The sequence below is a fragment of the Pieris brassicae genome, chromosome 1 (genome assembly GCF_905147105.1).
Source record: "Pieris brassicae chromosome 1, ilPieBrab1.1, whole genome shotgun sequence".
Classification (NCBI taxonomy): Eukaryota; Metazoa; Arthropoda; class Insecta; order Lepidoptera; family Pieridae; genus Pieris; species Pieris brassicae.
Genome location: NC_059665.1, coordinates 14,780,265 through 14,997,796, shown reverse-complemented (window position 1 = coordinate 14,997,796; position 217,532 = coordinate 14,780,265). Strand labels below are relative to the sequence as shown.

The 217,532-nt window shown below is 34.3% G+C and overlaps 5 protein-coding genes and 3 non-coding genes across 13 annotated transcripts; 5 read left to right on the top strand and 3 right to left on the bottom strand.

The window, feature by feature from the left end:
* The first annotated feature begins 45,921 nt into the window (after positions 1-45,921).
* Positions 45,922-94,063, top strand: LOC123709698 (paired box protein Pax-6). The gene is made up of 9 exons (XM_045661205.1): positions 45,922-46,002; positions 53,775-54,000; positions 58,850-59,030; positions 68,665-68,878; positions 82,609-82,761; positions 84,368-84,450; positions 89,670-89,845; positions 90,548-90,708; positions 93,799-94,063. The coding sequence occupies exons 1-9, from the start codon at positions 45,990-45,992 to the stop codon at positions 93,885-93,887; spliced, it is 1,296 nt and encodes a 431-aa protein (XP_045517161.1). The 5' UTR covers positions 45,922-45,989; the 3' UTR covers positions 93,888-94,063.
* LOC123709693 lies at positions 76,876-79,022 on the bottom strand. Its single transcript, XM_045661191.1, has 2 exons — positions 77,415-79,022; positions 76,876-77,340 (listed from the first exon to the last, which is right to left on the bottom strand). Exon 1 carries the CDS (start codon positions 78,919-78,921, stop codon positions 77,590-77,592), a length of 1,332 nt encoding a protein of 443 aa, XP_045517147.1. The 5' UTR covers positions 78,922-79,022; the 3' UTR covers positions 76,876-77,340; positions 77,415-77,589.
* Positions 94,064-95,450: 1,387 nt separating the features above from the next.
* Positions 95,451-102,346, bottom strand: LOC123710301 (transmembrane 7 superfamily member 3-like). The gene is made up of 9 exons (XM_045662114.1): positions 102,006-102,346; positions 101,293-101,616; positions 99,480-99,739; positions 99,015-99,186; positions 98,456-98,623; positions 98,174-98,326; positions 97,728-97,988; positions 97,233-97,392; positions 95,451-96,440 (listed from the first exon to the last, which is right to left on the bottom strand). The coding sequence occupies exons 1-9, from the start codon at positions 102,079-102,081 to the stop codon at positions 96,371-96,373; spliced, it is 1,644 nt and encodes a 547-aa protein (XP_045518070.1). The 5' UTR covers positions 102,082-102,346; the 3' UTR covers positions 95,451-96,370.
* A 652-nt stretch (positions 102,347-102,998) lies between these two features.
* Positions 102,999-196,435, top strand: LOC123716222 (ankyrin repeat and sterile alpha motif domain-containing protein 1B-like). Of its 6 annotated transcripts, none has more exons than XM_045671876.1 (19): positions 102,999-103,242; positions 110,458-110,538; positions 111,077-111,233; positions 111,853-111,998; positions 113,759-113,884; positions 118,768-118,994; positions 119,247-119,349; positions 120,423-123,012; positions 130,016-130,147; positions 131,688-132,167; positions 136,552-136,711; positions 176,076-176,227; positions 176,728-176,841; positions 179,247-179,483; positions 179,748-180,128; positions 192,680-192,964; positions 193,312-193,470; positions 195,207-195,344; positions 195,806-196,435. In XM_045671876.1, the coding sequence occupies exons 1-19, from the start codon at positions 103,139-103,141 to the stop codon at positions 196,112-196,114; spliced, it is 6,081 nt and encodes a 2,026-aa protein (XP_045527832.1). In that variant the 5' UTR covers positions 102,999-103,138; the 3' UTR covers positions 196,115-196,435. The 6 variants fall into 6 exon arrangements, with proteins under 6 accessions (XP_045527832.1, XP_045527841.1, XP_045527823.1 ...); XM_045671885.1 differs by lacking the exon at positions 102,999-103,242 and adding an exon at positions 106,403-106,579; XM_045671867.1 differs by lacking the exon at positions 102,999-103,242 and adding an exon at positions 108,189-108,404 and having other exon boundaries at positions 192,698-192,964.
* Positions 110,346-110,427, top strand: Trnas-aga. The gene has a single exon. It is a non-coding gene; the product is annotated as a tRNA-Ser (tRNA).
* Positions 188,875-192,173, top strand: LOC123716256. The gene is made up of 2 exons (XM_045671914.1): positions 188,875-189,503; positions 189,601-192,173. Exon 2 carries the CDS (start codon positions 189,864-189,866, stop codon positions 191,979-191,981), a length of 2,118 nt encoding a protein of 705 aa, XP_045527870.1. The 5' UTR covers positions 188,875-189,503; positions 189,601-189,863; the 3' UTR covers positions 191,982-192,173.
* An 8,598-nt stretch (positions 196,436-205,033) lies between the features above and the next one.
* LOC123716653 lies at positions 205,034-205,226 on the top strand. Its single transcript, XR_006754588.1, has one exon. It is a non-coding gene; the product is annotated as a U2 spliceosomal RNA (small nuclear RNA).
* A 1,284-nt stretch (positions 205,227-206,510) lies between these two features.
* On the bottom strand, positions 206,511-206,703 carry LOC123716646. The gene has a single exon (XR_006754586.1). It is a non-coding gene; the product is annotated as a U2 spliceosomal RNA (small nuclear RNA).
* Positions 206,704-217,532: the final 10,829 nt, after the last annotated feature.

Here is a 217,532-nt window from a genome sequence, read left to right as displayed (position 1 = left end):
AATATATTATTGTGATTCAATAAATAAAACGCATTTTCTTTTTAAATATATGTAGAACTTGAGTTTGGTATAATACCTTCTTGTTCAATATATATAAAAGACAACGTCACTCAAAGTAATTAGAAAATACAGAAAAAAATTGTATTGCAAAAAAAATTAAACTTTGACTATATATACCGAACTATGTTATCTCAATGCAAATTACCAAGGATCAGGAAATGTCCTGGTTATATGGTACGTAGTTTCAGAACTTCCGTGGTTCGATCTGGTTCTCCCTCGGGACTAGGCAGAGGGGCAGGAAAGGGAGGTGGTGCAGGTGGATCGGTCAGGGAATCCGGAGGAGGGCTGGGGGAGTATGGCGCTGCACAAGAAGAATTCTTTTTCTACAATAAACAAAAAGAACAGTTGGAGAAGTTGAAACAAAAGCTGAAAGAAGGAGAGATACAGAAGAAACAAGAGAAATAGAATTTTAATATGCAAAGAAAATATTTGAAAGTTCTTTTCAGTTTGACTTTGACTCTTGATGTTTGATTTCTTTCTTGTTTCATAAATAAATTTTAAATAATTAATTTTGGGTTTTTTTAAGCAGTTAGCAGACAGAGTATCTCAATCCGTATGGAGGCAGCTGTCGTTGATAATTTCTCTTCCTTAGCGTTTAGGTTAGCCATTGGCATCTATATTACTTGTAATCAATTTTATATTTAAGTAATTCTAATCGTATAATATTTATTAAATGTAAGTTTATCTTCAGTATAAGAGTTTGTGTTCGCCTTTTAAACTATTGTGTTATTAATTTACAGATAAAATGTGTAATTCCTGAACCTCCAACCGATTTATATATCTAAGGGTCTGATTGATATAAGCTATCGTTTAGTTATCAAATATATAGGAAACCTCTTACGTTGACTTTGCTTCGGTTTTCAGTAATTTTTTGTATTTCTTATTAAGAACGTTACAACATTCCATTACATGATAAAATATATTCAATAATATAGTACGCTTGTTCATCAAATGTATATTACAAATGTAAAAAATTACAACAGCAGGCAAGAAATAGAAGACATATTATAAAAAATTACAGCAATAACAATTTTTTCTTTATTAATCTTGACATAGAAATAACTTGTGAACAGGAAACAAAATTAACACCTGTTCAGTTCATGTTGATAGCATAGATTCCGTGAAAATATAATTCCAGTAGTAGACGAATACCGACATATCTTTACGAAGCAACGTGACAAGGACGTTTGTGTATAGTGTAGGCTGTCAGACAGCGAGATGATCCAACAGATTGGCGTCACGCTGCGCACGCCAAGCTCCCGTTCCCATGCGTGTGCGCATACCGATAGCAGAACAATTGATGATTGAAATTATTGTAATGGTGTAACTACTGTTGCTGTTCAATGGCTCAGCGTGTGAGGTGAGGTTGTAGGTTGGAGCCCGGATGTACACCAATGGCATTTTCAATCTTCCTATGCGCATTTAACATTCGACCGAACGGTGAAGGAGAATATCGTGAGGAAACCGGCTTGCCTTAGACCCAAAAAGACGACGGCGTGTGCCAGGCACAAGATTCTAACCACCTTGCCTATTAGGTTGACAAATAATGTTGAAACACATATCTGAGGCCTAGGCCTAAAATGGTTGTATTATTTTTTATTTCAATGTTGCTGGTATTAATCATTTATGGCTTCCTCCTCATTTAAGAGTTGAGTTTTCCTGACAAGGAAAATAACAATACCTATTGCATGAACCTAATTACCTAATTACCCAATACGGAACGTATGAAGTGGAAAATGGAAACCTTTGATTTCTAAATTCGGTTATTAAGGCTAGTTCCATATCCGTATCCGTGTTTTAAATAGTCTATACTAGTGTATATGTTATAAAAAAATTTAATGAAATTAAATAAATAATATTATTATGTGTTGTATGTTGTATGATGTTGTCTTTTTGTTTGCTAACGCCATCAATTTAATACAGAAGTTATTAATTTCTAACCACCGTAAGGCTCGGGCTGCTTCGGTTAGTGACATATTCATTCATTGAAAAATGGAGCTGTCCCTAAATTTATTATACGCAAGCAGTTTTGTTTTGCTTTTAGTACTAACAGACGTGCAGTGACAGTGAGGTCCAGGGTTCAACTCCCGCTGTCAGGAGCGACTCCAATCTCCGCTCTCGACGAATCTCAAGAATGTAACAAAAATAAATCATCAGCAACACAATTTAATTACGATAACTGATATTCAAATTGAAGTTAAAGTCTCTATATGGTTACGTTTTAGGTGTCTATAAGCATTTAATAAACAGGTACAAGGATATTGAATAATTCCGCTTTTTATTTTTGCGAGTGCGTTGTCGGCCTTTTAAGAATAGGTACGCTCTATTAAGGACCCGAAGTCGAATTGGTTCCAAATACTTCGGTGGGCAGGCAAAAAATGCCTAAGGAACGTTCCGTTGTTTGGCAGTCGAGGTGATACGGGTAGAATTTGTAACACATTTGTAACAATATCTGCGTAAGTACACATACACAAATACATATGATTTTTTTATATGTACAATTAATTTCCGTGTAGGTAAGTAGTTATTTTGAAATGTAATAAGGCAAGCGGCAGCGAGCTGAGTTCGTCTTTGAGGCTGTTCAGTAATGGAATTCTCTTTCGATTTAAAAAACCACGCGCAATTAACACTTACTATATATATATACTATATAGTATAGAAGTGTTGGCCTATTAGCTACAGCGACTCTCATCCCTGAGGTCGTAGGTTGAAGTCCCGGCTGTGCACCAATGAATTTCCTGTCTATGTACCCGTATAGCACTCGCTCGTATGGTGAAGAAAAACATCGTGAGGAAACCGGCTTGCCTTAGACCCAAACAGGTCGACAGTGTGCGTCAGGCACAGAAAGTTGATCACTTGCCGATTATAAATGAAAACGGTACAGATACAGAAATCTGAGGCCCACGCACAAGATTGTAGCGTCATTAAGACTTAAAATTCGAAGGCATATGTCACTAAAGAGAACATCTTATCTATAAAAAAATATCAATGAAACAGGAAAAATGTTTATTTTGATGCAGACATTAAGCAGTGCGTATGCAATTTGCAGTTAATAGCAGTTTTTAAATACACTTCCATGCGTTCATACAGCTTTATAAAGCTTTTTCTTTGTCATAAAGTACAGGCTTTTTATACTTTCTTCGATATAAAACAAACCATTGATACTAAGGCGGTCAGCAGAAGCCGCAACATCAAATGCACCGCCGTCTTTGAAGCACCGCTTTGTTGGCCACTGACCAGCTCTCATTACAAGATATTCAATTGATAATTAGACATACTTTTTAAATCAAGTATTTCCGTGGCGAATTCAGTTTGAGTTTACATTATTTAGTAATTGATTGTGTTCCGTTTGTTTAAGCTCTTTAGGAGCATACATTATTAACTGAATAAAAACAAATCAATGGCGCTATAACCTTTTAAGGTCTGGGCCTCAGATTTCTGTATCTTTTTCATGATCATTTGTTAATCTAATAGGCAAGTAGGTGATCAGGCTCCTGTGCCTGACGCACGCTGTCGACTTTTTGGGTGTCAGGCAAGCCGGTTTCCTCACGATGTTTTCCTCCATTGTAGTTTATTTTTAATGAATGTTTTTCTTACTATATAGTGCCTCTGAAAGCGTCATAAATGGACTTTACTAGTCTATTAGATGGATATGTAAGTAGGTTGATTATATTGCAGATGAGTATTTTAAATTAGACTACTGTTAGGCACTATAAATTCCTTTAGGCTTCCGGTATATTATCAGAAATCTTCGGATTAAAACTATAGAACCATCTTGACAACGGTACAAGGACCACTGAAGTGTTATTGAGTGTTACTATTAATAATAATAATAATTCTATATAAAACATCGACACGGTTCATACTTTAAAGTTAATTTAAAAAACTTAGATTACCTTTTTATACTATCTTTGTCAATAACGGAACAATGTCAACCGTAATTCGTGTATTTGAGTGACCAACGCCTAGTAAGTACTTACCCAAACTTGTTTATTTTTATTTAATCAGGTAGAACATTAAATGCTTGTGTTGTAAGTCGAGATGCCGCCGTAAGGACATTTTGTGCGCAAGTGATAGTGCGGTTACCTCAAAGTATCCTGAACAGGGATTATCCTACAAAGACGAAACCTCCCAAGACGAGTGGCTAGCGAATTTAAAAATGGAATGCCGAACTTTATTCCAAATTTAAAAAGGTATATATTGTTATCTGTGTATATTCCATAATGAATGTTGTCTATTGCTTGGAGCTTTTATACTTGTAAAGATTTTTGTATATGTTAAATCTCTTGTCTAGTCATAGTGACGGCTTAATTATAAAACATATTATTACTGTGTTTATACGCATGGTTATTTGTTACTCCTGTATATGGATACATAGTAAAGAATGGTAACCAAGGTTAAAAATACCATAGGAACGTTGCTAACATTTCCAATAGGGGCGTAAGACTAAATCATAAAAATTTATTTCATATGTGTTTAATATGCAAAAAAGTTATGATTATAATTACAAAACATGAAAAAACGCTATACAACGCGCGAAATAGTTTGGTTTTAGCAATTAAAAAATAACTAAATAATACAAATTTATGTATTATTAAGTTAAGTTATTACAATAAAACACTTTATAAATTTCTATTTTAAAAGTATTTTTTGACAGTTTCTACGGTGGCCGGAATTTACTGACACTAAAGGCTGAATTCTTGCTTCCATTTCACGTTACTAGTAATATGTTTAGTCTGAAAAAAATACAAATAAAAATCCATTACGTACATATACTTAACTAAGGGTGGTTAAACAAAATCGGCCATTATAAAACGAAGCCGTATATAGTGGTAAAAAAACCTTACAACGATTGGGTGATAACGTAACCACACCCCTTTAACCTTTAAACACGATAATGTAATTAACAGGCACACCCAGATAATAAACCTATAAATAAGTAAATGTTGTTTAAGAATAACTAAAAAACATTGGGCCTTGAACTTCGTGGCGAGAACATATAACGTTATCAAGAAGATCACTGGGGAAATGAGTTTCGCCTGCTAAGTTTTCAGATTAACATTATACTGTGGTATATATAGTAACGGCCAGCTTTTTAAGATTCGACACATTCCTCAAAAAATATATAATTGGAAAAGAGTTTTTAGACTGTTCCTGTCTCTGTGACTGACCAGGCCATAAAATTATTAAAAAAAAAATTATGGCCTGGTAACGAGACCTTTAAGCCAAGTCTTATTTACGGTCACTAATTCACATGTTATTGACTGTTCCTCTTCGACAGCCATAAACAATAGTTTCTATTTGACATTTCATATTATAATTTTTAGTGTCACTCGCTGTGTTCTATTTTACACAGCTTTTCATGTAAGCCGCCATCTTTGTATAAGCGCGCCAATTCTATTCGGCGCCGATTTTTTTGCTTTCGGCATTGAAGTTGTTTGTACAGGAGTATTAGGCGGGATTTAGATATTCATTTGTCGCGTGTAATGGATATGCACTAGAGCATAAATGTTTGTTTGCTTAGAAGCCGACACGATTGGAATCTTGACCACCTCGCTTGACTTATTTGTCACAAATGAAAACTTTCAATCCGAAAGCTTTTTTCAGCGGACATTTTCATAAACGTATTGTTGCTGTGTTGTAAAGCAACATTGTTGTCGAACTAAAAAAGTTGATATTAAGTAATCCATATAGTTTTAGTATAAAATGTCAAATAAAAACCGGGATATAATAATAGTTAAAATAGTAGCAGTCCAATGACCATAATGATCCAATGTTAATTAAAGAAACGTCGAAATCGCAAGCAATTACGGGATCAGTATTTCGCTACTACTATTTACAGAGCGGTTGTTTTAAAATGTTGACAATTTAAGTTATTAAGGTAGGTAGGTATGATTAATAATAAAAGTCGATAGTCCAATAAAGTAATTAATTGTTAAATACAGAACTGTAACCTCTTACACAGTGGCATAACAATAGGGTGGCAGGGCTGGCAAAATGCCACGGGCCCCCGACCCAAGATGGCTCCTGTCCCAGAGGCCGTGAGCTCAAAAAATTGTTATTTTTATTTCATTGAAAATGTATGCAGGTTTGTTCACGTTTCCTTCACCGAAAAGCTAGCGAATAAATGATGAAAAAATCTCTGTACTGAGTACAACAAGTACAACTGAGTACAACGTGACGATTTTTACTTTTACCTCAGCAAAAGAAATTGCCACGGGCTCCAAATGGTATAGTTACGCCACTGCTCTTACATTAACATTTTCGTTTCTAATACATTCCCTAGGTTCAAAAGAATTTTACAAATTTCGTCAGAGTTCAGGCATCTCAATCGAATAAACAATATATAAACACTACTTATCCAGAGCTTGATATGTTCAGAATTGGGCTGTGAAATTAAAAACAAAGTACCTAAGAAAAACTTACTAGAAAATATAAAATAGTCAATGATTTTTTATTGTATTTGTTTCTTTACCAACGTTGTCATGTATTTAAGGATAGACAGCTTGTAACATATACTGTAAATACAGCATAGCAGTATCGGTCACACTAAACATCTCAGACTACTATATCTATTGCATTAATTATTATACTTTATAAGAAAGTTGTTTATCGGCTTGACACATACACTTATTATATTGCTGCAGCTGCAACTCGTCTGGATTGAGAAACGCATCTCCACTACGCCAATACCGGACAATCATTTATAAAAAGTTTATTTATTCGAACACCATACAATTATACTTTTCAATAAACTTTTCGATTATCATCGGGTCGATCGGTTAATTACAATATTGTTGCTACCGTTTCTATGATAAATGACTTACAGTAAATTAAACTTAGAGGTATGGAACTATTACCGGACAATTTTTTTTTTTTAATAATTCATTTTATATTATAAATGTGTTTTTAGGTTCACGGCTTTACTCGTTCACTATGTTTGATATTGGATAACCTAGCGGATAAATCTTGAGGCGTCCTTTTATGTTTTTAATAGTCCCCAGCCTAAGTATGCCACCTAATGTTATTGCGAGGCTAATTACAACCTACAACTGAATTGCCGCTTATTTATACCTACCAGATAATTTGTTCGAAAATTCGAACCATGTTTATTACGCGAATAAGCAATTCTAAAAAAATACTAACTCCAAATAATAGTTTATAACATATGAGATTTAATATTTTAATTAGAATTAGTTCGTGAAGTATATCATGTGTATGATCAATGCTTTAAAATATTAGAGAAACAAAGTTTTATGTAAAATACTTTAATTCACAAAATATATCTATATCGTGGCATAGTTAAGGGCATATATATAAAATAAGTCTAATCTAAATTCCACAATAGCAGAAACACTCTGATATTCCTAGAAATAGATATATATTACGTGAAAACTTGTAAAATTAATTAAATTACAATTTGACCTTTACTACCGAACTGCGGGAGATCGCTAGAACTGATGAGACTTAATTTTGTGTGGTCAGATGTCTGCGGAGATTTATAATCTTGATACTTTAAGAATAAAGTTTTTTATTGACATTCTCAGCAGCTGTTTTATTTTTCGATCCCGAGTTAAATATTAAAGTTAAATTATCATCTCTATACTATTACTTATTTTATAATTATATTGTGCGTCTAATTAGCGAAATAGTATAAAAATTATATATATTTGTTAAATGCCATAAAACTTCATTATTTCACTTTAAGTCTTTAATACACACCCAGTGTCTCTCTGGAATTAGTTATTCTAAATATATAGAGAAAACCTTAAAGCTTAGTATACATTATACAAGGTAAATAAAACATAGAAAGTTTACAGACTAAATAATAATATGTCAGAAAGATTACGTGTAGGCTTTGGGCGTGTATTTGTGTGTAAAGCGTGTGCGCACAAAAATCTTAATTTATTTTATTTATAACAGATTGTATCCATATATAGTTTAAGTTAGATATAGTAAAAAATTCGGCTCATGTAGTGTAGTAGTTTAAGTTAGATATAGTAGTGCATCGACAGCATACCAACGTTTTAATGATAGATATGCGAGTTCTCTTTAATCAACACATTCAGGATACCATTGATGCTACGCCTAACACGATGCCAGGTTGTTATCCTTTTCCGAATGATGGCATTATAACCATTGGCAGTTTGGTTTTGGTCTGGGCAAATATACCAATAGGCCTTGAACACAATAACATTGAGTTTCGGTGAGCCCCCTAAACCTCCCCCTCGCCCCTAACTACTAATCGGCTTGATTCCGTGACATAAAATGTCAGATAGTGTTGCGATCTGTTGAAAACAAAATGAAATGTAGGAGGAAATTAAGTAGGTATTAATACAAGCATCAAAGATACCGAACGCAGTAAATACACAGCTTAAGACGATAGGTGTCGATAGTGGATAAATCATTCAGAACTCCGTATTATGATATTTAAGATAAATAGTTTTTAGAGTGACCTTTGATTTTTAATATACTTGTTTACTTTTATTGATTAATTCCAAAGACTAGTATATTTTTAGATTGCAACTTCCGAATAGAAAAATAAGAGTGTATTCTTTGGCATACTTTGGCATGAATAAAGACTTTAATAGGTTCAAGTAGAATTTTTTACAAGCAAACTAGTTACCATACCATTCGATATAGGGTCCTTCAAAAAAAGAGCGTACCTATTCTTAAAAGGCCGGCGACGCACTCGCGACCCCTCTGCCATTGTATGTCCTTGAACGGCATCACTTAACATCAGGTGAGCCGCCTGTCGTACGCTATCTATAAACGTATAAAAAAAACACAAATGCGTTTCTATGACTATTGCAAACTTAAACTCAGTGTCCTAAGCTCGATAGAAGACTTTTGGTTCTAAACTAAAGTCAGTTAAAACTTAAAGTTTTATTTATTTATTTATTCATTTGGGAAACAAACAGATACATCTCTAAAAGTAGAAGTCAGAAAATAAATATAAACATAAGAATTAAAGCATTGGATATATCCACAAAAAGTTTCACTGATAATTTTAACAACAATAATGTTTTAATAATATATAAAAATTATTTCACAAATTAACTTCACACACATTTTATTGCATTTTAACGTACTTATTAAAATGCACTTAATTAATTAACTTTTAGATGGCTTTACCTGTGGGCTTTCTTAGAAAATGTAATCCGAAATCAACAAACAGCCAAGTCAATTATGATGGGTTTTAAATAGGACATAATCACATTTCTTTGTTTCTTTTATGTTATAACAAAAGTACCTGTGTACCGTTTAAGCACACTTGACATTTTTTAACAGGCTGTCTATTATCTTAGCTTTTTGTGATTTTTTTCGGAGAAATTAGATAAAATTGTTATTGTAAATATAATGTTTCTTTGTAGTGTTCTCACACAGATATTATTAGTGTTTTTAATTAGAGAGTAAATGTTAAATGAAAACATTAACTTCATCATATTGATGTATGTTTTTTTTTTATTTTTTAAAAACCAAACGAGCAGTAGGTTTACCTGATGTTACGTGATACCGCCCATGGACACTATACATTCTGAAGGGCCTGGGTGTACAAAAATACTTCAGTGGCTAGTTCCACAGTGGTGCGCAAAAACTACCTTAAATTACGCTCAGTTGTGGAACGACGGTTCGAGGTGATATGGGTAGAAGTTATAAAAGTGGGATTTACCAGTACTTCGTCAAAAAAGAAGACTATAGTAGGTAGAAATAAAACGGTATTGCAATGACTATTAAAAGCAAATAATAGAATGACAAGGAGGAAGCATTAACTGGAAGAGAGATCCAAGAACTCATATTATTGTACTTAGATCCTCTCAGTACTTACTAATTCTTCGTAGTCTTCATGAAGGTTATGACTGTCTTGAAAAGCCCTATCCGATATGTTTACTTGCCACCTCCGCCACTCTATCGTCAGCTTGTCTCAGGGTATGAAGGTATCTACTATACATTAGAATAAAAGGACTTTTCTTTTAGCTATCGCAGTTCATTCCCGTAGACCATCAGCTAGATTACATTAAAAAATAAACTGTGGCAAAGTAAACTGTGTGTGTCTTTAAGGATTTTACCTTTATTATATATTTAGAACAACGTTAGTTATATATTTGAACTTAAATTAATTATATTCACAAATGTTATGTTCGAAGGACATAAAAATCTTTTTACTAATAAAATTCTATCTACTCTTAATAATTTAAGTAGCTTTCTCAAATATCACACAAAAGGACTCGAAACGGAAAGTATAACTTTCGCCCAATGATTTCGGACAAAGATAGTAATAAGGTATGGTTATGCTACTGGGCGGTCCAAAGCAAAAAATATGGATGAAAATATTTGTTTATTGACTAGACTTAAATGGGCACTTGTATGAGTATTTGATATGTTTCAATAAAACTTTTATTTTATTTAAATATGATACATATCCTATAATATTAATATTTGGAATATCATTGTTATTAAATACACTTGTTGGTCATCCAAATTTTTTTATTTAAAAAATAATTGCAATTCGATTTGGCTAATTTTGGCCTCAAAATATTTGTGGAAGTTTAGGAATGGTTGGACACCTTTACAAACATATAAAGTAAATTAATAAACTAAATCAATGGCGCTATAACCATTTTAGGTGTGGGCCTCAGATTAATGTACCTGTTTCATGATCATATGATAATCGAAGAGAGCATTCTGTGCCTGACGCACGACGTCAAGTTTTTGGGTGTACGACAAGCCGGTTAACACACGATGTTTACCTTCACATAGAAAGAAATTCATTGGTATACAATCAGGGATTGAAGCTACGAACTCAGAGATGAGAGTCGCACGCTGAAGCCACTAGGCACTGCTCTTGTTTGTCTGCTATTGACAAACATGTATTACATATAATAAAAAAGAAACAAAAATAATTTAATTTTCCAATACAATTCGTTTCTTCAAAATTTATGATGTCTTTTGATTTTCTAGAAACAATAATTTGTCACTTGGATGTCAAATATTTTCTAATTCGTTCAGAAATTTGTATGTTTCATAGCAATTTTACATGTGATACGAAATCCGAAATCCGGATTATTTAGTAAGTAAATGGAAATTATTTTCTAAGAACACACTGATACTGTGTTACTCAGTTTATCACACGAAATCTTACAAATGCCGTGCTGCCATGTGACTGCATATCTAGGTTGGCATCATTGCTGCGACCGGCGTCCGCGCAGCGATGTGACAATGTCTTTATACGAGAGTGATCGCTATTGTTCTAAAACATTTTATATTCTCACTTAGAACATTTTATGATATATGATTAAAACAGGCTAAATTTAACTTAATGTTGACTTTAGACTTTTTATTTATATCAAACCAAGCGTTATAAAGTCGAGGGACTACAAAATGTGTTTTTTACATAATACTAACTAAACATATACTTTTACCTTTAAAGAGCAGTGTGGCCCATTGGATTCAGCGTGTGACTCTCATCCCTAAGGTCGTAGGTTCGATCCCCAATGCACCAATGGATGAATGCACGTGCGCATTTAACATTCGCTCGAACGGTGAAGGAAAACATCGTAAGGAAACCGGTTTGTCTTAGACCCAAAAAGTCGACGGTCTGTTTCAGGCACAGGAGGTAGAACACCTACTTGCCTGTTACAAAGCAGGTGTAATTGATGATCATGAAACAGATATAAGAAGTCTGAGGCCCAGATCTAAAACTTTTGTAACACCACTGGTTTTTTCATAGACTTTTATTAAGTTAAATGCCGGATACCGTATAGTTCAAATTTCATACAACATAGCCTTAAAATCGAAACAACTTTAAAACTCCCTCAATGCCGTCTCTACATGATCAATCATAAAGAATATTCGATCAATCAATAAAGGCAAAGATAAAAGACATTTAAAATATTCGCACAACTAATTGGCAATATCTTGTAACAGTGCTGTTAACACACGTTTGTGTCGCGGTCATTCATTAATTTAAAAAATCGATTATGAATCGATAACGACTATTATTCGATTAAAGAATCGGCCGTCCCGCTCCGACACCTCATTGTAAGATCGATCCATCATTTTCCCGAATAGAGAGTGATTCTCAAAGGGGGCAATTTTAAATATTACAGAAAAGAAAGTTGTCAATGAATTTATTAGTTTACATTTTACAGAATATATAAAAAAGAATGTTTTAATGAATTAAGAGGAACTGCTTACAATATACTATTTTATATAAAATATTATAAGTGAAGGCCCTTCAAGAACAGAGCGTACAAATTCTTAAAACGCAGGCAACACATGTGAAAATATATCAACTTTGAAGAAGTTAATGTTATTATTAGGAATCACACATTCTATGGATATAAAGAAACCAGATGTAAGTACGCGTAACAAATGCAATGTATTCCATGAGCGAATATAATATGTCACAACCACACACCGTGTCCCACCACTATGTGGAACCAGCTACCCACTGCTCCCGCACCAATTCGACTTCGGGTCCTTCAGAAAAGTGCGTACCAATTCTTAAAAGGAAGGCAACGCGTCGAGCGCGTGAGAGCGTCCACGGGCTGTTTTCCTCCTGTAATATAAAATAAATATGCTCTGTATATTGAAAATTAAGAATTCCTCGGATGATATTGCAGTTTGAGAAGCTCATGGTCAGTGGGCGGTCGCGCGACATCGTCACCGCTAATTATCGATAGATCGATACACGACGATTATTCCGAATAATTAGTCTGACCTCACTCGAGCGGAGATTGATCGCAGCCATATTTACCCTAACAATATCACGCGGATTCTTTATTTTAATGGGTACCTAAAATATATTAAACTAATTCAATATAATAGTTACTATATACTGAATTATATCTACCGATAACCATGTTACGAGTTACGAGTTTGTTCCCCCAATTATCTTCAGCACAGTTCATCATCAGGTGTCGTTTCAAAACTGAGGAATTTTGTCTTATGAAGTATTACCGAGTTAATTCCACTCAGGGTCCTTTGAAAGACAGTACCGTTTCTTAAAAGGCGACGCACTTTCGAATCATCTCGCAGTTGTGTGTCCATCCTCAATTGACGTCAGATGAACTTTCTGCCCGTTTGTTCTATAAATTAACCCATACAATATTTTGACTTTAAATAAAAGAAGTAGTTTCACTTTAGCAGTCTCTAGTACTACTAATCCAAACGATAAGCCTTTTAAGCCATATTATAACCTGTTATAAGAACAGGGTACCTACCTATTATTTATTCAAGAAGGGTGTAACAACGTGAAATTAGTATAAATACAATTCAAGATAGGGCACAATAAAATACTTCAGCGCCCTTTACTTTACAGATTTAAAATATCATAGAAAGTGAAATACTCGTTTTTGATTACTTAAATATAACTATTAGGCCTAATTCCCATTAAACTTGTCTAACTAAGCTGAAGATATATACAGAGATATGTGTTGTGTGATATTAAAGTCTGGACTGGACATATGAAAGTCTAGAAAGGAAGGGGATGAAGTACTGATCCGAGTTGTAACACAAGTTCTGCTCTCTTCTTATTTCATCCAGAGCAAACAATGGTGAGTATTTTGAATTACATTGACGTCTTTGCGGCTATTAAATGGACTATTCGGTCAGATCAAAGAGCCATGGAAAGTAGCATGCTGAGAATAAGATAAAGCACTAGAACAGGTGTGACTGACATATTCACTAAGACCAAATGAAATGGAGATGGACGGGTCCCATGATATGCAGACCCATAAAAATGGAGCAAAATATTAAAGGAATGGCATCCTAGAGGCAGAAAACGAAGAAGAGGCCGACAACGCAAAAGATAGGAGGACGAACTCAAATTAACAGTAGTGAAGTGAAGAAGAGTCGAAAAGGATAGAAATAGTGGAAAAGATGCACACCGAACTCCGGAATGTATAAAAATAAATAAGTGAAGGTATCAAGGTGCGTCATATGCCGTAGTTAATCCACGTACATCAGGAATGGTTAGAAATCCTTGGAGCAGTGAGGTCGCTCCATGAAGTCTACGAAGCGCCCAAGAGACTTCTGTGCTTCTGTAAGGCTGGCAAAGTTGCCAGGAATTTGCGCACAGCGGACCTAACGAGAGTCTAAGTGCCGAAACTGCGTTCACCAACCATTACCATTTACTATTCCTCAATATTATATCTTATAATTAGGTCCAATTTTCGTGACGACTATGGAATCTCCGTATGGATTTGTATTGTATTATTCTGTAAAATAAATGAATAAAAAATGAAAAACCTGTGTGTACCTATGTACACGCGTTGGAAGTTATACTTCTTTGACAAGATAAAGATAACAAGAGAAAAAACGACACTAATATAGAAAAAACTAAAATGTTGACTATAGCTAACTTCAGGGTGTCGGTTTTTGTGACGGTGAGCGCGCGCATTGTAAAAATTTACTCTCATAATATTTCCCTAACGCGCCAAAAGAAGTACAACTTTAACAAAGGGAGAAACACCAATGGTACATATCGTTCGTGTGAATGCGTTCGCTTGTGAATAAACGGACACGTTTTGGACTAGTTGACCAATCACAATTTCACGGAACATGGCCGTTTTGTCTTTCGTTTAAGATTCTGACGTTAACGGTGAACAGCTTTACGTCCTCGTCCGAGTTTAAACAGAAATAACATATACATACCCCTATGCACGCGAAGTGTTAGTTAAATGTTTAAAATATATTTTGTACCTAACCCTATCTTTTCATCTCCAAGCGGTACATGCCAAAATAGCTCTTAAGTCTAGAGACAAGGGTTGGTATTTGATTGGCTTTTTGTTCCGATGTCACGATCGGACATTCTAGTTAAAGAAAGTGACAGTGAAGACCACCAGATGGAGATAAAGTGATAAGTATAGTTACAATTAGTGAGAAGTATTTCATTTGTTACAGGTTTGGTATTAGGACATTTCCGTCGAGGTTCAACTCTTTTAGTACTAATATTATAAATCATATTTGTTCCTGAAAAGTTATCTAAATTCTTCCGCCTTTAATTTGCATAATTCATTTGTAATTAAATATATTACTTAGGCAATTTTATTTTAAAAAGCGTGCTAATCGCTTGAATTTAACTTAACAAGATCTGTACCGTAGCAGCAACACGAACAGTTATTTCTTTTGGAATAGTCTATATATACTCAAGAATATAGGTCTATCTTAAACTGTCTGTAATCTTTGTTTGGCTTCTAAAGAACCAGAGTATTTTTTAATTGGACTTTTTCAATAATATACACTTAGAGTGTTAAACAGTAATGGAACCTGTTAAAAGTTCCTGTTATAATTATTGTGTTTACTGCAATTTAACTTATCAAAAAAAATTCCCTTCATATCATCGGACAACACCTTAGATCGTATAGAGCCCGATTTCGAACATCAAAGCGACGCCGACATATAGTACAAATAGTAAAAGAGCTTCAAGTAACTGTACAAAAGGTACTAATACTAAATGCGTGGTGAGAATCCTTTGACGGATTTAAATGCTTATGAAGTATAGTGATATCCCAGGATAACTTGGTCTATTCGGCTCATGATTTGACTCTATGCGACCAAGTATTAGTTTCTCATCGATTTTGATTTTTTCTTCAGTAGTGGCACAAAACGGCCTACCGGCACGTGGCAACATTTCTAGATAAAGGAGAATAAGCTGTGCTAACCGTCACCTCACCGTAACCGTACTGTGTGTAACGTAACTTCGTAAATAACTTTTCGAGTCTTTGTTTTGTAATGAACTTTATCACAACCACTCTGACAACCTTGTTGTCATCGCAATATATGACCATTTTAGATAGATACCCTCAATAAAAGAGAGAGAGACTAACTATCTATCTAACTCTTATCGTTAGTAGGTATGTCGCCCCGATATCGAGCAACAAATTAAAAAGACAATAAAAAGGAAGCAGTGTTGGCCTATTGGCTTCAGCGTGCGACTCTCATTACTGATGTTGTAGGTTCGATCCCCTGGTGCGCACCAATGGATTGAAGGTGAAGGAAAACATCGTGATGAAACCGGCTTGCCTTAGCCCAAAAAAGGCTACGAAACTTGCCTATTAGATTATCAAATGATCATAAAACACATAGAAATCTGAGACCTATATATATAGCGCCATTGATTTATTTTATAACCCGATGGTATACCACCTTAGAAACAAATTATAATCTACAATTAAGCAAGTGACATTAGATACTGCTCTCTGTTGTTTATGATAATCGCAAGTACATAGATAACCTATAAGTTTAAATATATTTTGTACACGTCATCAAAATGTTATAACGCTTTTAAGGTAAAACAGTTTTAAGCCCTGTCCTATATTGTCTTAACTACAACAATTCTTTTACTCTGTCTCAAGAGACGAAGCTGAGAACTGAAAAAGTTTTAATCCTTCCAAAGTATCAAATAATAAACTTGGTAGCAAGTGATATTCGGAGTCGGGTTGCGAGTAAAAAATATTCTTTTTTTAAAGTTCGTATGATGGTTAACGTTGACGTTACCTCATTGGATGTTGCGATGGCATCAATGTCAATGATGTCTTGGAAAAAATATTAAATAATTTGGTATTTCGAACACACTTCTATTCGCTTTGTTAATAAAGTCATTCTTTATTTGAATTATTGATAAATTATAAACGTCTTATTACTTCTGCCTATTAATAGGACCATCTCTCCAAGGCCAAGAGTGCATTGATTTCAATAAAAACAATTGTTAATAAAATATATATTTTATTAATTACTGTACGTAGTCAATACTTTCTACAAGTTGTGATCGGCAACACTGCTTTCAAAATTTCACTAGAAACTGCTCTTTACTTAAGTTTCTCAATAAATCAATTACTGTATGAAATTCTCACTTTACTTTATTTTAGCTTCAAGGACAAAACTGTTAATAATAATTATTATTTTTTTAATGGCAAAAGTTTTAACTTTATGCATTTTATTAGGCTACTTGAAAACCATGCTGAGGCTCAAAAGTGATGTGGTCATTTGAGAGGCAAAACAACAAAAACATAGAATTTTAGCCAAAAATTCTTCCACCTAATTATGCATTGATCGCGTCTGACGCATGTAACGAAATCCCTCACAACAGGTTACCCAGATTAAAGATCATATTCATGTTTTCTTAAGTTCGTTCAATTTAGAACCTTTTTGGTTTGAAGTTAGAATTGATTTGAAACACTGGCCGGTTAGATTGAGATCGTGATAAGAAAGAAATAAAACGCGGGCCTGTTTGAGGCGTCACGTCAAGTGAAACGTCAAATTGTGACAGTTTCCGCGCGGGCGCCCGGTATGCAGTCTGTGGTGCTCGTGCATTGCTCCCAGCTTCGTGGAAGCGGGTATATCATCTGTCTTTCTCCATAATTGACCGTTTTGCTGCTAATTTTTGAACATTAATCATGTTGGTCAGTAGCCTTGGTAAACGTTGTATATTATGTATCTTCAGTATATTTATTATGGAAAAGAATTTCTAGTTTTTATCAGAATCTTTAAGATTTGTGCCCACTATTTGCTATAGGTACTTACTATATATTTATAAATTAATTATTCAATTCATTAAATGGGATTAAGTCTTACATTCGTACTAAGCGTCTTTTTGAGTTCCTTTTCCGTAGATAATGAAAAGGCCTTTTTATTCCTCGCAAAAGAACGAGTTTCTTTTAAGAAAATATATCACATAATTTTCTCTATTTTTATATCTATTTCCTAATTATTTTGCAAGAACCAATCCGCAGGTGAAAGCCAAGGTATTTCGGTTTTGGGTGAGTTGTATCTAGCTCGAGCCAGTCGTTTTAGTAATGTCATCCATCTCGTGAGGGGTCTATATAGGGTTCCCAATAGGGTCTCCTCACCGGGTCACCCTTATGGTCGTCGGTCGTTAGACAGTCTCGCTACATGCTCTGCCCATTTTTGTTTCATTTTTCGCTTTCTTCAGATATATATCAATAAATAGTTTTGAAATGAGTAACAACTTTATAGATTAGTACGTCAACTACTATAATTAATAGCAACGCAGATGTATAATATATACATCGTCTTATTATGAGACCGTTTGAAATAAAAAAAATATTTGATTTTTTTTACCATGGAGAGTATTCAGAGGAGTTGTTTGGATTAATACCAGCAGCTGAGTTTCATCATTGGATGAAACAAAATTCCTCGTATCACCTCAACGTCTGTTGTTCCACAACTGAGCGTTGTTTAAGGCAATTTTTGCCGCGCAATTATTTCTGAACTTTCGACTTAGGATCTTTCTAGAAAAGAGCGGAATTCTTAAAATGCCGCCAACGCACTTGCGGGCCCTCTGCCAATGTGAGTGTCTATCGGCGGCGGTATGACATAAAATCAGGTAAACCTCCTGCCCGCCCGTAGATAAATAAACAGGCCCGTTTGTCCCATGTTCTATAAAACAAAAATATTATACTAATCAAACAATTCTTAGTATTAAATTATTTATCAACAACCAATACTGGTTGTATCGGTTATTAGCAATTTTTCGGTCGAACGATGTCTAATGGACGAAAAGGACGTCATATTTTAAACGAATACAATGACAAAATAAACGGATGAGGCGAATTATATTATCAAATAGATAATTTACAGATGGATGGATTTTTGACAAGTTACGCTGGGCCGCACACGCCTTACCACTTAGGTAACAAAGGACCTTGGTAAGATCGTTTTCACGCGAGGCAATCGGAAATTAGTACATTTCTCTTTTTTATTTATTCATTACTAGTATTTCGTAACCCCAGCGGGTAATAGCCAATTTGTTCATAGGTATTTTCTTATAAGTGTATACACATCTTCGTTCAAAATCTGAGTGCTTTAAGGCAGTTTTTCTGCGCATCACCAATTCTTAAAAGGCCTTCAGCGCGAGCCCTCTGGCAGTTAGAATCCCGTTTTGTTTCTTTCTTCTATTTCGATATTCTTTAAAAAAACTATCTATAACAACAAAAGATAAGCTACGTTGTCTCCTACTGCCTTTGCTTTATAATAAATCGGCTTGCTATATCGAGAATATCTTACGTACTATAGACCCTAACCCCCCCTGGAATCGATCTTCCATATACATATATGTATTGTATTGTATTGTATAGTTTACTATGCCAACGTTATATGTTCATGTTTTAAACATATCAATCAAATATACAGTATATACAATTTTCTTAAGCTTATAGTAATAATAAAAAGCATAAAAAATAAAAAAAAGGAGAAATAATAAAAAAGAATAAATAATTGTTTTAAATATGGTCACGTAACCAATAACCATCCCATTATGAAACTTTTAGTATACTTAAAATATACTATACATTTTTTTAATAAAAATAAATTAGTCGAACTTTTTGAAAAACTCATTTGAAATTTTTACTTCCGGTTTTGGATGTCAAATGCTTTTTTTATTTTTCTAAAATAAGTTTCTAATCAAAAAGTTCTAATCAATAATATTTAAAAAATCCTATTAAAGAATCTGCTCGAAAAGCGAAATTTTAACTATCATGAAAAATAAACATCATAAAGAAATGTAACATATTTGCGTTCGTACCCACTAGATGCATAAATAACCCGAAAAGTATAAACAAATTCTACGACCTTTCGCTGTCGGCTTTACGTAAAATGCCCCATGTAGGTAGATACTGTGTATGTACCCACGGCTAGAGCTGAACTTAAAAAGCGCACATACCTATATGATGTATTACGGTAATCAACGTATGGGTCTATACGTACCTTTTTTATTATCTATTGAGTGAACTGACAAAAGTTCTATTTGTTAATTAGTAAGTGTTTTAATATGTAATTATTATTCTTTTTCTTGTTTTTCCAAATGAATAATAATCATTACGAATATAAAAAAAATGTTAATATTAATCTCATGATAGGACTTTTTTCTTTTACTTTGGCAAATTGATTGCGACATTTCGACGACTGTTTAGTGCAGAGTTATATGGGACTTGCTACTCCGCAACCCCAAGTCACCACCAACAATCGACCTAGGGACGTGGTAACAGCAGAGGCATGACGACGGTCCAACCCCAACCAAAGTTTTCTTGCTTGGGTTTGCCTAATCCATGTGCCACTGGCCAGCTGAACGAGGTCGTCGGTTGTCTTTACCTCTAAGGTGTCCAGTTAATTTAATTCTTGTTTGTTTTATTTCGTGTGTGAATATTTTATTAGATTTGCATTCTTGACGATGGGGGTCACGTGTTAAAATTGTGCTTTCATAGACATAGACATATCATTTATTACTAACAAAACACACACACAGAAACACATAAAATAACAATAATCAAAAATAAACAAAATAATAATAATAGAGAGATAACAAATAATAATAATAGAGGTTTAACTGAGTAATGCATGTGTGCTGTGGTTGTAATTGGCCCTGGCTCACCAGTTAATAAATGGAAAATGTTAAATAGATTTTGCGTACTTTTTGTGCTGTTTATGTGAACGACATAGAGCTAATAAGAACACCTTGTTCAGTTGAAGGCAAAAGCCGAAGTCGAATAAAGTTAGTTTAAAAGGTATTGAAAGAGGTTTCATAATGTTAAACACTCATGCGCCGAAACGAATACAGCCTTCCCACACTCACCCCGTCTATTCACTTTGAAAATATGAAATAACTTTGTAAACATCTTACGTTATGTGGAGCAGACAATTTTGATACTTTTCATAAGATTAGTGTATATATTCATTGTTAACATTCCATTCGTGTAGTAGGTAAGAGGTTGTGATGGTATGTTTGCACTTTGACATGTGTATTTTAAATTAATATGTAATAATGTTAAGATTGTATATTATTATATATATTATATGTACGTAGAGTATGCACTATATAACTAAATATATGAAAGGGTAACAACTGTATGGTTCCCTAAGCCCTGCATATGTACCCTAACACATAAATAATGAATATATAAATAAGTACGGGATGTCTGCAGAAAGAGATGTAAGGTAACAGAAAAGTTCTACGGTTGGCAACAAAGGTGTTGGGATTATCTCTAAGCTTTCTCGGTCAGGCTTTCACGATAATTGCTTCTAGGAGTCTTCGTCACTTTGCTTTGAGAAGACGCGAGAAATTAATAAGACAGTGCCTACAATCATATATTACTACATCCTACTTCACATTGCTTTTGGGGTATCCTGCACCTTCAGCTGTTAAAATGTAGAAACAACCACCTGAGCCTTGCCAGTGGTTGGTCAATGTTCTAGTGAAATCTGATCAGGTAGGTTTTAAGAATATATTTTAAATATTTGACTTTTAGGGAAATGTAAATAATCTATGTAAAAGCAGTCATTAGTTAGGTACTAATAATATTTATAACTTAATACCGGCTATTCTAAACATTGTCATTGTACGGAATAGGATACTACTAATACTACTAAAACGGATATTATTAATAAGTACCAAAATATAAAATGTATGAACAAAAAACATAATTAAAAAACGTCAAAACGCAACTGACAGCTCAAGTAATGTTGTCTATTTTTGTTTGTGTCCCGTTTAAAATTAATCATTTGGAATTCAAGATCAAGATCAAGATCCAAATTTTCTCATTCATTGACTGTTTTTAGTTCCATATAATCTACGAAAACACCTAGAATAATTAATTAGATTTGTATAATTGGTACAAAACCTTATGTATAACAAAGTATCAAAATAATAATTCCTAATCAAATCCAGGAGCCCGATGCACCGATGCGTGTTAACCAAATTACGTCGGTTGGTGAAGTGAACTATGAAAAATAGGATTTCTTTTCTAACCCCCGCACTAAGGTAGGATTATAAAGATTATCACTTTATCTTGATAACTATAATTAAAACTCCTGTGATGTATCTAGTAAGCTTCATCTTGAAGTGGAGCGAACAAATAACAGTAAATAATAATTTGTGAAGTAATAACATAAAAATAAATCAATAGCGCTACAACCTTTTTACGTCTGGGCCTCAGATTTCTGTATCTGTTTCATGATCATTTGTGAATCGAATAGGCAAGTAGATGATCAGCCTTCTGTGCCTGACGCACGCACACTTTTTTTGGGTTTAAAGGCAAGCCGGTTTCCTCACAAAGTTTTCCTTTACCCTCGAGCTAATGTTAAATTCTCACAGAAAGAAAATCCATTGGTGCACAGCCGGGGATCGAACCTACGACTTCAAGGATAAGAGTCACACGCTGAAGCCATTAGGCCAACATTAACAATAAAAATTGAAAACAAAAAATCAATTCAACCTGCAGATTTTCTCCTTAATGAGTTCTACTTACTGACATTTGGAGGATAATATTACATTAAAAATATATCCAATTCTGCGCTTTTTATTTAAAAAGTCCTTCTTTTTTATGTAATAGGAGGCTCCTCTGCTGATAAGTGATACCCGCCACCCATGAACACTCACATTGCCAGAAGGCTTGCAAGTGCGGCGCCTTGGTACGCTCTTTTCTTGAGGCACCCTAAGTCGAATTGATTCGTAAATACTTCAGCGGGAAGCTGGTTCCATATAGTGGTGGTGTGCGGCTGAAATTGCCTTAAAAACGCTCAGTTGGGGAACGACGAACGTCGAGGTGATATGGACCATCCATTATTATTCTTAGAGCATAACTTAAAAGACAAAGTCTAAAATATAGTATATATATACTATGCTCAAAGTTAAGTACTTTGTTCCGCACACAAAAAGGCACTTATTACCATATAGGCCCATAGTTTGTTGTATATCAAGAATAAACGTCTAAAACTCTATTTAATAAAAAATATATCTCACGAAACGAAATATACCTATTAGTAATAGGTGACTTAACTTAGATTATTTATTCTTTGGAATATATATTTAACACAGAATTTGTAATAGGTATGGGAAGCAGATTAAAAAACAACAAAACAACAAAGAACAAGCAATATATCAAAACATTCACTTGTTCCATTATAATGTTGCGTTTACCAAACCAGATCGGTATTGTTACGCAACTATAATCGCTGCAAAGACGCCGACAAAGGAGCCGATTTAAAAAAAAAATTAAATTATTAAAAAAGGTTTACCTTAGCCGCACCTGATTTTTAATATCACGGATGTTTGCTATCAAAACAGTTTTATGAACTAAAAAACATCGCAGAGCAGGCGGTAAATAATAAACAGCTCATATAGTCTTTGGAGCAGAGACTCTTGGGCCATTCAAGTGCACAGGCGCTAATTAAAGATTAAATTAGACGCCTGGTATATAGAACCAACGACCCAAGAGCTGGTACTTTCTTCGCTCATCGAATAGGCATCGTAATACATCGAGAAATGCTGCCAGCGTTAAAGGTACACTGCCAAGGGGACTAAACTGTTAAATTTGCTTAATTTATAATAATTGTTACTATGTAAATTGCTAAAATTGGTGTGGCATAAAAGGCTGTTTAAAAAATAAATAAAACTAATATATCATAAAATATACGTTAATATTAGCAAGCTGCCCTTTGCAATAGCAACCAGGACCCGGAAACCTTGAAACACTATACACCTAAACCTCATGCATCATTCTAGGTATTGGTAAACGCGCAATCATTCCCGTGCTGTAGTTTTTGGTCTACCGTGAACAGATACAGACACGGCCTTGTTTGTATATAACATAAAAGTCGCTGTCACTTTTTTGTAGTCTATATCAAGCTCTACGACTTTCCTCTAGAATTCAATAATATACCATCATATATCATCGTTTTCTATTCGACCATATCAATCCACCTATCACAATAAAGTTTAAACTTTTAAATATATATATATATATATATGATACTCACCAATAACGTGGCTTTCTATTTGTAAAAGAATTTTCGAAATCAGTTCATAGCCCTTCGATGTAACCTTTCATTAATAGCATGTAGATTGATGAATCTAAATTTTCAAACTTAAGTACTTCGTTCCGCACACAAAAAGGCGCTAATAACATAATATGTATAATTTTTAGTGTTAGATTTACTTTAAGTCGTTGCTGTGGTTGCCTGTTTTTATAGGGGCCCGTGGTCATCTATTTTAGTGACCTATTTTAGCGACTTATGCTTTGAGGGAGAGAAGTATGTTCTTTGTTAAACAATTGTAGGTCGTATTTCCCAATGTATTTTTCAGTAAAACAATATCAGTAATTTTACACAGGACAGGACAACTTGTCTCTTAAATAAATGTTGTCATTATAGGTCGAGAATCTCGAAGGTGCCATCTTGTGGGAGGATGGATAAATATCTGCATCAAGCTCCCTCCGACTTCAACCCTCTTTGTATCTAAATTTTATCCCTCAGATTATTTTAACAATCAGTAGATGTCCCTAGTAGTAATGTTTGAAGTTAAAAATAATATTATTAAGCAAATTTGATTTTCCCAATGATGTATTTCTCATTTTCCCTACTGGTCTTGAGTAACTTGCCATTTTCCAATACGTGTAGTCATTATTAAAGCTGTGTGTGACAGTAATTGATCATAGGCATAGGCGTACATTAATTTTAATTTTAATGGTTTTTATACATTAAACGATTCCCGGACGAAACAATAAGTCACTTTCGCCTATATTAAACTATTCTGCTGTACACGAACTAAGTCATAGTTCACAATATATGATTGCTTCCTCGTACTTTAACTCTGAGGCGGTGACGATCAAGAATGTTAAAGGTTTTCTCTATTCATGAAGAGTGAGATATTCTGAATGTTAGCCTTAAAATTAACCTTTAAAATCATTAAATATTAAACAATGTTGCCTTTAAAATTAACAATGTTGTAAATAACAAATGAATATCAGATAGTATCAATGTCTTTTGATATCTCAAAATTTGATTAAACATAAAAAAAAACAATCGCAAACCTTACATTATTGGACTCAATCGGAAGTAGGTAAGTTATCTTGTCCGTAAGGTATAGTGAACTAACGGAACGATCATTAAGCACCCATTATAACAAAAGACCAAACAAATAAAAATAAAACGAATACAATAATAAATATCCACCCCTGGGTCTGTTGGACCCCTCGGTTTAATAGGGCTGTGATGGTTTGACGATGAGCTGTAGGCTACTATCGATAAATATGGGATAAAGGATTTTGAACTTTGTAGAAACATCTTCTCTTATTTTAGTACCTAGGTAACACTGAAAATATTTAGAAAATGAAAAACGGCTTAATGTAGAAAGTTGCCAATACTTTTATTGTTTTTCGAAGTTATCTTCGTTCCTCTCTACACATCGTCGCATTCCATGGAACCACTGATAAAAGCAGCGGGCCCACTCTTCTATGGCATTTTCGTACTCTCTTCTGTGGCTTACACCGTATCTTCAGGGCTTGTAAAGCGAATTTTATCTTTAGTTCTTGGGTATAAATGAAAGTCACAGGAGGCCAGGTCAGGACTGTATGGCGGATGACTCATTATCTCGACAAGTGCCATAGCCAAATATTCACCAGTCCATGCGAAGGTGTTTCTGGTCGTCGGTTAAAGTATGGGGAATCCCTCTGGCTTCCTGACGCCTAAATGTTCGTGTTATATTTTTTGAACTTGTCTCATAACTTGAACTTGGCTCATCATTGAGATTGCTACGTACACGCTTAAACTCGTTAAACCAATTGCAAATAGTGGCACGAGATGGGGCCCACAACGAAAGTCATAATAAATCATTGACCGAAAATTTTCTCGCGTTAGGTTCATATTATTCATTTGCCGCCAATTCACAAAAACAAATGACAAATGAATGCAATATACTACATTAGGTTACCAAAGAGTTCTAAAATTGAATATCAAAAAGTTTTCATTAGCAATGTTTCTAACTGGCCAGTTCTAAAAAAAACTTCTGTGCATGACGCACGCCGTTGACTTTGGTCTAAGACAAGCCGGTGTCCTCACGATGTTTACCTTCACCGTTTGAGCGAATGTTCAGTCTCATGCTGAAGCCACTAGACCAACACTGCTCAACAAAACATTTGGTAAATATATAGTTTTCGTATTTACACTAATTAAAGTGTTTATAACAGTGTGCAATTAAAATATTACATGGTTGTTTTTTGTGTAACAGGGGCCAAACGGACAGGAGGCTCATCTGATGTTAAGTGATACCGCCGCCCATGGACACTCACATTGCCAGAAGGCTCGCAAGTTCATTGCCGGCGTTTTGTAAATGAGTAAGCTCTTTTCTTGATACTCTGAGTCAAATTGATTCGGATATACTACTACCACATAGTGGAATTGAATTTAATATTTAAACTATACTAATATATATCGTTATCAGAATTATGAACGAAAGTCGGTTTGAAGGATATTGTATACAAAACTAATTGAGTGATTATTTTATTTGAATGTATAAAAGTCAAATTCGCCTGGCCGTTGAACTTTTTATATCGATACAGCCCCTCACTTACCCCAGGTTTCGATCCTGATCCCCGATACAATTACACCCTGTGTGTAGGCTCGTTACTGCACAATCTTCTCAACACTCCTCCGAAATACTACAACATCTTAAGCAAAAATCTACCCTCTTTCTAGTACACAGTGTGCATTTTCCAATGTTAGATTAGTACCCCAAAACTTTCACCTCTTTCAATAGGAGTTTAAACCTAAATACCTTTCACTTTTCAGGAATTACTTTAGACTCTACACTCGATACAATTTGGGCTTAATTTCGTGTAAGTTAAGGTTGAATTTTCGCCAGTTTTCCCCGGTTTTTCCGAAGGCAGTAGGCTTAAAACTCTCAAAACCAATTCTCAAGGGTTCGGGAGGTTTAAACCCTCCGAACAATAGATAGAACAATTCGATATTTAGCCGATTATAAACATTCAGCGTAATGCTCTTAGCGAGGTGTGATTTCTGTTTCTTAAGATGGTATTGAAAATCAAATTATGTTTTCGTTAGACTTGTGTCTGTTGTTGCCTGTATATCTTCTGAATTTTTTAAATATATGCAATAAATCCCGTATTCGAATATTATTTTTGGCTTTATATATATCGTGGTCAATGAGTTATGACACTATTGTAAATAGTAGATATATATTCGCGTTTATATTTTATTTTATTAAAGTTTACTTCATCATACATACGTATATTTACAGAAGGTCTATGTCACTAAGCTATATTTTCTAAAATATATGAAAATTTTGTAGTAATAAATGTTAAAAAAAACTTATATAAAATAAAATAATAATATTAGTAATTTTTGCTAAACCGAATAACAATAAACAGCGAATTAGGTATGAGATAGATACTGAATGCTATCTTTATTTTAGTCAAAAAAAGATTTTCATAACTAGTTTTCAATATTCGCATACTCCAAACAGATTCATACGAACTCATAATACACATTAAATCTTAAGTTAATGCAAATATTTGCATTTTTATAGTCTTACAAAAATAAATTTGCCTATATTCAACTAGATACCTAAGATACAAAATCATATTCAGACATTGGTTGAATGCGTCTACGCAGTGTCCGTCCAGTCGTGTAATTGTGCGTGTGTGCCCTTACACACAAGCTCAAGTATCCGTGACACGATCTAGTTATAGATCTTGTGACATCAACTGGCTTCTTGAATCAGTCACGCACTTTTTAATGGGTTAAATCCAGTTCCCGAGGAAACTATTTTTGTACAGAGAGACTTATTTATGGAAGAAACATTTACCACTCTTAAACGTAGACTTCAATGTAGTTTCAGTGCTAATGGTCGGTATCAACCACTGCCAAATATTAAGCAGTAGAAGTTCAGTGGTTTCCGTGGCGGTTCCGATAACGGTGAATGGGATGATTCAAGCGTTTGACTTTGACTTACGTGAAAGCTATTATTTTACCTATAAGACTTAATTGATGTTTATGTATGGAGTTATAATTAGTGGTTAAGTTTATAGGAGGTCTGAATTCATTTATAGTCCTTAAAAATTAAATAAAGTAATTCATTAACAACAAATGCATGTTATGCTTAAAATACTTGAGAAATATGGGATTAAATACTTTTTTTTACACAGAATACTTTTGGGAAATTAAATACAAATAAAAAAATGAAAATGAATGAAATGTAAAAGTGAATCACGGAAGCTGCTTCGTTAGTAGTTTTAAATAAGGCAAAATTTAAATAAAAGAATTTCCATAATTATGTCAATAGATAACAAATACACACACATACCTCTGCATTGTTATACCTATTAGGTAAACACACAAGACACCCGTAGCTCGACCGTCCTTCATTAGTTATGGAGTTTAGAACCTTTGACATGCGTCATCTATTTTTAGGTCTAAGACAGATTCACGATGTTTACCGGAAGTGTTTATAAGTGAAAGAAATTATTTTTCACAGTCGACGTTCAAACACACGACTTTACGGATAAAGGTGTAAATATAACCGCTATTATACAAACTATAAAATAGTTCAAACTGTTTCGTAGACATTTAATAAGTTCTAATAAAAATGGTATAATATCTTTATTAATAATCCGAACAAATATATCGTATTCACAATTTTCATATCATAGAAATTTTATTAAAATATACCTAGACTTTATTAAAATTAAATTGGCAAGAGGAGCAGAACAGTGGAGCAAGAAGGTACGTTACTGGTGCCGCAAAAGAGGAAGATAATTTAAAAGGTGGATAGACCAGATTAAGGAAACAGCAGATGTCAGATGGCAGCGGTACGTGGCAGAGAGTGCAGACAGGAAAGGATATTTTGAGGAGTTCTAAATAGAGATAAATGATAAGTGTCAAAGTATATGGAGTAAAAGGCTTTTATTGCTGTTGTAATATTCAATTATCTGGTATAGCACTAAGAAAAACACTTTTTGAACGGATTGAAGCTATGTATTAAAGTTTTTAATAATAATACATAGCTTGAATCCGTTCAAAAAGTGTTTTTCATAATGTGTAACAGCTATGTCAACAAAAAATAATAATAAATAAGCATCCAAGAAAGTATGCGCAAATGAAACATCAGGCAAAAACTTTAAAACTTATTAAGATTCACACATATTACAAGGCACATCAAGTAACAATTGCAGCCGCCATTTTTAATTACGCCAACAGATTTTTCGATAAACAGTGAAAGTGTAACTGAAGGGATTCTATAAATTCAACCTACCGACGGGAAAATGCCGACGGAAACCTTCCGACGGGCGCCGCGTTCGCCATTAACCCCTCCACCAATGGCGGAGTAGAACACGCCCCAGCCGGAAAGAGACAGCGCTATAAGGAAAAACTACGTGGCAGAAGAGGATAGAACACATGCGTGTGTTTAGCGGGGGAAATGTTATGATGCATCGTGTTGTTTTAATATCGGTTACTATTGCTTTTTTCTGGATAAGTAAGAAGTTGGGATGAATTGCATAAGTCTTTAGTGTATGGATTTTATTTGTTTGTCACTTTTCGTGAAATATCATATCTGTCGCCTCCGTATATTTCGATTTTGGAAATTGCATTTGAGAAACTAACTAAAAATAGTACAAGTGCGATTCAAGTTTTTATACGCGGCAACTGTCAAATGAATTTGAAAATAGAAGCATTCGGGATTGATACATGTAAGGCAGTGTAAGAACCTGCGTTAGTGTGCGTGTTTTCCACTGAAGGGGAAAGCGTAGAGCCACTTCGGTGCGAGTTTCAAAAATGGAATGTTTTCAGCATTTTTCAAATTATTTTAAAGCAGTGTTGCCATTTCAAACAACTTGAAATGTAATGGATTTTTAAATCTGTACGTAGCTACCACGTTTCTCTCATGGTCTTAGGAAATTCACATAAATATATTTTTATAGAACAATAATATGTAAAAAAAAATCTTTTTAACCCTGGTATATTATATTTCAATTGAATGGGGTTAAATTTATTCACATTCCACCAAAATGATTACAAATGTATCCCAATTATAAATTCAAAATTCTTTGTTTACCATTCATTGCTGCGCGACCTGAAGGGTACATAATGTTTGCATTAATAATTAACATTGTTTTTATAAGAAAGGAACGCTTAGAGGGTGATATATTATTATTTAGTTAGTGTAAGTTAACCTCACCTATCTATATGTGGGACCTTGATTTTATAATTAAAATCATAAAAAGTGTTTAACCATATTGGCTTAAATATACTTGTCTGCCATTTTGATTGAAAAAATTAGCCTTAACTTAATGTTTGGTAGGTATTAGACGCATCGCGGTTAAATATTTATAATTTTGAAACACTTTGAAAATAATGCCTGTACTAAAAGTTCAAATCATATATACGATAAGATATAAGGTCATATGTAAGCAATCGTTTTTGTTAATTTATATTTCTCGTGTTTAGAAATTTACAGTTAAAGTTCATAGATGGCGCTACCTACAATAACTTCAAAACCAAAATCTACACGTATATAATCTGTGCTATAACATGTACGATGTAAACGAATGACACTGATAATGTCCCATTGCTATATAGGTCATAGGACAGACAAGTCTTTTTATTTAAGTCAAAAATGTTTTAGAGTCGTTTTTTTTATTCAAATTGTTTGTGAAATGTTTTCAAGAAATAGAAACTTATCCAAACTTGTAACTTTAGGAATTACGGTTCGGTAGGGATTGTAGCATCGCTAAAGTAAGAACAGAATATTTAATCTTCGATTTCTTTATTACCAAAGGAATTAAATAGGATCTATGGTTCCTATATGACCACAGATATATCAGGAATTAAGATTTAAATTAGCGAAGTACAGAACAGAATACATAATATAAAATGTATATATTTCGATTAAAAACTTTAAAAACTTATAACTTTCGTTATCGTAAGAAAGTACAGAGGATATATTTAAAGCAAATATAACCACAGACCCCGTATATAAAGAAGGTATGAAATCCCCCTTTGTAAATCGATGAAGTACAAAAAGCTTGCGGAAGACACCGCACGTCAAATTGGCCACAACGCGATCTAATCTGTAACCTATCGGTGAAAAGGATGCCTCCTTTTTTAATACAATTGTATGGTCCAAGCTATAAACGTATACTATGATGGACGCGGACTCCTTTTTCCATTATCTTGAAAGCGTTAAAAATAAACCGCGTCTTTAACTTCCAACAGCTATAGTAATCATTATTTTTTCAGGACATTTTAACAAATGTTGATATTAATAGAATAATATTAAATTAGTAACTATATTTGAGTATCTGGTTTCACACAGTGGTGTTACGGAAAAACTGTTTTAAATAACGCTTAGTTGTGGAACGATTGTATTTTGACTCGACGTCCGGTGATGAAACTCAGCTGCAGAGTAGGTGTCGAACCACTCTGAACACTCTTCATGGTAAATACGCGAAGATACAGAGAGACCCCACATCGCTACGAAATGCCTAAGGAATCAACGCGTTTGGAAAGAGATTAGTTGTCGACGATTCGTATCGCTTTTCCTTGTATACTGTCTAGTGGAAGAAGCTGTTAGTGAGAAGCCCAAAGATGGGAACAATACGGCATGTGGGGCTTTATTTGTTATTTTTACAGTTGCAAGCGATGGCACGGAGTAAAATACCGTCTTGCCTTCCTAAGCTTCTTGATGGCTAATTAAGCCTTTTCTTCCAAATGACCGCAAAACTGAACGTCGTTCGATATGTCCAGGCCCAGTATTCCGATACTGGGTGTATCTTGTACACTTATCTGAAGATGAAGTGAAGATTTCCACTAGAGTCAGTCTTTCATAGCATTATATTCTTACTTTTACATCTATATTTGCATGGTGTTGGAAAATAAAAAAATAATATAAACCGCTAGTCGCCTATAACTTGGATCGCGTGTAATCTATCGGCATTCGGCATGCACAAAGCATTCGTTACTTAGTGCCGCGATGTTGTGAGTCCGCACTGATGCGTGTAAGACGCTGCAGCTGCCGGGCCATTTCTACATTATCTACTCTTTGTCTATGTATTGTTTTAACTTTTTGCAGTTTTTTATTGAATAATCTGTATTTCTTTAATTATGAAATAAAGATGAACATTCAGTTGAGAATTTAGTCTTAGTACGCAAATTAGTTACTAGATACGACGCCCGCGAGTGGGACACCAATGAAAAGCTATGGACACTAAGACATATGAATGGTTTAATTAATAAATAAGCCATACATGACTGATTTATAAATAGTTTTAAGGCAAGTACAGAAACGCACAACTGACCAAATGGGCGTCTAAGTGCGTAAACACACTACAAGGCAAGATGACTCTTCTCTCCAGGTCATTAAAGTTATTTAAGTTACTTCATATTGTCTCTCCAAAACCACAGATGTTAAACATTTTTATACTTTTTACTAAACAAAGGAATTTTAAAACATAATCGTTATACCTATTAAAGGTCTTAACAGTTTAAGCTGTGTTTAGGGGTATGTATAGCCGTATATTGCATTGATATCGTAAGCCTACAATAGCGTATGTAACAAGAACAATTTCTTACAAAAAGAATATATCAAGCGATGCGTAAATTAGACGTTATTCAGCCGAGGTGAGTGCAAACAAAAAAACATAGAAAATACGTACCCCGCTGCGGTGTTCACTATTGTTCTTACACAAACAGTATACAGGGTGTGTAAATGTGGTAAAGCTAACTACTAGTATAATAGAATGAATATTGTAGAATATAGTATTGGGAAATAAACGTTAAGTCTGGTGAGATTTTTAAGCAGTTAGGACGTATGTTGGTAGAAATCGCTCAAATCGGTAGAAATCGAGGCTGCTATTTGAACTTAGAAGTTTTGTCAATGGTTTTACGTCTTCAATAAACTATAAGTATCTCCGTTACTAAGGAAGAAAATATATTTTTTGAGTAAATCGTCTTTGTATAATAATTTTAACATTACGATCTATCCTAACTTAAGACTAATAAGTAATTTAAAATTAATCTAATTTACTGTGAAGGCTACTTAAAGGCTCTATTACTTGTTAAAAAATGGGCAAAGAAATATAAATGTGTTTAAATGTTTTAAAAAAGCCTTTTATTATTTTATAAGTACCTCCATATTTAAGTATTATAATGTCGATGCTTCGATGGAAGAAGAAATTGTGTTTCACCACCAGTTATTTTTTATATCATCTCCATCTATAATTAAGTAAAAGTAAGTTATTTAAGTTAAGTTTTAGCTTTTTAAAAGTAAGACTAAAGACTTTACATCGAGAACTTTATAGTAACCCCTGTATATTAGTGAAAATCGTTCGAGTGAATTAATTTAAGTCGGTTTTTTATTGTTGTAAAATATTTTGTTTGTTACGTAAAAGCGTTTTGACCCCGCTGGATCCTTGGTTGTTCCTTGTTTGTGGTAGGTATACAAGGAATAGGGTTTGACAAAACACTAATACTTTGTTGGTACTTACCAATAAACGGCTTGTAATCACAATTTAATTTTAAGTGTCTTTCACAAGAAATAAATCAAAATTAAACAAATAGTTTTTTCGCTTTTTTGTTATTTTAAGGAATAATATAGAATTAATTGAATTATTAAACTTTTAACAGCCGAGTTAAAAGAGAAAAGGGAGAAAACTAAAGAGAAAAAAACAGATTTGAATATATTTTTTCTTCTCTAAAGAAGGTCGTTATAACACAGTAGTAACATCGCCTAACTGACGGAGCAGTGTTGTTGTGTTGTTGTGCGTATTTAACATTAGCTGAAACGGTGAAGGAAAACATTGTGAGGAAACTGGCTTGCCTTAGACCCAAAACGTCGACGGCGTGCGTCAGGCACAGAAGGCTGATCACCTACTTGCCTATTCAATTAACAAATGATCATGAAACAGATACAGAAATCTGAGGCCCAGACCTAAAACGGTTATAGCGCCATTGATTTTAGTACAATCGGTTTGTTATTTATATGCTTTCATTCTAAACACAATTGCTCTGTGTCCTTTACCAAAAAGATGATGACAAAAACGCACTAAAATAAAACATGTTCACGAATAACCGAACGATAACAACATCATCATTCGTAACACAATTAATTTAACGCCTGCCACAGATTTGTTAAAATCAACAAAAAGTGCGCACGCGGCCCCACAGATCTCATTTCACGCTCGCTCTTACGCATTGTGAGAAATCGCTACCAACATAACGATTCGTCAGGCCTGGTTAATTGAGACATTTGCGTTTGATACAGTTTCCCATGAAAGGAAATTTATATGAAGGGTCAATGAATTTTAATAAAAGACAGGACAAAACATTTCTCAAAATTACGCCTTTTGCCTGAAAACAAAAGAACATCTTTAAAGTTACTAAAATTATTTAAATGGAATTACCACAAAGAAATTTGTCTCATGAAATATCACTTGCTACAATTACGGTGATAAATAAAAAAATAATGTAAATACTAATCATTAATAAACTTAAGTGGAAATCGACTTAAGAGGAACAGAAAAGTGGAGCACGAAAGTATTAAACTGGTGGCCATGGTACGCAATAGAAGAAAACAATTTAGAAGAAGGATTGACTAGATTAAAGAAAGAGAAGGTACATAGCAAAGACTTCCACAGTGAAGATAGATATGGCGGGATTTGGAGGAGGCCTTTGCCAAAAAAGGTCACACAGTTACCTAGGAATTAATTAGATGATAAATATGTATTTAAATGTAAGGTATCTTAAATAATTTATTATTATTATCACTTATCTTTACATAATAATTATTAATAATTAATACATACTAATTAATAGTTACAGTTTACCGATAATGCAATTTTCGCGCACAACACAAACGGAATGGCCATTTACACGCCGTTTTTAACAATGTTGCCCTCGTTTAAATATTAGGAAGAATTTGGATGTAATGTAGGATGTGTTCTATTGATATACAGAATTTATTTCATACTATTAATGTTTGTAAAAGCCTTACTTTCCACATATTAGGTAAGTTGGTGACGTAATGGAACGGAAGTTGATTACCCAATTAAACTTTTTCACATTTCGCCACTCGTAAGAAGTAATGTCAAAAAAGCGAGTCTTACGTAAAATACTAGTTGTTATAAAGTTTTAAGACCTTTTTTGCTTAGCGAGCGAATGTTTAACGTTAGCCATTCCGCCCAAGTCGTCAAGTTTAGGGCGGAACTATAAAGTTGCTAACCGCATTTTACGAGCATTACGCACGTTTGTACTATCCGTATTATATTTACCAATCTCCTATACACAGATAGTTCACACAAAAATGTATTTGAAATTTAAATATTGTGTTCTTTAATTTGAAGAGGAACCGTAGACACTCGAACAAAACACCTCAAATAATTTGGCGCGAAAATATTACGTGCAAAAGCAAAAGGGCTCGCCAAACATCGCCTACAAATGAACTTCGATATTCGAAAACTTGAAATCAAAATTCGAACAAAATCTCAGCATGCTCGCGACCGATGCATCTGTGGGTGTCTCTGCGAATGTGTGCGGCACCCACCCTAGGGTGAGTGTACCGACACGGCCCCTAGGCCCCGCCCCTGCGATGCTCACACGGCTGAGTTGGAATCAGATGGCTCGGCCAGTCGTAAGCGAGCCGTGACATCGGGAACGGTTCGCAGCCTCCGAACGCACCCTTCCTCAATATTGAGTATTCGATAATTCTCGCTACACTGGCCAACGGTTTAGAAACTCGAATTAAAGAATAAGGACACGCTTGATTAGTTGCATTGATTTCGGACTGTGCTTGTTTGTGCTTAAGTGTTTGTGTTACCGTCGCTGCGTTTTAGGTAGGTTTTATTTACCATTTTCCACAAATAAGTCTAACACACTAAGTATTGGTGGCTTCAACTTAACGGATATCATTTTTCAAACATCGTTCAACACCATTCTTGGATAAGCACTTTATCAACACTTATTTACTGTACCTCTAAAAATAATAAATGATAAAATTCATAGTTAATATTAATTTTAAAAAGATTAAAATAATTCCTGCTAATATTATGAACTTTATTTATAAACAGTGCAATAAAAAAATGGAAATTCTTACTAAACAACTAAACACGTATTATATACAATCCTATCGCAAAAAATATTATTCTACATGTTTTCGACAAATATCTAGCTGTTGTGGTAATTGACCCATTGTAATATGATATTTTTCAATTCCATCCATTTAACTTAGCCAAAGTCTATTAAATTTCCTTTGTGGAATAATTTGTAATTGTAAACATTTGCGATGGGTTTTTGCGAATCTGATACACGATAGGCCTATTGTTACCTCGTTTAAAAAAATGTCTGTTATCTCGTTATACGGTATATATATATCAAAATATATAATACTTATACTTATACTTATATATACTTATACTAATATTATTGGAAAGGTTGTATTTTTGTGATAGATCAAGAATTACTGGACCGCTGTCTTAAATTCTAAATGCGACATTTATTTAAAAAAAACGTATGTTCAGTGCCGTGATGGGCCCATTATTATAAATAATTAAGCATTATAATTAATTCTACTATATCCATAGTGATATTATAAATAATTAAAAACTCAGAATTTTACTAATAAGTAATAATTTATTTAATTTAATATAAAAGTTAGTCTGTAATAAAAATCTCACAACGAAGTCTACATTCGGAAGATGACATACATATTATGAAATGTTCCATTTTCAAAAAACTACTTTGATGTTACCGAAATGTGTAGCATAGGCTCTATTGTAAATTTGTAAAGTTATGTTGCTATTAATAGAGATCTAGCGATGCATTGTCAGTAATTTTGCGGTAAACGATACTTGGGACACAATAGGTGAAGTAGCTCAATTATATTAACCAGATGGATTTATTTTATATTTTCTAACATATTATAGATTTCGCTATTGGTGATTAAATTAAACACTAGCTTGGTTTAAGAAGAAATGTCGTCACGTCTATGTGTAAACACTACTCTTTGTTCTTCTTACTTCGTAGATATAAATCATATTTTTAATTATGTTTTTATTGTTGTTCATTGATTTGGGTACGTCTTGTAGCTTTTTAAAAACTGTAAACGCACTCATATCAAAAAAATGCCACTTACGAAAACAAATCTTGTACTAGCAGTACCTACCCGAAGTGATGTGATCTTTTCTCGATAAATAACACGAAAAGATTTTTTAAATTCGAACAAGTCATAAACGCTTTTTTATAATAGATTATTTAAATTAATCACTTGTAGTATTCTGTTAAATGTCCAACACTTGACATTTGACATAAATGAAAATCAATAAATTCCGCCAATTGATGTCGCCGCGTTAAGAAGTACCGACAGATTATTTACACTTCAAAAGCGTGTTGACAGAACATTAAATGTGTCCCGGTGTGATTTTTTTTACTTTAACAATAGACATGTAACCATTGATACAAATTCTCACATATTGTCATTACACGGTAACTGGGGTACAATGTCACAAATCGATTTGTAACAGAAAATGTCATGAGTGGTTACGATTGTTATAAATTTGAAATGTCAAAATTTTTGGGTATTTTTGGAAAGTAAAATACTTAAAGCAAAAATTTTCGTAAAAAAAACTACAAAAAAAAATCAAAAATCACTTAGAAACATTTAATATATACTGTTGCATAAGTTACTAGTAATTACTTTATAAATTTTTAATATAATTAGATTAAATACTGCATTTGTCTACAAATAACTTCTCATAAATAAAAAGGAAATTCTTTGTTTACTAAGTTACTAAACCACAGCATCCAAGGGTTCAGCTTATATGTATATACAATTTTGTAATTAACTAAAAAATATTAAAATAAAAATATAATTTAGAAAATAATCATTACTTATGCTATGTTACTTCAAGCAACGAAAACTATAAAAAAATATAAAAAGCAAAAAGTCCAAATCCAAAAAAATATAATTTATTATAAGTCCGATAACTTATATAAAGTTAAATTTATCCAGAAAGAACTTAATAAAACATATTTGGTCCTTCAAAATAGATAATATAATCCTATTTAATTTAATAAATTACCTAAACATAATCTAAAAAGTAAATTAAAAACTACAATACAAGAATTATTGTATAAAACAATTCGATCCGGTAAACCACATCGTATCTCGAAATATCTAAAATATATGTTAAAATAATGAACCCAGCCCGGGTCGACATTTTTAATATAGTAATCCAGTAAAAGTGCTTATTAAATTGACACATAAAAAGCCGTTTACCAAATCGCCGACAAAAGGAAAAAGCTCGAAGTACATCGAAAGCTTTTTAAGCTTCCCTATCTTAATCCGTAACCCTTCATCAGGATATCCAAAGGTGTTATTTGTCCATCACGGATTAGGTTTTTATCGAGTTGGTTTCGTAACACTAGAGGCGATAATATACTTAAGACGATTATGATATATGAGAAATTAAAATATTTACTTACGCACCGTGGATCAGTGGTGTATAGCGACTTACCTGTATTGAGACTGACACTGCTGGTCATACAGAAGCCTCTAATTCATCAAAACTAAATCCAACAATCAGCGGAAAATAATAAACAGCTCAAATATAAGAGTCTTTCCTACATCTTCGAATATGTTGAGACTCTTGGGCCGTGGGGTTCAAGTTCACAGGGCTAATTAAAGATTTAAGTTAGCGCCTGGTAGATAAAAACGGGGATCTCAAAGCTGCGATATAGCGAGGAAATGCTGCCAGCATTTAAGGTACACTACCACAGGTACCAAACTTTAAAAAAAATATATTTATCAATCAATCTAGTTGTCCCTTACGTCTTATTCAGGCAAAGTCTGTTGATCGTGATAGGAGACAGATGAAAACTTTAAAACGGTGCAATTGGACGGATTTTCTTACCACAATACAAGTCCATTCCATAACTAATACTACACACGAATTCCCAACACGACTAGAGTACCACGGAAGGAATCTAAAGTTCAATTCCTTTGCCCCATTTGAGTTTGTTTATCATTCATCATAAATGTAAAACACTAGACAAAGTACTTCAAAATATTGCACAAAAAATATGTGGTACTCAGTTGAAGTTTCAAATTCTTTGACCCCTCGAAGCTACTGTGCACGGTCATTAGTGCAGATAAAAAACTAAAAAATGTATCTATAGTATCATTAGACGTTATTATTAGTTTTTATGCTCGGTACACTCGGATCTGCATTGAACTGATCACAAAGACTGATTGATTTCTCTAAAGAATCTCAAAAATATTGTAGAGTTAGCAGAAGTTTTAAAAGTATATTCTTGTAACAGTTTTAAACATAAAACTCAGAAGTTTCATGGTTACGACTTACGAGACTATGAATTCAAATATATATCTACACAAAATATGAGTGAAAATACTAATTCCAATTTAAAACTTTTAGCGCACTCTCATATTTAAATTTGGAATTTTTTTATTAGAATCGTAATTATATACCAATATTTGGACACAATTTTGTATTAATGAACAGAAGCTTGAAGCTTACGAGACTGAACACTCTACAATCCACTATTCTCAATATATCAGTGCTATGAAACTATTTATTCCAATTTTAAATTTCTATAAATATTCATATTTAGAATAAAAACATGAGCCGTATAAGGATTTAAAACAGATAAAAAAACTTACTGTTAATTTGTATAACCTTTTTTGCTATCTGTTCGTTTGAGATAAGAAATCAAGTGCTGTTTTTGTATACAAACAGGCCGACTAGACTAGACTAGTATATTTTAAATGTATGTATATATAAAACAATGCTAGGAAAAATAGTAAACATTCGTAGATAACTGTATAAATCCCGCTTCTTACTTATATTTACATTACTTTGTTAAAATTATTAAAAATACCTTTGAATATAGTGTATAGAAAAACTGGCCTTCCCATTACAGTATCCGCAAACAGAATTATAATTTTAACAGTGGCAACCCTAAAAATATGGCAAAATTCGCCGCTAAAACTGTAATAACGGCATAACGTTGTTCCGCTTGTACCTTGAATGCACAGTGGTTACGACAATTAGTCAAAGCAACCTTTATGATGACAAACAACAGCACGTACATAATCAAGTTAATTCTAACAAAGTACACAGACAGAAACATAAAACGATTTCGTACATAAAGGTAAAAACATCAAACGAACATTATGACACTTGACAATTCAAAGAACGTAAGCGAAGCCTCTGACGCAGCCACATCACTGTTAATTATGTATAGACTTGTATGTGAAAGCCCTTTTTCTGTTTTATATTTTTTTAAAAACCCAGTGAAAAGGAAGACGCTTTGACGATTGCAACTTAGGCGAGGGTACTTCACTTAGGTACATGTTTTGTAACGCACGTGTCGCGTGCTTTGATGGCTTTTTGAATATTACAAAAATAGTTACACAAAGAGACTATTGGAGTTTTCCTAATTAATAATAATAAAGTCCTTTTGATTTCCATATCTTTAAGTTCCATGTTAAATCCCTCTTTGGTGAAGGCCTCGTAACCTAACCAGATGTAGCTTTTATGCTACTTCTTTCAAATCATGAGCCTACCTTCTTTTAGGCCTGCCCACTCTTCTTACCTGCTATTACCTTTATGTTACATAACCAGCCCATTGCCATTTTAGATTCAAAGCTTGTAATAGAGCAAAATTCATATTTTTTTCTAATTAATGTTTTACAAAATATAGAAATATTATAGAATTGTGAATGTGTGTGTTTAATAAAGCATTGAGATCTTTCTAACAAACATTTATTTTGTCTTTATTACTGAAGGTGCCAGTTTTGAAAAGTCTTAACCGATACGTCGACTTGCCTTCTAACTATCCTCAGCTTGTCTCAGGGCATTATGGATAGACTCATCACTATCTCAATTTGGTAAGACCAACGAGTAGGCATCGACCATGACTTCTCCTATCTCCTCCCTACCATGGTCATGAGATACATTACTTATATTTTATCAATGAATATATACATTTTTTATAACCGAATCGCAAAAATTATTTTTTGTAGGTACCACAATTCAATTATTGTTGTAAACAAATACTTTATATATTTAACAATGAACAACGTTACAAATTAATCTATTTACATTCCTAGTAGTTCAAGCACATGATTAAATAACAACAAGCGGACCCAAAAGTGTCGTATATGAAGTGCCTACACTATACCAAACATCTAATTGAAAATCTAAATCATTCTCAAATCCACTTGAATACCCAAAATATCATCACCCGATCCTAGAATCGGTCGCTTTAGTAAGACTACGCACGCACAGTTGTACACAAACATTAACTCTATATTAAGTAGAAAAATACATTTGCGACTAAATAGCAAAAACAAGGATCGAGTTAAAAACGAGTTGTGATTTAAAAGATAAACTATTCAGGGATTCGATTACATCTATCCGTTTGACTAAAGAGGCATTAGCGCCACCTGCGGCCGGAGAGCGAATCAAAGTAGAAGCTAATGAGGTGTGCCAAGCGGAACACGCCAAGACTTCGTGAAATACGCTACGATCTTGTACGTTTTGTTTTTGATCTTGTGTGTTCTACCCGAGACGAATTTAAATGCGATTTTGAATTTGTACTTTTCAATTCCTTTTTGATTAACCTAGTTCGATTTTTGAACACGGTTGCACACATAAACAATTGCACACACAGAAATTAATATATAAAAATATAACGTTCGCTCGAATAGAGAAGGAAAACATCGTGAGGAAACCGGCTTGCCTTAACGTCGTCGGCATGTCAGGCACAGGAGGCTGATCACCTACTTACTACTTAATTATTTTGAATTTGGAACACGCGAAATTTCCCTTGTCTACAGTGCGTAAATTCATAGGTACTTGGCCAAACAGATTAAAGGCCTGTATAAAAGCTAAAGGTGGCTATTTCGAATAGAATATTTTTAAATGTTTTGCTGAGACTTAATATGTAGGTATACATTTTAATAATATTGAATTATTTCATTTTAAAAAATGCATTTTCATTTGTAACACAACTTAGGACTGGACTAGATAGATAAATAAATGATCATGAAACAGATACAGAAATCTGAGGCCCAGACCTAAAAACGTTTTAGCGCTATTGATTTATTAATTTGACTTTTGAGAATAGCGAATAGAAATAGCGAGAATTTCTTCTATTTGAGGTCGAAGACCTATTTGTATAGATGGAGGAGACTTCATATCTGTTTCGTTTAGAATTTTAAGTCAATTAGTCCAGAATTTCAAAACAAGGACTTTTTGATCTTTGTCTGTGAGTAACTGTTGCCATTTTACACCGCACCGCAACGCACTTGCGAGCCTACTGGAGAGTGTCCATGGGCGGTATCACTTAACATAGTGTTAAATGTACAAATATAATTTTAATGATTTTTTATACGAAATTCACAAAACGCAATAGGTGCTATTAACATATTATTATTATTACTGTTAACAACAGTAAATATAAAAATATAAATGTTGGATCAAGTATAGTTACTTAATGTAATGTTTTATATTTATTTAACTAACCATAGACGTAAAATATCTAGACCTTTGTTTATAGAAAGTGGTGGTTACAATCATTACGAAGGCTTTCGTGTTCTTTAACAATTATAACATATTCGATATTACTGTTTATTTTTAATGATAATAAATATAATATTATTAATTCTATTGCTGCATTAGTTAACAGAAGCTGGATCCCACAATACGTTTTTACACACAACACAGGAATGTGTGTGTAAAAACATATTAACAAAAATATGCAGTTCTGGACAATAAAATAAACAATTTCTCTTTGATATGTGCGGAGATATTAATAGCCTGTAAAAATGGCACTAGAGCAGTAATAAAATCGCTTACACACTTCTTATTTCACATGAAAAAACTAGTTTCCATAAACGGCTCGGAAAACTACAAACACGCAAACAAAAAAGTCAACTGAAGTACGTAAATGTTTGAAAAACAGTTTCCCAATAACTTGTACGCCATATCCCGTGAGTTGAGTGTTTTAACTTTTCACTCAAACCAATTTATATTTCGAATTTATAAAGGGCTAGTGCAAACACAAACAATTGCACACACAGAAAAATTATATATAAAAATGTAAGTATATAATAAAATCGTAAAATATTGTATAACTTTGAAATAAAAATAATCATTTCCATATGCGCAATCTGATTCCGTCATCCCCATTCAAACAACGCTCATCTAGAAGCACGTTGGAGTTTCACATCTTAGTTGTTGATATCCCCAGGTGCCGCACTGCACGATTCGGTTCGTCGTTTATTATAAGAACAGCAAAGGAGTTGATCTCCTTGCTCCCTTCCATAATCCCTAGACAGTTTAATATGGATTCATATAAGCGGCGGTTAAATAGCAATAGCATCACCTGGACAGGCGTGCCCTCCAATAGACCACATATCACTTAATATCAGTTGTTATGGCCCTACGTCAGTTCTATTCTTTATAAAAAATATTGTATAAAATTCTGGATTTTAACATAATAACCTAATTAAGTCACATAAGTCTAATCGCCTGTGGAGTAGAGGAAGATATAAGTCTACATAGGGCAGACTTTTATTTATTTACAAAACTTTGCCAACTCTCGGCATACTGATACATTGGTATATAATACACAAGATGTAATATGACAAGCACTCATAGGCAAACAACAAACACGAAGAGAAAAAGAAATATGTCTATAAAAAGAAACTAAAGGAAAATTTACTTCCAAGTATATAGTTACAGAGACTTAGCTATATAAACGTTTACCAGAATTCTTAATCTGGATATCGAAAAGTATATATTTATATATAGACTGTTACTAATGTTGTACTATACACGGTCTAAACATTCGTAGCTCTATAGGCGGCTAATTATATTAATTAGAAACGGGTTTGGTCCGGTAACTGGATCTGTAAAGATAAGATACAAAGAGGCCGGCGATCGCGGCTGATACTACAGTGATGCATCATATTTGAGATGTTGTGTGAGCGAAGTGTACCAGAGTTGAAGCAAACAGCCCGTAGGCTACGATCTACAGGATATTGCTTATAAAACATCGGAATAAAACTGCGATGAAAATGACTCGGTGGACATTTTCAGTAACTTTTGTCGAGTCGTTTAAGAAACCTTGTTGTGTTAATTATTTCCAATTATTATTATTTTCTTTATTATTAAATATTCCTTCATTATTATATATACATAAATATATATGCGACTTCATCAATAGAAAGAATTCCCGCGTAAGTTATGTGATATTGCAGGCTACACGATTGTGATGAAGTTGTATCGATCTGATTAGCACTACGCCTTTTCACGTGTATATACTTTCTATAACATATTTTCGAAAGTATCTGATTGTCCTCATTTAGTGATGTTTGAGGGCAAAAATAAAATGATTACTAGCTTTGTCGATTCAGTCTGAGTACATACATTACATACAATGTAATTATATTATAATTTATTGACATAATGTATGAGTCCACTGAAATTCATTGTTGGTAGCGACAGTAACTTAGAGAGTTTGAATAATTTTTGCTTGAAGTTACTGATTTTTTTTTCTTTTCTTTATATATCCTAGGCCTCAGAAGTATTAAGAAGTGTATATATATATATAGCCTGTGAATTCTAAATTGAATTCTATATACGAATAAGCTGAACTTTATAAATATAGTAATGAACAAGAACACTTAAATTTATCAAAAACCATTCGATAATGTTTTAATTAATCTCTGGCTATTGATGCTCGTTGTCTATGTCTTACGTGAACTAAACATGCGATATCAACAAAACATTAATTAATAAAAAGTGGTCAGCCTTATCCTATTAGTTTGAAGTTGACTAGGTTCAAAGAGTCGCTCTTGGCCCATTGTGAGTTTTGAGTTGAATTCAGCTCAAAGTCATTCGATTGGCAACTTGAAAAGATCAAAACGTTATATTTGAGTACCTGTTACTTTTGATATAACTTAATTCAGTGCGGGGTTTGATGTCAAAGCCCAAAGGTTAGGGAGAAGTGTAGTGAAAAGTTGTGTAAGGATTTCGAATGGTACCTACCTGCTTTTAATAGGTGCTTGTCGCGTATATCGTCCAATTTGTGAATTGTTAATTAGAGTTACAACTGGGTTTTATAATGCGATAACCTGGTAAAGGCATAGTTCATAGATATAATTTTTATCTCGCGTTATAAATTCAGTAACGGTTTTCATTGATCGTTGGGTGTTAACAACTTCAATTAGGTGATTTCCGCTAGTCTAAAAAGCTCATCAGTGGATGTGAAGCCGGACGAATCCCATTTTCACAACCACGACACCTTCCCAGCCCGACTCATGTCTTGAATTTTGGCCATCATTATAAGTTGCAACAAGTCGTATCGTAATTTTCGTATCGTCTCGATAGTACCGAGCAACGGTACTGACACGTTATTGACCGGAATGACCCACACATTACTCAAATAAAAAACTCAAACAGACAGATTGATATACAGCATGACTACCGTTCAGTTGCTACTCTCTGGGTGGTACAAATATCTAACTTCGTTACGATCATTATCAGCGCACGAACGCCAAAACTATTCCTACTATGCAACAATAGATGGCGTTCTACACAATTCAGCGTATCATCTACCAATTAGCCGTGCCTCTCTTTTACTCACCAACAGTCAGAGCAAGACGGAAAGCTGCCAATATCAAAAGCCTTGATTGTAATTGATGATGCGATTGTCTTGGGGGTCAATAATGTAATCTCTCTTTTCAGGTCACGGTGCGCAGCGAATTCGACAACACTTCGGATTCTTTAAATTCTAGTCATTTTCAATTTAAAAAGTGAACTTAGTATAAATTGTGCAAAACGTGTGCAAACGCTGCCAACCTGTTTTAATTAGCAGTAAAAATCGAGTAAAGTTTAGCGGGGTTAAGGTTGTAGGGCAAAATAGGGGTGTGCGATAGAGGCGTGGGGGACTTTTTTTCGTGGGCCGGCGGCGTGGCGCTGCACGGGGGCTGGGGGCGGGCGGCGCCGGCGCCGGCGCACGCGGCCACCACGCTGGTGGGCGGGCTGGTGGCGCCGCCGCGGGAACCCACCACGGCGGCTGAAGCCTTCTGGAAAATGCCACATAAAGGTAATTTTTTTATTTATTTAAATCATAGCATATCCGCTTTGCAGATAGTTTTATCCAACCACTATGGGCACCTGGAACCTGCAAGGCTGAACTGTGCTTTACATCGAATTAGCTATGTGTATATGTTAGTAGTGTATAGTTTCACATGTTAAATGGACACAATAAGATCTTAGACTCCAATATACCAATTGAAATTTCTGTTATTATATCTAATAAATATGTTTGAAACTCCTCTTTTACTAAAGGACTCACTTCATCTGATATGTTATTATTTCATACATCCGAGGTCTAATTAAAAATATAATACTTAGCACATTTTATTGTATTTTTAAAACAATCGTTTAATATAGGAACAACAGGAGTTTGGTAGGTAATAATATATTGTGAGACGTAAGACGGAGACTAATAAAAGGCCATAGAGTGACCACTAAACTATGTAGTAATAGGTCTTGCAAGTTGAGCGCTAACTTGTTAACTATTGTTAAGTTAGAAGCCAACTTGTCCTCTTGTTACTAACTTTAACGGTTTACGACTTGACTATTTGGTCTTGTTCAAGTGTTTCGGAATTATAGTTTCCAATACACCTTTGATTAAGAGCGTCTGTTTATAAAGTAACGATCGCTTTACAGGTTTAAAATTGATAAATAGAGACATGGCCTAGCTGAAAACTCAAACTCAAAATAACATTATTCGTATAAATGTAATCTATGTACACGTATAAACATCAACAGAAAAGGTGTTAAATTGATTTACAGGAGGTAGAGCGGACAAGAAGAAATGGCAATATACTCTCCGCCACTCTTTTGAATCGCCAACGTTTGAGTCATATAAATTAATTGAAATGGAATTATCAGTAGTATTCCGGTTTTATTAAAACTTATTTGGTTTTCAAATATCAAATATATAAGTACGGTATCAGGAATTTCAATACATCACAATGAGAATGGAAGGCTCTCATGGAAGACTTTGTTGAAGTATTTTTATAAGTTTTTCTGATAAAAACCCAGTTAGTATTAATATGACAATATTTCTTTATATATTGTTCCGTGTAAAGAAAGACCGTCAAATCAAAAAAATTAATAAATCAGTGAAGCCACAACCTTTGTAGGTCTGGGCCTCTGATTTCTGTATATTTCTCATGATCTTTTGTCAATCTAAGAGGCAAGTAGGTGGCCTCTTGTGCCTGACACACGCCGGCGCTTTTTTTAAACTAAGGCAAGACATGTTTTCCTTTACCGTTCGATTGAATGTTAAATGCGCACATAGAAATTCAATAGGTGCACAGTCGGGGATCGAACCTTCCATCTCAGAGATGAGGTAATCAAAAGTCAAATTATTATTCTATACATAATATTTGTTTGGGTCATTTAGACAGCTCATAGCTATCAATTTTATAGTCTCCGTTTTGATTATTATTCAAAACAAAATAACACGATTATTCAGAAGCCAGCCAAACGGAGCATGCAGTGTTCGCGTCACATTATCCCTAGATAGAGACAAATAGAGCGGAAAATTACTCGTAAGAGGGAGATAAATAGCATTTTCTTGTTGCGCTGAAGTGATTTTAATGATTAAGGACTTAGTCTAGGCGTACGACTTTTAAGCTATTTCATTGTTCGTTCGGTTATCTTTATTTTAATTTTAACAATAGTCTAAATAGGTATATATAATTAAATACTGATAAATACAAAATGATTACAAATTTTAAAAGTTCGGTCCCTGTGGCTGTGTACCTTTCACGCTGGCAGCATTTCCTCGCTGTATTGCGTTACTAATTCGTTGAGCGACAAACGCGTCATGTATGTAGGTTAAGAATATTGTAAATATTGTATATTTGTGTTAATAATAATATAATAATTATTTAAAAGTTTAAAATAACGATACAAGCCGAAAAAACAATGTTATATATTTATATTTTCAATTTCGTATCTTTGCGTTGAGTTTTCTTTTATATTTATTTGTTTTTATAATGTGATTTAGAAATATTAAAAGACTTACATTGATAATAAATATACAAATAAAGTTGCAATATAACATACACACTAAAAATAACATCCTTCAATTAGTAAAGAACATTTTTCTAAACTTATAATAAACTAAACACAATAGAAAATCTTTATTCCATACAAAGCATAAATCGTAAAGTTTGTTGTTCTAAAAGGTAAAACATTTTTTAATAGCGATTTAAATGTACTTACTTATCTGAAGATACAGTTAGACTTAACATTTGTTTTACAACAATAGAATTACAATTAACAACTACATGTTTAATAACTTTTTAGTATAGAATTATACCATATTTATTTCGGCAGATAAGTGGTAGGATATATTGGTGGATAGGGAAATCGTGTTGGGTAGGCCTTCGTACATACCTGGACTAAATCCAGGAGGTACAAGAAGTATAAGTTAAAGTACCTACAGCGACGGGCATGCTTGGTGAAATGCATATGTCAATGAAGCGAGAGAGATTGTAGCAAATCTGCCTACTTCATCGGGAAAAAAGAGAGATAATATCAATAAGTAAATGTATTTTGTTTTGTTTTTCTTAAATATAACTATCAAAGCTATCACTTATCGTTCGAATAAAAATATATATAAGTGAGCGATGTTATATTTTTAGTCGTCAAATTCAAATCCAACAGATATACAAACCCGAATGCTCAATATGATAAAACATTGTCACAAAGTCATATATCACAAAGCTTTTAGACAAAAATGTCAACTTAAACTGTGTATTCAACATTTGTCACAGTTTTTGTGGGGCGTGGTCGCGATGTTGGATTTATGTCGTTACAAACGACTTTATAAATTCACAATGCGATTTTTTTTCATTCGTTTTGTAGATGCAATTTTGACATATACACGGGGTCATTAATTTTTTTTCTACCTAACATATTGCATCAAACACTACAAAAGGTGATAAATGCATTTACAATTATTACGTATTAGTATTGCCTTAGTAGTAACAACTTTAATATTTTAATTACTTGGAAACGCGTAAGGTCTGCGTATAAATGGATAAAATTTGTTACATTTTACAGGATATATCAAATTTTACCTTATAGACTTATGAATTATACATATATATATATATTATCTGTATTAGCATATACATAACAAATAATAAATATGCAACAGATATATGAATACAAATAAAGCATTAAAACGATTCAAAAAGGATGCTTGCATTCAAAATGGCGTTTATATTCACAATTAATTCCCCCATAGATAATTCAAAAACAGATACAAAATAATAATAATAAGGGTTTCAAGTGGGGGTTGTCTGCCTCTGACACCTGGTGTGATGTCAAACACAGGGACGACCCTTATGTATTTACTATATACTTGATTAATGTTAGTATATATGCCTATTTGTTAGTGGATTAGTTTGAATCGTTAATATTTAACTCTGAAAAATATTGAATTTTTTGAACATAACATGATTATGTTTAATTACTTTTATGTGAATTGGATGGTGATTAGTCTAACATTTTACGGGCCTAGTAATTGTCGTAAATAATTTATGAGGATTTTACAATTAAATTCATGAAAAAAATATACCAGACACTCGAAATAAGCATTTCTTTAATTACTTTACATCACAACCAGGAGCCATGCATTACCACATATATATGAAATTCTCGTGTCGCAATGTTCGTTCGCATGCTCCTCCGCAACGGCTCGACCAATGCTTATTATTTTTTAATGCATATTCAGTAAGTCTGAGAATCGGCCTCGGAGAAAGCCCTAAGTTATAAGGGGTGTCTATCCCATTTTTTTTTAAATTCTTCTTTATTTTTTTTTAGGTAAAATTATAAACAACCCTTAATTGTCACCCCTCTACGATCAACCCCTATGTTATATGTAGATAGGTTATTTTTATTGACAAAAAAAATGTTTCCTGGAAATAAGATACATGTTAGCGTAATACTATAAAATAGGACCCAAATGACATACATTTCGCTATTTATCCTACAAATATTTGGTAATGTACTAGAATTACTTTCAGCGAAACATCGACTCCACAAATTTCAGAACGCAGAGGCCATTGTGAGCTTAATATAAAAAATCAACTACAACTACACATAAATTTATAGTCGCGGCCATAAAAACGGGGATTAAAAATAAATCGCTCGAATAAATTGCACCTCTGAAATTAAAATGTTCCCTCACGACACGCGCATTCGCGACACTCGTGGCTATTTGGTGCACGGGTTGAGCGCAAGCGAATTTACTAGCGATTACAACTCCTTAATCTCAAAGTAAGGTTAGGTTTTAAATACCAAAATTTTCATGGTATGTTTCAGATTTGTACAAAATTAAACATAAATTAAAAAGGAACAATGTTTTAAAAATCATTTCAATAATTATAATCTAAGTAAATAAATAAATATCTTTCCGATTCATATTAGCTTGTCTACAGATAATGATCGTTAAAACGCTAAAGGATTAACCGATGACCTTTAAGTTTTAATTGATATTTAACAAGTCTTTGTTCCCAATCACTTGTAATTATATTGTCTTGTTAACTGATACGACATTTATAATAAACGATTAAACAAATTAAAGAGCATAACCTATATGTTATCTTTATATTAATGTTGCTTGAAAAAAATCCACATGACTTCCTTGTAAGGAGGAAATAACGTTACTTCCCAATGTATAACATTAAATAAAAATAAATTAATACACGAAAAACTTTCCACCATTTCTGTAATAACTAGCCTAGACGCTTCAGCGTGCGACTCTCTTCCCTGAGGTCGTAAGTTCAATCTCCGGCTGAGCTCCAATGGAACCTTTTTCTACATTCGCTCGAATGATGACGAACAACGTTGTGAGGAAACCGGCTTGCCTTAGATCCAAAAAGTCGATGGCGTGTGTCAGGCGCAGGAAGCTGACCTTGCCTATTAGATTGACAAATGATCATGAAACATACAGAAATCTGAGGCCCAGACCTAAAAAGGTTGTTGCGCTACTGATTCATTTATGTATTGGATTTTTAAAAATACAAATATTTTTGTAGTAGTTAAGAACCCTGATATATTAACCTTAATTAACGCCGGCGCCCATTACATAACCAGTAGTTATTCGTTACCCCTGCGATTGTCCATTGTTCTTTTAACAGTCGTCGCTTGTTAGTGCATGCGCAGTCGTTGACGTTTGACGAAAGGTACGCCAAGAGGTGTTATTTATAACAAGTTTCGGCGCGAAAATCACTCTTAATTGGCGAAAGCTATAATTAATATTGAGGGGGTATTGTACTGAGAATTAGTTAATCGTAATTAAAGTGGTAACACGTGTTTTGAGGTATTATTATGGCATAATGATATTTGCTTTTATATAATCTATTACGATGATGGGTTATTAAGCGTATAATTTCGAAATAAAAATATCACTGACGCTGCAACCTTTTAAGGTCCCAGACCTTAAAAGGTTGCAACCTTTTAAGGTCTGGGTCTTAGATTTCTGTATATGTTCCACGATCATATACACACATAGCCGAGGTTTTGGGTCTAAGGCAATCCGGTTTCCTCACGATGTTATCCTTCACCGTTCGAGCGAATGTTAATTGTGCACATAGACAGAAACTCCATCGGTGCACAGTCGCGGTATGAACCTACGACCTCAGTCACTAGACCAACACTGCTTTTATGATTGCAAATTAATCTTATTAAAAACATACGATTAATATTCACAACACGAACGTATATGATTGAAACTATAAAAACGACACCAAGCCGAAATCAAAGGCACAAATGAAATTTAGCGACCACAGAACCCATTTGTTTTGGCCCTTTCACTAACTCCCACCCATGACTTAATCAAGAGCCAGCCCCAAATTCACCCACAAATTGCATTCAATTGTTCACTTTTTACCGCTAGGCATAAGGGGTAAAAGGAATTATCTGTTAGACGTTTGATCGGTAATTCTATTCAAGAGTATTGGTGTGAATAAACACGCTCACGTCTGCAATTTGGACCGTAACTGCCAACCACATGTTTAAAACTGAAATTAGCTTATTGCTAACATTGTGCTGAAATTTTATATGCAATTTAAGTTATTATATGTAATGGCTATTTAGGAACTTAATTTATGCCTTTTTAAGCGTTTCCCTTAGCTTTCTGATCCTAGTTTCTTATTAAAACCGTTTGACAGATTTATATGTAATCTATATATTATATTTCTATGTATTATCAAAATATATCAAATAACAATCCACATGGCGTATCCATCCCCAAGCTAAGTGCTAAATCTATTTCAATATGGAACCTACATATGCCAAAACTTTTTAAATTTTAGATGGCATTCTATAGAGGTTTTCGTCAACAATAAAATTTTTAAAAAATATATAAAATTCCTTTTCAATTCGCAACGGTTATAGATACAATGGAAGCAAGATTAGATAATAATTTGCGGTTCCTTAAGAGCCTTTTTTAGATTTGCAAAGCGGATTATTTTTTTCAACGGGTTAAATTTTTTTAAATAGCCCTCGGGATGCACAGGTATAATGGTGATTTTTTACACCTACTCAAACATTTCGATCAAGCCACTTGAGAAAATTGCATTCGCCAAAAGTTTAGAATAATTGAATTGAAAAACGCTAGGAATGTGTGATTTGAAGTGATATTGTTTAGTAACAATAAACTCGAATGGCACCTGCAACTTATTAAAGGGCCAAATTTGGTATATTTTTTGTTAAACGTTTAAACAGACAAATTATATCACATACACACTATACATATATAAAAAGTTAAATAATAATGACTATCTGCCCACTGAAGTATTTCCGAACCAATTCAACTTAGGGTTCTTAAAGAAAAGAGCGTACCAATTATTAAAAGGCTGGCAACGCACTCGCGAGCCCTCTGCTATTGAGACTGTCCATGGGCGGCGGTATCACTTAATATCAAGGGAGCTGCCAGCTATTCTATAAAAAAAAATATCTTTACTTCTAAATATAGACAAAGTCATCATGAATGACGAAACTCAAAAATGAATTAAACGTGATTTTTTGGCTAGTCGAATTTGTAACCTTGATTTAAATTACTGTAATCGTTATCTATGATCTAAAGTCTCTAATGATAAGAAGAATAGGTAAGGTTAAATTTTACCCCTCAACTGTACCCAATTTATAATATACAATAAAATTGGGATGAAAATGACTGCTCGGACATTTTCAGCATTCTTTGCCGAAAAAATGTATTTACGAGATACACCCTCCATTATCCGTTCTAATTTGTTCTACTAGGCTCATTCTGATATGTATCTTTAATGCCTTTTTGAATTGGTTTAACGCGCTAATTTTACGAATGATTATCCTTTTCTTTATTTCTACACTAATATGCACTTTAAATACATATAATTATGTATATATATTCGCGGATGCTAGGCGGAATTATGCGACTTCATCAATACAAAGAGTTCCTGCGTGATATATTGCGGACTACTCGATTGTGATGAAGTTATATGGATCTGATTAGCGCTACGTCTTCTTAAGTTCTCATGTCATTTTCACGTGTATATACTTTCTACCTATCATTCATATCCATATTGACCTTATTTTAACATGTGTGCTATTTGAGAGAAAAAAAAACAGGGCTGCAATTTCGATTTGAGGCTAAAACAACATTTCATACCTTTTTACCTGTAAAGCAATATTAAAGATATGACAAATTATTCCATATCAAATAAAAAATGTTCTTGTGGCTTTGTACTATACTTTAACAGAGGTCTGTAGTGATGAGACTCTATACCTCCATTGTTTTTACAGATGAGCTGATGCATAGCGCGGCAATGGGTGGCGGTGGCCTATTCGGCTGTTCTTCAGCCGGACACAGCGGCATCAACCAGCTTGGAGGTGTCTATGTCAATGGTAGACCGCTACCTGACTCCACGCGGCAGAAGATCGTGGAGTTAGCGCACTCAGGTGCGAGGCCCTGCGACATCAGCCGGATATTGCAGGTCTCCAACGGCTGTGTCTCTAAAATACTTGGCAGGTTCGTATAAAATTTAAGAAGTTTGAGACGCTAATGCGTCTTAAATCGGAATCAGCTCTTGCATTTTCCTTTTCGTTCACTACCATCGGATATTATTAATAGATGACTATCACGGATTTTAATATATAGGTGAATTCTTCAATATATTCCTATATACTGGATAATAATAAATTTCGATACATTACAGAATTATAGTTTCCCTAACACATTAAAGCTTATATCTTAAAATTGTGAATCACAATAGTCAAAAATTGTAATCCGATAAAATCCTATTACAAATATGAAATTCGTATCACAATTAAAGACCGAATAAATGAATTAACAAAACCCATTGTTATTAACAATACCTTGAATCGATTGTCTAAGATGAGGTCAAATTCTCGAGACACGCCAAATTGACAGAATTCCCATAACGCCTGCTGAGGTAGCGTACAAAGCCGGAACAATCGCGTTCGAGATTTCTCGACTTAATCAATACAGGAACTACATTCCCATAGTATTGTTTTTGTATGAATGGACGTGTGCCCAGCGTGCTAGGTGGGAACATACTGGGTGCCGCGTGGGGTGCCTAATTTCAACGGAGTTGCTTGATTGCGATTTTATCGCCGTCGTTAAGCATTTGCCCTCAACCCTCGATTTTGTTAAATCCAATTGAAGATCGTAAAGGTTAAACCAACTACTGTATAAAAATTCAAATTTAGAATTCTTTCTCCAAGGTGCTGAATTAACGGAAATTTGTGGCTTAACATACAATATATAGACAACTGTTACTATCTTGTAGTAGACTTCGATAATGTCAATGTATTTCCTTTATGCGATAATACAAAAAAATACACAAACAAAACGCCAAAAGTCAATCGCGAACAATAAAATAAAGACGTCAATCAAACAACTAGAATTTTAATACCGGGTGTGCCTTTCAGGGTTGTCCCACGACCGCCCCTAAATAAAAACCAAAATAAAACATTATTTTGTGGTAATTGGTAACCCCGCGGCGATGCCAGTAAGATCTAGAAAAGTGAATTTTGCGCCCTTTGGCCCCTAATATTTTGTTGGACGAGTTTGAAGGAGCTTTTTGTAGCCTTAGTTATATCCAATTAAGTTTGTATATCCTATTATGTTAATCTGATTATAGCGCAAGATTCTTAGTGGCAAACGGGCTTCTTTTCGGCGTTTTGCCACAAGATATTTTTGTATGGATTTGTCTTGTTTTAGGAATAATACATAGATAAATGCAGTGTTGGCCTAGTGGCTGAATTCAGAATGCGACTGTCATCCATGATGTCGTAGGGTCGATCCCTGGCTGTGCACCAAAGGACTTTCTATGTGCACATTTAACATTCGCTTCACCGGTGAAGGAAAACATCGTGAGGAAACCGGCTTGCCTCAGACACAAAAACTCGAAAGCGTGCGTCAGGGACAGAAGGCTGATCATTTGCCTATTAGATTAACTAATGAACATAAAACAGATACAGATATCTGAGGCCCAGACCTAAGAAGGTTGTAGCGCCATTATTATGATTATATAGAGAAATGATGCGGCCATTAAAGCTTGTAAAAGTTAGATATTATTATTAATTTAAGGATTTTCCTTTGAAATAAAACGAACTTTCTGAGTCCACCTAATATTGTTTCCTGGAAATCCTTGAATAGACCAATTTTCGACACTCGAGAAATGGCCTTACACATTTAAAACTATAAAATATTTATATACAGTGTACATACAACAATTATGTATCGTAACTGTTGATGAATGAAACTAAATTCCAAATTTAAACTTTGCATGTATAACACTTGTTCATATCGAAGAACCTATTCAAAGCTTATCAATTCGATTATGGGATCGATGTAATTCCAAATGAAAAGTCGATTAATCGGTTGGCAACTGCAAAGGGCATTTTCCCACACACCCTTCGTATTCTTATCGTGCCAATTACGGCAAGGGTTTCTTAGGGCTTATAAAAAGGCAAACGGCGGGACTCCTAATTAAAGAGGTATCCCGCTAAGACGTATACTACATATAAACCGACTGCGTAAAGGGTTATTTTATGTCAATGAAATGTATTCATTTTTAATGTTGCTCAGTACGAAACAGTGATTTTACCGGAAATTGATTGGATTGAAGGCAACATGTTACTTCATCATATTCACACATTCAAATTTGTTTACTTTAGGACACCTCTTAGAAAAGTATATGCATAGTGTAATACAAAATTAAAAGTCTCTTTTTTCTTCTCTAATTCTTATTTTTTATATACATTATTTAACTACATTATTACTGTAGTAATATCAAGAAGTTAAGTAGACCAAATAATAATAAAACAGAAACAGGTCATGAATGCAGTTTTCAGTCGCAATCTTAATTTCTGAAGGCCGTGTCAGTGGCGCCGCACAACTTCCTTCTTCATGTCTTCGGCAAGTCTCTGCGCGTGGATGTCTTAACCTGTTAGGGCCTTTAAGGGTGTTGAATGTCCAAAAAAAATCAGGATGCGTTCGTAACAAAGTGTCGAATAACTTACCTGCCTTAGTATTGACACGTTTGTTTGTAGTTTGCACCTTAGCTGGCCAGGGAAACAGGACTAGCCAAATATTAAAGTGCAGTATTATTACGCTAAAACCAATTATAGGTCTTTGTTATATTTCTAAATAAATAAAAAAACAATTATTGCAAACAAATTGGTAAAAAATCGCATTTCAGTAGCTGAATAGACGGTGGCGACTTGAAACGCAATCTTGAGCTGGGATCAAACGGGGTCACTCCGGGGCGCCCTATCTCCGTCCCTTATCTGACCCCCCACTTGTCGATATTTCTCCATTTGTGTCGGATATTTACGCTTTTAATTGCGCAAATATTACTAATAAGCGGAAGTTACTTGATGGGGATTAAATTAAAAACCTGTCAATATTTATAACTTACATAGTATCTAATAATAATTATATATAAAAAAATATAAATACAAAATTAAAAGGTTTGGTCCCTGTTGTAGTGTTTAATGCTGGCAGAATTTCCTCGCTGTATTGCAATTCGTATTCGTTGAGCGAGCAAGTTTTTTTTAAATTTTATATATTTTAATGTGAGACATGCTTGTGTTTCATTGTACTCCGTACAACGAAAATACAATAAAGGATATGTCATCAAAGCTTTTTAAATTAACAAAATTACCTTAAAAGGTCAGCGACCTCAATCTTAGCTTCTATTTACAAAACGCACCCGCGACCCTATTCCGAAAACGTCGCCTGAAGCGAAAACGATTACAAATCGCTACAGGCATCTCTCTAGCGCTCTTCACCGTAATAACCTCGTAATAGTCCTCTACAATGGATAAGTAAACATGTATCGACGGATGACACGATGATTTTTATTCGATAGTGTTTATTTGAGGGTTGACATTGCATTTTATTCTATTGATGACAATTTTGTAACGGTTTTGTATTAGCTAAGTTGTTTTTTGTGGATTTTTCATGCTTTTTGTTAACCTCATTTAAAAATATTAAAAAGGATTATTTAATTTATTTTTATTTATTAACACTTCGTTACACTACAGAAAAAAATGAACATAATTAAATCAAAAGGAGGGCAACTGGCGGCCTTATCGCTTTCGAGCGATCTCTTCCAGGCAACCACTGTGAGTAAAGAAAAAAATAAATAAAATGTATTAAATTACATAAGATAGGCAAGTAGTGCAAAAATACATGTTATACACAGTTATTAAGACAAAAACTAAACATAAACAAAAAAAAACTAAACTAAAAAGACATTAAAAATAGAAAGTAAAAAGACACATAAATCACGATAATTTAAGATAAGTCTCACGTCAGTTAGTATATATATAATTTAGTTCTTAAAATATTTAGATTAACTTACATACCTATTTAATACCACATGTATCAGTCGATAAAAAAAATTGTCTAGTATTAGTATTAGTATTATATAATCCAAAAGATTTAATATACCTAATAAAAAAACACAAAAATATCATTTTTTATTTGCCTATACAACATTCATTCATAAAATCACAATCCTTATAACGAATAATATTTATCGACAGTTGTATATTCAACGTCCTAAATATCGACACATGTCGATAGCAACAATGGCATTCGAGTACATCCGATACCAGAATATAGCTACACAGATTCAAAGGCATTTAACTCTTATGTCTATCAGTATAGGATTAATTTTCGAGTGATTCCATTAAATTTAGTTAGAAATAAGTTTGTTATTTGCGAATGTGTTTGTATAGGTACTCGAGTGAGGGGATAGTTTTGAGATTATGTCTGTAATTGTCCGCTAATACTGTACGAGTGGATTTTAAGTTGTTGAAATGTGCTCCATTTATACAATTTCAATTAGGTTTTAAAAAGGGATGTTCTGTGAAAGACGTCCCGAAAAGGTTTTATATTACAATAAACATTCTAAATAATTTATTTTATGTAGTTTAAAATTATAGACAAGATCACAGAAAATAATATGCACAGAGTATAAATAATAATTACTCATAAATCTTCAATTTTTAAAATAAATCGAACAAGGTGTAGAAATGAATGAGAATGTTAAATATGGAATATGTTTAACGGTGGAGGTTTTATACTAGCATAACAACACACTTATGGGTATAATTTTCATGATCAGGTATTTCGTGGGCCCTACCCAACCTCCAGCCGGGTGTTCAAAGCCACTGGCTAACAGGTTGAGATTAAATTAAACTAAAACATAACCACTATGTGAAAAATATGCTTAAGCTGGGAACGCGTGGATCGATAGACACATCGAAACAATTGAAAATAAATTTCGATGTCAATCGGTCCATGCGTTCCTAAGCTAAGTTCATACTTTCTCTCTACCCAGGTATTACGAGACGGGGTCAATAAAGCCCCGAGCGATCGGCGGGTCAAAGCCGCGGGTCGCGACCACCCCCGTTGTTCAGAAAATCGCGGACTACAAGCGGGAGTGCCCTTCGATCTTTGCGTGGGAGATCAGAGATCGTTTGCTGAGTGAAAACGTGTGCAATAATGACAATATTCCTAGTGTAAGTACTATCTTTTTATTTGTGTTACTGATATTTGAAAAAGTTGGTAATGTTATACACCAGGACATTGGCTCAACAATTATAATAACAACTGTTTTCGAGGGCCTGTCCACTAAATTGGTGACCCATTGTCTACCAATTTTTATTTGGTACCAATACTATAATGAAAAGGTAATCGCCATAGTTCCCAATAGTCCCAGATGCCAGTCCACCAAATCCCCATCCCAATAGACCTAACTTTCCATATTTTACCAATAAGTACATCGTCCATTAACAGACCAGTGCTTTGCGCACTGCAAGTCTACTGGAGTCATGGTCATCCACAGCAATTTAAAAATTGTCATTCCCGAAACGGCCTCTGCCTGTTGGGCCGTAAGCTTTCCAAAGGATAGGGCAGTGTCTTCGTTAATTACCTGAGAATTACTAAAGGAGATACTAAATAATAACTTGTTTTCATTCACTACAATTTAAATTAGAGATTTTTTCTTATTTCTTGCTCGTAACTTCGTGACCCCTTCACTACAGCATATGCCAAATTTCTCCGTCCATAGCTTTCTTTCTCCATTCGCGTCCTGCTAACGCTTTTATATATCCTAACCATCCTTTTTCAGGGCTCCCTCTTCCCCTTCAATCGAATCAATAAAAATACTATATCATCAAGATGTAAATATTCATATATATTTATCAGAAATTGTTAAATTTGTTAGTAGTCCCAGCCAAACCTTACAGATTTTTGACGGTACTTCTTTGATTAGACTAAACAACACTGTATGCAACGTAACAGTTTTTAAAATTCCTTCAAAAAAGAGCATACCAACTCTTAAAATGCTGGCGCGTTGACTTGCGATTCCTGGCAATGTGAGTGTCCATGGGCGGTATCACTAAACATCAGATGACATAAAAAAAACCTTATCTATGATTTGCCGGAACTTCTGATTTAGTTTGAAAATTTATATAAGGTTCATTCTAAATGTTTTTGCTGATGCTATAGTAATGACTTGATTATTAGAGCTTTTAATAATTTATACCTACGATATATTAGCTGCCAAAATGCTTCTACCTATACCATCAACTACTTGCATTATGTTAAAAATAGAATTTTCAAACCATATATACTCTTTGTGCCGTTCGAATTCTGAAATGTACATCTTGAGATAAATGTCGTTCACCTTGACACGTCAATAGTCTTGCCAATTGAAATATGTCAAAACACGATGGATTTAATTAAATTGGCATACATTGTGACGCCCTTCAAATAAGCCGGTCAAATTCTTAACAATGTGCCTTTTAATCCAATTTTGCGACATAAAATTTCTGGTTTCGAGCATATGTTTGGTATTTCAACGCGGGCCTATTGTGTTCTGGGCCTTTGACGGAACATTGACCATTCTATACACGGCCTTATAATTTCAATACTCAAACTTATTGTCATCTATACAAATCGTTGTCTATTATTGAGAGTTCATAAATTTACGATGACCGTTTTATTTGACAAAAATTCCAAAGTTAATAAACTCAAGGCTAAGTGTTTTTATGAGACTGTTTTGTTGAAGTCGTTAATAGTATGATGTAGCATCAACTGACATATTTTTTTTTCTTTTTTAAAGTTCACAATATCATATATAATCTATATCTACATGACAATTATGGTACATAAATGGAACCAAAAGTACCTACAATAAGTACACAATTAAAACTACTGGAAAAACTGCGGATTATATACTTATCAATGGTTTTTTTATAATTGATCAGATCACTACCGAATATGATAATCTGGTAATCAAATATGTATCACATACAATTTTTTTTCTATATAATATATGTATTTAGTCCTTATTTTGCCGGAAATCCAACTACTTTAAACTACGGTCGAGTATCTAATGGACATATTTATATTTAATTATCTTACTTGTTTATGGTCCGCTGGAATTTGTCTAAATAAATAAGTTGTTCATAATATTAAACTACTAAATACTGTTTCTACATAATAATTGCTTGTATAAGATTTCATAGATTTGTAACCAACCACAGAACAACTCAGTATTTAAACTATTAAAATCAATGTCAAAATATTCCATTTTTAAATTAAATCTCAAACACCCCCGCAGCGTGTGTATCAACAAAGACTCAAATTTGAAATTTCGATGGAAAAAATATATAACAAGGTGCCTATATCACGGTATTTTTTGTTCGCGGCAGATGTCCCGTTGTCACGTTCGATTAGCCAACGTGTCACTTCGCATGACTTTATTCGAGTACGCAATATTTTTCGATCGTATAATTAAAGTCGATGTTCGATTTTTGTTTTAACAACCGAAGTTTATTTTTAATGAACTATCGCTCGGTACTTGCTTTTTTTGCGTGTGTTATGTTTGTCTATGAGATTATTGTTATACATTATTACTGTTCTACACTTTTAGGAGTCTCATTATATAGTGTTTACAAGAAAAATATTCACAATAACATTGGTATTTCGTTTAGTTTTCTAAAAATTTGGTCAATCGGATTAATTTAGAACAAAATTCCAAATCTCTAAGAAAACTGTCGAAGATAGAACTTACTATTGGTTGCAAAAAAAATACGACTCGTAATACTTAGGCATTATATAGGAATCTGAAGTACAATCATCATATTAGCGAAACCACACCTCTGTAATATAACATAGCTATAAGACGAAATTGAAGCCCTCTCCCTCAAAGAAGATTCGGCGCCGAAGGGGCTATTTTTATAACTGTCGCACGCACCCGCACCACTGGGCAAATAGGTGAACAGTTAGATGCATTTTCACGTACGTCAGAAAGAGATAGGTGTTTATTGTCAGTTGCGTTTCGTAGTCATAACGGTCGAATGGGCGTGATGTTTCTTACCAACTGAGAGCGTACAAAAAAACGAACAATCGATTGTGGCGCGGTGGAAGAATGACGTATGTAGATTTAGTATGTCTGGTTTACTTTGTTTATTTGTTAATGCATTAGTGTGGATGATACTTTATTATCTAAAAAAAACAAGAATTTCTCGTATATAATTAAAATCTCGAATTATTTTGCTATAATACAACGGATAAAAGTCTTTCATTTCAAACATACACATACAATCTTTTAGATACATGCCTGATATCAAGAGTTGTTATAAGCTTGTCCAACATTTTATCTTTCAAATTTCAGCGTTCGACCTTCAATGCATTTAAGTCATTGAAGTGAAAACATACGTCATTTTTCTTCCCGCGTTCCAATATAATGCCACGTTTCACGCGTGAGTGGACGGAACATCTGTCGTCCCACTCACACGCATAGTAATTCTTCATAAGCAACCGTTATTCCCTCTCAATCGGGATTAACGTCTAGTGCTTATGTCATAGAAATTGACGGGTAACTCCAGACTCTAGAAATGACTTATATTGCTAGAAGAATAAATCAATGGTGTTACATTCCTAACTTCGGCCTCGGATTTCTTAAGTGTTTTTATGATTCTTGCCCAAAGATTGTTTGCTAGGTAACCTTTTTATTTTTTACCATACCACAGGGGATTCAAACTTCTATTACCTATGTATGAAGTTTCCACACAGTGTCTATTTGCTCCATTACTTGTAAAGTCCTGGCTAATTAAAATAGCAAGATCTCCAATAGATCACATCTATCCTAGTGGCTTCAGCACGCGACTCTCATCCCTGAGGTCGTAGGTTCGATCTCCAGGGGAGCACCAATGGATGTTCTTTCGATGTGCGCATTTAACATTCACTCGAACGGAAGGAGAATTTCGTCAGGAAACCGGCTTGTCTTGGACCCAAGAAGTCGATAACATGTGTCAGGCACAGGAGGCTGATCGCCTAATTGCCTATTAGATTGACAAATGGTCATGAAACGGATACATCAATCTGAGGCCCAGACCTAAAAAGGCCGTTTTATTTTTGAAGTGAAACTTCTTTATCGGCGTTGTAAAAAAATTGTCACATTTTTCCGTTACGCGCCATCTTTTTCTTTTCCCTACAACGGTTGATTTTAAGAGATTCGAAGCCACTATTAACAAAAATAAATATTAACGATAACAATGATAGCAATAAATCTATTACAATTAATGAAATTCTGTAATAATCTTAGTAGTAATAAGGTAAAATGAAATAATTGTATTATTTTTATTCATGTCTGTGATAATAAAAGCCTTTTGTTTATCTTTATCTTATTTAACCAATTTCTGTTAAGTTGCATATAGTAGATAATGTTTCGAAAAATAAGGCCATAAAGTTTCACTTCTTACGTGTGTTCACTACACGCACACGTGTTTTTTTTTAATTAAGATCCTTCTATAATCCAGATTCTACTAACTATATCACTATGTGATTAATAGCGCTTAGAAAGAGGTGACAAGACGTTACTTTTACCGACAATCGTCGTAGGGGTAGGTTATATTATAGGGATATAGGTTTTTGCTGTATTATCTATATAATTATGTCATAACTGTTACGCAACTAAATTTGTATAAGAATTAATTAAGAACGCATACAGAACAAGTATTTTGATTTAAACGAAACATAAGATGTAAATCTAGTGATTTTTGATTGTAGATCCAAACAGGCCAAAAAAAAGTTACAGAAATTATAATTTTAAATATTTCTTCCAAATCTGTGTAATTTTTTTCATAAATAAATAATATATGTAATTTTACTCAAATTATTCATAATATTCAATTTCCCTGGAATACCTAGTTAACATCCTGAATTACGCTGTGATGTAGGGCGCAACCCGACACCTCCCAAACGCTACCGAGACGCATTTCGGAGGCTTCGGGTGTAACATTGCCGTTTCGGCACGCACAGTAATTAGATCACTTTAAGACATGTTATACAAACACGGCAATGTATCCAATACAATCAATACTTTTTAAATAATTGCTACTGTCACCTATGTTTTTTTGCGTTAGTCTTAAGTGCTAAACAGTGTAAGTGAATATGTAAAACACAAGAACAGAGTTTCTTTCCCTTAAAGTGTTTTATCGGACATTTTCTTATGTTAGGTTAGAATGAAATTACTTTAAGAAAAACACTTTTTGAACGGATTGAAGCTATGTATTATTATTAAAAACTTACAATTATTTACATAATTTTAAATTTATTTTCGACGTTTCGCGTGCTTTTCAGCGTGCGTGGTCACGGTGACACGGTTCAATCCGTTCAAAAAGCGTTTTTCTTAATGTGTAAAAGCTATGTTAACAAAAGACAATACTATGAAATTACTTATTAGTCTGAAGTTAGGCTAGATCGTAATGTTCTATGTCTCAGTGTAGATGATATATTGAAAAAAACTTTCACTAAAAGTTAGGACGGTCTAAAACAGAAGAAGAAAGCGTGTCCTTTCTGCCGAAAATGTTACCAATATCCGGATAATATTGAACAAATTCCATCAGTAAGGGGTCTACGATACTTTTGTATCTATAAACATTTTAGCTTAACCCGCGGAGAACCGCGGTTCATAGGGGTTTGCACCCCCACTAAATACCTTTGGGGTGCGTTTTTACAATTCCCTCAGGACACTGAGATTGGATAGTTTGAATGCGGTTTTCAGGGTTCATTATGACGAAATTGTAGCGGCTTTAGATAACGTTTAGTATTAAGCGACATTGCTATTCAACCAATGTAAGTTCTTTAGTATTATAGAGTGTAAAAAGTGTGTAATGTCTTTAGTGTAACGTGTGTGAATTGTAGATTTTGTATGTAGATTCTAAACCTTGCTAGGGTACCACGTAATTCAATATTAAATTTTCGCACCATTTACAGTGTACAACAATAGCGCTACGTATCGTACGTATCGTACGTATCTTACTACATCAAAAGACAAAGCTCCAAGCTTTTCTAATTTCACTAATTCCATATCAATTATAGCTAAATATTGGTAGGAACGTCGGTTACTATAGGAGCCCTGCTGTTTAAGCCATTCAAGTGTTCAAGTGTTATGAGTAGGTACGGAGAAAGAAGTGTACAAATATTGTTAAAATCTATCTAATAATTAAAATAATCGCATGTTATTTGTAGACGTGTTGAATAGGCAAAGTGTAATTAATTTAAATGTTTCAATTATTATTTAACTTGTATTTCCAGTGTTATTTCAAATGATTGATCGCTATTACAATTTATAACATTAACCCAATATACATTTGTGGCCATAGGTCAGAATATAAGTAATACAGAGCAAAAATGTACTTATCATTGTCTGATCTATGACCACAGAAATACTTTTCATATAACAAAATAAAAATAAATCAATGGCACTACAATCATTTTAGGTATGGGCCTAAGATCTGTATCTGTTTCATCATTATTTGTTATTCGAATAGGCAAGAAGGTGATCAGCCTTCTGTGCCTGACGCAAGCTGACTTTTTGGATCTAAGGCAAGCCGGCGTCCTCACGATGTTTTCCTTAACCGTTCAAGCTAATGTTAAATGTGCACATGGAAAGAAAATCCATTAGTGGACAGCCCGGGATCGAACAGAAGGCTGATCAGCCTTCTGTGCCTGACGCAAGCTGACTTTTTGGATCTAAGGCAAGCCGGCGTCCTCACGATGTTTTCCTTAACCGTTCAAGCTAAAGTTAAATGTGCACATGGAAAGAAAATCCATTAGTGGACAGCCCGGGATCGAACCTAAGGAAGCCACTAGGCCAACTCTGTTTAAAATACTTTTAATGAAAAATTATGCCGAAAGACTCTCACTTACTCATCTGTTTCTGCGACACAAAAGTATCCTGGCCTGCAATATGGTTTCTATCAAGGTCCATCGACTACGTTCACTGGGGCACCTGTAACGTATGGGCCGAAGTTGGGTGAAGGCGGTTTACCTGAGCCTAGTTTGGGTGGTGGTCGGAATCGGCCTAGGTACCACTGGATCGACAGAGTTGAGGGGGACCTAAAAGCCATCAATTGGTGGCAGGTGGTACAGGACAAGGAACATTTAAACAAATATACTTAAAAATAGTCCTTGAAACTATTACTAAGTTTAAAGCCCAACTGAAGTCCTAAGTCCCATACCCTGTCTTAAGAATCCCCTCATTTTGTAACGAAGCGAACAATTATCTAACGTCCTTGTTAATTTAACGATCGATTTAATATACAGGCCTATAGCTAATTAAGCAGACAGGGTCTAATAGGCGATAGGCTCTTTTGTTCTAAGTTGTCACACGGGACCACCTAATGGCAGATCTCGCACTATCTCTATGATCTATGCCCGTGTCTGGGGTAATGAGGTGCGCGCGCACGTCCTGAATTGACACCTGTCAACTGTCAATATGACGCGGGAACGCCCGGAGAAATGATCAATTAACCTTCTTGGAATGAATTTTTGTATCAACTTTCCAAAAATGTATTGTTTATTGTTTTAATGAAAGATTTATGCAAAATTGTTACTTACACGAAGCTGTCGAGAATGAAATTGAACGTAATATAATTTAATAATTTAAAAACTGTTCCAAATTAATTGTTGTACCTACTGCCTTCATCGCATTAGTTCAAAACCGATCCATCAATATTAAGTTCGATTTTTAAATTTGAAAAGAATTCTAAAATACTTGTTTAGACCTTTCATCGGCGCATTTAAATATAAACGTTATTTATCGTAATACAATACTGTTTGGCTGGCTCGCGCCGATCTGTCACAAGTTTGAAAGTGTCTGGTTACAGAAGATTGATTTCAGTAGTTTACTTGTTTCGGGGCTCATTACTCCATTACACTATTAGCTAAAACATTATTACATTAAGTAATTAGTATTTATTCATAATTACTTATTTTATGTGTTGTTTTCGAAACATCGGTTTACCAGTTAACGGTGTTTAAAAGCCCTGAACTGAAATATGGAGCGCTTTTAGTAAAATGCCGCCTTAAAATAACAATGAAAATACTTGAATATATTTTTGTTTATTAATATACACATATGATTTGGCGACGAAAAAGCGAAGCTCCCTTGACTGAGATAGCCATAGAACCACGAAATAAAACGTTAACAAAAAATAAATATTTAAACACTCCGTGCCCCTTTACTTTTTTAAAATCCCTTTAACACCCCTGTACCCTCGTACTTGTGGACTAAGGGAAGTATTCGGCCTTTTCTACACATCACTGACCACTGATACGGTGGACTTACTTACAAAACGTTCTAAGTGTTTTCTTTTTAATTTATTAAAAAGTTTTTGCTCTATAAAACTTTTAAGACTGGTCTCTAATTTAAAAAAAATATACATAGGTAAGCAATTCTATGTTGGTAAGAATGAAGCTCGGTATATCGTGGTTGAAAAATTTAAATTTCATATTGGAACACGCATTCAGTTCTATCTGATTGGCTTTTGGCCTGTCAGTCGCAGAACAAGTTTGGATTGCGCTTCTCTTATTGGCAATTTTAAATCGAGTTGGAATATTTGAGTAGGATTAAAGGATTAGTGATAATTGTAATTAATATTTAATTCTTATTAGTTTTTATTATATTTTATAAATAGATATCGTTCGACTAAAATGCATTAAACATCTGTACCTACTTATATAAAAGCCTATTGCGTAAGCCCGTTCTTATATTTATGATTATTCTAATCCCATATAGACGTTATTGCCATACCAAAATAGAGAATTTAATTGTTTTGAAACTAAGTAGATAAATCTATTTCCGTTATGAGGTGGTATTTTCAACGATTGTTCTATTATATTGTCCAATTTCAGAAAGGTTCCATTAGTGGTACAGGGGATTATCGGACCGGTGTTCCACCGGTGTTACATTTGCTCCAATATGGGCGCCATTTTGATTTCCATTTCGAATTAATTTGTACTTTATTGAAAGCTGTATCGAAGTATAATGAACTCTATACATTTTTATACCTACGTAAAAAATTACGTTAAAAAACGTTAAAATTACTACGTAAAAACCTAAGAAGGTTGAATTTATTTACTAAGCTATATTAGGTGAAACAAACACAACTTTTTATGTATATATCACTGAATTGTTTACGTAACGATACATACATACGTTTTAATATAACATTAAAATAATTCGCTTTTGAATTTAAACCATTTTACCAATTCCTGGCCTTATCATCATATTACCTTACGACGTCGGGAAACTATTTCACCGTTGCCAATAGCAACCTTAAAACATAGATATTATCTAGGGAGACCCACATATACTACTAATAGAATACGTGTGTCAGGTTTTTACGCATGCGTGCTTTTTCGCCGAAAGTAGATGGATATTGGGGTTTTTAGGCCCTGAAGGGGTGAAGGGTGGGGGGAGGGAATGCCCTAATCTGTGTCCCTTTGAGGCTCCCGATTGGAATTTAGTAATCATATTAAATTTTAAATTAGACCTGCTTGGAAGTTAGGGCGGTACGCAATTTGTTTCCCATTAAATAGTTGTTTACTGGGTGTACTTTGATTAGGGGACATGAATAAGAATGAGATGTAGATGTAGGTTTGTATTCGAAGACAATATATTTAAATAAAAAATCTTTGACATGAGCACCTTAAGCAAAACTTTTAACTAATATCAAAGTTTGCAGTATATCTAGTTTTATTGTTTGAATGGCTTATATGTGGCGATTACCTACCTACCTCTTCTGTTGAAGAAATAATTCATGAGATGTTATTCATTTATAAACCATCCAACAGGTATCATCGATAAACCGCGTATTAAGAAACCTGGCATCACAGAAAGAGCAAGCTGCGTCTGCGCAGAACGACAGTGTATATGAGAAGCTACGTATGTTCAATGGACAGGCGGCGACGGGTTGGTGGTACCCTGGTCTTCCCACCGCCCCAGCACCTACCATCCCAGCCCCACTACCACCACAGTTGAATAGACCAACGGAAGAACATAAACGAGGTAAGTCTGATGGATGATAAAATAATATTCTAGATAAACAGCCTCTCAGAGTCTTTCAGCAAGAACCAAACATGATATAAAATGTTTTGTTGCCCTATTCATCAGTGTTTAACTAATCAGGCTATTAAGAAAATACTTTAAGTTGTGTTGAAATCAACTACAACATATTAATAGTAGAGATGATGTAATGAACGTCTCTGAGTACAACATGCCTTTAGAAGACATCTATGAAAACGTAAACACTGTTCCTTGTACTAATAAAAACAGGTGACAATTGTTGTAGCAAATTTGGGGTCATTCACCGCTCAAAGGTCACGACCTCATTATCACTGTCAGTTAAGCGATATAATTTACAGTAGTAGCACGAAGAAACACATGTCAAAAATATACAATATCGAACAGAAACAATTAAAATCTTTTTGAACGCATTTTAATGGAGATGATTATATATTATTTAGTATATGATATATCAGATATTCGCCTACAGACTATATCTGTCTATTAGTAAATAATACAACACATAATGTACAACCCAAGATACGCGTAGAGAATAAAAGGAAGTTGTAGAGGGCGCTGTGTCGCCAGCCGTCGCAAAGATGTCGTTTTTCCATTTCTCTTTGACGCGAGATCTTGTCCGCACTTTAACCTTTTATTTCCAGCAATAGGTATTTGTTATTCAGGAATCTCTTTCACTGTAATAATATTTCACTGAATTTAAATATTACAATAATTTATTTGCGTATATATGGTTTAAAAATATTATGGTGGTACAATCTAAACTTTACATCTGCCACACATAATGTTGTGTAAATTTGTCGAAAATAAATAAATGTATGTGTATAACGATCAGTCGATAATAATAAATAAAATATATCAATGGCGCTATAGGTCTGGGCCTCAGATTTCTTTGTTTCATGGTTAATTGTTAATAAAATAAGCAAGTAGGTGATCAGCCTTCTGTGCCTGACGCACACCGTCAACTTTTTGGTTCTAAGGCCAGCCAGTTTCCTCACGATGTTATCCTTCACCGTTAGAGCGAATGTTAAATGCGTACATAGAAAGAAAGTCCATTGGTCCATTGGTGCAGAGCCGGGGATCGACCTTAGGGATGAGAGTCGCATGCTGAAGCTACTAGGCCAACACTGTTCTCAGAATCGATAATACGTTTCGATCGGATCACGAATTTCTAATATATGGATAAAATCATTTGGAAGTACATGTAAATAATATCATCCTTTCTCGTAAGTCCTATTTAAAGAATAAAAGGCATAACTTTCTGAACTAAATCAGAACTGAAGTCGTATTGTTATTTCCGTGAAATAACGAGATTCAAGCTGCTCCAATTGTAGATAATTATCTTGTAGGTATTTCAAGAGAGAGACATTGTTAATGAGATTACAATTTAATGATTTCACTTCAGTTTAGACATCCTGAAACTTGCGTATAGCTTTTGTTCTAAACTCAAACATATTGTGTGGCACATTATGTGTCCTCTTTAGTCGATATTAGGCGGTAATAATTAAATTAATATTTTGTCTTTAATTCTTATTATTATTAAAGCTTCATTTTTATAGCTTTACATTTCTTAATATGAGTTTTACTTGTGTTAGAATAATATCTAAAAAATTAAGTAAAAAAGTAAGTATAGCAATTTTATTTTATTAAAAAAAAAACTTCTTTATAGGCGTTGTAAAAAAAATTACCGTCACATTTTTCTGTTACGCGTCACATTCGTGGGATACGCGCCATATTTTTCTTGTCCCTACAACCGTTGATTCGAACAGATTCGAAGCCATTAATAAGAAAAATATATAATAACTATAACAATTATAGTAATAATTCTATTACAATTAATGAAATTCTGTAATAATCTTAGTAGTGAAAAGGTAAAATGAAATAATTGTATTATTTGTATTCATGTCTATTAGAATAAAAGCCTTTTGTTAAACTTTATCTAATTAAACTTTTTTAACCAATTTCTATAAAGTTGCATAGTTGCGTTTTAAGAAAAATAAGGTCATAAAGAAGTTTCACTTCTTACGTATGTAGTACACGCACACATTTTTGCTTTGTCAGTAGTCTATATTTAATTAAAAATTTTAAGCGTTAGATTTTCCGTCTAAATTAGCACTCAGACGCTAAACACGTGACAAGAAACAGTAATTTTGTGTTGGCTGTGCCAAAAATTTAACTCCGTTTTATCTAATTATGAAAGTTATGTTACTCTTATGAAGGACAAACGCTAAGTCGTTTAATTTAACGTGGTTAGTGTGTGTACTCTCATCCCTGAGGTCGTCGGTTCGATCCTCCAATGGACTTTCTAGCCATTTCTCTCGCTCGTACGGTGAAGGCTGATCACCTACTCGCCTATTAGAAAACAACGATCACGAAACAGATACAGAAATCTGATGCTAAGACCAAGGATTTTATCACCATAAAGAAACATATCAGATAGTTTTTTATATTTTTTTTTGTTGTGTTATTTGTTTTCTACGATTCTGAAATAACTATTTTGTAATATGGATTGTATTGTAAAGGAACGTCTCAAGTCGAAAGCATTTTTGAAATTATTCTACTTAGCGCTAAGTTTTGATTTCGAATGTACCAATTCATTAGACCCAAAAAATCTTCTAAAGAAAAATTCCAGCATAAAAAATTATCTACATGCCCTCTTTGTCTTGAGTCTTCCATTAAAGTACAATGGTAGATTTATAGTTATTAAAATATTGCCAGATAAAAAAAGCGTTTACTGTTAGGTTACAACAGCATTAAATCTTTAAGTATTAGTGACGTCTTAATATCCCCGAATTAGCATAATTTTCATTTTAACTACGAGAGAACTAACGTATACGAATACCTGGCCCACAGATAAAATCAGCGGTCGGTTTACAAATAATTATACAAATTGCGTGCGCACACGGTTTTAGAACATAAACATGACAGTGTGCACGGCGGTTTAGCTTAATTAATCTACAAATATCATAAGTTCTATAGGGAAAGGTTTTATAAAAACAAGGTTAAGAATTAATATATTCGAACTTTTATTGTTTGGACGGACCACACGGCAAGAGCAACAGAAAAGTGGAGCATGACAATAATCAACTGGTGCCCAAGGCATAAAGCAAAACAGGAAGACAATTTAGAAGGTGTTTAGACCAGATTAAGGAAATAACAGGTGCTTCATGGCAGGGAGATGGCGGAATTTGGAGAAGGCTTATGCTAAAAGGGCACACAGATCTAGAAATATAGATATGTTTGATTGTCAAAGGATCTGAAGTAATCCAGTTATCCAAGTACACAGCCTATATACTCTCTGTTTTATAGATTCTTATCCAAATTATAGTATTCCTTGGATATATATCATAGAAAATTGTATTATTAAATGAAATTGCAGCTGGTTATTAGCAATAGGGTTACGCAGCAACGCGACAAACTATCAATTACATAATCGTTCAATTTGAAGTACACTTGTGAACGATATGAATGAGTGAATGAAACAATAGCTTTTTAATTGAACGAAGAGTGAATGTAGTTCAATTGACTTTAAAATCGAAAGTGTGCTCGACGGAGTAGCACGTGTTGCAAAGTTAATGGGCAGACCGCTTCTGCATCGCTGCACACACTGTTTGATTTGAAATCGATACCTTTTATTATTGTTGATCTTGTTTTTGTTCTAAATTTAAAAAATAGGGTGTAATTTATGGCACTCACTAATGCATACCATTTAATATTATAAAATGCCTGATTAATATATTATATTGAAATAATACTAAAGTAATAAAAATTCGCTGTGTTGTGTGTTGTCCCGAAATTAAAACCATCAGTAATTATTACCATGTCTCGTAATGGTCTCTACTCAATAAAAACTAAACATTATCTGCCCCAACTAAGTAATTTAGATGACCCCAAAATAAAGCGAATTCTTGATTACAAGTAACCACTAACCGTGACCCTAGTTTTTCCCTCGACGCTCGTAAAGTGTGTGGAATTAGCAATACGGTTCAAGTTGGGAGAGATCTTGTCTAAATGGCTGATCTTTGATTATAAATAAGGGTGAAGGGCGGGAATGACATGTCATTAAATTGTAATAAATAAGGCGCTTAGTAGCTGTTTGATAGATGTTATGAACGATGAACGATGAATGGGATATGCAATTGAGTGGTGAATTGTAATTTCAAAATTGGAATTACTTTTCGATATTCTAAACGTCTTTTCTCTTTCAAGAATTATATCGAAACTTTCGAGTAATAAACTTATAGAGAACTGCCTACATACTAGTTTTGTATTTAGATTTTCCTTAAAAGAACATGAAAGTAATTTTATATTGCGGTAAATAGGTCCTCCTTATATTGAATTGCGGAAGCGTGCCGAATTAGGCGAAATGCGTCTTGTCCGGCTGAAGAAGGTCGCGAGAAAGGCCGTCCGTAAGTGACAAGCTAATGCGTATAAGCGGAATTTATGTTTATTAAATTCACCAACGATTTAATAATGTAAACGCAGCGTTAGTTGATAATGGTGTTTGACGTGTGTCGAGTTCGTTGACTATTGTTATATAAATTAATTTATATGGGTTAAAATCTAAAAATTAATGCCAAAATATTTCATATTAAAACAAAAATATCGAAGGCTTTGCGAAAATATTCTTGATTTGAGTCCACTGTAGTATCGCTTATGCTTTGCACAGGCGATTTGAGTGACAGTATCGATCTAACATAATCGCTCGCCAGCGATCGCCCCCGACAACCGCGTCCACGCTCCGATGGCTTCAATTCTATCGCGTCTCCTTATTTCCACAATTTTTTATCTTCTTTTTATTACACTCACTGGTAGTGATTTTAATATTTCTATGTTGAAGTGGATTTCTTTTGTTTTTATTTAATAGGATAAACTTTTACGTTTCGTATATATGATGTATATACTTCTTAGTGCTTTTTAAAGCCACATCTAAAATGAAACCAATTCTACTTAGGGTCTAACCCTAAAGAGCTAATTATTAAAGGCCGGCAACACACCCGCGAGCCCTTTGTCATGGAGGTTAGGTTTAGGTTTAGGTAGGTGGACTCAATTTCCGCACTTAGACACGTAGTCGGTCCGTTGTGCGTAGAAGCCCTGGCTAATTTAGCCAGCCCAACTCCTTCCAGAAGCACAGAAGTCTCCCGGGCACTTCACAGGCTTCGCGGAGCGACCTCACTGTTCCGAGGATTTTTGTACGTTGATTAGCCACAGCCTCGCATTCCAGGACTACGTGGGTGACTGATTCCTCTGCGCTGAAACAGCCTCTGCACAAGGGGCTGTCTGTTGCGCCTAGGACGAAAAGATGTTTGTTAAGGAGACAATGGCCCGTGATTGTCCCTATGATTGTTTTGAGATTGGTTCTGTTCAGGTTTAGAAGTCGCTTAGTAAGTTGTGGGTTCACAGCCGGCAGAGCCATTTTGGACTGTTTGCAATCTACACTTCGCGACCATCGTTGATTCTGGAGTACAGTGGATCTCTGGCGAATCCAGGTTCGAACTAGCGAGAAGGGCAAGGGAAGGAGCGGATGCGGGCCAGCAGGTATCATACCAGAGCCTCTTCTCGCAAGCTCGTCGGCTGCATCGTTGCCGAGAGAGCCACTGTGTCCCTTAATCCACTGTAAGGTAACTCTATTTGTTAGAGCTATTGCCTCCAGTGCTTCGTGACACTCCAGTATTAGTTTGCTGTTTGTGTTTTCGTTACCGAGCGCCATCAGCACGGATGCACTGTCCGATATGAGCTTAATGTAAAAGTCGTTGACTCCCATCCGCTGTACGGCTCTGGCTGCTTCGGTTAGAGCGACACATTCACATTGGAAGATTGTGCTTTGTGTGCCCAGAGGTAGGTGTATGTTGATGTTGAGATCAAAGGAGAAAATACCAGCGCCTGAGCCACACCCTGTTTTTGAGCCATCAGTGTATATACGTAGCTCATTCAGGGGCGACTGATCTTGCTCCTCTTCTCTCAGTTGTATAAGATATTTCTTGTTGAATATTAATTGATTAGTGATTCTGTCACATGGCGCAGCTATAAGAGGTTGGTACTCTATTGCCCTGTTGAGAATCACTGTGTGTGAACTGTAGTGGTTTTTTCCCCATAGGTCCAATACCATAAGCCTGATGGCCGCAAGTGCCGCCTCCTGCTGTATGTGTAGGTCTAGAGGTAAGATTTGCAGGGCTATCTCCATTGCTGCGGTCGGAGTTGTTCTCATACAACCGCTAGTAGCGGACAAGGCAAGCCTTTGGAAGCGTCCCAGTTTCGTGATCGCCATTTGAAGTTCAGATCTTGGCCACCAAACCAGGGCTCCATAGGCCAGCATTGGCCTGATTATGGCAGTGTATAGCCATAATGTTATTTTAGGCGATAAGCCCCATTTCACGCCTAGCATCTTTTTGCATTGATAGAAGGCGATCGTTGCTTTGCTCAGTTTGTGTTCTAGGTGTTTGTTCCAGAGCAGTTTACTGTCCAGAATCACACCCAAGTACTTTATTTCATTTTTGAGTTTGAGTTGTGTGTTGAAGAGTTTTGGAGGCCTGTGTGGTCCCAGAACCCTCCGGTTTGTAAAGAGTATTAGCTCTGTTTTTGATGGGTTGACAGATAGCTCGTGCTTGTTGCACCATCTCTCAATTACTTTGAAAGCCCTTCCCATGAGATCGCATAGGGTACTTTCAAAGCTTCCCGATATCAAGATAGCTATGTCGTCCGCATAACCCACTGTGTAGAGGTTGCCAGCGTTGAGTTCTGTGATGAGCTCGTTAACTACGAGGTTCCACAGTAGCGGCGATAAGACACCACCTTGCGGGCAGCCTCTGCTGACAATGCCCCGTGTCGTGGAATTAACAGTGAACTGTATAGCTCGTTGTTTTAGCATGTTGTTTATCCACCCTATCAGGGTTGATGATACTCCACATGTAACGAGTGCTCTGGTAATGCTCGTGAAGTTTGTTTTGTCAAAAGCGCCTTCGATGTCAATAAATGCACCAAGGGTTGACTGTTTTAACTTCAGGGAGTCGCCAATGCGAGACACAACGTTGTGGAGTGAGGAATCCGTTGACTTGCCTGGGCTGTAGGCATGCTGATTTGGGTGCAGGAATTTGGATAGCGATACCTGGCTACGTATTTCCAGATCTCCAAGCCTCTCCATTGTTTTTAACAGGAAAGATGTGAGGCTTATGGGTCTGAAGGATTTTGCCTGGGTATAGTCCTCTCTGCCTGGTTTTGGGATGAATATTATTTTCACTTCCCTCCATTTCAAGGGTATGTAGCGGTGGGCTATACATGCTCGGAAGATTGAGACAAGATAGTCCACCAAAAGGTTTCCACTCCATCTTAGTAGGCCTGGGAAGATGCCATCCAGGCCAGCCGCTTTGAATGGTAGGAAGGAGTTGATTGCCCATGTTACTTTTTCATATGTGATTATTTTGTGAGCTACATTCCAGTCTGAGTCGGTGGTGGCACTTTCTGAGTAGGGTTGCCATGCTTGGTCGTTGGCAATTATGCAGCCTGGAAAGTGTGTTTCCATCAGTAGTTCACATGTTTCTGCATCGGTTTTTGTAAATGATTTATCAGGTTTTTTAAGACAACCAATTGAGTGATAAGGCTCACTAGAGAGGCATGATTTCACTCTGGTTGCCTGGTTGTTGCTTTCAATGCTGGTGCAGAAGTGTCTCCAGCACTCTTGCTTCCTAGAGCGTAAAAGTTTTTTGAATCGTCTTCTCGCGATTGTGTACTTGTCCCAGTCGGCAGGTAAACGGGTATTTCCTGCTCTATTGAACAGCTTCCTGACCTTCTTTCGGTGTCTCTCCAGTTCGGGGCACCACCAGTTATGTCTACTCCCCCACCTAGGCATGGTAAGGGGACACGACCGTTCAAAGCTGGTCTGGAGTAGGGACGTTAGGTTATTTACATGTTTGTCTATGTCTTGTGCATCAATGGTAGTTGGTATTGTTAGTTTGCTTACCTCTGAGCCGATTATATTGTAAAATTTTACTGAATCAGTTCTCCGAGGTATGCGTCGTGGTTGTGGTTTAGGTAGCTCCCCTTTGATTGTAAAGCGGATCCACCTGTGATCTGAGCATGATAGCTCTCTGGAGACATGCCAATCCTGTATGTGATCTGACAGACCAGAGGTCACCATTGTTAGATCGATTATGGTTTGCGAGCGTGCGTTGATAAAGGTTGGTTCAGAGCCGCTGTTTGCTAAGATAAGATTATTGCTAAGAATGAAGTTAAGCATATTCTCACCTCGAGCGTTGGTATTTGCATTACCCCATAGCGTGTGGTGCGCGTTGGAGTCTGCTGCGATTATAAGCTCCAGTTTCTCCCTCTCACAGTAGTCAGCCAGAAGGCCGAGTTCTGGAGTGGGCACGTCCTCGTCACCCGGTAGGTAGGCGGACGCCAGGACGATGTCTGGATGTGCGTCCCTAGGTAACCTAATGGTTGTAAGGTCCCTTGAACACAGTTCGTTAATTAGGTATGCTGGTACATGTTTAGGTATGATAATGCAGGTTCTTGGGTTACTTACTGAGGTATCCAGCAAAAGTTTACCACCGGTGTTACCCAGGCCGCATACCTTGCCATTCCTGATCCACGGCTCCTGGATCGCGGCAATGGTCTTCGGGTTGGTCTCCAGCAGTCTGCGTAGTGAAGCCGACGCTGTTTGGCTGTGCTGGAGGTTTGTCTGGATAAGGTCAGTCCGGTTAGGGGGAGGAGCGCAAACAGCTGTCGCTGAATTCACTCCCCCCTGTCTCCTGAAAGAACTCGTCATCCGAGGTTAGTTGCACCGGTGAGGGTGGTTGTTGAACTGTCTCCATGGGGACGTTTACCTCGGCAACCGCGGCTATCTCCGTCGTTGACGAGGGCGGCTTTGGCCCCGAGGATCCCGTCCCCGATGTACTGGCAGTAGTTACTGTGGCGGCAGCTACCACTGAGGGTTCATCCTTTTCCAGAATTCGGATATAGATGTTCCCCATCAGATAGTAGATGCGACGTTCGTGTGCCTTGATCTTTGAGATCTCATATTCCGGAACACGAAGGAACAAAGATACGCCTGTCGGGTCCTGTGTTCTACGTTCGTGAGTCAGGGTCCAAGATCTGATGTTTAGGTGGCGGTTTTGCCTGGTGATCAGTTTCCGTAAAGTTTCCGTGCTACCAGTGAACTCTGGAACATGCAGTAAGCACGGCACCTTCTTCGGAATGTCTGACTGAGGCCGTACCACCAGTTTGGTGTCCGGTATCGGATTGTTGATGACATCGCATGCTCCGGTAAGCCATCCCAGCGTGTAGGTATCCTCGCACCAAGTTTTGAGGACACCATCTGAGAAGTGGGCTCTTCCCCGGAATCTGATGTCGTTGGGTTCAGTTGCTAGGGTAGCTTCAAGATCCGCCATGAGCTCATCTTGAATTTTACCCTCGATTTGTAGGCGGATGTTATCTGCCTGTTCTTGTGTCATGTCTATAAAGGGCTCAGTCATCACGGCAACACAAAGCTCGTTGGCTTTGTAGGATGCTGCCGCTTCCGCGTAACTGGCCGAGGTCCCTGACTCCAGCCGGAGTTTGTTAGGTTTAACCCTTTTACTCTCCCCAGTCGGTGTCACGGTTTCCTCTGGCCGATCGCGTTTCTGGCCCTTTGTTTGTTGTTTGGTTTGGTTTGGGTTTTTGGTTTGGTACCCCCCTCTAGGTCCTTTACCGCACCTAGAGCCAATAGGCTTGAGCGCGGCAGAGGACCCAGTCGGCTTCGGTGCCCTTTTCCCGCGTCCTGCAGTTGTGGTAACCGCGGGGGCAGTTCCAGGGTTCTCAGGTATCCTCTGAGAGCCGGTAATCAGCTGTTGCTGTTCCGTCGCTCTTTTGGCCTTCCTGAGCCGTCGCCTTTTTGAGGAGCTTAGGACCATCCTGGGAGTCGATTCCTGAATCGCTGATTTCAGGGCCGACATGTCCATGGTCGAGGTTTGTGCACTGGACGTGCTCATCGTCGCAGCCTCGGTCTTCCGCATCGATCTTGCTTCGGATGCCCCCCCTATGGACGCAGACATTGCTGTATCATCCTTCGGAGTTGCTATCTTCTGCTCGACCGACGCAGTCAGCCTGGCCGCAACAGTGGACGCATCCTTGTGTGGTGGTGTATGAGATACCATTGGAGTTAAGGGTGCATCCCGGTTTGGCGCTTCCTCAGCCGCTGCCCTCTCCTTTGGTGCCTCGGACGCTGCCCTATTGGGTGCATCCGTTTGCGAGATAGGGGCATCAGAGTATCGTGTCACTGGTGACTTGCACCTCAACACGTCCTGCGACGCAACCCTGTTTATGTTAGTTTTAGGCGCATCTGTGGATGCAGCCTTTTGTTGGTTTGTGTGTTTTGTCTCTCTATCCATGTGGTGGTATGAAATAGATTCACCGTCGGAGCTCTCCACCCGCCACGGAGCCCTCAAGTCGGGGACGTCCCTTGCTCAGCAAGCGACGTCAGAGCTACTCCTTCGGTATAGAGTCAGCGTGTAGAGGGGCAGGCGCGTCCGCACGCCGCAAGAGAGTACGGAGCTGTTCGCATCCCGAGACGATGACGCAAACTCACCCCGAGTCCCGTGCCACGCCGACGCCCCCCCCACCCACACCCCGACTCTCGCTTGGTAGCCCTCTTACGGGATACCACAGCCGGTTGACCGTGGTCAGCTAATCCACGGCCTCCTCGGTGTGAGGGGAAATCCAGACCAAAGAGGTGTGTTGTGTGCAGCGCACAACTGTACCGGCGCACTACTCCACTCAACCTCCAGGACTCCTTCATCCCCCCGTACGGGTCCCCGCGCACGGCACAAACACGCGGGAGGTCATTTACTGTCCACCGTCCTTTTATTTTGGATGATGAACTCGCAAGGACATGACCTCTACATCCCTGCAAAAGTTCGCTTGGTGGTTTTAGTTACGTCTAATACATAGGGTATTAGACCAAAAACAGGGTTGGCAACCTCGGGAAGGTTAGTCCACCAAACTTGCCTTGGGGATCACAGCGACCTGCGCTACCCCCAAGACCACGCCTCCCTACCCATCAGAAGGATGTGGTAGGGTGGGTTTGCACCTATGCTACCATGCTAATGCAAGCATGTCGTGCTGGAAACCGTAGAAGCATAGATCCAAACCCAACCCCATTTTGTCATGGAGGATGTCCAAACGACTTAGGGTTGAAAAAGAGCGTGCCACTTTAGAAAGGCCAGCAACACAAAGGAGTGTGTCAATTCCTAAATTCGGGCAACACACTTGCGAGCCTTCTGGCATTGGGACTGTCCAATCGTTTGTGAGTAAGTATCACCATTTACAACTAAAACTTAACTTAATCAGAAAGTATCCTGAAGTCAAAGGTACCAATTGTTTGTTGAGCAGCTGTCTATATGTAAGTTGTCTTATAAGTAAGAATACATACTGAAATAACTACTCAAAATTATGTATTGTATATATCTCCCACGAGTGTACGATTCAATGTATTACGTGATTCACTCGTTGTTATCGGAAAGTTCTTCGGTCTTTGTAGGTTTTATTATAACCTAGTATAGTTTTGAATTCCTTTATATATTTAATAACTTTTTCTTTGTAGTGTTTTACAGATTATGTTTTTAAAGCATACAAATAAATCTAAAGAAATAAAAAAAATTCCAAAGCTTACCTTAGTATTTAAACAAAGATCGGTATTTACATGCATATGTATATATTAAAGTGTGTGATAATATGTCATTATGTACATTAATACAAAAAAAAACAAGTATTGTGTCTATTTATCGGAGTGATTATATTATAGATCTAAATTAAATCCAATTACAACTGTTAATAGAATTTAACCGCCTATTATCATAAAATACTTATAAAGCATTACCAATTTTTTATTAATTATTAAACATTACACACGTCATAGTCCTGATATTGGCTGAACTTTGTCCTTTTTATTTAAAAAAAAATAAGCGTCACAGATATATTCAAATTGATTTGATTCATTTACAAAATTCATTTACAAATTGATTTGATATTAAGTTAACATACATACATATGTGTAGTAAACACGTGCACTCAACTATTCTCTTTTATATTTTGTTTGAGAATAATAATATGTATTTATAAGTGGTATAAAACCTTGTTTAAATTGCAAAAATATTTACAAACATAAGATATATGTTATATACGCTGTTGGTTACCTAATATAAAGAAAAAACAAAACGTTTTCACTCTGTGAAATAATCGACTTCTACCGGAATCTAAGTTTGCGTCACCCTCCATGTCTCATTTGAAAATGACATCGGGCGCGCACACCGCGGCAATCAATCAAACTTGTCAACCGAGAGATGCATCAATCTTGTGACGTCAATGTTGCCAATAAACGGTTTCAAGTGTTGCCATACTTTTGTATCAAGATTTTAATTTTAGGCAAGAATAGGCACGTTTAGGTATTCCGTATGTGTACCACAGCTCTTCACGTATATATCGCCTACTCTAAGCAATACATTAATTTAAAAAGTAATAAAAACTATATGAAACTAAACACGGTTGGTTAGCCACACTCGCTAAGTGTAAGACCAAAAATAATAAATGTTAATTTCCCTTTATGAAGTGCAAAATTCTGTTTATAACTATATCCGAAAATATATAACCAGATCTCGTTTCTTAAAAATTCATACGAATTAGTAATAACGATAGACAGTGCTGTCAAAATTGCATTAATTAAATCATTTTCCATAACTGGTCGTTGTTTAAGGCAGTTTTGGCCGCGTACCACCATTATGGTACTCAAGTATTTCCAAAACAATTTAGGGTCCTTCAAGGAAGCCTACCAATTATTTAAAGACCAGCGACGGTTCGAGAGCCCTCCAGTATTGACAGTGTCCACGGGCCTATGACTTAACATCGGGCTCTAACACTTTAAAATGCATCTAAAAGTTTTAGACATCTTTGCAATATAATTGATGACAATTACTTCGAGTAAGCGTACAATGCGAATGAGGCACGGGCTATCAGAAAAATGTGACAGATTGCGTAACAGACCCTCTATTCACTGGAGTCAGCTATCCGTGTGGCCATTACAGTACCGGGAATCGAACTCAAGTACTCAAACCATAAAGCAAATTAATCAATTAGCAAAGGGCATGTCGACATTACGAGTAACGTTTAATTTTGTGTATCACCCCTCTAGGGGAAACAACCAGGGTAGGATGGCCCATTGTGTGGAAGTTTTTTGAGGGGAAAAAGGGTCAGACTGATGGTATTTTTGTTCTTTGGGGGGCAATTGTGTAGTTTCGCTGACGCATTTGGCTGATGTGAGTGTGTTGATAGTTCATGATGAAGAGGACGTTCAACAATTTAATTTGATAAATGAATCTTTTTATCTATGTTACTTGAAACTCTGAAAGACATTTTAGATTTTAAGTGTAATTAATGGACAATGTACAATTTAAAGAGATTTGATTTGTGATAAGATTTCTGTGACCTCTTTCTAGCTTAATTATGTTTTCTCAATAGGCAAATAGGTTGTGTCCAAACGCAGTGCATTTTTTGGTGCCAGGCATATCTTTTTCGCAAATTAGTTTAAATTAAACTAGGCACGTTGAAAAAAACTTATCATTAGTTAAGACTATTGCGCCTATCCATTATATTCCTATATTATTCTAACCCGTTATTAAAAATTTTACCTTATGCCTTCATGGTTCATAGTTCAGTGTTGAGTTTATTCAAAGGCTTTAATTCTTTAGCAGACACGCTACAATCGGAAGCAGGCTCTGACGGGAACAGTGAGCATGCGTCATCGGGAGACGAGGACTCTCAAATGAGACTTAGACTAAAACGGAAGCTCCAGAGAAACAGAACCTCCTTCACTAACGATCAAATAGATAGTTTGGAAAAAGGTAAGCTTAGAAAACTTTTTCAGTAAATCTTTGTTATAAAAAAATAAAAAGAAATCAATGGCGCTACAACCTTTTTAGGTCTGGCCCTCAGATATCTGTATCTGTTTCATAATCATTTTGTTAATTTAATTTAAATTCTAAAAAAAGATTTGTTATATATACATTAAAAGCTTGCAACACAACTGATAATTCAATGATGTTTGCATATATCGTGAGATAAAACAGATACCAAAATAGCTAGGTTATATGATGTTTACTAAATATAATTAATAATACTGGAATAAGTAAAAATTATTACAACTTTTGTTTAAATAATAAAAATAGATTTAGGATATATCTAACGTAACCATACACTAGCCTACGAGTGTAGCATTGTAGCTGTGACCTATTTGTTCTACGTGCTACGGACATAAGTGTCGACTATAGTTGGCAATGTTTGATTTCCGTCAAAACAATAAGGTTCACTAGTAATACCAAAAGCCATGTAACTTGGTTATTACTAAGATATCATCTAAGCAGATGCAATATGGTAGACACTATACATGAAAAATAGCTAATAAACGTAGCATTTATATCTGGCAAAATCAAATCTAGATTAAATTCGTTTACAGCATAAAAATATCCAGATAATACCTTAACTTAAACGACTTTCAAATTTTATTACTATTCAAAAAACAAAAGCGTCTTACATTTCTCTCTCAGTCTTCCCAATTCTGGTGTAGAATTAAGTACCAAAATCATATGTGGAATTGGTGACTGCGTAGGACAGTTCTTAAGCTCCACTCAAACAGCAGAGCCTCCGGAATCTGAAACAGTCTTGAACTTTCATAGCAACGTGCAAAAAATACCATAAAAATCAAAGTCTAAGACATACTAACTCTTATCAGTCAACATTGATTAGATATTGCATAAAAAAATTGCGGTAAGCAATAAAAACATAAATAACGCCCCCGCAAACTAATAATTACCACTTGTAAAGCCGAGTTAAGGACATCAAACACTCACTAGGCCCCCGGGACTTCATAAACCTATTTGGGAATGTCCCTTTATTTATTATTTGCAATAACTGTTATTAGCAAATAAATATTTTCCCGTGTTTGCTTTCCTCTTGGGACATGGCATTGTGCCCAATTATACCGTGTTAATACGCTTTTGTTTGTTTCTCGTATTGTTTTTCTTATGACATTCTACTGATGAGTTTTCTTCGATGTAATTTAAGTTATGAAAGTTGGATGGGGACCTGTCTTTCACTTGCCATTTTCTTGCAAATACAATCTCTTAAACGTTGATATTTTTTATTATTTCAACAATATATAAAACTTTATATATTCCATTTTGATTAGGTCTAAGTGTTTACACTAAATTCTAAATTCTGTTGGGACATTGAGTATATAGTTGCCTACAGCCGTAAAGGCAGCATACGGCATTTACGTAATACATTTCACGAAATCATCCACCTGAATGAGCACTCTATAATATTATCTATACATATTCTAAATTACGATATAATTACATTATTCAATTAGAACATTACACTGTACTTTATACCAATATTCGTATTGGAATCCAAAACCAATTCGAAATTTAAATTTAAACTTGTCCACAGAGTTCGAGCGCACCCACTACCCGGATGTCTTCGCGCGGGAACGACTGGCCGAAAAGATTGGATTGCCTGAGGCACGTATCCAGGTAAAATAAAATCCAGTTTACGCCGCGGTAAGGTGGCTATATTGTCTATGCCTCTAACACTACCGCTGGTTAAATACTAAAACTGGCATAACTTTACCGCACCTTGCAACCTATAGCATGCTATAACCCTAAAGGTTCTAATATAAGTTTTTCATGCAATTTACGTATTTTGCAAGCATTGATTGTCTTACTTCAACAAGGAGGGCGACAGGTGAAGTAAGTTTAATTAAAATATATTTGTCAAGGAAAACTAACACCACAAACAAGGTGTTCTGAGAATAAGTAAGAAGAAAACGCAAAGTATTGGGTTCATAGCTCAACCGATGTCCTGCGTAGACACCTGTAGCGTTAAATTGTTTAATATAAAAATCTAAGTTAATTTACAGCTCGCATAAAACGGGTAGCTTTATTAAAAACCGGACTATGGATGCGTTTATAAGGCCGTGTTTACACTGTCTGTTTATATAGGCCCGGGCCGCATGTAGATGCGTCTTTAGCAAACAGACTAAAAAAACAAGGGCCATATTATAAGCCCGATGTGTAAATATGTAATACATAGATTGAACAAACATAGCGATTGGGGAATTGTAAATTTGTTATGCCATATTGTTTGGATTTTTATGTTTGGTTTTGAATATTGTTCGAACTTTACATTTAAACATATGAACAATAAATATGTTTAAATATATATATCAACTTATACGTTATAAAATATTAGAAATACAATAAATAGGTATATGTCTCTAAGTTGTCCCAATTCTTCTATTTATTTTAAAGCCTCGTTTAACAAAATATTAGTTGATCAATGAAATTTAATTAATGTTATTAAATTTCAAAACAATTTACGTCGACTGCGCACTTATTTAATTATAAATTATTTTTAAAATATATTAGCACTTATATAAAAATGTCAGCGTCACTAACGTACGGCCATTCGAGCATGTAAAGCACTCGTGCCATTACCCGACACCGCATTAGTGTTGCCAACAGTTTAAAAGATCGTTTATCACTGAACTTGCCAAGTTTTAAAACGCTCTTAATGCGATATTGCAACAAGCTTTTAACAATTTTATTTTATTGAATTAGCGCTCGACTTTCATTTGTTTTAATTTCTTCGCTTTAGCCGAGTTTGATTATCCAAGTGAAGTTGAAAGTTCTGGGTTCAGTTTTAGGGGACAAAATATAAACAACACAGCAGAAATATTCATTACAGAAATGTGATTCTTAAGTACAAACAGAGCCTTTATTATAACTTTCCTCTCTCGAAGCATTACTATTTATTATATACAAAATGTATTAAAATTATACAAATAATTTGAGAATAAATAAGTCAGAGAAAATTCTCAGCCTTCATTATACAAGCGTCATTCTTTCTTAGGCCGTCTTCACTGAATAAAATACTGGCATATATCCAGGCAAAGCACTCACATTAACCTTTCGTCTGCTTAACATTCCCTATGCACGGTCAACGAGTATTCAGGGCTGAAAGCTCTAGAAAATTCCACTACTTAATAAGCGATACATGTATTCATTATGAAAGTATTTCAATGAATGCATTTACACGTTAGGAAAAATATAGCATTGTATCTATGGGCTTTTGTTTGATGAAATAAATGTTCTCGTTGAATCTTACGGAACCAGTATTCTTTTTCTTTTTCCTTAAAAATACCATCTTTCACCTCGACGTCCGTCGTTTCACAACTGAGCGTTTCTTAAAGCATTTGTTGCCGCAATATTAATTTATCCCATATTCATAGATCTAACAACCGAAAATTCCAAACGAATAATTACAGAAATTTTCATTTATATATACAAGTTAAACACAAAACATTGCATATTATAAAAAAGCTCAATGGCGCCATCTATTAATGTAAAATGTTTCTTTCAAAAGCCTATGAATGGAATGTAAAATGCTTTTCGTGTGCTTGAGTCTAAGAAAATATGTAGGCCGTGAAACTCTTATTTATAACCTTTGTACGCCTTTCAACAGTTTTTATTTAAACCTATGTTAAATATTAAGTTGTGATTTCATTTTTAACCTTAATAGCCACGTTTTGTAAGCATTACAGATTACTTACGTACTTAAAAAACTCAGAGGTACTTCATATGAATAAGTTTATAAAGAAACAAAGTTAAAGAAAGTGTCTTTTGGTTATTTAAATCAGTCGTAATATACTCCGTACTATAGATATCGTCAGTCAGTCGTAATATAGACATCTATAGTCAGTCAGTTGATCAGTTTTGTGTATACAAGCTTTGAGTATTTTGCCTGACAGAGACGCATTGACTAGTCGATTGACATAAATCGATACGAATGAATCCTTGTCTTCAACTTTTCCATTTTTATCAACAGCCCTGAAAGAAAATTGTTTCCTAGAGGTCTTGAAATTTAGACTAAATGTAACTTTAATATAGCGCGTTACAGTCCGTATTTCACACAGCAAAGGCTTCTCAGGAGTGCTTTATTTGCACACCACGTGTTGCCCCAGCAATATTTGTTGAAATATATAACGGAATTACTCTAGATACGATACTATTTTAATATGATATTATTGCTTTTACTTTACTGAACTAAGTTAAACCCCCTCAACAGTAAACGCAAACTACATTATTTCGATAACTCGATGCTTTGTTTTACAGGAGTTGTGATCAGTGAAAAACTCGTTAATCATTTTACAAAAATATGGAACAATATTAATTATACAATATTAAATTATATCAGATGGGCAGATACCTGTTCACTATTTTTAAGTAAAGCAATTTGGCGCCTACAAACTCAAAGTATCTAATGTGAACTGTCCCTACAAAATATTTCCTTCAAACGCAGTTTATAAATTCAAATATTCTAGGGAATGTTCAAAATAATATTCACCCTACGTGGGGTTGTATTGATCCCGCAGCCTATAGGAAAAGCGGGGTGGTAAGTTCCTGTAAAGAGGGGAGTGTTTTGAAAAATTGGCACCCACACAGCCTTTACATGAAAACATTGAAAATGTAACCTTATGCTCCCTGTATATGGTTGCGATTTGACTTAAAAATTTCAGGCTTGATAGATTTTGCCTCTGTTCTGTATAGCTCGGTAAATGGATTTTATATTGGATTGGCGATTCTGGTCATGCTACTTAAATATATTATTACAATTGCAGTTATTAAGTTAATACTCATAATTGGTACCTATTTACTGTTTATATTTTAAAATAGTAATTCATATTAAAACAAAACTTTGTGTGGGCGGTGTATCGCAATCCGTTAGTAATTAAATTGTCTGCGGAACAAGTACAGATAAAAAAGATGGAATTATTAAAACAATAATATAACATTGAATTGTGGCTGGGCGGGAGTATAACAGAATTATGGCAAATCTCATTTAGTAGAGCTAACATTTTCGTCCCAACTATGAGGGTAACAATTTATAAAACGGAACGACATAGGCGGGAAACGAGCTGTCATCGCTGTCACTTGAATGTCTGGATAAAAAGAAATGTCATAATATTTCATCATCTTAACAATCTTGAAAGTAGTTTTCGTAAACCTGAGACATATGTATAATATTTAAGTCTTATAAACAATAAAATAAACAAATCAGTGGTGCTACCTTTTTAGGCCTGGGCCACAGATTTCTGTATCTGTTTCATTATCAATTTGCATGCTGTGTCTAACACACGCTGTCGATTTTTTAGGCAATTTTAAGGCAAGCCGGTTTCCTCACGTTGCTTTATTTCACCGTACGAGCGAGTGTAAAATGTACACATATAAAGAAAGTTCATGGGTGCACAGCCGGATATCACACCTACAACCTCAGGGATGAGAGCCGTACGCTGAAGGCCAACGGCTGCATTTTATTCTAATAACTATTTATAAAATGTATAAAAAAATAATGTCTTATTATAGTCTTTAAATACATGAGGAAAGAATAGATTTTTTAATTATTTCAGTAATGTTTGGGTTAGTCCGAGAAATATATTTGCGTAAGATATGAACGAATCACTTTACTTTTTAATGCATTTATTTTGTGTCTTCGTTTGATTAGCTAATGTAATATCTGATGCTAAAAGGGTCTAAAGTAGTCTAAACCTTTATATAAAACCACACTAATAACAAAAAACTAAATGTGTGCGCACGCCCTTTTTCCATTCTGCTGAACCCTCAGACCCTTGCGAACTTTTCCGAGGGACGAAATAAAATATAGTCGGCCACTCGCGATTTCGTCGAGGCTTGGGCAATAATATTATGACATATTACCTCCTAGCCCCCACCGACCTCTTTTGTAAGCGTATAAATTTTCCCTTTTATTTTACCCATGGAAAAAGAAAATTATTTCACAGAATTCTGGGTAATATCCGAAATTATTTTAGGTATACCAAATAGTAGAGGTTTATTTAGAATTGGGGACATTGGTCTGTTACTATTATAAAGAAAAACAAAACAAAATTTTTGATTGTAAGTTCAAAACAATATTTTCAAATGATTTCACTTACAAATCTTAGATCGTTTTAAAACTTTTCTCATTCAGTATTATAATTAGTGTTTCAACTAACAGCTTTGCTTAAACTTATAATATATTCTAGAATAAAACCAGATTATTTGAGAATATTCAGTAAGCTTTGTAATATAACAAAAGCGCGGGAATGCCGGGCGCCATATTGTTACGCCATGACTGTCGGAAGTAAAGCGCACGTGAGCAACGCTTCCGGAGGCGCGTTCCGTTTCACGCAGTTGAATGTCATAATATTGTGGCAACTGAACTTAGAATTTCGCTTATACTTTATTAAATAGTAAGATTAATTGCCTAACTATGTATCAAAAGTCCACTAACCAAAAGGTTATCTATATGAGTAAATGGAAAATGGTTTTAATATTAATACATAAGTATATTTCAGAATATTTTAAGCCCTGGATTTAATAACAAACTCCTATTTTTGACTTGAATATTTATGTTGCATATGCATTGTTATTTATATCGTTGTATAAAATCAAAATCCAATTCCTTACTGTGTCCATTGCGCGAGTATTTTCCCCCTAGATCATTTCTTGCACTTATCTTTTGACCCTGTCGTTGTTGTGTCTATTAATTAATGTATAACAATATAACATCCAAATCTTTAACAATCTACTAATATCTTTATCTTGTTTCAATAGCAACGTTAAGGCAATATGTGTTTAATTATAGATTAAAGCATAATTCAAGGATTCCATTTTTAAATTTCTCGCTTCCACAGGTGTGGTTCTCAAATCGGCGCGCGAAATGGCGTCGCGAAGAGAAGCTGAGAAGTCAAAGACGAGATGCCCCCGCGTCTCCCCCCGCACCCCCGGCCAGGCTTCCTCTCAATGGAGGCTTTAACTCTATGTATAGTCCCATACCGCAACCTATTGCCACGATGGGCGATACCTATAGGTGAGTGGAACAAATAATGCCGTAAACTATATTCTATATCTATAATCTATGTATCGTATAAGTTATAAATCAAAATAATTAATTGAGTAATATGGACGGCCACTAAATAAATCTTAAATCCCATTGACCGTAAAAAATTAACACCTATCAGTTACAACGCAAACTTGTAAGACGTGTAGCAACCAACGCCATCTAACATCGAATAGCTGAACTAAAGTGATAAGGTGAGAAATCGGGCGGCAAAGGTCGCGGCTCCTTGCTTTTCCCGCCAATGCACCGAGACGATCCGAAGTTTACCGCCGAAGGTCGACCGACTTTCCACTCGAATTGATTTTTAATAGTGAACCTACGGGTTTAGCGTTTGTCGGAGCAAATTAACTTAGACGAAGTTCCCACTTTGGCTCAGTCTACGGAATAAATTGAATCGCTTTTTTGTTTGACGCTGTCTTTAGATGCATAATTCTGATTACCAATCTGAGATTTCTTGCATTTCACTGACGCGGTTCTTCTTCATAGCCTATTAAATATCGAACACCCTAGAACCTTTGAAATGCGAATGCGTTGTTTTAGAGGAATACTTTATGATTATAGAACATCAATGCACTACAAAAAAAATATTCTTCAACATTATAATTAATTGCAAGTATTTTAATTAGTTCTAACGTCATTGAATCCATGTATTGACAGTGCGCTTTCCGATAGTTCGATGTCGGGCGGTCTCTCCTCGTCGTGTCTTCAGCAACGGGACAGTGGCTACCCCTACATGTTTGGTGATGTCCTCGGGAGTGGAGGATACTCAAGAGCACCGGCTGCTCATCAGCAGCACCCTGCGTATTCTCAACCTCAAGCGGCTGCCAGTACCGGTATGTATTTATAAATGCATCTATTTGTCAAAGGGTGTTTACACAGAAGATAGAACAGTGCTGGAGTTAAAACAATTAGGAGTAAGGGCTTTTTTAATGGTTCTTTCTTGATTACGTGATCATAAAGAACGGACGGTAAAGTCTGGCGAAAGATGAACAAAATGGTTTTAAAGGTTAAGCCGTAAACCAATCTATCATATTCATGGTTTGTAAACATATTTAAAGAGCTTAACAATGGTTACTCAAATTTAAGAACTTATTTCATCGTTATGAGCAGTGTTCGCCTAGTGGCTTCAGCGTGCTACTCTCATCCCTGAGGTCGTAGGTTCGAGCCTCGGCTCTGGACTCTTTCTATGTGCGCATTTAACATTCGCTCGAACGGTGAAGGAAAACATCGTGAGGAAACCGATGTGCCTTAGACCCAAAATGTCGATGGCGTTTGTCAGACAAGAGGCTGATCCCCTACTTGCCTATGCTGACTGACATCATGAAACAGGTACAGAAATCTGAGGTCCAGACCTCACAAGGTTGTAGCGCCACTGGTTATTATTTCATCGTAATATAAACGTAATATGACGCTTAAGCATAAGATTATTTTCGAAAACTGGTTGGAAAATCTCACTCTGCAATCGGAAATTTTCGCGTCTGTATCAAAATCGGCAAAATCAGGTCTTGAAAAATATTTACCAACTTCGTAATAAAATGTAAAAAACGCTGAGTCAAGAGCCGGGGGCGCACAAGACCGCGACATGACGGGGAAACAAAAAATAAAGGAAAAAGAAAAAATGGAAGTTCGAGCCCCAATTGGATTTGCCGTTGTCTGTTCCTTACAAATGGCTTTTAAATTGATTTTGAATATTGAGCTCTTTTCAAAAACAGTATTCGATTGTAACGTAAAGTTTTGGTTGGACTATTATGCTAAACAACTATTACTAACTCAAGGTTCTAATGGAATTGATACCTAGAAAATAATTATTCTTTAAAAATCTGTGTCTATGTATGCTTTACAATCATAAAAATCAGTAGCGCCAACCTTTTTAGGTCTGGTTCTCAGATTTATATATCTGTTTCATGATCATTTGTCAATCTAATAGGTGATCAGGCTCCTGACACATGCCGTCGAATGTTTGGGTCAAACGCAGTTTCATCACGTTGCTTTTCTTTACCGTTCGAGCGAATGTAAAGTGCGCACAAAGAAAGCACAGGTGCACAGCCGGGGATCGAACCTACGACCTTAGGGATGAAAGGTCAAGCTAAAGCCACTGGGTCTTCACTGCTCTTAATCATTCTTTACATGCTGACAAATTTCAGCCAAATTCGGAAGCGAATATAATAGTTATTTTTAAAGATTACGAAAGAAAACTAGCTTTTCAATTCACTGTTGGAATGAAATAGATTTTATTATGTCAGATATCGTCTTTAATTAAGAACAAAGGCGAATCTCACAATACGCGTACATAAGCAGTGCATAAGATAATATTTCGTGTTCGCGAAATGTACTAGATATTTGTAATAACGATGTTTCCTTTGGCATCGCCATTGTTTTAAAAAGCCATAACTTTGCCATTCGATGTTATATATCATGCAGCGGACATTTTTACCGGTAGGTGGCGGAAAACGGTATGAATTATTGTTGTTGGCGCGTTTCATTGTTCCATTGCAGAGTTTTCAACGTCAACCGCGAACAAAGGAGTTTTTCACAATTCAAAATGCACGGTTTCGTTTCATTTACTCTTTGCACTCCTTCCAGCGAACCATTTCCAGTTTTATTTAATAATGAAATCGTTTTTGGGTATCAGTTCACTTGATATTGATTATTGCTAATGGAATGCCCGCGTACAATGTACGTGGCTTCGATATGTTATGATGAATCATTCGATCTGCAATATCTTAAAGTATAGTTATGCAATCAAACATTTTTCTTATTTAATTCAACAATATAAATCTCCATTATAATAGGATGTAATAGGTTCCGGGTAACAACCCGTTCATATATTCTTCATACAATAACGATCTATCTTCATAAAGTGACATGGAACCAGACCATTGAACAAACGAGTCTCAAAGGAGCTGTTAACTGGTGATAATCGTGAGCACACCCCTTTTCTTATCACCACGCCGCACGCGTCTGAGTATTATACGTCAATATAAGTCGTAAATTGTTTTATTTTGAGTTCAAATCTTAATAATGGGCAATATATTTATTGGATGACTAAAAACAAAAAAACTTTCTATTCGATTATCAAGACGTGACTATAAATATTCAAAATTATTTAATATATTACTTGCCTATGCGTTAATTTTTACAAATACCATTTCTAAACTAATTATTAAGACGTTCTTTACAATACTGTTTAATATATATATATTGTAGGTACGTAGACAAGACAAGATTAGGTCAAATTATATAACATTATTATTATGCCCGAGATTAGACGTCAAATTCCATACACATGCCATACATAATCTAATACGAAACCTATTAACATCATGCATCAGTATCGGCATATGTCTAATAGGATTCCAATTGCATTCCATTACACACAATCGTGTTATCTCGGATATGGCGATTGGCAGACCAGTCATAAAGCCAGCCGTCTCGTGTAAACCACCCTTTGATAGGATGCCTATTTCTACGGGAGATACGGGTATATAACGATATGTAGGGAATATTCATGGAAGCGTCTAAGGCTTTACGTATTGAAAACAATGAAAAGGTAGACTAGATATAATACGTGTTAGGTTTATTTTATTGGTTGGTGCATTAATATGTATTATCTACTAACAGTGCAGTTGGAGGTAAAGAAGTTTTGTCACTAAATGTATGATAAAAGTACCGGTGTTAAAACTCTGATAGCTAGCTAATTAACTGTTTAATTATGAGCTTATTTTTTCACTTTTTATAGTACGAAATAAATTCATAAGCTATTTCAGCAACATACTAATGTTGCAACTATTTATTGAGTGATAATTATCTGTTATAATACAAACTGATATGTTATCGTAATAATCTAAGTCAAATTTGAACCGAATATGTGTCCCCTTTTTTTCTAATAGACTGCATTTTAATCTTGAATCTTTTATTTGTAGGTGTGATATCGGCGGGCGTCAGCGTCCCGGTGCAAATTCCATCGCAGGGGCCGGACCTCGCGTCCAATTACTGGGGACGACTTCAGTGATCTCAGCTATTCGGGTTCCCGCATCGATTGCTCTCGATGCCCGAGAACCCGAGCGTGCCCGAGTCGCCATCTAGCGGCGAACTGGCGCACAACTACGCGGACGCTCATTTGTCTATGAACGCTCTCAACATGACAGCCGGCCACGACGTCATGCCCGCCGACATACAGGAGAACAATTCCGCGTCGTAAGTGCTACAATGCATACGTTAAACTGATGATGTTCAAATTTAGCTGATAAGCTGACTAATCGATGAATTATGTTAATTCTCCATAGACTATACCCTCGCATCTAAGTGTATATAGCTGCCATCTATTGTTGGGTAGAGGTTTCGTTAGCGACGCGACGGTATTGTGTTCAAAGTTTAAGAAATGTAAATGATTTGTGCCAACATTTGTAATAATTGAGTGTTATGCGCCCTTTGCTTGCACAACCCTTCTTCCTTTGATGTATGCGGCAGGGGTGAGAAATATTAATGCTATAGAGAAAAACGTGGCAATAAGCTTCGTTACAGCGATTTGTTTCAACCCTCTGACTACAAATTGACATTCGGGGCATGTTTGTATTATTGTATAATAGTTACATTAATAGATGTTGTAATGTGTTGAGTCACAATTAAAATAGCACATTTCGAAACGAATTAATTTATTTATTATCATTAAGAAGATCAATATTGCTGTGATTATAATTATTACGTAGGTGTCTAGTTAGATTATTTTTAATTCAATTGAAATAGTTCGAGAGCATGTCAAAATCGGTGTGTTAAGATATCATCGTAATAGTAATGGTACAGCACAAGTCTCATCTTAATCTAAGGAAATGTAAATGGTTAATATATTTTTCATTAAAATAAATGCAATACGGATGTGTTATAGTCTTATAGACGATAAGATCTGTACTTAATTTTTAAGTGTAAAATAAATTATTAGTCGATAAAGTGCATATAGATTGAGGAGATTACAGTGAAATTTATTAATAAATACGGCATTAACCATTTGTTTTGTTTTCTTTACAATTCGCTCCCCAATTCAATTTTCAAGTGTATCGAATTTAACAATACTTTATTACTCACATTGAGAAGCTACGCAGATGACGTTAGAACATTCGAAACAAAACCTTATTCCGCTAAAATAGTGTTGCCATATACGGAGCATTTTAGTACTAAAATTTTACTGTTAACTATATTTGGGCGGTACGTATTAATTTTGCGTGTTGGCGCTTTATAATCCGAATAGTTTTATATAGGGAGCCATACATTCCCCTATTTAGATTGGGAAGGGTCGCACAATGGGATGGGATTAAATGTTTTGTATTGTCGGCATTAGACTGATCTCAAGTTATTCGCGCGTATGGCTTTTTCTTAATGGTTAACTACTTAATGCACCCAATGTTGTACAATTCAATTATTATTAGAACCATCCTGATGGTTTTTATCGTTTTTGATATTATGCCATAAAATATTAACGAATTTTAGCTTCTAAAACTATCGAGAACAATTTACCGAAATCATATCGTTTTGAAAAGTATATTTTTGTTAGAAGATTATATATATTAGTAAAAGATCATTTAAAATACGTGCTTTATTCAAAAAACAATACGTTGGACTAAAACTAGATAAAACAAAAAATTTGCGGGACAATCAAACACATGTCAGTATTGAAATAAACAATTGCACAGATTATCAACGCTTATAATTGGTTTAGATTATCTATGCCCCTCATGAGGGGAATTGAATTTCGAACGCATCTTTTGTTCCATAACATGTGCGGTTTGAGTTAATAAAAATACCACTTCGTGTCATGTAGAGAGCTATTGTGAATTCCTTTATTTAAATAACGAATACATTTTATTTAACGGTTTTAAAGATACAATATTACGTTTTGTGATATTTAATTACCCACTCATATAAGTCTAAAATAGTATACGTTGCCATAGTTACGATAAAATGTTAAATGGGCAATTTCTTTAGCAATTTTACCACTGGAGGCACTGTAGAAATTTAATATAATGATTATTATAATATTGAGCATGGTTATTCCAAACGATACAGTGATACTTAGTATAGGGAACTAATAAAATTCTCAAACTTACACATAAATCAACTTAATGATATAAATATTTTTAACTTTTACCGTGTAAATTACCACAGGTTATATATACCATACACAAAACCTATATTAATATTAAATGCGCGTACGCATCAAATATCGGAAACAAACGTTGCTATCTCTCATTGGAGTATATTAAATGAAAGAGTCAGCTATATGACGAGTGATGTTTGATTCTGGGTATTTTTCAAGACTTTGGTGAATTTGTGAGATCGCTTTGATTAGGGAATGTAAAAATGGCGCGAAAATGTTTACTAATTTAACATAGAGAAATACATGAATTTTGACATAGAAATCTAGGACGTATTGGTTATACTTTAATCCGTAAAGATTTTAAATATTATTGGAATATATATAAGGAACTTGAATGTCGACACTTAAGCCAACAGTGGAGATCTTTCACTGGTAACAGTGCTGCGTTGATTTCTTGAGACCACACGAGGATAACTGAAAAAGTAAAATTAATGTATGTACAGGGCTGTCACTTCAAATCATTTACAATCGGGGGATACTTATCTCTCTAAACTGCAATGAAATTTGATGTATTTTAAAATCGAGAGTACATGTATGTACTTTTTTATAACAAATAAAACTGTTTTACAGTTGAAACTGATTTAAAATATAATAAGAGTTTAATAACAATGTTAGAAATTTTAAAGTTCAAATAAAAACAATTTTTTGAAGGACCAGAGATCGTCCATTAGTTTGACCTGACGTATCCGATATTATATTTGAATGGTCACCTATTAAGATTCGAATCGTCGACGACCAATCAATTTCAGTGCGGCTTGATCCCTTGGCGTTGCGTAGAGATATTGGGTCTCTGTGCATCTTCTACCGCATTTACCATGGGGTGTGTTCAGAAGAGTTGTTCGGTCTAATCCCCGCAGCTGAGTTTCATTATCGGACGTCAAGGCAAAATACAAAGTACCATCCGTAACACCTCGACGTCCGTCGCTCCACAACTGAACAGTTTGTAAGGCAGTTTCTGCCACGCACCACCACCATGTGGAACCAGCTGCCCACTGAAGTATTTCCGAACCAATTCGACTTAGGGTCCTTCAAGAAAAGAGCGTACCGATTTTAGAAAGGCTGGCAACGCACTTGCGAGCCTTCTGGCTATGTGAGTGTCCATGAGGGGTATCGCTTAACATCAGGTGAGCCTCTTGCCCGTTTGCCTCCTATTACATAAAAAAGACAGGCTTGAACTACTGCCACAGATCTGTATTTTACACGTACCGGCCAAGGTGGTGAGGTGTTGCCCCATACAAGGACCTCGGGACTCCAGGTCGAACACTCCTAGGTGGTGGGGGAAATGGGGGTCGACCGTAGTTATGAAAGTGTTGGAAGAGGAATCCAGACATCGCTAAACCAACCCACAAGAGACACATGAGAGAATCTGAAATTATTTCTTTTCGTTAATAAAGTTTTTAAAAGGAAACGACAATTTTGACTTATATTTAGTATAACTCCGTATGTATAGTATCAGTTAGTCTTGCCCGCTCTACGCCCTTGACTTGCGAACTGGTAGTAAATGTTAATTTAGAATCAATTTAACATCCTTTATTACTTTCATAAGTATACCTGTTAACCTATATGAATAAAGTTATTTTGAGGTTGAGTATATTGTTTAGTTTAAATGTGTAGTTTTTTAAGTGACATTTTCTTTGTGATAGAAACCCTTTAAAAACAATTTATATCAATAAAACATGAACAATACATATAAAAAATTACCTTCCCATTCGAACGGTGGTTCTAAGACAGCTTTATTAAACTTCGGTATGGTTGCTCGTCTCATAGTATTTATGATAATATACTTCATACTAGAGCCCAAATAATAGTCCATAGAGTACACTGCTGCGTACGCGCCGAGTATCGCGCAACACAGTATATTTGACAGGAACGTCATAGACACCAGAAGCAAGGAGGTTGTTAGCATTATACATATGAATAAAGTCCAAAAGTTCACATCGGATTGTAGAGCTGTCAACCCGCCTAAATATGAAAAATATCTAAATTATACTCAAATCAATTATTAACTTAGGGTAGGGTCATAATAGTAATTTATATATTCAATGAAAAAACCATATATAGTTGGAGGTAGTGCAGAATTCGCTCTCTGCATATAAAAAAAAAAACAATAATTCGATACAAAACGCTTATTACTATGTAAACAATACCTGGTAGCCCGTAGTAAATTATAGCTGAGAATAGAAATCCCACATCTAGTGTCGCTAGAAACACAGCGAGAAAAGGTATACCGTAAAACCACCAGAACAGTAACCATATTGCCCCAAAACATATTCCAGAAAGTATAGACGCACCAAGAAGTGCTGTAATAAACAAAAAAAACACGGATTCCAAAAAACATATTTTTTTAAAATTCTTACGTATTTACGCAATTAAAAAAATATATAGAACAGGGTGGTCAACATTAATGTGGAAGGAAAAACATAAATTACCAGGTCTATCCAAATCAGCCATCAAAGAAATAAGTATATAGGTAACAATGCCGCCACTTATCAATCCTATCAAAAACATCTCAGTCTTAAAGAACCTGTGTCCATAGAAACATACAAACAAACCAATAAACAATATGGACGCTAGTAATAATTGTGATAGTGCGTCATCTGAAACAAAAACACAAAAGAATTACGCATTTGCCGAAGTTTGAAACAATCACATATAAATAATAATAAAATAAATAAATCAATGGTGCTACAACCTTTTTAGGTCTGGGCCTCAGATTTCTGTATCATTTTCATAAACATTTGTGAATCGAATAGGCAAGTAAGTGATCAGCCTTCTGTGCCTGACACACGCCGTCGACTTTTTTGGGTCTAAGGCAAGCCGCTTTCCTCACGATGTTTTCATTCACCGTTTGAGCTAATGTTAAATGCTCACATAGAAGAAAATCCATTGGTGCACAGCTGGGAATCGAACCTACGACCTTTGAAATGAGAGTCGCACGCTGTCGCCACTAGGCCAACACTGCTCCTGCTATATAAATAATAAACGTACCAAAAATATCACAGTCTCCTTCGACTAAAGGCGCGCATGCGTACGTATACGTTGGTACGTAGACTGAATACGCGCTTGCGTTCTCCACACTAATTGCTACAGCTACGTAGATAGATCCTACGCCTTGGTACGCACTGAGCATGCGTCGATTGTGGAGACCATTATCTGGGATCTATAGTATTATAATAAGCAAAAAACGTAATTAACAAACCAAATTTAGTAAGTATGTCTTGGATAGAGAAGGAATATTTTATTGATAAAGAAAGTGTTGATAAAGTGAGTGGTTATAAATAAGACAAAATAATGTGGGCCGCAAATAACGGAATACAACCAAAACTCATAATTATGAGACATTGTCGTAGCATTGATGATTGAAACAAAACGAAAATACACTTGTTGTCAAACTAATTTTTGTTTAATTCAGATTCTATTAATAATTTATTAATTCAACAAATTCACACTTACAAACTCCCCATTTTCTTCAATATTGTCAACCGTCAACATTTTCTGAATACCTTCAAAATAAACATCGGCCTCGAAGTTTCGTTCAGGCAAGTACATTTTATAAAATAGCAACACTACATTACCAATAGTGTTGCATTTATCATCTAATTGATCTTTAGGTGGTGGTGCATCAACCAGAATATATTCATTATTATATTTAGTTTGTAGATAAGGGGATATGGGCACGGGAAACTCCATGTTGCATCCACCAGGGATTGGGTCTGAAAGTGAATATTGTTAGGGAATTTAATGAATATTAGAAATTCATTAAATTCCCTAATATTTTAGAAATTTTCTTAGTCTAGAAACACAAAATAGGCTAGAATTCACAAATATTAGGCTTACATATGAAGTTAGTATTTTGTCGTACCTACTGGCCACTTCGACCTCAAAGTCAATTTCTCTCAACTCGTGCATTTGTTTTTCAAACCTTGATTAATTAAATTTTCCCGTTTTCATTTGTTTTCTTAGCGTCACTATTTATAAAATGGAAAACATGAAATATCGCGTTATTTACGAGTAGGTACGATTTCTATCGTAGCACCAGTGTTGCAGAAACGAATTGAAAGATTAATGCGTACGGCGGCGGTGACGCAAAAGAAAACAATGCGTTTTTGGTTTCAACCTTTTTTTGTTCTGGAAATTTCGACCTCAGAGCAAGCCAGATAGATGGACTGCCGTAGACCAAAGTTGATAACGAAGAATTGAAGGCTATTATGGAAGCGGATCCATCGCAAACTACGTGAGTTAGTTGATTGCAGCAAATTGGTGAAAAAGGTAGGTTCTTCACGGATTTAGTGAAGCATATCGACAAACGCGCTTTGACCGCTGCGTAACATTAATCATAATCGAAAGCGCTCATCGCTATGCCTGAACCAAAACCAGCAAAATCGTGACCCAATCGAAAATTTACTCCAAAAAAGTTACTTGTGAGCGTTTGGTGGACTAGTGCCGGGTCGTTCACTATATTTCTTAACTCTGTCTAGACGATTACGGCAGACAACCAAGACTGGTCCTATCGCTCTAGGCCACTGCTGCTTCACGACAACGCTCAACCACACACTGCACAACAGACCATATTAGAGGAGATTCAATTGGAATGTCTAAACTCTAAAACATCCACCATACTCCGTATCTTGCTCAATTTTTTTTCAAGATTTGAATCTTTTTTGCAAGGTAAAAAATTCAACTCGAAACAGTCTCCAAGGATTTTAAGTCCAAATGTTTATATTAGTAAAGGGATCAATACAATGCTAGATACATTAATTAATTAAATATATTCTATTAAAATCTATGTATAATATTTTTTGGTTCCTCCCATACAAAATGCCAATTTCATATGTAAGGACCTAATGTAATAGAGAAAATGTGATAGCTTACTCTTCCATGGTTTTTTTCCCTTTGATATGAAGTGACAATACTTAAGAGGCATTGTTTATTGCACAGTTTTATTTAGAATTTAATGTTTCTTAATCTTACATATTGAGTATAATTAAATGAAATTCTTTTGATATGGTTTACTAAACAGCAATATAAATGAGTCACAGATAATATGTGACACTACTAGATAAGTCCAATAATAAATACTAAACAAATTGTGATATCAGCTGGTTACACTAAGCATAATGATAAAATATCACATGTACATTTTCGTAAGCTTTGTTTTACTTTAAAAGTCAGAACATATTCGGAACCTCAGACTACTTGATTCAAAATTAACAATTCTATTTGCAAGGTATAAAAAGTAGGCAGTAAATTTATTTTGAATACATACCATCAAGACTATATCCATGAACAGATACATAAAGCAACAGACTAACCAAATTTTGGTTTATTATAAAAAATGTATCAATAGTAGGTAAAACATTACTATATAATCCTAAATTGGTACCATATACAGATGATCCACGAACATTTGTAGTATTATACAATGTTATATTATACAAATGACTATGGACTTGAAATATAATATAAGATACATTTTTGTCTTCATTGATACAGTCAACTTGCAGAGTGGAATTTGCTTTTATAGTTATAAAACCACCATATAACTCTTTATTTCCCCATGATAGTGTGTTGTTTAATATGAGTGTTAAATCTGCAAGAAAAAAATATTAACCTAGATGAAAGTGAAAGTTATTGCAAGCTGGAGATTAGAGATATATTTTTAGTATGACAATACGCAACAAACAGGCACAGCATCACATAAAATTCATTATGTGTTTATGTATATCATAATTTTACTTTATTTGAAAACCTCAATAAATAATTGTGTTTTATATATTATAACAGATATATTATTTAATTCTATTACAAACTAAAAATATTTAAAAAAAAGTGAAGAAGTGTGAAGTGTTTACTAATAAGTTTTGAGGAGTAGTGCAAAGGTTGTAGAATAATTAATTGATTATTTTAAAGTATGTACTTAGGGGGTGGTGCTTTGCAGTGCAGTTTGTTTTGAATTGGCTTTTATCTTTATTTACTTACTTTGAGCACATCCATTCTTTATTAACATTAACGTAAGTAGACAAATACCACACTTCACCACACTTCTTGAAGACATTTTACTCAGTAGCACAAAATCTATTAGGAGCCAGAGTAAAACTATTAATTATGTACTCTAATTAAATTTGTCGGCAATCAGCTGTTGATGTTGACATTATAGAACAGCCGACGTAGCGATTATTGAATTGAATTACAAAAGCGATCGCATAATTAGAAAGTTTAATCGATATTTAGGATCACTGAACTTCTTATAAATCACAACATTTAATCATTTTTAACCGACTTCATTTAGTGAAAACATTGCGTGTCTAACTTTTTTCTTGTGTTATTGTAATGTAAACTGTCACATGTGAGTCAATCCTCATTGTCAATTGTCAAAAGAGCTGTGAACTGTGAAGACCTAAGGTGAAATAAATTCTATTTACCTATGTAAAATAGAACGAAACACCTCATTCACAGTTCGGCAGGGTTAAATAATATAACATTCAGGTTCCTTCTGAATTTATACATTGTAAGAATATTGAAGTTTTGTGAATAAAATCGGATGAGTCAATAAGTCGAGTAAAGTCTAATTACACCAAAAAGACCAAATAATTACTTGATGTTATTATTTTATTTTACATTAAATATTTCAAACAATTTTATCCTACATATTAATGGAAATGTGTGCAAACCTATTATATACAAAGGTAACCATAAGGTTATTTTAGGTAGCTGGATTTTAAATGGAAGATTTTTAAAATTACGTCCAGTACTTTAAATTAATTAAATGCAATACTTAAACTTTCTTTTTAAAGTAACGGCTTTGTTGAAAATATGTTAATACATTTTAAGTATTTTAAGATATACATAATAATAATATAGTAAAGATTCTTAATCCTTTTATGATTAAATTCATTTTTATGAAATGTCATGTCCACTCATTCTGTATTTTGTCGGTCATTCAATAGCAATATCGATTCCCACCGTGGCCGGTAGAGCGCACTCACGTCTAATTTAAACATGGCGGCTCGATCAATGAAGTTGTACTTGTTGTAGTGTGTAGTGAATTCTAGTGTAAAAATTGAAATGGTTATACATTGTGATCGTACTCTGGTTTAAGAAATAAATGGGCCATGGGAAGAGGCCAGGATTTGTTAGATGCGGCGCGCAAAGGTGATGAGCGGAGTGTTGAGAAAATATTAGCACAAATAACTAAAAGGAGTGGTCCTTTTACAAGGTAAATTCATGTTTCGCTATATATATAGGTCACGTATTAATTAAAATCCATAAGTCTGAAAACTAATTGTTCCACATTGCTATTTGTTCAAAATAAGTTTATTCTTAAGTCTTAGTTCCGCGAAAATCTGGTCAAAACCAAAACATTGTAATGTACGTGAGGGTTTTTCAATGTTTACGACTCTGTTCTTCCAAGAATAGAATTAATTAATCTTGTGCATGTGAAAAAGAATGGAATTTCGTATAATAGGGGCCATGGTGCAGTATTTTATATGTTTTCTAAGATATTCTCTTTAATATAAACCTATTACCAATTAGGAAAACTGACACAAGGCTGGTCACTGAATTTCTTGATTTATTTTGCCTTGGAATTGTAGTATCATAGAAAGTATTAAGCCACTGAATGAATTCAGATGCATTATTCTAAAAATAAAATATTTGTACTTATAGTGAAGGTACTTAGTAGTTGAAGGTGGGTTAGATCATTAGATATAGGTAGTGATAAACTGTTGTATTTTATTTTACATTAAAAAGTTAGTATATAATTTTTTTTTTCCTGATGATTAAAATTGAATTATAGAGGATACTACTACATTACTAACATACATGAATACAATGTTAGCTACATTGTTTTATACAAAATATGTAAATAAAATAAACATTTTTTATTTTCTATTACCTTTTTTTTATCTATAGGCTTGATAGCAAACATCATGTTAGGAGCTTAAATGATAGAACTACTACATAATTTTTAAAGTCATGTTGTAAAACTTTTAAAAATCTATTTGGCTTTTGGTCTTCTTAGAAGGTACAAATACTGCTTGATAGCAACTTTACTTGGACATTTTTCCCACTATTGAAGACTTATATAATGTCATTGTTACTAATTGATGTATTTTTCATAGACAATGAAATCTTTAATTAAGCACTAATAAAAAATACAATGGAAGAGTGATCAATAAAATTTAGTAAGGTGGTAAAACATTATCTATTTAAGGAAGTAAGTAGCTAATACTGTTTAAGTGTTTGGCTCTGTGCCAGACTGTTAAGGTGGTACATTGAACTTACCCATCACATCCCATTCACCTACATATTGTATTTATGTATGCAAGAGGGTTTTATGAATTTTATGGCCCCTGTGAATTTATTACCATAATTTTATATTTGGATAATTTGATTAAGATTATAGGTTAATATTATTGGTATATACATAGCTTAGCTTTATTCTCCTTCAGATATTTATTGAATGTTGTTTAAATAATATTTCTGAGAATACGACAATAGGTTTATATGAATTCATTAAGGCAGATTCAGTAAGGCCTACATGAAAATTATTTGTAAAATAAATGCTGAAACATTTGCTATAACCCACTGAATAATTTAAATGCATTTGTATGAATTTTCTAGACACTAAGTATGATAATAATCCCTTGTCCCATTATTCAATGTAGAAAAATACATTTGTTTTTATCTTATCTATTTTCTTACTTATTAAATATTAATACTGAGTGCAATCACATGCAAATTTCCTATAAGCTAATCTCTTCCCAGCTTGTCGCCTGATGAAATGAGAACCTCAACTGCAAAAGCAGTGTTATTTTAACATCTTTATATCAGATTTCTATGTGGGATTATATATTTATGATTTATCTCTGATGGCATGATTGTTGAGGTTTCTGCTCATGTGGGTCTAACAAGCTTTGTGAAAAGTTTTTACACACTTGCAAGTGATATTTTTTTACATATTCAATGTTCCGGTATTGTGTTGTATCTGTTTAATAATATAAGAACATGTCTATATCAGTACAAACATTTAAGAATGTAAATTTTTATTTATTTATAAAAGCTTGCGAACACTCAGCACACTGATATTTACATTTAAAAAATTAGCAAGGTTGTATTTCTGAAAATTTTCAAAATAGGCTTCCTTCCTATTAATTATAAAATGGTAGTTATCTTATCTGTAGCAGTTATCTAATCCCAGGAAAATAGATAAAATGTAGTTGAGACAATGAGAAACGGTTGTATTATATTGATTTACTTTTGTACCTTTATAATAGTTTGCCTGACGGTAATATCTGCATATTGAAATTAATAAACTATAGATTTCACTCGAGTAGGTGCATTAATGTTTCCGTAACTAACTTTCAAACTTCATTTTACTACAGAAGCTGTTACTTGTTTCATCAGCTACTGTCTTAAATTATAACACAGATATTACTTGAAATTAATTATGTGAAAATTCTATTATGTATGTAACTATGTGACCTTAGTGAGTTAACGCCAAGGAGAACGTCTAGTAAGTACTATATATACCGAGAAATAAATCTGATCAACGTGACAAGTTATCACGTGGATATTAAAACAAATGCTTCCGCTCAACACGTATTGTTCGATTGTCTAATTAAATTACATACGTAAATTGATAGTTTAAACTTCCTAGTAACGCATGTATTAATTAATATTTCGTCATTCTATTCAATTTCATATCTATTAAAACTGTTTAAATGTATGGACTTCAGGACTTACAATTAAGCTCTTTTGATGTTAAAAGCCCAAGTTATCATTAAAAATATTCCAGTTTATATGATACTGTAATTATCGCTTCCTAGAATGTTTGTACGCTAAGATTAACGTAATTGATACATTTGCATAAAAAACTTAGAAAAAATGATTATGTACTTTGAGATTATTGTAAATGTACTTGGTTTTCGCAATAGCGATAAGAGAAAACCATTAAGTTAAACGATGAAACAGGTTTTCTATGACATTTTGCAACAATTTTATTGAACATTAGCGATTTACCGACTTCGCGCAGCCTTTTATAACTATATGAACCTACTTAGAGGGTAATGTATTATTCGAATCGTGTAATGAAATTTTTCCGGGTTTTCTCAAAATACATGCAACGCTTAGAAAAAAATCATATTGATCCCATATTGATTCTTGCTAGAATTTCTATGATTACATGAATTATTATAAGAAATGGGTTTATGCTAAGAGTTAAGCAAACAGCCAACTTAAATAATTAGAGCCCGAGCTCAAAAACAACAGTTACACCGCAAAACTACCGCAATAAAAAGGTCTAACTGAAGCAACCTGTTGCCCGGGCGATGATTCATGCTACGGTGTGATGGTTAGTCACTTACGGCGGTCTCCACGATATGGTGCTCTTTAAATATTTAAAATCAATATTATTATAGAGCGTTTAGATAAGAAATGGCTTGTAATCGATTTTTAACGGCCTCTAACTGCTCTCAGTGAAGTGTTAAAATGAAGTTTTGGATACCGTTTTTTAGTAGAAAGGATATGTTTCGGATATTGCGGAGAAGGTTCAGGTAGGTTTTATAGGTTTAAACGAATTTTCTATCTATCTTCTAATCTCTCGACTAGTTTTAGTTGTTTAGTCTTAGATATTTTAGACTGATAAATCGTTTTACCAATGTTGAAGGAATTAGTTTTTATACTGCTTTCTTTCGCAACCACTTCCTACTTAAAAACTTAATAAAATAGTATCTATATTAACAACAAGTATTTGTCTTTTTTTATCTCTATTAAAATATTATGTATTAAATATTAAAGTGAAATTAACACATTGTACTTTTGTATGTTACAAAACCTTTGTAACTTTCTATCCAGTTTTTAAATAATAATAGATGATACTGGCTGAAGAAGCTTATAAGTATGATAGTAAGTAATTATCTTTATGATCTAACGTGATAGCTTGCTAATTTCTCTTCAATAATTCTCTTTACTAATACTAAAACTAATTGAAAAGTTTTTGTGTGCCCTAAAGCATTCATTAATACATGATATCTTCATACAATTGCTAAAAACCAAAACCAGTTAAAAAAAGCAAAATTTCCTACATTAATCTGCACTTTATTTTGTTTCGCCGTTCCAGTCCAGTTGCTAGCCTTGAAACCGGTCAAATTAATGCCCAAGCGCAGATGCAAATCTGAATTACCCACAGCACAACGCAGGCCTAGCATGTTTTTATATATTATATGATCTCTTTATAAAACACACAAAAACATTATTAATTTACTAAGAGCTATTGGTCGTAGAGATATTCGTCTTTCTCTATTGTTACGTTGAATGGAGAAAGAGACCGATATATCTTTAATCTTTACATGCACTAAGCAATTAGTATCTATGACAAGTTTTCATATAGTACCTTTAGATTTTAGGACATGCCTTAGGGTTTTACATGCTTTGATAAGACTGTTGCCTGTTTTTAAGGTCTCGCAGATAACATACATAAAAGACATAATCGGAGACTATATTATTTATGTCCTGAATAATACGAGTCCCAGCTCGCGCTGTCTTGACACTGAGTCTCTGTCTTTATGTGTATGTTTGTATTGCGAAACCGTCACTGTAATATCTCTTCGGAAAAACCATCGAATTTGCATATGATATTGTAAGTCATAAGGAAAATACCTTTCGCCTACCTTATGACTAATGCCTGTGGGGAACTGGCTTGACCTCCTGCTGCCTATAGATACTAGCTATGTCTAGGCCTACTTCTAAAGCTGTTTTGTGACATAGTTTGTAAACATTGTTCTTCGGTAATTCTTTGTAAATTTATAAATAATCATTTAATATGTAGAAACCGGAATTCATATCAAAGCGTATTTTAGTTTTCTTTCGGACGAAAGTAGTAGAATTTATGTAATATTCATGTGGTATACATAAATTTAGATATAGTTATGTGTTTTTTTTTGTTATTGTATATGTATTATTTAATAGAACCCAATAGATTAACACTAAGTATTCCATAATGAAATATTAATTGAGAAATTAAGAAATTGTCAATTATCTATTTTTGTTTTGGCAATTATATTTAGATAATACATTCGCAATATGGTAATTCCTTGGACTACATATTTATCTTATCGGAGTTATCTATACGATATTAATTTACTCAAACGCCTTGTCCCTCCCTGGTCTAACCTGTTTTGGGCCAGTGAATTCCTATGAGTCAGTATTAAAATATGGATACATACATTCGGAGGTGACTCAAGAGATGGATGACAAAAAAGTGCAGTGTTTTGGCTCGCTAGATATATGTGCTAATGTGTGCGACGCGAAGTGCCATTTGTATAGGAAATGTGTGAAAGCTAAGAAGAAGTTACGCTCGAAATTTTTCGATTTTGATAGGTGAGTTAATTAATGGGTTATTTGTGATGATATATTAGAATGGTAGAGTCGTATATATATAGTTTACAATTGAATTGAGAATTTTTATGATTGGAATTGTACAAATATTTGGTCGCAAGCTGTCAATACAAAGGTTTCATGCAAATATTGTCAGTTCCTACTATTGCTTAATAAATCTTAGTAATCATAAATTCGCTCTACATTTAGTCACCTTGATTTTTGTTTATATTTTACATATTAAAATATTACCCATGCAATGATACACTTGTCTTTGTCTGGGAGGCTTCCTGCAGTGATTCATAATTGATTCAATAGGCAAAATTATTCTAATGAGTATCAATTACTGGCTTAAAGACGCGTTTAGTAACTTAAAATTTACGAGCATTGAAAACATGAATAATTTTTAAAGAATAAGAGCACAATAATTTTTCAAATAATGCTTCATATTTCGGCGCAGTACCACGATCGTAAAAGCATGCATTGTAAAATATATCTTATCACAAGGTAAAGACGCCATTATTTACAAAAATAATAGTAATAAAACAATGTTGCTAATCGTGGTGATTAATTTAATTTTAAAGTTAATTTTGTTGTCTTCAAGGATATTTTGTTTGAGGTTTCAAATTTTGCGGGGACTGAGCTCTGAAAGCAAGGGGCTATTTTAAAAACACTCTCTTTATGTTTAGTATATATTTATTAATAACATTACACATTACATTACAATAATTTTGATTTACATATCACTGAGATGTTACGTCGTCCGCGTTTAATAGATAAGTCCTAACAAATAACAGAAAACAAATTTAAACAGGTATTCTAATATTCTAAACTAAAACTTTTTCTTAACATGTGACAAGTGTTGGCTGCCATTATTTACATATTCAAACTTCAACATATTAGACTCGTAGAAATAATGTTTTTTCTCGCATTATCCTCTTACACTTTTAAGAACTGTTATTAACATCCTGGAGTTTCTTTATTATATCAAACAATATCGTTATCATTGGAAGGAAACCCAAGACCACTGTAGGTGCAATTTTTTTGAGTATCCTCGGAGAGGGGATTCCTAAATTTCCGCATCACTGGCCTTAAGCAATCTTTATCAAAATATTCAAGTGTTTTTATTTCTAAAACCTAACGGTTAAGAAAAAAACGAATGCGGGTTGACCATTGTCTAAATCAGGACTTGGGTCTATGACCTGCCGTAATGAATTGTTCGTGGTGTCAAGGCCGGCTGTGAGTTCTCTGTATTTAGCTGTATGTGTGTCGTAACGGTACTTCAATGTGTGTCACTTAAACTATCAACTCGCCCGGGTTCTATTACCAAAGTAATCGTAATTGCTACTAATCGTTACTATGAAAATATGAAATAAGAAAATGTGCCGATTGAACGATAGAATTTTCAATTAAATCTAACGTCTAATACTCTATGCCTTCGCTGGCTCTGGGATAAACACTTAGAAACTGTATATGTAAAATTCATCTTTATCTATAAAAAAGACGTTTACAATTCGACGAATTATTTTGTGTATATTCAAGTAACTTGAGGTCACATAAAGCAGCCTCATAGAAGCTTCATACATCTACATAATTCATTTTAATACCAAGTCAAAAAGAAACAATTATTTGCTTAAAAAAGTGCGCTTGATTAAATAGTGACAAAAGTAACCGTTAAATTTAAATGAACTTTGCGTACTGAAGCAAGAAGGCAGGTGTTTTAAACCACGAATGCAAAATTTTGAATTCAGAATCAACACTTTCTTTTTGGCAACAAGTAGTGTGAATGTGTATTCTATAATACAAGAAATATCGGACGAAAGAAATGAATTATAAATAAATCTTTAGCTAATTTTGTTAATCAGTCGTGACCTGGTTTACGTTTTAAACTTGTTTAATCGGTCCATTTGAAAGCGTTCTCTTATTTACTTGTAATTTGCAACAGCAGTCGTGGCCGAGCGGTTAAGGCGTCTGACTAGAAATCAGATTCCCTCTGGGAGCGTAGGTTCGAATCCTACCGACTGCGAATTTCTTTTGATATTTTTTTTGTTTACAGTTTAAGGCGAGGCGCCGGTGTAAATGTTCAAGACGATAATGGTTATACTCCACTCCATCATGCTTGTTTACGTGGCCACAAGTGAGTAACTATGGAATTTTTAATAACATTTATGGCTTAACATTTAATTAAGACACTATTAATACGATGCTAAAGTTGTCATATTTAAATTATAGTGCTATACAATTTTATAAATGATAAGACCCTATGATATAAATGTTTGCATGCTGTTACAATTATTTATAATTGATAATAAGAGATTATCGAATAGCATAACAAATGTATAGTCCAATCAGTAAGCTTGATGGCGTCATGGTTCCGGGCGCTGATTTGCTGAAAATTATTGTTTATCGTTTATTCAACTTACATCTATTGATTATCAATTTAAGCATACATATATTTCTGAAAGTTTTTACCAATGCAATAGATTTTGTTATAGCATGAACCATAAACATTATTGTCTGTGGACGAAAAATGTTTTTGTGTGCAAATTGGCAAAAAATTGTTGCCTATACATAAACTATAGATTATATAAAAATGTTTTATTCAAAAATTGATCTGACAGCATTTCATGTTCGTATTTCATATCAGCAATTATTTACATACGATATTTGTTCAGAGAGATAGTACGTTTACTACTATCAGTGGATGCGTCACCATGCGTCGTGGACAAGAAGGGTGCTACGCCTCTTCATTTGGCGGCGTGGAAGGGAGACGTCGATATTGTAGCCATGCTCCTCAACCACAACAATCCACCTGTCAATGTCAACCATGTAGTGAGTATATTTGGTTCATGATTCGTTGGAGTCTCTACTTAGTAGTACGAGATTTTACAAAGTACCGAATTGTATGTAATGATTTTTTAGTTATCTTTTTACGTACTTGTTGATCTTCTACAAGTTGAAACTATCAATGTTCAGAATTTCTATGTCGCAGACAACTAGTTTGATAAGCCTTTCAATTAACAGCCTAGCCTTTTAACTGAACAGCGCCGTTTAACTAGCGACCTGAAAGATTCAGCCAGTTGATCAAACATGTAGGCAAATGATTTGGATCATTGACATTTCGTTGCTTTCTATTTTATTATCAAAACTCAAGTGACAATTTGTCTATGCCATTCAAGAAAGTATTTGGCCCCTTAACCACTGTTAATACACATTTTTTTTTACATATATCTTCACACTCCTTATATTTACCTGAAGTAATGATATTTTGATTATGGCAAGCGTCAGAATAGTATTGATTTGATGCTCTACTGAAGTTCTCAACTGTGTAGTCAAAACTTTAAGGCTCATATGGAAATCAATAATACATAATAAATAGTGACTTTCTGCATAGCTTTTAAATTCGTCGTATATCGAAGGATTATTTCTTAAGGTACGTTTTCTGCCCTAGACTTTGGACCAAGAGACGGCGCTGTTGATGGCAGCTCAATTCGGTTTCGTGAACGTGGTGGCTCAGCTCATAGCTCACGGAGCTGACGTCAACATTCGGAATATCAAGCAAGAGAGTGCCTTGGACCTGGCGGCGCAGTATGGACGGTACGGCATAATTTTATCCCCTGAGTTTGGGCAAAACACGTTTTTGGCAGTTTTAGTTAGATTATATTTTGCAGTATATATATTTGTTTTTAGATTATAAGTCAATGTACGCGTTAACCAGTTTAACCAGCTGCGCTGCGGTTACTCGACTATTTAACACTTTGAACCAGTAGTTTAACCTAACAAAGAAATAAAATTTATATAGTACAACGTTCACTAGTCATAATTTTTAGTAATAAAGTTATCAAATACTATTTGCAAGCACTTTCAATAATTTTATTTGCATTCATTAAGGAAAAACTATTGTTTTAATCAAATGTATGTCATAGATGTGGAATAAAGTCTTATTATTATAATATTATTATTATAAGGAAAAACTAGGCTACGCAGGCGAATGTATGTAACATTAGTTTGTTTAATGCAGGAACATGGGCCTTTCATAATTTGTATCTGAACTGACTGTCTAATCTTTCCTATTCTTCAATGACAGGTACTCTTGAAACAAGATTTAGTTTCGACGTTTTGGTCAAAAATTTGGTTTGATTGGATCGTGATTATTAAATACAAATTTCATCTAAAACTCCTCTAAATAAGATATTCATATTCATTGGAGCTTACATTGTTTTAACTATCAGATATTTTACCTTAGAAATAAGTTTGAGATGCGGTTATAAGTTTTAGCGTAGAGTAATGAGATTCTTGGCTTTGATATAGCTTGTTTGTATAACTTATGGCGCGTCGCTTGAATTACTTTGTTTGAAAAAGATACTATAATTTTAAACATACAAATATAACATAAGAATTTATAATATAGTAAAATTAAAAAAAATGTTTTGACAGACTTGTAATAATTTTCTAATAAGACACTCTGTTTCAGAGTTGATTTTCTCACGATGTTATCCTTCACCACATAGAAAAGTTTATTCTAAGCCAGGGTTCGAGCCTCAACCATCACAGTCGCACACTCAACCCACTCAACACTAATAATAAATAATAAAAACGTAGTTTACACTTCTAAAAGCATGAATAGGACGATGTCAGTCATGCTTATCGTTGGCAACAGCATCTAATTTTAAATTATGCAAACATAGGTATATGTTTTATCTTTAATGTTTATTGCGTCAGTATGTTTTCATGTTTCGTTATGTTCGCGTCGCGTGATAAAATCACTGTATAACATGTAGAAATCTTCTATTGGCTGCCGTAAGTTTTAATTGTTATTTATACTAAAGGTACCTTTTTCTAAATGTTTTAATTCACTTTTTTTTAATAAAACTAGAACTTAAAAATAATTTTTAGTGTTGGATAGTTGTAAAAGATAGCCAGTCAGCCAAGTGTATCCTCTCTATCTTCGTTTTGGGTAAAATAAGAAGGTTACCCCAAGTCAAATGTATTTATTTAACAGAGATTTTTAATATTGATATGGTCAGTTTAATGTTGTTAGGTCAGCTAATTACGTAATAACTTAAGACAAGGTCGTAAGTAGGGGCTGAATAAATTAATATACTTGGTATGTGGACCTCACAACTTTACGGTAGAAAAACTGCGAGACTTGGTATTTTTTACAAATTATGTTTTTGATGAAATTATTCCAACCAAATAATCATTATAGGTTTTTAACATTTTGGAAATCATAAAAAAATAATGGTTGCTGGTTAATAACGCGTTTTTCATTATCGTCCTTTACTGCGCAAGACCTAGAGTACTGAAAATAATTACAGGCCAAAAATAAATGTTAAACGTTGTGGATTGTGTAACAGGTTGGAAACCGTCCAGCACCTGTTGCGAGTCCAGCCCATGCTGGTTCAACCTTACAAGTACCCGAATTGGAAGGTCAGGTCCTTTTCTTCCACACCCTTGCACAGAGCTAGCAAGAATGGACACAAGTAAGTCTTTTGTAAAAAATAATATTCACGTACTTAATCCAGGTTACGATAACCGTTTGGTTGTAGCAAGTTTATTTACTTTATGTTAAGACCTATGGTACCTAGGTCTTAGATTTCGTTTATTTGTGAATTTTCAATAGACAAGCAGCCTTCAGTGTTTGACAAATGTCGATTTCTGGCTTTAAGATATGCCGGTTTCCTCACGATGTTTGCCTTCACAGTGCCATGTGTATATTGGTGCACAGCCGTTCTTGGAACGCACTTAGGCATGAGAGACGCACGCTCAAAATGCTAGGCCAACACAATTTTTAGAGAAGTACTCTTTCACGTACTAACTACCACTAATCAGACATCATTGGTCCATCTTGTATAATGCTACATTACTATCACATATTTTTTTTATTGTGTTAAATTCTTAAAGTAACTATAACATATCACCCGAAAATGGTACACTTAAAATATATCTTTAGCCAACCTGGGATATGATTGTTTGGCCCGATACATTTAAGATGTTAAATTATCTATAAGGTATAAAAAAATATTTTTCTCTCTGTTGTAATGTTTTAGTTTTTTTGCAGAATACTTATTATTGTTTCGTAATCCTACAGCTAACATGTATTATATATAACAGACAACAATCATACCTACTCAACATATATATAAAAAGGTTTATAATTCAAACATCTAGGAAATATATTTTTTTTATTGATTGTATTTTTTTAATCTTTAGTTTGTTTGGAATTTAGTTTTCAAGGTGTAGCCAGGCACTAAAGTTAAACCCCTCAGTGTTTTTGATGTTTTATGTACTCTAAGAGTGTTATTATTAAGCAATAATATACATTAAAAATTAAACTAAGGTAAAGCGTCTCTCTCTGTGGGGCGATAACTCATGTCCGAGTATCGTGGTCAGCTCATTCGGCGAGATCTGAGATCTGGCGTGATTTTGCACCACCAATGTTGGTCTTGTGCTTTCTTTACACTAGATTTTATGAGGGACGAATCTTTAACTTGATCAATCCATCTCGATGACGAACCTCCACACGATCTTTTGCCATCGGTATTCTCAATCACGCAGATTAGATTAGAGCAGTGTTGGCCTAGTGGCTTCAGCGTGCGAGTTTCATCCCTGAGGTCGTAGGTTCGATCCCCGGCTGTGCACCAATGGATTTTCTTACTATGTGCGCATTTAACATTAGCTCGAACGTTGAAGGAAACCGGCTTGCCTTAGACCCAAAAAGACGACGGTGTGTGTCAGGCACAAAAGGCTGATCACCTACTTGCCTATTCAATTCACAAACGATCATGAAACAGATACAGAAATCTGAGGCCCAGACCTAAAATGGTTGTAGCGCCATTGATTATTATTATTATTATTCTCAATCACGATGAGTTTCTCTTGATAATATATAGATAAAATATGATTCAGTATAATTTAACTAAAGATTACAATGAATACAGTTTTCGTAAACGACACTATTGTGGCTGTAAATTTGAGCGACTATTTACAGTTGAATATTAATGCATGCTAATGTAAAGTCGGGTACACACTGTCGTATATTCATATTCATTCGTTCGTTATCGCGCTCCAATCGGTTTCTCTACGAATTTGCTTCGAACGATAGATGAAATTTGGATGCGGCATCGTTGTCCATAACATAAGGAAATGACGTGTCCGTCTCCCTTTCGTGTAAATAGACTTTTGTTGCATTTGTTTTGTCATTGAATGTAGGAGAAATTTTATATCAAGTGTTACATTAATTAAGCATTGTAAACATAACATTATTTGAATCTAAACCTAAAAGCCTTAAAAATATAATATAATAACTAAATTGTATTATTAACAGGAGTTCCTTTAGGCAAGGTTCCAAAGATAAGCATCGTTTCCCCTTTGAAAAGCTAGACTAATTCTTTGTCCAAAAAAAAAGATAGAAATGATAGAAAATATATTTGTTATATGATGCTCTATGATGTTATGCTTCTTTGTCCAAAGTGTTTAAACTTAAACCGCAAGTTAAGGTATGATAAATTAAGCTATTGTGAGCTATCTGTACATGAGTTTCGAATGTGTTATGGGTCAAAATAACTTTAAAATATTTATTAATTTATCAAAGAATCAAATTTATGTTATATACGTCTGTCACGTGACAGTCACGGATTAGTTGAATTGACGATGACGTAGCATGCTTGTAAATATCGTGTCAACCTAGCTATTTCTAATACCATCTTGCAGTTTAATTTCGCCGGAGAATATTTTATCTAAATATTATATATGCGCAAAGAAAAACACACAAACAATTAGGCGTTTATAAGCGTTTCGGCGTGTTCTGGAAATTATGAATGTTTAATTTGAATTTATGGCCAATACTCAACACCATTTAATATAGCCTTTTTATTTGTTTGTTTCTATAGTCACTACGTCACTACTAATAAATAATCTGAAATGGTTTTTAAAATCCTATTGTCTATTGTTTTAAAATAATATTTAATAACGTGAGAGCTTACGAACAAGGTTGGTATTTTATAATAAAATATGCTTAAAAGGTAAGGTAAGACCCGCATCACCTATAAAGCTTAATATACACGAAATTATAATAATTCTAAAGGTTATTTTTAAATACTAAAATTTTAAGGTATTAGATCATACACCAGCAATATTGGCCATTTCGTACATCGTTGGCTGTCAATTTTCCACATTGTCGACCAATAAAGGGACGTAGTAAACGCCTAAGAGATTACATCGGCCTAGCACATAATTACCTATAATATACAGTACATATATCTAGTTTTTATTTAGTGATATATATATTGTCTGTACCCACAATATACAGCATAAATATCCAGACAGAAAATGTAGATTTTGAACTATATAAGTTGACTTTCAATCATAGTAAATTTCATTTTCAAGATTTTGAATCTGTATTTAAACTAGATTTGCTTTATTGAGTAATTTATATCTAACTTTATTTGATAAAGAAAAAATTTAGTTGTCATTTAATAGTTTTTAATAACGCTTCTTATAGAATATTAAAGTGCTGATTCCTTTGTTCGTGTTCATATTTTATCATTTGAAACAAAATATAGGTATATAGACATATATTGGTAATCTAGAGGAGGCAAACAAGCCGCGTATCTAACGAGACGCGTAACACGAATGAGTAATTAATGTAAAATGTTTTTAGTAAAAACACGATAGTTAGAAAAAAGTCCCTGAACACAATGGCATTATTAAGTATTATAAAAAAAAGTAGAAACAATTATTGTAAAAAACACATATTTTGGTAGGTTGATTCATATAATATGCGAATATAACATGTTTAAATATACCACATTTAAGAGTGTACCAATGCTTTAAAGGCCGGTAATGCACTCGCGAGCCCTATGGCATTAAGTGTGCCACATTATCACTTAACATTAGTTGAGCCTCCTCGGCGTTTGTCATATAAAAAGTTTGTTCTATACATTTTCGTTATTAGAAAATATTATATTTTTTTATTTGTATCGTACACTACTTGCATTTAATATAGTAAAATAAATATAGGCTTATCCCTTATTTACAACAAATATATTGATTTGCACAGTCTTACCCAAAGTACGTAACTCTTTTTATCCTAGCGTAAATGCAATTGGACAGAAAGAGATGAAATGTATATTCAAAAGAGTAATTATAATATAAAACTATTATCACTAGATTTAAAACAATCGGAAGAAATTTTTTGGATAGCTTTAAAATCTGTTTTCCGCTGGGAATAATGAAATGTTGAGTAAAACTTTGATGAGAAATTACTTATTAACTAGGTTTATTTTGATTAAGCGGAATAAATGAGCTATTGATTAACTTTCTATTTGATGATTTTCGTGTCAGTATTTTTATAAAATATGTACATAAACGCATTTATTAACGATAATGATCTTCATCATATGTATCTCTATATCAGATCATGATACAGAACTGTATTCCAGCAGGTGTTTTAACATTTACAATGACAGTCGGATTCGTTACCTGAGTTCATAAATATGCATTGTCATCGATATGTCAATTGTCAATGTTGGAATTGTTTATTCAAAGTTTTTGTGTGTTTTGTTGGTTAATTTATTAAATTCTGGTAATTAAAGTTTGTAGTCGATTTTGATACTGCCATGCACTCATTTGTTATCATTGTACGTTTATTAGTCTATTAAAATATATCTTCAAAGATCTCAGTTAATTGCACGAGATACAATAATCTGTATAAAGTGTTGTAATGCTTTTTGAACCATGAATATTAGGTTATATTAAACTGAAAGCTGCTGGACAGATCAAATTCACTTTCATTATTAGAATGCTACACAAGCCCTAAGTAATAACATGACTGGATGTGCGAAGATGTTGATGCATTTATTCCTTATCCAGGTTCATTAGGAATGAGGTGATGGTCAAGCCACTAGTCTTATAATATTTTTATATTTACGCCTATCTGTTTAAGCGAGCGGTTTTCAATGTTAATACGTGTACATTAAAAAGAACGGTGAAGAAAACTCGACTTAAGGTCCTTCAAGAAAATAGCGTGCTATTTTTTTAAAAGCCAGCAACGCACTCGTTAGCCCTCTGGCAGAGTGTCCATGGGCGGCGGTATCACTTAAAATCAGATAACACTCCTGCCCGTTTGCCCCCTGTTCTATAAAAAAAAAGTATTTTGCATGAAAGGGTAAGCTTTGACATACTGGAGTCGCGCTAACTCTTGATTTATTTCCTTAGATCAAAAAATTGACGACATGCTATATTCTGGCTATATTCCTGACAGGACATAAGGCAAAACTGATTATTCACGGAGATTCCTGCCCATTATGGGACTTAACTTACTAAAGGTAGCAACATTAAGCTGTAACCTATCATTTTTCTCCAGGGAGGTAGTCCAAGTCTTGCTGGCAGCGGGTATAGACCCAAACATACGCACAAACTCTGGTACACCGCTCCATGACGCGGCCTGTTTCGGCAAGGCATCTGTAGTAAGAATATTGTTAGCCAAGGGTGCTGATCTCAGAGCTTTAGACGGCCGAGGGAAGACAGTAGAGGATCTTCTAGCGGACTATTCGGAGGAAGCTACGAGAAGAGTCAGAAGAGTTATACGAGGTACGTTTGTGGCTAGAATATTTTTTGTATTGACTGGCTGAAATGTGAGAAAAAAGATATAAGTAATATCGTTTTTTATTTAAAGTATTTTGTTTGTATTTATGTTATTTTTATTACTAAATATTTTGAAAAATGGGGTTTGCCGTCTCATTTGAATACATTTGATGGGGAGGTAGCCAGTTCTTTTAAATTATTGTCATGTTATATATCCCAGTTAATTCCTTTGATGTACTTAATTAATATTTTTTGTAGAATACGAAAGTATGGCTCGTAATAACTACGAGAGTGAAGATGATTTTCCACCATTTCCGGTGCAAGACAATAGTCCCACAAGCTATCCCCACCACCTCGTCATGTAAGTATTACTAATTTTTAAATTAGCAAGAGACATGACAATTAATACGTTCCTAACATAACTGTTAGTGATATATTAATATTTAGTTAACAGCCGAAAATTTTACTTAAGTATGTAGAAAGATACAAAGAAGTATAAAATATTATTATTTCCCTTAATATTTAGATATACAAAACTACATCGGAAATACATCCATGTTATATAAGAATTATCCTTTGAGAGAAAGATTTTGTATGAAATTTAATTTCTCGTTAAAATACCTTTTAAGAATCTTGGGGCGGCTGTAAAATATATTTTTGTTTTGCTTGTTAACCCACTAACATTGCATGTATAACATTTGACATATAAAGTTATCCGTTTAAATTTAATGCGTTTTATCAACGGCAAAGGAATCCTTCCCTCTAATTACTTGAAGCTCTTTAGAGTCTAAATATTCAGTTTTAATTGGAATGAGGCGTCTCAATTATAACATACTACGTGTCACCTTTGAACCTCTGATTGCTGTCTTAGGGATGTGTTTTTCACTTCAATTTTAACGACGTATTCAAAATCATGACCCACATTTTAATAGCTTCTGGAACTTCATCTTGTATCATTATTGTAAATAACAAAATACGCATTGTTCCCGATTCTTATTTGTTAAAAACGAGCGTAAAATCGTTAAAATTGTATATAGCAGTTCTTAAAAGGATGCAAAACAAAAACTCAATGCGCGTCTCATTAAAATCTTCCATCCCTTTGATTTTGCCTAGAAAACGGTCAGGTACGAGTTTGTACACCAGATAAAGAGTGCCGTCCTTTGATGGCGGGCAAAGGACCGACTGAGATAGTACATTCAAACAAAATTAATATAAACGAAACGTACACTTTTACTTTGAAAATGATACCATTAAAAGAATTTTTGATCTAACAAAGGCTTTAGAAAGTTAGAGGAAATTAAAATGTTTCGTCAAATGTCAATTTGGACGATTGTTGTTAAAATATAAATTATTTATAACATGGTGGAGGTAGTTTTTTTGGTTTTAGTGTTGTTTTATCCCAAATTTATTTTTTGTTGCTTTTATGTTTTACAGGACAGCCCCAGAGACCCAGAAAGATATAAATACTAGCTTAACAACTTCATCTTCATCACTTGTAACCCGTAATCCATCCCAGAGTTTCGTCAAAAAGCTTGCTTCTAAATGCTTAAGCTTTAAAGCAAAGTTTAACTCTGCGCCTAATATCAGTAACATTTCCGAATCGAATGTAGATATTAAATCAAAGTCTGAAGTAAAATCATCGAATGCTTTGCATATTGGCAATAGCAAGTTTTTTAAGAAATTGTCAAAGAAAGAGGAGTCTGGTGAAATAAATTGCAACGACGAATTTGACACCATATCCTTAGATAGAGTTGGTGTTTTAAATAGAGATTCAACAGTAAATCGAAGTAATAGAAGTTGCCCAGGATTTAAAACCTCTTTACCAAATATATCGGAAAATAATGAACTAAGCGATTCTAGAGAATCCATCCCTGACGCCAAAGTTACTGCGGATGATAAATCCGATAAAGTAAAAGTGATAGAAGCTGTAAATCCGGTTGCTAAACAAGATATTTTTGAACCTCGACCGCATGGTAATAGAAAGTCAGTAATTTCAAACACGTCTGTAGAGTCGGCCCATTTAGTAAACGAGTGTTATGAGTCCTACGAATTTTCAACCCATTCTGCGGTTGTTGAATCTAAAGAAATAAAGCAAATAAATACTTTATTAAAACCCAAACCCCCGCCGAGAAATGTCCCTGAAACTGTCACCACTGAAACTATTTATGAAAATGTTTATTTAGAAAAAAATAATACTCTTCCGCCAAAACCTGCACAAAGGACACATATCCCGAATAAAGAAATTCATGTATCTTCTAATAAACCCACTTTGTACGAAAACATAATAATTCCAGTTAGAAAAGCCCCCGAACCCCCAAAAAGAACATATTTTCCTCAGAAATCCACTGAATCATCACCCAGTGTTAGTAGGTCGTCCACACTGTCATCATCATCTGATTCTATGATAGATGAAACAAATTTGGAAGATATTTTACTTTCAGAAAAATCTAAATCTTTTCGTCATGGTCAAAAAGTTTTAATCCGTAAAGAATCAAGGTCCAGTATTAATAGAACTCAATCGAATGCTTCAGATTATTCTGACATCACTGAGGCAAGTGCTATTGAAAATGTCGATTGTAGTGGTGATGCAGATGACAGAGCATTATATTTATCCATGACTGGTACATTACCCTCAAAGAAAACCGACAAAACAATTAAGAAAAAGGTTTTATTTAGACATAAGACCTTTACAAATATTGAAGTCGATAGAAATTCAATAAACGTTAAAGATCTACCAAAATGGTCCAATGAATTTCTAAAAGAAACTTTAGCTCACTACCATATTAGAGGAACGGGACACTGCATTTACAACGCACCTACTGTTCAAGAATTTATTTCGATTTTTAATAAAGACACTTTAGAGACTGGCACAGTTTCTACTGGTTCGAATAAGAAAAGGGATAGTTATTTTGAAACAGCAATATGCTTTTGTAGGCCTAAACCTCCCAAGTTTCACAGCAGTGCAGAAGATTTATTAGATATTACACCAAAAACCGAGGATACTGTCACAATTGACACGGCGGCCTTAAAAGATAAAATTGAGATTGTTAATACTTCATTTAGATGTTTCTGCGATTCCGAACAGTGCTTTTTACATGCGAGTAAACGTGAGTCGCCCATTGATTTAATCGTTAAGTTTTCTGCTATCAAAAGAAGTTTATCAACACCAGATATCACGCTAGGTACTCTTTCTTTGACACGACAATCAGGTGGTTTAACAAAAAACAAATCTGTTCCAATGAATTTAGAAGAACCCTATGCTGTAGTCACTTTACAAGATATTATAGATAGAAATAAATCAAAAACTTGTGAAAGTTTCACTTATGTTGAAATGTCACCGCATACTTCCTTGTCTTTCACTGATAGGCCGTATTCCATCAAAGACATATCTGATGTAATTTCTTTAAAATCTACGAGATCATCTATCGATTCTAAATCTCTATCTGCTTCAGACCGTTTACCGCTAACAAAATCAACCTCGGAACACTCTGGTCATTGGTCATTACAATCATGTAATTCAAACATCACAATAAAGTCGGATGCATCATACAAAACATGCTTGGAGGAATCATCATCAGACGATGGTTCCGATGGTACTTTGCAATCGGATGAAGAAAGTTCTGATGCAGAGACAATAAAGTCTGACGTGAGCACGACCAAACGGCCGTGGAAGCATAGTAACTCGTTCAGGTTTGGTAATGTTCTGATCAAAAGGAGCGATGAGGCAATCGATGTGATCGAGGAAGAGTCCAGTAAACTGGATACGTCATCCTCAAAGTCAGAGAGTGGGGTTTTGATCGATTCTGATTCTTCATCCGATTGCGGGGATAGTGGTGTTCCGGGGTCTGGGTCGCTTGCTTCGCTTGAGCATGGTTCGGGGTTGGTGGGTGTTCACAGTGGGTCTCGCCGGCGCTGGGACGAGGCTGAGGGAACAAGCGAAGGTGATGCGTTAAGCGTGTCCAGCGCTGCATCCAGCTGCGCTCCAATGCACCTTGCACATCACTACGAGCACAGTAAAGTCTCGGTGAGTTGAAACTTTTATGGTCTTACTATTTCAGATATATTCAGGCATAGGAGAGCGTGTCGCGTTTAATAAGAACCATATCTCAATTGGCGCTTCACGCTCTTAAGCGACATCGGTTTTCATTAGCGTTGCCCCAATTACCAAGTGACCTTGATACCTTAATTTTCCTAATTTAATTATACTATATAAATTAAGCAACATTTCCTACAATACTGTGACCCGCCCGCGATTGTCACGCGATTCGTTATTAGATTAATGTCCGCAGACACGTAACGAATGTAAATGTTGATTAAGGCGATGAATTGGATGGAAACATGCCACTAATAGGGACTGATTAAAGACGTCGTGAGAAATACTTGGTCGGCACACATGGGCTATCATTCGACAGGATGTCGTAATATGAATGCATTAATTGTGTCATTGTTGTCACTAATTCGTCAAATTGTGTATACGCACCTAGTTATCATGTATTTCAAAATAGGTTTATAATCGCTTTAGTCTTATAAACTTCATTCATAAGTATTGTTTTTGTTATATGTAAAGTTTACAAAAACATTTATTTTAGCTTAAAAAAATACTTGAATAATGTTGGAAAGATTGTTAGTTCAGAATTGAGTGTTACTATATTTTCGTACAAGAAGAATAAACATTTTTATTATCACACTCACGCAAAAACAGAACTATTCTTAAATAGTACGAAAATAGACCATTATGTACTAAATTTAACAAGATTATCCACGTGATAGGAGCGCGAGCGTGGATCAGTCGCTCGCGGTATGCGTACGAGTTGTGCGTACAATTCGTTGTGTTGTGTTGTGTGCAAAATGTTTGGGTGTGTGAATTTTGATCTAGATCAACTTTAGTAAGTAATTTTTTACTTTAATATTCATAAATTTTTTTCAAGTCAAGTAGAACATATCTGGTTAGTATTTGTATGTTCTTTTAAGATTTTGCTTTTCAAAAGGTTGATTTGTAGTTTGTATAGTGAAAAAATAGGCAACGCGATTCGCGAGTATATCGGGAATGTGCCAAGGTTTCTATAACCCATTTTATTAATCGTAAACATTTTTCATTTTGTATACATTGAGGAATTCATAGTGGCAAGATTTTATATGAAATCATTACTTGTAATTAAAAAAACTACACTAATAAATTACTACAAGTAGTACAGATTCTATAAAACCAAACGGCTGTTTAACTTATTTGCTACTATTGTATGGTGGGTTTAATATTATATATGACATTTATTATTGATTGAAATCAAATGCCAGTGGAAGAAGAGCCGTGTTGGCTTTAGGTCGTGCGTTCGAATTTTGAAACAGACACAGAAATCAGAAGCCTAGGGCGCCACTGCTTTTCTTTTGTACCAGTGAAAGACTTGCTTCCGATTGGATTATTTTATCTTCAATTTGTCGTTATTAACTCTAAATTAACGACGAAATTTAAATATTAATAAAATTCAGAGACACATCTAAATTAGATTCGATTCGACTCGATTCGAATTTTTGGTGGTTTTAGTTTAATCTATATTTATATAAATTTTGACAGATGAGCTATCTGTATCTGGGTATATAACTAAGAATATACAAGAAATCAACATGAGATATATAGTATAATGCCCTACATTAGCCCCGTTAACTAAACTTGACATATATTCAACGCGGCATATTATAGAAAAACTTACGTAATTTAAATACTGGGAAATTGTGGCATCTGTTGCCTGATCGTGGAAAATGTCGAATGTGTAAACGGAAATAGGATTTCATTAATTTTGGAGTAACGCCAGAAAGCGCGTACACAATAATTACGTAATTTTACGAAATCATATGTATTTGCGTTAAAAATATTTTTTTTATGGTTTTCCGTCTCGTGTCTCTCGTTACTAGCGATTTTTCTTATTACTAATGAAATAGACGAAGAAACATGACGTTTCACGCCATTACGTTTATCAAATCGGTGGCGCTATCTATAGCCTGTAGGTGGGACTTTCTGTGGCATTTGCTACACATTCCCTCGAGAGGGGTGAGCTTTGGCCCGTTCGGGGCATATGCCTCCTTCGGGTGGTGTGTTGGTTCGCGCCCTGCTGATACAGGGCGGTACGGGGGCGATCATATAGCCCTTGATGGGGGCTGCAGCGCGCGGGGATACGCAGTCTCTACTCGCAGCGCGCAGCCGATGTTATGGGTGGTGGACGGACTTAGTCTCATAATTCGTCCGTTGTGCGTAAAGTCCTGGCTAACTAAGCCAGCCTAGTTCCTTCCAGAAGCACAGAAGTCTCCTGGGCACTTCACAGGCTTCATGGAGCGACCTCACTGCTCCGTGGATTTCAGCACGTTGTTTAGCCACAATTAAGCAAGCGTCAATTGTAAAAAAATCCATTATACAGAGCCGGAACCGGTACTGACGGTTGTCAGTCAAGACTAGAATGATTTTTATCCCGTAAGGAAATATAATTTAAATTATATAAATTTTCTGTTAATGAAAGTTATTAATATCCATGTATAAGAATTAGTGGAATGCATACCAATAACAAGACAATGAGATTACTTCGTTAATACGGCATTGTCCTAATTATTACTTAATTCGACGTCAAGAAACAAAACTGACCCAGTTTCGACCGTATGAACGACGTACAAGTAATATTGTCTGTGGTTCAACGTCTCAGATTCAGAAACGAGACTTAGCACAACTTATTACTCCCATATGTCAAAAGCCACCACACACTTTTTTTTAATCTCCAAATATCTCAGTAAGTATATTTCCTAGTAAAAAATACATATGTTTATTATGGAACATAATATACAGGTATCACTAATTCCACGTCATTAAATTTGAATAGGTAGACATCCCTACTCATCGGCAAAGTTAATATCTCTCGGTACTCTTAAAATAGAAAATCATCTTTGCAATCAGCAATGATTTTATAATAAGAATATATAAAACACATTTTAAAACGTACGAACGTTTTACGTATGTAAAGTATCAAAAATTAATTCAGGCCCTTTTATCAACTAGATAATCGTTAACTTTATAGTAAGCCTTTTTACACAATTCTTTTTTACATTTCTTAAATTTATTAAAAGTGCCTCTGGTATTTCATTAAAGAAGAGTATCCCGTTCAAACTTAAAGTCCTTCAAGAAAAGAACGTACCAAGTCTTAAGACCGGCAACACACTTGCGAACCCTCTGGTATTGAGAGTGTGGCCGTATCACTTAACATCAGGTGCCCGTTTGTTATAAATAAAAAATAACAATTTTCATTCAGAAATGCTCGTAGTCAAAGTTGTTATGTTCTCTTGTCACCTTTTACTTCTATTTCTTAAATTGATGTTCCTTGCAATTTCAGGTGATATTATTATGTTTTTATATTGCTTTATAGATTAGTAAAAAAACTCTCTGTAATAAACAATATTTTTATCGAAGTTGGACAAGAACAATAGACATACAGTCAAAATCTGTTATATCATATATTATATCTATCATATTTGGTCGTAAAAACCGATAGTCGTAACAGCTGATGACGTTATTACGTACCCAATAAAATATAATTCAGCCGAAACCTTTGATTTTGGTCAATAAAACGGGTATGTTGTTCTAAACGATGTCGTAAACGGTTTTGACTGTGACTCTCCCGGCCTTCGACTATCTTACAGTGACATCTCTGAATCACACGAATTGTTTACAATACTTTAAACTTCAAAATCATGTATGTTTTTGACATAGAAGCGAGGTATCGACTCTGAATCTCGCGCTTAGAGTTGATTTTTTGTCTTGTTAATATTCACGAGGCGGAAGTACTTGTTTTAACAGGTCTAAATCTGTAGCATCGTGAATTAATTATAAATTGATAGGGTATTGCATCACCGACATGTGGCGATGCGGTCGTAACGGACGTTATTGTTTTGTTATGCTTATACAATAGGAGTTGTTATACAAGGAGTTTTTAAAGCAAATATACTATTATAAAAATTAAAAAAAAAAACCAGTAGCGCTATAACCTTTTTAAGTCACAGATTTCTGTATCTGTTTCATTTGTCAATCAAATAGACAAGTGGGTGATCAGCCTCCTGTGCCTGACACCGTCGACTTTTCGGGTGTAAGGCAAGCCGGTTTCCATACGATGTAGTCGTTTACAGTTAAATGCGCATTGACAGAAAGTACATTTGTGCACAGCTGGAGCCAAACCTACTACCTCTGGGATGAGTGGACGCACTGTTACATCACTGAGTCAATACTACTAGACCATAATATACAGAAGTTTTTATAAATCAATAAAGCACACAGCAGTTATATATGTGACTACAAAAAATGATTTACAGTCTGCCGATATTTCAAGCATCTATAGATTATATGCCTTTTGCCTTATCCGCTAGTATATATAGCTGTTCATAAACAAACATTAAACTATGTGATATAAATTTGTTTTGGAAAAATAACTAAATGAATTAAACTTAACATAGTGTATGTGCAATTTTTGTAACCAAAATACGGCCCGTAATTGTTACCAATCAAATCTTTTTTCAAGAGGACTTTACAATTTGATTTTTATAAATACCAATATATCATTGCATCTATTATTAAGGAAAGTAGTATTTCACAAGAACTAAATATTCATAAGTGCGCTCTAGTTCCGGGAAAATAACTGAATATACAAAGTACATCAAAGGACTCAATATAAATTGGGTGCGCACGCGCCGTCACGCCACTGATGAGCACATTAATACGGCGCCAATGGTGTTGCTTGTTTAGATTTATTCTGAGTACTTAAAAATAATTTACGATATAGCTTAGACAATATTAATTGGTAATTTATTAATACGTTTCCAAAGACTATTTTTGTGCGATCGTAAAAAAACCAAGTCTCGGAACGCAGTTCTATCGTAATTTTTTTTAAGATTTTGGATCTATCGGTATATAGTCGGTGAATTTATTCAGGCCCTACTGAAGGGACCTTTTGTCTTAAGTTATTACGTAATTAGATCCTCTAACAACATATTATAGTGCCATATTAATATCACAATTTAAGCTTGCTATGATAAACCACAATTCCACCGTAAAAAACAAATAGGTATATGTTTATGCTGTGCCACAAAGAACGGCTCGGCTGTTGTAAGTCCTTTAACAATAAATAAAAATCCCTGAGCACATACCTCTACATCCTTGACTCGGACTTAACAACAAACAAAGGCACAATTGTCGTAGGAAGGAAATAATTAGTATAGGAACAATGAGATAGGTTAGCCAGATAGCTTTGCCTTCAAAATAGTTTACAATACAAACAAACTCTCACCTAACAATATATTATTGAGGGCTACGGACAATCTTAACTAATTCTAAAGGGTATTATTATATATGAAAACCTGTCTCAAAAAAATTATGGGTCACTCCTATCAAAATTCTTCGCTTGATTTAAAAATATTGCCTATTCAAAGCTTAATTCCGTATTAAAAACATAAAAACTTTAGACATATTATCGGGCGTTTTAAGAAATAATTATTAATATAACAAAAATAAAAAGCACTACGCGTTTGATCTTTGAGTTCGTTGTTTGAAGAATTCCTTAATCGTGTTTTGCTTTATATTATTCTTTATGGTAAGTGATAATCTGTACGTAACAAACATGAACTTAACTTAAGATAGAAACAATTTAAAAACTGTTACTAAATGCGCAGTCGAAGAAAATGCCTTGTAATTGCGAAAATTAACATAATACTCAAATCAGCCGCACAATTACACACAATAAGCATTATCGTGAAAGGATATCTATGTCTAATAGGCTTTTATGGAGAAAATTGTCCATTCAACGTCCGCCTGCTTCCAATTTAGACCTCATCCGCGGCTTGAGATCGAATTACTCGCCCCGCTTGTGGCTTGATAGATTGGGTTAAGTAAAGAGTTTAAGCGCTTTCATTCGCGAGAAATTTAGAATAAGAGTATATAATATTTATATTTACATTACAATAACACAAAACAGGATATATAAAAAAGGAAAAAGGATTTAAATAGCGTTTTGCTAAAAGCCGATTCCAGGCAACCGAAACATTAAAAATTATAAACACACAGTACCTTATTTAACAAAGGAAAACATATCAAGTGGTTTTTTTATTTAACATTGGTAACGTATATTTACTATGCTATCAATATTATGTGTTTCGAGACAATGGATGATTTCTTATATATTTCAAACATAAATTATTTTGTAACGTCTTTTTTAAGCGTCAACTGTAGAGAAGAAAGTATGAAAGCTGTTTTTTATCTAACAGGCCGCAAACTGGCTGGAGGCACTAACTGCCTTAGGAAACATTTAGGCGTTTAGCCAACTTGCCGAAATCGCAATAATATATGTCAAATAATGTAACAAATAGTGACTGTAACGGCTTTATTATTATAACTTTTTGTATGAAATAAATAATTATTTAAAAATGCATACTAGGTATAGTGATTTCTTTGCTCCTGTTATAGGCCATAAGGGTAGGAAATAATTTGCTAACTTTAAGCCACAATCGGACGGTCCATGATCATTCACAATTACGTAATTGTATCCACTTATCTGCATGCGAAGACAGTGTCCATATAGACGATGACATTCTCGCAAATTGCCAACGATTTCACTAGTGCTTTAATGTAGCGAGTTTTCCTGTAACTGGAGATGTGTAGGTATTGACTGTATGTATTTATAAATGAAGAAATTTAAAAAAATTATTTGCGGAAGGCAAACGCATATTAGCGTTGTAGTGGTGCAGCATTTAAAACTTATATGACATAATATAATGATGATAATATTGATTTAAGTAAAAATGTATATGTAACCGGGATTATAGACACCGTATACCAATTGTCTATCTCGCGATATAATCAACCATTTTTTTTTCAACATTATATATCGATTTTTGCGGGTCATGGCATAAGACACTATTATATCTTTTTTATCATGTACTTTTAAGCGCTATAATATGTCCTTAACACCCCCATAATAGTACCTAAGATAGATCTATTTCAACAGCCTACCCCTCCCAAGAAGCCTCCCCGGAGGAATTTATCAGTCTCCCCCACCCATGCCAACTCTCCATCATCTGGGTACAGCTATGAGCTAAGATCTCATGCCAGAAGTCAAGATGACTTGGACGAAATTCAGGTGAGTCGTCAGGTTGGGGACTTCTAAATCATCGTAGTTTACTTAGCACCATGAAATCTGGATGCGAGAATCATATTTTATGTAGTCTGTATTTATTTGTTTTATATATTTATATTGTTCTGTGGTACGGATGTAAGTAACCTAACATCTAGTAGTAAATACGCGTCGTTATTAACGGTAGTAGAATTTAGCAAGGAGTAGAATAATTACTATATAGATAACCTACGCACGTACGCACTCAGAGTTGTTCATTAAAGCAATTGTAATTATGTAAATGAGTGAACCATAACAGCAATCAGAAACAAAATCCAACTTAAAAGACAATAAAGAAATTTTTAAATTTTATATAACTATCTTGAAGTTTGGACTGAAATGTCGGGGTCGGTAGCGCTATTGGTTAGAGTACTTGCGCAGGCATTGTGTTTCTTAGTAAGTAATTTAATAGTCGACTCTGAGTACTACATACGAGTATGTTTTGAGTTAGATTTAGTTGCACTTGAGGTTTGGCTTTGAATTAGTTCCTTTGTTTGTAAATAAAATTTTCCTCTGGTGTTCTCATTAGCAGGAAATGTTTCAACTGTTTACAAATGTGGTGCCAATGATTGCAAATTGTAAGATATATTTGCAGTTGAGTTATAGTAGTACACATTAAGGTGAAATGTAGGTCCATATTCTAATTCGTAACTGAAGTCATCTCATCTTGAGCTACATATTGTTTACAGAAATATCATACAGAAAACAGCTCATGAAACTGGATTTAAGTTTGATTGACGTTCTAGAATAGGAGCCATAGATAGACCAGTGTTTTCCAACGTGGATCCCACATGGGCGAGGGGGTGGGGGAAGTGAAAAATTCATTAAAGTTTTATGGAATTTTTTAATTTCGGTTTTTGATTATATGCTTTGAAAATTTACATACTGTATTTCGTTAACAATTTCCTAGTTCAAAGAAGTATCGAACACCAATAATATCCAAATTAAAACCCCAAAACAAACAATCCACGAAAATAGAGGACACCGTGAGTCATTTCTGCAAAAACCCGTCATCTTTTAGTCGATACCAACTCCGGGGAAATAAATACAGATAACACAACTTTCTTTACAGCTGTGAAACTTTTGACATTCAACACCTTTTGTCTTCATTCACCGTGACCACGCACGCTGTAAAGCACGCGAAACGTCGTTTTTTTTTTTTAATTATGTAAAATAATTATAAGTTTATAATAATACAGAGCTTCAATCCAGTTAAAAAGTTTTTTCTTTCAATGTATAAATGCTATGTTAACAAAAGACAATACAATTTCCTAGTAATTTTCTTCTTGAGTGATCAATTCATATTTCTTAATATAAAAATGCAAGCGCATGTCACGAAATTTTTTAGGAAAACACTGGTCTAGCCTTAGCGCTAAGTATGTCTCCCGTATGTCAAAAACATAAAAAGTGGCATACTGTAATGTTGATGAATTTCACCTGTATGTTAGATTTATGTTGGTTTAACTTTTAATAATGCTATGATATAACTATAATCTCTTTGTTCCAGGGTTCAAAGCACTACCTCAAGCACGGTCGATCAGTCGATCAATACGTTGACGGTAAACTTTCCTACATGGATTATGAGGAGAACCACAATTCGCCTCGGGCGATTCCGGTCCCAAACCCACGCCCCAGCCTCAAAACTCGCACGCAGCCGGTCGCAATCACTGCAATGTACGAAAACGTGGTGATAAAAGAGCAGAATCCAAGACGGAAATTGAGAAGAAACAATTTCGGACCTCAAAGCGAGGATACGATCGAGAGGGTGAAAAAGTATTCGAACCAAGAAAGGTCTTCCCTGGAGAGTTTGTTGGACGATCAGTCAATGAACAGTCCAAGTGATTGTGAGCGGTATAGCGATGGGCCGAAGATTGATATTCCTCTGTCTCCAAGCCATTATGAACAGCCACCTACGCCTGACCATCCGCCTCCGTCGGCCAAGCAAGCGGAGAGAAGCATTCATGAGAGGATACGACCGTTAAGTCAGGTCAGTCCTTGAAGATTTTCTTAAGCTGATTCTGCTTTCTACGTTTCTAACTTTTTGTGGGTAGAAATTTATCTCCTTCGATATGATGTTATTCTCTATTTTTTTTCGTATTTCAAAACGCTCTTGTTCTATCGCTGCTATCAAAAATACGAAGATAGGGATATTAACACGAGTTTCAAGTTCTGGAATACGGGACTTGTAGGTTAATGGATTCTTGACTGGCTAGATTGTTGTAGTTAGTGTGGGTAGTTGTAAATTTATGCAGTTAATACGGATGCGTGTTTATTGATGCATGTCTTAATAAATAGGTCATTAAACTTTGAAATATTTGACTTATTAAATAGCTTTTTTAAAGTCTTTTACCCGATTAGAGCGGGTTCAATAATTTTAATAAGTTTATTTGTTCCGGACAGATTTAGATATAATAGATACATTGTTAATGTTCAATCGGGTCTTGTAAATAATAACTATAGCGTAAATGCTGTTATTTATCGCTAATTAAGAAAAAATAGTTTTATAAGTTTCGAATGTGGGTGGGCAAGTCTAAGCCTAGGACAAATGCAGGCATAAAGTAACACAACAAAATGTTTTTTTGCGATTATTACCTTTCAACAATTTACGATTATTATATTTTTTGATTCAATTAAATTAGCAATGCTCTTTTAGTTCCTATTATTTTGGACGCTTTATCTTATTTTGCATGCGTTTTTCTATTCATTCACAATTATTTTAAATACGCTTTTACCAGTTTGAACTGTTCATATTTTAACATATTTCCAACATAAAACTTTGCCTAAACAATAATCTAATAATTAGATATTGTGATATTCAAAAGCCTTCAAAGACTAAGTGTATTTAAAGCGTAAATAAAATATAAAGTACAGTCAAAATCGGCAACGAAGGGACTACTCATATTTGGTCGTAACAGCCGATGTCGTTGTTATTAAGTACATAATACTTTTACCCGTCGGGACCTTTGATTTTGGGTAATATAACCAGTATGTTGTTCTAAACGATGTCATCGTAATAGATTTTGACTGTAATCAGTAATATTTGTAGCGTTAATCGCTATAATTTGAGTCTAGTCATGAATTACGATATTTGGACTAACATATTCAAGCCTTATCTCGCACTTGCATGTGACAACAGCACAAATTAATTATTTAAAATATTTCAGCTTATAATGGAGGTTGTAGAAGAAATAAGAATTAGAAAGAAATCGCAGGGCGATGTTACGATACCGTGATATTTAGGTTAAGTGGTAAAATTCGCCATTTGTGCATTTATTTACAGTGTAAACATAGTTCTAGGCAAATAGTTAACAAGTCGTCAGCTAAATATATCCCTATGTATACCATATATATCTGAACTACAGTGCTATTCTTGATGTGTATGAAACCTATGTTTCATTGTCCAAAACCAAGGGCGAGAATCATGATTGTAGCGCCACTGGCTTGATATAAATATTACAATTTAAACTAGATTTTAAGGAGACAGTTAAAGATATATTTTAATGTCGGTTCTGTTAAAAAATAGCGATTAAAGTGGGAAAGCTTTTGGTATTTGAATGTGGTCATAGGTTTAATTTCTTTTAAACCTGCTTTACTATGTTTACACTGTATCGATCTTCAAATATTGTGTGTAATCGGTGCTGAGATAAAAAGTATTGTAAATAGATTTTACATTTTACAAGTATTCCTTAAGGTGCTATATAGTAATTATCTCAAAAACATGTTTCGTAAAGCATTTATTTTTTCTGTTATGAAATATACACGTTTAAAGAAGAAAAAGCGTTGCTCCAATACAAATCGAGAAATATGACGTTCAATTATTTCACTAAATGTTTTATGCAGTTATGATTTCTGTTTAAAATAAAAACGATTCGTTAAATCAATTTAGGAACTGACAATTAGTATTATAGAAATGATGATAAGTAGATATAAGGCGTACGCAACTTTATATTTATGTTAAGTTTTAAGTTTCTTTATGTTACCTATTTAAGGCTTTCATGTATTATTTCCGATTATTTACATATTTTACGTGAATAAATTTTTATTATTTCTTAATTTTGTTTTCTTTGTTTTTATGCACTGACTGAATTTGTATTTTATGTTTTAAATAAAGCGCCTGCTATAATTTTAAAGCAACCATGCCTTACACTCGAATTTCTACAAGATGTTTCTGCTAAGTAAAATAAAATCTAAGGGTAGATAATGGTTTTCAAATCTCTTGTTATAGACAAACCACCAGCAAGTATATATTCATGGGCGAGGAAGATGCGTACATACATACAACAGTGTTCATTATTTAGATACTATAAGAGTATAGTAACAAATTTTTGGTTACCTAAAGTTTTTTTAATAATAATTATATTTTCTCCAACAAACAATTAAATTACAGTCAAGAAGGTTGTTCGATATACATAATTTCAATTTAATAATTTTTGATGAGGGTGATCCCAAATATTTTTTCTCGGCCCATCGTCACATTTATTAGTTGAGTCATGGTTGAGATTTACTCGGGTTACGTTAGACACATTTTTATTTTGATATATTATTTTTGTTAATTATAATTGATAATAGTTACGTCCACTATTTAGTATTTTATAGTGAGTGTTTAGTGCGTTCTTGAGAACTATCGTGAGGCAAGGTATTAGCATCAGTCTAACCTCTCTTTGTTCCCAAACTAATAGAATTTCTCCAAATACTTACGGCTGATAATATTGTGTGCCTTTCTTCCTGGTAAGAAGATATTATAACGAGGTATGTACTCAGGACTTATTATTCTAGTATAAGATTGTGTATCGACGACCACCGAATTTTGTGGTACAAAGCTATTGGGAGACTGGTTTTTCAAACTAGGTAAGAACCTAGAGAAGATATGGATAACCAGGCTTCCATTCCATAGCGAAGTCATATTGAGTGGTAATAAAAGGTACATAGATATATGAGTAGGCAAACAAATTTAACGTTTTAAGAAATGTGGACGTCATTGTTTTTTAAACTCACCAACGGTTAAAATAACAGAAAAAGAAAAATACATTATTTTCTGTGATCGATTTCCAACGTCAATACCGATTATTGACGCTCTATATACGCTTTAAAACGTATTATTATTTTTCGTACGAGGAGGAAAGAGAACTAAAATCTAGTTAAAATGAATGCCAGCCAGTACAGACATCGAATATTTATAATTTTAATTATATTTAACCAAAGGACGTAGGCATTTAATTACAATTGGTCTGATATAAAGCAGGAGTGAACATTTTTTTTCACTTGGGAAATGTTAAACGTAATTTTGCTGAACCGTTGTAACCGTTAACTTTTAATTATCAATTCTTAGTACGTCTGCTAAGACGACTATGACGTTAGTCAAGTGAAATGAGCAACTTTGAAGCAAAGTTGCGTATGCTAAGCGGAGGTGAGTCACTATATAGATAGATTTGCTATAATTATTCTGATAGGAGATTTTTAACAGATTAGATTTTATGCTTTGCTCTGTAAATGTATTTTACACAATCACGAATTCATAAGGGTTACAGATTCGGCAAACATCTTGAACAAATGTCCTTGCCTGCGCAGAAGCGATTTTTAGGTAGGTGCGCGGCAGTGACTTATATAACGCGTCGATCGCGTGATTGGTAAATCAGCTGACGTTTGTTTCCCGCGCTGTGTACGATGCGCAAACTTTCCCCCACTCCCTTGTTTAATGCTCAAGAAGTTTGTCGGTATCTGTACCTGTGTTTAATATATCAATATATATTATGTAAAGTAAATACAAATTCTAATAAATTTACTTTGTATTTTTTATATTTACATCACAAAATAAATGTAGTCAATATTTTATCATACTGTTTGCTGTTTCTTCCAGATAACGCAGACGTATGAACTAAATGTAATATATTTGCCGGGTACAATACTTTGCTGACTCTAATTTACCAAAAAGTCCATAACGATATTGATTTTCCACCTTGACCTTAAAAACACAATTTTCCATGTTTGATTGATTGCTATTTTAATTAAAATTTAGAAAACTTAACATCCGAAGTAATGCCAATTTGATCTACGTAATTCTATTTTTTTTTTATCACCGTGGATAATTAGATTTCTCAGCCTTAATATTTTAAACATAAACGATAATCATATTTTCTCAATAAAGATATTCTATAGAAATCGGTATAGCAAGTATCCAAATTTGTCAGTCAACGTTAAGATATCTTACATAAATCTTAGAATTTAAAATGCATAAGGAATTGCTGCATGCTTGCATGCATGCACTTAATAAAATAGTCTACCCCAACCCAAATACTTGTGTGAACAATGATCTATATTAAGACTTAAAAAATATCCCGTGTATAGGCGAGTAATGAAACATTATTTGACAGGAATACAAGAGAAAATCAACGTTACGAGACAGTCAGACAGAAACCGACATCAGTTTGCTGAGAGCAGCTTCAGCAGTCTCCGTGGCTAGTGGCGCCACTGATAGGAGTGGCAACACGGACAATTGTGTTGAAGAATACGTCTGCGATGTACCGTTTGCAGGTAAGTTTAGTTTTAAGGCTTTCGATGGGTATTGTTTTAGTAACGGCAGCAAAAGCAAATCGGAAGAATTATTGGAGTGCTTTTTAGTTATTCCGAAATGGTCACATATGACTGTTATTTGAATACTGCGTAAGAATAATATATAAAATGTATCTTATATTGTATTTGAAAGCAATGTGTTTCGTGTTATTACCGTTTACTTTAAACGTAGTTCACAAAACTTTGAAACTTGAGGGATTTGTAAACATTGGTAAAAGAAGACCGTCCTGCGTTCTGAGTTCCTTGTTAGCTCAGAACAAGCTTGCATACAAATAAGTCCTGACAATTCTAAGTTTCAGCAACAGAGCGGCTTACGGTTAGCAGAATACATGGATGTACCAAATGTTAATAAAGTTATACGTTTTGAAATGCAAGGACAGATCTTCATAATTTGATTGGTGTGAAGCTAAGAAGCATAGCTTAATCATAACAGCATTTTTAACGCATTATCGGTCTATTTGTTTAGAGGCCTAAATTATTCTCTTTAATTCGCATACAAATGTACACCACTAAATAATAAACTTATAACACTACAATTATATCCTTAAATTTCAGTTAAAATTCCCCAAACATCATCTTGTTGACAGACTTTTGATACAATGAATTTCAGTCCACCGAATTGAAATTTTTCGATACGACGTTAGCAAATATCACGTCAACTGGCTGCCAGACTGCAAACAGTGGGCCTCGAAAATATTCAGTCAATATTGTAGATTCATCTGTTTTCGGTTCGCGCGGTTTCACGCGAGAAATATTTGTATGTGATAAAATTTGATGCGTCGCTAATGACCTAAATATATACCTTTATTTACGTATAGATTACACTTCACTGGCTCTACGACTTAAAATCTTTCTTGGCCTCCAAAATCTGTAACTTCGATGTCCGTAGAGCTAATGTCTTTAGCGTAGTATTGTATGGTAGAAAAGTCATGATTGGGATTGCGATGTCTGTCACCAATCCTATTGGAAGTTACACAGTGAGAGCTTAGGTCCTCCATTATCCAAGATGACATGGGCCGGCCTCTTGCCATTTGGACGGCTTAAGCCAAAGTGCCATTACTTCATTATATTATTTATTTGTATGCAATCTATAGAGATCTGATAGCATTTTTGAGGTATATGTTTTCCAACTGTTATTTCACTTGCACACATAGATTTTAGGGTCGGGAATATCATATCATAAATTACCCTGCTATATCTAGATAGAAACTGTTATAAGGAAAAAATCAAACACACATTAATAAAACTATACAATATCGAAGATTCATCGAAGATTTAATAACATTTTGATTCATTAACATGATTATAGGTTAACTTAACGCTATCTTGATAATGATTGATGGAAACATTATAATTAATAAATATGTTATTACTGACTCAAAAAAAGCTATTCTTTAATAACTACTTTTTATATTATAAAAAATTAATAGGTGTGCGATTGTTTACTATATAAACAATTTTTGCCGCGCACCACCGCTATGTGGAACCAGCTGCCCACTGAAGTATTTCCGAACCAATTCGACTTAGGGTCCTTCAAGAAAAGAGCGTACAAATTCTTAAAAGGCCGGCAACGCACTCGCGAGCCCTCTGGCATTGAGAGTGTCCATGGGCGGCGGTATCACTTAACATCAGGTGAGCCTCCTGCCCGTTTGCCCCCTATTTTATAAAAAAAAAAAAAAAAAAAAAATAAATGAAAAAAAATGGCGCTTAAACCTTTTCTAGGTCTGGGTCCTCAGATTTCTGTATCTGTCTCATGATCATTTGTTAATCTAATAGGCAAGTAGGTGATCAGTCTTCTGTGCCTGACCCACGCTGTCGACTTTATGGGACTACGACAAGCCGGATTCCTCACGATGTTTTCATTCGCCTTTCGAGCGAATGTTAAATGTGTACCTACATAGAAAGAAAGTTCATTAGTGCACAGCCGGGGGTCGAACCTACGACCTCAGTGATGAGAGTCGCACGCCGAAGCAACTAGGCTAACACTGCTCAAATTTTATTATTATATTACTAGATAATATTTCTAAGCTATTAATAAGTATCAGGATCCTCTTACATTGTTGGAAGAAATACAAAAAGGAATTGTAGCACCTCTCCTGGGCATTAGCAACGACGCGTCTAATGTGTTCTAACGACCTGACAAGTCGATCCAGCTCACATGGCTAGTTTGGTAAAAATTGTTTTCAGCATGACATCATGTTGAAGACCAAAGATTTTGCGCCTTAGCAATTATTGCCAGTCCTGTGGATCCTTTGTAGAATGCCTGGTGATCCTTTACAACGGCTTGAGTGGACAAGATTATTAATGTTTAATAATGGAAAATGATGTAAGCGTTACTAAAAATAATGTACTATTTATCTTTTATTAACTTAATCAACTGTTAATAATATCTTATATTTTACGAGTGTAATGAGAGGAACTAACGGGTACGATGACCAGTGGTGTAACTATAACATCTGAGGCCCGTGGCAATTTCTTTTGATGGGGCCCTATCAGTTAAAATCGTCACGTTGCACTCAGTTTAATTTTGAATAACTTCGAGATTTTCAGCGAAACCTGCATACATTTACAATGAAATAAAAATAAAAAAAAATTGAGCTCGCGGCCTCCTAGGCAGGCCCTCTGCGGTCGGGGGCCCGATGGCATTTTGCCAGCCCTGCCAACAATAGGGTATTGTTACGCCACTGACACTGACCCAAAGTTTGCGGTTTGGGGTCGACGTGAGAAATTATAACATTCATATATTATTATCGGCTTTGTACTTTTCTCTATCTTTTGTTTAATAACTATTTAGATGTCATACAGTTCGATATGTATGTTAAACACTTGAACGTACAGCGTTTCTATTTTTGTCGCAATTACCTTATTTAAATTGAAGATAATTTTTTTCTATGGCTAGACGTGCTCAAAGGAAAACAAATAATATGGCGTGGCGCCGCGACCGGAGCTTCGCACTTTTTTATTACTCCTCAATGACTGAACCGTGATAAATTTCAATATATTAATCTTAAAAAGTATTAGCATTGAACATTATTCACCAATGTTTTGTATGGAATAATGTTTTCCATATATTCTCCGTAAAATGTTTTATTAGAAGGACTCAATTTTCTTAGTTATATATGTTCCCTTCTATTGTCATGCATTGGTGGTTTCAATCATAATATAACAAATACGCTAAGCCGTGACCTGATGAATTTACAAGTCACCAGGTCATGCCTTGCCATTTTTAAATTAACTTGCGTAATTAATAGGCCATTGTCATGTTTTCTAACGGTATCTTTATATAATTCATGTATTTTGTGGTATTGCGTGAGAGAGTTCCATTAGAGTTGTGGTTACAAATGCAATTCTAACGGAATGCTCATCTTTCAACATTCATGTAATTTACAACTATTTGTGTTCTTGTTGGCAATACTTGTGCATGAAAATTATAATATCATGCTGCTTGTTTCATATACTAATAGTATTAATGGAGTTTCTGTATTAGGATTAACGTACTAATCGCAGGAACCGTTCATCGAGAAATGAATGAAAAATGTTGCCAAAATAAAAATTGCATTTTGAATAATAGAAATCTCTGCTTCAATTAAACTACTTACTATACCATTATTTGTAAAGCGCAGAGTATTAAATTAACGGGAGTAAAAGAAAGTAACTGTTACTTTATCATATAAACTATTACCTAAGTTCCGACCGACTGAACCTGACGTTGTAAATGACGCGTTTCTGTTTTTTGTTCTTTTTGTTCCTCTTTGTTTGCATGAAGCAAACAATTCTCGACTCGATTGTTATACAAAAAAGGTAAAAATTCATTACTGAAACCTTCGTGTTGAATTCAAGTTGCCCTTTAGGCGCCAGACGTCGAAGTTAAGTTAGGTCATGATCGCCAGTTAGCTTACGACACGCGTAATTGGCGATACTGGCGCCACGCCCCATGCTTCTAGACTTGGCAGGAAGGACACGTCATTAAACTTACTAAAAAAAAGGCTCTGAATTCAAAGTCATATTAATACTCCTTTATATAATATAAACGCGAATTCATTATTAAATAAACTTTTCGAGCTTTTCGGAATTTATTAAATGCGACCAAAGATAATTTATTTAGATACACTATATTACGACCTATAAAATTAAATCTTTAATACACACAAATACAGTATTTACATTTTTTTTCGCCTACATATTAATGATAATAACAATAATACAGTTAATAATCTAATTTCAATACGTATTAAATATGTATCTTCATAATCAGTAGGACTTCGTGAAATTTTGTTTGACGAAATGTCACTCAGTTAAAGATTTAAAAAATTACTTTTACTATTCCAGCATCAGATACTTACACTATGTGAAACCAGCTGCCCACTGAAGTATTTACGAACCAATTCGACTTAGGGTCCTTCAAGAAAAGAGTGTACCAATTTTTTAAAGGTCGGCAACGCACTTGCGAGCCTTCTGGCAATGTGAGTGTCCATGGGCGGCGGTATCACTTAACATCAGGTGAGCCTATTGCCCGTTTGCCTCCTATTACATAAAATAACTTCCTGATGGACAATGGTACCTTGAAAGAAAGCAACAATCTGTCATATATAAAAAGAATATGGACAAATACTTGTTTAACTCTATTAAATACTTTTACGTACAATAACGATTATGTTTAATACGATAAAGATAGTGCCTAAAAGCCTATACTTGAAATTCATTTAAGTGCAATTCCATAATCATAAGTGAAATCGATTTTTATTACAATTTTGTTCTCTTGTTAAAACGAATATATGAAAGCTCTTACCATAAAATTAATTTGGCAACCCGCCATGTACTTTTTAATTGACACTTAATTTGTGATTTTAATTGATTGTAAATAATTAGTGAGTTATTGAGAAATAATCATTAGTCCGCCTGACTTGCAACCGTGCTAATTGGTCATGTATTGGTGCCTTTTTCGGTGTATCATGTATATGGATGAATTACATTTAATTACTTTATACAAGCCTAATTCCATTGCACAGTTAACTTTGTGAAAGTTCCGGGAAACGCTTCAAAACACTTTTATAAATTGCTTAAATATTTTTTTAAATCCAAAATCGACGTCCACAATTGCTTTTTTAATGTAATTACATTTTCGGATTCACCTTGACTATGATAATAAATATTGTCAAAGTTTTTTTAATATTACATAACTTAAAGTTCCTTATTGTCATATGCAAAGTAATTAAAGTAATTAATCAATATGTTGAGTAATTGTTGCGACTGAAAGGCTTTACATAAGCCTTAATTTATTGTAAAAACCACACGCTGGGTTCATTTAATAAAAGTCTTTGCAAAGCAACAGTTGTACCACATACACGTTTCATTTTTAAATTAACGATTAGTGTATATATAAACTAGGAGTACAGAAAACACGAAAAAATCACTAACTCTCTGAAATAAGCCTTAAATGTGTTAGTAAAATGATCTTAAGTCATTTAAGCGTTGCGGAAATTTACTTAAATAACAAAAATTGCTATGGGACAAAAACTAATCTATATTTGTAGTGTGTAAAAACCTATGGCACTCTAAGACTCGCTCTTGGCCTGAGATATTTGTATCCTAGATCGTTTGTAGTTATAGATCAGTCTTCTATGCTTGACCCATGCCGATTATTGCATCATGCATGTATTATTCCTCGCGATATCTTCATCCATCTATGTACATAGAAAAATCTATTGGTCTTTAGCCGGGAAATCAACCCTAGACCTAGGGGTTAAAAGTTGCAAATATATACGCGGAAATAATGATAAGATAATTAAAAAAGCTTAGCAAGGACGCTAGACACTTACCGACTCGCATTGATGTATGTAAGATAATGCTTACGTAATTGACGTAAAGTTAAAAATGTTATACATTTTTTTTAAACTGTTTTCATATAAGTTGGCCTTAATTCCGCCCAAGCGTTTCCTTGTTATTGATCCAAATCGATCCAGATTTAGAACAATTGACGTATTTAGAGCGAATTATAATCCGGACCACATTTTTAATACGCTATTTTGGTATGAAAATGTGGACGGAAAATTTATGTTTCAATAAATGTTTAAGATAATTGAATTTGATTTTGGAATATTTGACTATTTGATTGTAAAATCAATTTTTTTTTGTTAATTTTTATCATTGTATGTGTATAGATATGAAATGGAGAATAGTATTCTGTAGCCTAGAATGAGCCAGCAACTGTTATTTATAGACAATATTTGTTTATTTATTATTTGAGTCGCTTTACTGCGTTCTTTTCTTTCTTCACAAAAAATATTTATACATAATAATACTTACCTGAATAAAGAAATAAGACTTAATATGATATAGTATGTCTATGCGATTGAAGGCGTTACTCTCAAGAACAACATGTTCGAAATGGAAAATTATTTTTGTGCTAGTTTGTGAATTTGTCGAGGAAAAATTCACATCACGAATCGACTTAATTACCAGAGGGTTACTTTTTTAATATAGGTATTTCTAACATATATACCTACTTAATGGTTTGTTATACTGAATAGATATTTAAAATTCAGCTTTATTGGCATTTTTAATAGCTTAGTTGCAATAAAAAGCGGCTTAAAAGTTTCGTAACATCAAGTTTACAAATGTTGTGTATTTAACGCATTTGAAATTAATTAAATGCCATTCAAGGTGAGATATTTGAATATTAAATTAAATGTCATTTATATTAATTCGTTTACTGGCATAGATATTTATGGCATATTATGTATAGCTTATGTGTTTCATAATTGAGTGTTGTAACTAAATATATTGATGATTTTATATAATGTATTTCGATATATTTTACTGAATGTTTTTTACGAAAAACACTTGAGTCGGAATATATTCTTGATTAGCATAAATACAAATTATACATATTTTATTATTATTATTTCTACGTACTTAAATTATTATTCAGATCGAGCTGAAATATATATAATAGAACAATTTTCAATCATTAGGAAGTCTTACTCCAACAGCAAAATTTGTTAGGCTTAGAGTAAAATATTTAAAACGTGTTATTTGACGCATTAATGCTTTGCTAGTATAGCGGTTGTTGAAACTGTCATTAATCGTTAACCTAATTCGAGATGATTTGATTATAATTGAGGATGTCTGATTGTTCAAGTGCATTCCAGAAGTACTAACATTATACAATGTATTTGTTTTATACAACACGAAAATATGAATTTCCATATCGTAGAGTTACGTATAAATTTAAATATAAGGTTTAATAATGTTGTTAGGAAAAGTGCTTGATGTCTTAAAAACCGGTATTTATTAATCTATGAAACAACGAAATAATCAAATCGAGTCGTTATTAATGATCGTAAAATAGTAATAATGAACCGTCGTCTTAGAATTAAAAAAAAACTTAATAACCCGTCAAAACTTTTATGCATTTATTGACGCATTTCTATAAAAGAACACTTCTCAGAACTACTCAAATCAAAATCTTAAATGGGGTTTTCCTACCGACCTTTTTATTACCCAAATTTTAAAGCCCTGCTTACAATTGAAGCCCTTGGCCCTAAACCTACCTGTATTTACTAAAAATACACGTTGAATAAATAGTAAAACCCGGCAGAATTAAAATGTAGTTCCGCGTACCAAACCCCATATAATTTAAGTTCGTTTCATTTGTCCGGATAATACGTGCGCAGGCGCACGTTCCGATGATTCGCCGTGTCAGTTGCTCTCGCGCATCGATCGATATTAACGTGTTTATAGTTTTGTGCTTCGAAATTTGAATTGTGATTTAGGTGAATGCACAGTGTATTAGGTTATCAGTCAGTTGTTGATTGTGGTTTGTTTATCAAGTTTGAGATAGTGTTTACTTATGTAATTAATATTTGATCATGAGTCAACTTATATCGTGTAAATCTATTAACGTATTGATGTTACTTCGTTGGATTATTATATTCAGGCCTGTTTAAAATTACAGGTTTGGTCTCAAATTAATGTTTTCGTCATTGACTTTAAAATTCAAACTATTTTTACAAGACACGATATCAACATTTAGTAAGTAATCTAGTAGCATAGCAAAACAATAAACGCAGTTGCCTGTGCAGTACTTGCGATTATTTATCGAACTCTCCCAAATTCATAGTTATGACTTAAAGTTAATAATAATAATAATACTTCTATATTGAATCTATTGTTATTGTCATTCTCACCTGAACAATTGACTCATTAGCTACTCTTTTTGACTCAATTCCTTCTTGTAATAATAATAAGATCAAAATTAGATACTTTATAATAGTACCATGGTAATAGTTAAATAGTGAAATCAGTGTTTCATGATCATGTGTCAATCTAATAGTTGGTAATCAGCCTCCTATGGCTGCCGGCCGGTTTCCTCGCGATGTTTTTCTTCATCGTTTCAGTGAATGTTAAATGCGCTCATAGTAAGAAAGTCCATTGGTGAAAAGCCGGGCATGGAACCGTCGACCTCAGATGAGACCTCGTATGAGCGTCGCACGATGAAGCTATTTGGCTAAAATGCCATGGGATTAGTGACTCAATAAATTAAATCATTATTCTAGTTTCGGCCATTCGATGTATTTGCTAATGTATTGATGCTCACTGGAGCAACGTCAATGAATCACTATTGATTTAAGGCAATGTCTGACGTTTGTTTTTCAACAAATATTTACCAGATACCCTGAGGTCGTAGCTCCTCGTGATCAAAATATTAAGTTTCTGTACCAATTTCTCGTAATTTTACTTATTTAACTGGGTTTATATTGAATTTAATGGTACTTTTTCAAGATCACAATAAAGTTGAATTTTATTATTGTGACGCATTATAATAATAATGCCAACATAAAGCCTTATCTTAAATCAAGGCCATATAATAATATATATAAATACTTTTTTCATAAGAAATGTAATGTATCTGTGTAGCCTAATGACGTATTAAGTTAAAAGAAGAAATCCAGAATCCGGTTAAGATTTTTGGGTGTACGTCAGACGCGTTTAATATACCAGTTCTAAATTAGTTTTAATTACAATAATTTAAGCGTTTCGTGAACCATCTAGAAGATTACCAAGACAAAGTAAAACCGATATACTACCGAAAATTGTTGTGCATAGTAACTAAACACTTTTCTATACTCTGGAGTCCTGGAGTCTGGAGCCCCTTAATTCTTTTCACAATAACCCTTTCATACATTTTTTCGACTCTCATCCCTGGACGTTCTTTCTATATGTGCATACGAAACCGGCTCGCCTTAGACCCAAAAAGTTTACTGCGTGTGTCAGGGTGATCACCTACTTGCCTATTAGATTGACAAACAATCGTGAAGTGATACAAAAATCTCTCAGGCCTTAACTCGTATAATACATTGGCATCGATAACTTCTAACCCTGTAATATACATAATATTTTATTTATCCAATTGTGATTCCTCGCACGGCGTAAGTAATGCAATTTTAACATTGTATATAATTTCTTAAATAGAACATAATGCGTACGTGATTTCGCGATGTTTTCAATCCATAAATTTCCTATTGCGTCTTCAGTTTCGAGTGGTATCCGGTACTTGAGTTCACCTCGCCGGATGGTAACGATTAATTAGAACCACCCCAGTTCCGCTGGCAAAAAATATACCGTTCAAATCGGTCTCACGAGATCATTTTTTTCATAGTTCCTTAGTTTTTGCTCTTTGATATTCTATTAAACATCCGTAAGTTTTGAATGGAGATAATATCTTTGGTTATTTTTACCCATGGTCCATGTATTATTTATAGTAGGTTGGGGGTGAAGAAAGAAAGATGGTTATTGTCGTGCATTGGACGCTTTTGAGTTATAAATTGTTTCTTGAGTTTATTGAATGTGTATGCTTTCTTCAATTATTACGTATTACGTGGTAACGCAATGTATACTTATGATCGTCAAAAACAGATATGTATATAAAATGCTTCTAATTTTACATTTACTGCCAGTTCTCAAATCAAGGGCGTAGGACGGAAGAGAAGAACTGGCATTAAACTCTCCGCCACTCTTTTTAATCGCCAATTTTGTTCTACACAACGTTTGTAAGTTGCTGCAACCATTACACCATGTTCCACATGAGATCTTAAATAATTATTAATAATAATATTAAAAACAAAGATACCTGAGTTTGGGTAAATTACCAGATACATATTAGTAACATTTTCGTAGACACTAAAAGTTTCTTCGACGGTTCATACTCGTGTATTTTTTAGAATTTTGATGTTTTGTCTACTACTGTTTTCAGCTATTGCTTTATAGTAAAATCGTGAGGTAACGTCCGCAAACGACCTAAGACCTTACGTTCAAGCAGTCAACTACTTTCCCTCTTTACGATGTATGTACATAATAAAGAATCAAATATTGCAAGACCGAGAAGTCGTTAAATAAGCGTATTTTGTTATATTGTATTTTCTGTGTATTTATTTCATTTGCTTTATTTATTTACCTTGCTGTAGTGCGAGTTGAACTTACCTATGTATCTGTTATGATTTTAGATACTTAGTCTCTCATAATTTAATAATAAACCTTATTTATTTGAAATCGTAATATAAAACAATAATGAAATCAAGTTACAGTAAATATATATTTATTTAAAATATTTTACGGTCTTTGACTAACACATAAATACCAAATACATAATAAATATACCACAAAGCAATTCAGTGAATTCGCATTTGGTACAAATGGAAACTTTAAGTCATTAAGTGTTACAGTTATTAGAAAAATAATAATAGAAAGAAACACCAAAAGTAATTAACTGGCCGAGCTCATTTAGCTAAACCAACTTATATATATACATATTTATCACCTCGACGTCCGTCGTTCCACAACTGAGCGTTTTCTAAGGCAGTTTTTGCCACCCACCACCACTATGTGGAACCAGCTGCCCACTAAAGTATTTCCAATTCGACTTAGGGTCCTTCAATAAAAGAGCGTACCAATTCTTAAAAGGCCGGCAACGCACTTGCGATTCCGGCAATGTGAGTGTCCATGGCGGTACCATTTAACATCAGGTGAGCCTTCTGCCCGTTTGCCTCCTATTACATAAATAAAAAAAATACATACGGACAATTATTAAAATATATTATTAATCCTTTAATCATAAAAATCGGTCATCGTGTGTTCGATTGACACGAAAGATTTATAAGTTTCATTATTGGGCAACATGACGTGTTGATAATCTTGACAAGTTAATAACTTATACAATATTATTGATTGTACTATAATTCATTATCTTTACTGATATGGCGCTTGAAGACAGTCGCACGATTATTTAACTTATTAAATATTGAGACACTGATATTTTCGTGCATCCCTATTTCTCACATATAACAACAACAGTGGTGCTTCTACCTTTTGGTCTGGTTCTCAGAGTTTTAGTTATCTGTTTCATGATTCTTTTTTTGTTCTAATAGGCGAAAACTTCGACTTTTTGGGTTTAAGACATGCCGGTTTCCTCACGATGTTCCACTTTTTTTACTTCACCGTCCGAGCTAGTGTTATAGCGTAGATAGTCAGGATGTCTATTGTGGTGCACAAGCGGCCAGCGAACCACGTACTCAGAAATGAAGGTCGCACGCTGAAGCCACTAGGCCAAAATGCTTACATATGTTTCTAAAAAAATATTTATAATAATAGTATTCAATGAAAAAGTCTGATAAACATGACGACGTTAAAGTTTATATTATAACTGTAGAAAAGGGAATAAAAAAATAAAAATAATCCAATGGCGCTACAACCTTTTTTAGGTCTGGGCCTCAGATTTCTGTATCTGTTTCATGATCATTTTTTAATCGAATAGGCAAGTAGGTGATCAGCCGTCTGTGCCTGACGCACGCCGGTGACGTTTTGGGTCTAAGGCAAGCCGGTTTCCTCACGATGTTTTCCTTCACCGTTCGAGCATATGTTAAATGTGCACATAAAAAGAAAATCCATTGGTACACAGCCGGGGATCGAACCTACGACCTCAGGGATGAGAATCGCACGCTGAAGCCACTAGGCCAACACTGCTCTGTAAAAAAGGGAATATTTGTCGACGTGTGTGTGTTCACAAATACAGTAAATATGTCTGGTAACATTAAAAGCGTAATTTAATTATTTATGTTAAAAGTTAATTTTACGTAACAGATTTTTGATAAAATAAGGCTGGCACATTATTTCATTTATTAATTTTATGTAGATGAAGCTGAAAAAAAACTGTCATTGTCCCAAGTAATACCACACTAAACAAAAGATCCACCCATGTGGTCTCTCTTTGTCAACGCCTTATTAGCATCCTCTCGGGCGTCTGTCCGTTGCTTTATGACGTATAGCATAGCCTATTGAATAGTTACAGTGGGGAACTGAAAATTGTTTTGTATTGGCGTTTTCTTGCTCCTTATTGTTGGAGCTATGATCAGAAGATATTTGAAGTTTTACTACAGCACATGGCTGAAAAATAAATCTCGGCAATATTTCAGCAACTGCTCATTATTTTGTCTTTACATGGACTACATACATGGCTTAGCTAGTACCTATAACCAAAATAAACAGAAACAAATCCAAATGAACATAGCGCTACTCTAACTTATGGTGGCAAACTTCACGTAGCATGAATAAGAGACGCACTTATATATATGGCTGAGAAGTATTGCAGTATTTTCGATTGCAAAGCGATCCGGCCACTAAACATTCATGGGGCATACAAAAAATATTTGCCAATATATCCTGGCCAATCTAAAATTAATGCCGAGTGTTTCATAGTCTAGACATAAATGCTGGCTGATGTTACCAGCCACATCCTTGCAGCTATACATTTTCGTGAAAACAATGCCCGTCTAGGAGCCCCTTAAGACAAAGGTGTTAATAGACTGACGGTATTAATGTCACTTTTAAATAGAAAATCCACTGCGAAAGTCATATACATTGCCGCCTGATACTTTATTCTAGACTCGGGTTACGTAGTTACGTAACCCGTTATTTAAAAATTTATATATTTAGTGAGTTCACTAAATATATAAATTTTTAAATATTTTTACAAAGCTAATACACTATTCAAAGTGACAACAGTGTAGAGCGTTATATGCCTTTTCACAACTGTTAATTTTACAAACTATGGAGGCTTCCACTCATGCGTTCAGTAACAGTTGAATTTTATTTTTGAACTCGGTTTTTGAATGTCATTTACGAAGTATTGTTTTGGGTACATAAATCACAGAGAATAGGCCTATGATTGTATTCAAAATTTACATTGAAATATTTTGATTGTGAAAGTTTTTTTGTAGTCTTCTCTGTATAATTAAGTTTTGTTAGCCCTTTCCTGTCTAGTACTGTAGATTCACTGTTTATGGTTTAGTAGAGCGTGGAATAGACACATAAACGTATATATTTTTTCTTTATTATACACCGTACTATCACCGGGGTTGGTGTTTAAAAGTAATCATAATAAAACAAATAGGTTGTGAATTAATCTATCTCTAGTCCCTATGTTGTCGGTAGCTAAATAACAATTATTCCATGGTACATGTTTAAAATACATATATAGTTTTAGTGCTACAACACAAGTCTTATAAGACCTTAAGTATGCGTGAATGTGTGTGTGCGCATGTATTTGAGTGTATCTGAGAGAGGTTATATGCGTACGCTGTGTCAGTGATAGTTTTTGGAACCTCAGAGTCATGCGAAGATTCTTAGTAAGGTCTCTGTAGACTTGAAATCCAATTTGGTTTGCGTAATTTTTATGTTTTTATCTGGGTATTTTGACTATCTCAGAATCCATAGATTGGGAAATTTTACTATAAAGGAAGGGGCCGTATATACCTATACAATTAAATAGCCATTTTTAAATCTATAAATTTGATGCCTGAAACACAATATATTTCAAAACAAAAATGTGAATCTGTTATCGAATGTGATGTCGCATTAATATTGTACGTATTATCTACGAGTGTTCTACTGTGCAGTGTTATCATTTGTTTTCATTGTCAATGCTTTGTTTTAATTAGAACGAAAAATATAAATATTATGAATGATTTTTTGATATAAATTTCAAACATTTGTAACAAATATATATATGTATGTCTTTTAACGTAGAGCTATAAGACTGACATATGTTGTCCTGTACACACGTCTTAAGTAAAAAAAATGTAATTGTATATCTTAACCGTTCTCGAATCCACTGCGACCCCCATACAAACTTTCATCAAAATCTCTGCAGTCGCATATATATAAAGATAAATAAACTAAGTTTATAAATTTAATGATTGATTTTTATAAATTTTTGCGTACCTATACGAAAAGTTTTATTAATGAAACATTACAGATAACTCAAAAGCTACCACAGATAACTGCGATAACTCATTATCTCATACGAGCATAAATGTCTTACTTTGACAACTACATTGACAGATGACGATAGACATATAAAAATGGTAAACAAAATTAAAAATTGTATAAATAATTTTATTTTGTTATTTCAAATAGTATTACCATATGAATGGAAATAGTTTCGTAACAACATATCGCGAATGCCTCTAGTTTCCCAACCAGATTGATAAAGGCATTGCACCATATTTACATTGTCTAGGATGAGGCAAGCTTTATCACACTACCTGTTAGCAAACATCCGTAACACACTTGATGAGGTGAAAGGATATAGTTATACGGACCTATACATACACAGATATCGTAATTATTTAGTTGATTTTTTACTTAATTAAAAATCTTTCAAACACTTTATTGCATTCGTCTATTTGGCAGAATATTTGCAAAGGGTCTATAAATATCCATGTACCTATAGATAATTAATTAAAAAGATTCAAGAATAAATAAATAAAAAAATAAGTCAGTGGCGCTACAACCTTTTAGGTCTAGGCCTCAGATTTCTGTATGTGTTTCATGATCGTTTGTCAATCTAATTGGCATGTAGGTGATCAGCTTCATGTGCCACACGCCGTTAACTATTTGGCAAGCCGGTTTCCTCACGATATTTTCCTTCACCATTCGAGCGAATATTATGCGCACATAGAAAGAAAGTCCATTGGTGCACAGCCGGGGATCGAAACTACGACCTCAGGATATAGCATCGTACACTGAAGGCACAAGGTAAAAACTGCTCTTGAAGAATAGATAGTAAATTTTATTAGTGACGATTCTCATGTTAAATTGTAATGTATTAATTGATTTAAAGTCTTGACTGAATTTTAATAAAATGAATAAAAGAATGTTTGATTAATTTCTTTGTAATATTACGATTCTAGGTCGTACCCTTCGTAATAGTAATCGTTAATGTATTCGTGTATTAGGGCCGTGAAATTGTGTTCGACACGTACCATTGTGATTTCATTGGCGTTGATTAATTTTTATTGATCAGTTATATGGGGAGAGTTAACACCAAATCAGTGTTAAGAGAAAAACTTAGTACCTACTGTTAAAATTAACGCTTTTTTGAGCATCTTTGATGATTTAAAATGGTTTTATTTACACAGTTGAAACTGAAAACAATGACAATTCACAATATTTAGATGCAAGTCTGCGATGTTGCCATAACACTGTATATCTATAAAATTTTATAGGTCGGTTTCTTATCTATAAAATTATTATTATTATATTAATTATATTTATTTACTAATGCTTGCCAACGCTCGGCACACTGATACATTGGTACTAGAAAAGATAAATACAAAACAAAATGTGATGCAAACATAATAAACACGGAGAGATAAAAAAATTAAATTATAAAAAGAGTAAAATTAATTAATAATTAAAATAAATTGTTACCAATATTTCTTAGATACATTTTAAAATATAAAATAGGGTTTAGACAAATGTATCATCGTCATATAAATGCAGTTTGCTGTCTTTAAAACGTCGATTTTTTTTCAATATTATATAGACATTGAAAATAATACCCTATCTTGAGGGAATAGAGTGTGTTTTACGTTAAATAATATACTTCTATTAAGTTCAATTTCAGCCACAAAATGGTAACAATTGCTTGATTACAACAATTAATAGCAATTGAGAGGAATTTGTTAGACTTCCTACAATAGGCGTGTAACTGCATTGTACTTTAGTTAAAACATATATGGATAAAATGGAATGTTCGTTGCCATGGTTACCACATTTCAGTGTATTATCTGTACTATTTTAACTTGGTACATATATAACAGAGTACACCTTAATCTACGTATCTAAAACATTACTATAACCCTATGAGGGTTTGTCCAAGTATTAAAACTGTTCCAATAATTTACCAGCAGTAATTCACCCAAACGATGCTTTGAATAGTTTAACACCTCTCATAGTGTCTTTATTTACCTATTTCTAAGTACTTAAACATTGTTTCTGTGAATATAATAACCCAATTAATTCAAACAAATATATAGTAATTCATTGGAAGTTTTATATAAAACGTTTTGAAATTGAAAGTATTTTTGCAAGACTATTAAAATTCCTTGCACAATTTATAATATGGAATGCATTAAAGCAATACAATAAAATGGATTCGAATCGGTCAATGCTATTCAATGATTGGAAATTATAATTCAATGCATTCGTTGATTATATCGATTAAACATTATCATTGCGGCCACGGACCAAGATGCTTTATAATCTTTAAATTGTGTCTTGCCATTTACTTGCATATAGTTGATAGCATATTAGATAACACAATTAAAGGCTGCGTTTAGTAGTCTACATTTTCATTGAAATTTATTTTGGATGGAAAAAGTAATTTGAACAAATGCTTGACAAAGAAATTTCCTATCTTACCTACAAATATTATTTTGTTTCCTTATAAGATACTCTTGGGCCATGGAGTTTATATGCACAGGCGCTAATTAAAGATTTAAGTTGGCCTCTGGTAGATAGTAGCCTTAGGTGACTCCAAAGCTGGTGCTTTCTTCTCTCGAAGAATAAGTATCGGCATACAGCGAGTAAATGTTGCCGGCATTAAAGGTACACTGCCACAGGGACCAAACTTTTAAAATTTGTTTTAATTTTCTATTTATTAATTTTTGATGATTAGTATGATGATTGAGTTAACGTCATTTAATAGTTCACGAGAACAGAAATTAGTGCAAGCGATGAATCAGCCCTACCTTCCGTATAGACACGTAATCGGGTCTCAATTTGAATGCACCTTGTGTGTTGATAAGCGATCGTGAGGACGTGAATTATCTATTAATTTGATATGATAAAACCTTACCAAAAATCTAAATATAAATAATAATCGTCTGTTAAATTATTCATTTGTTTTCTTCATAAGTATCCTTATCTATTTTCATTTGTTTTAATTGTTTTACTTCCGGGTTCTAAACAAATGAATAGACGAAGTGGTGAAACTCACATTTTTTTAACAACACTTATTAACAAACAAAACATACAGTTTGTAGCACGTAAGTTAATTTAGGTTTAGATACCGGCAAACATCTTGAACAAATGTCCTGCGCAGAAACGATTTTTAGGTATCACTTTGGGCGGCGGGAGAGTGACGTGTCGATCGCGTGATTGGTAAATCAGTTGACGTTTGTGTCCCGCGCTGTGTACGATGCGCAAACTTTCCCCCACTCCCTTGTTTAATGCTCAAGAAGTTTGCCGGTAACTGTAATACTAATATTGTCAATAGTGTATTCTGTATTAATTAATCCTTATAATTTTCGCACATATCACTCCCAATGCTTACGCTTTATTAAAACAAGAGTTATCAATATACCACGCTATAATAAGTATCTAGAACAGTGTTTCCCAACCAGTTAATCTCTCTGAAATTCCTTTGCCACCCCTAGGCTACATACATAAATTTAATGTTATAAAACAAAACAATTCCAACAGACAAAACAACAATCAAATTCAGAACCCCCCCCCCCCGTGCCACACGGCCACATGTTGGGAATATAGAACACGATACTGCTTGCACGTACAGTCGCTAGTCGTGAAGATTATGCCTTGATAAGTACTAAAAAGTGAACAGGAAGTACACTCACGCTCATTAACGTGTGAATCGGCATCACGTGCTACTGCTAATTACGGTGGAATTTCGCCTCGGCAGCCAAGAAACACTCCAATTTATCTTTAGATCTAAAAATAAAATAAATTTGTGAATAGGACGGCTATTACAGCATATATAAGTTCAGTCACATCTGTCCGCCTGACTTTATTATTCACCTGCGTTAATTCGGTCAAAGTCTTATTCAATAAGGGCCGGCAACGCACTAGCGAGCCCTCCGGCAATGTGAGTGTCTATAGGCGGCGGTGTCGCTTATGATCAGATGAGCCACTGCTCGTTTTCCCTGTTATTTAAAAAATACATTCACAAGTTTGGATTACTCTTACGAGTTTCTGACTTAAATACACACTTCTCATGATATGGTATATAATTTTAAATTAGCACAGGACCTCAGTCTGCCAAAAGATATTCTTATCTAAATCATATTTATGGTTATGGTCCTTATATATGATACACGAAATCTTTTTCATTCATACAGGTAGACCTGACCGATAAAACCTTGCTATCTATCAAATTATGCGTCTCTATGAGTATTCTTCAAATTGTTGTATTATGGAAAGTGTTCTGAAGAGTTGTTTGCGTAACACGTATTATTTCAAAATTTCATTAGCATCATCAATGCTGGAATTATGACACGGTCCGCTTCTAGTGACCTGGCGGTGTTCCCTAAGCGATACGACCTCCAATTTAAAAGGGAATACTCCGTCAAAGGCCGGCAACACACCCACTAGGTATCTATGGGCTACGATAACTGCTCTTTATGGGCGTCCCGTAAGACTCGTTTTTTTTCTTTACTTTAAGCCCGTTTAAAGTTAAAATTATTTATTTAAAAAGGTCAAACTACGTTCAACTAACTTTTAAAATATTTTAATTACACGCTCAATTACATTCCTCTTATCTCTTTAAAATACAGCTGTTAAAACTTTGTGTTTTCATTTTTGTCTTTGAAATTTAGTATTAATATCGTCGTCAAAACTTAAATTCGAATAAATAACAGAATTTAATATTTTTATGTTCTTCGCTAAACTGACATTTATACCTGATAGTTGTACTGTGCTAGTGGATTTCCAATAATGTTAAAGTTGGTTTATGAAACTCGACTGTTCCAGGCTCTCCGATTTCGATTTCTTAGTGGGAAGTAAATTGAATCTAGGAGATTACGTCACAAAAGAATAAACGTGATTCATATGTAAAATAATTAAAAATAAATTTTACCTTTCATCGAAATGCGTTAAGCATACAGTTCCTGTCTACGCTATCTTTATATGAACAAAGAGTCATCACATGAAATAAAAGAACAAGTGGCGCCTGACTCGGCGTCTGCTTGTGGTCTTTTTGCTTTGTACGTCGTGTACGCGTGGTGAATTGGGACATCGTCCGTGTGAACGCGTAATTTACGACTATGTATTTCGGTTAAGTAATATATAATGGTATGTATACGTTCAACTGAACAATATAGTTTCTTAATCGTTCCTTCTAACATTTACCAATACAGTGTTTTGTTTCTTGTGTTGCGAAAATTACACATAATAGTCATCAAATAACCTTTACAAGATAAAATCCAGTAGCAATTATATATCGTTAGGATGTCAGAGATGTAACAATTAACTCAAGTTTATTGTCGTGGGAATGTTTGGATGTAATTTAAACTTAAAACAGGCTAAATCTTTGTTTAATAGTGATAACTGAAACTGGTAAACTAAACCTCTTTGGTAACGAACACGCACATGGCACCAGATTGAACCAAGTTTATTTACAAAATACAAACATTATTACAGTTGTAAGCAAATACATCTAAAAAAATATAAAAAGTAAAATAATTGACAATATATAAAATTTTCTTACATACTCATAATAATATTTATTAAATTTAAAAAGTTTGGTCCCCGTGACAGTGTACCTTTAACCTTGGCAGCATTTCGTCCTTGTATTGCGATACTTATTCGTTGAGCGAGGGAAGCACCAGCTCTGGGGTCACAGATACTATCTACTAGGCGCCAACTTAAATCTTTAATTAGCGCCTGTGCACTTGATCTCCACGGCCCAAGTATCTCTACTCTAAAGGGAACCAAATTGAAGTTTGAGGAAAGACTTTTACACTGGGGCCGTTTATTATTTTCTGCCTGCTCTGCGGCCGCGCCTACATTTTTGCTTGTCTGCAGAAGATGAGACGAGGCTGACGTGTCTACACAAGTAAAGAGTAATTGGTAGGGCTAGTAGCTTAAAAATAGAATATAGGCGATGAAATGCGTCTGCGTCGTACCATTATAGTACACATTATTTAACAGATAAATTATGTAATTTTCTACTATCTACTATTTTCGTATTTCTCGTATAACTATCGTTAAAAAATCCGAAAGTGTTCAACGGAAGTAGGAAGTATTTGTGAAATGTTGTTTTCTCGATCTGTAATACTAGAGCAGGTGTCTTCTTAAGTGGCACTTAAGTACTGTTACCAGAGTAAATATTTATCTAACAATGATCGACTGTATAAACGATTTCTATATTCGAGAAAGGTTTACTTAAAAAGGTTTTATAATATATTAAATATTCAAATGGCTTATATTGTTCTATCTTTATCACTTTCGTAACAAGAAAGGCGACAAAACATTTACTATTTTAAGAATTTCTGTTTTTGTATATCGTAAGACAATTCATGAAAATATGATTTATTAAAATAGCTGGAGTCAATAAGGTAAATATGTAATATTAAAAAATTATGAATCATAAATTGTTTATCGAATGAATTGAAAGTATTGGCATTCCGCGCTTCAATTATCAATATATTTTCATTTTATAAATCGTTACACTCAAAAATGTTGTCTTTCATCAGTGATTAAAGGTCAATCAATAGATAGGTTTTGAAAGTTGATTTACTATTGAATAAAGGTCAAGAGCACGTGTCCCCGGCACGTCGTTTTATTTGTTTATGTCACGTTTCGAACGGCGTCCCATAAGCAACGGTATTTAGGCACGACATTGTACCACTCAAATATAGTTTGTCATGTATGATGTATTGTGTTTTAAGTGGATTTTCATGTATGTCATCTTGAATTAAACACTGCTGTAACACTGGCTCGTACGATGAAGAAAAACATCGTGAGGAAACAGGCACTCTGAACCAGAAAGTTGACGGCGTGGATCAGACACAGAAGACAAAGAAAGCATTTATTTATCGCCACACATACGCAAAAAAGGAAAAAAATACAAATCAATATTTGGCTTGGACTAACCGGCGTGCTACAATGCTTATAATGAAATGTTTACGAAATAATTACAATAAAAAAATCGTAACATATAGCGTATAAAACAGTGAAACTGATAACAGATTTGCCTACCTGTAATGGGTAATCCGAACGCAGCGACTGACATCTGAGGTCCTAATAGGTTGTGGACTGGTATACTTTGGTATACAATGCTTTTCTCTAATTGACATGAGAGGGATAAGTCACTTGGTTGGTGTTAGTTGGTTCCTGACACCTGAATAAACCCAAATCGCATCCACACAAATATACGAAAAAATTGTTTTCGTAACATCAATTGTCACACATAGCATTATATAACATTCCTAAACTAACATTCCGTGTGTGAAAAACCATTCCTAAAACCCGAGAAATGTATCTATAGCACGTTTCACATAATAAGTTAGTTTAAAAATAGGCACAGAATAGTTGAGGGGCATAGATAACTGTCGTTCTATAATTTATGTCCCCGAGTTAACACGACCAGTTTATGAGACTCGTATTATTGTAAGGAACAGCTGCTATTATAGATCAAGTTCAATTGGTTGCGCCTATGCGTAAGAAAGTAATTTGTCTATCCGTCAACAAGATTTTACCTTGTTACCTTGATTTATATATAAAATAATACTCTATGTCATCGTATTTTAACATCATCATAATCTCTACTTTGTAACAGTTTTTGCGTATTATGACAAGCATGAGCACAACGATTTGTAGATATTTCCTCTTAATAATAAAAATTACACTTGCCGTGACGAAAAAATGTAATTACACTGGTTTAGTCTTTATTAAAGGGCTAAGCTGATAAGGGAGGAAAGGATTTTAATTTGAATGTCAATAAAGTAATTATTACTGAAAAATAAACAGTTCAACTATATTTGTTCTACTGCCCATCTGTCAATATTACGTGAACTATATTCAACTTGGTATCAAAGTTGTTATGAATACTCGACCTTAATGTTTATAAAATATGGTACAGATTAATATTCCTGCGCAAAAACTATTGGAATGTGTGAAATTAAGATGTATATGATATTGAGCTTTTATCGTCTTAAATATGTAAGATAAGAATTCGCGATAAACTTGATCAACAACACTTTGCGGAAATGTGTTCCAATTTTGAAACTCACAATTTATTCAGAATATTTCGTATAAGTTAATTATTACATTACAACTTATTAACTTTTATTTTGTTTTTTTTTGGATTAGAGACTCCTGGGCCGTGGGGTTCAAGTGCACGGGTGCTAATTAAAGATTTAAATTGGCGTCTGGTAGATAGTAGCGGTGGCCCCAGAGCTGGTGCTTTGCCTCGCTCAACCAAAAAGTATCGCCATACAGCGAGGTAATGCTGCCAGCATTAAAGGTAGACTGCCAAAGGGACAACAAAAATTAAATTTGTTTTAATTTTCCATTTTCCATTTGTTATTTTTTAATTTTTATTATTACTATGTAGGTTAACAAAATTTTAAATACTGTATGTATTTGTGTCATTTCGTGAAAATCGTCAAAACAATTTTTACGATAAAATCTTTTAAATGACATAAAAACATTTTACTACCTGAAAACAGATCGTTGCTGATGTCTACAAATTAAATAGAATGGCCTTTTCTGGCATTGTAACGACACAATGGATCCATTTTGGGTTTATTATCAACAAATCGTTACAATGAATTAAAAGCCAGATGTTTCTTTCGCCATAAATAAAACATTAAATTACAGTAACGATGTTGAATGTTGACTTTTTTTTACCTCAATCTGACCTAAATACACCTCCCCTCAAAACACGTCCTATAGACATTTAGTTGATATTAATACTTCCTGCCACAGATGTATTTGTAAATGTCAATTGTTAACTGTGACGTCTACTGTCAAGTAAAAAACATAGGTTGTTGACAAATCCGACCTTGAACGTGTCTATTCGAAATTTAAAAATAAATTCGATTTCAGTTTCCCGCAGGGCGCATCACTAACGAACATCGTGTTTAAATTTAGAACGAGTTCTATTCTCGATCGGTGAACCCGCGGTCGATAGCTTTTTATTAGTTTTGCTATACTATGCAAGGCCTTATAGTAAAATATAGGAACCGACTTTATCTGATTAGAAAAACACAAGGCAAAACAAAATTATATATTTTCATGTTTTACGCGTATAATGTTGACATTGACAATATAGTTTGTATTTTTGTTACACCTCAAACTTGGAACAAACCCATATTTATCATCTTTATAAATTTTTATTTTTATTCTAGCAAAGTGAAAATGATTGGAAACGAAAGCAAGTGATAAGTGATGACTAGTGATTGTTAGTGAAAAATAGTGTTGTAATCCGGCTTAAAAATTCCAGACTACGAGAGTAAGGAGGGGCAAATGGGTATGCATTATTTTAATAATTACCAATTTCCCTTATATTTAGGATCCAATTATAATCTAATAAGGAAGAATTGGTACGCGGTTAAAGGAAACTATTATTAAAAGGCCGGCAACGCACTCGCGAGCCCTCTGGCATTGAGTGTCCATGGGCGGCGGTATCACTTAACATTAGCTAAGACTCGTGCCGGATAGCGATAAAACGCTACCGTCTTTATATTGTTAATATTTAGATATCATACGCGAAATGGCACCAACATTATATATATATATATTAACATATACAAATTAAATATAATAAAAATGCTTTTTCAAGCTGTTTTTGGAAAATATTATTAACGAATATACCACGTACTGTTTACTCAAACAGATTATAAATCGCTGCATAGCAAAATTGTATAGAAAATAATATTGCTATCTTACTGATGTATAAGCTTGCGGTATCTTATCAATACATAATTGTCCTGGGGCATACTAGGTGTACATTTTACACTATCACAATACTAGGCATTGAACGATAGTTCAACGACAGTTCTATACGATCTTAACCAAAAAAGTATATTTGTTGCCAGGGTTACAATGTCTTGTCAATATTGTTACCATGGTTACAATTGCCAGTCTATATTATATAACGGATTTGAGTTTTGTGTTATATTTTGTAATATAACATGATAAAGGGAACAATTTTAACTGAATGCTGTTGAAAGCTCAAAGCACGTTATTTCGTAAAACTACTAAAATAAATTTATATCTTTTATACTAAGTACCTTTTCAAGTTAAGTATAAATATTACCTTATAAAGCGACACTTCAATGATAATTATATTCTTTTGAAGGTACATTATTTTTGTCGCTACAGAATTTCATTGTAATCAGTTAAGTGAATTGTTAACATTGCTGTTATATATGTCTCAGCCAACTAGCTTAATCAGCCGTTCAATTAACAGCCTAGCCGTTTAATTAACGGCCTGAAAGATGTTCCGCCAGTTGATCAAACAGCTAGGCAAATGATTTGGATCGATGACGTTTCATTACTTGCCTAGCCTGTTGACTGTTACTTTAAATGTAATTCCACTATCTGCCAATCTCTAACTCGAAACGAAACTCTTCAAACTGTCAATATGGTGTCGGCAAACCACAACTCTGATGGTGTTTTCCAAAGTTTCATGCAAAACAACAAGCACAATGGAAGAGTGTAGTGACAATAATAATGTGAATTTGCTATTCAATTTTAACAGAAATATATTTTATGTTATATGTTCCATCTTTTTCATTTCTGCCAAATAATGACTCTATCGTACGAATAACCCAGTCATTAGCCAGCCAGTATATAAAGTAATATCAAACGCTACGGCTGAACCGTCTTACAGGCCTTTAGTTAAACGGCGCCGTTTAGTTAAGAGGCTAGGCTATTAATTAAACGGCTAATTAAGCTAGTTGGCTGCGACATATGTGTAACAATTTGTTTGAGATTCAGTTATCAAATACGCTTATTTAAATTTTCATTTATTTTTGCAAGCATTTTTTGGCAACATATGTACAGGGTAAACTAAGTCTCCAAAACACTTGTTTAAGAATCGACTTACACAAAAAAATCTAACAAAATATTCAAACATATAATTTGGAGTTTATTTATGTAACAAATGAATGATAAAAACTTCAAAATGATTAAATAAATTTTAACAGTTAACAGTTTTAGCTTTATTTTACTCTGGCGTAAATAATTTGGAAGTTCACGAACAATGACACTGCAGGACAAGATATACAAGATTAATGCCATCTTGGGAAGTTTTTACAATGCCATATTATTCACTTTGGACTTAATGGACCTTTTACTTTACGGTTTTGAGGTCTCCTGAGTATTGTTCAACGTCATAAAGGCTTCAAACTGTGTCAATGTTTATGGCATATGTGCTTTGCGTGTTTTGTTTATTTAAAATTGATTTAGCTTCCGGTTTTAAACTAAATTATTTGTGAAAGAAGTACTATATGTACTAATTGTACTAAATTCCTTATTCCTCACGAATCGAAGGATCTAGTACATACTGTAGAACTATTATATTATTATATATTCAGCGGTAGAAAACACTTTTTATAGTTCAGGGTTTGAGGTATTACTTACTAAAATAAAAAAAATCTTGCCAAGATCAGATCAGCCTCTGCCTCTGCTGTTGGGGTCAATTATTAAAAGCTTATCGCTTTAACAAACTTTTATCAAATCTGTAATAGCGAAAATTAAAGATTTAATGATTCTTTTTAAATGCAACTTTAAGCAACAAATTATTTACAGTAATAAATATAATTGAGATTGAAACTGTTTCAGGACCTTGTATAAGGACCTTAGTACATATATGCAGTACTATGGGTGCAGCGGAAGTGAATGATTACTATCCCACCTTTTCCGGTTTTTACATTCGAATTAATTTGAATTTAAATAGGTAGCACGTATGACCGATTAATAGTAATAGCTGTACGTATATAATGGTCGAAAAATTATTAGATTCATAAAAATTAATGTACTTAAAAAAATTGAAATATCATTAGAAATATATAATTAAATAAATACGAAAGTAGTATCCTCATAACTAAATAACCAGCTAAATTAAAAGAGTTTTATTGACACTGTTACCAACTTAAAGCATGTATAAGTTGGGCTAATAATTACTGTGTATGAGTCAATTTACTTTATTTGTGGTAAAGGAAACTAACTTTTATCGCAATAAGTTTCGTGAAAGTATCGTAATTTTCCAAGCATTTAATCAAATATGTATCTACAACAGCATGGTCACGGTGATGATTATTATAAACTTATAAGAAGACACGGTACTAAGATAATCATTTCCAAAGCTACAGTATATACCATTATTTAAAACCAATGTTAACTAAGGCGTGGTCAACACGTTAGCGATCCACTAATTGTTGTGACGGTCAGTGATGTCATAACGTTGAATTCATGGAAGAAACTAATTACCCATTTATTTGAAAGGAAATTAAGTAGTTATATCGCGTCTAATAAGGGCCATTTCTATATTATCTATAATAGTTACGTTTTAGTCAACATTTAATAATATACTGTGTTTATGTGTGACCAGTGTTTCAACCATTTTGTGACATGCCCTACCTTAGCCAACCTACAATTATTATGTCCATATTTAACATACATAATTGAAATATGAAAAAATTGAATTGTTTACTTAAGACATTTAAATGATAGGTTTGGGTAAAAATTACTAGGAAATTGTTAACGAAAAACGTAAAAAATTCAAAACATAATAGAAACTGAAATGCAAATAAGGATTTTTCTATATTAATTTAGTGACATCCATGCGCTTGTACTTGCTGCACAGATATTATATAATAGGTTCCAATTGAGTTAGCTTCAGTCTCTAGTCTCCACGTTGTGTTATATGCAACTGATTTCGATTGCCCCCCTGGGGCGTGGTCATCACGTTGGAAAACACTGCTTAATTATTTGAAAAATTAAGTGTCTCTGCGTATGTTACAGATTGAATTGTGCTTGGGCAGGTAGCAGGTAGTAAAGATGTGTAACATAGTCAACGTACGTACTAACGTTAAATATGAAGGAATGTTATAGTTAAGTATTCTCTATCTTTCTTTGTGTCTGTCTGTCTATTATAGTTTAGTTTTAGTATTCTCTTTAAGAAATTAAATGCCTTGTATAATTTGAACTTTAAAGTTAAGGTAGGCTTTCTGCTTCACTTGTTTTAAGAAACAAAACAATCATTGTTTTATCAAGTAGAGATGTAGGGTCGGCTCTCTGCATCTACCACACTTATCATGGAGTTCAGAGGAGTTGTTCTATTTAATATAATATATAATCTCTTTACGAAGATGTTAGTATAATCCTTATAGATATTGTAATACATATAATCTAGTTATTTAAATGAAAGGCACTTAGGTGATTGTTATGTTTAGTATTTAACAATAGATGAAAGATAGCTGTGCCTTTACACGACATTCAGTGATCACGACTGGATGAATTCTCACGGTATTTTGTTCATAATATTCTTTTGCGATGTAGAAGTCATAAGATTTTTTAAATATCGTCAGTAGGCTTTAGATATATCTATTCTAATAATAATAAAAGCCTTTATTAACACTAAAATAAAAAATTAATACTAATAATTAATCGGCAAGCAGGTTGATTTTTGTTATACAGCTTGTCCTTGGACATAGGCTTCCTCTAAGGGCTTCCACTCTTCTCTGATTCTAGCTTTATTCGTACATCATCTTCCCATCTGTCTTCCTTGTTTTCTTTTTTCATAGCGAGGAAGCCATTCCGTCACTTTCTTCGTCCATTTATCTTTATCTTCTCTCATAATGTGTCCAGTCCATTTCAATTTCAATCTTTTACCAGAAGTTAGAGCATTTTTAAACTTTGTCATGTCCTTTATTTCTTCTAGCTTCAGACCTAGAACACTTCTTTCGATACTATTCTGTCATACTCTGAGTTTGTTTTCTTGTTTGTCAGTAAGTGACCAGGTTTGACATGCGTATAGCAGACATATCTATTCTAAACGCTAATTATTAAAGAATTTAGGTTTGTTAAAAGCCTACTTATAAAAGTCTATTTTTTATATAACAGGGGGAAATCGGGCAGGAAACTCATCTCATGTTAAGAGGACTCGCCGGCCATAGACACTCATTGCCGGCTCGCAATGCCGGCCTCTAGCACAGTGGTCGCCAATTTTATTATAAAAGCCTAAAAACAATGTAGACCATTATGTATTTAGTAAATTTGTTAAAAAGCTCCCATGAGTCGTATTGACTATTGATAAAAAGTTTTTGAAAAATCCGTTTTGGTTGTGACTTCACTCATGCAGGTTTGGGCAGTATTTTTAGTCCTTTCCTATACAATATATATGTTTATTATATTTTATATACCAGCTATCCCAAAACTAAATTTCATCAAAATTGGTTCAGTAACTTTCGCATTTATCAATTAATGAGTTAATTAATGGTTGGGATTAATTAGTCCGCAGGGAAAAATGAGAAAAATTAGTGTGGAAGCAGCCACATGCGTTCCAAGCCACGTGAACGGGTTTGTCTCAATCATACAGATAAAAGGATTATTTTCCTAAAAAATAATTCGTCTCATTAGTGTATCCAGCATACTCGAAATTAGATTAGGTTAAAATTTTAATAGATCGAGTTTTTTAAGATTTTTCGTAGTAAAATTTTATTTCAAATGGCCTGGTTTAAACACCTGTGTGCCTTAGATGAGCACGTTATTGTTACTCCGATGTGACACCCAAAAGCGATAGCGATTGCATTCCCGAGATCAATGTTGACTGATATCAGTTCGGATGTTGAGAGATCTACATCGGAATTTCATACAAAAACATCAAGAGCGCTATTATTTTATCGCTCGAAGTTACGTGATACCTATAGTAGCTAAGTTTTATCGGACATCCGTCCCATACCACTATTTCTCGTGTCCGTCGCCAGTGTCAGCTCATTTTTTCTTTAGACAGTCCGGTTGACGTAAAAGAAATATAAATAGATTATATCATTTAAAAGCTGCCATATATGGAAAGCGGGGCCGAAGACGTCAGTGCAAGGTTAGCAGGTGGCGCAGGCGCAGGCCTGGTGCAACGACTTTATTGCGTGGTTCCATTGTTGTTTGATACGATTTCTATCGTAGACTCGTAAAGTATTTTTGTATTAAGATATATGAAATATTGCTTTTCTATTCTGTCCGACTTTGACTTTTTATCTATATGTGAAAACCTTTCTAAAACTTTGTTATTTCGAAGTTCTTTATAAGAATAAGTCATACCAGAGAAGTTGGTGCCGAAGAGGCAGTGATGTCTCCTTGTCATATTTAGCTATTGGAGACCAGAATTATTATCCGGATCAATAGGAATTTGACAGAAATGTACCTAACATTTCTGTCAAATTCGTACAATAAAATAATGAGTTCGTATCGAAATCTCGTATCGGACAACAATGGAAACGTGACCCTATGTCATCGAACCTTCTTTGTACACCATTTATGGCAACTATAATTTAAGTCCAGCCTTAAATCGATATTATAAACAAACGTAGTAACAAATACACATTCTCGTATTATGCGTAAATAATAAAAAAACACTAATTCCGATATGCTTTGAATATTGCATTTCATTGAAAAATTCACAGCCGGCGTTCGAACGGGCGACCTCAGGATTGAAAGTAGCGCGCTTAGGCACTTAAATCGTAATTTATCACTAAGTATGACTTCCAATAGTCGTTCCAATAAGTTTTTGACATCGTCAAATTTAGACCTAAGCATAAGTCTCGGATATAAATTTTCCTCAGACTACCTTTGTCTATATAATATAAAAATTGAATAACTAAAATGTCCAATTATAACAGAATAGTGACAAAAAAAGAATTTCTTTACAAAGTAAAAGATTTAAAACGAAAAAGAAGATTAAAAAACAAGTCAATTGAGTAAAGACACAATGTTATAAATACAGTTATGTTATGTTTATGTCAAATCAAATCAAAATTCATTTATTACTCTGTGTCTGTGACTCTGCTTGAGGTAGTAGGTTCGATCGCCAGCTCTGCACCAATCCACATTTCTATGTGCGCATTTAAAACTCGCTGGTACGATAAAGTTTGTGAAACATTGTGAGGAAACCAGCGCATGTCATTTTCCGTACCTCGACGTCCGTCGTTCCACAACTGAGCGTTTTCTAAGGCAGTTTCTGCCGCGCACCACCACTATGTGGAACCAGCTGCGTACTAATGTATTTCCGAACCAATTCGACTTAGGGTCCTTCAAGAAAAGAGCGTACCAAAACTCCGTCCGGCAACGCACTTGTGACCCTTTTGGCATTGTGAGTGTCCATGGGCGGCGGTATAACTTAACATCAGGTGAGCCTCCTGCCCGTTTGCCTCCTATTAAAATTGCCTACATATAAAAAAATGTTGAAGTCCCAGTCGTCAGTGTATTCAATTAGATCACCTACTAGAGCATCAAAAGAATGCTATTGATAACGCCACTGATTTTATCGTCAATATTCAATTAGAAAATTTAATTAAAATTCTAACTTACTAACAGTTCCCAAATCAAGGGCGTAGAACGTACAGGAAAGAAACTCCGCCAGTACATATTTGTGTATATAATATGTCCATAGTAATCACGTTATAAACAAGACCACTCCTTAAGTATTAATTACGCGGTGAACAGATGAATTTGTTCACATTAAAATGTTTGGACAGGTTTGTGGTTGCTCTTGTTATATTTTTGACATGACCACAAACTCGACCGAATGGTTTCTTTAAGAGAACGATTGAATACATTTTCTCTGCATATAAAATTGTATGAACGCTTAGGAGTGGTTTAGCATAAACGAACTGTGTTGTAAAATAAATACCATATTAATATAAACCATTCCTTAGAACGAAAAAGTCGACGGCACAGAAAGTTGTCTATTAAAAATGATTACGATACAAATACAGATATAAGTGATCAGATCAGACCCAGACCTAAGTAGGTTGTTGAGTAGGCCATTAGTATTTATTTATTTATTATATTAATGTAATAAACATTTCCGTATTATGTTACATACGAATGTAACATAATAATCATAATTTTCTTCTATTCTCTACTGGCTTCGCATATGTTATTATTTATGTTGGAAATATATATGTATAGGAGATAAGGAAACATTCTAATGGAAAAAGATTTTTATTAATTTTATAACGTAACATACAACTAATTTAACATTTCATATTTACTCTCTGTATGTATTTCGTGGTATTTTTTTCTCTAAATAGGAAAGTAGGCGATCTACTGTTCCCGACACACGCCGTCGTCTATTTGCGTTGAAGGAAAACAACTTTCAACTAATAAGCGAGTCTATACGCTCAAATAAGTAAATTTTTGTACAGCTGGGGATCGAACCTACGAACTCATAGAGGAGATTCGCACCCTCAAAACACTAGGCCAACACTTCTGTATATAATTTACCTGTGAATGACGTATACTGTGTGTCATAGATTACTCATTTTTGGTAAAAACGATAACGATTGCATTCATATTTTTTGATAATATATCTTGACAATATATGTTTGTTGTTTAATATACAGAATTCTAAATATTTCACAACGACACCGATGTCAACTTCAAATGCTGCATTATCATATATATATAGCAGTGCAAAAGCATATTCGCAAGTAACAATATCAATAACATTGCACCGTTATGAAGGTTATGTTGCAATTTCGTATTAATCATCATGACGGGAAATTTTTCCTTGTCATTCTTCCGTCCATTGTAACAATTCTCTTTATCTTATCATCAGAAACACTAAACCTGTCTTATTTTTTTTCTGTCAATATCACACTTTTTTAACAAAGAGTTGCAAATGTCCCGTAGTAAAAGCAACAGGCGTATGGTGTACTCGACTCACTCTCTGAGGTAGGTATACCCATTAACACTACCTTGGGTACGTAACAATACGACCGCATTAAAGAGGCCCTCGGGTTCGCTTTCGAATTCTATCTCAGAGTTGTAGCCTGTATATGTTTTATGGATACGCTTCACCATAAAAATTCAAAGACAATATATTAAATAAAAATGTGTGTGAAAAGTGTTGACAAACTATATTATGAAGACGATATTTGGTGTATTTGTTAATGACTAAAGACTTTATAGATTCTCTAAGGAGTTTATCATAGAATGTAACGTTTCATAGATGTAGATTGTAGAGAGAATATAAAGGCAAGCAAAAGTGCAAATAGTGGCACCAAAATAGATACTTATCTTATCTGAATCTCTTAAATTTTTAAAAATGTCCTTATTTTTGATTTCTAAGCTTTTCCTTAGTTTCCTTAGCTCAACATTTGTTCCAATACTTAAATAAAATTTAACCCTCTGATTCGTCACCACTAAATCAGTATTTTAACTATAGTCCTCTTTCGCCTCTTTCTATCCAATAATGTTTACACTGTATTGAAAAGAGACATATGAGTACATAAATAATGAGGAAACTCCGCGCTTGTTTTTCTATCTTATCTATTCTCGTAAAGTTCTTTTGAACGAATTGTATTCTTTAGTTCCCTATTTATTATTGTATTTTTATTCTACAATAAAGTTTTTAAAAGATACTGCGACTTTACATGAATTACAATCTAACTTATTCTACAATACTAGTGAATAGCTTAAACTACGGTCATGTTCATTAATAGACTTAGTATTTTATAATGTTTTGATACTAAGCTCGTAGGTCCGAGATACCGCACTTGCACTTATATTCATTATTACACTAGGATAAATAACTCAAAAGGATTACTTCTCTTTGGGCGTATTTTTCCTGTTCTGTCAAGAAGTCTGTATACGTACATAGGCTGTGTACGTAGGCATTTTCTTTAATACAGAATAATTAAAATCCATAACAAAAATAACATCCAAGCCACATGTTACATTTTTTACCCAAATAAAAGTATTTAAAACCACACGAGAACTATTAGGTTTCATTACGTTCTGATAGCTTAATTTTCTTATAAAAGTATGGAGCTTTAAACTTTATTCCAAGGGATTTAAGATGCCTTACTGTTCGTTAGTTTATCTGTAACAAAGTTTGGTGTTAAAAAAACTTTGTCGTATAGGGTTACATTTGGGGTTGCGTTATCTTGTTTTTATGCGTTTTTTACTTTTTAAGATATCAATTTAAGGACATATTTTCTTTAACCTTGGGTTAATTTTAATTTCCATTGGAAAATTTGTATAAAGATCTTAAAGATAAACTATAATTGAAGTTATTCAAATAAATTTTGCTAGATAGATGTTAAATAAACAATAAAGCTTATTGATACTAGAGGGTAGTTAAGAAAGCTTTAAAAGTTCGCGGGTAATTCAAAAAATACTTGATTCATAAATCTATTAAAATAATGAAGTAAGCTTGTATAGTTAAAGGGTTGAAGTGTATTCGAGGAAGGATCTTATCTCTCAAATACCGAACAACACTGGCCTTGGCAGCGAGACACATGCTTCGTTTAAATGCTGCTCATTACTAAAAGCTATGCCAAGTATATGATATTTTTTATATATTTATTTGATCCTACGATCTATCATATATATAAAAACCGCACGTGAAAAGCTTATACTAGGCGGTAAGAGGTGACATCTGTCAATGTCAACGTCAAACTTGACAAATGACAATCGATGTTGTGTTTACTATTTTAAATACTAGAACTGATTAAACATATATAACAAAGTATATTAATACTAACATACGTTTTCTGATTCAAGCTCCATTCTACTTTAAATGCATTCAATGAGTTTCTATATATTTTCTAGTGGATTAAATCCTTAAATAGCTTGTAGATAATCGCCACCATATGCTTCTGTATCGCACACAAATGTGAACCGCAGTTGTTTAGATAAAAATAAGAACATGAAACTTAAAAAAATAAAATATATAGGCATTTCATGTCCAGAGATTATTATACATGTTAATGGGGCAGATACATCTACAAGTCCGTTGGGCATTTTTAAGGAGGTCCCTGCACAAACCAATTAGTATTACATTCGGAATCAAACCTAGGACTATACCTCTTTTATGTATTTTATCCACGCAGGCGGCTGATATATAATTATACACAATATGTACTTGGAAAAGTTGAAATATTTAAAGTTAGACAAATCTGTTCATTAATCTTGAAGCAAAGGCGAGAAACGCTTATCAAGACGACAGGTGTTAACGGCCCTTAACGAAAGCCTTATTTCTATGTAGATAGAGCTTAAATTACGATTCAACATTATCTAGTTCAAAATTTACATACGTTAATGTAGTTCGAATTACGCCTCGTTAATCATAGTTTTCTTTAAGTTCTCACGCCATTACGTAGAGGTAATGAATGGCACACAAGAGACTATTTAAAATATTTTTATTGAACTTACACGCGCAAATTGATGAGTTAATAATGCATTAGTGATACTAGACAAGATACAGCCTATCTGGTACCTGGTAATCTGCATTGTTAAGCGAATGAGGATTTTTTCATGAAACGGTGGCAAACTGGCACCTGATGAGGAGGCACATGATGTTAAGGCTTTTCAAGAAAGTGCACGCTCTTCTCCTAAAGGACCCTAAGTCGAATTGGTTTGGGAATAGGTGGGCAGCTGGTTCTACATAGTGTGCTCGGCAAAAACTGTCTTAAAAATCACTCAGAACATGTGGAATTTCGTATTCTGACTCGACGTCCGATATTATTAATAAAAACTACTAGTAGTAACTAGCATTGGAAGTGTAGTTCACCGTTACGAATCTGTTCGCAGTGTATGGCATATTATTACTATTTTTTTTTCTTTACTTACTTACTTGCCTGGAAGAGATCGCTCGAAAGCGATAAGGCCGCCAGTTGACCTCCTTTTGATTTAATTAAGTTCATTTTTTTATATTGTAATGTAACGTAGTGTTAATAAATAAATAAGAAATGCCAAACTGGTTCAAGTCACGCTTAATCCTTTTAGAAATGGTGCTTTGCGCTTAGTCTGACTCCCGTACATAAAAAATATTGTACTTTGATGTGAGTTATAGTTAGTCTCGTTTTGGTATGAGATAAAAACTGTTACAAAACCCTTCTTAATTTGAATACTGAACTATCTTTTTTACTAATATGTTTGTTGATTGTTAAAAGCTCAAGACAAAAATAAGTAGTTTCCTTTAAACTAAAAGCCTTTTAAAAGGTTTCTTATCTTTACTTTATTTTCAAAAGAAATTAGTTCGCGACTGTCGTTCACACAGGTCAATCGTCTTGCTAAAAATTGAAACAATTGATTCTGATTAAACATGTGACTGCGCGACTTACTGTGATTGCAGTAGACTTACTGTATTAAAAAAAATATACCTGTTTAAAAAAAATATCTGAAATGTGTGTGAAAATGGGAAATTATATTAATTAATTAAAGACACTTTTAAAATACTAGAAATCAAATTTTCATGTAATATGTAGACATTGTTATTGCTTTGTTTATCTACGTAATCTTCATTAAAAAAAGGTACAAACGAAACGAAAGTCGTACAAATTATATCGACTGTCACTACGTATATGAAGACATATTAAAACACCTCAGTTTTTTTTTAATTTTTGGCTTTATCTTGTCGATACCTATATATGTATTAACTTATTGTATAAGGGTACAAGTAGATTGGTTTCAAAGAATTGATGTCGTATATACAAACAACTGTACATATACCGTTGTACTACGTTTCTATTTAAATGCGAAATCACATAATACAATTTAAAATCTACTAGCTAAAAAATAGCTAATATCTTTAAAATAGGTTAATATTTCCTTTTTAAATCTACAGCTTGTTTCAAATCTACTGCTTTATGCTGCCTGCAATTTTATTTTCGCAATCTACAAGCCCTGATGTGTTTTATCAAACAAACACTTGCGGTTCGTATTGCCCAGTTGCTCTGCGCGCCTCTAATCGGGCGAGCGTCTGAAATTCTAGTACTTATAAACTCATATGTCTATTGTGTCATGTGTCATAAGCGTGTGTGATGAGTGAAGTGACGTTCAAAAAACGATGGCTTTAAACGATTCAGGAGCTCTTAATGATTATACCGATGGGAAATTGTGAGTAATACTAATTGTATGAAACAAGTATATTTATTAAAATATCGGTATTTGTTGATTGTGTTATATATATGATATATAACACAATCAACATGTTATATATGATGTACATTAAACTCAATGGATACAAAATTTCTGTAGAATTCGAATTATATATATGTTGCATATGAAAACAAGCAACATACATTATTTGAGATGCGATAGGATGCAATGGGCGGCTAACAAACGATCTCTTTCACGTAAGTAAGGAAAAAAAATCTGTTGTTATGTTACTTAGTTAAATTGTATTATACAATTATCAAACTCAATCTAAAATAAAATATAAAAGCGTATCTTACGGTTCGTGAATTACAATTTACAATGCAATACTATCTCATATATATATATTATTTATATTGTAACTTACTAAGAAATCAGAGGGAACATATATTTGCTATGTTGAGAAACAAAGCAATAGAAAGTGAAAAAAAATTTTTTTTTGAACTTAATTTCAAACTGTTTTGGTCTTTAAATTAGAGGCAAATTTATGACATCATATTATGATCAATTTCACGTTTACTTGAAGCGTAATAATGACTCACTCAACCTACTTAGACATCGTTAAATATTTATAATGTATAAAAATATATGATAGTGACATTGGCTTAGTTATCTATCGATAGGTTTATCTTATTTGTATTTGATACCGATTTTATTTAATCTTGTATAATTTAAGACTTTTTTTTTCAGTAGATTTGTTATAATCACAATTTTTGAATTTGTCAGTTATACAAAAGCTCCTTATAGCATTTATTTTAAGCTATAATATATACTACTATTATATGTTTTCCGAATGGTATTTTTTATATCACTATTCTGTTCATCTATTCTGTTTAAAATACCTTTTAAGGCTGGGTCTTAGATGTCTATATCTTTCGTGATCATTTGTTTTTAAAATGCGCAAGTGCCTTCTGTGCCTAAGATAAGTCGTCGACTTTTTGGGTCTAAGGCACGACATTACTCACGATATTAAACGCGCACAAATAATGTTGCCTGGTGCGCAGCAAGAGAACTAACCTACGACCTCAGGGATGAGAGTCCCTGAAGCCAGTATACCAACACTGCTCTACTGTACCGTATCACATCATTCACTTCATCACCTAGTCAAAATCTGTACTCGTGAAATAGTTTATAAAATCGGTAAATCAACGATTGTGTAACAATGGTACATTGTTAACTATATCATACTGTTATGATATTTATATTCTCATTGTCAATATGACCTTTCTTTTAAATAGTCCAGCATTATCAAGAAGAGAGCATAGCATTCACTGAGAAATCGGCAATACTCCCGCTATCTACCGGCGGTACCTGGGCGTCGCTTATCACTTTATAGTGCTCACTACACACTTCAAAGTGATCCGATCGCTGGCTTGCCTTGTCCCATTAAAAAAAATGTTTATGACAGATGTCTTCTAGAAGATTACCCCTAATCAGCCCATAGACGATTTGGCCATCTTCTACTGCGTCTTTTATGCCTGGTAGAATGCGAGTGCCTGGTCATACAATATCTGTTACATATAGTAATAAAAAGTATTTATTGTGTTACATAGTTCTATAAGAATTTTAGAAAGGCTAAAGTGGGGACACTAAAAAGGCTGGGAAACACCGAATTGTGGTCATATACGATATACTAAATAACTATAGAAGACAGGGAGTCAATGTTTATTAAGCTCAAATTGATTCAAATTGTATATGTATCCGGCTCTTGAACAAAGGAACTTGTTGATATCAAGTGACTGTGAGAATATTCGGTCTAAAGACTCTTATGTTACCTTACTATCAAAAATATTTTGTAACTTAAACGAAAATATCAAACAATTGAGTACTAATTATATTATCATATCATATTTTCTTTTTTTTAAAAAATCAATGGCGCTACAACCGTTCTAGTTCTGGCCCTCAGATTTCCGTATCTGTTTGATGGTCGTTTGTATATCTCATAGGTAAGTAGGTAATCAGCCTGCCTGACACACGCCGTCAACTTTTTGGGTCTAAGGCAAGGTTCCGTCACGATGTTTTCCTTTACTGATCGAGCGAATGTAAATGCGCATATAGGAAGAAAGTCTATTGGTGCACAGCCGGGGTTTGAACAACCTAATTGTGAAGACTAGGCCAATCCTACGCTTGCGCCAACTTCTCTAGTTATTGTAATTTCCATTACGTCGTGATCTGCATTTCCCTTGGGTAAAGGCCTCCGGCTGAACTTTCCATTTGGATCTGTTCTTAGCATCCTTCATCCATTTCTCCCCAAAAACCTTTATGATGTCGTCAGCCCATGGCTTTTGTGGTCTTCCTACGTTTCCTTTTCCTAGAGGTCCAATATTTCTCAATATCAAAATGAATAATTTATGCACATTAATAAAATTAATATTAATTTATTGTTAAATGAAAGTTAGTTACGACCTTAAAGCGATTTCTATTTTTTTGTCTAACTGGTCATAAAAACATAACCTTGCAAATCAATGTGATTAACCTACATTTACAAAAAAATCTGAAACTTATCTGTCTTTGGAGAATTCATTTATTGGCTTCGGTGTGTACTTTGTTTCTTAGTTTACATTCAAATGTGGTTTTTTTATTGATTTAATTTCGGTTTTGATGGGTTATAAACATTTATTTATTTAACAAAATAAGCTACCATTACAGATTACTCCAAAGAGAACTATATACATAAAAATCAAATACAAAACAAATACATATTCATAGCAAAAACAACATTAAACAGTATTGAAAAATTTACAACAATACTAACTTTTTCTTCCAGTATAGGACTGATCTATGCAGTTCATTAATATTTATACATTGTGTCGTCTGTGCCCCTCTAGAGGTTAATTTTCGCTAAAGATAACGGCAGTCGATGTTGCCTCCTAACATTACCAATTTATCTACTCAATATGGCTTTAAATAATTATTTCATAAACTAACTGAAAGTTTGCTGTTAATTGTTGCTCGTTATATTATTACAGGAGCTTTTGGTTTAGTGAATTTGGGATAATAATGTATTTAGGGGATAATGTATTTTTATATAAATCCTATCTAATGCTATGTGATTTATATAAACCATTATTAACAGGCCTCTTCAAAGGCTCCACCACCACCCTCGACGGAATAGGCCTACGACCGACGCCCGCGGAACGGCCGAAGACATTACGGAAACTCAAGTCAGTGTACGACGCGTCACCCACAGAGCCTACTAATGTCAACACTAACAGCAGCAATGGACAGGTAACTATTACTTTAGTCTGTGCACAAGTTACTTGAAGACTTTCCTCTATGGTACAGAAATGTTTCGCAACTACTCGAAATTTAAATAGAAGTTTAGTAACTGATGTAGTCGCGAATTGTTTCAAACAATTGTGGACGGACTCAACTAGTTTGTACACATGTTAATCATCGATTCTACGTAAAAAAATAAGAAATCTTTTTAATCTATTTCATTTTATTTATTAACACTTCATTACATTACAATATAAAAAAATAACATAAATCAATCAAAAGGAGGGCAACTGGCGGCCTTATCGCTTTCGAGACATCTCTTTTAGGCAATCACTGTGAGTAAAGAAAAAAAAAGTTGTAATTACATAAGATATGCAAGAAGTGCAAAAATACATGTTATACACAGTTATTAAGACAAAACTAAACACTACACAGACAAGACTAATCTATACACTTGCTTTAACCTCCAAACTTGTTATAACAATCACTATTCAATTGTTATTATTCAGGTGGACAGAAGCTTCAATGGTACGGAGGAGGAAGTTAGAAGAAGGAGTAATACAACAAGCTCAAGTCACAGTGGCGACAAATCTCTCTCAATACTCAGCCCATTTGATGAGCAGGTACGATATCAAATTTTTGTCAAGTCAAGTCAAGACATCGCGGTAAATATGATTCCCGTATACCAAACATGTATTGCATTTAGACATACGAGACAGAACTTATTATTAAATAGACAAATAACGTAAAAATGTATAACGATACTGCAGAATGGCGATTGTCACGTTAACCAAATGTGTTTAAGTAATTTCGCATGGCCTTGAGCTGTGTCTAACGTTATTAAAGAGGAGGTCTTCACAGTTGAATACTAATGCAATTTATGTTCATACCATGAAATGACAAAGAGCGGAAATGCTGGAATTAGTGCTCAACGGTCTGAACACCTGCGGTTATAAAGATATATGCATAATGGGGCGGAGACTATTTCATAATTTTGTTTAACAAGCTAATTTACTTTTGAACTTGATATTACTGTTTTCATGCACCGTGATGCACAATCTTAAATGACACTGTGTTGTATTCATGACACATTGTATGAGTCCGTATCTGTTCGAATGGTATATCTTCGATGACAATTGAAATGTAGCCATAATATTTTTTTTTATTATTATACATTAAAACAAATCTGTTTTGGCCAATTTTTTATTTGAATTGTGTTCATTAATAAATAAATATAAAACGTAATCTATTCCGAACTAGAAATGGTTTGAGTAATTTTTATATCACTCATATTAATAAGCAAAGCAAGTACAATCAAATCTCAAATGTAAAGTTTTCAAACATTAATCAACATTGATATAAAAGTTTAAAAAAATTGATTTAGGCTGGCTGAGAGAGAAGAAAAAAATCTTTAAATAGTAATGATATTATTCAATGCTATTGTCTTGTATTGTATTCATTGTATTAATTAATCTCGTAAAATGTTATATTAATATGTAGTGAGATTGTAAATTTACGTACTTACATCAAATAATGGTGTTGCGACCTATATATTTATGATAATATATTCGTGTAAAACTGCAAATTCAAGGGTATAGATACTGCTACCCTGACATACTTCTAAAGTGTGTTTAATGCTTAATTTGCACCGTTGTTTTGGGGTGAAAGGTTGTGTCAGTGCTAGTACGTGGTTAAGTGATGTTTTTGCTTAAATCAATTTATGTTTGCTGCTACTTTTGCTGTGCGTTCGGCTCGCACTGTCCAGCGTCAACAAGCGAATGGGACGTCAGTTACTCTCGCTGCTTAATGGGTTTCTCGAGTCTGCACCTGAGAGCGACCTATTTGTGAAGCGTATGGGGGTAATATACTGAGATTTAAAAATGTACTTGGAAAAGATTAGAGGATATCAGGAGGTTTACTGTCAATTTTGTAAATAGCTAAATTGTATTTTATTTTTAGTTAAAATTTGGCCATAAATAAATGTTAAAAACTCTTGAAATACTTTAAATAAAACGAAAAATAGAAATATAGAATACATAAAAACAGAGAAATTTTGTAACATGCTTCTGCGTTGAACGTAAAGTATTTTGTGTATAGTGTTGTAAACTACAATGATGGAGTTTTGAATAACAAATGTTCATTCCCCTTTGGGTGCAGGTAGGCAGGTGTTTATAAACTGTCAGGTGGTATCTGCAGGTGCAAGTTTGTCATTTTATTTTGCATGATTATCCTTACGCTTACTGTAGTGCCTGATGTATGTATTCATTGAAGATATATTATATAACAGGTGAAAAGTTGTGATCTTGTTGTTGGGCAACAATTATGGTGATCACAATAAATATAAAGTATTACATTTTCTTAAAGCATTAAAAAATACAGTTTAAAAATGTCTAACTAAAACGACAAAAGATAGTACTAAACTAAAAGAACAGAAAACTAGTATTTTACCTCTTAAAAGAGTAACGTTTGGTACAACAACGAATTAGTGTCTTTCACGAAAAGAGCGTACTACACACTTGCGAGCATTTTGGCGAATGTCCATCGCTTAACATCATCTGCCAGTTTTCACCGTGTTCTATATTTAAAAAAAATAATTAACAAGGGCTGATGAAACTTTTTCAATGTTTTCTCTAGGCCGTTGCAACTCACTTCAAACTTTCTATTTGAACATGATGTATGTTTTCGATAGCCAGTAAATATTCAGAATGTATTACTACTTAGTACTTATGTGGGAGTACCTTATTGAGAACTGGTAGCACTTTCCTCCTTTTTTAAATCGTTTCGGTAAACAAAATTTTCTTATTACCTATAGCCCGAAACAGACATCTATGTAAATCATTCTATTTTTTTACTAAATGTACAAAGTCATGCACGCGTATCAACCAAATCAGAAATAAACAATTTTGTGTCGGCATGCCCCTCTACATTACGTAAAAAAAAAACTTAAATAAAAGTACCGACCGTTCGTTACTTTGGGCATGAATTACTCCACGTTTACATTTTCTTTTTTATTTTTATAATCCCGCAGGAGGAATGGGCAAAAATCTCCGAGATAATGGCCTCATTCGGGAGCAAACTTGTTCGTGAATCCGTCTTCGTCTCAGAACTTGAACAGGAGTTCACGAACCGCCTCGGTCTCAGTTGTTCCGAGTCCAGTCTTAGTCCGTCAGTGGCGTCGAGCCTCGGTCTTTGGCTGTCTGGTTTGGGTCTGCATGACTATGAACCCTTATTCATAGATAGTGGATATGATGATATTGAATTTGTCGTAAGTATTCTACCTAGAGATAGTCTTTTTATTTCCATACCCATAGGGAAGAGATTTATATACACGAAATCATAAAGCCATCAATCATTTTAAGCAGGTGATTATTATTCCCGAAAAAACATTATTGTCATATAGTCGTCAGCTACGAGAACATTTTAATATTGTATTATTTTTATCTTTCATACATTCCAATAAATAAACGTTAATTTTATCAGTATTGTGCGATTAGAATTCGTTTACGTATTAACACGATATAATTTCCAGAACGGAATCCTGGACGAGAACGACCTACGAGAAATGGGAATAGAAGAGAACGATAGACAAAAAATTCTAGAATCATCGAAACAGTTACCTCTTAAGATTACAGAAATAAGCAATAATCATAACAATAATGTAATAAAAAATCAATATGGCTCTGTGGACGAATGGTTACGGAACATTAACTTAGAACAATATAGTGAGACTTTTAGAAAGCATTTGTATGTAGATATGGACCGAGTTAGGAGGATATGGGAAGTGGAACTGACTGCGGTATTGGAGATAAACAAGCCGGGGCACAGGAAACGAATCCTCTGTTCTGTGTCAGGGGAGCATAATGGTCCGGCGAATAACATCGAAGATATTAATGCTGATCTCAATAATTTGGTAAGTCAATATGATAGGTTTTAATGTACCAAAAATAACAATTATAAAGAAAAATTGCTGCTAACTTGAACTTATAACAATAATTCATGGATTCTACTAACTTTGTGCCTTTCTGCGGACTGCGGACTATATAAGGACGTGCTATTAATGTATATACTTATGTGATTAATTATAATGACACCGACCAATTATGTTATTAATAATAACGACAATGACAGCTAATTTCATATCTGTTCAGATATAAATTTCCAGGATAAAATACATGATCATTTTTTTACTTAAGATAGCTAAAGTTTCGTTTTATTTAAAGGTGTACCTACGGGTTACACTCCGCATACTAGTTTGTTCCTTATTTTTCATGTGAATTCCGAATTAAAAACGATGTGCCCGTTTGGAATTCGTAGTAAACAGATAATAGTATCAGGTATCGTAAAAGAAAAAATTTCGTCACCAATTTCAAAGAATTATTTAGCAAATTTTCCTTAACCGATTGACGTAACGAACTACGTCCAATATTCTACTCATGGTATAGCCATTACAGACAATGGTTACGTCACTTGAATACTTATGTCTGATCGGTATATAGGTAGATTGTTAAAAGATAATAGGTTTTTTAATTGCTTTGGCTTTTTATTGGTACTTTGGCTGACCATTTGTAGTAAATTTCCCAGTCAATTAATTATTTCATTTAATATGAGATACGTAATAACTTACGATAAAGGATTTGATGTGGTTTTTTGTAATGAAGTAAAATGTGGATTTTAAAAATAAAACACGCGGCAAAATCATTAAAGTAAAAAAAAGGTTTACTTTATAAATCACGTAACATTAAAATAGTTTTCAAATAAAACTATAAAGTATAACGTTAAATTATTGTATTCAACCAGAAAATTAATATATTGTTTAAAAGAAAATATATGGTTTTTAAAAAAAAATATGCAGACACATTAACAACACCAGTTTCCAACACACTATTGGAAGCTTTTTTTATTATGTATACAATAAATAAAATAAATTTAATTACAAGTTAAACACATGACTATATAATATACGAGTAATATACAAACAATATGAGGACATCCTCCCAGACAATCAGTAATATAATTTTATTGATTTGATTGATATTCACTGCGGTACTGCATATAAATGAAGTGACCATGCATTTATTATACTTCAAATAATGGTTGTTGATGCAGGTCTGGTTGTTAAATTTCAAAAATTCGTGTAAAATGGATTACTAACTTACTTGCAAAAACTGTTTAAAAGTTGGACATGATTTTTAATCCTTTACGAAGATACTGGGTCTTTAAATGATAAATAATTGATGATGATGAAGATTTTAGATAAAGGTCTTTAAGGCGTGACTTACCTATTCAACAAATAATAAATGACTAATAAACATAAATAACACTTTTTTTAAATAATATGATTGAATGAAACATTTGTTTTGTACATCGCGACAGAACATTTTTTTATAACGTAGAATAGTTTAAAGTTACTAGATGGCATCTTCAAAATCAAACCAGTAAATATAGATATTATTTCGGTGTAGCCTTACCAAGAATCCTTATCCTTAAATTAATCTATGTTTTTGAACAATATTTACCTCACAGCACATCCCCATCCAGCAGATTAAAGTTACCCCACTTAAATCATTTTTAATCACCTGGCAACACCCCGATAGTTCAGCATATATTAAAAGCCAATCACCACATCGGTTAAAAGGGCTAATCCTCATTAAATTGCTCATCTCGCTGGTAATTACACACGTCAGGGTGTATCTTGGCAACCCCCTCCCAGGTGCCATAATATCTAAAGTGACGGGCATATTAAGCCAAGAAGGGTTTACATTCAGAAGAACTTCCGATTTAAATAACAGACACTTATTTAAAGTGGACTTTATATTTTTTTTTTATTTGCTGGAGTGACGCACTAGTGAAAGAAGTCCACATTCCATTTTCCACAAAACCATAATAATAATATTCATTAATTAACAATTAAAAGATCATGTCTTGGTTAGTAAGAAAAACTTAGTAAGGCTAAAAGAAGAAAAGGTTTTTACTATTTAGTACATCTAAACTGAACAAATACAGGAATAAAACAAAACTTACACCCAGTGGAGATATATAAAATGATTTCCAAGTTGATAAGTATCTGAAGTAAAAGATATCTTAAGTAAAAAGTATATTTGTTTGACCACATAAATTACAGTAGTAATAAAGATGAATGTCCAATAGTACTACGTATATGTTAATAGTAGGTTTGTACAGAGCTTTTTTTTAATTTCACACATCGTTGGGTCGGTATGGTTAATTAGTGTTCAATTCGCGTTCTATTCAACCCGGCTATTCATTCACAGGCTGTGATATAGAGAAATGCCAAGAGGAAAACCTATTGGATATATGGAATTGAAAAGGTAGGATTTAGAATGAAACCTAAATTCATTGAAAAGATCTATTGTTCTGAAATATTTACATTTAAAAATGGAAACATAAGAACGCATAATTATTTTCAATACAGTGTACAGTTGAATAGATAGTTTGAATTTTTATTTTAGGATACATAGTTGGGTTTTCGTTAGATTTCTTTAAAGCTCTGTAGAGCTAGGATTAGAATTCAAACATTGCCCAAGAAGTGTTAAATTTATAAAAACATAGCGTGTTGCATATAAATTAACAATCTCCCTATTACTGTTATTTTGTGTATCAAGCTCTTAATGAGGTTTACATTTCTATTTAGTTTTAGCTTTTTCTGCTTGTGCTTTATTTTGTCCTTGCTAGTTTGAAATTTGTATGTTCATACTTTCTAATATAATTGCTGTAGGTGTGTAAAATTTGTGATGTCATATGTTCTTGTATATTTAAAGCAATGTGTGCTTGAATAATTATGAAAAAAAAATACTTTAATTTTAGTCATTACACATCTCGTGTATCATCACTGATACGTAAACATTCCATTTGACCAATCACAAACGAAACGATTCGTTCTAACTTCCCAGATCGTCACTTGTTATCTGACAAATATAAACTCGCACAACACTATCTCTCCGCATTCATTCCCATTCAAAGAACTCCAATTCACTTACCCCATCATTTTTATTGCCTACAAAATGACACTCGTGAAGTTAGATGCCTCTTTGTGCCTCACCTTAGAGGCTTAATTAAAATTTCACGCTCCTGTATTCATGTACATTTCATTTTTGCATTGCATTACTTTTGTTTTACACCTCTGAAGTGTGAACTGTTTTAAGTGGCATTTTTGTATTTGTTCCTTTGTCGTTTTCATTAATTAGCGTATGTTTTATTCATTGGTATCGGTGAATGGGATGTTGTTCGAGCTGGGTTCTAATTATATTACAGGTTAGGGCGTAAATTGCGTTTTCATTATGTAATATCGCTTAGGTTACTAACCAAATACCAATGGGACTCAGGCATTAATGTTTGTGTACGAGCCAAAGCTGTACATTTTGCTCACTCAGGCTATCTTAGAATTATAAGCGTGATGATCCCTATGTACGTGCCAAGGTTCGTACATTCTTGCTCGTTTACAAGCTTGACAAATTCCTATGTTTGTACGTGCCATGGATGTACATTTCGATCAGTTATAAGCGTGACGATTTCCCAAATCGTCGGAGTTACACCCCGAGAGCATAGCCAGACGTAGGCACTCTCTTTGACTGTTAAATTGTATTCATTCGGTATATAGCAATTAGCACGTCATTATTTCGCTCATATTCTATTGTAACACGCGAGTGGTAAATATAGAGTAAATCAATAAATCTCTATTATTTGAAGCATCCCGTTGACCCAGGAACCGTACACTTTGGTCCTTCGAGCTATCCGGGAATAGCGGGTCTTTCGCGTTCAGTTGATCGCGTTCGCGTTTTACTCCGTTTTCCTGAAGATCGGCGCCGTGGAAAAACATCCCACTGCTGGTTCGTTGGGTCATCAAGCAAATCAAATACCATCATCCGCATCAATAGAAAAGAGGAGAGCAACGTTTTCAAGGATCCAGACTAGTCCAAATATATCGGCGTCCTTTCAACCTAGAACAAGGCGACGGACGTCAATCTTCAACGGAGAGAGGTAAACTGCAGTAAGCCCTCTCCCAACTTTTTCAAGAATCCAGACGGATCAATATATATCGGCGTCCTTTCAACCGAGAACAAGGCGACGGACGTCAAGCGCAACATAGAGAGGCAAGCGACAGCGGTCGGTACAGTAAGTCCTTTCCAATTGTTTGAGCGCATAAAATTTGATAAATATTAGATTTATAGCATAATAACTGCAATCCCTTTCGAATAGGGGCACGTTATACAGCACTTTTAAACAACATTTATTGTTGACTGGGGCATCTTATTGGATACAATAAATCATTATGGATAAATTATACCAAGACCAACTAAGAGTATGGGGGGATATTCAGAAATTAACAAATAACTACAAAAAGGACGGAGCAGATAGAAAAAGAAATCCCGACTACTTTCAAAGTCGACTGTTGCATTTGGAGGAATTATGGAACAAATTTCAATGCAACCATGACCGTATGCTTATAGAATATAGCCAGGATCATAAGTACTTTCAGGAAATGGAATATGAACAAAGCCAGGGATCATACCACTCAATAAAGGAAACATTGAGTCAGGCCTACCAGGACATTTTACTAAGAATGGAAAAGCCTAAGGCCAGCACTAGCGTTAGCGAGTTCGAGGAGCAAGGAACGTCTGAAAGACAAGAATCGGCCCAGCAACAACAAGGGTTTGGTATTAATACTATCAAGCAGAAGGGGTATTCCCAAAGGATTAAGGATCTGCTCTGCAAGCAGGAGGCATTTTTTAGGTCCTCCGATCACCGTTCAATTGAATGTGATATAGACTCCATTACGGAAAAATGGGAACTCGTGGCAGAATTAGAGGAAATGAGGTCGCGTTGGGACGCGATTTATAATAATCACATAGAAATAGACGCCGAGCTCGCGGGAACTTTCCCCGAATATCAAGAAAAATATTACGAACAGGGAGCCATATATAGGCGCAAAAGGAAGGAGATAAATAACAAATTGCACTCTATCACTCCAAATGAAAAATTAACTCCCCGTATAGAAATACCTATATTTAACGGCAGTTTTGAAAAATGGGTATCATTCCGGGACTTATTTGAACAAGTTATCCACAAAAATTCAACCCTCTCTAACGCAGAAAAAATGCAATATTTAAAATCAAAATTAAGAGAGGAACCAGAGAGGCTTATAAATCAATTGCAAGTTAGCAACGAGAATTATGACGCATGTTGGAAAATTATCACAAATAGATATGACAACAAAAAACATATTTTAACATCGTATCTAAATAGTTTTATGCAGCTTCCAAAGATTGAAAAGGACAACCTGGGGCAAATTAAAAGACTTCACGATGTCACTTTGGAATGCTTGAATGGGCTCAAAAATTTGGGGATTTGTGTAGAGCATTGGGATACCATTATAGTTCATATTCTGTCTCAAAAACTAGATTACGACACCTATCAAGCATATATTGCATCACTAAAGCATCCAAAAGAGTTACCAGTGCTTAAAGATTTAATTGATTTCCTGGAAAAAACATTTACTGCCTTGGAAACAACAAGCAACAAACCTCAGCAGAGTCTTGTTACAAAACATCAATATCGGTCTAATAATAAGCCGATCAACAATAAATTCGTGTCATCGCAAGTGAGTAATCGAGGCCATGACAATATTGTTAAAAACACGTACTGTAAAATATGCAAAACAGCTAATCATGTCACGTTTAATTGTAAATCTTTTATAGCTATGAATCATAGAGAAAGGCTTGATACAGTTTTAGCATTACAGATATGTACTAATTGTTTATGTGACCACGATGTCAAGGATTGTGTTTCACAAATCAGATGCAGAGTTTGTTATCAGAAGCATAATACAAGGTTACATAATGCATTAAATAGTTCGAATTCACCTAATCGCCCGTCTACAAACAGGCTTCAATATCAAAATAGTAATTATACGAGGGAGCATTCAAAAAGGGTACATACGGCATCTAAGGATTTTTCAGAAGTCCTCTTAGCTACCGCAAAAATTAAAGTGTTAGGGGTTAATGGAAAGCCTTACCTCATGCGCGCACTTATTGACCAGGGGTCTCAAATATCAATAATTAGCGAAAAGGCAGCACAGTTGTTGAAACTAAAGAGGGAAGGCTGCAATGGTGTTATCTCAGGAGTGGGGGAAAACACACAACGAATCAAGGGTCAGGTTACATTGACCTGTACTTCTATCCATACTAACTATACACTAAAAACAAGAGTTTTTATCATGAATAATTTAGTACACAAATTGCCAAATAACTCCTTTAATATGCCGTCATGGCCATATATCAAAGACATCGAATTGGCAGATCCCGAATTTAACAGAAGTAGTCAAGTAGACATATTATTTGGGGCCGATGTCTACGCCCAAATTATGATGAGTGGAATATTAAGAGGGGAAAATCTTTCACAACCAATAGCACAACAGACACGATTTGGATGGATCTTATGTGGAAAACTTAAGTCATATCAATGCAACATAATACTAAATAACACTGAAGATTTACAGAAATTTTGGGAAATAGAAGACATTGAAGAGTCCCCATCCGTCGTGTCCTCTGAAGACCAATATTGTCTTGAGTTGTATAAGAAAACAACACTGCGCCAAGCAAATGGAAAGTACAAGGTTCGACTTCCGCTAAAAGATAATTTTAAGGAAAGTTTAGGTCTGTCCAAACCAATGGCGGTAGCACAATTTCACAGCCTGGAACGGAAATTAGCGAAACAGCCAAAAACTGCAAGGCAATATAAGGATTTTATAAATGAGTATAAAGACTTAGGGCATATGTCTTTCATAGAAAACAAGGGTCCGGAGATTGGGTATTACTTACCTCATCATTGTGTTACCCGGGAACATTCGGAAACTACAAAGCTGCGTGTTGTATTCAATGGATCAGCAAAGACATCAACGGGACTTAGTTTAAACGACGTAATGTATACAGGTCCCAACCTACAACAAGACTTACAATCCCTTATATTAAAGTGGAGAAGATTCCGATATGTATACACCGCAGACGTGGAGAAAATGTTTAGAAATATTGACATTTTTGAGTGCGATCGGAAAATGCAAAGAATTATTTGGCGAAATTCACAAGGTCGACCGTTACAGGAATATGAATTGACAACCGTAACGTATGGCACAAAAGCGGCGCCCTTTTTAGCCATGATGACTTTAAAACAGCTAGCTATGGATGAAAGACCTCGGTTTCCACGGGCAGCGGAAATCACAGAGCAGGCATTTTATACAGATGACTTAATATATGGGGCCCATTCTATAGAAGAAGGATGCAGCATGGTAACGGAGTTACAGGATTTGTTGCAGTCAGGGGGTTTTACTTTAAGAAAATGGGCTTCCAATGAACCAAGAATACTGAAAGAGATTTCGGAAAAAATTAACCGAGATCAAAACCAGCAAATATTTACGTTTAAAGGAGATCTTATTTCAAAAACATTAGGGGTATACTGGAACCCGAAAGAAGACTGCTTTATGTTTCAATCGTCATTTGATTTCTCGAATAAGACGACCAAAAGAGCGCTTCTATCAGATATATCGAAGCTGTTTGACCCACTGGGTTGGTTAGCTCCTGCAATTACAGCTATGAAAATAATTTTTCAAGAAGTATGGAAGCAAAACATTAAGTGGGATGATCAAATCCCTACTTCTATTTTGAAAAAATGGAAGCAATTTAAAGAAGAAATAGAACTAAGTATTTCTAAAATAAGGATCCCGAGGTGGTTGCAAACTAGTCCGGACAGCACATTAGAGCTACATGGATTTTGTGATGCATCAAATAAAGCATATGCCGCAGTTATTTACTGTCGAATAAACAACAAGGTTTCATTGGTGGCAGCCAAAACAAAATTGGTACCCGTTAAAGGAAAAATCTCTATTCCGAGAGGTGAATTATGTGGAGCGGTTTTATTAACAAAGCTGTTTAATAAAGTTAAAGCATGTTTAGGGTATAATAAAATTAAATGTTACGGTTGGACGGATTCCATGGTAACCTTGGGGTGGATACAGGGACAGCCTGAGAAATGGAAGCCATTTGTAAGCAACAGAGTCAAGCAAATTGTTCAAGATATGCCGTCAAACACGTGGCGCTATGTTAAATCAGAGGAAAACCCCGCAGACTGCGCCAGTCGTGGTATTTCCGTCAAACAACTTGAAATGCACTCTTTATGGTGGAATGGTCCATCATGGCTTCCTTTATATAGGAATGACAAGGAAACTCAGTCATATTTTACGAAGGAAGAAGAAAAAAATCAATATTTAGTTAATATAGTACAAGGTACAGATAACACAGTAAAGGGAATAATACAAAACTGCAGTAGTTTCTCACGGGCAATCAGGATAGTTGCTTGGATATTACGGCTTTTACCAAGAAATAAGGATAAAAGGGAACGATACCTTACATTAGCTGAAGTCAAGGAAGCGAAACGGAAGATAATTCGCAACGTACAAGAAGACGACTTCTTCTATGAGATAGAAAAGTTGAGAAGAAAGGAGAGCATTAATAAAAGTACACTAATTGCATTGAATCCATATCTTGGACAGGATGGCCTTCTTCGTGTGGGGGGAAGGTTGCGAAATGCCTTCATTAGTAAAGACATGCAACATCCCATTATAATTTCACATGCTGGTAGGCTGACTGACTTAATAATAGACCAAGCGCATAAGCTTACCTTTCATGGCGGCCCTCGCCTAACATTATCACTTATCAGACAGAAGTACTGGATTGTGGGCGGTAATAGAGCAGTAAAGAGGCAATTGAGATTATGTGTAACATGTGTTAAAAACAACCCTCGGATGCAATATCAAATAATGGGCGACTTGCCCGAAGCTCGGTGTAATCCGGCGCGACCCTTTAAGCATACTGGAGTTGACTTCACGGGATATATCCTAATAAAAAGTAGCAAAGGACGAGGAATCAAGTGCACAAAAGGTTACATAGCCGTATTTATATGCATGGCTACAAAGGCAGTGCATTTAGAAGTAGTATCTGATTTAACCACCTCGGCCTTTTTAGCAGCATTGAAAAGAATGGCGGCCCGAAGAGGGACTCCGGAACATATTTATAGTGATAATGGCACAAATTTTATTGGTGCCAATCGTGTACTTGACTCCGGGTATGACGAATTAAAACGAGTATTCGCAGAAGAACAATTTGCCACCACAATTACGGATATGGAAATAAACTGGCATTTCAATGCACCTGCATGGCCCTCTGCTGGCGGATTATGGGAAGCAGCTGTTAAAAGCTTAAAGGCTCATACAAAGAAGGTAATCGGGGATCAAAAATTCACATATGAAGAACTTTCGACACTCGTAGCGCAGTTAGAAACCTGTTTAAATACTAGGCCTCTATGTCCAATTTCAGAAGATCCGGAGGATATTAATTTTCTAACACCAGCTCATTTCTTAACTGGGGGCCCTACACTTTCATTATTGCCCACCGAAAATGACTTAAGAACGAGATGGTACTTAGTGGAGAAAACTTTCCAAGACATATGGAAGAGGTGGCAATCGGAATACTTGCCTACATTGACATCTCGAAGTAAATGGCAAAAACCACGAGAAAACTTAAAATTACAAGACTTGGTCGCTATTCACGACGCGAATATTCCTCCCGGAAAATGGGCTATGGGCAGAGTTGTAGAATTACATCCAGGCACTGATAATATCGTCAGAGTAGTTTCGCTAAAGACAAAGAACGGAGTAATCAAACGGCCAATTGTCAAATTAAGTCCCTTGCCAGTGCAGAACAGCAGTAAAGAAGCAGCCGAAAACGAATCAAACATATCTGCAAAACCACGGCCCATACTACGAAAGAGTCTCGGTAACGTTTTAGCGATAATGCTTTCGTTTATATTTTTTTTAACATACGTATCAGCTACGCATCCGGAAAATTATAATATAAGTACATTCAACAATAATAAGGGGTTATACTTAGACAAAATAAGTAATATGCAATTAATTCAGGAAAAATGGAGAATCGTTGTCTACTATGAGATGAAACCCTATTGGGAAGGTGAAAAGGCATTCGAACAATATTATAAAACTTTACAAGGCATGTGTTCTGCCCTCGATGAAAAAACACATTGCGAAATTACTATGAATCAATTACGTCATAGCTTCGAGGAACTCAAATACTACGATCAGGTGTTGCTTACGCAGCACCCGGGCACGCGCTCGAAGCGGCGTCGGCGCGGCCTTATCAACGGTGTCGGATACGCGGCACACTCCTTATTCGGAGTATTGGACGAATCATTCGCTGAACAATATCAAAAGGATATCTCTTTAGTTAAAGAGAATGAGCAGCATTTGGCAAACCTGTGGAAAAATCAGACATCAGTTCTGGAAGCAGAGTACAATCTCATGAAGCGGTCAGAGGAAGAAAATTATAATTTACGAAAATTAATAAATCGACACGCAAATGAAGTTAAGAAGGCAATTACTACTCAAGTCACTGAAATCAATAGACTAGAGCGCATTACTCAGTTTACTCTTGACAGCATTTCAGCAACAAACGTACTTGCTAATTTAAGGAATATGCAGGAGTATCTGATTGACACCATCACCGATATTTACCATGGTCGATTTAATTTTCACCTTATTTCGTCGGAACAATTACGCAGGGAATTAAATATAATATCCAATCATATTTCAACAGATCTTTCTTTGCCAATTAATAATAGTCAAAAACAATTTGGCAATATATATAAATTTTTAAGAGTTAAGGCAAGGATGCTTTATGAGCAATTAATATTGGAAATCTCGGTTCCGCTTGTCAGCCGAGATGGTTTTGAAATCTATAATGTGATTTCTGTTCCTTATAAGAGTGACGCACTTACGATGGTCAAAATTGTCCCTATTTCAGATCTCGTCGCAATAAACAAAGAAAAAAATTCATACATACAGATGTCAGAAAATGAATTGCTATCAAGTTGTGATTATTATTCCGATATTTATTATTGTAACCTACCTAAACTGTTTTATAATATGAAACCAGAAGATAGCTTATGTAAGACAGGAATGAAAAAGCAATGTCAGTTTGAGAAAATGCCATGCGATAACGAGTGGATTGACCTGAATAAAAAGAATACATATTTATACTTTTGTTGTGATCGGTGTCCATTACATATTATGTGTGGCGATCAAATTTCTGCAGAACAATTAAATACGACTGGATTAATAAGCATAGGTCATGGTTGCATGTTACGCAACAAGAAAGGTGTCATTTATGCTCATAACGAGTATCAGAATGTGCTCAAGACTGGACCAATGGTTTATTCGCCTTATATGGATTCAATTAATAATATGATAAATGTGTCCTTATCCTCGGATGTTATTGAAAATTCAAAAAACAACTACACAATTAATAGTCTTGATAAAATAGGCACGGATCTGGAAGATATGCGAAAGGAGGCTCCCATAATTAGTAGTGTGACATTTCACGACGTACATCAGTATATTGCCTTATACTCTATTTTGGGCATCTTCGTCGTGGTAGGAGCGATTCTATTGTTGCGGAGGTTTCGTCGAGCAGGTACGGTAGCACCTGTCCAGCAGATACCATCTGGCCAAGCAACAATTCCAATACAGAAAACAATTGATGGGCAGCAGGAGACGTCGATAGCGGCATTGGCAGCAGCAGTGGCAGCCAGTCTCGCAATGGGCTCTACAGAACCCACCCGGGACCGGACTCCGATAGGTCTTAGTGTTAGTGATAGTGCCGTGGATTGGTGTAGGAAGTGTTAGCATAAGTTTAGAGACTTTAAATACCTCCTAGAGACTATTAAGCACGTAATGGATTCATCTTGTAAAGCACTACATATTCATCTTGCACTTTTTGCCTGGGGGAGTATGTACGAGCCAAAGCTGTACATTTTGCTCACTCAGGCTATCTTAGAATTATAAGCGTGATGATCCCTATGTACGTGCCAAGGTTCGTACATTCTTGCTCGTTTACAAGCTTGACAAATTCCTATGTTTGTACGTGCCATGGATGTACATTTCGATCAGTTATAAGCGTGACGATTTCCCAAATCGTCGGAGTTACACCCCGAGAGCATAGCCAGACGTAGGCACTCTCTTTGACTGTTAAATTGTATTCATTCGGTATATAGCAATTAGCACGTCATTATTTCGCTCATATTCTATTGTAACACGCGAGTGGTAAATATAGAGTAAATCAATAAATCTCTATTATTTGAAGCATCCCGTTGACCCAGGAACCGTACAGTTTGTTTATACAAGTATAGTATTTCCGAACCAATTGAACTTAGAGTTCTTCAAGAGCGTACGAATTCTTCAAATGCCTGCAACGCGATCTTTCTAGCAATTTTGATTGTCCACGGGTCAGTCTCCTGCTCGTTTGCCTTTTGGAATATAAAAAAAATTAACATTTTTTTAATTAGTCCAGTAGTTGAATATCCTTTATCATACATTTGTTTTAGAAAAGCAATATTCAACAGCTTAAAGACGAAATCAAAGAAAAAATGCCGCCTTCGGAAAATTTGAAACCTGTACCACCGCCTGTCGTTCCCACGCTAGCGCCACCTGGAGGCGAAACTTTAAAACGTAGTAAAAAGAACAGACCTGCTCCTCAACCTCCTAGGCCCTCTGATCTAGAGATCAGAGCCCCTTCGGAACTGCTAGTCGGTGTACCGGGGGCGTTGAAGACGCAATGGAAACATCAGCCATTCGTACTGGTGACTGGTGCTGTTACATATGTAGCTAATGTAAGTGGTACACAAAATTAATAATTAAAAAGCAATTTTTTTCTTTTACCGTTTCAACTGGATCGAAGTTTCGTGGGCAGCAATAATTTCCCAGACGTTGGGGTAAACTTTTGTTAATAATAAAAACTTTATTCATGACAAATACGTTGTTAAAAAAATTCATATATCGCTAGTCCCCATACTGGGGAGTCTCTGTGTTGTGGGGAACTAGATAAAAAGTAGTCAGGGGTACATGGTATATGTTTAAAACACTTGTTTGAGAAAAAGTAGGTTTCTTGTCCGTCATGTTTACGGATGTTTTTATTAAACTGCTTATATTTATGACTTCATGTAATATTAATTCACAGTATTTAGGATCGACGGTTGTGAAAGAATTACGAGGGACGGAATCGACAAAGAAATCAATACAAAAACTGAAGAAAACTACCAAAGAGCCGCGGGATTCCCCCGATATCATTCTGTCTATCAGTTATCGAGGTGTCAAGTTCCTAAACACTATAACTAGGGTAAGTTATAATACTATTAAAAAGAGATACTAAATTTATGACCTCCATTTTTCTTAGTACTGTTTATATATATGTCGTAGCCAACTTACAACTTACTTACGTAACAACAACGTAGCTTATTAAGCCGTGCAATTCCTTCTTTAAAGTTGACGGATACCTTTTGTTGCTTATAAATCGATAATATTACAAATATGTTTTTGCTAATGATATATATAAATTCGTGTTAGTTACGCAATTTAGAACCTCTGGGCAAATTTTTATGTTTTTGCATTTGTCTTCGTCCCGAATAGCAGAAAGCCTATTGGAACCAACATTGGAAAATTTACGAAAAAATAAAAGATAAAAAATCCAATATAAAGTGTTGGGTTTCGTAAATGTTCATCCCGTCGATACTGTATTCTCTTCCCTCAAATTAAGGCATGGCATGATAGCGTATTTTAGATTTATTATTATTATTTATTTAAATGTAGGATATTATCGATATTGAAAAAGGATTGATATACATATTGGCTGTCAAATATTTATACGTGTGTACAGACGTTTATTTATTTTTGTCTAAATTTCTTAAAATGTCTTAAAATAAAGTAGCGAACTTTGTATCTAGTTTAGCTAGTCTTTATATAAAACAAAGACGTTGTCTAATTAATTAGACAATTAATAACACTAGAATTCAGGACCAAATTTTGTGTTTGGGTGGGTCTTCGTCGGAAATAAGATAATTAGTTATAAATATGACATTCGTAAAGCACAGCAACACAGAATACCGTCAATAATGCAAACGCCTTGTTGCCATCATTAAAATACTAAATTTTTATTATAAAAATTTAACTTAATAACTTTAATCATTCATTGACTGTTAGGAACGAGGTGCGTCGTGTCAGCTAGTTATGTTTTCTACAATATAAATGATAATTAGATAAACTCTGCTTAAATGTTACATATATTTAACTTATACACGAGATACAAAAATAAATATAGTATCAATCAGCGGATTCCCCTCGGCCATCCTGCCAACTAGATCGTTATATAAATTTTCTTAAATAATGTTACCCAACGAAGCGTTGTAAACATCCCTTAGTTGCTTCGAAGGGTCAACTAAACAAAGGACCTGACTTTACTCGCTTGATTTTTAATTATGGATAACTTTCACTTCATCGAAGCTCTAATCTTGCCTTTGTTTCTGAGAAAAAGGATTGTTTTTCCTTTGTTTTTGATGTTCACGCTTAGTTACATGGGTTAATTGGTTTTTATGTTGTTTATTTCTACAAAATGTTACAGGGGTATCTTGCAACAGTAATTTTGACAAAGACTTTCTATGACGTTCTATTTTATATTTATCATCATCAATACAACCCTGGGCTTCTTAAGTATATTTCGTCATCGTAATATATTTTGTATTTATTGCGTCAAATTTTGAACACTTTTTTCGAGGTCCTTAACAATTCCATTCCACCAACGTGGCCTCAGTTTACCGGGTTTTCTCTTAGCTAGTGCGTTCAGTAAGGATCTTGGGGTTCTGTCGTCCGCCATTTGGTTCACATGTTCGCACCACTTAAGCCGGTTGCATTTATAAAGTTCTTACCAGACACCGTCGTCGCAATTAGCGTACAAGTTATATGCAATAATTTTATACAAATACTAATACATGTCAATCTCTAACATTTTTATTTTTATTTAAATGCGTCATCTTAATTTAATGATTTAGAATAATGTGTTATGTAATCAAATCTGTGCAGGAGTTGGTGTGTGAACACGAAATCCGAAACATTCACTGCGCCTGTCAAGATGCCGATGACCTGACGCATTTTGCGTACATCACCAAAGACCACACCACTAAGAGTCACTATTGTCATGTATTTAGAGTTGCTACTATGGTAAGTGCGAAAAAAATTTACTCTTAAAATTTAATGTTTTAGTAACGCCTAGCTGAATTTTAAAGCAAATGTTAGCATCTCTCTCGTGTTTGCAAATCTAAAAAGGTGATATTATATGTGCAGATAGTCTTTTAAATTTTAGAAATAGTTTGAAAATCCTACTTCATTTAGAAGAATTATTTTCTTGACTTATCTATAAATTATATTTTTTTTAACTCTGAATACTTCTTGTTTCATCAGTTGTCTATATATGATGATTCTAGGATCTTAGATTAAGATTCAGAGTCTCTAATTACTTTATTACACATATCTATGATAGGTAAGTATGAATCTTGGCCTAAGATGACATGACATGACGATTCTCTGAATTCGGTACACAGCCATAGTTCAAATGACTTAAACATGTGATCACTTCTCTAATAGTAAGTAATACATTACTTAAATTGTTTAATATATTCCAGGATCAAGCGACTGAAGTGATCTTAACTCTTGGTGAAGCATTTGAAGTTGCCTACCAAATGGCTCTCCGAGAACAAGCAAACAGGAGTAAAGTCACCCAATCAATAACGAAAACTCCACAGCATGAGGTAAAAGAAAAGCCATATCACGGCAGATCACATTCCATAACGGAGATAAAGTTGAATGGTCATCAACTGAAAATCGCTCCCATTGCTGCTTCACTCTCTAACGAAGACTTCCAAAAAGACGGATCAAAGAGCCCTAGGACTCCACTACTGAAAGCGCCCATAGCGTCCACCGAAGAATTGTGAAATTACTAAATTCACCCAAGACTATACCAATTTTAGCTTTTGTGTGAGATTTAAGTTACGTCTTCGTTATCGTGAATTGTTCCGTTTTTAGTCCCAAGGTCTATCGTATAAGAAATATATACTAAATACAATAAATTTACAATTAAAAAGCGTCCCACTTTCATCTCTGAGGTCGTAGGTTCAATCCCCGGCTGTGCACTAATAGACTTTATCTCTATGCGCGCAATGAACACTTACTCGTAAGGCCTCAAATTTAATCGACGACATGTGTCAGATAGAAGGCTGATCTACTTGGGTGTGAAATAAAAATTATTCAAAAGGCTAAGACCCATATAGGGTTGCATTATTACCAGTAAAATTTAAAAAAATATAATTTTAAACATCCCATCAAAATAATCTCAATCTTTTTTCGATATTTACAAGAAACGAGTGGTGTAGTATGTATATGTTCATTTTTTTAATCTATTTATAAGACACAAAATTGATTGAGTTAAGTTCGCGATCATCTAGGATATTTTATAAAAAAATCGTATAAGTGTAGGTATATATTTCTATACAGGATCTAGCACTAAGGCCTAAATGTTCGGTCTATGTTCCAAAAGGCCACATGGGCAACATATAATGAAACAATCAACAGTTCAATCCCTCATTTCAAGTTCGCTACAATTTCGTAATTCGGTTATAAATTGTGTTTCATTCACGCATCATATATAGTTTTTAAAAGAACAAATAATGACTTTATTAATAAAACCTATGTCGTTTTGTATAATCGGATTTGGTCGCAATTAATAAACGTTTGTTTTCGTTTATTAGCCTAAATTAACTCGAATATATTGTGCATGTATCAATAAACTAATTTATAATTCGGTGTCGTAGTATAAGGCTGTAAACGGAAATTAATTAAGTTTTCAGTTGCCTGAGGCGGGTCACCTCACATTTTAAGCCCTACACTAGAGGCTACGTTTTAAAACGAATGTTAACAGTTATGTTTATCAATCGTGGTTGTTTTACTATTGAATAGTAAAGTTATAGGCTGTTATATTTATAATACTTTTGACTGTATATTTTTGTTTCTTTAGTTATAATTGAAACAGTGCTTAGATGTAACTTTAGATGTAATTACGGCTTCATATTAAAGTTTAGGCCTAATAATCTCAAAGTATATTGTTACCAATTCAATGTAACATAAGTATAGAATTTGTTGATACTCGTTTAGTGAAATCAAACATATCAAATCAATGTTGATTTATGATAAAATAGGATTTTTTGGTTTTGCTTTCGCAATTATACGATCAGCGATATATACAAAGATTTATTGGAAGTATTGAGAATAATGTTCAGTACGCAAGGTAAATTATACAATAGTTTAAATCACAAAAATGTTCCGTTTCATTGAAATTGCTCAACATTGACATAGTCGTATTTTCCTATTTTAATAATGAGGCGTTACCATAGTAACGCATATTGGATATTGCAAAAACCTTTATAATGTGCTATTCGATGTAAAAAAAATGTTTATTGTGAGACAATTATACTGGTACACTTATTGGAAATGTCAAATGGTATCGTTATAGATAGATAGACATATACGTTTCGTAACCTAAAAGTATGTCTATCTATCTATCTTTTCGGTTCCCTGCGTTACTAAGGAATACATCTATAAATGCAGTATTCAATATTTCCGAGCTTTTTGTGGTCACCTTATATTTGAAACAGAACTTTCAAATGTAAGCCTTTATGTCTTAAGCCATAACGATTTTATTGTTAAGTTTTTCAAACCAAATCCAATGGTGAAACATTTTAGGAGTACATTCAAATGTCTTAAGATTTCGACGTTCATGTAATGTGATATAAAGTAAAAATATTTTAAAACATTGTGTTTTTTATTGAAATTGTTTAGCCTGCTTTATATGCTTGGACTATATGTAGCACAGCTTATAAAATGTTGATTATCACTATAATAAAATTTATGAAATGTATTATTGATGTTGAAATATGTAGAGAATAGTAGACATTTAAAGTAGTTTTAGTGATAACGGTGTGTGCCAAAAATGCAATAATTTTATGCTCTTTTGAAACCCCATACAAATGCTCACGATGTGTCAATCCGTCTGTCACAAGTGTCACAATCTGTCATCGGTGACGTAAAATTTCTCAATATTTGAATAAGTTTTTTGATGAGTTTTAATATCTTTAGATACAATTTTAAGGTTTTAAGGTTCATAGCGGTGTGTTAAAGTTGCACGAATTAATTCACCAAGCGCAAAAACTTATGACTGTAGTTTAACAGTAGTATAATATATTTTTAAATCTGATGTATACCAAAGATATATATAGATATACTGTATATGAAGTAGATTCGTGTTCTTTATTGTAATTTTCTTCGAGAAATGTCACTGCCGACAAAACGAAAAGCTTTTGTATGTTTATATATAATTATGTATAATTTATTCATATTTCTTGCTTAATTGCTTTAAATCTTCGAAAACTCGCTTTCAAGTACCTAAGTAAAAATAAAATATATGCAACATCTATCCTATCATTTATTTATAGAGTATAAATATATATGAACGTAGATATCAAATTACCAATGTAAATACATATTAATCATAAATTTGAATTCAATAAAATATTCAAAGTATTATTGGGTATTTATTCGTTTTTAGATACACCTGATCCAACGGAATCCTGCCATTACGATGTCGCAGCCAACTAGCTTAATAAGCCGTTCAATTTACAGCCTAGCCTTTAAACTAAATGGTGCCGTTTAACTAACGGCCTGAAAGATATTCAGTCGTTGTTACAAGATTTAATAAACTGGCTGGCTAATGATTGGGTTATTCGTACGATAGAGTCATTATTTGGCAGAAATTAAAAAGATGCAACATATGACATAAAATATATTTCTTTTAAAATTAAATGACTTAAGACAAATTCACACATTATTATTGTCACTACACTCTTCCATTATCCTTGTTGTTTTTCATGAAACTTTGGAAAACACCATCAAAGTTGTGGTTTGCCGACACCATATTGACAGTTTGAAGAGTTTCGTTTCGTTTCGTTAGAGATTGGCAGATAGTGGAATTACATTTAAATTAACAGTCAACAGGCTAGGCAAGTAATGAAACGTCATCGATCCAAGTAATTTTCCTAGCTGTTTCATCAACTGGCTGAACATCTTTCAGGCCGTTAGTTAAATGGCTAGGCTGTAAATTGAACGGTTGATTAAGCTAGTTTGCTGCGATAACGATATCTAATAATATAACGAGAGTATATTCCCTAATAAGCCTTCATTTGTTAGGCGTTTGACGCTACACATATTAAGAAAAAACGTCCTTAACAGAGACTGGGAGGAAAAATAATAATTAAAGTTGAGAAAACGATTTAAGTATATTTAGACTAATATTATAAATATAGAAATCTTTCATATTTAATATATTATTTGTTTGAAATATAAATATTAGAGGCAATAGCGCACTAGAGGCCTGGTGCAAATACAGCGTACTTCAAAATGGACGTTGAGGAAATAGCAATGCTTGTGTATCTTCCAAGTAAGAAGCGACAAAACAAAAGAAAAAAATATTGGATACATTGTTACGTGAAAGATTTACAAAGGGATTATTTCATACATATTTCGCCACCCTAAAGTAATATGATTACAAGTTCTCTAATTATTTGCGGATGAGCAAGTTTTCGTTTTAAGAACTGTTAAGAAAATACATCACAAACAATACTTATTTATTTATAAGTTCTAAAACAACGTATATGGATAAAATTATACAGTATATGATATCACAAATTATACACACATACACATCAATTATTTTAGAACATAAGCAAGTTAGGAAAGGAAAAAAAAATAAACAATCATAAAAAAAAATATTATAAGTAGCAGATAAGCGAGCCGTAGGTACGTATAGAATATATATAATACGTCTTATTGAAACAAACTACGATTTTACTGGTGTAACTTGTCCAATAAATGAACTTTATATGATACAAATCCAGTAATTGAATGGTGTGCATAACGTACATTTTAAAGCGTTATCGTTTGACACGGGGTCTATAATATAATTAACGAATTCTGCTTAAATTAACTTGTGTATTTTAAAAATAAAAACACAATCACATATTATAGTAAAATGTACAGTTAAATGAGAAAGTACACTGCAATAGTATTCCCTGTGTCGTGGGCGGCTAGACCCTTCCATTAGACATGTATGATTTTATGTACTTGACGTAAAAAATTCTACTTAACACTTTATAGTTTACATAAATAAATACATTACATTAAGACGGGTTTAGATGTTGCTTAGTGCAATTACAAGTTTTGAATCGAGTGTGATATTTTTTTTAGAAAGTGGCTAAAGATGCTTCTGAAAGTGAAAAAGCCTTAAGCGAAGAAAATGCGATTTTGGTGATATATTATATTTTAAATAAACCAATCATAATATCTCTTATTAGCGTCTAAGTATTTTTAAGTTTTAAATGCGTATCATACAAGTGGCGACATCTATCGGGTTTACGGTAAGTCATTGCAATAATATATACTTATTAGCAGACTCATGGCATATTCATAGTAAAATTTAGACGATTAAAATAAATAATACTTTAAACCCATTTAAGTCCATTTTAAACTGGGATTTGAATTTATTCTTCACAATATTTTGTATCGACGGCTGTCGTTTGTTAATTTACAAACTATGCTAAAGTTGACTGGTTATATAGATAATATAGTTATATAGATAACGATAAGTGATTTATGGATGTTGATTAAGTGGATGTTGTAAAAGTAAACATAAAACATTTGCATTTAACGTACGATATTATTTTGCGTTACATCATAAAATAACCTTTTAAGCTCTGGGCCTCAGATTTCTGTATTTGTTTCATGATCATTTCTCAATCTTACAGTCGAGTAGGTTATAACCCTCCTGTGACTGACACACTCCGTTGACTTTTTGCGCTTAAAGCTACCAGGTTTCCCGACGATATTTTCCTTCCCCGCTTGAGCGAATGTTAAATGCGCACATAGAAATAAAGTCCAATGGTGCACAGCCGGGATCGAACCTACGATCTCAGAGACTCTTGACAGTCCCACGCTGAAGCCACTAGGCCAACACGGCCCTATTATTGTTCGTTAACATATGGGAAACTGTTTTATAACTCTAATAGATTATAATAAAGAAATAATTTCATTAAAAATGTACAAGCCAAACATATCCAAAGTATTGAGCAAGACCTCCATACCACGGGAAACACGAACTGGAAACAAACGTACAGGATTTTTTTTCATATGTAGGAGACAAACCGCTCCCCATGGATACTTACATTGCCTGAAGGCTCACAAGTGCGTTCATAACAAGTGCTATGGTTTAAGAATCGGTACGCTTTTCTTGAAGGATCCTACGTCGAATAGGTTCGGAAATACTTCGCTCCACATAGTGGTGGTGCGCGGCAAGAACTGGCTTAAGAATAGAATAGGATCTATGTGCGCATTTAAGATTAGCTCGAACGGTGGAGGAAAACATCGTGAGAAAACCGGCTTGTCTTAGACACAAAAAGTCGACGGCGTGCGTCAGGCACAGAAGGCTGATCACCTACTTACCTTTTCGATTAACAAATCATCATGAAACAGATATAGAATCTGAGGCCCAGACCTAAAAAAAGGTTGTAGCACCATTGATTTTTTTTTATATATTTACATTTCCAGTCATTCAATTTAGGGATTTAGATATTGCGGTAATTCCTTGTTTAAACAAAAATTTTAACTGAATTTTATTCAAAATATTCACAAACAAATTTGGTTATAAATCTCAAACAGTTTGCTATAAAAACCGGCTATTTTCTCGTGCCCCATTAGCTTAGCCGAAAAAAGGTTGATTTTAAGCATCATTTATTAATCTCGCCCTATTACGGGCGATTAGTCGTTTGAGTACGAGATAAGCTTTAAGTTATTTATTGCTAGGTAAATAGATTTAAAGAGCTTTGCATTTCGCGACTGTCTTTTGTTCGTCTGTCGACACAGACACGCAGTCTCGTACATAATCGTATATATACGGGACTGCTACATCTCTCTGAATTACCCTAAATTGTTATATATTTATCTGCGCCATGTCTAACAACCATTAAGCAAAAGCAAACGTGAACGTCTAATTAGCCTGTAATTCTCAGTGTTAGGTCAGAGTCGAAACGTCAGCCAGAAACGTATTGCATTTTGACACACGGGAGCCAAAGTTCGTTTAAATTAACCTTTAAAACATTTATGTGTTCGAAAATACTCGTTTAGCTTATGTAGGTAAAGTAAAAAACGATGTTTTACATTACCCGGTTCGCTCGCCTTAGGTTGGGTGTAATGAGGCGTGGTATCGACACAACCCGTCACTCTGACACCACTTAATTAATTAAGGTATTATTCTAAGAACCCATTTTAGTATTTCGGACACATTTCTAAGTTTAATTGATAGCTTGTTTTAAGTACATATTTTGTAATTGAGTTATTATAGTGAAACAGAAATGTATGCTCCATGGTTCGATTCAATGGCATCTGTTACGTATAAAATCTATATTCTCATTCCATGTTCAAACAATAAACTACAGTAAGTATATCGAGAAATATCCATTCAAATATCAATATTAATATCGATACGGTAACTAAAATCTGATATCGATTCCCATCAGCTGTTAGCGACTGATGAACAATTTACCGCACCACGAGCTACTCATATTGGACATCGAATGATCGTTCGGGCGAGAATCGATTCCTCGATTTTAGCGACATTAAATATTAGATTGCTATTCGTTTAAAATTTGAAAATGGAGTTTTCTTTACAGATACAATTAATATAAAGTAAGTTCACAAAACTACGGTAGTTTGTTTTATATTTGTGTTTCGTACAGACATTAGTTCACCAATCATTTATTTAAATGAAGATGAAAAATCCTCTGTTTTGCTGTTATTAGAACCAAGGCTCGAATTGAAATATCTCTTGGCCACTGAGTCTGTTTAAAACAGTATCAATTTAATCTGGCTTGAAACTATATTGTACTGAACTTTAATTCGTTAATAATTGAAAGCGAACTTTGTAGAATGTAGTAGAAGTTTTATTCTACATTAATATAATAAAATTATATAAAAATATCCTTAAACGCTAAATTTAAATGGCTACTAAGCCAATCTTATATATAAATTAATTTAATTCTCAATTATAAACTAATGAAACGTAATTACAGTATATTGCGATCTCACAAACACCGGTTACTTGACGCGAGCTGCGAACGTCAAGTACTTAATTAGCAACTAATTACGTCGCGTATTTCACGTGCATTGCTTTACAATTTAAATTTTTCGTTCTATTTTTAAATCTTTGGTTTTGGAACGAAACTTGGTTGAAAGGCTCAATCGCAGAACTTGACTCATTTAGATTTATGTTTCCTTAGCTTCCGATGTCAAAAAACAGAAGAGAATTTGATTCTCCACAATTTCAGAGAGGAGTTACACTCGTGTGCAAATAGTGTATCTAGCAATACATTAAGTAGCGGTAATTCCCTTTTAATCGGTTTTCCCTTTGTCATATTTCCAGAAACACCGACTTAAGACTAGCGTCTAAGACAGTTTCCTCACAAGGTTATCCTTCATACTTTCGTATGGTCAGTATAAATTGATGGAATCTTTTGGGCCATATCAATCTTCATAGCCATAGTTTAAATTAAGCATTAAGGGTTAAATTGCCTTCCAGATTTTTAAAATAATCATAAGCCATATTTTTATAAAATACGATAACCTTTAGATAGAAGAGATGAATTATATATGTACATACGTTTTATATAAATATTACCGAAACAGAATCACGTAACAATATGCTTGCTTTCAATAGAAAAATGGATTCCGAATCTTAATAAAAATATAATCTTCTATTGTTAGCGAACAAAAGGCGAAGTCACATTATATAGAGGCTTATTATTTGGGCGTATATAATAGAGCCTAACGTGACCGAAGCCGCGTGACAACCACACGTACACATTCTTTCAGCGGGACACAGAATTACTTATTCTAGATATTTCGTAATAAAATACCTCCTATATTGCTTCACGTCGTTTCCGAACCTAGTTGAAGCAGGACAAAACTACTTTCATCCCGAATCTTTATCATTTTGGCCTTGTCCATTAAGCGGCTAATTTAGTTAAGGACTCCTTATCCAGTTTATTTTGATTTGCAATTCGAAGATGGAATATTAGACAGTTTCCTTAGTACGCGGTGGTGAAACGAATCACAATTTGACAATTATTGAATCCTGATACGCTATCCTGAATATGTTTTTTTAGTATTGTCTTTTGTTAGTCGATATCAACTCCGGGGAAATAAATACAGATAACACAACTTTCTCTACAGCTGTGATACTTTTGACATTCAACACCTTTTGTCTTCAGTCACCGTGACCACGCACGCTGTAAAGCACGCGAAACGTTGGAAGAAATTTATAATTATGTAAAATAATTATAAGTTTATAACAATACATAGCTTCAATCCGCTTATCAGGTGTTTTCTTTCAATTTGTTTTTTTTATTTGTGTGGAAAACATGAATAAATAGCGAATACAACAAAACACTGGTATTTTCTTTGAGAGTATAAATCAAATAAAATTTATTTTTTTGAATTTGAATGAAAGATAGCCAATACAGGACCACACCTGTCAAATCTGTTACCTGTAATTTATTTAAATAATTTTGCACAGTAAATTTGGAAAATTATGTCTAGTCCTTATGGTGTGGAGTCTACACTTTATTACAAATTCCAAGCCTATCTACTGTAGCTGTATTTATAATCCACCAGTAGGTGGCGCTATATGCTTGATATACCGTGCTATCAAAGTGTTTTTCTTGGTTCATATACTCATTATGTCTTATTAAAACAGTATCGCTTCTCGGCCTTTTGGCTAAGATCAAAGTGTAGTATCTGTTCTTTTCAGCTTAATATCTGAAAGTTCCCGCACAGCGGGACCAGTATATTAAACTGATTTTTGGAAACTGACGGGATGTTCGGGGCTCGCTCCACTCCTGTCACGGGTCGGCCCGGCATTGCAGTGCCGCCGGGATCGGCCCACATAAAACTATATCAATATAAAACATATATTACAAATGTACATAGAATATAATAGATTTTAAAGGTATGTTATGATTTATTGAATATAGGAATTGGCAAATGTGTGTTCTGACTACTTATAGATATTCAATTTGTATTGTAACTAAATGCCGAGCTGGCATAGCAGTGCCGCCGGGATCGGCCCATATCAAAATTATATTTATAAATTAAGTCATCTATATAAACATATATATAATCTTCATTTAGACATGTATGTATTTGTGAAAAGTTAAAAGAATTTCAATGAAGTTATGATTTAATAGTTATAGGAATTGACAGGTGTTGTCCTGATTTGGCTACGTATGGATAATAATCAATTTGTATTGTATGTAATGATTCAAAATATAATTTTTCGAGCAAAACACGTTGCATTCGCAATTTATTCATTTTTATGGCGTTTCCATACAAATTTGAAAAAATGATAAAAGAGAAGCGGATAGCAAGTAGGATATAGAAGGCAACAGTGGTTGGTGGAATAGGGTTGGGTAGGCTTTATCTTACATACTCGGACCAAATCCAGTCGGTACTTGCGAAGGGACAAGTTACCATGACCGATGACCATGCATGGTGAATGTCATGAAAGCGAGAGAGGTATGTCAGGGCCGTAGCAAGAAGAGATTCGTAGTATCTGCCTACCCCTTTGCGAAAAAGATGTAATAATATAATAAATAAATAAAATAATAGTGGATATTTACTAAAAATATCATTTAAAACATCTCATTTACGTAACCGATACTAAAAACATAGAAACCAAAATAATATTCTCAGTTTTTTATGTACAAAAAGTGTTACAAAGCAAATAATTCAATCTTATCTAGTATTTATAAGTTAATGTATACGCGAGGTCTAGCGACTCGACTGAATACAAAACCGTGATCTAAAATCTTTACGCTATCGACAATCGGGGGCTGAAGCTTCTTAACGCTCACTGCTTTCACTAAATCGACAATTTCATATACACGTCTATAACTACATATGATAAAAAGCATTTTCGCTATCAAATTTATATATAAATTTAAAAGGGGGGAGTTTACCGACAAACCACTATTTATGTGGACCTGCTAAGCCAGCTCGGCATTTAGTTACAATTTAAATTGAATATCCATAAGTAGTCAGAAGACACACTTGCATTGGCAAGGAATTGTTCCATTGAACATAGAAATTGTTCCTATGTTCAATAAATCACAACTTACCTTTAAAATCTATTATATTCTATGTACATTTGTAATATATGTTTTATATAGATATAGTTTTATGTGGGCCGATCCCGGCGGCACTGCAATGCCGGGCCGACCCGTGACAGGAGTGGAGCGAGCCCCGAACATCCCGTCAGTTTCCAAAAATCAGTTTAATATACTGGTCCCGCTGTGCGGGAACTTTCAGATATTAAGCTGAAAAGAACAGATACTACACTTTGATCTTAGCCAAAAGGCCGAGAAGCGATACTGTTTTAATAAGACATAATGAGTATATGAACCAAGAAAAACACTTTGATAGTGCGATATATCAAGCATACAGCGCCACCTAGTGGTAGTCCTACAAATATCTATGTGAGGAGTAGGAAGAGACGATATCATGTCCTTATCATCAGCTAAAAAAATATGGTCCATTAATTAGCGAGAGCATTAATTATCTTATACACTTATAGATAATTCCATTTTCTTGGGTATTTTGAGCTTAGCATTAATTTTGTTAAATAAAATTACCATAAGAATTACATTTGGCGCGTTAACGAATATGGCATCTCAATCTAAAATTCTAATTATACCAGATGTAGATTTAAAACTGAATTCGGGAACGTCCCGATTTAATCAAAATAAAGAGACAACAAACTTTGCATATTTCGTTATTAATAATTAGAAATTCGCTATACCGTACAAAATACGATTTCAGCCGATCCTTCGAACCATAAACTGAAGCTAAGAAGTAGGGTTTTATTGTTTTAAGTCGAGTTAGGGTCTTCGAGACGAAGGAATTTACCAAGGTAGTTTCATATTAAATTCAAGTTTCTCTAAACTAATATGTTTTTCTTAGTTGATTTTAAAAATGTACTGTTCAAGTATCTAATAAGCAGTTTGTTAAATTACTCGCAATTAAACCATTGTAGCGAAAGATTTGCACATGGATTAATCCAGTAAAGGTTGATTTCAATAAATATTCTTAACATTTTATTTAATTTTCTTCTTCTTCAGTCGTAATCTTCATTTCTGAAGGTCGTGTTAGTGGCGCCGCACCACTTCCTCCACTATTCCCTATCTTCGGCAAGGCTCTAAGATAAGATGTTATTTCTAAATATAATGATAAAAACATGTGTTTTTCTGAATTTTTACAAAGTTTGTATAGAACATTCGAACGGGCAACAGCCTCACCTCCTGATATGTTATACTGCCTATGGACATCAACACCAACACCAGACACCACCAACTGGTATGCTATTTCTGCCTAATTGGTCGAATTGGTTTCGAAATATTTCACTGGTTCCTCATAGTGGTATATAATGTTTTGCATTACATGGTAGGTAGGTACATCTAAGTAAAATAAAGTAGTAACTATCGATAATATATCTTAATGATAAATATACTAGAGATATATATTCACTAAGGAATCTTTAAAATGTGAATCGCTTAGCATAGACCCTGCGTATTTGGAATGTCTCGGTTGAATAATCGCGACTTCGAGTTCACGCTTCAGTGCGCATACGCAGTGAAGATATTACTCGAAGCTCCTATTTAATTATTAGCTAATTCAACAACAAACCTGCTTCTGAAACCATCTTTAACATTTGGCATGACTAGCTCGACTTGCGCTCACTCCGCGCGGTACGAAAGAAGAATGTTTACGAATAATGTTTTCAATGTAGACCTCTCAGATCTACAATTTAAGAGCTAGGTGCGGATAAGGAGTGTAAATACGACGTGGTATAAAGTATTCATCGGGAGGTAACCGCCAACGCGATGTGCATGGGCGTGTAAAGGAGTTAAGAACTGATCCCGACTGACACGCACTTGAAACTTTGCACGTACTTGGAGTTTTATTAAATATCTACAAGAGCTGTTACTGATTTTTGTATGGGTATAGATAGAGTCTAGTCGCCTCATTAGTCAACGTCCTGTCTTAACATTTAGAGCGATATATGTGTGGGGAGAAACAAACGTAGGGAGGTTTCATTAATGAGCAACGATCGACGATCTACAACGTGCCCCGTATAATTGAAACCCCAACTAGGTATAATAAAATAATAAATATGATAGTTGATGGAGAAATTAATGAGTTAAATTGAGTACAATTCCATTGTAAAATTACATTGTACAATTCCAATATTCATTACGCTAAGTATTAACACTACTCATTGAAACATAAAGATAATTTGAATTACAAGTTGTGCCAGCTCTGAGTGATATAATCTGAAATCAAATCGGCAAAGCGCAGGGCGCGGACGTGTCGACTTCCGCCGTCTGACGGAGCACGCGCGCCATTTCATTTATTTTGTATATCTTCTATAATCTACATACACCACATGGCTTAAACTAGGGTGAAATAAAGGGATGTTTTATATTATATACGCCAGCGTCTTTTGAGTGAAGAAAATATAAGTTTCTTTTTTTTATTGAGACAATATGTGTACATAACCACTTGTTCATAAAGACTTTAGCAGCATACATTTCATTTTTAGTACTATTTCGTCTCTTTTTGTAAAATTGTGATGGTTATCCATATAGTTAAAACAGTGCAATCACTTATCAATAAGTTTCTGATGAAAGGGAGGACAAATATACAGTATTTACAATATCTTAGTAATAATAATAATTAATAATGGATACATATAAAATTCAAACCAATTTAAAGGGTTTGGCCCAATCACCAGCTCTGGAGTCACCGGTCAGGCGCCAAATAAATTTTTAATTAGCGCTTGTGCACTTGAACACCACGGACCAAGAGTATCTACTCCAAAGGGAACAAAATTGGAAGAAAGACTACATTAATTTTGATTAGGAGATTAGTTTGTCACTTTACAAATATTTTACGGAGATTTTCTTATAAAAGCATTTATTAAGAAAAAAGTAATTCGTTTTGACTAAAGGTTTTTCGCTACCAGATGTGATATTAAGCAATCTTGAACACTTAGAAATTTTTTAAACATTTAAAACTATACATTTCTTGTTAGGAGATTAATGTATTATTCAGTATAAATTGTATTCCTGGATAGTTTTCAGCGGAATAATAATTGGAAGGCTTTGTCACATATCAAACAATGATTAGCGAATGAGACCTTTTCTACAACGTATTATAAATTGTAGGTTTTTCTGTAAAGTTTAAATGCTTTGCGTAAATTGTTCTAACTCGTTGTTATGTACTCGACGTTTATTGCAGCTATTGCCTTCTTAGTTGTAAGGAAAATAAATTTAATTTAATTTACCTTTAATTAAAATATTATTCTCAATTGGTTTAATAAAAATCTTTACTAAAACCCATATTATTATTAGTAAGACAGTGTTTCGAATAGCTCCTATTAAAAACAGACGGAACAATTGAAATAAAATATTACAATGTATTGTTGCATGTATCAATCAAAAAATTATAGTCGCTGCACACAATTTTCATTATTTCTTTCTACCTTTGTAAACACGAGAAATACTGTATTTTTAATATAGACTTTTAATTGGTCTTTTATTGTATATTTCCCGTATAAATAAATATGTAGAAAAACTACAGAAACAAATTTAAATTTTCCGAAGAAGTCTGATGTTGATCGACGTTGATTAATGTCAGTGTGGACAGATTAAAAAAAACTTCTGTTTCTGATGCTGCCTACGAACACAAAGTGCGCTGGAGTTGTTATTATATTATTTAATGAGACAACGGGTAATAGGGATACTAAAATAAATAAAAATATATTAGATCTGTTTAGCGTAAACGGTTTCTTTGACTAAAATATTAATGAAAACTAAGATATTTTTTTAATAAATGAAATAAATCAATGGCGCTACAACCTTTTTTTAGGTCTGGGCCTCAGATTCTATATCTGTTTCATTATCATTTGTAAATCGAATAGGGCAGTAGGTGATCAGCCTTCTGTGCCTGACACACGCCGTCGACTTTTTGGGTCTAAGGCATGCCGATTTCCTCGCGGTGTTTTCCTTCGCCGTTCGAGCGAATGTTAAATGGGCACATAGAAAGAAAATCCATTGGTGCACAGCCGGGATCGAACCTACGACCTCAGGAATGAGAGTCGCACGCTGAAGCCACTAGGCCAATATTGCTCTCATATTTTTTTAATATCTCTCTTTTTTATAATAGTAAATTGTAAATTATTTACAATATTCTAAAAAATATTACTAAAGTAAGCTTCATACAACGTTTGTCAAATTTATAATTAAGTTTTTATAAGTAAGATTTTTTAAAGACGGAGAAAGCCTCTTCGGTTCCATTGTTCTAACGACATTTGATTTTGGTGACATCTGGCGGAAATAATGGATTTTTTCAGTTAGCTGAAGGTGAAAATTTAATCTGTGAATAAGAGCAGGCCATGGATAAACACGAAAGATCCATTATATCAAATACATTTGTTACATTTAAGAAAATTAATATTACATTTTAAGTGTCTATATTTTTGTTAATACGTTTCCGGAGAAGGGAAATAAGCTTCTAATATTACTTATATAGATATTATCTAAACTGCGAAGGTATTCAAACATGATGACTGTCACTTAATTTTTTTACCCAATCTTAGTTTTTGACAACACACAAGGTCGTAGGCTAAAGGGTTTTTAGTGTTAGAGGTACACAAATGAAATCCGAAATTAGTATTTACTGCCTTTATTATAAGCACTGTATGACATGGCGGTTTTAGGGTGACTGCCTGATCCACGCGACAAATAGAATTACGAAATTACGATACCTAGACATAATGACACCTTTAAAAAAAACACGATGATAAAGTTGTACATGTTATAAATTTGGGGGGGTTTGTCAAACCCCTGCTTTTCATATTTAATTCAGCTCAAGCAAGTTAGGCAACATCTCCTTAGAAATACCTTGTGTTAATTTATTTATTCAAAAGCTGTACAGTCTCTAAAGTAACTTACGCTCAAAACACCCTTGTCTTGGCCAACTATTAATACAATTTGGCAGTGTCTAGTTTGTCTGGAGAGCTTTAAAGTTTCGTCGTACAAAACATTCGAGGCTTGTAATAATAATCTATTATCTAAGCCTTTTTAGTAATGAAGTTCAGGACATTTTATTTTACGGTAGCAGCATATAAGTTTTTGAATAAAACGCAAAAAAAATTGCATGTTATTGTCACAACGATTGTGACATATTACGATTGTGACTACTGATTTTATAACCGGGTATTTCGTTTTGCCTTTAGATGAAAGAAAGGTATAAACCGATTACAACTCAAAAAATTTATTAATATATCACCCATACAGTCGCGAGTTCCGACGGCTTATAATTTTTCTCTTAAACATAAATTCAATCGATTTCTTTAGTTGCCTCGCCTCAGAAATTTTACAATTGAATTTATATTATAATGCATCTATATATTTGATTAAAGAAACTATCGGCCTACAATCTACATTTAAACTTTAGAGCGCAGCATCTTGGATGCTGACAGAGACTATGTCCAAATAACTGGAAACGTTCGAGTCTATCGAAGTATTCTCTAAATATCTTGGACAGACCATATACGAAATACAACAGTACTCCACAGAATGAAGAACAATTCAATGCTTGTGACGTAAGAAAAGTTAACTTGAATATTTGGGGTTACATCTAATTTACAAGGCCAAGTGTCAAGTAGAAAGAGACCTGGCCACAGAGGCACGTCTTGGTTGAAGACTCTTAGATAATGGTTTGATCAAAAATTAAAGTATCCTTGGTGATCGCCGACCTTCGAAAGGAGATGGGAGAGATATTCAATTAAGTCGTATGTTTAAAGTTCGAAGGGAATATTTTTAGATTACAATATATATATACTGTAATCTAGAGAAATATTTTGGGTGAAAGGAATTGCAGATATTATTTAGAGAACAGCCTCTAAATGAATATGAAATGAAATGTTCAGGACTATTCGTACATATTACCTTTGGAAGTAAAGACAAATCTATTCGGATGAGTGCAAGTTTCAGCCTGACTGGTACGATCCCAATATAAGGCGTTCCCGGAGAAAATGTCCATCAGTCTTGATTTGGGTTTTGGTGGTTTTATAGCGTTCCAAAAGTCCATAAGTTTGATGAATACAGTATAATTGGTATAAAGCGTTTGGCAAAATTTATTTAGCACTTATGACTTGATTTATGTAACAAAAATATCAGTTTTTGTTCTATAGTCGTCTTATAAAACTGGAAACCCTTAATAATTTGTGTATACGATAGTAGAAGCAATAATCAAGGACAAGTTCATCTTTGGGATGTCATCATCATCAAATTTCTGAGATTTATGGATTGTCTTTTCAGGTGAGATTTTAATATTATATTTTTAAATTTATAGTTAAATAAAGTCATAAAATATGTTACTTAAGGATGTAGTAGTTATTATCAAAATAACGTTTTGAATTTTTTTTTATACGTACAGCTTATATAGTTTCATAGAATATTGCCGCAAAACTTCATTGCGGCTACATCTATCAAATACGTATTGATTTGAGACGTGAGTCTTTGATATTCACAGCATAATCCACTACCATGTGGAACCGGCTGCCCACTGAAGTATTTTCGAACCTATTTGATTTAGGGTCCTACAAGAAAAGAGCGTTCCATTTCTTAAAAGGCTGGCAACGCACTTGCGAGCCTCCTGGCAATGTGAGTGTCCTTGTGCGGTGGTATAAATTAACATCATCAGCCATTTGTCTCCCGTAACATTAAAAAAACTTAAAAACAGATGAATAAGGTAAGACAAAATTACTAGAACCAAAATCATTTTCATTCTTGTCACTCAAAACCAAATCTACAAATTGTTTAATCATATAGCATGTATATTTTCGTATAGATATATCAACTTATTCGAAGCGAAAAAATACAGAGGTCTCAATTACAATAATAATTGTATAAAATCCTACTTAAACGATCCAAAAACTCTTTCTGTCCTGATACTTCACGATTTGGTAAATAGGACAGGTTTTCATTATATACTATATGTATGGTATATCAAATGGCAGGACTACGCTATTCATTTTACTAAAGTCACGTAGGGTAATGTATATTCTAATATATTTGCTGGGAACGACTTTTCGTGCTTATCGGCCCGTGCGGTCTGCGGCCGGTGATAGGGATGGAAAGAGAATATCGATCTTTCGATATTAATGAAATATATTACTAACGACGTTTTTTTTTTCATATGTTATTACTCATATTTCTGCGCCAGCGCCAGGGTCTGTGGCCGGTGGGTATTGCATGATAGTACAAATTTACTTAAAAATAGTGATAATGCAAGCGCTATCATTTATTGAACAGTTACATGAATCTAGAGTAAATTTTATCAAGGAATTTAATGTTGAAGCAACCAAAGCAGTTTTTGTAGTAAAATATAACTTTTGGGTTATAGGCACGAATAAAAACAATAGTGAAATGAATATTATATATTGATTACCTAAAATGTCAGGGAAGGTATCAATCATTGTATCTATTTTACTTGATGCGTTTCACTTTAACTTTAGTAAATACATCAGTACTTGAACGTGTATTTGATTTTATAGATCTTCTCAAAAAATTTAAAAACGAAAACTTTTCTTAAACTTCTATGAGGACATTTATTTAATCCATTACTATAATTACATATCGACAATAATTAGGTACGTCACTATTAGCCCCATATTTACTCGTACCTCGCCATTTCATCTTCATTTTTTATCTCTTTCACCGGAAAAAGGCAAAAAATGTGAAACCACTATAGTAATGACTGAAAATAACTAGAGATAAGAAACATTCCGAGTTTTCAAATATTTTATTTACATTTGCCCTAAATAAGACTTCTTAATGAACTTCATTCAAGAAAATAATTAAAACTTGTAATATAACAAAGGTTTTTATGAATGCAATCTTAAGTATTATTCTCGTGCCATAGTTAATCAAAATAACTGTAGGTTTTTAGCTGATGTATTTCCCCGTTGAAATGAAAATTAAAACAACAAAAAGATCAGTGGCCTCAGATTTCTGTATCTGTTTTATGATCATTAGTAGTTTTAGTATTAGTATTATACTTTATGAAATTGAATAAATATACAGGGTAAACTCCATGTAACGTAGCCTCGATTTAACGACTATAGCCCTTAAGCGTCGAAATCAATTGGATTTGGTCGGTTTAGCTTGTCTTCCATACAATGATACATAGCACTCTCAATAACGACAACAATTGAGAAATAAAGTACTTTTTAAGGTGCTAACATTAGTAAGCTCGCAGATGTGTACGTTCTTTTGCCATTTTATAATTCTAGTCCGAAAATAAACTCGACTGTCGGCATCGTACATACGAACTTTCTAAGAAATTCGTTCTTTTGTTTACAAATTCGGATTGCTTGCACGTGTAGACTGTTGTTGACCATGACCAATAAGGAGGAGTCATAGTATATATGATGAACGAAAATCATGCGCTGTCACTTGCCTGTAAACATTATCTTTATCTATAACTTTGCTCTTTAAGTCAATCATATGCTCTTTGTATAGGATGTGTACGTAAAAAAGCCGTGATTTGAATGCACGTACGTAGGTTTTGAGGCACACGCTTAAGCCACTAGGCCAACTTGACAAATCGGCCGTAAATCGACTCTAACAAATTAATTTGAAATAATTGAATCGACCTATAAGACAATTTGCTCCCAAACGCAAATTGATTGACCCTTAATTTGTGGAGCTTTCAGTCCGCTTCTATTAAGTGCAGGAGTAATGTATATTGAGTACATGATGGGATTTGAAGATTAGTATAATTAGTATTTACAATTTTCTTAACCTACCAAGTAATAATAAAAAATATTAAAAAGAAAATTATAGCAAAGTTTGTTTCCTGTGGCAGTATACCTTTAACGCTGGCAGCATTTCCTCTCTGTATTACGGTACTTATTCGTTAAGCCAGGAAAGCATCAGCTCTAGGGTCACCAGTTCTATCTACCGGGCGTCAACTTTAATCTTTAATAAGTGCCTGTGCACTTGAACTCCACGGCCCAAGAGTCTCTACTCCAAAGGGAGCAAAATCGCTTGGGACTAAAAACTTGGGATTATATTCAGAAATACTGTAAATGTATAAATGTAATGACTAGATTTGAGTGTTTGTCTGTAAAAAATGGTACAGGAAAAACGATAAACAAATTTGTTATGACTAAATTGTTGACAAACAAAAAAGCTAACATGATATAATAAAATATAACAAAATTTCAAAACTTGAAAGGCGAATTCTATAGACAGTATATCAGGATACCCTGACTAACGCTACCCCGTTTTACGCGAATTCGGAGATATGCGGTTTTTCATATGCCTAGTTTCATACTACGCTCAGTTGCTGCTGACTGCTGTCGGTGTTACGATAAGTTCGAACTTGTTCATGGAATTGTTTTACGTACGCAGTGTACTTAATGATTTATCATTAACTAGCGGACCCGAATGACGTTGTCCTATCTTAACTATGAATATTGATTTCGAATTGGTTTGATTAACTAAAAATGTTTTGATATGTACAACATTCTTTGTTTGTTTTTATGGCGCGTATATAAATAGTTTACAAAATACAAAATGGAAAACTTAAAGTATCGCATTATTTACGAGTACGAGTTCCGCTGTGACACTAGTGCTGCGGAAACGACTCGAAGGGTGAATGATGTGTATGGCGGTCATGTTGCAAAAGAAAACACAGTTTGTTTTTGGTTGCAACGTTTTCGTTCTGGAAATTTCGACCTGCAGAACAAGCCCCGTGGACGGCCTGAGACCCAAGTTGATAATGAAGTATTGAAGGCTATTGTGGAAGCGGATCCATCGCAAACCACGTCCGAGTTAGTTGCAGGCTGCGGTGTTAGTGATAAAAATGTTTTAATTCACTTGAAGCAAATTGGGAAGATTAAAAAGCTTGAAAGGTCGAATTGATTGAAGCAAACCGGCAAACGCGCGTTGACTGCTGCGTTACATTACTGAACCGGCACAATAATGAAGGTATTTTAATCCGAATCATTACCTGTGATGAAAAATTGGTTCTTTACGATAATCGGAAGCGCTCAGCGCAATGGTTGGATCCTGGCCAGCCAGCCAAATCCTGCCCCAAGCGAAAATTAACCCCAAAAAAGTTACTTGTAAGCGTTTGGTGGACTAGTGCCGGTATTGTTCATTGCAGTTTTCTCAAATCTGGCTAGACTATTACGGCTGATGTCTATTATCAGCAATTGCAAACCATGATGGAAAAGCTAGCGGCTAAACAACCTAGGCTGGTCAATCGCTCCACGCCACTGCTACTTCACGAAAACGCTAGACCACACACTGCACAACAGACGGCTACCAAATTAGAAGAGCTTCAATTGGAATGGCTAAGACATCCTCCGTACTCCCCGGACCTTGCTTCAACAGATTACCATTTTTTTTCGAAATTTGGACAACTTCTTGCAAGGGAAAAAATTTAACTCTGATGGGGCAGTCCAAATCGCCTTCACAGATTTTATTGATTCCCGTCCAACTGGTTTTTTTAGTAAAGGGATCCTATGAGATGGAAAAAGTGCATAGAAAACAATGGTTCATACTTTGATTAATTAAATTATTATATTTAAAAATATTCGACTTTTTGTTCCTCCCATACAAAACGCCAATTTCATATGTAAGGACCTAATATAACTCTGGCCATGTGATAAACATGGATTTTCAAGATTAATACTACAAACAATTAGCGACGTTTCCGCGCAATTTTCTTAATTCCTGACACTAACAAACACAACAAAAAAAGAATTAGCGAAATTGGTCCATCCGGTTCACGCGTGATGCCATTACCAAGGGTAATAGGGATTCATTTTTATAAATATAGATTATGTCATCCAAGATACAAAAAAAGAGTAATTTGAACCTAATAAGAATACAAGAAAAACACTGTCTTTGGTGTAAACTTAGCATAAAAGTCTTTGAATCGAAAATAAAAAATGTGAATTGGCAAAGAAATTTGACCTACCGAAATCAACAGTCTGAACGGTTCTAAAAAGTAAAAAAAAATATAAATATAACTACAGTTCATGTTGTTTTATTCATAGTCACGTTTTTTTTCATGTGTCTTTACTTTACTTAACATCATGCAACATTACGATCTAGCTTA

Excerpts from the sequence above, each read along its gene's own strand:
- LOC123716256 (XM_045671914.1), top strand. The coding sequence starts at position 189,864 with ATGGGCAGAGTTGTAGAATTACATCCAGGCACTGATAATATCGTCAGA.
- LOC123709693 (XM_045661191.1), bottom strand. The coding sequence starts at position 78,921 with ATGTCTGCGTCCATAGGGGGGGCATCCGAAGCAAGATCGATGCGGAAG.
- LOC123709698 (XM_045661205.1), top strand. Across the intron at positions 59,031-68,664 it reads ATAATGACAATATTCCTAGT|GTATCATCGATAAACCGCGT; the intron begins GTAAGTACTATC and ends ACCATCCAACAG. Across the intron at positions 68,879-82,608 it reads AACGGAAGAACATAAACGAG|CAGACACGCTACAATCGGAA; the intron begins GTAAGTCTGATG and ends TTAATTCTTTAG.
- LOC123710301 (XM_045662114.1), bottom strand. The coding sequence starts at position 102,081 with ATGTCTTCAAGAAGTGTGGTGAAGTGTGGTATTTGTCTACTTACGTTA. Across the intron at positions 99,740-101,292 it reads TCATGGATATAGTCTTGATG|ACCCAATCCCTGGTGGATGC; the intron begins GTATGTATTCAA and ends ATTCACTTTCAG. Across the intron at positions 97,989-98,173 it reads AATTTACTACGGGCTACCAG|GCGGGTTGACAGCTCTACAA; the intron begins GTATTGTTTACA and ends TTTCATATTTAG.
- LOC123716222 (XM_045671859.1), top strand. The coding sequence starts at position 108,271 with ATGGATGACAAAAAAGTGCAGTGTTTTGGCTCGCTAGATATATGTGCT. Across the intron at positions 176,842-179,246 it reads TCAGCCCATTTGATGAGCAG|GAGGAATGGGCAAAAATCTC; the intron begins GTACGATATCAA and ends ATAATCCCGCAG. Across the intron at positions 192,965-193,311 it reads CTGTTACATATGTAGCTAAT|TATTTAGGATCGACGGTTGT; the intron begins GTAAGTGGTACA and ends ATTAATTCACAG.